Genomic DNA, 247,859 nt, shown 5'->3' on the forward strand with positions numbered 1-247,859 from the left:
GACGGGTTCATCAGTTATGAAAATAATCCTTAGTTGCAGCTGTAGAAACAGCTGAAGACACTGAAATCATTGCTGCACAAGCAGAGGCGGAGCAGAGTCTGTAGGGGCCCTAAGCAAAAACAACGTATGAGTTCAAAATATTATTTTTTTTCGAAACGAATGAAATAACATGGAAAAACCCTTGTAATTAAAAAGTATGTGCGAATATAAATGTAAAGAACAATAAAAAATACTGTAAATAGCTTTTTAAAAACTTGCAGAACGATAATTTCACACAGGTTAACGTGAGGTGGGGCCCCTTTAGGGAGGTTTCCTACTGAGATGTCATTGCAAATCGCCCATTGTATTTTAAGAGGGGGAAGGGAATGCGCCTGGTCACTGCACATTTTCAGTAAAAACAGCCCCCAGGCTCAAGTCTCGGGGGGGGGGGCCCTATCGGCTCGGGGCCCCAAGCAGTTGCTTGCCTTGCCTGTTCACAAGCTGCGCCTCTGTGCACAAGTTCAGTCAAGAACACTCTCTGCAGCGCGTTAAGCCAAACACGGAACTCAAAACAAATAAGAGCGAGGAGTTAATGGGTCTGAAATGGTTTCAGATCATTGATTTATTTTTGAGAATAGTGTAATTGTATATAAATTGTACATGAAAGGATGTTTTTATCTCTTTTCAATGCCTTCTTAGAAATGCCTAATGAGGGACAGCGATTGCAAATTATAGCCTTGGCTCGAGATTCCTACATGTGAGACATGTGTTTCTGACTACGTTGATGTGATGTAATGTTTTCCTCATTGTCTCTGACAAATAAACTATTATACTTCAAATGGAATTATTGAAACGAGCCGCATTGGTGAGAGAGAGAGAGAGAGAGAGAGAGAGAGAGAGCAGCGATGATGATTGGAGCGTGACTAATAGATTGTGGTTAGCTCCCTGTCAGCTGATTGCAGCTGTGGTTTATGTCCACCACGGCCTGCAGGAGCTGACACAAGGCGTCATTCTGTGTCCAGTGTCCACGAAGAGGACACAGAACGTCCTCGTTTCTCACATTGAGCGGCTCCTCATCGCTCTGACGAAACAAACCTGTGATCAAAGGCATCGACGGGAAGCTTTCTTAGTGAAGCTTTCACACCTGGAGCTTTGTTTGTTTTGGGGAAATGTGAGCCGAGAAGAAAACAAAAGTAGGAGTAAAATAATGTGGTTTTCCCATTCACTTGCTAGATATTCAGCTCACTAGTCATTCGACTTGATAGATTTCAATTTAGAGCTTGCAAAGATACGAGCAGGACGCCGAAAAACGATAGTTTCGGCTGAAATATAAAGTGAAATTGTCATCATCGCAAGATAAGTAACCTGATATTCTTCTCAGGACCAAAACAGGTTCTGCATTTTTCACACTAACAGTAACAACTGTGATTTACATATGCAGCAGAAGGGGCGTGGCTTTGTCTTCGACACACAGTTTGACTGCACACGCCCTGACACACACCTTCAGGTTGTGTGTGTGTGTGTGTGTGTGTGATATAGACATAGTGCTGCGTGTGGCTAAGCTGTAAGCTAAGCTAAGCCTTGAGTTGTCATGAAGTGCTATATATATATAAACACTTACCTGTTCCAACACTCTTAAAAATGATCTTAGGTTTTACAATATGTTGAACTATTTTCCACTTGAACTGAGATGTACAGTAGTGTGACAGCAGGAGATGTGCGGAACGACTAAAAGAAATCAGGATAACTAAGGAAGGAAGAACCAAACCCTAAGGCTGGCTTTACACGACAACGATCTGAACACAAACCGCAAAAGTGGCGTTGCGTTCCCACTTTTTTATTTCACGTTTAGACGAGCGTCTGCGGGTGGAAATCTGCACGCACACGGTGACGCAAAAGTGTGTGAAATTTGATGTAGTATGCATGCCAGGTGGCTAGGTGGCAGGCGGCGCGACCATACAAGTATGTACGGAAGCGTTTATGCTCATCGCGTTTTTCGTTGCAGTATACGCCGCAACAGCAGGGGGCGTACAACCAAAATATTCAAGTTGTGCTGCAGGATAACAGTAGTAAACATCCTTCCAACTTCCTGCATATCACGTACGTTGGTCTCAAAATGACTGTCCGTCTCTAGGTGTTTCCACTGATGGTCACAAACATCCTATAATCCACCAGAATTTCCCCCTGGGTCACCACTCTTTCTATGGGCTCGTCTTTTGGCCTTCACAAAGCACACCCTCTTTTTTTTTTCACGTTCTACGGCAAAAACCGTCGTCTTTTTGTAACGTTCTGACGATCCCCTTGAAAATTAAGAGTTGGCGCGCGCCACAGCCGACAAAGTTAGAAAAATCCAGAGGTGCACGCAATAGCGTCGCGCCACTTTTTGGAGCTTACGCGCCCGGTGCAACCCAGGATATGATATATATCACTTTTGGTGCACGCCCGGCACACTATGGCGACTATAAACCACACCACAGCGACTATAAACCCAGCCTAAGAGTCCTGCCTTGTTCTTGTTCAAGCCAAACCAGGGAATCCTCCGCTACATTCGTCTCTAGACATTATCCAAAGTTCATGCTAGTCCACGCTTTTCTTCTCGTACTCATGCCACCCGGTTCCCCCGACGCACTTCTTTATTTGAACACAAACTGTTCTTGGACATTCTTTGCAGGCTGTTAAAAAAGTCAATAAAGAGGTGGAAGTACACATAAAAAGTAGACTTTATAACAAAATGTCACCCCAGGAACACTCTGGGTGTAATAAAAGGAGATAGTATAAGAGTGTTTTGAAAAGCAGCCTTCTGCTCCCGGCTGTATCTCACAGGACTACAGCTTCCAGGCGATGTCTGTTGGCGTTGCGGTGTCTCAGACGTGGCAGATAAAGCCGACTGGGTGGAGGACGTATGGGTGTTACGCCTCTTTCTGTACTGGATGTTCAAAGACCATCGACTCCTGCGCGGCACAGACGAAACCACGCACTTGGAAGGTGTCCAAGTTAAACATACAGTACACTGAGGCAAAGGTGATATAGGGTAAGAGAACAGGCTCACAGCTTGTGATTGGTGTCGTTCAAGGTACCGTAGGCATGACGGGGACGCTTGCCAAATACCTGCCTGAAGACTTTGAAACCTTGCACAAATAATTGACTTGCCCCGCTGGAATTCATCCAGCTGGATTTAGTGCACATTTACCAGAGACTACGATGACAAGATATGAGATGAAAATAAGATACATCGCTTTTTAATGATGACAAACTACTGTGAGACAAATCACAAGATGAATTGAGAGCTAATCTGTGCCGTACTTTGCATGAATTGTTTTACAGACCAAACGGAGCAATACCAACAGAAATCGTAGGGGGCAGTATAGAGCAGTCTGTTTCCATCCATTTACTGCATATGATGACGATACATTCAGTGGTCTTGTGTTTCTGTGTCTATTTCAGATCAAGCGAAACCACAACAACAAACTTTGAATGGTTGCCATGTTTGTTGCTGCTTGCAACTTCGCAGTAGGCAGTGCCCTCTAGAGGAAGTATTGCGTAACGTCCATACGAACGCAAAAGAGGTATGAAAAAAAAATGTAGTGTGAATAATAAATATCTAAAACACCTAATATTATCATTTTTGAATTGGTAAACAAATCATTTCCACAAGGTGTTTGGGAAATTCATTGAAACTTAATTTAAACGCATCTTATTTAAAACATAATAACACATACATTTTGAGTAAAAGGTTGACGATGACCCCAAAAAATATTCCCAGCGACCCACCTGTGGGGTCTCGCCCCAGTCTTTGGGAATCACTGACCTAAAGGTTATGAAATGACCTTGCGAAATGAAATGAAATAAATAAATTGCTTGATCAAATTTGATTGATATATCACGTTATATACAAAGGTTAAAGGTTTTAAAAAAGGACAGGTTATATGCAGAGGACAAAATCACTATCGCTAACTGCTGAGTGTGCAAAAATAACTCATTCTAATTATAAAAATAAAACACAAAGTTCTCTCTCACTCACACACACACACACACACACACACAGATGCGCTGAAATTTAAAACACACACCAATTTTTGCAAATGTGTTTTACACCACAGGCCCAGTAATAAAGTTAATAATGATAATAAAGTTTTTATTATAATGATAAGCAGAGCCGGCCCGAGGAGCAAACTAAGTGGCTGCTTGGAAATCTAGAATCTATCTTCAGAAACGTTCCTGTACAAATCTAAATTGTGTTTATTGTAACTTATTTGGTTTTATTTTGCAGTTGAAGATCGCGAATGCGTGCCAGTTTTAAAAATTAACGCTGAGATTAAACCGGTTTGTCAGTTTGTTGTTGTGTTTGGCTATTTTATGAGTTCAGTAGCAGCACACCGAGTGCTTCACTTTGAATATGAAGTGAAGTGCAAATTAAAACGGTTTTAAAATGCATTTTTGTGATGTCGCCGCCCTTTATGATGTTTACTAAAGGAAAATGAAAGGTGTGGAGTCAATAATAATAATGCATTTTATTTATTAGCGCCTTTTCCACACTCAAGGACACTGCAAAACAAATAAACAACAACACAACCTTAAAACACGGAGCATTTTTCCATTACTAGGTTAAAATTGTATAGACAAAGATATAAACACATACTTCAAAGTTAACGCAACTTTTTTATTTTATTACTTTTATTAATATTATTTTTTAATATTATGCACATAAGAAGAAGAAAAAACTTGTTTTGTTGCACTACATGTTACATTTGCATCAATAATAGTCGAGCACAGGTGAGTCCTGGGTGGTGGGAGGGGCCCCCAAATTTAGCTCATATTTGGGCCCCATAATGGCTTTGGCTGGCCCTGGTGATAAGAAGAATAAGAATTAAAAACCCTAGCAATACTATTATTAACAATAATGAATAAGCACTAGTAAAATGATCAATATTCGGGAAATAAATAATGATATAGGGATCGATAGAAACAGCATAATAAAGTTATTTTATACGACGATTGTTTATGATTCATTCATAGTCCTTCACTCACAGTTGGAACAGTGTTTCCTGTCTTGCTGGCATGATCCAGGGCCTGTAACTGTAAAAGCAGCCAACCACCATCGACCAGAAGACAAAAAAAAAGAAAAAAGAAAAAAGAAAAAAGAAAAAACTTGAGAGTTTGTAATCAGGGCGAGGCTTCTGCTGCTCGGTCCGTGTCCGTGATTCGACTCTCTGATTCCCCCGTAGCGATCAGTCACCGCGCTGCAACTTCACTGTGTCGTTTCTCTTATTTTAATATTTAAAGCTTTGTTTTCGGCTGGAAGTTGTTTTTTTTCTTCTTCTTCTTCTTTTTTCTTCTTCTTCCCCTCCTGTCTCTGCTGCCGCATACACTGCTCTCTCTCACTCTCTCTCTCTCCCACAGTGACCCACGCAGATACAGTGCACACACACACACACACACACACAGACACACACGCAGAAACACGCAGAGCCCTCGCCTGATTTGCACCAGCGCGGGTCATTTCAGGTTAAACCCTGGCGCTGCGTCCCGTTCACTTTAGCCGACGGAAATCGACACTGGTTCCTGCTGAGGAGGAATGCACACACACCGGGACTCCACATAATTCTTGGATACGAGCTTCGTCTTCTATGTGCGGTATGTCACATATATTTTTTATTTATTTTTATTTATTTATTTATTTATTTTGACAACACTGTGACCAGTGACAGCTTCTCTTCCCAAACTGGGTAGTTGACACAATAACAGCGTTCATTACGCTCCCGGAGCTTAAATGTCCATGTCACTGTTGACGCTTTCAACATAGCTCTCAATGTGCATGTCATAGACCGGGGGGGGAAAACAGTGTGTTTGCCGAACTCCGTTCACATTTCGTGCAATTTAGTGCTGCCTCGCCAGCCGGCACACGGTTCACGCTCGGGCGGACATGACTCGGAGTTTTCAAGAATGTATTGAGTCTTTTTGACAATTCGGAGTACATTTTGTCCGCCGTGCAGCACTTCAATACTGGTTATTTGAAGTTCACGACTGCGAGGCGCTACCCCCTTAACGCCCACGGTGGTGTGTTTTTGTCGGTACGACAGAACAGGAAGAGGGGGGAATTTACCAGAAAAGTTTCACTTTTTATTTCACAACAGGTGCTTTTTAGTCACGCCGAATTCAACACGGGCTCGCCGCGTGTCGGAAAATCACTCCCAAGTTGTCGTGTGGTCTTGCTTGTGTGAATTAAATGCGCGGGGAAGGTAAAAACGTGTGATTTTTCGCTCGGGGTTCTGTGAGTACACGGGAGCAGCAACACATCCGAGCTAGCTTTGTCAAAGAGAGGAGTTTATGGGCCCAAATGATAGTTTCCGCCACAGTGCAGAGCCGCAGGGCATTTCAGCAGCTTATGATAATACCCTTCTGGCAGCGTGTGCCTCACTTTTACTTGTGTGTCCTTAAAAAATAAGTCAGACATGTTTCGTCTCACTGACGTAACTATTGCTTTCGCTCTAGCAACACAAAGTTCAGCGAAGCGACCGTTCGACACTTAGCATGCAGCGACAGCAGGTGAGACGGTGTTGACAGTGCTGTTAGCTAGTGCTATTCGATCATAGTAACAACACATAACAATAAGGCAGCACTTGTGAACATTAAAGTTGAGTGTGTGTGTCACTGGTGAGTGCGACGTGCTTGCGTCACTTATCTGTCAATAAGTGTCAACATTAGCTCGGTGAAAGTCGGATTATCTGCGTGTTGAATCCGTATTTAGAGACACTTGTTAACTGTGCTTATTGACCTGTTTGCATGGATGTTAACTGTAAAGTCTGTGACATGTTGCCGTCATGACGGTTACATGGTGCCTTCACTGGCTGTCAGGAAATACAAGTTTTGCCCACGTTCCACCACTCTGTGTGTGTGTGTGTGTGTGTGTGTGTGTGTGTGTGTGTGTGTGTGTGTGTGTGTGTGTGTGTGTGTGTGTGTGTGTGTGTGTGTGTGTGTGTGTGTGTGTGTGTGTGTGTGTCTGACTGTAGGAGGCTTCTCCTCGTCCATATGTCAACATGAGACGTTCAGGGAACACAAAGTGTCGGGGAATATGACAACAAGTAGATTTATACAAACAATTGTTTATCATTACAACCTTAAAAGTGTCTTTCGGCACCAGACTCATGGCTAAGTCAGGCATTAGCACATTTAACAGTGTTGTAGGCAGACAAAATAACAAATAGCTATTCCAAAAAAGAAAAAAAAATCATAATATTAATCTGAAATACAGAATACATTAAAACAATCAGAATATACATAACATGGAATATGCAGCATTCAGTGATAAAACTAAACATTTAGAAGGAACTAATGATTGATTCGGATTGATTTATTTCAGGTGTGTTTAACAGGTTATGAGAGGTTAAAAATAAAAAAAACAGACTAAATAATTGAAACAAAGAAAATGTAATACTGTAATGCTGCGCAGTAGACAGTAGATTTAATGTACAATGCAGGGGATTATTTTTTTCCACTATAAAAATGCTGGATACATGGTAGATATCTGTGATATTATACAGTATACAAACCAGAAGAAAATATGCCTGACAAAGTCATGGAAGTTTCCAAGCAGTCATTGAAGGCAGCATCATTTGTCATCTTTAAAGTGTTCTTTTCCCCGCCCACTGGAATAGTCTTAAATGCTGTAATGTTGAAAATGTTGCTGCATTTGAAAATTAAATTCCCGTTTCCTCTCCCCGTCTGCTCTGATTCGTCAGTGTCTCCGAGCGTGTGTTTGTAAATATCTCTCTCCAAACCCACAGAGAAAGTCCTCGCTGCAGAACTCCTGGAATGGGGCGGGGCTTGATAAGAGGCGGGTTTGATATATCGGGGCCCTGCCCCCTGAGTTATTATTTTATAATGCTTTGATATCACTCTTCACACATGTTTGATACAGATATCGCAATCCTGATAATCTACTGATAACAATACCAGTTCAATGAGTCTTTTTAAAAGCATTTTTTATTTTACTGTAGTTAAAGTTTAATTAATCTACTTATCTCTTTGAGCTGAGCACCTGTAACTATAAACACCATTTACAAAACAGTTACAATTGCTCTCATAACGCTCTATTTTCATTTCTAATGATGCATTTATGTGATATTAGTCATGCACGATATTGGACTTTTAAAAACTTTCAACTAGCGCGTGTTTGTAGCATCAGACGTGACCTTATTCAGTGGTGGAAAACCCTGGATTTAAACATTTAATTATCATACTGGAACCACGCTACAGACTGCAGGTCTGTATCTCACCACAAAGGTGTTTCCTTCCATCAGAGGTTAGATTTAGTGACCTTAACGTCAGATTGCTAGAACCTTCAGAGCAACACAGCGCTACATGACTCTCTGGCTGGTTATTGTTGCATTCATATTGTTAATAAATGATTTAAATTTACGACATTTACGATGTCTGATCCAGATCCAGATACTCATCATATCGACTCATCCCTAATTGCCTTGTTGACATAGAACCTGCCGTAAATCCTGTATCCTCAGTCTAGCTGCAGTGCTCATCGTTACGGACCGCTATCTCACCATCTTTGTTTTTATGGAAACCAAAGGCAGTGGAAGGAAACCAAAGAAGGTAAGATTTAAATCACATACTGTTGTTGCTTCCTTCATGTGCAGAGTTAAACGTTTTCACCACACGTCTTCATCTGATCGAGTAGTCGCAGGCACTCAACTTGCAGTCGAGGAGCGTTTCAGAGTAATTAATGTTCCGTGTTTTGTTTATCTCTTGCATACTCTGCTGTGCAAAAGTCACCGCTCGCACTTGTTGTTTTAACGTCTGCGATCGTTGACATTTGGAGTGGAATGATGTGACTGACAGTTGATCTTATACGTACATTAACGCGCTGTCATTGTGTTTAATTCAATTACGCTGCGATTAAACCTGGTGTCAGATATTTATCAACTGTGAAACGGTAGAACAAACACTAACATTAATTAGGTTTTCGCTCCTGGTTTAAGAGAGAGAGAGAGTCACAGTCCTGATATTGTTCAAGTGCATGAGTAGATCACTGATCTGAGGGGCCATACACGAAGAAACAAGTTATTTTATTCATATAATAAAGTAGGTAAACAATATGTTATATTATTTTAACATTCCATTCTTAGTCTTCTTTTGGAATCCCCACAAGTCAAGACAATTTGTCCTCTGCTTTTCTTTTTTTTTTTACTGGATTCAGCTCTTGATTTCAGTTTGTTTTTCTGTTTCTGTTTGTATAGTCGGACGTGGTGGCTGCTGCTCACTGACGACTTTAATTGACGGACATTTACTACGCAAATGAAGAAGAAGAAGAACCGTAGTTCCCTAGTGGGCCGTAACGATACTGCACGTGGGCCATGAACGGGCCATCATTAAATATAAATAAATATAAATGTATATATGTGTATATATGTATATATGTATGCATATGTATATATATACTGTATGTACATATATATGTGTATTATGTGTGTATATATGTATATGACTATAAAGTGATATTGTGACATTTTAAGTGTAAATATTCATGCATTCAAATATGCCTAATAGTTCAGTCTTTGCACTCAATATAATTGTTATAATTATAATTGTTAATGTGTTTATTTATCACCCAAACATTGTTATTTATTTTGTTTGATACACTTTCAAATATAACATGTAATACGTGTGTAAGATGTGTGTATGTGTAAGATATGCAAGTTCAGAAAATAAAGTGACGTGAACTGATTATTAATTGGCACTGAATATTTTTTGTGTGCCCATATTATTGCACACATACCTTTTATTTAAAGGGCACCTGCGTTATGTGCATATGTTGCAGGTCTTATTCTCCGTGTATTTTGGTGTATTTCTGTCACAGTGTCATAGTCGTTTGGGGGGATTTTCTTGAAATCAATTCCGTGTTTACAGAAATATTTCCAAAAATAAAAAGACTGTACAGGGAAATATTCTGTTTCCATGTGACAGGTATAACTTGTTTTACTCTGAGATTCCATAGCTGTGAAACTCAACTCGATTCAGTGCAATTAAAAAAACTTAAAAAGTCCCCAGGGGGCAATTCAGAGGCACGGTTGTCAACAAACAAATTAACAGCTTTCTAAGAAATTATAAGAGTCTGAATAAAAGTAAAAAATTAATAATAATAGTCCTAATAATAGCAACACACAGGCGGTATTTAATGGTTCGTATATATCATTGTAGCCGTGTAATCTTCAGCTATAAAATAAAATGCAAATCGTGGCAGAGATGGATTGTCTATGAATAAAACAGCATTTTTACTTTAATCTAATAATAGTTTAATGCTTTATATTCGCGAAAAGCTGCAGACGTGACGTCAGAATGGTGTGTGTGAGTGTGAGTGTGGGCAAATAGCAGCGACGCATGTGTATCATGTTCAGCTCAGTGAGCGATGATGTGAGGTGTGTTGGAACACGTTTGCCAGTCGACGTGGACGCTCCACCCCCGCGGGGCGACAGTTGTCAATTTCACATAACAACAAGTCCTGACTCTGAGACGAGACGCCGGTGAGCGCTGCAACATCAGACAACACACACACACACACACACACACACACACACACAGACAGACAGACAGACAACCTGGCCGTTACTACAGCATTTTCTTTGCGTCTCATTAATTACGAACTACTGGTGAAAATGTGAAAACCAGAGGACATTAATTCAAATCGATGTAAAGCTTTTTTTTACGGTTTTTATTTGATCTCTTTTATAAGCCGGGCGTGGATGCACCAGATGATTCATTTACACTCCTCCACTGTCAGGTAGTTTGAGGGCAGTAAATATTACTTATGATACACACGCACACACACACACCCTCACACTTCTGTTTTTATTGGCCTCGATAAAGTAGCCCAACCTCGTTTGTGTATCTGCTCATTAAAGGAATGAATGACTCGCTTTAAGATGAGGCGGCTTCATTAACATTCACTATTGATTTATCTGAGTCCAACTTCAGCTGGAGCACGAGTCCGATAGAAAACGCCTATGGATCAGGAGAAGTAAACGATGACTGCGTTCATTAAGAAGAGGTTCATTGACATGGTGAAGAGTAATTATGGTATGGTTTCAGGGACATTTTGGACCATTTTCAGGGTCATTTTGGATCAAATGTTGGGACATTTGGAACAGCCAGGGTTCCTGAGATCTTATTAGGGATGAATAATATTTTACTTTTTGCCGATATCCAATTTCGGAAGTACTTTTGCCGATAACCGATACAGATCGACATGGAGGACATTTAGTCTCTTCTGTAGTGAATTTAACACAATACTGTTCTTACTCAGGTGGCAGCAGATGTACTGTATGTATGTTTCAGGGATGTTTTGGACCATTTTCATGGTAATTTTTGATCAAATGTTGGGAAATTTAAATATTATTGGGGCTGTACGATATTTTACTTTTTGCCGATATCCAATAATATCGGAAGTACATTGGCCGATATCCGATAGACAGATAGATATAGACGTCATTTAGTCCCTTCTGTAGTAGAATCCTGTAGCTATTATTCTGTATGTAGTGAATTTAACACAGTATTGTTTGTACTTAGGTCACAGCAGACATATATATACATTTTCTACATTGTGCATAATAGATAAACATAACAAAATAATAATTGCAGAGAACAGAAACATAGAATTCAAGGAGGTAGCAGTTTATTTAACGTACACTTTTAGTCTTGAGCCAAATCGGGGGGAATCTTTGCATGTTTGTTGATATCTGATAATACATTTTAAAGCCAATATCTGCAGATACCATTAATATTGTACATATTTTGCATATAATTAGAATATTATATGCAAAATGTTCTCAAATGTCTTGTTTTGTCCGCAAACCAAATGTTTTCAGTTTTACTGATTTCTTTGTTACGTGGAGCAAAGTAATTAGAAAAATCTGAGAAACTTGTATTAACTATTAAAAAATATGCTCAAAATTATTAATTTAACAGTTGATTAATCAACAATAAATTGAATTATCTTCGCAGGTGTAGTTGCTAAACTGTTTTTGTGGGCTCGGAGACGCCACAACACGATATCATCATGATATTTAGGTCAAAGTGTGACAAATCATATCTTTGCGATGTACTCTCACAACATCTCCAGTGAGAGTGAGCACTTATTTGTGTCATTTAACGACAAATGTTTCGATTTGAGCGTATAATCACAGATGAGATGAGTTAAATAAAGTTTATAGGAACGTCTTTGTTTAGTCAACATCCTGTGGATGATTCAGGTCAAGTTTTCCCATCAAGGCCATTTCCGTCTTTATATCCGCCGTGGGCCGCACTGGATTATTAAAGACATACATCACATGAACCTCCCTAATGAGAGGCTTGTCGGTGATGATTCACAACTGTGTACGTCTGCGTTTACTCCAGCCTGACTGTGACCCGACCTGAGTCGTCTTCTTTCACGGCCCATAAATCTTAGCTAAAAGGTGCTGCACGCGTCTTTGGTGGACCCGGTAAAAAAAAAAACCTGTGGGTCACGACCCGGTGCTTTAAACGACACCGATGTCGGACGCGGTCAGCCTCAATCCTTGTGTTTGTCGTCGCCTTACGCCACCGAACAATTGGTTAATCAAGCAACTGCACTTAACATGGTAATATGATGCCTGGTGGCAGCGGTAACATGCACTACTTATTAACCGGGGCATAATCCCAGCCCCCGGGGCTTTGATAAACAAATGGATTAACTGCAAATATAATTTGATGTGATGTGGAGAGATTACGGCCGGCTCAGTAACAGCCCTTTCAACAAGTCCAAACAGTGTGCCGTCTTTGTTGTACTTGATATGTATACACTGTATATCACAGATGCATGTGGAGCCCATGCATGAGTACACACACACACACACACACACACACACACACACACACACACACAGGTTGTGCAGCTAGTCTTCTTAGGACTCAATTGGACAACCCTAAACAACGTCTTAACCGTAACTAGTTAATGACGAACCCTAACCTTAACTTTACCAGAGCTCTAAACTTTACCCGTTCCTCAGAAGTGAGCTTCTGCCTCGTTAGGACCAGGTTTTGCTTCTCCATGAGGACTACTGGTCCTGATGAGGTCAGTGTTTATGACAGAGAGACAGACAAAACAAGCACACACACACACACACAGACTCATGTTTACAGCTGAGGAATTCTCCGTTAACGCAAGTCTCATGTGTTTGATTTTGTTTGAAATGCCATGGTTTCTTGTTTTGTTATTTGAAATACAAAGCTCTCTGCACTTTGAGCTCAGCTCTGTAGCCCGAGGATGCATCATTTACACGAGCGATTCTCTAAACACTCCGCGGGAACGGTGCCCCTGTGAAGTCACATTCAGCTAATACCCGTGCGCTGGTCCTGCTGCTGTCATTGTGGATGTTCCGATGTTCTTTTAAGTCTTAGTTTGAAGCTTCTGCTAATTCTTCTTTCGCCCGCTGCCGTGTTTTCCTCTGTAGTTACGAGAAGTTTTGACGTTGTTGTTGTTCCTTCGCTGCGGTCGTGTCTGGCGTTTGTTGTCGCTTTCTTGGCTCATAATCAATAGAGATGCGAGATCAGCATTTCTTGTCTCTCTCTGAGGCGGAATTTTCAATGTTGTCATGGGCGTCCAAGAAAGCGTGAATGGTGTCATGTAGCATATGAATGCGCTTTCATCTAGTGCCATGGTTCTCAAACTCTGGTGCGTGTGCCACCAGTGGTACGCGAGCCTCATAATTACTGTTGTACCGTATAAACCTGGGTATGTGATGAACGTCGGTGAGAGAGAGCAATGTTTTCTCAGGTGATATTTGGTATAAAAAAGTTTGAAAACCATCGGTGTAGTGCAATAATTCAGAGAGACTGGGTTACATTGGTGTAAATTGGCAACTACTTATAATAGCTTGTATGTGCCCATATGTATATGGTTGAATACCCATTCAGAATATTATTAGCTGTTTGTAATTGTAACTGTATGTGTACTGTAGAGTTACACAATGTGGTGAAAATAATTCTTTATGTTTCATTCCATTTGCTGATGTTGGACAGATCCAGGTTTTGAATGATTTACAGCATTTGTTGTTCTATGAAAATATCTTTCATAACCAAGCAAAATTGTTCATGAAACCGAAATGAATCAACATCAAATCAAATTAGAGATCAAATCAAATTAGAGATCAAGATCAATCAGGAACCTTGTGAATCACAGTCTCATGATATTCAGTAAATCAGTAGCTATGCTCAGCCCTGCTACGTACTGAGAGTTACTACCTGCTATGAGGGCTTTATTTTTAATCATTCCATATTGATATATATCACAGTATAAATCAAATCAATACCTCTGTCGGGCAGGGTGATATGGCTTATAAATAATATCTGGATATAGGAGAGATATATGTGGATATAAAGCTGCACACAGGTGGTTTCTCTGGACTTATGAGATAATACCTAATACCTTTATTTCTCTAAATGACGGATGTTTACATGTGTTAGAACAATAATATTCACTATAAATACGGTCAAAATCTAAGAATTAGGCTTGAAATGAATTTTTTTTTAAATAAACTAAACTAAAATACACACATTCATAGGTTCAAGGTACCGAGCCTTATTGATGCTTTTAATCGCTTTTTTCAGAATAATAATAATACATAAATATATGTAATTTTTTAATATTGAAAAGTCATCACAGATACCTTAAGACATAGATATAATATATAATCGATATATTGTCCAGCCGTAGCTGCTGCAGATTGATAATGAAGTGGAGGTGTTTTACGTCTCTGCTCCCACACATTGATTTATCTGTGGCCACTGCGACAGTATTAACACACTGCCACGTATTGATTTTCTATTTTCTGGGTAAAGTGTTATTTCATAGAAGAGCTGCATGTTCCGAGCCGCTCTCTCCTCGTTCACACACTGAGAGCGGACACATCTGTACACTGTGACTGGATTAAAAACAACACTGTTTGCTCTTTGGGTGAACACACACACAGGACATGGATGTTTGTTTGCACACGGAGCAGGACACATGTGGCGGCGCATTCTTCTTACGCCAGGTGTGAACTCTGCATTCTTTCAGTTCAGGGGCGCTCCACTGGTGATCAGGTCTGTCCGGATGCTAACGTGACACTGAAAATAGATTTTTAGCCATTTAAAAAGCTCCAACATCACATATTAAAGCAGAACTATGCTGGATTGTTATGCTACGTTTACAGCTTCAGAGTCATTGTGATGGTTAAATGTCCCGTTGTGAGGAGATTGGGGGGTGGGCTGTCTCAACTGTCCACCCCCCCCCCCCATTGTCAGTTAGCAAGAAAACCAGCCTCAGTCCTCAGAATCAGAAGATCTTGTAAGAAATGTGTTTTACTGTTCTACACACACCCTAGCCAGGTACTGGCTATAAGATCAAGACAGTGATGTCGTTATTTTAGTCGTTCTTCATGGCAGAGCTGGAGAAAACTGTTGACGAATGCAGCGAGGAAGAGGAAAATGACTATCTGACCGAGCGAACTGCCGCTTTATAGGGAAAATGTCAAATCCACCAAAGCATAACATGGACACTTGAAGTGTTTTAAATGTGTGGTTTTATGACTCAGTGACAGTCAGTGCTGAGAACAGATTTGAGACTTCATAGGGGAAACTGATTTCATCTATGACATCTGAAGAATGTGTTTTTTCCCCCACTTTATCTCACCAAAGATTTCAGGTTTCGTGTCACTTTCTGCACCGAATTTCATAGAGAAAGTCGGTGGTTTTCATCATCGCTGCTGCCTCCAGCAGTAAAGTTCATACGTGTTATTTCGCGACGGCGTTCAGATTTACCCGAGTGGCACAAACCGAGCGGCAGATCCTGCGTCTCCTCGAGATCTATGAACTTTGGTGCAGGCGTGTGACGCGTTTAATCGATTATTAACAACTAGTTTGATAATTCTTGGTTTGAATGTTTGAATTGGTTGGATTGGTGCGGCGACTCTGCAGAGGTCTGTCTTGGTGAAGAATTTACCGGTCGATCTGCGCTCCTATCCTCAACTATGGTCACGAGCTGTGGGTAGTGACCGAAAGAACGAGGACGCGGATACAAGCGGCCGAAATGGGTTTCCTCCGCAGGGTGTCTGGGCTCTCCCTTAGAGATAGGGTGAGAAGCTCGGTCATCCGGGAGAGGCTCAGTGTAGAACGGCTGCTCCTCCGCATTGAGAAAAGCCAGATGAGGTGGCTCGGGCACCTGGTTAGGATGCCTCCTGGACGCCTCCCTGGTGAGGTGTACCGGGCACGTCCCACTGGGAGGAGGCCCCGAGGAAGACCCAGGACTCGCTGGAGAGACTATGTTTCTCGGTTGGCCTGGGAACACCTCAGGATTCCCCCAGAAGAGCTGGACAAAATGGCCGCGGAAAGGGAAGTCTGGAATTCTCTGCTTAAGCTACTACTCTTGCGACCCGACCTCGGATAAGTGGTAGAAGATGGATGGATGGATGGATTGGTTTGAAAGCAGTTTGTGTTTCATTTCCTGACGTTAAGATAAAGGGTTAAACTTATTATGTCATAGACTTGTGCAGGCGTGTGTTTTATTACCTTTAAACTCCATTTTTACTTATTTCGACCTTGTTTACTCTGAAAGCTGAAGCGCTGAATTGGTCCTTGGTGCCGTGGGAGCCACGGCAGCGTGGTCAGCTCCGACGACGTGTCAGGCGCGCCGTACGCCCACACTCCGTAAAACCTGAACTATGCCTTTAATGTCAGGTCTGAGCGGAGCCAGTGAGGCAGAACGCCTGACAAAACTGTGTGGCTGTTGGTGTGATGTGTGTTTGGCTGTACATACTGTACTCTACAGCTGTCACAGATAAGAGTGGAGAGGTGGAACTCTTTAAACGCTGGCTAATTAGGGGCTTAAGTGATTAACCTTGAAATGCTGTGACCTGTTTAAAGATCATGTCACTCGATGACGACGAGGCGCTCGCCACAAAGAAAATTTGACCCCGAGCGTCGTAGAAACGCCAGCTGTTAACTTTAGCTGTTAGCTTCCTTCACTGCAAACTATCCGCCTTTTTTCTTTTTTCTTTTATTGTAAGTCAAAATCAGTTTTTGCCCTGAAGTAATGGCTGTTTGGCCGTGTGAGCTCATTAAGCACAAACACAAAACGGCATCGTAAAAACTCACCGCGTGTACCTGTGGGTCTGCGGTCAGAAAAACAACCACATGGCTTCAGCTGCGAAAAGAAACGGTGTTGAAACTGGCATTTCTTTAGCCTTGAGAAACTTTTTTGGTTTGGGCTGACAGGAACTGACGGAAAAAAACGCACCACCACCAGTCAAACTTTTCACAAATTGTTCGAGTTACTGGAATTAATGGGTAACGGCTAGCATGACTGCCTCACAGCACAAAGGTCACCGGTTCAAATCCTGCTTTGACCGAGGGTCTTTCTGTGTGTTTGCATGTTCACCGTGAGGTTATTTGAACCATTTCAATTGTGAGTGAGAATAGTTGTTTTTCTCTGTGTGTGTGTGTTTGCTCCGTGATGGACTCTTGCCCCCCCGTGACCCTCATGTGACTCTCATAATGTTGTAGACGAGGAGTGGGTGAAATGAAAGCACAATGCAATAGGGGGTGGGGAATCACAGGGTACCTCACGATATGATGAGATACAGATACATGGTACACGATACATATATTATCACGATTCTATAATCCTGTGATAAAGTTAATGTTATAGTGTTGCATCACAATATCTGTCTAACTGTTAAAAGTTAAAAGTGCAGGATTTCTCTATGTATTCACAACACAGAGTGCATAAAGTCTATGTATTGAACGTGGATGGAGCGTCTCTTAACGTAGGTTTCGCCACTATTATCGCGCTGTAAACTCCCTCTTCTTCAGCCAGGTAAATCCCCTCATTCATTTGACGAAATCAGCCTGTTCTGTACATTTAAATCAGTAAAATTCAGCCCAATCCACTGACTTTGATTGATACCTAGTTGTGGCTCAGTATCTCTATGTTGTCCGAGTTCCAAGATCAAACCTGGACCAAACGTCCAGATCCAGACTCGCTGCGTCCTCAGATCCAATCTGAGGTGGTTTGAGGACACGCGTGTCCAAATTCCTGAGCTGCATAAACGCAATCTGTCCCCAAGATGGATTAGAGACTCTGCCTCCACAGCTGACATCCTCTGACTCGCTGCCGTTTCCCTGTTTTCTGCTCCAGTCACGTTGGTTTATTTGCAGCCGCTGCCACAATAGTTTAAACAAAAATCTCTAGTTTCCGTGTTCATATTCGTTGCCTGAGATCTTGTGCGGGTGCAGAATGTTGCATATTGCACATTTTATTCCTGAGGAGACTTTAAAAAAAAAAATCAATGTAATGACATTGAGTCTCTTTTTTTTACAAGGTTTTGAAAGGCGAAATAAAACATTTTTATAATGACTTTTTTTTTTTTTTAAATATTCCATGACCTTCATCTCAAAGGGAGCTCATGCTGACAGTAACATTCCAGTCAAAATGTGAGCTGTAGTAGTAAATGGATGAATGGGACTAATAGTATCAGGTTTTCCATTTAATGTGTGCAAATAAAGAAGGCTTAATTGCGCACACCCACACCTTTATTTTTGTGAAAATATTGCAGTGATAGGATTGGCTCGTTGTCCTCAAACCAAAGGGTTTTTTTTCGCGCTTCATCTCTGCAAAACACTCACGCCGCTGTGTCCTTGAGCCGCTGTGCCACTGAACTTTTCTGCTGCGATAAAAAGACGTCAGATGATACAAAATTCAAAAAAGCAGACAAAGCTTCTTTCATTATTTTTTTTCTCCCACCAACGATCTTCAGTCAATGTCGAGAAAAGAAACGTTTTTATGGCATAAATCAAGACCCTAAAAAAAATCCTGCAGTAAAACACATCAGGGCAGTTTTCAAGCTGAAACTCTTTTAGACTCTGTCTTTATGAGAGCTGTAAACTTAGCTTTGAGATCAGATAGTTTTCCTTTCGACTTGGAGAGGATTGTTCTGGGTTGAGTTTGAATTTCCAGTCCGTGTACGCTTTGTTTTTGCAGAGTTCAAGTTCAAACTTTGGTTGGGTCATCTGAGGACGCTCGGATTTGAAGCCGCTCCAGTTTTGGCTTGGCGCGGCGCCCTGGCTACTCGTGCTCTTCCCGTCTGAGGCTGTGTGCACTCTCCTGCAGCCGAGTTCTGCTGCGGTGTCTCTGTGTTTGGGTCTGTGAAACTGCTCCGTGCCCTCAGTCCTGACACACTCGCTTTCCCGCTGCTTTGTAAGACTCGTCCTTGCGAAAATGATCCTCCCTTTGAGCTTCCGTGCAACAACAAAGGTGGTCTCCATATGGAGAGTGATCTCTGTTACTGTTGCCACTGTGTTGTGGTTGCTATCCAGGCCAAAAGGTATTGTGTGATCTTTGTGCACACGTGGGATCATTTAGAGGACAAGGCCATACTTGCTGGAGATAGCTGGTTTAGACACTGTTGAATTCAAAAATAACCACATTTATGCTGCAATATGGAACATTTGTGCATTAAAATATCTTAAAATACTATAAAACTAAAACAATATTCTTTGACTAGTTTACTTTCATTAGCCAAAACACTCACTTAAATCCATAGAAATCTTTATGTGTCATAAAGGTAATGGACCATTCATGTTGATCGCCTTTTAATGATGCCATTGAAATTTGCTCCTCCAGGTCTCACAAATATTTCACAATAAAAGCCTTAAATGAGTGGAAACCAGCAATGGACAAGTGCTTTTAGTTTCTTTAAAGAAAAAAAAAAACAGGCCATGTTGTGTTTGCGACGCTTGCGACACATACGTACGTTTACAAAATCTGAATGAAATGAACGGTCATGTTAATTACAGTATTAGAAGGATTAAAAAAAATATATATTTAAATAGTTAAACCCCTAACCCAGTTTTTTTCAGGTGTAGCCCAGTGTATATGTGCATCTACACTCTTAGAAATTAAAGTGCTAAGTAGAACCATATAAGGTTCTTCGGCTTGTCCTCATAGGAGAACCCTTTTTGGTTCCAGGTAGAACCTTTATAAAAAGGTTCTACCTGGAACCCTTTTAAAACCCTTTATCCAAGAAAGGGGTTTTAAAAGGGTTCTCTGGATCAAAATGGTTCTTACTGGAACCATTAGTGTTACCAAGAACCCTTGAAAAACTCTTTCTTCAGGAAAGGGTTTTTCAGAAGCAAATGGTTCCAGGTAGAACCTCAGCCCTTGTAGAAGGACCCTTTTGGAACCCTTATTTCTGAAAGTGTAGTTAATGTTATTTGTTGGTCCGGGTGCAAATCTTCAAAGTTTAATGTAAAGTTTTGAAATTATACAAACGGCTTTTCTCACTGAGCACTGCACTCAGCCCACCTCTTGGCATTTTACGAAGCCTCAGAAGCCTTTAAATCAGTCAATACTGATAATATCAGATCATTAAGCATGAGTCTTTGCTCCCGAGTGACAGCAGAAAAAGGTTAAGGAAACTCTGTATTTGTGGTCATTGACACTGCACTGTGTCTATAGTCAGGTAAACTCAGTGCAGTTTATGTCTCTGCGACACAAAGCTGTGTATTAAGAAGAAAACCAATACGTTAAATGTCAGCAGTTGTTTGGGATCAAACCAGAGCTTAAAGAGCAATGAATATTGGATTAACTGTACATTTATTAGCGAGTCTCCTGCATGTGCACAGGTTTTGCTGATATATTCACGTGTCATATTAAATGTCAGTTCAATTTGCTTTGAAGGCTGGATGTTTATATATTTACTCAATGCCAGTTGTGATAATAGTCCATGGTTTGCTTTAATCAGGAGGCGAGGTCGTTATTTTAAACACAACTCTGAGGTTTTGAAGAAGGACCAAGGCTGAAGGAGAACCTCCCACCTGTTGAAAATATCCAGTCCCTCACACAAACAGTTGGCTGTTGAAAGGAGCCAAACTCCTGACAGTGTCCCATTCATAAAAAAAAAACTGATTTGGTCTGGCTGTTGGACATGGGAAACGTCCTGAATACTCCCCGAGATAAAGCTGCAACAGCAGGCGTCTGCAGGTGCTGAGAAATCCAAGCCATGTTTGAGTAACGACAAGCTACTGTGGGAAAGAGTTTGACTGGACATTAGTGTTCGTGAGTAACTTTTTAAACTTAAAGAGGGTTCCAACACCTTGGACGACATCAAATTCAAGGACTTTCCAGGACTAATTCCCTTAAATTCAAGGACCGAATCTGCCGACACATCCACGGTTTGCAGCGCGCTCTGCATCTGGACACCTGATTGTCCTTGGGATCTTGAAGTGTCTTTTGACTTTGTCAACTATGTTACTTATTTACATAACATTTTAATGACTAAACTGTGACTGTGACTTTAGTTTATGTGTTTGTTTACACATAAACTAAAATCTAAGAGTAAAGTTCAGTGTTTGTACAGAATATTAACATAGATGCATAACACTCGTTTAACAAACCTAGATTTGAAGCAACATTTTCACCAACACAAACTCTTTCTTCTTTCTCTTCTTCATTTCCTCACATGCATTTTCTGGTGTCTTTGCATCGAAGTAAGACACATTTCCAGGACGTCTCAGCTAGCTGGCAAAGCAAAGACAGGTGTAGTGTAGGAGCAGGTGCACTTACTCACAACTGAACGGGTAAAAAAAGCATCGCTGAGGGTTTTTACATCAGTGTTTGTGGAGTACATTTTACTCCATAATTGTGGATTTTTTCCACAAACTCTCAGCCGCTGTTTCCTAACGTTTAAGACGCGTGAAGAGAAGAAACTTTGTGTTTTTCTGTTACTTTCAAACCATAGATTACTGATAACATGCGTACTGTAGCTTTAAGTCCCTGTTGTGTAGCGTTCACATGGATCCCTGAAATCCTTGTATTTTGTGAAGAAAAAAAAAAACATTCATTCTAATAATTCACAGTGTTGTAAATAACCTTGATTCATGTCCCCCGACTATTTCTGGTCCTTAAATTTGAGGGAATTGGCCCCAAAATGTCCTAAATAATCTTTTAATTTGATGTTTTGCAGGGTGTGGAAAAACCCTGTGTGGGGTTTTGGCAAAGCTCCCCCTCAGAGTGCTTCTCTCGCCTGCAGCCATATCAAATGCTCATGAATTGATTTCCATTGCAGTCTCATGGCTGGGAATGAAACTCTGTTCTTACATGTATCGTATTTCTCTCGTCAACAGTTATGATTCAGTGCAGGGAAATCGATAATCTGCGTCTCTCGTTTGCCCCTTGTACTGATGTCATGGATTAGTCTCAAAGTTAAACCCGTACTGTATAATGTGTGTTCATTTGACAACACTGAACCACAACAATAGAGTCGTCAATATTGTTAAATGTTATGAAGATTTTATTCGTTTTTGTCAAAGTCGGCTTAAAGAAAAGAACACAACGGTGCTGCTCCATTACCAGCAGACTGAAAGAATTCCTGCTCATGCTTTTGAATCCGTGTATTTATTTTGATCATTGAGTAGTTTTCAAAAGAAAACTCAGACAAATTAACACACATTGTCTCGCACATATATCGAGGACTGTGTCTCCGCTCTGTGTGATCAGCCTGTGCTGCAGCAGATGCCGCCTGCGTTGTCATGGTAACACTAACAAACGCGCGTCTTATTCTTAGTATCATCAGCTCAACGGTAACCTGAATGTACAAGAAAAACAAAACGATGTAAATTGCCGCTGTGGATAGTTGAAAAGTAGATAATTATGTTTGTTGACATCAAGACTGAGAAATCGGTTAAAGGTGCATTATGTAATAAATCTAAAGCAACTGGTCATAAAATCCTTCTAATATGTCACAGAGACTCAGGAATAATGTTCATATAACAAACTGAACTCACCAACAACAACAGTACAGACAAAATATTTGCATTAAAAAAAATATTTTGCAGACTGCAAATCATGTTTATGTTTTGAAATCATGTTTTGGCATGTGGCGCCACCTACCGCCGTCTACCAATCATTGCAGTCAGTAGAGTCTCAGCTGCCGAGCAACCACGGGTTGCCAGTTACGTCAGAAAACAAAACCTAAAAGACCTCGGTATTTTGAATTTGAATGTAGTAACCGTTTTTGACCGCATTCTTACATATGGCACCTTTAAAAAGAATTGCAATTTTTGCTATTTTTAAATAGTATTTAAAATTAAGCAGCGTTTATTGGCGACGTTGCAGCTGAATTTTCCTCACTTCTCTCCAGTGTTTTTCGAGAAGCTATGTAGCGTCCCGTTAGCATCAAAACTCAAAAGATGTTTCGTTTGTTCACTGTGAGCTACTGTAAAAACATGGTGGTCCAAAAATGGCCGCCTATGTAGAGCAACAATTTGTACAATCAGGTGATCGCATACACACTCAACCTTTAACATTACATACATATCAACGTTGTTGATAGCTGTGAGCTGCATTCATCTCCTGGACTCAAAGACCCTATTTTTTCTTTAGCCAAGAATAATTCCTCACTTGAGTGGTTTTGTCACCAGGTAACTGAACGTCGCTGAAAGAAAACAGCTGTGTTGTAATTTCAGTATTCAGTGACTGGAATACTGAGTTTTACTTTCAATGAAGGCCAGGGAAACCAATCAGAGACGGGTTATTGCAAAATAATAGCTGTGTCCCAATTCTGGGGGCTGCGTTTTTCTCGCCATTGTGGGGTGGTCTTTCATTTATTTTCACTCTGTCTTTTTTCTTTTTTGTGGAAACACCAGAACCAAGTTGTAATGAATCACACATTGTATGTTAGCACAGCTTCTACTCGCCGAGCGTGTGGAATTAGACACGCTGATAAGAAATTTTAGGAAATAGTGACTTTAAATGACGCAGGAGGCGCAGTCGCACTGTAGAGACTTCTCTGTCCAGAACCCAACCAGATTTACCAAATCCTTTACCATAGAAGTTAAGTTGATATTTAGGTAAATGTCTCCCTTGTTTGTTACGACGCCACCTACTGTTTCATGCCCTTTGTAGACTAGGCCTATGCAGTACGAGTCGTGAGCCGTTGACGTGAGATTCAGTGCGGAACAGTGAGCAAGTAAAGTTAAGCAAGAGAGAGCCAACGTGATGCCTGGGAAATTTAAAACTCAGAGATCTCTGTCTCACCAAAGAAAATGACGAAGACTCCCCAATTGCCTAAGATCCCAAGGTCAATCACTTCAAATCAATAACAGTGGGCGAAGACGCTTCTACCATCTTAACAAATACAACGTTTCATGGTCTCGTTGAGACAAACCGCCACAAAACGAACAGCAAAGAAAGAGCTGTCCTCATTGGTCGCACCGGTATGACATCACGATACGTGGCTATCGGTAGAGTTTATATTCTCTGCCCAAGCCCAAGCCCGACCAATATTTCCCGCCACTAACCTCCTTGATTTTTTTGGGCGCGATCTAAGCTCTACCTCGCCAAGTAAAAGTACTGTTCTCAGTCGAAATGGACTTTACCATTCCAATCCGAGCCGTCCCACGATGGAAACACAGCATTCCCCTTAAAGCTGACTCCAATAGCTTAAATAGCTTAAATTTGACACGATTTTATTGTGGTTTGTAGGCGTTTTCAGGCATGGGAAAGTTTTAAAGCGACAGGTCTTTTCATACTCGTGGAAAGCACAAGGGGGCAGTGTAAGAGTCAGGTACTGTGATCTATTTGTCCATTTTGGTCGATTTAAATTTGGTAGTGAACTCACAAGAATGAATCTGTCATATGTATGGACGTACACGTATGACTGTGACAGGCTGGACATTTGCCAGGATTTGACATTTTTCTTCATTAGGTTGACTTACATCATCCCCGTCGTCCTGCTTTCTCTTCCTGTTTCTGTCTCTCGTCTCCTTCCTCATGTATCGTGTCCAGTCCTAGAGCGTAGTTTGTGTTTCTGTGGTCGTCGGTTTGTGTCGAAATTATCTGAAGAGGAACCCAGCAAGTCCACTGCATTCTAAGTGAGTGAGTTTATACATACTCCTCCAAAAGGTTGTTCGTTATGCGTTAAACAAAAACAAACCAAAAAAATCCACTCTACTGTTTACACTGCAGGAGTTTTAGCAAGCATTGAAATCTCATTAGGATTCAAAGACATGCATTAATAATTTGGAGGAAGTGGCTGCTGAGAAGCAAACAAAATGCTTCTGTCACAGACCTTTAACTGCTCTCACCGTTGTCTTAGACCGGAGCAGGTTTGGTTTCATTCCTTCACTGTCAAACATAAATAAAGGAAACCTCCGTAACACTAGTTTATGGGAATGTGTGGAAATAGCTTTACACTTTGAAGCGAGGTTTCGTTCGCATGTGCTTGGCTCCGTGTTCAAATGCAAGTTGTTTCTAAGAAAGCCATGACAAAGCATAATGCGCTGAATGTATCAAATCCCATTAATGCCTTTGTGTTCTGGTTCAGTGTGGATGCTCCGTCGATTGGGAGCAGATGGATCACACAGATGTGGTATTTGGTTTTAGCTTTGATTCAGATGCTGGGTTTGAAAATGTGCGTTAAGAGGTTTAATGTAATTCACACTCTTGGATTAGGAGTCTGTGAACTCAGATTTGGGCCTTTGAACGTAAGTACTCAGGTTTGATCAACAACTGTAGGACTCATAAGAATGGACAGCGTTTCCAGGTCTAACCTCAAGTTTTTCTAGGGGAATTGAGGACACAAGAAAGTGGAAGAAGTTCAGATTTTACACCAAAAAATGTGGACCTGTTTGTTTGTTTTTGTTTTAGGGATGATCCACATATATGATTTGAAAGAGATGTTTACTTCCTGATGCAACCCTCCCCAATGAACTATGGGGGATTGAGTAGCTTGCTCAGAGGTACCATCAGTATTTGACCTGCTGGGGACTCAGTTTGAGTCCCAACAGTCAATTAAAACCAGTGTGTCCATTTTTTTTGAACGTGTTCACATTCTGTCCATAAAATCCACTAACCCTTAAAAAAAAGGTCAAATATTGGCTTGAGTTTTTTTTTTTTTTTTTTCAATTCCAGCTCTAATTTAATTGGTTTTATTTTTTAATAAAACCCCCTGGAACTACTCAGGGTTGTATTTTCTTTGTCTTTTTTTTCTTTTTCTTTTTAAAAAAAGAAAATGTTCTTTGACATTTTTCTAAGATGAACTCCTGTGGAGTGAAAAACTCTGCTGCTGATCACTGAAGTCATTGTGCTGCATACAGATTTAAGATTCAATGAGGAGGGCAAACTGTGCAGCAGCTCCAAGGTAAGCTGGAGCTAGTGTTTTTTGGTTTTTTTTTCAAAATAAAAGGCAGGCTTTTTCTTCTCCTCATAATTTAGTACATATTTGGTGCAGGATGGTATCATTTGGAATGGTAAAGCGTTGCGTTTCAACTCTACTGAACAGTATCTTTACCTGGACGTTTCATGGAGCTCTTTTTGTCCTGCTCGGTTTGTGGATATTTGTCTCAACAAGACGTCGTCAAACCTTTGTATGAGAATAGACTGCGGGGGCTTTAAGAAACACCGGTCGCAAGGGAGTGATGTTTTTCTCAATCGGTTCAATTCAGTTCAATTGTATTTGTATCGCGCCATGCCACAACATACATTATCTCAAGGTTCTAAACCTCCATTCTGACAGGAGGGAATCTCTGACAGAACCAGACTCAAAGATGCGTGGCCGTCTGCCTCGACAGGTTGTGGTGAAAGGACAAATGGGGGAGAGAAAGTGAAAGAGTGAAACGAGTCGGTGGAGTCGGTCTAGTTGTACCCAGTTGTACACTCTTAGAAATAAGGGTTCCGAAAGGGTCCTTCTACAAGGGCTGAAGTTCTACCTGGAACCATTTGCTTCTGAAAAACCCTTTCCTGAAGAAAGTTCTTGGTGACACTAATGGTTCCAGTAAGAACCATTTTGATCCAGAGAACCCTTTAAAACCCCTTTGTTGAATAAATGGTTTTAAAAGGGTTCTTGGTGGAACCCTCCAAAAAGGTTCCACTTGGAGCCAAAAAGGGTTCTCCGATGAGGACAAGCCGAAGAACCTGGTTCTACTTAACACCTTTATTTCTAAGAGTGTACCACTATTCTATTTTACTCTGGTACCCCAAGGGGAACCAAAGATGGAAGGGTTGTGGCTGGTTATTTTTTCTAGTTCTAGTTTCCTAATGGAAATGCAAAAAAAGGTGGAACCGAACCATTCCACTTGGTGGAAACGCAGCTTAAGAGGTGCAATGATGCCCTCCACAGTTCAAAGTTCTTAAGATCCTCCATCATTCTCCTCCTACTTCTTCTCTTCTCTTCTTCATGTAATAATTTCTGGTAGAAATGGAAGCTCCAGGTCCTTTAACGCACATCAAAGTAGTCCTTCATACACGTTCTCGATCACAGTTCAAAGTTCTTTATTACAGTTTATTACAACAGTTCCCTTTCGCTCTGTGCCAATGAACTTGTTTTACATCAAAGCTGTTGTTTTCTCATGTTGACCCTTTATTTGATTTTTTTTTTTTTTACAAGTTTTCCTGCACACAAGTGTTTCATGTTTAAGATGAAAAAAAAAAGAAAGTCACACTTTGATGGTCAGAGCGTTTGAACAGCAGCAGACTGTGCAGACTCTATTGACCAGGCTTATATAATAACTCTGAGTGACCGAGTGAATGAACTGATCGTGTGGCTAATTTACTAATGTGGCACCATTTCTTTTCTTTTTTTTTTCTTCCATGTACCCGGATCATGAAAATCAACCTTTGACAACGCAACAGGTGAGTCATTATAAATGTTTAATTTAACATTATAAACACACTTGTATGTCTGTGAGGCGATCTTTTGAAGTGTGAGCAGGGTTTTTTTAATTGGTTTGTTGGGTGTGTGTGTGTGTGTGTGTGTGTGTGTGTGTGTGTGTGTGTGTGTGTGTGTGTGTGTGTGTGTGTGTGTGTGTGTGTGTGTGTGTGTGTACTCTTTATACAACAGTGTCATACTCAAATGACCCGAGTGCAAGCAACGATTATTTTGGGTATTAATTTGGTATTATCCAATCAAACAGATGTATTTCATCAGCTGGAGGGAAACGTTGGCATCATGAAACTCATATTTTATTTCACAAGTATATTCTTTGGCCTTTTTAGCCAATTACTGAGCTTTCTTTGAAATGAAGTCCGCTGATTCGCCGTCAGCCGAACACTAAGCATTTCCATTGTTGCCTCCATTGTTCAGCGCAGGTTCAAAGTGTAACTTGTGATCGTTGACGGGAAATCCTGAACCTGACTTTCAGATAAGAGGTCGTGGATTTGACGGTGGAAGTGTTCAAATGTGTTCTTCGAGTGAATGAATGATGGGAAAAAAATTAAAATAATAATGCCTACGTGTTTTTATAACAGGGTTTAGTGTTTCCTGCAAAAGTGACGCAGCGGACGTCTGACAACAATCACACTGACCAAAAAAGTCAGAGTTATTATTGTTGTACACAATTTACTGTTTTACAAAAAAAAACTGAAAAAAAAAAATAGTAAAGCACATTATTATTTCTATATTAAGATGTCAGATCATATTTATTAGTTTCAGTAGTTGAATGTATTGCGTGGTTGATTAGTTTCTCATTTCTCCGGCTCAAATTCAAGTATAAAAAGGATGAATTTAAGATATCTAAAATATTTTGTTGTATATTATATTGTATATATTGTTTGTATATGTTTTCTCTGTTTTTACGTCAGGCCGTCTAACAATTATGTGAAGCACTGTATGTGGTGACTTCCTGCGTTTGAAAGGATTTGCGTTGTATATTCTGTCTATAAAACACAAATTGCATGTTGTGACTATTGGATAAATATGTGTATATATATATATATATATATATATATATATATATAGATGTGTGTGTGTGTGTATATGTGTATATGTGTATAAATAGATAACCTTGGGTGTCATGAAAGGTGCCGCCAAATATAATTATTATTATTATTTTTATAATATATATGTGTGTATATATGTATGTATGTATGTATATATATATATATATATATATATATATATATATATATATGTATGTATATATATATACACACATATATATATATATATATGTATGTATATATATATACACACATATGTAAACCTGGGAATGATGATGTTCTCAAAGGTCTTGTTTTTGTCCACAAATCAAAATTGATTCAGTTTTACTGATTTCTCTGTTGCGTGGGGCAAAGGAACCAGAAATTATTCCCAGTTAAGAAGCTGAAAAAACACTCAAACTGATGAATTTAATTTAGTATTTGGTTAGTAATGGCTGAATCAAGTGATTGTTTGGGCCCTGTTTCAGATATGGTTGATGACAGACAGCAGACGGTGTTTACAGCTGTAACAGACACTCACTAATCTTGTTTAAAATAAAAACAAAAACAATGCAGTGGAGTTGCTGCAGCTACCTGTGCCTTGAGCACAACCTCTATTTGTGTGGCCTAATGTGATCCTGTTATGATGGTGAATGGATTTATGTTTGGTATGAGGAGCTTATGAAGCGGCTGGCAGTCAGTGTGGAGCTGAGCTGTGTTTTCATGCTTCAGGGGAAGTTGAAAAACACTCTTCAGGCTTGGATGCCGTTAAATTATTCATGGCGACGGAGGGAGAGGAGCTGTAAAAGTGTTCATCTTCACTTTTCCACCGCCGGCTGCTCGGCTCGCTGGAGTGGTGGGGTGAACCGGGGTAAGAGGCACGCGGCGGTCCTCATAAGAGCAGCGAATCCTCACGGACCAGCAGCAGAAGAGCTGGCGGAGTCTGACTCCAAGACTCCCCAGTCCAGACCGCACATTTGTGGCACGCCGTTGATCGGCGCCGTTACATTTGTTTTGTGTTTTGAGTTCACGCGTCACACTCGCCCTCGTGTTGACAGTGAAGTTGTCATAGATGTCAGCAGGTTGTAAAATGAGCGGCGGCTCGCAAACATGGGATGCGAGCAGGCGTGGAGATAAACTGTTGCAGTGATGACATTAGGGATTATGGCCGTGTGTGTGTGTGTGTGTGTGTGTGTCAGAGCTGCGGCTAACGATTCTTTTCATCATTTATGAATCTGTCAATTATGTCCACAAACCATAAAGATTCAGTTTTAATGATTTTTTTCCCCCTAGTTTTAATGATATGCAGCAAAGAAACCAGAAAATATCCACATTTAAGAAGCTGGAAAATCAAAAACACTCAACACAATTAATCAATTATTAAAATAGTTGACGATTCATTTTGTATTGGATTAATTATCGATGAGCTCCGCACTCACTCACCACTCATCTTGTTTATGGCGCAAAAAAAAAACAGAAACAAAAGTATTTTGCGTCATCGATTAATCCGTCCATTATGGATAAAAAAAAATATATAATTACGATAATTTGGGTCATAATTTAAATCACAATTATTTCAAATGATAATTTTGAATTGACCTTAAAATAACAATAAATTATTGTATATTTATTTTTTCTTTATTCACGCTACATTTTTTTTTTTTTTGGATGACGAGTGTTACAGGAAGTCAAACACATTATTTTCAGAATAAAACCTCCCTGGTTTTGTAATAATTCCACAGCCCTGCTGTCGATTACTTCCTCACATAGTTGTTTGGACCATAAAACGTTCCTAAAATCCTCTCTGTGCGACGACGAGTGAACCGCAAAGTTTCCCTGATCAGAGTGTAGACTAGAGGATTGTTTATTACAATCAAGCGGAAAGAGAAGCAGAGAAATTGAAAGCTTTCGTTCTTTTTTTCCTTTCAAAAAAAAAGGCAGAAGTTACAACATGACGGTCATTTGGAGAACCGCAAAATGTTGCCGGACAAAATTGGTACATTTGGTGTCATTTTACAATTGAATAATTTGTGGTTTGGTTTTGAACGCTGGTCCTTCTTTTACGATACAGCAGGATAAAAGATCACTGAGTACTTCCACAAGTATTTATTTGGTTTACAGTGTCGGACGTTGTTTCTCTGCTGTTGCCAAGTTCTGTTTTTTGTTTTCTAAAAGAAGACGGTGCAGTTTATCACAAGCTGCTGTGTTGTTGTTGTTGTTGTTGTTTTGCTGCCATGAGAGAAACCTAAAAAGGAATCCCTATCACATTTTTTCATCTTTGTTTCACACAAAGTTATCACAGAATGTTGAAAATGGCATTTTTCTCAATAATCCGGACTAGGGCTGAATGATTTAATTGTGATTATTTAAACAGGAATTGCGATTGCGATATGATTCGCAAAGTCAGAGGGAATGGAAATTTTGACCTCATAATTCTCATTTTCATTCGAAAAACATCTTTAATATGATTTACTGTGTGATATTTGTGCAGATCTGTGAGAAACAGATATGTTCCCTGCAGTCTGAAGAATATGATGTGTATATGTCAAGACATATTTAGATTATTCATCTAAAATTATATTTTGACACACATTTTGGCTTTAACAAATATTTCGCCTCCTGCGATTTGAAAATTGCAGTAGGCCATATTGCGATTTTGATTAAAATTCAATTAATTATTAATAATCGAGACTGACCAGTTATTATTTATTTATTTCTTTGTTGTAACAAATGGTAAGTTTTTTATGATTTCTTTGTTAATGGAGCAAAGAACCTAGAAAATGTTCACATTTAAGAAGCTGAAAAAACAGGAAACTTGTTTTAATAATGAAAAAGAAATACTCGATTCAATGGTAATCGATTAATAATCGATAAGTCTAATAGTTGTAGCAGTCCTGATTGAAAATACTGTGTTTATATATATATATATATACTGTACTTTTTGTATTATTTTTTGTCCTTAAACAGTTGTTTTTTTATCAGATTGACTTCCTCAGTTGTCCTGATCTCTAAATCATCTTCAGTATAGAAAAACTCTGCATCAGTCGACCTCTATTTACATCATATTTATGTGAAAATATCTTGATATAACGTGAAACTTTTAAATTCTGTCCTTTTACACATAATTCCCTCACTCATATGACTAACCAGCATCAGTAAAACTTTCTTTTTGACACGTATAAAACAGACTTAGAGTATCGGTAGCGTTTCGTTTTCTATCGTACACCCGTATTTGGTTTTCTAAAGTGAAAAATCAGGGGCAATCATCCTGCCGAGTGAGCACTAAAGAGGCTTAATCCTAAGTGCAAACACGGCCAAGGACCTGTGTTTACACCCCTGTATTTGTCTGTTCCTGTTCTTGCTCCGTCGTCGCTCCCGACTGTCGGCTCCTAAACGGAGGAAGAGGAGAGGGAAGCTTTATAACCGCACCGTTGGGCTCTTAGAAAAGCCAAATCATTAGTAGGTTTTTGTTCCAAGGCGGATCAGAACAAGGATTTGGAGCTTGTAAAACCTTTTCCCAGAGTTTTTCCGACTCGGCACAGGCGAGAGCGTTCGACTTTCCCTCCCTCTACAAACTTCCTCCATGATTGGATCCGAGTGGCTAATTGAATTCAGCTGTTACATTTCATTAGAAGTGTTACAGCCTCTCGTCTTCCACTCTGTCCACAGAATGTTGCTCGGGTTACGAACGTTTCCTCCGCAGCTGTAAACTGCACGTGTGCACACACTCACTTTGTCACATTCTCAGGTTTTGTAAATGTGTCAAATCCTCCGTTTGTGCAGTCAGTAGCTCACAGAGCCTCACGACTACACTGCAAAACCAGCCTGTGAAGAAATAAGCTGAATATCCTTGATTTATACTTAATTAAATACTATCTATCTAAGAATGTAATGTTCTACTAACTAGAAACTAACTGGTCAAAAAAAAAATCAAGCAAACAAATTCTGTCATGTCAGAAGAAATATTGACTTTAAATGAGTGTTTTTGTTTGGTTAAGATGACTTTAAGTATGTATATGTGTGAACTGTAAAGATGGTAATTAGCAGCAAAAAGCCGAGAAGAAAAAACACATGGTCAGATTTGCATTTGCACATTCTTCTTCTTCTGATGGAGGAGAAGAGCAGTCTCCTCCACCAGAAGATCTTGTGCTCTTGCAGATATTGTCTCTCGGTTGAGATTTCAGATTTGTTGCGAGTGATTAACGCTTCATTTTAGTGAAGACAATGTTTTTTTTTCTTAAAATTTGATGGTAGTAAGTTAAAAAAAAAAATGGTTAAATGTTTTAGTTCAGTCCTGAGTTCAGTCCAGTGTTCATTCCTGTGTTTAGTCCTGAGTTCAGTTCTGTGTTTAGTCCAGAGTTCAGTTCAGTGTTTAGTCCTGATTTCAGTCCCGAATTCAGTCCAGAGTTCAGTCCTGTGATTAGTCCTGAGTTCAGTCCTGAATTGAGTCCTGTTATTAGTCCTGAGTTCAGTCCTGAGTTCAGTCCTGAGTTCAGTCCTGAGTTCAGTCCTGAGTTCAGTCCTGAGTTCAATCCCTAGTTCAGTCCTGAATTGAGTCCTGTTTTTAGTACAGAGTTCAGTCCTGAGTTCAGTCCCTAGTTCAGTCCTGAATTGAGTCCTGTTTTTATTACAGAGTTCAGTCCTGTGTTTAGTCCTGGGTTCAGTCCTGAGTTCAGTCCAGTGTTCAGTCCTGAATTGAGTCCTGTTTTTAGTACAGAGTTCAGTCCTGAGTTCAGTCCTGAGTTCAGTCCTGAGTTCAGTCCTGAGTTCAGTCCTGAGTTCAGTCCTCAGTTCAGTCCAGTGTTTAGTCCTGAGTTCAGTCCCTAGTTCAGTCCTGAATTGAGTCCTGTTTTTAGTACAGAGTTCAGTCCTGAGTTCAGTCCTGAGTTCAGTCCTGAGTTCAGTCCTGAGTTCAGTCCTCAGTTCAGTCCTCAGTTCAGTCCAGTGTTTAGTCCTGAGTTCAGTCCAGTGTTCAGTCCTGAGTTCAGTCCCTAGTTCAGTCCTGAATTGAGTCCTGTTTTTAGTACAGAGTTCAGTCCTGAGTTCAGTCCTCAGTCCAGTCCAGTGTTCAGTCCTGAGTTCAGTCCCTAGTTCAGTCCTGAATTGAGTCCTGTTTTTAGTACAGAGTTCAGTCCTGTGCTTAGTCCTGAGTTCAGTCCTGAGTTCAGTCCTGAGTTCAGTCCTGTGGTGGGTTATGTAAGGCTTTGTTTGGCAGTGGCGCTCAGAGCTGCGTGGCCTCTGCTCTGTCCCTCTGCCAATGAGCACAGGAGGTTTTATCAGCCCCGTGTTTTTAAAGGAGCCTTTGGACTGTGGATCAGGTTTAGTGCTGCTCACTGATTCACCTGAGTCACTTTCTCCTTCACACCAACCGTCTGTCATCCTTCGTCACAGTCTCTGTCCTCATAAAAACCCACCGTCATTTCCCTTCTATTGGCTCTCGCTCCTCTTTTGCTGAGTCACTCTGCTCCCTGAAATTATAAAACACCAAAATAGCTGACTCTCTCTCTCTCTCTCTCTCGCTCGCTCACATTGGCCTGATTGCACCATTTTGTTTTTGTGTCTGATTCTCCTCTGTTTCCCACGGCGCTGAGACGCTGCTTCACAGGAAGCTGTGAATAAAGATAAGATGAAGATCACCTCCCTCTGCTGCCGTCTCTTTTATCTGTATGAAACCACTGACCTGCTTTCATGCACAGACTCAAGTGCTGTTGTTTTAGCATCCACCTACATTGATTGTCAGCTATGTTTCATCATTGGTTTATGAAGTTTTCGGCTTCTTAAATGTGAATATTTTCTGGTTTCTTTGCTCGAAGAAGTCATTTTAGTTTGTGGACAAAAATGTTATCAGAATGTTTTTTTGTTTTTTTAATGGGGAGGATGTTGATGCAATTAGGAAAAATCATTATCTTCTTCTCTTTCCAACCCTAACCAGGTTACTCCCTGTGCCCAAAGCTAACCCCATTCATAACCAGTTAATGTAATCATCACCCTCATTTGCTCATTTCGGCCACGAGCTGTTAAAACACATTGATATGCAGACAGTGTGTGTATGGAAGCATGTTGCATTCACTTCTGTGAATAATTCTGTGTTTTTTAAATGATTCTTATTAATCAGATAATTTCAAAAGCATCATGTATAAATATTCTGTCACATTTCTTACTTGATCTTGGAGAAACTTTGCTGTTTCGTTTGAACAAATACGGACTAACGGCAATATTATCAGACTTTGGTCCCAACGAAAGCATAGAAACCAGTATGTGTGTGTGGCAGTTGCATTAATAAGACTAGATCTGTCCTTAGATTTAACCAAAGCAGGTGAACGCCACTTCCCGACATTTTTATTGAACAGGACGTTTGCTACTGGTGCATTTATATTGATATTCTGTACAAACGGTGACCAACAGCGACGCTTCAGAGAGTTTGGTCCCCACTAAAGCACAGAAACCAGTACGTGTGTGTGGCAGTTGCATTGAGACTAGATCTGGCTTTAGATTTAACCAAAGCAGGTGAACGTCACATCCCGACATTTTTATTGAACAGGACGTTTGATACTGTGACATTTATATGCACAGAAACCAGTACGTGTGTGTGGAAGTGCATTAAGTGTAGATCGGGATTTCGGTTGAGCCAAAGCATCGGAACGTCACATTTTTATTGAACAGGACGTTTGTTACTGGTGCATATATATTTATATTCTATACACGGTGACAAACGGCGACGCTCGGAGACTTTGGTCCCCACTAAAGCACAGAAACCAGCGTGTCCCGCTTTAAAACATTGCAGCAATCTTTTCCTGAAATGTACAACAGTGACATAAAGTTCTGGAGACGATGATTTGCTTCATCCTAAGCATGTGTTTAAATAATCGCAGCAGCGAACGTATAATAAATCCCATGAGCGCACAAATTGAATCCAGTTCATGTGGTGGTAAGAAACGGGTTTGTCGGCGATGTGAGGTTGTGTGTTCTCGGCGAGGATCGAGGAGCAGGTGTCACAACAACAGCAGGAAGTTAGTTGTTGTGGTTCCACCGCGGACTCGCTCCACAGATGCAAACGCAGCGGTGGCACTCGGCTCATGGAGAGAGAGAGAGAGCGAGAGAGAGAGAGTCACGGCTGCCTGGCCGACTGCCACAGTCAGCATCATAAGTCACACTCCTGGCTGAATTAGTCAGACTAATCTGAACTCTGCGACATGACTCGCACGGTTTTACATTCAATGTGATTTATAAAACGATAAAACTGCCCTGACGTCTTCTCCGAAACTGTGTTTTATCTCGACTAAGGATCTGCTTATCAGGCGATAAAATACTTTTTAAAGCTCCATTCTTTAAACATTTCATAGACTAGAATTACGTGCGTTTGTAAAAGTGTATAATCACTGATATTTCTTGGAATTTCAAAATAAAAGTGCTTATTTTGAAATGGAACGATAAATAGTTTACAATAAATTTTGCGTTTATGACGCAAAATGAAATTCTGTAATCGATTGAGACCTCTACCAGGTTACTCTTTTAGCAGAAGACTCGGTATAAACCAACGAAGAAGAAGAAGGAGTGAGAGCGGCGAGAGAGAGAGAGAGACAGTTGTCAAAGAGCTTTTACATCCTTTCTGAGATCTTGGGAAAGCGAGGACTTAGCGTCGGAGTCGTGTTTTTGTTGCCATCTGCAGTCTGAACATTAGGGGGCACTAATATTTCAAAAGTGGACCTTTTAAACGATGTTAAACTCGTGTCAAGCTATCTCTCTAGTGCGGTGCCATAAAAATAGAGCTAGAAACGGACACCATAATAATAATAGGTCGTCATCTGTAAAAGTGGATAATGTGCCACAAAATCCAGCCCCGACTATTTTCCCGGTCTGCGACGTCACACACCGTGACGCAACTGCGTTTTATTTTATTACCCAGTGTTCTCTCTTATATTTTTGAGTGAGAGGGTGTTTCGACAATTATGTTCCACAGCTCCAAAAAAAAGCCACAACTGATGATTATCAACAATTATATTCATCAGCGACTCATTTTATCGTTGATTTTTGTCGTCGCAGCCTTAGCTCACTGACTCGCTCAAACACAAGGGTGGCATTTTGAGATGTTTAATGCTCCCAAAGCGTCCGTTCCACGTGGATAAAGAAAAAAGCCGATACGATACAAAACCTTTCGCAGATTCTTCTAAACTCTTTCTTGTATTGACAGGCCCTTAATCCTCCCTTTAATCTTATTTACATCTCATGTGCAACCATTAAGCTAAGCAAAGACAACTTAATCTGCCGTCACTCAGGCGGCAATCGATCATGTCGTTAACTGTGTGGAAAATCAGGCTTGTTCTTCCAAGCCTTGTGTTTTTTTTCTGTTTCGTTTAGTCCGTCCTTGGGTTAAAGAAACAAGGGCAGCAGGGTTCTAGTAAGTCATTTTTGCCTTTTGTTGGCTGGATACTGAACAGTGATATTTGACTGTAAGTGTGTGGGAGTCTGTGTGTGTGTGTGTGTGTGTGTGTGTGTGTGTGTGTGTGTGTTTGTGGTGGACGGGGAGAAAACCTTCAGGCAGCTTTGAAATCATTTCACATGGAAATTTGAAACTTTGGATCCAGGTCAAGGTTTTTACTGCACAAGATTCTTCTGTGATTTTGTCAGTTTACAGTTCACACTCTCGCTGTTAAAGTTGCTCTGTGTGTGTGTGTGTGTGTGTGTGTGTGTGTGTGTGTGTGTGTGTGTGTGTGTGTGTGTGTGTGTGTGTGTGTGTGTGTGTGTGTGTGTGTGTGTGTGTGTGTGTGTGTGTGTGTGTGTGTGTGTGTGTGTGTGTGTGTGTGTGTGTGTGTGTTCACACGCTTTGCTTTTGACCATTGAACAGACCATCTGCTTTAGGAACCAGAGAAATCTGACCGCGCGTCCTCTCGTCTGATTATGGGTGCTGTCCAGACGGATTATAACACATTCTGAGTGGTTAAAAAAAAAAAAAAAACTGTTAAAACCTGGTTTTTAATGGATTTTTTTTTTTTCGACTTGTGGGATCTGTTTTCATCACTGTACCATTGTCCTCCTCACGCCACAGTCTTCCTCTACAAGATTAATGGAGATAGCGGGATGCAGATGAAATCTTAATCTTGCCTGCAAATAATGGAGCATTGTTTTCTCCGTGTCTCGCTTCGATTCCCTTGTGTGTTTTTTTTAAATTCAGATTCTTTTTGTTTCAAATGCAAATGTAAAAAGATGAAAACATCGGTAACGCCGGCCAGCCGGGGAGGAATGCAAATGCGCGCTGCTGTTGACAGCTGATTAGTGCAAAAAGACCGGTCGGGGTCAGCTTTTTGCTGCATGTCCACACATCAGTTGTCTTGCCTTGGCCACTTAGCTGCACTTTATCAGAAATTAATGGACTCCAGTTGCTGTTGATGTTGATGCTGCGAGTGTGAGCAGGGGAGAGAGTAAGGGGGAAAATGGTGAATTAATCAATGCAGAAATCTGACCCAGCACTAATGGGTGTAGAATAAGTTAAGGCTTTAATGAGGACAGGAATACATGTTTTTGTCAGCGGTGAAAAGCTTCTTACCTTTACACATCCAAAAAAAACATCCATTATGCCTGACTGCGGCCTTTCATAAGCGACAACGAACAAATTTCATGTTTCCCCGGGATGATGAATAACAACATCAACAAAATGGCCTCTTTGGCATTTGGCTTAAATTGGACTCGGTGGCTTTTTTGTTTGGCAGTGGGTCACTGCTTCCAAAAATCCAGCTATTTTGTTGTCCAATAATCAAGTTGCGTTACAGATTACTTTGCCGTCTCTGGTGTAGAACCTGACTTCGGACTTTGTGGTAACTTCATTTGATTCAAGCTGTTGCTCACAGGTGACTACAAACATAATCACCTCAGGTTGTTTTTAACTGGGGCACCAGCATACACAATCACATGTTGGGTGTGAATGCATCTTTAGAACATAAAGCTTTTTCCATTGTTTCTCAAACCACACATTGTCCACACAACCATCTTTTTTCTGCTCTCCCTTTGGTTTTACCCTTACCTTAACCATCCCCTCTAAATACTTACCCACAACCCTGAAGCCCTGGTCATACCCTTCATGTCTTCAGAGGTCCACTAGGGGTCTACACAAAGGCTATTCAACTTAAGGCCCGGGGGCCAGAACCCGGCCCTTCAAGCACTTTGGACCGGCCCGCAGCCCATTAACCCATAAATAATGAACGTATTATTGAAAAGCCAATAAAACGCTTTATTGGCTTTAGTAGCTTTAGCCTATTTTAGCCTATTTCTGGCACTTTGTGACACTTTGTGACACTTTGTGACACTTTGTGATACTTTGTGATACTTTGAGTCCCTTTTTGGCAAATACTAGTACAGCTGTAATTGTAGGCATGTACCAGAATATTTTGCGCTATGAGCCAACTGTAGCAATTGTACCTACTGTAACTTATATTTCTATAAAAATAACCTATTGTGGCCATTTCACCGTAATGTTGTTTATGTTGTTACCTCTAATTTTGTAAGAGCCAATTGTGACTGTTATACCCAAATGCGTTTTGCACTATATGCAAATTGTACTATACCTAAATGTTGGTGGTTTTGTTACTTACCTTTTTTGCACAAAACAAGCTGCCATTTCACTAAATAAGTGCTAAATAATTTATAACATTTTGTATCTATTTGTATCCGTTTACTGCACATGCAACACAAAAAGTAGTAGTACAGGGGTTGACCGGCCCTCTGGCTGGACAGCCTTCCGAAAAGCTGGCCCTCGGAAATTGTAGTTGAATAGCCCTGGTCTACACAGTAGAAATTGTGTCATTTTTTTGGTCCTCACAAAGATATACAGCACATACAAGAGCACACAGAGATATGGATATTGTCAGCAGTGGGGATTCACAGATGAAAGAGACAGACGGTGCACTCAGGGAACACGGACATGGAAGGCAAACCAGTATGTGGTGCTAAAACGCTGAGGTTCAACAGTGACCAAATGAAAGAAAACCAAGTCTCGTCTTTGTTCTTTGCAGTACTCTTTTATTCTTTGTTCTGATATGGCCCAGATTCCCCAAACTGGATAATTCTTTGTTACACTGAGGCTTGAAAGATGCTCGTGTTTCTGTCACCGCTGTAAGAGTTGTAGCACCAGCACAAAGTCTGCGCCTGAAGAATTTCACTGGAGTTGTAGTCATTTCCAGGAGGGATGTGGACAGAGAGAATAGGATGGGCTTTAAATATAATATCACATTTGTTTGACCGATTCTAACTTGATCCAGAGCCCAAAGGAAAAAGCGATGAAAAGCCTCTTTCAAGAAGTCGGAGTATATTTTCTAAGAAGGCGGCTCCTGTTTGTTGGTCGTGATGTGAAAGTATTTCAAATGTCCTCGACTTTCACATCCCGTTAATCGTGAGAATGTGCTCGGGAAAAAAGTTCAGATGATAACCTCATCTGAGTGTTTTGGGTTTTTTTTACAATAAAAAAGCATTAATTTGGAGGCGTTTTTGTGTATTTTAGCTAGATTTCTGTGTACATTGTATTGCTGTAGGATTGAATTGGTTGTATCCGTGCCCTAAACTCTATAATCTCAATAAGTTATTCCTGGTTAAATATAGGTTCAATTAATATTCATTGAAGTGTGAAGTTTATTGATTTAAGATGGGAACAGCGTATATCAATGTACAAAGGCTAATTTTCTAATCTTTTGTCTCTCAGACAGCTTGATGGTCCCTAATAAATAAGAATAAGTTTGATGCATAAAACTATTTAATTTACAGATGATGCAGAATTGTGATAGCAGCTTTGATTTTTCCGGTAGACATTTTTTTTTAAGTGTTTGATAAATTAGATGACAGTTGACAGTGTTGTACCTTTTTTATAAGCTGTTGCAGTGGAAGTGATGGTTAGACGCTACTGTTGACCTCCAATAACCTGGACATGGGAGATTTATCCAATGCAGTCTCGTACCAGAACAAACTCTCCTCAATATGGGTGTCATTTCCTGCCTTCTCTGTCTTGGAGGTGATGGTTCTTGTTCGACACGTACAGCTCAGCATTGGTCTTGGTTTCTGGGGTGATGATGATGATGATGATGATGATGAGTCCCACCTGAACCCATTGAGCCACAGCGATGGCTATATTATATTTTCATGGGTAGATGTTGGCACAAACGCTCGCTCCTCGTCCTTAACTCGTGTAAAAAGATGCTTGGAAGATCAGTGGACACCGAGCGCTCACTGAGATTTCTTCTATGCACTTCCATCTTGTGTTTGTGAAGCATTTTGATATCAAATGTGGCAGAAATGAGAGATATTCCCTGTCCCTCATGGAGGTCTTTTGCTTTGCTTTGGTCTTTAATCGCCTGTTGGAGACACAAGCCACTTTTAACACCCAACTGGAATTCAAACTGGAGCTCTGCTTATCACCATCCATTCAATCATCTACCTAACTCTGCCAATTTGATCCGGCCCTTTTTTCCCCTCTCACACCGGTCCACATTCCTGCTCTGAGCTCGCGCTGGTAAAGTGATAGTTTAGAGGGTTTTTTTGGTACATGACACAGATGCTTGTTCTCACTGAAAACTTGGCTGCTCTGAGGAAACGCAAGGAAAACATGATTTTACCACTTTAACAAAAGACTCACCTGAGTCTTTGTGTCAGCTTAAGTCCATGATATCTTAAGATTATGTTCCTTCTGGCTGTCATTTTCCTTCTCCGACTGTGTTAGACTTGGCACCAGCAGCATTTTGGTGAAATCAGCACTGACTTTGTTCTCGTAGCTCATACAGTCAGCTACACTTTAGAAAACCTGAACTATTACTTTGAGGCTCCAGTGCTCTGCTGGTTCCTTGATGCCTCAGTGATCCCACTCCACCCCCACCTCTCTGCTACCAAGTTGCAATAAGTATTTTTTTTTATTCTTCTTCTTCTATCAAACCGCAGAATCTCTAGAGGTTTTTCTAGCATTAGAATCCACTTCTGAAACTTTTCGTGGGCACTTTTTTTTGTCAAGTTTTCAGCCGCCTCGCTTTACTAGCCCCGCTGCCGTGTGTATCTGTTGTGTTTCCTTCCTGTCAAACAGATTATTCTCATAATCGTTTAATCTGTCAAATATTATCTCAGTTAATTGGTTAGTTGTTCGGTTCTCACAATGTCAGAAAATGTTAAAAAAAAAGGCTGATCTGTGTTTCCCAAGCGCATGTTCTCAAATGTCTTAGTGGGATTTCTTTGTTTGATTGATTTAGTAATTGAATAATAACCGATTAAATGAGTTAATCATTTAAGATTCTTTATTGTCATTCCAATACACATTAAAAACATGATCCCCGTCGGCTCACACAGTAATACACAATTACATTAAATTAAAGTAAGTGTGAAGATTAAAAAAAAAAAGTAGAATAAAAAATAATGACCTAACTTTTTCTCTACAGAGCGCCCCCTACAGTGCATATTTTCACGACACCACTGTAAACATCCATCCATCCATCCATCGTCTACCTCTATATCTTTCTCTTAACAATAACGCTATCGCTCCTCGCTCGACAATCCTGATTCTGAAGTTCGGCAGCCCTTACCTTACGAGGCTGCTTTTCCACTAACAGACAGTAGGGGGCAACGGAGACAGCCTGCATTATTCTACTTTAAAAAGCCCACGTTTTTCTGTGTTGCTCAGATCCTAATCTTCTCCAGACAAAACAAACTGCTGACTTTAAGTCTTTACGCTAACGTCATGTTGCTGTACATGATTCACCAAAGAAGGAAAAGCTTGCTTTTCATTACGTCGCGATTCCGAAGCCTGATGCTGTTTATCGATGGAATGCGATGGTTAAAAATGGGATCAGCAAGAACAGCTGATATCAGCCTTTTCCTCCTGTTTAACTGTGTTTCAGGAGAACTAATGGGAGACAGGCCTTCTCTCTCTCTCAGTGAAGGCCGTAATGACGCAGAGCATTATTGTGTTTGGAGTTTAGTGCTCTTTAAGTCGATGGGTGCCTCGAGTGTTTCTTCGAACACACTTCACACACAGTGCGGATTTAAAAGAATTTCACGAGCGACGCACAAAGAACGAGTCAACAGTTTGTAGCATTGTGGTTGAATTCCAGCATGTGTGTTCCCATTTCGGTTTAATTAAGGGTTTGCATGGTTTACTAAGACTAGCAGCAGCGGCGGCACTTAGGCTTTCATGCTAATGTTGTGTTACTGCGTCTCCATCAAACCGCATTACAGCCAGGATTAGAGGTCGACCAGCAGTGGATGTGTAATGGCCGACAGAATAACGATAATCATTTGAGGCATTAAAAAGAAAAAAAAGTCGAGAGCTAGTTTATTGGCCGACATTTATTTATAATAATTTAAGAAATATTATAATATACCAAACAAGCAGCTGTATCAATAATTGCAGCAGTATGCACTTGTTTCTGTGTTTGCAGAAGTGAGTCTTTGAATGAATCTCGTAGCTGCTCCTCTAAGCTCAACACAATGTGGACCTGCATTAATCACATTAGCTCTCATGCGCTGAAGCATTTTATATTTTCTCAAAGTGATGAATGTACAGAATGTCACGCGGCATCGAAGTTAGTTTGAAAAAGACAGGCGACAATTAAATCTGAACTAGTCGGTGTGTAGAATAGCCAGTCTGAAACTAACTTCACAAATACACTGTACGTGTTCCTGCACTATTTCATAGATTCTTTAAACTCGTATCTTGGTTTTCTGTATTTTCTGTAAAAGAAAATGACAAGGTGTCGATTGTTTCCTCTTTTAATTGTGTGGTTTCTTTATTTCTTTTGTTGTATGGAGCAAAATAAGAACAGGAAATATTAACATTAAAGAAGCTGAGAAATCTGAAACTCGATTTTATGACAAAAAAAAAAACGATTATCAGAATAAGATTACGTTAACAATCAATTCATTATAGATTAGTCCACCATGTAATGTTTAGTTTGCAGAATATAGAGCAATCAAAAAGAGAAGACTTCAATTATAATTCTTTATATTCTAAACTAATAAAGTTGTACAATGGCGCAATTTTCCTAATTAAATTAAATAACATGCATGTCATGTGAGTCACTAGATTATGCCCAAATTTGCTCTTATCATGATTTATATCATGATTTGGGTCACAGTATCTTCTTTGCCATCTTTAAAAAGTGGCTCCCCGTATAGAAAGTTTGGTTTAGCCCTATCGTCTGGATTGTGGCTGAGTGTATTTATACTCCTTTACTACCATGTTCAGGATCATACAGTGCTGTGGACATCCTTAGATTATCCTGTAGCACATTGTGTGTGGACCAGATGGATTTAGCTTTTCTGCCAAATGCTCAAATTAGAGAAGAGAAATCTGTGCCACATGTGAGTGAAGGAGTCAGATTTAGGACCTGTCCGTCCTCATCTCAGTCAGATGTCTCCCCTCGCTGTCACCTCCCCCAGCTCCGGCAACCGTTTGCCGTCTCTCTCTCTGTCTGTTTTGAGGCAAAGTTGCCTCAAACGCTTTCAGATGAACTTTTCATGTGAAGTAACGGCACAAACGCTTCAGTCACCCCTGAATTCCCTCCGTCTGCCTGCGAATGCCAAGGGTTGTGTCAAAAACAAAAGGAAAGCAGAATTTGGATGGAGTATTTTGGGGGAGAAAGCAAAGTCTCTGCCAAAATATTTACTGCTTTAAAGCTGGATCACTTTCAACTTTTGAAAAACTGGATTGTTTTCAAGCAGCAGGAGGGGGGGGGGTGCAGATAGAGAGAGAGAAAGAAGGAAGTAAGGGATGAATAAGACAGAGAAACATTTGTCAAACTATTTTCCAATAAATACTGGAATCCCAGTCTTCAGCGTCACAATTAAACCATTAAACATGCACATGTGAAGCAGACGAGACCAGAGCGGAACCAAATGTTTGTTGTCATTCCCTTTCAAATGAAACCATCGTTGCAGAGGGAGAGGAAGCTTTCTAATAACACATTACTGAAATGTGTGTCCTTCCCTATTTTTGGTTTTATGGCTTTAATGTGGGCCTTGGTGAGTTCTGGCTCCGTCTTCACCCTCTTTCATTTATTTTTTTTTTCCTATTTTGTATGTGGTTGCTCTGGGAACCCAAATTGGAAATGTGAGTTGATTTTTTTTTTTTTTTTTTGCCTCGGTCAGCGCCGCAAACTTTGCTTTGTGCCTTTTTTTCTGAACCAAAGAAGAAGCAAGTTGTTTGTCATTGCTGGTCAAAAAGACAAGAAATCAGATACTGGGAAATATGTGCAAAATGGCCACAGGTGGGAGCTGTGATGAGAGCAGAGAACCTTATTTCTACGCTGCTGCTTCCTGATATTACAAATTCATCAACATACATGAACACTGGACCAGGGAGGAAACTCTGTTTAAAGGTCCCATATTATGCAAAATCAACTTTTTAATCATTTTAATACTGATATTTGGGACTCTGGAAGCCCTATCAGTCGCCAAAGTGAGAAAAAAGATGACTCACTCATGTTTTTGTGGTCATTTCAGTCTAAGTACACGAGATAAAACGCACAATGTTGACTTCCGCGCTCCTTGGGATGTCACAAGACGGTTGTTGTCCGTGAAACACGCGAGAGTGCTGGCGAGGCCAACGGTATCCAAAAACTGGAAGTCTGCGAAGTCTGCAAAAAGTTCTATTCTTGGCTCCACAGTGCAGCACAGAGTCCTACACAAACTTCCAGCCTCAGAGGATTAAGATACATGTTATATATGACGACAATGCGTCTGCTAGAGCCTGCAAAATGATCACTTTTCCAAATGCTAACTAACCAGTAGCCTCTGTGGCAGCGTCAGTGTTTTCTGAGACTTTGGTGCACAACTACAACATTTGGGAAGAGATTTATTGACCTAAAGCAATAATGAATGCGTCTTCAAGCGTCTCCGTGCTGGAGTTTAGAATCTCCTGCTTGGCTGTGATGCGTTCACCGATGCTCGTAAAAGTCAGGTTTAAAATGTGCTCATGATTACAGTTAAGGGGTCGGGTTGGGCTGTTTTATTGGGGGGTTCGATCTAAACTCCACTCCACGCTTAAAAATCTGTGGAAAACTGCCTGTAAACGGGAGATGACTGAATGTATTTACTGGGGTTAGTATGACCTGAGGTCATTTATCTTGACCTTTTCACCCAGGGCAAAAGTCAACATCCAGTAATAGTGACTTCTGAATAGGGCTGTTAACTGTGAATTCATTTGGGAAGCGCCAAATAGACTTAACCGTGTTGAAATAACAGTTTAACTCTGTATATTTAGAATTGTCATCAGCGTTGGTGTTAATTCGACACGCTCCGTGTTACTTTCACACTGTAAGATTTTAGACGACAGAGGAGCGATGACATCATGTCTCTCAGAGGTGATCCGGGCGTCTCCGGTAACCACAGTAACCGTGGACAGGGAAAGTTGTGTTTCTGTGTGGACGAGGCCTGAAGCTGAGCCCACACGTGAGAGAGGATAGAGGACAGAGACACACACACACACACACACACACACAGCTGAATGCTAGTGCTGTTGTTGGCTTTGCAGTGCGATGTCGTCCACTCATGATTACTTTGTGTTTGCACAGTGTCGGCCTTTTAAAAACACTGCGGCTTATTTAAGTGAAATTGTGCTTGTAGAGAAACGTGTTTATTTTTCAGTTTCACTGTGTGAATAATCATCATCATCATAATAATAATGTGAGTCAGGTCAGCTGACTGGAGCGTCACTGCAGTAACTGGATGACTTGTGTGGTGACTGTGTTGCGGAATGTGTTTCCACAAGTGCAAGAAAGAAGCCAAAGCTGTCGACGCTGCGTAAGATACTCTGTCATTCACTGTATATGTAACACGCACACACACACACACAGACACACACACACATGGCACAGCACAAAGAGATGTTGTCATGTACAATAACTGTGAAAGAGACTGGAGATGAAGAGTGAAGGAAAGGGAGGATGTTGTTGTTTTTGTTGAAGAGCGCACAGACGGTGAAAAATGGCGTCCAGCGTTATCTATAAATCAGTGGCGGTTGTTTTTGTCTGGAACATGGATAATTATGTGAAACTGAAACGCTGTGATAGTGTTTTTATTGTACACATGAAAGTGATTTATATCGCCCAGCAACTAACTCACGACGAGTTGTAACAAACAGTACCATTTATAGACTGTAGGGGGCTGCTTTGTGTTACTTTAGCTTCTTTTATTAAACGATAGATAGTATCTGACATTAAAGGGAACAACTTTTACTTGACTTTTGAGTGAGAATAGTTTAAGTCTGTGAAACTGCTATCACTGAGAAAGAACTCTATTTCTGTGTATTTTATTTTACAGTATATCACAATGTGTATGTCACAATATCAGTATTTACAATCTTAAAGAAACCTTTAAAATTGAACACATATGTGTGTGTATATGTATGTATATATTAGTATATATGTGTATATATAAACGTATATATATATATATATATATATACCGGAGTCCAGGCACCGTTTACCAGTTAGCTCCGTTAGCTGCATTAGCTCCTTTAGCGGCCTTTAACGCGCCTACAGTCGAACTGGAGCGGTCTGTTTATTAAACGAAAAGAGCAGCGCTACAAATAACTAGCGTACCTGTGCGCTGCTTATGTGTGCCTCTGTTTTTAAAGTTTAGTGTTACTTTAAAAGACTAATTTTAACAATCCGGAGACACGGAAACATGACGTCACACATGTCTTTTTCCGGTCAGTCATCATGGAAATACGTTAGCGCCATACGTTAGCGTGCATTAACGTTGACGCCGTTAACCGCCGCTATTGCGTTAACGCGCCGCGCACTAGTATATGTATGGATATTGTATGTCTAAAATATTTTTGATAATGCTTGTAAAGTTTTGGCCCCAGCTTTGTCACTAAAACACTGGAAACACAAAGAGAGCCACGAGCGATTAGTAGTTTTTCAGCCGGATCATTGAGTCGTTATCCGACATCACAGCTGATCTACTCTTTCTTTCTTTTTTTTTCTTCTTTTCGTTTAATCCCTTCATGTTCTATGTTACGTTGAGCCCGTGAGTGACTTCATGATGGCTAAAGGCTCTTCCAGTTGCCGAGAATGAATAAGTCGCAGTGGCGGCGGTGGTGGTGACACAGATGAGAGGAGCGAGACTGTGGATTTCTGTCTATTTCTGTTCTCGGGCCTGAGGTTAAAACACTCAGGAGTTGCACAGATGTTGTTGCCAGATGTGGATCAAACTGTGACCTCATCTTACTGAGCTTCGACTTTTTTTTTTTTTCTACCCCCCTCTTTCTTTTTTCGGAGTTGCTTGCACATGTGAGAGCTCGCACACACGTTTGTTGTGAAAGAGTGGAGGTGTGTCAGACTGGCTGAATACCACTGCTGTCTTACTAATATGTTTCCACAGTTACGCAGCACTGGTGCCAAATCTCACTCCGTGTGTGCGTGTTCTCCGCTTTCACTCGACAATCAAAGAGACGCTGTCTGTGGCCAGTACGTATTTGATGTGCATGTTTGTCACCAATCGAGTTTTGTGCCAAGTCCTGCCATTTTAGTCACTGTTGCTGCCGCTCGGCGAGTCAGTGACTCACAGATTCACCACCAAAAACATGGATTTTTTAACAGATGAAGCATACATTTCCGCATGTATTGTGGCTTTAAAACAACAAAAAAATCTTCAGTCGACCTCTCCCTGTTTATTTTTAGCACCGCACATCACCCAGCGCTGCACACCCTTGGTAGGTCACCTGCCAATGTTTGAAGCCTATAAAGTGAACTGTTGGACATTTGGACGGTGATTAACAGACACACAGACAGACAGACAGACGTCTCCTCCTGCATTTATAGATTATTCTAATCTGCGGCAAAGCGCAGACGTGTCAGAGAGTGTCTTTGATGTCTGGACGTTCTGTCAAACGCTCTTCACCTGCTTCACCTACACATGAACTCACTAAAAGTAGAGGCAGCGCTAAGTGCTATAGAGCAAAATGGGATTGTGACTCAGCTCAACTCTACTCTGTTTTTTTTCTTTTTTGTTGCTTTTCCATTAGCGAGAGTACCTGGTACCTGATGTTACCTGCTCTGGCGAGGTTCAGAGTGAACAATGGCAAACTTTAGATCAGTGAAAAAGACTTAAAGGGGACATATTATGCAAAATGAACTTTTTAATCATTTAAATCCTTATATTTGGAACTCTTGACGCCCTATTAGTCGCCAAAGTGTGAAAAAAGATGACTCACCTATGTTTTTGTGGTCCACCTCAGTCTCAGTACAGGAGATGAAACACGTGACGTTGACTTCCGTGCTCATTGGGACGTCACAAGATGCTAAATTCCTGGAATTGTTGTCTCACGGAGCTCTGCTTTGTCCATAAAACATGCGAGAGTGCTGGCGAGGGCAACGGTATCCGAAAACCAGAAGTCCGCAAAGTCCGTGAAAAGTTCTCTTCTTGGCTCCACAGTGCAGCACAGAGTACTACACAAACTTCCAGCCTCAGAGGATTTATCTGTCCAGTGGACATATGTTATATATGACGACAATGTGCCTGCTAGAGCCTGCAAATGATCACTTTTACAAATGCTAACTGCTGCTACCAGGGAACAAGGTTAACTTGGAGAAATAGGATATAACATGACTCCTTTAAAAAAAGTACTGAACGGTTCTGTTAACAAATCTTTTAAATGAACTGATTCTAATGACTCAATTACAACGAAAACAACTTCACTAGTTTTGTGTGTTTGTGTTGCGTATAAAAACCGCGTCACAGCAGTTTCCTGCAGCCATGCTATGACGACCCCGCCCACTTTGAGGAGGAGCAATGAAGTCCTGGAAAACGACGTGACTGATACCAAACCGAGTCGAGTCGAGTTGAGCCGAGTAGAGCTAGAACTGGATGATGGAAAAGTCTGACTGTCAAGAACCATTTTCGAATTTCTGGAGAACATCTGGACGCAAATCTGCGGACGTTCTCCAGAGTTTGTGACGAAACGAAACGTGTTCATGTAAACAGTCGATCTGATCATGACTTCCTGGTCATGTGCAGTCACATGTCTGATTCTCCGTTGTTTCCGTTCTGTTGCTGCTCTATGTCCATTCCAAAAGAAGAGAAGGAGGAAGAGGAGGACAGTGTGAGGACGAGCAGAATTTGTTTTTACGATGGAAACGGGTCAGAAGTGACCATTTTCCATCTTCTGCTTCTACTTCCGACTGAACACCGAGCACCACAGTCCGATCGTTTCCTTTTGTGTCCGCGTGAACAACGAAATTGTAAATTCCAGTCGTCATGAAGACATTTCCGCATGCTGAAAACACAGCTTCAGTGAATTATACAGAGCTTTTCCTGCTGGAGAAGAACTTTCTCACTCTCAGTCGCTCTGGAAAGTCTCCAGAAAACGTCTAAAGATTCAGTGAACACGTCTGAAAGCAGCTGTAACAAAGTTTCACTTTGTCAGGACTCGACCCAGGATGTTTTTTCCTGACCATGCACACAAGCATTTAAATACAACACTGGTGATTAAAATGCCTGGAATATTTTCATCATGTGAACACAAGAGCGGTTGTTTTCTGATGATTATTGTGTGACAGTTGTTTTATCTGCGTGTGAACAGCATCCCCCCATCAACTCTGCATAAATGTGTGTTTTTGTGCATTTTTCTTGTGGGTTTTATCGCTCTGAGAGCAGGAGGTCATGTGGTGTCGGCATGATTAGACAAAGTAAAACAAAAGCGGCGTATTTTAGTCTGAAAAATATCCTTCAGTGTTTTGTTTTTAACTTAATTAGGGAAGGCACGATACCCCATTTTTCCGTGTTTTTGCGCCTTTTTAACGATGAAGCTGTTGACGACGCATATGTGCTGATGCATTTGCCATCTACAAGACATTTAAATTCTCCCACTGTGTCACGGATATTCTTATTATCTCCCACAAAGAGGAAACAAAGAGCCCACAACATGACTCTAAGGCTAACATGCTTCGGCTGATTTTCATTTACTTTTTCACAGTCACATTGTAGGATTTAAATATATATATCTGTCCATTATCTGAGTAGTAACATCATCCGTAAATGTAATTTATTTAAATAGAATACATTCAATAGACTATAGTGAAGTAGAAGCCTTTGTTTGGGACCCCTTTTCAGGAGGTGATTCGTTCACATCTGCTTCTCGACTTAGTTTTGGGGTCAAGAAGAAAGCGTTTGAGAGATTTAGTCAAAGTCAAACTATTGTGCATGCGTGTGCACATGTTTTATTATAATTTAAGTAGGTTTTTCCAGTTAAAACTCTGACCTTGTCAGGACCGGTCGTCCTCATGGAGGTAGAACTTGTGGTTAGGGTTAGGGTTGGGGTTGGGGTTAGGGTTAGGCATTAACTAGTTATATTTATGTGTAGGTTTTACCAAATGAATGGAAGTCAACGGCTGCCTCTATTCACCAACCTGTTTCATTTCCGTAGTTGTAGAGTTGAGGGCATTCTGGTTCCCACTCGGTGACACACCTTCAAAGCTGGGTGTTGAGTGTCAAAACCTCATTCTTCACCCTCTTGACTTGCGTCTGCAGCGGTGGAAGCCGAGGCCGAGGAATCTTTTGTTCTGCTTCTATTTCTTCCACTTCCCCTTTCTTCGCCACTAAATTTGGCTTCCTGCCCTCTGGGCTCTGCTCCTTCTTCATCCTCTCGTGTTTCGTCTGACAGCAGACGGAACGCTACAGTGGCTCCGTATCGCGGGGGTCAGTCCGCTGGTCCTCCAGCTCTGAGTGTGTTCTTCACAGACGACGCCGTTTTGCCAACGGAGCTTTGAATTCCTAGATTTGATGTATGTGCTGTGACTTTTTATTGGTTTTCTTTCCATTTGCTGTTGCAAAGCTTATCTTGGTGTCTTTAACCCTTGGAACACAGGGCGTTTCCGCTGCTTTTTTTCCCGTTGTTGCGTTAAAACGTACAGTATGTGCTATATAGAGTGAATTATATCAATTTTTTCAACACAACCTAGCTGATCTGATGAAAAGGTACTCGTTTTGTGAACAAAAACAAAAGAAAAAACGGTCTGTTTTTGCGACTTCTGCACAATTCTTGCTACTTTATATCACTACTAAAAATGCAAATCATAAAATGAATCAACACGTAAGAAGCCTGAATATGTGACCTATAAACACACACACACACCTCCAGGATGTCCATATAAGGAGTTGTGTATTGTTCCCATGATCCAAAAGTACAGGTTTGATGAGTGTAGCACCGCCTACATGTGCAGTATGCAGTATATAATAATAATAATGAAAATAATGGCTGCTGGACAATGTTTCTGAATTTACAAGAATGATTTTATTGTTGAACTTTTTTTTTTTTTTTAAATACATGTCGTCTAAAATGGGTTGTGACTGTAAGTGTGCGAACCGTCACCTGTAAAATCAATTTTATTTGCTTAAGCTTGTCATGTGATTTTTAGCCAAGGGCTATTATTAATGTCATTTATCTATCATCGATGTCATTATTCATAACGATTACGATTGTGGTTGCACCTGTGTTTATGTTGTCGATCGTATCTAATCTCGAGGAATTTGTTGATTAGAAAATACCTGAGATAATCCAGAGAGTTTCAGTGAATCCATCATTATTTCAATATCTGTGTGGTCCTGTTAGATGGTAGGAATAAAGAAAATGTAGAAACCTTTGTTGTGTAATAGTAAAAGTAACCATTCGAAACACAAAAATACGCCATCACATTGTCATAAAGTGTAGATACATCCACTGAGTTTCCACAGAAAACACCCTTCGCTGTGTTTTTGAAGTAAACGAACAGCTGTAACTGTGCAGAGCTCCTCTGCCTGTTTGCTGATCCAGCTGTTGAGAAAGGCTGAGCGTTGTTTCGGGGTCAGAGAAATCAATCTTGCCGGGGCCCCAGCTGTTGGGCGGAGACGAGGCCAGCGTGCACAGGGACGGCCTGACCACCCGCTGCATCCGACCGCGTCGGCAATCTGAGGAATTCAGCCTCCGCTTTAGTGACGGTCGAGTGTCGTCGCAGTTTTGATTGAGTCTTTCCGTTACACGTCGAATTCTTGACTGGACGTGAATATAAAACGGGATAGTTTTTTTTTACTGCATGCTTTTTCTAAATGGTGAACTCGGAGGTGAACTTCACAATCGACGACATCCACTAAAGAGCAGCTGTGGCTTCCATGGTCGCTCCCAAAGTCGTTAGCACGTCGAGAAAAACGACAACAAGCACGTTTTCCCGTCGCTCTGCGTGCGTCATTCTGACCGTTGGTCATGTCGGTGGTTGTAGGTCTGTCCAATACATGCTTACAGAAGCCTTTTGATTTGACGTCCACAGGCCACGCCCCTTTCCCAGACCCATACTCAATCTTCTCCTCCGTCTTTTTCTTTGTTGGTTTAAGCTTCAGATTTTTAATTTTGCACTTCGAAAACACAAAATTCACAATAAACCAGGTAACTACTGTTTTATAATATAATATAAGAGCTAAATCTAGTGATTCCTCAGGAAAACTGTTTACTGACATAAATCAAATAATAGTCGTAGAAGCGCATTTTTACACTTTGCATAAACATTCATTCCAACACAGTTCTTGTTGCGACCCCTGGAGTCGCCCCCTGGTGGCTATTCAGTATATTTGTTACTACTGGGTTAGCTTTTTGGAGGACAACAAAAGACCGACTCTGTTTTTGTTATTAACATCTACAGCAGTCATACACTTATATTGTAGTATGTTCTGTGAATGTTATACACTGCACCTTTTTTTTAAACGTGTGCTGCAATTTCCTGCATTATAAATATTTGATTTGAACAGATGCAACAAATGAAACAATCTGTGCAAACCTGCACTCACACACTGTGTATGTTTACACTTTACTGTGTGTGTGTGTGTGTGTGTGTGTGTGTGTGTGTGTGTGTGTGTGTGTGTGTGTGTGTGTGTGTGTGTGTGTGTGTGTGTGTGTGTGTGTGAATGCCTGGACGTTGGATTCTTTTTATGAGGAACAATTTAATTTAATCGTCCACTGTGTTCCATATGCCGTCATTATTTGTGTGTCTGTGTTTGCATGTGTGTGTGTGTGAGAGTTTTCCTTCAGCTCGTGAGGGTTGAGCCTGTGTGGTATCCAGGTTCCTGCCCCAGAGACGTGGAAAGCGACCAATCAAAATCAGCATCTCTGTAGAAAATCCTAGAGTGCCTATTACTGACCTATTTGCAGTTTGACAGCTTTTTTTTTTTCACTCTCTGTGCAAACTCTATCACTGAGAACACACACACACACACACACGGAGTCACATCAAGTTACAACAACATACATCTTTCTCTTATTGAGTTACATGGAGCAGCTCTTCTTTTACACAATGATCTATTCACACCAGTTTCTCATCATTTCATCCTTTGTTCCTCCTCTTTTTTTTTATATAACTTGTTCTATTTAGTTGAAATAAAACACTTAATTATTCCAAAACACATAATACATTCTTTCAGTTCTACTTAAAGTTCTATTTTAAGACGTTTATTCTTATGTCACAGAGAGAAAAGTGGAGATTCTTGTCATGCACTGCCTGATAACAGTACATCATTATCAGCATTTGGATTGAACTCTTGTTATGTTTGCTTTATCCTTTTTTTAAGCTTTTAAAGCTCGCTCGTAATTTCTTGTCCTTGTGTCGTAAAAAACGCGAGCGCTGTTGTTTCGGTCAGAACAGAACCGCAAAGAACGAAGTCGGTAACCATGGAAACTTTGCTCGAGGTTATGTGAGGTCGCACATTTACGACCCATCGCCCCAAAGCTGGAAGGACTTCCTCGCTTCTGGGATGGAATGTGAGATTGTGTACGCATGAGTAGAACAATCGCACACACACACATGCATGTACACTGGTGGAAGACCTGCCCTTACGGGTTTCTGCCACTAGGGGTGAGAGTGAAGGGTCATCAAGCACAGACTATTTACTGATGTGGTCAGATTGTTGATGAGGGGATAAGATTGAAAAGCAGTAAAAATGACTCCATAAGAGGCAAAGTATGGGCATTTTGTTCTGGAGTAAGTTTGTTACTCCAAGTGGATTTGACATTACACAGGGTTCCCACGGGTCCTGGAAATCCTTGTGAAAATCGCATCAAATAGACATGGCTCATCGACAGAAGTTAAGTTGATATTTTTTGTTTCAACGCCACCTACCGATCCATGCTTGGTCATTGAAATCCTTTGAAAATGGTCAACACCCTTGACAGTTTTTGGAAATTGAAAGTGCTTGAATTCTGTGCAAGAGAGAAGTGACGTTGATATTTTAGGTCAATGTCTCCCTTGTTTTTTTACGACGCCACCTGCTGTTTCATGCCCTGCGTTGCTTGATGAAGACGAGGCCTATGTGGAGTCATAGTTACTAGAGTTAGGGTTAGGGTTAGGGTTGCGATTCCATTCACAACAATGACCGAGTAACGTTAAGCAAGAGGAACAAAAATGATGACGTGATGTCTGGGAAATTAAAACTCCAAGATCTCTGTCTCACCAAAGAAAATTTGGCCAAGATCCCAAGGACTCTCAACTTCACAAATCGATAAAAGTGGATGTCATGGACGAAGCAAGTTGTACTCCCATCTTAAGCTGTGTCAGCACATTCAGTCCTTGAATTTGAGGGAATTGGTCCTGGAAATCCATTGAAAAGTCCTTGGATTACATAAAAAGTCAATCCAGATGCATGTATCTGTGTCTGGGCACCCCATGCCCTTGACCAGTCCAGTTACCAGCCCACTTCCTTGGCACCAAAAGCAGGTCAAGGGCAGAACAAAGCTCTTCTCCCATATTTTCTAGAAAAGAACTCCCAGAGACAAAGTCAGGGCAGTTCTTCTTTCAGAGCGCGTGTGCGTGTGGCTCCCAGGATTAAGTTTTATGACGTGACTATTTTCGTACAAACATTTACACATCACTGTGGCAGAAGGACTACTGACGTTCACTTGCCAAGCGGAAAAATCTGCCCACGTGTTGGCGTGTGATGGTCCCACGGTCATTTCAGACCACACGCTGTACTTACCTCCGGTTTGACCGCCCGCTATGCTGCAGCTAACTCCTTCTTGCCCACCTGCGAAAAAGGTTCGTCTTCATCGCTCGCACGGTGTCACCTTATTGAGAATAAGTGCAACCTGGCTCGGTATCTGGCTTCCGTCCCGGTTCCCTCCCGTCCCTGGAAAAAAGCGAGTGTTTGCTGCAGTGAACTGGGCAGTTCTGCGAAACTGCGAGGCAGAAAATAGCCGGAAGAGTTCAACCACCAGGACTAATGAGCAAAACATTTGTTCCTCAGAAAACTTTCTGTCAGAGCCGAGCTTTTACAGTGCGGTGGTGTGTGCTCTATGAATAGGCTCAGCTTTGAGGTGCACGGCCGGACTGTTTTATCGCCCTTGTTTGTGTCAAGTATACGAAACAATTATGGCTTAGACAAAATGGATTAAATTAACTCTTTACCAGTCAAGTATTTACAGTCTCTGAAGGTTAAAAATACAACAAAACGTCACTTCCTGAATTCATTATTGCTGTGTCCAGAACTGCAAAATCCCTTCCTCCACCAGCAAAAAGCCTCCACCACAGTCACGGAGTCACGACATCGTGCAGAGGAACCAAGCTTTCCAGGTTCAGATTAAGGACAGAGGCCATGTCACTGCCAGACGACACTGTGTTACAGCACAGACGGATTATAGTGCACGCATTGTGCTTTCAGGGATTGTGTTATCGTTAATAACAAGAGAACACGATTCAGCTGAATGTTACACGCGTATGTGCTGAGTCACCACAGTTGCCGTTAAAATCACAGCAGATGTTACATCACGTCCTGTTTTCTTTGAAGATATTTGGCGTTTTAGTCGCCTTAGAAACCGGGTCACGACCCTGGACCCTTTTTGCTGTGAGGCAATAGTGCTAGCCACTAACCCGCCGTGTGGATCGCATCATAATGTATTTAATTAAACAAACGACAACATTCAAACACCTCTCACTTCGTTAGAGACTGGATTATGTGTCGGTAGCATCCATCTGCAAATGGCAAAAGAAGGGGCGGGGCTGTATGTGGGCGGGGCTATTAACAAGGGGGCGGGATTAAAAGTTGTCCAAAGTACACAGAACCACACAAGAAGTCAAAAGTAGCAAAATAAAAGCACAAACACAGATCAGAGTCACATGATAAGGGTTAAGGTTGGTCAACTCTGCGATTTAAGTTTGAAAAAAAAAATTAGCTGATATACAATATTGTAATCGGTCAGATGCTTCACTGTGCGCAGACTGATATATGTCAATAAGAATTAGCAGCAGCTTTATTAGTTGTTTTGGGCTGTTTTTATATCTGTTATTGTCTTTCAAATGACAGCTAAAGTTTGTTTTTTAACAGCCTCCAAAGTGAATTTGTCTTAAATGACAGTTGATACTCGAGTTTGAGATATCGGTGTTGGTATCAGACAGGACAAAATGTTAATGTGCCATCATTAACATTCATAACCATAACATGTGATCACATCATTGCTCTTGTTTCATCGACCATCTTTGACGACAAAGTATCGCGTTGACTTGTGACTTCTCGTGAGGCTCTTTGTGATTTAGGTCAGCTCGTAGTCTCGCCCTCTGCTTGTAGCTCCGTCTCTCGGGAACAGCTCAGCTGACGCTGTGGGGAAGACATCGGGAAAGGAAGGGCGTGAGTTGCTATGGATTTCGGTTTGTCTTAACAATTGAGCGCTCAGGACCTGTCTGTAGCTCAGATGTGTGACAAATCATGTCAAAAAAAAATTCCATCTGGTGATGCAATTATTTATCAGTCCCTCCTTTTTTTTTTTTGTCCCAGGAGGCAGCTGTGGAAGGAAACTTCCCAACATGAGCTGCAGTTTGTTTCAGACTGAACAGAAGGCTTTTTCCTCGTGGATCAAACATAGTTAAGAACAAAGAGTTTTCGCGTAGTTCGCAGTTTTAACTTTGCCACACCTGCTTCAGGTGAAATGTCAGAAATCACGTGACGGCATGGAGCAGCAGTACACGCTCTAATGATATTTAAAAATGAGGTTTTTCCTACACTACTGCTTTTGGTTTGTTGCACAGAAAAGCTACCACCACTTTGTTTAAAGATAAGGAAATAAACCTATTGTTTATTTACACCAAATCCCATAGAGAAAATCAATGATTTTTTTTTATATCAGGGCATAATATGATGTAAAAAACTGGACTTTGGTGTGGTAGAGTGAAAAGGGTGTTAGATTTGAAGTGAGGAGCTGAAATCTCTTTGTCCTCCCTCGCCTCGGTGCAGAGGACAAACCAGGAGAGCTCACGGCACAGTCGGCACTGAAGGTGCCTTTAAAAGTTTAACTATGAGCTATTTTTCTGAATCCAGGGTTCATTTTAAACAAAGTTTTAATGAGAGGAACAGCTGGTTGCTGTTTGTTCTCCAGTCTGGTGTCATTAAAAGCACCACAACAATATAAAATAATTATATATAAGCAATAACGACATAAGCATCAGGCAGTGGAAAACACGATGACGTCGCTGTTTCACCTGTGACTTTTTTCACTAAATCTGTTTCCAAAACTTTGTGGATGTTTCTGTGTATAATGTACTTTTTAATCGTTGGATTGCACACACAAAAAAACACCTGCTGTAGCCTTGGTCCTCGTGTCCAGATCCACGTCTTGAAATAACCTAAAGAAAAGCAGCAGCTCGAGGTGTGTTTACTGAAAACAGTGACCAGCTGCTGGTAAATTATGGAACAAGCTTCATTGGTTATTGATTTGTTGAACCACATGAAATGTGTGAACGTTTCTGTTGCTTCTACATGAGGTGGTGAGTCTCCACTGAACTGTGGCTGAATTTATAACCGTCAGGTTTTTGAAATTTTTTAAGAATATTTTGTGTTGCTTTATCTTCTTGTTAATCTCTTGTAAAAAATGATCCTTTTCTATCCTGTTCTACTGCTGCCTCCTTCACTGACCTTTTGTTTCTCACGTGAATCCACGCAAAGGATTTCAAACACCGAAGAAACAAAATAACACAAGTCAACGTACAGGTGTTGTTGATTTTTAAAAGCAGATTTTGTCTACGGGCTTTGGTGAGAGACGTGTGTAACATACGTGCAGCCTTCAGGTCACATCGAAACTCAAAATGATGTTTAGATTGTCCACTGTGGGCTACTGTAGAAACATGGCGGACCAAAATGGCCGCCTCTGTAGTGCTGACCCTGCTCCTGCATTATATTAAAAACTAAAATTCACACAATCAGGTGAATGTAGACTTCTGAAAAGTTTGATTTTCTCTGAATTGTACACAGAGGACCTTTAAGTAGACATAGATTTGATAGATTACAGAGTTTTAGTTTTTAGTTGTCTGTGTCTCAGGTTCAACGACCACACTTGAAAACCTTAAACATCGTCTTTAATTTGTTGAAAACAGATACAAAAATAACCGTGAGCAGCAGCCATGCAGATTCCTGTTCTCGCCCTCGCTCTGTCGCTGCCGCGGTGACAGTAATGTATGAAGATGGATGTGACACTGATCTGATGATGTTGATGATGATGATGATGATGATGGTTGGGTCAGTGGTGAGACGGACGGCACAGCTGCTCCGTGGTCTGGTGTGAGCCCGGCTTCCCTGTGGCTCGGCCTAGGTCAGTGTCACCGTTGGGGATCAGCGGCAGCAGCTGATCAGTGCTGACACACACCAGTGGACATGTCCTCTGTCTGTCTGTCTGTCTCTCAGGACAAGCTAACACACACACACACACACACACACACACACACATACATTCTTATACAGTAGTCAGCGTGAGGACACCTTAAGCATCGTGAGACCCTTGAAAGTTTTGGGAAATTGCCCTAAATAGACATGGGTCATTGAAAGTGCTTGAATTTTTGTGCAAGAAAGAAGTGAAGTTGATATTTTAGGCAAAGTCTCCCTTGTTTGTTACGACGCCACCTACTGTTTTAAACCCAGCGTTGCTTGACGTTCGTAGACAAGGCCTACGCAGGACAAACGTGGAGTCATGATTACTAGCGCTGTTGTGGACGTTGTCTGTCCGTGGTTGACGTGAGATTCCGCGCAGAACAAATTACGTGATGCCTGGGAAATGAAAATTTCAAGATCTCCGTCTCACCAAAGAAAATGACAAAGACTGACTTTGAACAAGATCCCATTGACGATCACTTGTCCAGATGCAGAGCGTGCTGCAAGTCAATAAAAAAAAATGGACGCCATGGACGAAGATGCCCATCTTTAAGCTATGTCAGCACATTCTGTCCTTGAATTTTAGGGAATTGGACCTGGAAAGTCCTTGAAAATCCTTGTATTTGGCATCAACAAAGCATTCCATTTACATTGGAACACGGAAGTCTGGGAGTTCATCGCACTTCTCTCGCGTTAGCCTTTGTTAGCATTAGAGCTCAGGTAGCTGATGTCACACACACAACCGAGGTAGCGCCCCCTGTCGACGCAGTTCAAACGTGTTATTTTGGTGACTTTGATGTTTGTCATTCTTTGTTCAGTTTTACAGCTGTCAGTGGCACAAACTGTCCACACGAGGCAGCAGCAGCAGATTCATGTGTCCCTGCGATCTAAAAAATAAATGTTGATTTTCTCTCTGGAGCTTATTTAGTTTACAAAAAAACAATTTTTTCACTCAGACACGAGTCTGTAACTGGGAGACAAAGATGTGAACATGTAAAAGATTATTTTTAATAATTTATCTGCTTTATTTTGACGCGGCTCATTATTTAAACATGAAAAGAAAACACATTTCCTTATTTTCTCTGTTTGACATCACCTGAAAGTGTTGTTTAACCAAACTCGATTATCACAAGCATTTATTTAATTTTTTTATTCGACTTGATAAATTAATCAATTCATCACAAATGTGCTAATTAAAAATGAACAGGGTAATTTATCAGGTAAAGTATGCTGCTATATTTGCAGCATCAGTGTAATTATATTCATATTCCACTTCATTCAGTCTTGTTAAAAATGTGATAACGTGAAATATTAAATTGTAATTGTAATCACTTCCTGCCTGCGACTAAAAATAAGTTCTCTCTAATATTTCATGTCGTCCCGGTCGGAAATCAAGCAAAAGACGGATCAGGATACAGAAAAATCCTCTTTATTTTATCAAATACGTTTGTGTTAAAGGCGCGTTTTCATCCAACGACTGACACGAGCGAGAGGAGACGAATCAAAAGCTGCGTCAAACATTTTTTTTAAAATATTTTCTCAGATGAATTCCTCCATCCTTCGCTGGTCTCGTCAGTATTTTTGTCTCCTTCCCCTCCTCCTCCTCCTCCTCTCGCCGCCCCTCCCAACCTCCTCTCCCTCCGCATCCTCTCTCTCTCTCTCTCTCCATGTGAACAGCTTACTGCAGTATCCTTAAAGTCCCTGCCCGTGTCCTGAGTTGTCCTCTCTTACCCAGCATGCACTGCAGCAGCGATCTGGAGCTGTGTGTCAGCTCAGGACGAGCACGCGCTTTTGATGCCGGGGAGGAAGAGGAGGAGGAGGAGGAAGGGGTGGAGACGGAGAGAGAGAGAGAGATGCTCGATGCTTCTTCCTCTGCTCCCTTCAATGGTTTCCCTCAGCGTCTACTGCTGTCATCAATTTGAAAAAAGCCCCCCCCCTCCTCCTCCTCCTCCTCCCTCTCCTCCCTCTCCTCCCTCTCCTCCTTTTTATATTTTTTTAATACTTTTTTCATTCTGGCCCTGAAACGGTGTCCATGAGGCAAAAAAAAAAAAAAGAGAGGAAAAAAAACCTTGTATTGATGCAAATAGAGTCTGAGAGCCGGTGCATTGTCCTGATGTGACCCACGCTCACTCAGAGAGGTGAAGGCAGCAGTGTGTGTGTGTGTGTGTGTGTGTGTGTGTTCTGCCATAAACACTGATCTTGTCAGGACCAGTCTTCCTCATAGAGACCAAAACCTGGTCCGAATGAGGCAGGACGTCATTTCTGAGGAGCTGCTTCTGTTTAGGGATACGATTTGAATCGTGGGGGTTTGTGGTTAAAGTTAGTGTTTGACATTAACTGGTTATGGTTAAGGTTTAGTTTGTCCTAAAATGTATAGACGGTGGTCAATGCAGTGTCCTCAGAAGAATAGCTGCACAAACCTCTGCGTCTCGCTCTGCATGTGCATGTGTGTGTGTGTAAAGTTAGAAGAGCAAAAAGATGCATTTTTGTCCCCTTATTCATCCACAGCTCTCCAATGACGCATCATTTTACTCTCAGCACGACCACACTATTAAACTGTATGTCTCCCACTAAGCTCTACAGTAACACACATGTATACGTATACATATATATATATATATATGTATGTAAATACACATCTTAGTGGGGACCAAAGCAGCTGAACGTCTCTTTATGACGTGTTTGTACAGAATGTTAAAGCAGAATTTCACTTGGTCAAACAGTGGTTTTCTCTTCCTCCGTTAACTGCAATTTGTGTTTCTCGCACGAGCATGATTCTGAGGACGTGCAAAGCCTGGTTTTCCTCTAACAGACTGTAGGGGGCAGTGGAGAGAGCCACCGATCTCGCCGCAACAAGACATTTAACCACACAATCACAATGACTCTGTCGCTGTTAAATCAGGGCCATCTGCTTTAACAGTGACGTGATTTAACCTTTTTTTAGAACACCATCCATCATCTCATTTAAACTCTCTTCCTTTCTTCTACAGAAACAGCAAATTTAAGAGATTCACTTGAATCTTATTAGTGTCTCAAAATCGCTCTTTGTCTCAGTTCATCGTTTTTCACAATAAAAGCATCTGAATTCTGCGTAGCTTTGAAGAAAAGCAGACAATTTACATTCATCTACCAGGCGGCCCCGTTTTGGCCCACAACCCACCAGTTGCTTCGACGGCATTTTTGCATACACAAATACTGTCTTTAGGTCACACGTGGCGCTCGTTTACATCTACGTAATCCCAGCAGAGAAACAGCGTCTCGGGTGACTTTGTGTCGTCGTCGTCGTCTTTCGTCTTCTCACGCTGGTCTCGCGGTCATGTGACCTCGCGTGTCTCCGGTGCAGCGAGGTGAATGCATGAATGAGCTCACCTCGCTGCACTGAAGGGCGAGTAGGAGGCTGAAGAGCAAAAGTACAAGCTGTAAAAAAAAAAAAAAAAATTGCGTCACTTTGTCAAATATAACTCGGATCACCATGGAAACTGGGTAACAGAGTGTATCAGTGGGTGTTTTTTTGTTGTTTTTTTTTTTTATTCTCCTCCAGACAAACACACTTTCGCTCTTTTTCTCTCGTGCAGCACAGACAGAGACACCTGTTGTAGTATTTATTTCTTTTTTTGAGTTGGTGATAAAAAGTCATTGTCACCTGTTAACCACGTAAATGTATCACAGCGTGTGAATTTAATCATATTCACCAGCTTTATCTTCGATAAACAGGTTTATTCTTGCTCACGTTAATATTCTATGTATATTTTTACTACAGATTTTTTAAAAATCTCTTTTTTTATTAATGTCCACTCTCCCTGTGTGAAAAAATAAATGGACGAGTAAAATATTAACACTGTTTTTTTTTTTCAGAGTTAAGAGCAATAAATTACATCTGATGCACAACAAACCCCCGACCCTGAGCACAATATGCAAATGAGCTGCTCGTACAAAGAGGCCGTGATTGTGTCGTATTGTTACGGCTACGCTGTATTTTTTACAACAATTATTCTCTTTTCCTCTCGTGGACGTGCGGCCGCTGCATTCCCCTGATCACATCAGTAAAATGTTCACGCGTCACACTCGTGTGTGTGTGTGTGTGTGTGTGTTGCAGACCGTGGAAAGAGGAAAAGCATTACCATTAGAGCGACCATTAAGTCTGATTACGAGTGATTACCATCTGTCTGAGGAGATGACCAGTCGTCTCCCGCCACGGAGTTAAAGAGATAGTCCAGGTTTGTTCGGACTAGGATTAGGTATGATGAGGTTCATATTCATTGAGAGCGTCTCAGGTCTTGTTTAGACTGGAGCACAGTCTAAGTCGGAGGTTTGAAGCATTATCCACGAACTAATAAACCACGAATGTGACTCGTTTCAATCTGAAAGTCCCGGTGCGCTCAGATAGGATTTCAAAGTGTCTTTCAAAGCGACGCAGGTCCACTTTAGTCAATGTCTCCACTTCCATGCCTGGTCCGTCGTCGTTCCGTCAGTCCGTCGCTCCCACGTGACGGCACGCGGCGCTTCACTTCGGCAAGAGCAGGACAGGAAGTCATAAAAGACAGAATAAAAGTCCATTTAGGACAGAAACTGGCACAGATTCCTGTTTTGTTTGAACTACTTTGATTTGGTTTGTTTGATTTGGGCTTCAGTCTAAACAAGGCCTAAACAAGGCCTTACATACATATATATATGTACATATATGTATATATGTATGTATATGTATATATGTATGGAAATATGTACATATATGTATAGCGATGTTAGCTCACAGGAAAGAGAAGCTGCTGGTTTACAGTGTATACAATTAACAATATTTTCAGTTTTTAGTATAGTTTCTCATATTAGAAAACAGAACAATTGGATTTATAAAATGCTTACTCTCCTGCACCAAAGTCAGGAGCGTCCGCTGCTGCCTCGTGTGGTCAGTTTGTGTCACTGAGGTAAATCTGAATGAAGGATTTCAAACACAAAAGTCACAAAGTCACAAGCCTGACGTGGATCAACATGTGCTGTGATGTAAAATTCCTGATTTTCACCAGTTGGAAATAAAGTCATATTCTTCAGATTTCTTAAGCGAGTGATGACTTTATTGTTGAGTGTTTTTCCCGATGTGACCGTGAACTTTGCATGACTTCAACATAGACTGCCTCTGCTTCCCCTGCACATGTTGTTTTGTCACTGTTTTTAATTCACGCTCATTTACCTCTTAAAGAAAAGAGGAGGAGGAGGAGGAGGAGGGGAGGGTTCCATGTGTGTGTGTGTGTGTCTGACACTCATGGAAAGACATACTGAGTCATTTTGAGGGGCCGCCGGCCTCCAGTCTGCAGGGGGAGAAGAAATGTATACTGGGATATTCCTCCGCCTTTGCTGCAGCGTGGGAGGAAGTATTTGTGGCCGTGACCACATGTGGCAACCACCAGAGGTTAAACGCTTCTTTTAAAAGCCTCAGTGGGAGGCTGCTTTGTTGAGGGAAACGTTGCTTATAGGTCATTTCTGCCAGATGTGGCTCTGTGACCCCCTCGCATACAGTAGGCTCTCGTAAAGAGGTGTTAAGACCTGTGCTGTCACTTGAGAGGAATGATCCTTTTACATATGCGTCTTGTGTTTATGCCTCGCAGGGACTTTAAAGGGATTATTGTGATCTGAGTTGATGCTTTTGGCCGCAAAGAGTTCACGTTTGACTTGCGGTGGAGCAAACTTTTGAAGCAGCCCCCGCGTCGGACGCAGTTTGCCCCCGAGGGGCTTTACAGTCTGGAGAAAAAATGAGGGAAACCTCAGACGGAGCCACAGAGGAGATCCCTCCTCCAGGACGTGCAGTAGAAAACATCACGTTTGCAAAGAATAGAGATGAATAATCCACAGAAATGTGAAATTAATTACAACAGAAACTAGCAGAAGACATGGAATTAGACGTATAATTCACATGTAGAGCTGTCACTGCTGCAGTTTGGGAAGCATTTATCATTATTTATAGTCACTTTTGTTTTGAAATGTCTCTCATCTGAAATGTTTTTTATTTACCGCCCCTAAAAGGGTTCCAAAAGGGTCCTTCTACAAGGGCTGAGGTTCTACCTGGAACCAGTTGCTTCTCAAAAACCCTTTCCCGAAGAAAGAGTTTTTCAAGGGTTCTTGGTAACACTAATGTTTCCAATAAGAACCATTTTGATCCAGAGAACCCTTTAAAACCCCTTTCCTGAATAAAGGGTTTTAAAGGGGTTCTTGGTGGAACCCTCCCAAAGGGTTCCAGGTGGAACCTTTATTAAAAGGTTCTACCTGGAGCTAAAAAGGGTTCTCCTATGAGGACAAGCCAAAGAACCTTATATTGTTGTACTTTGCACTTTTATTTCCAAGAGTGTACTGAATCATGGTTCTCAAACTGTGGTTTCGAGCACCACAAGTGGTACACCAGCTTCCTCTGGTGGTACCTGTAGGACAATCATAAATACTATTTCCCTCAGGTTGTACTTTGTATAAAACCACTGCATCAAGACTCTTTCTTTACACACCGCAGATCTTCACAAGTCGTGTTTCAACCTCTTCTGTTGGTACATTTCCATACTGTTGTTGTGGCTGATTATGTTCTGACCCGTGTGTTTATTTGTGTCTTCGTAGGTGTTTCTCTCGAGGAGCTCAGCGGCTCCTCAGCGCTGCCTGGAGTCGGACTTCACCACTTCCTCTGGTAAGATCTCCACGACGTTGTCGTCGTCATTGTCTTGCTCTCAGCAACAAGTTCCAATGCCGCTTTGTCTGGGTTTGCTGGGTGTGATGTGATTTCAATAACAATAACATATGTACCCTATATCCCCATATATGAGATATATGAGGATATAAAGCTGTGCACAGCTTGTTTCTCTGGACTCGTTTGAGAACCGATAACTACGACTCAGCAGAGTGTTCACCAGTGTGTGTGTGTGTGTGTGTGTGTGTGTGTGTGTGTGTGTGTGTGTGTGTGTGTGTGTGTGTGTGTGTGTGTGTGTGTGTGTGTGTGTGTGTGTGTGTGTGTGTGTGTGTGTGTGTGTGTGTGTGTGTGTGTGTGTGTGTGTGTGCGTGCTCATTTCCAAGAAGTAAACCGAGGAGTCATCCTTTCATAACTGGAAACCACAGACGATCGCAACGTTCTGTCTTCGTCATATTTTAAACACGTGGCTGTTCTGCCGCTCGTTTTCCAGTTAAAGTGTAAAAACAACACGTGTGATAATAAGAAATCGCATTTCCTCGAGAGCTGAGAGAAAACCCTGGTTTTTTTTTTTGGTTTTTTTTTCTTGTCTGATTCCCCAGCATCGTGTTCACAGGATGATTAAGATATCAGATGACAGCAGAAGAAACAACTGTGACTCACTGAAGCACATTTTTAAAGTGAATTCACAATTTCCTGGTATTAGATTTTTGTAATCCAGCCGTCTTTTATGTGCACAGTTTGGAGCTGCAGACGCTGGGGAAGAGTCAGGCTCCGACCTGTTACGGCGTTCCAAGGAAAATATTGGCTTTGAAAAGAATTATCGGATATCAGCACCAAGATCTGCCGATATAATATGACTCAGGGCTACGACAGGAGGCTAAATAGGCGGCTACTTCCTCGACAGAGCGACGCTAGCTCAGTGTAGCGCGAGTCGTCTTTCAACTTGAAGGTTGTGGGTTAGATTCCCAGTTCCGCTACTCTACATGCCCATGTGTCCTCGGGCAATACGGGTGGTTTTGAGTGGTCATCGAGACTAGAAGAGCGCTATATAAATTCAGACCGTTTGGCTTCTATGCTACTAAGTTTCACAACAGAAGAGACTTTTTTGTATATTTATCGTATCGGTTATCGGCCCAATCACTTCCGATATATCGGTATATCAGCATATCAGACGTCGATAAAAAAGTAGCAGACACGGTAATCATCGCATCAGAGCGTGTGTTGTTGAATATTTTTGATATTTACTCACAATAGCCATTAGCCGTTTTAATGAAGCACACGTCATTAGCTTTAATTAATCAGCGGATATTTTTTTGTGCGCTGAGCCTGTAGCTACAGCTCAGTCCACTGCTCCTTCAGGCGTCGTCAGCCTCTTAATAAGAGCAGTGAAAGTTCTGGTGCACTCAGCACCAGCTGTCGCATTTATGAGCAGCATGAAAACCTCAGTGTGACTGACCTAATAACGGCTAATTAAACGGAAAGGCACAAAGAGTTGACGGGGAGTTTTCGTAGCAGCTCTGGAACTGGAAGAACGGTGACTGTGGGCTGAAAACCTTCTCGCAGGAGCAGGAACAATCACGGATAACAGAGATGGTTTGGAGCAACAAAAAAAAAATTCAGGAAATATTCACATTTAAGAAGCTGAAAAATCTGAAAACCTCCTTTGATTGTCAAGCAAAAACCCACTCACATTGATTTATAGAGTATCAAGAGTAATCGTTGCGGCAGTAAACAACACTAATGGTCTGTCGCTCCAGTCTCCAGACATCGTATGTCTGCACTGCTGGTGCAGTTATATATATAGAGTATTTTCAGTAACAAATATGAAAAAATAAAGATGAGGTAAAGAAAAGGTTTCAGTTATTTATCAAGTTTCTTAGAACAAAATTTGCTAGAATTGGCAAATAAATAAATAATGGGACAATCCCATTTATTTATATACAATAATTTGTCTTGGGTTGAGAGACATGTTCCCACCTAGTTTCGTGAAATTTGGTGCAACTTAGTTCTGGCTTTGTCCTACTGGGTTTCACCTCTGGGGGGCGCTACTGAGCAATTTGACCCACTGTTATGTATTCTATTATCCCTAATTCTTAAAAAAAAAAAAAATGGACGCCAATTTTAATCCATTTTCACCAACGTTTAGTACGTCAACAATGTCGTAAATATAATATTTAGTATTTTTAAATATAGTCACTTACAGTAAGAGACGGCAGCAGACATTCTGGGCACGTAATTACAGTTTGAACTTTACTTCAGCCACGTTCCAAATAATATCGCGTTTCGAATAAAGCGTTGACGCGACAGCCCTGACGTCTCCTGTAATGGATCAACGTGTCGGGGGGGTGAAAATGTAGAAAATGCTAACATGAGACACTGAACATCACTAATGGGTGTGCAGGTGATGGCCGGTGCCAGCTGTCAGCCGTTTGTCATGCTCCGCGCCTGTTGTTTCTCGCTGCTGGTCATTATAGCGGTGCATGGATTATTGCTCATAATACTCCCAGTGTGTTATTTTCTCGGCTCTCCTGTGAGGGATCATGATCATGACTGTGTGCAGTGTAACGGGAACACACCGAGCCTTTTTGGCCTGTCACTGTGTCTGTGTGTCTGTGTGTGTGTGTGTGTGTTCTCTCTGGCTGCTTTCGAAAGTTAATGTAATATAATAAGAGCAGTGGAGAGTCCCAAACAAAGCCATCGGGTTGATTCTTCTATCAGCTTGAATTCTTTAATGAAAACACCATCTGCTGTCCTTTTTGTGACACCAGTTGCTATGATGCTGAGCCTGTATCGCGTTGCATTGTGTGTGTGATGTAGCTTCGTAAATTAAGTATTAGAGAGCGCCGCGGGGCACGGTGGTTAGCCTGACGAAGATGATGAGAGTCTTATCTGAATAAAGAAGATGCATTATTGGTCAATTAGCTGTGACTGTTGTCAGTGTTGTTGTCATGATGCAGGCAGACGTTCAGGGAGATTAGTGCAGCAAGACATCTGACATTTAAACTTAGATAAGGTCCTGATGCCCATCTGCAGCCGTCGTTTTTTTAAATTATTATTATTATCGCAGGTGAACACAGCTGCTCGTGCTCCTGTTTACAAGCTTGTTTTGTGTACACGCTCAATTATAAAAGTACCAATTGCCGTGTTTCCATCGTGGTACAGTAAAGCCCCGAGGCTCGTGTTTGCCTTGTGCTCGTGTTTCGACTGAGAACGATGACATTGAACGCGACACAACAGACAACAGTGGAGGACGTTCCAGCAGCTCTGTTTTTCCTGCTCGGTTTGTGGCCGTTTGTCTGTGGACGTTGGAGAAACACCGGTCGCAGTTGACGGTTGTGGGTGGAGCCAGGTACGGTCTAGGTCCACCTTGGCCATTTTACTCTGGTAGATAGATTTAAGGTAATAGAATTCAGATTCCGAATACTTTATTAATCCCTGGGGGGGGGGGGGGGGGGGTGTTTTGAAGGGTGCCAAAGAATGGAACTGGTTATTTTGGTACCTCCTCCACTTGGTGGAAACTTGTCTGCTAATGTGTACCTAAAAGGGTACAAATGGTTGTCTTTCAAGTTTTTAAATTCAGTATCTTAAAACATGTACGTAAGGTACAGAAATGTACCCACTAACAAAAATGAACAATAATCGTCCACATTATTACATTTTGACTAGTGCTGGGCACTAGGTTAATGCGTGTTGATGCGCGACACATTTCCATGACAACTGAACGGAAAAAGACGCGCGTGACGTCATGTTTATGTGCTGCGACACCGGAGTCCAGGCGCCGTTTACCAGTTAGCTCCATTAGCTGCATTAGCTCCTTTAGTGCTGTTAGCGTACTAGCTTAATCAGCGTACCTGTGTACTGTGTATGTGTGCCTCTGTTTTTTTTAAAGTTTAGCGTTACTTTAGAGACTCATTTTAACAATACGACATCACATGCGTCTTCTTCCGGTCAGTCGTCATGGAAACGCGTCATGCACACAAATTTTGACTGATTATTTAAAGCAAATTCATGTGGTTAAGTTACAAACACACACATAAGATGTGCTCTACAGCGGCTGCCACTTTAAACCACAATGTTTTTACAGTAGCCCACTATGGACAAACTAAATATCTTTTGTGTTTTGTTGCTAACTGACGGCTACATAGTTTCTAGTACTCACTTGGAAGAGAACCGTAAAAAGGGGAGGGGGGGGGATTTAGCTGCAACATGTACAAATATGACAACCAGTGTAAAAAATATAACTTTGTTATATAAAACAGTCAGCGGGGACACGTGGAATAAATTCTGTCATCGATTTGCCATCAATTAGAGTAAAACGTGAAAGTCCATCTATTACATCAACCTTGGAACCAGTCTGAGAATTCAGATCATAATTAAGTCACACGTCGCTCTCAATTCCTTCCTGAACTTCACACGTACAGGAAAAGACGAGGTTTTTCTCTCTGCAGATGTGGAGCAGGAGCTTAGTGGTTCAGTCCAGTCCTTATCTCTGTGTGTGTGTGTGTGTGTGTGTGTGTGTGTGTGTGTGTGTGTGTGTGTGTGTGTGTGTGTGTGTGTGTGTGTGTGTGTGTGTGTGTGTGTGTGTGTGTGTGTGTGTGTGTGTGTGTGTGTGTGTGTGTGTGTGTGTGTGTGTGTGTGTGTGTGTGTGTGTGTGTGTGTGTGTGTGCCTCTGTGTGTGTGTGTGTGTGAGTCTCTGCTGGTTTACACTGTGGTGACAACAGCAACAACAGTCAGAACATACAGGTTTAAAGGTGTGTTTGTGGTTCATGTTGTTGTTGCTGTTTTTAATCCTCTCGAATATCAGTTGATCTTGTTTTTGCTGACTTAGGGTTTTGTGGGCGTGTGTGTGTGTTTGTGTGTGTGTGTGTGTAATTCCTGGAAAACCTAAATGACACTGATGTACATGCAAACCTGAATCAATAGCGACATAAATCGATCATGAATCCTTCTGTCATGTTTGCACGTAAATGCTCACCAGGAGCAGGCGAGGTATTAAAAGTGTTCAGGGCGTTGTCTTTGAGTTTATCTTCATTTATAAGTGCGTCAACTGTGTTGTGTTGTGTTGTGTTGTGTGTGTGTTGTGTTGTGTGTGTGTTTGCTACACTGATAGAGTACAGTACACAGTGTTCCTGTGCGTCTTGTCGTTCAGGATGTGGTAGCTGCGGTGGTGGAGGAATTATGATTCTCTGTGTAGAGAAGGAAGTGCTCACACACACACACACACACACACACACACACACACACACACACACACACACACACACACACACACACACACACACATACACACAGTGTGCTGCTGCGTCTCCAATCACAGGCTTTGAACACCCACCAGACAGTTGAGAGCGGAGCGAGTCTGCCCTCAAAGCACAGGGAAGTGTTGGTGTTTGTCAAATAAACTGGTTGATTTGGTTGATCTTGTTTAGTCGTGGAGTTGTATGAGTTGTGATCCGTTGGTGGCGTTGGCGGCGGCGGCGGCGACGCGCTCAGCTCCAGATCTGCAGTCTGAAACCCTGACGACTCTGGCGACCTCTCGAGTTTCCCACGCAGAAGTGTCTGAGCTCAGCTTTGTGTGCCAGACATCAGAAGCATCCTGAGACAATAGCCTTCCAAGTGACTCACAAGAGCGTCTGTCGGCTTCCAAACATTCCCTCTGTGCAGCCAAGTGGAATCAAAGTGAAATTTTAATTTAAGTGGGCGCTGAAAGATTGGCGGAAATAACTAATTGCAAATTTCCCTGTTGGTCAATTTAATCTGCGTTATAAGGGCTCACACTTTTGTATCGGCAGATATTAACCACATGAGATATTATCAAAGTATTTACGCGAAAAACATGATTATTTATTCTTTGGCAACCTTTTTTATACCCAAATCATGAGTCAGAAGTGAGAAATTCAACCACTAAAAGAAACGTTTCTGTTCAGGAATGCAAGTAAATCACTATAATCTGACGTCTTAATCAAGAAATGATAAGGTGCTTTACTATATAACAACAATAATAACTGTATTTTAGCATTAAAAATAGAATTTCGGTGAAAGAGCTATTAACTCACACTGAACATTCACACACACTCGCACACAATGACCACCACCTCCGTCCTCCTGTGTTGTAAAGGTCAGGTGCTGTTTAAGGACAATTGAAGACCAATTTAGCACTTCATGCATCTGAATTGTGTTCATTCAGGCTTATTTTCCTGCTTTATCTGCCACACGAGAGTCAATCCCAGCTGATCACAGGGTGATTTTGGTCAGATTGTGTACGACCTGCAGCTTCTGTTCTTATCATGCATTATTTATGGCCAGAGATGGACTTTGACAAAGTCGTCCCCATTAGCTCAGCGAAGTTAGGAGCTGAAACCAGAGTCCAGGGTTTGTAACCCAGCCATGACAAACAACTACGTACATGCATTCACCTTTTATTATGTTGTTAAGTTTATTAGGTTATCTGACTCCAGGTGTGAAAGAGAGACAGGTTCATTTCGTTTGTTCACTCCTGCGTGGCTTAGATTTGGTTACATCGCCATTTAAACATTTCAATTACGATAAAACAGCGCATTTGTAAGTAACTGAAGGGACCATTGGCCTCCGGGAATCTTCGTATTTTCAAATCTGGCCCTGATTTAGAGAGTCCAATTAACTTCAGTATGATTTTGGACTGTGGGAAACTGGAGAATGGCATATTAGATATTCTGTGGTACTTCATCATGGACCATACGCTGTGTTTCCATCATGGTTTGGTTCGGTTTGGTACAGTAAGGTACAGTTTGAAATGCTTAAAGCTCACATAGAGTGGTCCTGTTGCACATATATGTTGGTTATGGAGGTCTACTTACATATATTGACTTGGTTTTATGGTCAAAAACCTCCTAGTTGCTGTAAACGAGCCGATAGAAGTTCCTGTTTTCTAATGCTGTCCTCAGCCACGATATTTCAGACATAAATCTCACCCCCAGAAGACAGAGTGTGTTGTGATTGGCCAGCCAACGCAGAGACTTCCCAACTGTCTTGTGATTGGCCAGTACCCCCTCTGGAGCGGTGGATGCACTGCTACTCATTATCAAAACATTGTTTTACCAGTGTTTAAAAATAGCTTCACGACTCCCAGCCGCAGTCCCTTTTATGACTTTGACCCGGAGTCAGACCCAGAGTCAGAAGACACTGTCACTCGTGAAACACCTCCACAACGGACGTTATTCTTCTTCTGAGGTTCAATGTATGCAACCGGATGTGCCCAGACTCCCGCCCGGAGCAGGAGGATCTACTGTTCAGGAGAAATGCTGTTTACGTAACCGGAACAGGTTTTTTCAGAGATCTCGCTGAGCCCGAGATTACAATAAAACACAGCGTTCTCAGCAGTGGCGGAACTGTTTGTTTAGAACCTTCAGGGCTTCATAAACAAGGTAATGACGCAGATACACACTAAACAACAGCGTTAATTGGAACTTCCAGTCTAGGTCCACTTTAAGTCCAGAGTCAGACATGAGACATAACAGGCAACACAGGAGGACGTCCAGCAGCTCTTTTTTCCGACATTTTCTTGTCTCCCACTCAGTTGAGGAGCCAGTCTAGCTGACCATTATACGCTGGTTCCTAAGAGAAGGGAGCCAAAATAGGGTTGGAGCTGGTTATTTTGCTATTATTATTCCTAATGGAAAACGTGCCATACTGTACTAAACCAAACTGACCATAAAGGCTCTCTATTCTATTCTGTTCTCCTCTAAACAACCAGTATGAGGTTTTGTTGACATGATCTGATCCCTGACCTTTTCCTGTGGTGGATGAGACTCTGGTGGTGATTTTGTAGTTTTTGTAGACACAAAAGTAACTCGGCGGTTTGTCATCACGGAAAAATGTGGATTTTTTCAGGACTCCATTTGGACTCCTGGCTGTTCCAGGAAAGTGAAGGGTAGAAATCAATAAACACACACACACACACACACACAGCTGAAAAAGTGGGACACACACTGTAACTCTGCCCGTGCTCTCAGAGGCAAATAAATATACAGGCTTTGAGCTGAGGACGAGTGCAGACACTTCACTGAGGCCACTCGCCTTCTTCTTCTTACTGCACTTGGATATGGAGTGGCCTGGACCTGGATGAATGTTCACAGACAGATGAGAAGAGTTTTAATCACCATAAAGCAACAGCAGAGGTTAAACAAAGCTCAACCTGATCAGGAGCAGGGATGGAAGTAAGGAAGTAGAAAAAAAGGCTATATTTAAAAGTGAGAATGGGAAGGGTGGACGGATACAACCCTGCTTTCTGCCACTGCAGCTAATTTATGCCTGCGGTGGAAGTCCATTATTGTCACCGATGTTTATTTGGGACACTAATGTGCAGAAATGGCAATTAGAGAGCCACAAAAAGCACTCGGCTGTAAGATTGCTTTCTCCCCTCTGAAAATAAATTGCCATCTGTGGACCTTCTACGTGATGGAGCCAGGTTTGTCCCAATTTGAATCGTGTTTTACTCTTTTAGACGGACCACATCTTCAGAGGAGAACGTGTCAACTTCACATTAGAGAAAAAAAAACAAAACATACTAAGGATGTTTGTGTGATAACGGTGTGCTGGGACTGCAGGGTTTTTAGAAAGTAAATGGTTGTTTTCTTCATAGACAAGAAGTGAATGTGCGTGTCCACTGCTAATGTGAGTGGAAACTTAAAGTTGCTGTATGCTTTCTAGAAACGACGTTGGTGTAGATTCTCCTTCAAGATCATAAAAAACGTTGGACCAGCAACAACTGGACTTTACCTCTCTGAAGGTTCTCTGTCATCTTCTGCAGTTAGCTAGCTGTAGGCAACTGGACGTGCTCGAGTTAAGTTTGGAGACGTATCACCTCTCATCCAAGACTTGGCTTCAGTTCTGGAACTTCTTTGATTCTGGAGATGTTTAATTTCTCATTCAAGACGCGTCTTAATTTCAGAAGAGATTTCACTTCTCGTCAAAAATGTGTCTTCAGTTCTGGAGACATTTCACTTCTCATCCAAGACATGTCTTCATTTCTGGAACTACTTCCTCTTGGAATTGGCTTTTAGAAAACTCCAGTTGCTTCTGGTTCAATGTTGTTCTTCTAATAATCATTTCTAGAAAGTTGTACATCAATAACTACAATGCGGTCCGCCGTTCAAAGTTCTTTAAAACAGTTCAAAGTTCCTCTACGCAGCTCAAAGCTCTTCAATGATAGCGTCATAGTACAGATTGTCCGCTTGGATTGACTTCTGAAGATACATTTCCTGTTATTTTACACAAAAAGAGAAGACAACCGTGGCGTATATATGTCATTATTTGATTTAGATTCTTTGGCTTCTCTGCCAAGATTGTTCCACAAACTGATTCCTTTTCCTTCTGTTCAGTCTGGACATGAACTTAACTGATAGTTCACTCAATTTTGTTCTTTTTAAAAACATTCTCTGAATATTTGTAGGCAAAGTATTCTTAGGAGCTTTAGACTGTGAACGTGCACACAAAAAAACAAAATAGCGCTATGGTAACAAAACTCTGTCCTACTTAGTCAGTCTGTCAGACAGTGTGGAGAAGGTTTTCCTAGAGGGTTGGACCAGAGAGGGTTTTTTTCCCCCCCCTCAAATCTGGATATTTTACCAAAACCTTGAAACCAGATCCAGGGAAGAGCTTTGTAAACTGGTAATATCAAGTACCAACTGTTCTGTTCCTCCAGACAAAAGATGTCACTGCTGTCTGTGATGCAGTAATCAGATCGGTGGTTATTAATAATGTTCCCTGGCGCAGTTTCCCTTTGCCGAGTATGATCCGCTGTATCTCGTTATCCCAACGCCCTACTGTGACCTACAGTCTGTGTCTATGTCACAGCTCATACATTGTCTGTTCACTTTGCTTCTTCTCCTATTTTCATCCCTCCTTCCATCTGTTAGCACATTTGTCCCTGCCAGAAGATCATCGAGCATCTATCAGTAGTCTGTGTCCTCATTAGAGCCGCACAAACCTGTCGTGTGGCTGAAGGCAGCGTTCAGGCTTTCACTGTCTGGATAGTGAAATGTTCTCAGAAAAACCGCAGTACAGTTTCCCCATAAATGCTTTTCACGCCAGCTGTTGTTGCAGCATGAAGGAGTTATGACAGCTGTAATACTTTTTCATTAGGACTTTGTTGGAACTCTGCGGTCGGTTTGTTGTAATAGCTGATAAATCAGGGCTGCGGTGAATATTATTCTCATTGTACGAGCAGCTAAAGAAAGCGGCGCGAGACGAGGACATGACGTACGTACGGTGATAATTCACCTGGAAAGTAAATGCAGTGTATTCAATGATTTCTGGTTCACATGCAGACTGTGTTTAAATGCTTATTTCTGCATATTGTTGCTAAAACAGACATAAAATAATGATTCTTTTCATAATCACTTGATTTCCTTCTCTACACTCTTAGAAATAAGGGTTCCCTTGGACAAGGGCTGAGGTTCTACCTGGAACCATTAGCTTCTGAAAAACCCTTTCCCAAAGAAAGGGGTTTTATAAGGGTTCTTGGTAACAACTTGATCTACTTGAACCCTTTAAAACCCCTTTCCTGAATAAAGGGTTTTAAAAAGGTTCATGGTGGAACCCTCCAAAAGGGTTCCAGGTAGGAGCCAAAAAAGCGTTCTCCTATGAGGACAAGCCGGAGAACCTTATATGGTTCTACTTAGCACTTTAATTTCTAAGAGTGTATTAAAGGAGATACATGTAAACGCAACTTTTTAATCATTTTAATACTTATATTTGGGACTCAGGAGGCCCTATGAGTAGGCAAAGTGTGAAAAAAAGACGACTCGCTTATCTTTTCACGCCATGTTGACTTCCGCCCTCATTGATACGTCACAATGAGACATTCCTGGAATTGTCGTCACGCAGAGCTCTGCTTTGTCCCTAAAAAATGTGAGAGTGCAGGCGAAGGCAATAGTATCGGGAAGAGCGGAAGTCTGCAAAGTGTTCTATTCTTGGCTGCACAGTGCAGCACAGAGTTCTACACAAACTTCCAGCCTCAGAGGATTGACAGTTTATATGTGCCTATAACTGCTATTAGCTCCCGGAGCCTCGGTGACGCGGACGTAGTTTCCTGTGTCTCGTTTGCATTTAAAGAGACAGACGCTCAAAAACCGAGCGTTCATCGTGCTTCATCCTTAAGGTATTTTGACCAAGGACAGAACTATAAGGTATAATTATTCATTCAAATGAATGAATTAGATCTTCCATGTTTAACAAAAAACGTTGATCTGCCTCATTGCTATGCATACAGATGAACGTGTGACTTTTCTCCCCCCACGTGTGACCTCAGCACTGCATTCATTATCCCGTGTGACTCCATATGTAATGTTATGTGTCGCATCATTCCACTTCACCATGGCTCTTTATTTCTTTTTCTTTAACTGTCCTGTTTCCCCGAGGACAAATTCAACTCCACGCTCTCTCTCACGTACTGTATCTCGCTGACTCTATAACATGATTTCTGTAGAGAAGTGGATTTATTTAAACGTTAGTTTCACCTGTGGGGGAAACGAGCTGACAGTATAGATCTGTAGCGTCGTGAAAATACCGCTCGCTTCGGCAAAAAGCATTATTATGGACCTAGCATATTTAGCATCATTTGGCACGGATACTCGGCATGGGACGACGTGAACGTTTCCCACCACAAAACTTCGCTGATACATATTTCATTTAATAAGATCATAATAAATCACGAGGAAAGACACAGCTCCCCATTGTGTCTCTGGCTGCAGTGATTATTTGATTAATCTTCCACTTCCTTGATAATCAAAACAGCTGTTTGTGCGGTTATTAAAACAAGCTTTCTCATTTTTCTGCTTCTTAAATGTGAACATATTCTCATCCAAGGGATATTAGGGTCATTCAATCCCAATAATTAGTTTAGTTTATTAGCACATTGTACAAAGAAGGTTGTGCAGGAGGAGGTTTAGAAGTGAGAAACGCAATTCTTTGGCTATTTGTGTTTGGATTTTGGGACAAAACAAGTAACTGATTAACGGAGAATATAGTTGCAGAACCACAATCATAAAAATCCCCTCAATGAACTCATTGTAAGTGCTTTTTTAATCACAGTGAGCGATAATGTGGTATATTCTCCCCTCGCTGATGATACAGCAGCGAGCAAAGAGAAAAACCCAGAGGCCCAGTTTACACCGAGGCAGGACTTTTTCCATTTGAGCCTTTCACACACACATGCATGCTGTGCATGACGTCTAAAAGAGATATAAAAACTACTTAGGTCATGATACCGATATCACTTTTGAACTAGAAAAGGTGTGACTGAGCAGGAACAGGCTCGTCGCCTGCAGCTCACTGCAGCAACAGTGGGAGGAGAGTAACGAGAACGCGCGCGTGTGTGTGTGTGTGTGTGTGTGTGTGTGTGTGTGTGTGTGTGTGTGTGTGTGTGTGTGTGTGTGTGTGTGTGTGTGTGTGTGTGTGTGTGTGTGTGTGTGTGTGTGTGTGTGTGTGTGTGTGTGTGTGTGTGTGTGTGTGTGTAGAGGAGGACGGACGGTGGGTCAAGGACGTCCAGCTTCCTGGTTTCTCAGTTTACCGCAGACTTACGTTACACGTGCACAGAGTGGTTCTGGAGACCAACATGTCTGCTGCTGCTGTAATTGTTGTTGTTGTTGTCATCTTACCCAGTAACAGTCAGATGTGATGCTTCAGCTGTCGTCGTCCCCCCCTCTGTTGCTCCATCCTGTCACAGACTTACCTGGTAAATGGACTGTGTATCCGCTGCTGTGGCCTTTCTTTCTTTTTAGGATTCTAATCAGTTATTCTCCTGATTTGATCCTGGACACACTTCAGTAGCTCCAAAAGTGCTGGAGCTGAACAGGAATATCATTTTGATTTTAAGAAGGTCGGGTCGCTTCTAATATCTAATGTCACACTCGTACCACTAAGCACCGAAAATGCACTTTTTATCAGTAATGTATAAACAATATTATACATTATTATATATTCTACTTTGATCATTAAATGTGAATAATTTTAAGCCTTTAAATGTCACATATTTGTTGTGATGCCGCCATGTTTTTAGATCATACCATATATTTACATATATATATATATATATATATATATATATATATGCCCTGGTACAGTCGAGCAGTACACTCTTAGAAATAAAAGTGCTAAGTAGAACCATATAAGGTTCTTCAGCTTGTCCTCATAGGAGAACCCTTTTTGACTCCAAGTAGAACCTTTTTAAAAAGGTTCCACCAAGAACCCTTTTAAAAACTCTTTATTCAGGAAAGGGGTTTTAAAGGGTTCTCTGGATCAAAATGGTTCTTACTGGAACCATTAGCGTTACCAAGAACCCTTGAAAAACCCTTTCTTCGGGAAAGGGTTTTTCAGAAGCAAATGGTTCCAGGTAGAACCTCAGCCCTTGTAGAAGGACACTTTTGGAACCCTTATTTCTAAGATGATTGTCCTCCAGGAACCGCCAGATGCCAGAAGACCCGACGTTTAACATTAATGACAAAATGAAGTTAAAATACATTTTATTGTTTTTCATGAGTCCATTATGAGATAAATCTACACACTGTACCTTTAACTGTTCTCGTGTCTGTTGTGAGGCAGCATGACGTTTCACAAGCGACCACTAGATGTCACCCAGGCATAACAATAAACACCTAAGGGAGAGCCTGTGTGTGCGTGTGCGTGTGCGTGTGCGTGTGCGTGTGCGTGTGCGTGTGCGTGTGCGTGTTCGTGTGCGTGTGTGAATTAATGTCTTCATCCTTGAACTAAGATGCAGGGGAAAAAAGTATTTTTTCATCAGGTGAAGAAGCAGCTGATTTACATCAGATGTTTTCCTCTGAGAGCACAGTTCACTTTCCTCCTCCTGCTGTTTTTGTTGTGAGCTGAATGATTTGTTCAGAACGAGTGAGTGACGATCACGTGTTTGTGTTTCCAGTTAGGTATGTGCCCAGACGTCTGAGGAGGCTCTGAGGATGACGTCTCGGCCTTAAACCCCACCAGTATGTCAGGTAAGCCTCACTCACACGCTTTAATGAAGATGTTCAAACTCTTATATGTGTCAAAAAACAATAAATACTCCCATGTTTTAGCAGGTTTTCCTCTATAAAACTGAAAATAACTTAAAACAAGTGTGGATATCTTGAGATATAATAATAATAATGACTTTATAATAACCAAACAAGATGAGTATTTCATGATCTCTAGATTGAAAAAGTGTAGCATAATCCGCGGCAGTTCTCCACTACCACACATCATATAACGTCTGTTGGCCTCTTGAAAGTGGGAGGTTTGGTGTAAATGTAAAAGGTTGATGTTTCTGACGTCGTGACCTTTGAACTGACGTGGAAAAAGCAGCGAGGCGTCACTTTGCCTCTGATTCACTTCAAGTTACTCTTCTCTTCTCTTAAACTTCCTCTCTCGTCTTTTTTCAGAGCCATCAGAAAGTTGCTCCCCCCCCTGGAAAGATGAGGCCCTTCAAAATGGTAAGATATTTATTTATTTATTTATTTATCTGAGTCTGAGAAAAATCTTCTTGTTTTTAACGCCTCGTATGGCGTGAATGGTTGTGTTTACATCAGGTAATGTCAGTTATTGTTCATTTGGAGAAGTTGTGTTTGTTGTTTTCTAATCCTAATCCGTCACTCGCTCAACTGCAGGGGAATATTTTACTGTAAATACTGGGGGATTAAACTTGGTTTTAGTAGCTGCACCTGCACTAAGTCTGTTGTTACTCTTTTATCAGTAGATGATGAGAGATGAGGTTCTCGGGTTAAATTAAAAAAAAGAACCTCACATTGTGGTACGGTCCATACGTATGTTATGGTTCCCCGGAAAATGAAGGTTCTCAGTTAAATTTACAAAGTAATGATTAAAAAAAATAAGATAGATACACAGAAGGACAAACAAATAGCAGGAGAATTAAAAAGTTTTAGTTTATATAATTGTATCTCTCATTCATTTATTCATTCAGTGCAGGATAATCCTCTCAAACTTTAACCTCGTGTTGTTTCCCGGAGATTACGATGAACTTTTCCCCTCGAAGTTCACCGTATAGTGAACTTATAGCCGAGTCGCCGGGGGCATGTGTCCTCACAGAGTCGCCGGGGACATGTGTCTCAGGGAAAGCGTCTCCTCACGTCCACTCATTGTTCATGACCGGTTTTGAACCCCAAATCCTCAACGAATCAATCATAAAGTGTGTGCGTGCGTGTCTGTAAAAGCCTGCTGTCGTCAGTCAGGTGACTTCCACACACACAGTACCACTGATGTAAATGTGGTAACCATGGTGATTTTATATAGAAAGGCTCCGGAGCTGGAGGCTGCAGGAGCAAATTTAGTTTACCCCAAGAAATGTGAAATATTCTTCTGGACGTCCTACACCCTTAGAAATAAGGGTTCCAAAGGTGTTCTTCTACAAGGGCTGAGGTTCTACCTGGAACCATTTGCTTCTGAAAACCCCTTTCCTGAAGAAAAGGTTTTTCAAGGGTTCTTGGTAACACTAATGGTTCCAGTAAGAACCATTTTGATCCAGAGAACCATTTAAAGCCCCTTTCCTGAATAAAGGTTTTCAAAAGGTTCCACCTGGAACCCTCCAAAAGCCTTTATGAAAAGGTTCTACCTGGAGCCAAAAAGGGTTCTCCTATGAGGACAAGCCAAGGAACCTTATATGGTTCTATTTAGCACTTAGAGTGTATGTTATTTAAGGTTTTTAAAGAATAAACTCAGTTGAGGTAAGTTAATGTTAAAAAAAAAAAGATATATATATATATTTTTGTTTAAATGTGCAGTCTTTGTACAAAGTGATACAGAAAAAATGCTAATTTTGACTGTTTAAATGTAAATAATTTGATATATTGTTATTCAGATTTTCTTTACAGACATGCACCGTAAAGGTGCATTTTTGTGGTATTTTTTTAATATTCCTACAAAATAAATAACAATGTAATATATTATTTATAAAATAATGTTGTATAAAATAATTACTGTACAATATTTAAGTCATTTTATTGTCATTGCTCAAGTTTCAACGAGCGCCTGAAACCCGATGTTGTCAATAATAGCCGTGAAACAAAGATTTAGCTGGAATCGTGATAAATGGTTAAAAAAGAAGAGATATAATTGATGCTAAACCTCTTCTGCGTCTTAAAGTAAGCAGCGCAGGTGTTTGTTGTCGACTCAGACAACAGATTGTTTTTGCGAGGCGTTTTTTTTTGTGTGTGTGTGTGTGTGTGTCCACAGTTGTTTGGGCTGAGATTAGCGCAGCGCGAGGACGTCACCTCATCAAAAAGTTAAACTGGTATCAGGCCTCTGGTTTAGCAGCAGATTTAGTGAGCAGCGAGTGCCTCTTTACCAGCTGCTGCAGGTTGATCACATCTACTTGTCACACACTCACACTTATTATTGGATGAAGTGCCTAATCCCCGTTTAAGCCTTTTTAACTGTTCGTCCAACCAGATTATGTCGCGTACGCATTGATTGCTCATTAATTCGCAGGATTTGCACCATTTTGTTTACGATTGTTTTCCGAGTTCACGAGTCGGAAATCCGAGGTCATTGAGCGGTCTTTACTCGAGGTGGTTCATCCGTCCTCATGTGATACGCTAGTCGATACGCTAGTGCTGATATCGATATTTTAACGAACTAATGAATGTGCTCTAAAGTAAAAGGATAATGATGGATAAGCTACATTAAGAGACTTTTAACGTTAACGTTTTGTTTTCTTCAGTGAGATATCGTTGTGTGTCGCTATATGATTGTCTTGCAATATGTTTATTATCATTATATTTTCATTATTATCAGTTGTTTTATCGTGATATTATCGGTATCAGTATCGGTATTGACCAGACCTGTGTTGTTCTGTGCTTCAGATATGTCGTCTTTTATCAATTTAACTGTTTATTTTATTAGTTTCTACGGAATAGCATTAGGGCCACATGTGAAAATGTTTTTATATAAATAAATAAATAAATACATTTCTGAGATTAAGATCATTGCTGTGACTTTAAATGACAGAATTCACTTCATTTATGAAGAATTCTAATTTTAAAACAAATTGTCAATGGGCTTTTTTTCCTCAGAATTCTGACTTTAAATCACAGAAGTGACTTTGAAAAAAAAAAAAATTAAATAATGACAAAAAAAAATTTAAAAGCCAGAATTATGAGATTATAGTCAGAAGTCAAAATTCTGACTTTAATCTCAGACTTCTTTTTTTTTTTTCTTTTTTTTAATGTGGCCGTAATCCTATTCTGTAAATGTCTTCCAAGTATTTTGATAGTATTTCTCTTTTTAACACTTTAATTTTTGCTGGCTCTTAAAATTAATTAAATTAAAATGAGTACGATAAACAATTATTTATATAAATTATATAAAAAGAGGTATTTTGTTATTGCAATTTTAAAAGGAAATTTTGGGGAATTTATCCGTACTGTAGTTTGAATCCCTTGACGACTTAGTTATTTATTTATTTTTAGTCTCAGGCTATATTTGCTCAGTCCATTTCCACGAAAACGTATCGCTGTCACGCAGATCTCACTTTGTTCTCCACAACTAATGGGATTAAAAGAGCGGCAGCTCCACAGTCACAAGTGTCACTTCAGCATGAGTGGGTCGACGTGTTTGAGTCGCGTTAAGTGTCGTATTATAACTGGACTCGTCAGGCTTTTATTCTGAAACCTGTGTGAGCAGTTTTATTATCAGTGATAAGAGTACGACAGAAACGGCCGAGACGGAAAAGGTCAACGAAAACACACTTGAAAAAAAATTTGTATGAAACAGCATTTACAAATACAAATATAAAACGTTGTAAGTACTGTGACAGTGAACCCATAATCCAGATGCTGTGCAGTTATCAGTCTCAGAACTATCAGCCGAGGGTGAAGCAAAAGCATGAATAATTAATAGTATATTTACAAACCTTTGTTCCATAGTTTGGGGACCATAAAGAAAAAGAACATAAAAGAGCCTCACCACATTTATTGTCGCACATGTTTTGAATTTTAAAAAAGAAAGGATCGGATGTTTGTTTCTGGGACAGTTGCTAACGTTAACAGAGGGTGAAATTATTTACCACTGCAGCTGAAAACAAACTCAGTAAAACAAACTTGTGCCTGAGTAAACACTTCCATATGTTTGTATGATACACAAACATATACAAGCAAACGTGGCACACTGATGCCCCTACATTGAAGTATCTACTAAATAAACTAATATGATTGTATGGCGGGCCAGATGTGGCCCACGAGCCTCGAGTTGGACACAAATTCAATTTTGGTCGGTAATGTAGAGTAAGTAAGTTTTTTTTATTAATATTTTTTAACGTAAGAATATTTGTGTGTGCAAACAGTGCCGTAAATCGAAATTGTTCTTATGTCCCTTCCCTATTTTGCAAACTTTTACCATCTGTGAAATGAACTGCAATTTACTCATTTGTGTTGTTTTTTTTTTTGTGGCATTTTCCAAAAACCTTCAATTCCTCAATTTCCACAGTTTGTAAGTTATAAGTGAGTTTGTGTTAAATTCACAATCACACATTGGTGTGTTTGTATAATTGGAGATCACGGTGGAAATACAGTAAATTCTCAGGTATAAATTAAAGTAAAAAAAAGACCCTTAAGTTAACAAGTGTGTAAAAAGTTCAACTTCCTTAAATTTTGGCTAGTTTTGTCAAATTTTGACCTGTTTTTCCTTGTTTTTTTAATGTAATAATATTTGTCTGTGAGTTAGCAGCGTCATAAAAACACTGATGTTCCTTATTTTGGAATTTTTATCATCTGTGAAATTTACGTAAATTACCAAAATCCTTCAATTCCTCAATTTAACCCTTTTTCGTTCTGTCGCACGACTGATTTAAAACATCCTCATGAATCAATAACAGTTAACGTTTTTTGTTTTTTTTTAAAACCTGTGCGTGATAATCTGCATTTCTTTATAATCCCGTTCAGCGTTGTCCCGTTGATGGTGTGCAGAGACCGCCTGTGATTCACAGAGTTCACACCAGTGCAAGCAGCAGGGATTTTAAAGCCCAAACTGCACGCATCTCTGCTGCCTCTGCGCCATGTGTTCATCTGTTCACATGTCCCCTCGCTGTGATGCGTTACCCGGCAACATGTTCGCGTGTCTGAGTCTGCGTTTGGTCTGGCTGTTTAGTAAGAAGATAAAAAATCTGATTTGATGTGAGCAACCTGGCGAAATCGGCTTTTCGTGAAGCGTGGTCCTTTAAACGCAGGTGATCTCAGGAGACTGTTGATAGACAATTATATACCATATATGTATTTATATATATATATATATAAGAAATTATGAGGTCTATGTTCTTAAATCTGGCGTAAAAAAAAAATGTAAAAAGACTAATTTTAAATAAATATTTCTCACAGTTTTGTCCAGTTTTTCCTCATTTTAAGGAACATTACAGTCTATTACAGGCTATTTTTAAGTTTCCTGGTCAAGAAAATGTTCCTCCATTGGCAGATTCAAAATTTAAATTAATTCAAGAATATTTGGCTAGAATTCAGAGGGGGAAAGAAATTCAGAATTTTGACTTTTTTTTTTCCAGTGAAACGCTTCATCCAAATCTCATTCATCCACAACAATGACAACAAACAAACAAACGTGTCACTCTGAGCCGCACTGAACTACAAAATCATATCCATAAATATCTTTGCACTTTACTTATTTAAGAACAAAGAAAGTTTACAATCATCAAATAAAATACAGAATCACAACATTTAATGGGAAGAATAACATTTAAATAAGACACAAAACCACAAAAAAACTTATTGTAATGAATATATGAAGGTTCCATCGATTAAATATAATTGTAGTATTCATGTATTTATGTGTTTATTTATGCAAGGTCCCATGAAACATGAAATAATAGCTTCTTAAATCCAGGTGCGTGTGTGTGTTTGTTACCTTTTCTGTCATAAACACTGAACTTGTCAGGACCAGTCCTCGTGGAGACCACGGGGACTACCGGTCCCCACGAGGACTACTGGACCGACAGGTAGTGTGTGTGTATACTTGTATTTGGTACCTCTTTATAAACAATAACCTTGTCAGGACTTATAGTCCGCACTGAGAACAAAACCTGGTCCTAATGAGGCAGAACCTCAGTAGGATCAGTGTGTGTGTTTGTACTTGTATTTATATATGTGTAAGGTCCAAAACACATACAAACACCTTGTGGGGACATTTTGTTTGGTCCCACAACTTTAAAGTGCTTTTTCAGGGTTAAGACCTGGTTTTAGGGTTAGGGTTAGAATTGGGTTTAAGTTAGGATTAAGGTAAGGGTTAAGGTTAGACGCATTATGTTAATGATGGTGTGTATATTATATGTTTGTATTTGTTACCGCTTTGTAAACACTGACTTTGTCAGGACCAGTCGTCTTCATTGAGACCAAAACCTGGTCCCGGTGTGTTTGTGTGTCACGGTTGACATGACAACCGTCAAACGGTCGATGATGTCACAGTGCATCTCTGCAGACAGACCTTTATTGATCAGGAGGCCTAATAATCAATCCGGCTGAGTTCAGCCAGTGTGTGTGAGATAATCTGCGAATAATCTGAAACACAACACGCGACGTGTCGCTCGACATGTGTCGCTCAACATGTGTCGCTCGACATGTCGCCCCTGTGCGTGTCTGACTCTGACGCGGGAAACGACATTGATTTTTGCAGAATGACTCGCGTTATTATTATTTCAGGCGAGAAAAAAAGACTATAAACTAAAAAATATGAAAGTAAATGTTCCAAAATTTTTTTTTACTTTACTGCAGATTAAAGATGAGATTATAGTTGATTTTAGTGATAGGACACTAGAGACAATTACAAAAAATAACAAATCAAATATGGAAGAATTTGAGAAATAAAAAGGTGTGAGAAAGTATTCAAATACAACAAATACGTGAAGCCAAATGTATTCAGTTGTAATGTTTTCTTTGTTTTATGGAGCAAAGAAACCAGATTTAAAAAGCTGGAAAATCTGACAAAATGTATTCAGCCCTGAATTAAAAATGGTTTGCAACAAAACAAATCAAAGTAACCAAAACATGTCGATGGTATAATTTGCTCTGATGTTGTTTTTTCATATAGATTATTTGGATTTAATCTGAATCTGGAACAGTATAAACTCAGTTTAGAGTCAGAATGAGGCGTCTGCGTGTGAACGAAAGCACCTGCTCCAAATCGTCTTAGTGTCATAACTGGATAGTTTTGTGTAACCAGCTCGTTTGAAACACTCACTGGATAAGCAAGAGGGTTTAACACAAACACAGGGGTCAAAGGTAGCCTAGGATGGCAGCGGCGCTAATGCAATCAGCAACAACAACAACAACAACGCTCCTCAGACTCTTTACATCCTTTATGATTTACTTCATTTTTTTTTTTTAAATTGAATTAAACATCGCTTTGTCAAAACACTCCTGAGGATGTTATGGGATGCTGTGTCCAACATTCAGCGTCTTAATCTGTGACATCACCGCTGTCTGTGGCACCGCGGGGATTTGTGGAGCACAAGATTAGAGCTGGACGTCGTCATAAATCTCTGCCTCTCAAATTAGCCGGACGGAGGCAGGTGGAGGAGTCGCAGTCAGTGAGGGAGTTACTGCGGAAATGTTCCCCACGTCAGGAAACGTCCGACACTCACACTCACACTGACGTCGACTCTTTTCGGAGAAGTTTTTTTCCTCGTATGCTGCCGCTCCTCTGTGACTCTGCACGATGAACTACTGCATGTCAGACGCGTACGAGATGCCTCACGTCAACGTGGGCGGAGGCTACGCGCTGGACCAGTGCATGTGTCCAGGTGAGCCCCAGGGCTTCGGACACTGCGAGCCCCAGCGGCTGCACCACCCGCCCTGCGTGGAGCAGGCGTGGCTGCCGCCGCAGAACTACTCGTGCTCGTACGGCGGAGGGCCGCCGGCGTTTAAGAACGACTTTTACAGCGTGGACGTTCCCCTGAGCCACTGCCTCCATCAGACTTCCGACTTCTTCCCCGACATCAAAGCGGATTTCTCGCACCTGCAGTGGATGCAGGAGGCGCACAAGAAAGGTACCAGAGTCAGCGTCACTGTTTACGCTACACAGATACTTGATACTGGAGCCACAGAGGGGGAAATAACAAATGTAAATAAGGCCTATTTATTACTTCTAAAAAAAAATTTGAACAATGCAAATGCTATTATACGATTATAATACATTCTGCTGAGTCATTAAAACTTATTTGACAAAGTTTAGTGTGTCTGTAATCACACTAAATTATAAATTATAATGTGTAAATTCACTACACTGCTGAGTGTTATTGAATAAATGTTTGAAGTTATTATTATTCATTAACTTTGGTCAAAATATGTCAAAAAATCATTTTCTATTCAGTTTTCCCTTCATTTACTGTATATCTCATAATATTGACATCATTTTCATAGCTTCTTTCAGTCACTAATTCATCGATTTATTGCTATTATTTGTTATTGTTTCATTTAGTTATTTGTATATTCATCTATTTTGGATTCTGCGTTTTATTTTGCTGCGGATTTATTTTAAAACTACATTTTTTATCTATTTCTTTATATAATTGTATCTATAACTCTATAACTATAAATAATTTATTGTTTTACCTAACATTTTTTCATGAACGTTTGCGTTCAAAATGCTTCTAAACAGACGGTTTGCCTTTTTAATTTTCAACTAAACCTTTACGCGATGGTCCTTTTTAACAGCCCTCATTTGTATATGTCTGTCATTTGTATGTGTTTGTTTTTAGGGCTGCAACTAAGGATTATTTCCATAATCTGTTGATTTGTAATGTCAGAAAATCCTTTAAAAAAAACAAACATGTCGATCACTATCTCCAAAACCTCTCAAATTGGTCTACAAAAATGATTCAGTTTTAAGTGATATATTTGAGTATATGGAAAATAATTATTAGCCCTTGTTGCTTCTCTTTAAAGACGACCGCTCCTCAAATCAATAGATCAATGTCTGGGATTTATCATTTCAATCTGAAGAGCCTAAATCCAAGATTTAACAGAGTCTGTGAGGAGGTTTTGATGCAGATGAGAGGTCGATTATTGATTGATGTTGACGCAACAGAAGGCTGGTGAATGAATGAATGATGGATTGTTGCCTTCTTCACAAACCCCCCCCCCCCCCCCCCCCCCTTCCTAAAAAAAAAAAAAGTATTGATCGGTTTATAAACCTGTTGTCAAAGCGCTGATCTGATTTAGTTGAAGCCTTAAAAAGGGGCCAGGTGTTAAGTCAGTGGGTCGTCTGGACGCAGCAGTGTGATCAGCGGTGATCGGTGCCATAAACTGAGTCAAAGAGCAGTTTGAAGATGTCTTTAAACATCTTTTTAATTTAAAAAAAGAGGGTTGATGGTTTTGCCCAGTATTCAAATACTTGGAGAAATATTGCCCTTAGGTCAAATTTACTTGCTGACCTTTGACCTACCGGGTCAGGCTGGGCATGGACAGAAATGATGGTTTATCTCATGTCAGTCAACATGGTTACACCCACTGATTCGTTCAAGAAATCCCTTTTAAACGGGCAAAACAAGTCCTAGCTCTGTCTTCAGATGATGTTCTCATCGACATCTTCACAGATCAGGATGGATCGATCTAAAGTTCTATGCAGATCTAGAAGGTTCTTCTTGATCCACATTTTCTCAGGCTTCTCTGGTTTGTAAAAGTCAGCCTTGGATCTGAGGTCTGCGCTCTCAGACTGATCTGATTCTCCTGAAATGACCAGGAACCTGAGTCTGATCATCTGATGTTGGGTGTTTCATGAAACATCTAGAAGATGTAGGACAGTTGGTACCTGAGGACCAAGATTGAGAAACATCTAATACTAAGCATACTCAAGCCATGTTTCCATCCAGTTTGGTTTGGTACAGTACGTTACCCTTCCCCTGAGGTACCAGAGTAAAATGGTACAATATGGTCAACTGATCATGGGTGGAGCCGATCTAGACCACAGGTGATTCTCGTACGGTAAACTGGAGGACTTTACCGTTCTAAACCGTACTGTTCTGTACCAAACTGAACCGTACCCTTAGGTGGCAGCAAAGAGTCTGCCCATATACTTAAGGAAATACTGTCATTTTAACATCAACTCTTCTTCTTCTTCTCCTCCTCCTCTGCAGGGTACATACCAAGTTACCTGGACAAGGATGAGTTATGTGTAGTGTGCGGGGACAAAGCCACAGGCTATCACTATCGCTGCATCACCTGCGAAGGTTGTAAGGTAAAAAAAAAACAAAAAAAACAAAACAGCAACAGAGTCGCGGTGAATTCACCCTCTCGTCGTCATCGTGGCGTGACGTGAAGTGCGTTGTCCCTCTGCTCTTTCAGGGTTTCTTCAGGAGGACGATCCAGAAGAACCTGAACCCGACCTACGCCTGTAAGTTTGAGGCCAAATGTGTCATCGACAAAGTGACGAGGAACCAGTGTCAGGAATGTCGCTTCAAGAAGTGCATCGCTGTGGGGATGGCCACGGACTGTGAGTGTCTCAATGTCCTGTTGTTTTTGTTGTTCCTCTGCTTCTTTATGTTCTGTCGCTTCATTTGTTCCTTGTTTATTTGTGAGCGATTGCATCTGGATGTTTTTTTCTGCACCGGGAGAAGAACTGAGTTTCAGACCTGTAGACGCTGAAAGTGTTTGTTCAACATGTTTGTCCTGTCATGTGTCCTCCTCCTCCTCCTCCTCTTCCTCCTCCTCCTCCTCTCATTGTCTCCGTCTCTTCCGCTCCAGTGGTGTTGGACGACAGCAAGCGTCTGGCCAAGCGGAAGCTGATCGAGGAGAACCGGCAGCGCCGTCGTAAGGAGGAGCTGCAGAAGACGGTGTGGGACCGGCTGGAGCCCACGCAGGAGGAGTGGGACCTCATCCGCATGGTGACCGAGGCCCACATGGCCACCAACGCCCAGGGCAACCACTGGAAACAGAAGCGGAAGTTCCTGGTGAGACATCGACCTCCCTCCCGCTGTCCGTCCGTCCGTCCGTCCTGACCAACCAGGCTTCACTGTATTGATTACTCTGCCTTATCCTGTCCACACACACACACACACACACACACACACCTTCACCTCCCACCCGTCCCTGACCTCCCCCCACGTCTCCTCCTCCTCCTCCTCCCCCTCCACTGTGCCACTGTTCCCTGTGTTAATATGTCCATGTGTTTTTTTTGTATCTCCTTGTAGAGTGGAGAGAATTAGCTGGACGATGGAGAAAAGTGTGTTCCTCAGTTCTGCAGCTGCACTAATTTAAAATGGAACCTTGTTTGTTTGTTTTCTTTATGTCTTACCCTGCAGTGATCCCTAACTCCTCATACTAACGACTTGGTGCCGTTTCACTTTCCTTTCTATCTTTCTGTTTGGAGCTTTTTGTGCGATTTCTCACCCCCCATTTTGTTCTCTTGACTAATTTCGTTTTTTTCTTTTCTGTGAAGTTTGATCGCTCTGTGCTGATTGAAAGTCTGTTCGGCTGTCGACTTTGTTTTGGGTTTCTATGGCGCGATCAGAGCAAACACTCACACGGAAGAAAACAGACATCCGTGACACTAGAAGCATATGTAGTACATATGCCCGGCCTGTATGTGGTGCTGTAACAAAAACAGAGGAGAAAAAATGTGTTCTTTATTCAAATAAGTCTGCATTTAAATGTATACAGACAGAATGAAGAAAGTCAGGATGGGTAAAGCACTGGAGGATAATCGACCAGATTTCTGTCCCGATCTGGTCCTTTCCGACAATCGTGGGAGCTTCCGATTTGAGGCTAATTTGAACAGATTATCTGGCAAAATTATCCTGAAATGTGAGGGATTAACAGACCCGATTTTAACGTCATCGGCACAAAACATCGCACGCACACAACAGATATTAACGGACGGTGACGAGAATCCGCCTCCATGTTTGTTTCTGTTCTGAAGTCACGTTAAATCACGCGAGTTTCTGTGAGAACTGATAGAGGACGAGATTAAACACAACAAGTGTGTGGTCCTGTGTCTTGACTGGATCATCTAATCTGTGCTTTCTCAGGATTAAAACGTTGAAAATTGGATAATAAAACTGTTTTCGTCCGTTCACTTTCGTTAAAGCGCTGATCAGATCGGCGTCTGTGCTCGCGCGGGCGTTACTCGCTGCAGTGTTTTGCGAGGACCAGGTTCGACGCCCGCGTCCTCAGACTGAATCCTGCCATAGAAACCCATGTTGGACGTCTGTCCTCCACTGTTTTCCTCTCTTTCATCTGTCTTCAGTTTTTTAACATGTTTATCTTTTTAGTCGCCTTGACTCGAGTTCTCCGTTGAAAACTTCACGATTCCTGTTGATTATCCAACAGGTCGAGGAAGCAATGCTTCTTAATGAAATAACATGTAATTTATTCTATACTTCTGACCAGAGTGCAGCGGGGGTGAAGGAAGCAAAGGTAAGACCGCGTCCATGCTAGCACTGTGTTTTTATTTAAAGAATAAAGGTTTTTAAAGACGATGAGGTGAAACTGAAAGTGTTAGCTTTTCGGATTGTTAATAAAGTTAACTAAGAATAATTAAGGCCTGAGTTAAAATAATATTCCTGTATTTGTCCTCCACTGAAAATAAGAAAACGAGACAAACGACTACAGCTATATAAAGTATAAATTCTTTAAATTAATTAAGAATAATTCAAGTGTGAATCCCTAAGGAAAAGAAAAGTAATACAAATTTAAAGTTAACATTTCTCACATTATACAGAATTTCTTCTTAAAGTTTGGCCTATTTTTCTCTAGTTTTAAGCGACTAAATTTCCAACCTAGTTTGGAGAATTTTAGCCAAATAAAATTTGCTTGCCCCATTGGCTGATTTTGTTTAGTAGTAAATTTAAATACATTTGGAGTATAATTGGCTTATTTCTGTTAGTAGTGCTGTTTTTACCATGAATGATTGTATTTTTAAATTCAAGTGATTTTAAAGTTGAACTTCAAAAAAAATTAACTAAAATATTGCATGTTGTGTTTAAATTGTTTTAAGCAACTTTTGCATGGCTAGATTTCTTAAAATAAATCTCACCGCTTTACGAATGTAACAAAAAAAAACAATTTTTTGCTAAAATGTATTTTATTTTAGGTTTTTTATTAATTACACAACACAGGTTTAACTGCACAGAGTTAAAAAAAAAAGTGCATGTGTTGTCCGACACAACTGTTGTATAATAACCATTATTTAAGTGTTATTTTAAGGGTTCACAGGTGTGGATGTAGCCACAACATTGAACAGAGACAACAGAAATTCACACACGTGTCCAACGTGACACGACCACTATTTTCAGATTTCCTCACATAAACGCTTGTTTGACTGTTTTCACACAAACACCGGCGACTTCCTCCAGACTCTGACCGTTCCCCTGCCCTCGCTCTGTGTCTCCTCAGCCTGAGGATATTGGTCATGCGTCGATGGCAAACACGCCTGAAGGAAACAAAGTGGACATAGAGGCCTTCAGTCAGTTTACAAAAATTATCACCCCTGCCATAACCCGAGTGGTGGACTTTGCCAAAAAACTGCCTATGTTCTGTGAGGTGAGTCAGGTGAATCAATGTGGATTTGAGCAGCGTTCAGGGAGTCTTTACTGACCCTGTGTCCCCTCTGTCCTCCTGGTCCTCAGCTGCCTTGTGAAGACCAGATCATTCTGTTGAAAGGCTGCTGCATGGAGATCATGTCGCTGCGAGCCGCCGTCCGCTACGACCCCGAGAGCGAGACGCTCACGCTGAACGGGGAGATGGCGGTCACGCGAGGTCAACTCAAGAACGGCGGCCTGGGCGTCGTCTCGGACGCCATCTTCGACCTCGGCGTCTCGCTGTCCTCCTTTAACTTGGACGACTCGGAGGTGGCTCTGCTACAGGCCGTCATCCTGCTTTCATCTGGTGAGCGATGGATAGATAGATAGATAGATAGATAGATAGATAGATAGATAGATAGATAGATAGATAGATAGATAGATAGATAGATAGATAGATAGATAGATAGATAGATAGATAGATAGATAGATAGATAGATAGATAGAAAAATAAATTATATAAAGTTAGATGATAAAATAAGATGTTATAGTAGATATATTCAGCTGTTCAAGAAGGAAGAACTGTCCACTCGTCTGCACCAAAGTCCATAGAGAAAATCAGTGTTTTTAGATCATGGTTACACTGGTTTAATTCTGCTTTGTTTTGCAGTTTTTTGTCATTTTTTCAGCGTTTTAAATCTCATCAAAGGATTTCAAAAACCAGAGTCATAAAGAAACCCATTTAAAGTCACTGTTTGAGGCAGCGGTGCAAAAACAACTCCCGTGTGCTGTGATGTAAAAAAACGCAAATTTTCTCTATGGACTTTGGTGCAGAGAGTGAGCAGTTTTAAAGAATGACACAAACGGAATTATAAAGCAGTGTAATGATTACATATAGGCATACATACAGTAGCAGGTGTAGATTTATGTGGTGACACATATACAGCTAAATGGTGCTCCACCTCTAACTAACTCCATGGTCCTTCTGTCGCCACCAGATCGACCAGGCCTCAGTAGTGTGGAGCAAATCGAGCGCTGCCAAGAGGAGTTCCTGCTGGCCTTTGAACATTACATCAACTACCGCAAACACAAAGTGGCTCATTTCTGGCCCAAGCTGCTAATGAAGGTGACGGACCTGCGGATGATCGGCGCCTGCCACGCCAGCCGATTCCTTCACATGAAAGTGGAGTGTCCCACCGAGCTGTTCCCTCCGCTCTTCCTGGAGGTCTTCGAGGACTGACCGATGGATTTTAGTGTATGTGTGTGCAAGTGTGTGTGTATGTGTGTGCGTCTTATCTATGTGTATGTGTGTGTGTGTGTGTGTGTTTATGTGTGCATCCGTCAGCGCCTGGGCACCCTGGTGGTCTCAGGGGTGGAACCAGGAGAAGGGCCATCACATGAACTTTCTATGAGCACTACTGAGTGTCACTTCATTCCATAGGTTAGGAGTAACTCTCTGGTCTAGTTTTGGATGGAACCATTCCTTTACAGTGCGGGTACTTTTTATTATTTTTCGTTTTGTTTTGTTGTTGTTATTGTTGTGGATATAACCTCTCACCTCGGATTTGTGTTGATGATTGTACAGTTGGCATAATGGTGGTTTTACTGACGCTTGTTTATCATTAGCAACCATGCAGATGTTGTGTTTTCCTTCCTTTTATGTTGAAAAATTTCAAGACGGCTGCTCACCCGAACCACAAAAATAGGACTTTATTCGTGATTTATTTTTTTAAGCCCCGCCCCCTACCTGCTCGAGTTTATTAACTGACACGTAGTGTGTCATCCATGTGGCGTGAACTGCTCTCGCCATCGTACTGTGACATGACGCGCTAACAGCGACGCGCGATCTCGACGTTAACGCTGCATTCCTGGGATGTCGAAAACATCGGACTTTTGCGACGTCACAGCGGCTGACAACTGCAACAAGCGTTAGCGTCTGTGTTACGATAGCATAACAGAGACTCCTTACAAAGAACGCCTGGAGAAAGGAGAATTATTTAAGCCCCTTTTACACAATAATTAGCAAGTCTACTGTAGAGCGAAGTTAACATATGCAAGTTACATCATAACAATTGTTATTTTGTCTTTTCATCGCTGCATCACCCGTGTGTGAATCACAGAACGAGACAGGAAGAAGAAAAACGTCAGTCTCTCGCTACTGACATTCACGGCTAATGGCTATGCTAAGAGCTATGCTAACGTGATGGCAAAAAAATTAAGAAGGCAAAGAAGAAATTAGCTTGATAAAAACCCACACTCACTGCAAATTGATTTAACTCGGGTTTAAATGGGAACACGGTGTTAGCACAAAATAGGGACTATTTTGTCAGAAATCCCTTTTAAATAACACCTTGGCCCCATGCCAGTATAGTTTATATTTGCTTTTCAAGTAGTCAAAAAAGAAAACAAAGCCAAAAGGACTTTATTTTAACATATATATTTACGTATATATTTACGTATATTTACGGCCTTTTTTCTGGGACCTCAGAATCCTTTTAAACGGCCCTGCTGCCACACAAATGCCAGAGACAACTGAGAAGATTTTGTATGCGCTTAATACGGTGTATGGTCTTACGAGCGTCTTATTAGCCTGAAGCTAATTGCGTTATTGCAACGGATTACAGAGCGTACACTGTGATGATTATCTTTTTAACAGGGGAAACATTCTGTAGGTTCATCAATAATCAAAATAGTAGCAGTTGTGTCATTAGCCGTGGTGTAAATATGATGGTGTCATGGCGCTAACTCTGTGTCGTAGCTGCATCCGATCATGACGCCACCTGCCGACACTGACAGGAATGCAGCGTTAGCATTTAATAAAAAAACAAAACAAAAAAAACGCGCCTGACCACCATCGCCACAAATTGGTCAGGGCTAAACTAAAGCACACAAATGACACTAATGTCATGAGAAGACAATCACGTTGTAGTCGGGGTTTTTATTTTTATTTTTTTATTTGTATTAATGTGTAACGATGCCACACGCTGTGCCAAACCCAAGTGAATGATGCCCTCCGACTCTTGTGCTAGTTAGCGTTAGCGCTCACCGCTCGGCAGAGTCCCCGCTCCAGACTCGACACACACACACACACGCACACACTCACTCTTGTACAGCTATCTTAGTGAGGACACTTGTCCTTAACCATCACAACTAAAAACCCAGTTCTAACCCTGACACCAGGTCTAAACACATATACACAGACAAAATGTTCTGGTTTGTAGTTTTTTTTTGGTCCTCACAAAGATATACATACAAGTACACACACACACACACACAGTGTTCTAAAGCGTTCTTCTTTTGTTTTGTGGTTTGACGCCTCGCCGCACGCCGGAGGCTGAGCGTTTAAGACAGTGACGTCATGGTGCTACGGTCGGGGAAATGGCTGATGGAAAAAGCCAACCGCCCTCTAATGATGGCATACATATACACTTACGCGCACATATGCAGTACACACATGCACATACATGTATATGCATATATAAATGCATGTGCCCTACATAACACGTAGGTCAGACCCTCCACTGTGACCAAACAGTGGGATCTGAGGCCCAGTGACCTTTGGCTGGACCAAAAACAGTGTGATTCATCATCAGCACGGTACACTGAGGGAGCTGGTGAGATTGTGAAAAAAAAAAACGTAGCGCTCGATCCGTTCTTTTATTTTAGCCAATAATCGTTCTCTCCTCTTGTTGTTGTTGTTGTTTTTAAAAAGGAAAAAAAAGCTTCTCTATGGTATTGTCGTTTGCAACGTGACAAACATTTGCTTTGTAAATCTCGCTTTTTCTCCCGAGCTTCACACTACTCCTCAAAGCCGCTTGTGTTTTTTTGTTTTTGTTGTCGTCGTTGTTGTTGTTATTGTTGTTGTTTATTTCCTTCTTCTCCTCTCTTTTCTGTGAAGTGATGCCTTTTATCAAAGCAATAGACTTGCTGCAGTGTTTGAATGACCCGGACCTCACACACACACACACCTCGCAAACTGTACAGTCTCAATATAAATGCACAGACAATCAGAGGGAAAGAGATGAACGGGGGGGGAACCTGGCACCTGGAGGATCAGGTGGTCCCGTTAGCATGTTGCGCCGGGCCATTCTGAGCCAGGAGAAAAACGCAACGCTGGCCATGTTTCCACGCACCATTACCTCCACAGTCAAGGTCAAAGTTCACGCCGCGATGTGACGAGATGAGAATATTACAATTTAAAACTCGGTCCAGTTGGATGGATCGTATTTAATTCTGAATTAGCATAACGGCCTTTATCCTCAGAAAAGTCCCAGGAACTAAACTCAGGAACTAAGGACCTAAAAAGTACCTTTGTTGCATTTGTGTTGCATTTAAATCACGTCTGAAGAGCCGTAAAGATCTGAAATATTACACAGGGCTGTCACTTTTTGTCTGAAATTTGGATATTTAACGCAATGAAGGGTTGACACTCAAACACAAACAAAAAAATAAGAATTTGGCTGTAGATCTGTTTTGAAAACACTTCAGAAATCATGAAATGTGTGGAAGTATTTCGGGTTTTACACATTTACAAGCAAAGCTGCCGACTCATCTGTTAGCTTAGCTGTTAGCAAGTCAGCGGGGGGTAAGGCCTCATGGCACATTTGTTTGCGTGTACGGAGGTTATGTTTCCGAATACGTTCAAAGGATTAGTGTGCGGAAAAGTGACAGCCCTGTCATCACATCAGCGAGTTAGACCGAAAAAAGGATTCAAGAGTGACAACTTTGTTTGAGACTTGCTTTTCTTTTCTCTGTAAATACAGTGAGATCGTAACAATCTCTCAGTCTCTCGTGTCTGCGTGACTGTTTTAATGTTTTGTATGTAACAACACTGAATCGAAAAGGCTAGCTGCGCTCTCTTACCTCTTTTTTAAAACTTTTTAGACTAGTCTCAGGAATTCGGCTGCATAACAACAACATCAACAACATTTAAAAAAGAAGAAGAAGAAGAAAATAACGCCCCAGTATGCTAGCGGCAAGTATAGCTCGTTTTGCTCGCAGTCTGGATGACAGTTGTATACGTGCTACTTGTGTTTGACCGGTCACTGACATACAGTACTGTTAAGACCACATTCTACCTCACGAGCGAGGCCTTTTTATTTTTTAGACGACGCAAACTGTAACTGTGACCTGGCAACCGGAACCAGAACTGGAACTGGAGCGACATTCCTCTGGTCCAAATGCAAGTTCAGTTCCTGAGTTTCTGGATCCCTGCACAGGTGAAAAGGCCACAACAAGAGATTAAGAGATAAGACAAGTCCATGAAAAAAAAAGTGAGTCATTTTAAAGCTGCATTTTTTTTTTGCCACTGGGGGTGTTAACATGTTAGCAAGCAGTTGACATCGATTTGAGGAAGAAATGCGATATTCTCCGTGGTTCTGGAAGTCCTGAAGAAAACACCTGACCTCGTTTTAATGAGAAAATAGTATTTGACTTTTGTAACCTGAGAGTTTGCTGGTTGGAATCCCGACAGGTCAAGGCCTGGGGTTCCCAGTCCCTATTGCTCCCCATAAAGTGGGTTTATTTGAGTCTCTAAATTGACCCCAGCCACCAGGGGGGGCCACATCCAGTGTTCTCCTACTGCTGGTGGGCTCAATATTTTTGGTTTGACCCTTAACATGTGTCAAAACATCCACCAGTGGGTGTTAACAAGTGATCCTTGTCAAAAGCTAATTTGTTAGCAAAGTATATATTTGACCGAGTCTAGAGAAACTAATTGTTGGTGTTTTTGTGAAATTCGGACACGGTGGTCACCACGTCGCTATCACTTTAGCAACTTTTGCTACAAACTCAGCCCCAAGATTTTGCTCTGCTAACTCCGCTAGCCACCTTTAGCCAGTTTTAGGAATTAGCCTTCCCCCATTGGTAGTCTATTTTCCCTCAAAACAAGAACACTGTTCGTTTTAAAACGTGAATTAAATGCAGTTAGCGCAGCTTTAAAATCAAACACACAAACCTGAATAAGAACGTTGACTTTCACACGGCGTGAACGACAAAATCGTAACGATCAAAGTGACTGTTGGTGCGTGTAAACGTGGTCAATGCTAACCGCTGGTTCAAAACATGTTTACTGTTCCTGGAGAAGTGCCAGTACACCGTTATCTCTCCCACGAGTTGTTACCCTTAACGTTACTCAGTTATAAACCTATAACAAGAGTTGCACCATAGAAAAGCTATTTTACAGTACAAAGGAAAAAGGATGTATATTTTCAGACTGCAGATTTTTTTTTTTTTTTTTTTACGGATGTTGTTAGCATAATATGGACATACTGTTTTGCATAGTGTTAACAAAAAAAAAAGATGGTATCTTGCTCTTGAATGCATTTTCATGTCTGCAAAAAAAAAAAAGAAAGAAGCGTGAGCAAGACTTTATGAATCATTAAAACAAAAAAGAAATTAATAGTGCAACATTAATTTACGATTTAAAAAAAAAAAAATCAAAAGACTGTAGCTGGACTTCACTTCTCCACAAAAACACAGCTGAGGTCGTACTACGGAAGAGGATCAGGGCCAGAATTCTGAGAGAAAATATGTTAATTATTAAAAAATGACTTCTTATTGAATTCTGATTGTGAAAATTGTGAATTCTGGAAAAACAAAATGTCAGAAAAAAAGTCTAAATTCAGAATTTTGACTTTAAAAACAATGCTGACGTGGCCAGAATCCTCTTCTGTAGAGATCAGAGTGCAACCAGCATCAGAGACAGAAATCGTCCACCTTTGACACAGATTTTTCTCCTTGTGTGTTTTAAGTGTGTTTTCTTGTTCGACTCATCTGTTCAACACTTACAGGAAAAAAAAACGTCGGAGAGATAAATAAAGTGTGTTTTTGGGGGCGCAGGAAGGAGTGAACCTGTAGCAGTGAAACCACAGGACGCAGACGCGCAATGTCTCGTCCTGGTTCGCTGTCCTGCACTCTGCATTATTTTACTGGACGTCCGCTCCAGTGATCCGTCGTCGTCCAGCTGTGGACAGAGAACTTTTGACATGAGCGGCGTGGACGGCTAAAGAGCGAGAAGACGAGCTCACGGTTGAACGATGATTGCAGCTAATGTGAATTGGCTTTTGAGAATAAAGATGGTTTTGAGAGAATGTGGTTTTGTCCTTTTCTTTCTCTTATGTTTGTGTTTTCCATTTAATCGACAAAAGACAATGATCTACAAGTGTGTTTTTATTCATTTATTATCCCCTGATAAACAGTAAATGTTGCTTACTATTCAGCCATTCTCTCCTCAGAGTCCACCATGTTGTGCTCCCTTGTGTACAGTAGCCCGGAATGGACAAACAAACGCTGTAAGTGTTCGGACCGTTGTAATATTCACTTTTACCTCTAGATGTCACTTTTTTCCATGACATTGTCGTTTCCGGTGTCTTCTCACTGTATGATCAGTTTACTAATTTAACTGTATTGTAAAGGACTTGGTGTAAATAATTGAATTAATGGCGGCTGAGTTCCATTTAGCTGCCTCATGCTGGTCACCCCCTTTGTCCGAGTCCTAACTAGACCTGACCTTGTTCAGTTTCAGAGGTCAGACCAGAATGTTCATGTTCAAGGTAAATCATTGTTTTTTAATTAACACAATGACACACACCTGAGTTGCTGAAACAAAATGGCCGCCGTGCACATGGCTTCATTTCCAGTGGAAGCTAGGAGTGAGACGCCAAGCTTTTCAGGTGAGAACAGTGTTTTTTTACACATAAACTGTGTCAATTATCAATTATCAAAATAGTCGATGATGGAATTGATCAATTATGGTCTGTGTTTGCCTCCTGTTTATAGTCCCGCCCCCTTGTCTTGCGGTCTGCAGACGGTTAATGTTGCCTGATCTACTGAAGGAGGTTTTTTTCAACACGATGTGGAACAGAAACAGATAAATGGTGAGTCTCATAAACACTGAGATTTCTCCTGCAACCAAAGACTGAAAATTGTTTATGATATTAAATACATGTGAAACCCTGCTCTAAGGTTTAATTAATGCAATTTTAATGTGGTAATAAAACACCAGCTACTACGAGGGGCCCCATCTTAGAGCCCCATAAAGGCTTGGGCCGGCCCTGATCTGTTGTTAGATGTATAACTAAGGGTAAAGTGGTTTTTTTCCTCCTTCTGTCTTAAACTAATTAACCTTCAGCTGGTTCTACATTGTATAATTAGGTTTTAGTACAAGAAGTAGCTCACGTACCACCGTCAGTTTGAGAACCATAGCAACAGATATTTCAACATTATTTACAAGACCGGATGTGATTCAACTCAAAGAAGAAGCACCACAACAAAACCCTCTGCGTTTAGAAAATTTATTTATATAGATATAGTCATCTATACAGTAATGTATGTATGATAGCATGTGTGTTTATATATATATTTATATTCATATTTATATTGAAATCTATGCGAACTGCAGTCCTTTTCACGGAGAACAGAGCCACGTTTTTAGCCACGTCAGCACAACGGACATTCTGAAAGGAAGCGATGGCATCAAAAACACCAGCAACGCACACACACACACGCACACGTGCGTGTCACATCCATTCAGCTTATTTAAGTCACAATCACATGTGTGATATTACAGTCAAGAGTTTATCTATTCAGTTCAACTAAGCTTTAAATCTGTACAGGTCTATTCAATGGAAATAAATGACAGGAAAAGAAATGAAGTTCATTCAAGTTTCTTTTCCCTGCTGTTCAGTGTCCAGCAGCGCCATCATGTGGCCGATAAGGAAACAGCATGACCAAGTCAGCAGGAGACAGCAGACACTGGTGTTTTTGTTGTTGTTTCGAGTAAAATCGAGTAAAATGTGAGTAAATGAATTGGAAATGTGTCTCCAGCTGTTCAGTGTCTCAACACTTCCACTTCCACCCGTGTGTAAAAACAAACGGGATACATTTGATTTGTCACAATGCCCAAATAATTTAGAAAATAAAATACATATCCGGCGACTGAGAGAAACACGGAGAACGAACACAAACTGCATGGAAAAAGCCTCTAAATAAGACTCTTTTTTTTTCTTAAATCATCTCAAATCAAACCACATTCTTCCACGATCTCGTCTTCGCTCTCTTTTTGTGTTTTTTTTAAAGAGGTTTCCACCTCGTCACTTATTCAGAGTCCAAGTTTTTTGTGTTTTTTTTTTTGTTTTTTTTAGGTTTACAACTTCTCGGTTATGACAGACAGCACTTTTCATTTCAAAAGAAAAATGTCCACGAGCGCGGTCGACTCGTCGCTGTACAGCTCAGATCAACACAAAGCGGTCACATATTGCACTATGAATGCAAACGAAAAAAAAAAAACACCGGTCTACACTATACAGAAAAGTGCTTTGTACGGTCACAAACGCACAGTTATGCTACACACAAACACAGGAAACATGTACATCGATCAGTGTGTCTGTGTGCAAGCATGACCGTCTCATACACACACACATACACAGGCTGTCAGGCCCTACAGTACAGTACAATAACATTTCATGGATCGACCTCCTTCCTGCAAATGTCAACGTTTTCAGTTTCAGAGTTTGATGAGTGAGTGGAAGGAGGCGGAGTTTGTTTTTTTTGTGTTTTTTTGTCTGAGGTTGGGTGGGAAGTGTGGCTGTGGGTCTCCGGGCCTCTGCGTTTGTGGCGCGGAGGGCGAGGAGGGTCAAGTACTGGAGGAGGCTTCAGGAATGGACCTTGAAGGCCAGCAGCTGCTCGGAGTGCATGTTGTTGAGCGAGCGCAGGTCGGGCAGCTTGAGCAGCAGCTTGGTGAAGATGGCGGACTCGTTGGGGTGGGACCTGGTGATGAGGCTGCGCAGCGCGCGGATCAGGGTCTCCTGCAGGGCCTCCACCGAGTTCACGTTCTCGATGCCGGAGCGATCTGGAACAACAGGAGGGAGGGAGGGAGGGGTCAGTGAGCTTCATGGTGCAAAACACCAAACACTAAGTTAACTTTTGGTGCAAAATTAAGAGCAAAATCATATTGGACTCGGTAGTGCTCGAGCCGATACCGTCAAGATTCTAGATCTTTAAGAGAAGCACGATATTGGACTTTTTGCCGATATATCAAGAGTGCTTTGGCCGATAACCGATATATTCAAGTCTAAATCTTTTAAGAAGCACGATATTGGACTTTTGCAGATACATACCCGAGTTCTTGAGCCGATAACCGATACCGATATAGTCGATTGTACATCTTTTAGGGAAGCACGATATTGGACTTTTGGCTGATATACTGGTTGTAATTGAGCTGATATTGATAATTAAAGAGTCTAGATCTTTCAAATAGGCACAATATTGGACGTTTTGCCGATATATGAAGAGTGCTTTGGCCGATAACCGATATATTCAAGAGTCTAGATCTTTCTGGGCTCCAAGTCCGAAAAAACCCCCAACAAAAGGCATATAAATGATAACAAATATAGGTGTGGCAAAGATTTAGGCAAAGAAATGCAACACTATACAAAATAAAAATCATATAAACACTGTTTAAGAGCATATAAAGTGAAAATACACAAACGATAAACATGAAATGCCTCTAAATGCTCTGATCTCTGAGATCGTGGCTGTGGTTATAAGTACAAAAACACACCTGCAGAGACGAGCACCACAGCAGTGAAGAGGCTCATCTCCTCCTCGCTCAGTCCCAGGTTAATGAGCTTCTCACTGAAGTCAAACATGGAGTTGAGGAGGTCGCTGGCGCCCATGGCCCTCAGAGTGTCCACGCTGTACTTGTTCCCACCCAGAAAGGTGACGGTGCGGTCCTTCACGTCAAAGAGCGAAGCGAAGCGCACCACGAGCACCTGTGGAGGAAAAAAAAAAAACAAAGGCTTAAACGGCTGCAAAAAGCTGACAATGATATAAACAAACATGATTACAGAAAAGTGACACCCGTCGTACCTCGAAGGTTCCAGCCTTCAGCAGGCTGACCTGGTCGTGCTGCGACAGGTCTCTGAAGCCCGGGATCTTCTTGGCGAACTCTACCACCTCCCTGACAGCCGGGGTGAAGCTGTGGGAAAACTCCTCCCACACCTCGTGGCCCGATTTCCGCGGGTCCACGCTGGGAGACGTGTTCATCGGACAGACCTAAAAACACGAGAGAGAGAGAGAAAAAATAATTATGAGCAAACCTCCGATAATATCAAACATATACCCACATATCCTATCAGTCTGGTTTATTTTACACATTATGTTGCTGCCCCCTAGTGGCCAGATTTAAGCATAAATGTTACATGTTTATCCTTTCTTTCCCAAATTAAAATGTAGTGAATTAGTTTATCAAATTAATTCAATTAGCTATATTTGATTATTACTATTACTAAAATGTTGCATTAATATATTTGAATCACTTATTTAAAGCATGTAGGGTTGGTTTTGTGATAATTAGATGAACAAATTAACTGTATTTGACTCTTATTCTTTGTCCTGGACTTAAACATTGCATTTTAAAGTCTAATTTCCCCTCTTTTTAAATCACATTGTGTAGTTTTTGTGTTTTGGTGAGCTGTAGATGAGCAGCTTGACCCCCCTCCCTCTCACCAGATGCATCCTCCTGCCTTCTCTCCACTGGTGCCCGCCGTGGGCTGTGTTGGCCACGTCCTCAGCAGCCGACACCCTGAAAGCCCCATGCGTGTAGGCCGGACAGTGGCTGGCGGTGGTGCGCGACAGTCTGAAAGGACAGTGGGTGGCGCTGTTGTCCTGTGGAGCCTGCGGGCCCAGGCTGGAGGAGGAGGAGGAGGAGGGGGTGGCTTCCTGTGCCACCATGGTGGTAGTGGCCACATTGTTGTGGTGGTTCCAGTCCTGCTGCTCTTCCTTCCAGCGTTTGGCCGCGTTTTGATCGCCGCCGTTGTCCACGGGGCCTGTGGTGGGCGGAGCCTCGGCGGTCAGGCTGCTCCGCTCCTGGTTGTACATGAAGGTCTCCTGGTGGGCGCGGGTCACCGAGCCGATCGCCTCCTCCTCACCGCTGTCGGACGCGCTTGGCGAGCCCGAGCTGGGGCTGGTGTCCATGGCCACGGCGGGCTCTGGGTCCGAGCTGGAGTCTGAAGGGCTCGGCGAGGAAGAGGGGGAGGAGGAGGAAGGGGCGGAGCCGGCTTCCTCGGAGGTAGGTTCTGTGGCGCTGACGGGCAGCGGCTTGGCGATGGGCAGCATCTGGGTGCTTTGTAGCTGGTTGTGCAGCTGGCTGTTGTTCATCATGTTGTTCATGGCGCTCTGCATCTCCAGCAGCATGCGCTGTTTCTCGCGCTTCGGGATTCGTCCGAAACGCACAGCTGTGAAGTGAAGAGAGGATGAGTGTGAGGACGATTCACTTTATTTAAAAGGACAAGCTCTCAGTCCCGTCCACCAAAGTCCATTGAGAAAAACAGCTTAAAAGTGCTGATTTTCTCTCTGGATTTTGGTGCAGGAGGGTGAGCGGTGTGCAGTAGTTTGTGTGTGTGTGTGCAGCAGATACTCACAGTCTCTGGACATCCCCACCATCAGGCATTTCTTGAAGCGGCACTGCTGGCAGCGGTTCCTGTTGATCCTCATGATGGGGCAGCTCTCGTTCTTAAGGCACTTCTTATACTGGATGTTCTGTTGGATGCTCCTCCTGAAGAAGCCCTGTGTGTTCACGCAGACAAAGAGACCAGTGTCAGACTCTCTGTCAGCTCAGTTCTCTTCACACGACCCTGCACTCACTCTTCTGTTTTGGCGGTTTTCCATTATCCAGTTCTAGTCAGTCAGTTTGGTATCAGGCAGGACGATTTTTAAAGTCTTTTTAACTGATCTAGAGTTGGCATTGTCCCGTTTGATTCTTGTGTCTTGAACACGGGGACACACTTTTGCACAATATTTAAATTATACATACATAAATCTTAACTAAAAGCTAGTATAGAGTCCTACAATATATAATATACTAGTATATAAATGTGTATAAGTGTTGCTGCTCTCTCTCTCATGCACACTGTGCTGCTGCTGCTGCTCCCCACAGTTAACTAGGCCATGCAGCAATGTGAAGTATGGGTAGGTGGTGGGTGTGTGTGTGTGTGCACGTGTGTGTGCTACTTTCACACAGTGTCTGCTTGTACCCGTGCAGATGGCTGTGCCCGCAGTGACCCACTTCACTCCAGTCCAAAGTCACGTTGGTTGAGCTGCAGTAAATTTTTATCCGCATTCAGAGTCTCTTTAGCGTACTTAGTACTTTAGTGTACCTTCTCTGATAGTAACACTTGACCTTGTCAGGACCAGTAGTCCACATGGAGACCAAAACCTGGTCCTAATGAGGTAGAACGTCAATAATAAAGGTTATGGCTGAGCATTAACTGTTTATAGTCGGGGATAAGGGCTTTAGTGAAGGTTGTTTTTGTAAAAATCAAGTTTCCAATTCATTCAATTCATATTCTGGGCTTTTAAATTGTCTTACCTGTATTTATCCCTGTTTGTGAGTGTATCTGTATTATTTATTTTTTTCGAAGGGAAATTATTAAGTTTAGGTCTGAGATTTGGATTGTGGAATGGAAGTCAGTGCAGAGTCCTGAGAAGAATAGCTGAATTAATCTGTGTGTGTGTGTGTGTGTGTGTCCTCACCTTGCAGCCCTCGCAGGCGTGGACGCCGTAGTGGAAACCAGAAGCCACGTCTCCACAGACTTTACACAGCAGCACCAGGCCATTGATTTCTGGTGAAAACAAAAAGGGGAAAAAAAAAGAAAAGTAAGAAAAAAAAACCCACATTCTTTCAGTTCAACTGAAAAAGCAGAAAAACCACAGATTTTTGCATTTCTAAAAAAAACCCATCACATGTTCTCTCTGGGGAAATGATGACAGTAAATACTTTTCCTGCTTCTCAGTGACAATTTTGATACTTGATCACACGTTTATCTGCTCTGTGATCTCTGTTATTCAAATTCCATTGTTGTGTGCTTTATTTAAAAATATCTTTATTTTGTCGCTTCGTTGTCCCAGACAAAAACTACTGAGAGGACGAATACAATCAGAATGGCCGTCTTACTTGTGATTCCACATTTAGCAGAGGAAGAGGAGCGTCCGCTTTTCTGGGTCCCTGGAAGGTTTTGACCACTGGCCATGAGTGCGGGGCCAGACGCCTGAGCCGGCTGACGGCGGCCGGACGAGGAGCCGTGAGGCGGAGAGGACGACTGGTAGCTGCCGTTGGAGGAGTCGCTGTGGAGGGACTCCGGGCTGGAGGCAGAGCTGGACGAGCTGATGTAGGCTATTACGCCCCCTGGTGTTGCATGACAGAGAGAGAGAGAGAGGGAGAGAGAAATGAGTTATAAACACTGTTTGTTTATGATTTTGCCTTTTCTGGTCTAAAAAACTGACCCAGTTAGGCCTAATCTACTGTAGATTAAAGCACAGGTTTAATTAAGCACAACCTTACTGTTTAATGTCCTGGGTAAAGTTAGTCCCAGCCTCTTAAATGTTAATATTTTCTGGTTTATTTGCTCCATTTATCAAAGAAATCCTCAAACTGAATCATTTTGGGTTTTTAGGATCCTCAAAATCGTCACCGGCACCAAATTACAGATTACTGCACCTCTTTAAAAATAGACCCTGACATCGACGACAAAAGAAGAGATCTTTCAAATGAAACACAAAAGAAAATGACACATCTGACAGACTGTGCAGACAGTAGACACAAAAGACGGAATGACTAACTCCAATCCAGTTTCATGTCATTTTTTTTTTTTTAGCATCAAATTTCCAAATAACCACCAGACTATCAGACCGTGAAATATGATTTTGTGTGTGTGTGTGTTTGGCCATCACTGCTCATGCTCCCACCCATCCGCTTCTTTTCCTTTACATGAAACTTAACCCCTCCCCACCACCACCACCACCACCACCACCACCACCACCACAAGCTGCAAACTGGTTTCTGCTTAAAGCAACAAGCTTAACATAAAGAGGGCAGGTCATCATACGACAACAAGGCTCCACAGCCAGTAAGAAACGGGCAGACGGGATCTGAGCACAGGCTGACCTGATGTCTCCTACCACTCACTGATTAGGTAACAGCCATTACATAACCAGACAGCTCCACCAGGGTTGTGTGTGGACTAGGTAGTCTGGTCCATCCCACCACCCCCATCGCCACCCCCATACACACACACACGCACAATAACAGCAAAGCAAAATCTGAATGGGATCATTTTAATTTTACATCATAAATAAATAAATTGACATATGTCATATCAAGTCTGCAGACAACTGCATTTGAATTTTCTTAATATATATATATATATATATATTTTGTATAATTGCCATTAATACACAAAACCACTGATGTAATGATTGCTTTTTACAAAATAAAATATAATAATAATTATATATATATATATATATATATATATATATATATATATATATATATATATATATATATACATATATATATCTAATAAAATAATAACATTTTAATAATAGTGTTTGAATCCAGTTAAAAGTCCAGTCAGTCTAACTCAGTATCCCTTTTTATTCTTCAGTTTATGTTTTATGGGTTAGTGTTAGTTGTGGGTTGTTGTAAAGGGCTGTATAAATAATAATAAATAAATAGCTAAATAAATAAATAAATAAATTTACATTTTAATAAAGAATCTAAATGCACTTCAAAAACAAAAAAACACAACTAAACTAATGGTGTATTCTGGAACTACTTTTTCCGTGCGGAACACTACAAAGAGAAACTGGTTAAACCGTCGCCATTTTACATATTTAATTGTGAAGAAAAAAAAAAGGGAGGGAGGGAGAGAGGAGAAAAAAAAGGAGAGGAAAAAACGCGCCCCCACGTGGAGCATGCATTCTCTTTCCCGGGAAAACTGGGTCAGCGCGAGCTGCCGAGAGACGCCTCACGTGTATCCGCGGCCAGACCACACGCCGTCAGGCGGAGGCAAATTATGCAACGCTGACGTCAAGGCGCCGCGCGGCCAATGAGCGGCGACGCACGAGGAGCGTAAACACAGGTGCACATGGCTAGGCGGACGGGTCCATGTGAGCTGAGGCGACTGCAGTGCTGCCGGAGCCAAAATGCCTGGGCAACAACAACAACCCCAGTGGTACTGCTAACCCACTTTTAACACACTCACACGGCACCACACGACACGAAAATGACACCATTTTGGAAATTTTTGTAATTTTTTTGTACAAACAATATTAACACTTAAAATGGCGGGGGGGGGGGGGGGGGAGAGGAAAAAACAGAAAGAATAGGGACCGTTTTTTCTCGTTGTGCTAGCCGTGCTAATTCAAGCTGAACCAAGTGTCGGTGAGAATAAACGAAGTAGCAGATAAATTCTGTGACTCACCAGCTTTGGTCGACTCCATGTCCTGTGAGTTTTTCGAGGTTTTGTGAGTTTTGTCCTCCTCCTGTCACCTGAGTGCAGAAGCCGTGTTTCTGTCCGGAGTGTTTTCAGCAACTGGAGAGTCGCTGAATGAGACCGAGCAGGAAAATACTAGCTATAGCATTTAAACCGATTTAAACCGCTGACGTTAAAAAACCCCGCAAAAAAATACACAGGGTTCAACTGTGTCAGGATGCAGTTTTACCGGAAATTGTTTTGTTTTTTGTTGTTGTTGTTTTTAAATAAAGTCAAGTGAAGGAGTCAGCTGTCAAATGAAGAGAAGCAGCCTTTTCCTATTTAAATGGAAGCAGCAGTTGGTCTGTTTGACTGCACTGTCTGTTCCATTCAATGATACTACACTGAGGGCGAGGACTGAGGTCTGTGCAGAGAGAGAGAGAGAGAGAGAGAGAGCAGTGTGTAACCATGTGACCCACTTCGTCACTGGCTCCTCCTCCTTCCTCCTTCCTCCCCACAGCTCTGCACTGGTGTCAGTGTAACCCACTGACATACTTTCAAAAGACAGTTGGAGAGTCCAAAAAAGCACCAGCAACGCCTGTTTATCAGTTTGCTGTGGTCCCAGAGTTTGTTTGTGAAGGATTCGGTTACGGACAATCATCCCCAGACTGTTGTGAAACCAGTGGCGGTTGCTGGTCTTTGAAACAGAAAGGAAGATAATTTCAGGCCCAGTTATTTATACATAAATTGTGCAAACGAACAATTGGAACAAGGACACGTTGCGTAAAACGGAAATGCTGTAATAGTGTGCAAATGAAAATAGCGCTTTTCCACTATACAGTTCCAGCTCAGCTCCACTCAGTTTGGTATGGTTTTCCATTACTATAGTATAGTACCTTCTCAGCATGGGTGGAGTCATCAACTGCCATGACTTTGGCCCCGTCCCAATACCTCCCCTAACCCTACATTTTTGCCCTAACCCTTAATTTTACGCGTTCTGGTGTAGGGGGGATCTCTGTAGTGAGCTCTGATGCGTGCTTACAACGAAATGGAAGATGAAATTACCCATGATGCTTTGCGAATTCGGCAAGCCGGCTGATTTTTTTCCACAAAGATGGCGGCCACATCCTGCAGAGGAACAGTTTTGTTGTAAGTATATTTTCGCATATAAACATGTTACAATGTCGAAATGTGTTGGAATGTGTTGGTTTGATATACATCCATTAGTCCAGCTGAACACTAATGTCAGAAAATAACGGACCATTTATGAAAGCAGCTAGCTAACTTGTAGGGTTGTCAACATGTGACATAGGTTAGCATGTTCGTTATGTTAACTACCCTAATTTGCATATAGCGGTGTCCCAGTTCCACAGGGAAGCCACTTTTTTACGATTGAGGGAACTCCAAACCAAGTGGAAATTTTAAGGGGGAGAAATGGGACGGGGCCCTTGTTTTAAACGTGATGCAAGCTAGTAAATGGGTTGTAAAGCAGTTGTTTTCAATGTAACTGAATCATTAGAATCAGAAGATTTGTTCACATGATCGTCTGACACAGTCACTGAACTGAAATACGACTGAACGCGTTCTGACTCTTCCAGTGACGACACTCTCTGACAGTTACAACTGTCACGGCAGTTTCACGCAGCCCTGCTATGATGACTCCGCCCACATTGAGGAGGTAGTAAAGGAAAATGACCCAAACTGTTTAGAGTAGAACCGTGCTACAACTGTGCAGTGGAAACGCGTCATTTGTTAACTATCATATAGTTCACAATTAAAGAATAAAGCAGAATAAAGGCGAACCATATACATATAAATAGTAAGTAGTTTGTTGCATTCAGGTTGTTTTTTTCAGGTTTCTGTTTTGTTTCAGCCTTGGTTAAATAGATTTCGTCTTTGTGTGTCTTGTCTGATGTGACTTCCTGTTTTTCTTTGTAGTTCGTTTGGGGAGTTTGTTTTTGTTGTTTTTTTCTCTCTTGCATACCAAGACTTGTTTTGCTTCCTGTGTTAGTTTTCTGGTTTGGATAGTATCTGCCTCGCCCTGATGCAAATCACCTGAGTCCTGGACTCTGACACAGATGTAATCTTAGTGACATATCAATCAAACAAACCCTCTTTGTACAACACACATGCTGTCTACTGTATCACACAGTGCGGCACACATAGATCCACTCTTACACACACACACACACACACCTGAACAGCATTCTTTATGATGCAACACAGGAGACTGACAACCCCATACACTACCACTTGCACTTGCACCACTTTTTTTTTTTATAACATATTTTATTTTGCTGTATTTTGTAGTTAATTCATTAGTTGAGTATTTGGAATTTTAGGTTATAATACATTAAGATGTATTTTTTGACATAATGTGCTCCCTAGTCCCTTACCCTAACTTTAACCAACTCCATTTATAGCAATGTTATCGACTGGTATTGCTAACATTGGCTAATAACGGCTAGCCCGAGATATGTTTAAACTTGTGGTTTTTTCCAACTTTTCAACTGGAACATGGTGGGTTATTTATACTATGATTTATAATTATTATTATGAGGAGCAGCCAAAACGTCCTCACAGAGATGGGTTTGAACCAAAAAAGTGTCCTTACAGCAAACTGCAGACATTGCAATGACTTCCATTCATTTGGACGACCAAACCAAAGTTAACCCTAACCAGTTAATGCCTAACCGTAACCTCAACCCAACCACAATTCAAATATTTGCCCTAAACTTAACCAGTTCCTATAGAAATTAGGGTTTTAAGTCCAGTTCACATTACGGGATTTTCAGCTCTCATGGTGTGAAACAATGCAGGACGTTCTCCCCCAAGAACCAGTTTCCGGTTGTTGGTTTCACCCGAGAGTCGCAGTGTGCAGTTGAGGTGCATTCCATTTGTAGTCAGAAACTGGGAATTTTCAAGGGAACTCAGATTTCCAACTTGGCAGTATAAACACTGCTACTTGGATAGAGCATCCGCAAAGGCCATGGTTCCCAACCTGGGGTCCAAGTCACTCGGTCATCAGCGACCACATTGGGGGCCCAGAGCTCAGTCACACACTCTATTGCATAAACCCATTAAACCCATTTTTTGGTCTGTATTAAAAGTACATGATATTTAAGTGAAACCCCAAAACTTGATAATTAGCTGTTCTCTCCTTTCACCAATGTTTCAGTCGTGTTTATATTGTCAGATACTGTTGGAATGATAAACAGCAGACCAGTGGGTCCAATTCGGAGACTTGAGATCCAGAACTTCTCTCCCACATCACATTCTTACTGGGTTAACATGACCCCAAAAATACTTCCCTCCTCTCCATAAACAGCAGGCGGGTCTTGGCCCAGTTTCAGAAAAGATGCAGCAGCAGCAGCAGCAGCACACGTTCCCCAAAGAGCTCCAAATTCCGGCTAATGTTTCCTCACCACAATGGAAGCTTTTTAGGAGCAAGCCGTCCCTCGCGCTGTCATACCGCTCTCCACTTTCCTTCTTTTGGATTGTTTTGCGGGGGCAGGTCAGGAGACTCACAATAGACGGGGAGTAACGTGAGAGATGACGATTGTCTTCACTCCACCCTCCCCATGTTCTCCCAATGTTCTCAGTTGACCCTTTTCACGCTGCAGCTCAGGGACTCGCCGTTTGACCTGAGGAGGAGAACGTGTTGTCACGGTGACCCACTAAATCCAGTCATGATGACACTTATCGTCCATTAGCTGTGGAAAAAGTGATTACTTCACATTACTTCATTTTTTTTATACTTTTTGTTGTGTTATATATCAGGACTGCAATGATTCATTGATTATTAATCAGTAGGGGTATCATCACGATTCTCCAAGTCCTCAATTCAATTTGATTTTTTATCCTTTTTTTTCTCTTTTGGTGCAGATGGGTGTTAATTTAGTACCAGATTATTAGTTTCATGTCATGATAACTCATTTAATATTATAAGTAAAGTGATATAAGGTCCAATGTGTTCACAATGGACCCATGCAAATTGGTCAATATTGTCTGATTATTTCTTTGCTTGATATAACAAAAACCAAACATTAAAACGGAATAATTTTGTTTTAAGACGTTTGAGATTATTATTTCAGGATTTTGTTTCCATTTTATGGACCAAACAACTAATTGATTAATTGAGAAAATAATCAATTGATTCCCATATTGAAATATTTGTAACTGAAAGTGTTTTTATGGCTCTCCTAGTTAATTTGCAACCTGAGTGGCAAATTAAATGAAATCTTCCACTGCAGTATTTTTTTTTCACTATGCACACTATGGTTCTTGGTCCTATAAATCACTATATGAGGCCACAGCGTCACTGTAATGGAGCTAATAATAGATCCACACTAATGAGGCCGTGTCCGCCTGTGGAGTCGTGATAAATGCAGCCAGAAAAGTCCTTGAAAACAGCTCAGACTCCAGAGAGCACGTGACCTCAGAGCGGGGCGTGAACGCTTCCTGTTCTTTCACAGTAGTGACACGCTCGTAAATAGCTTTGTATTCAGTGTTGCCAGATCTTGTGAGAGAAACAAGCAAAAAAACAAAAAAAACAAGCTGCTGCACAATGACCACAAGAGGGACTCAAACCAACTTTATCATTTATTTAACATTTACTCACCAATTTTAGACATTATATACAGTAAAACTTTACACACACAAACGCCTTTAAACCTATTTTTTTAATTATAATGAATGATTATAAAATATAAACATAATTATATAAAATATAATTATCTTATTATAATTCAAATTATTTCAAAAGTTTATGTGTCAGGTATATAAATGTAAATATAATACAACACCATTACACAATAGAGAAAAATAGTAGTTGTAAAGATAGATCTTTTTAGTGTTTCATGACATTATATTCTGTTCAAGTAAAGCATTTTTTTTATTTATAATGTTTCGTTTCAGTTATTAACTATGAAGTAAAGAATTATAGAATATCATTTGTGATGTCCCAGGGATAACAAGAGGGTTAAAAACCAGCGCTTAGAAGAACTGTGATTCAGGACTTTGACCTGTGGAGGGCAGCATTGAACCTCTCTGTAAACAGCCTGCTGGATTCTATCAGGAGAAGAAGAAGAAGGAGTCTCATTTCACACAGCGACCCCACTTCCGTCTCCTCGTGAGGACACAGGCCGTGGATTGAGACACATGAAGATGAAGTGGCAGCCTCCGTGTTCGCCCTCTCATTTCCACTTCCTTTGTAGTCTGACACCATCACCATCATCAAAGCCTGCCATAAACAGAGAGCCTCAGACAGCACTTCCGCCGTCCGCCACATGGAGGCGCTCTCTTGTATTGTCAAGTTTTGGCATCAAGGAAGCGACCGGAAGTGATGAGTCTCAACCTAAAAATTAAAAAATGTCTGTACATAATGTAATAACAAAATAAAGAAATTAATTTGCAAGAGTGTGTTCACATTACATTATCAATAGAGTTACATAATATAATTAAAAGATATTTGCTTTGTCGTAATAGATATGTAAATACATATCTGATACTGACACATGCACAGGTTTGCACACCTGTCCATTAAACTAGAACTATTTTCGATTTTCTTAGGTTGATAACTTAAGAAATTAAACCATTTGACTTTTCCTAATTATTATAATGCTATATTATAAAAATTACAAAACAAAACAGTTCTGTTAATATCTACCTTTAAGGTAAATTTTCCATCGTGGTACAGTACGGTGTGGTCTGGAATGGTAAAATTCCATAGTCTGTGAAAATATTTACTTTACTTTACTTAACTTTGATAATAATGATTCCTTGCAGCCCCCAGGCTTTTGAGAATATAATTTCCAAAATAAAATAAAATAACACTCTATCTATCCATCCATTCATGAGAATTATATTAATGTTATTAATTAGTATTTTGTGAACATCTGTGAATTATTATTTTTTGTGAAGACGTTATAGCTATTTCGTAGCCGTGAATTATGATTTTTCATGAAGACGATATATCTATTTCGTGGCCACAGTTTAGAATTTTGTTAACATGTTAAATCTATTTCGTGGCCATTATTTTTTTTTCTCAGTAAAAAAAAAATCTTTGTTAACGTGAACGTGGGCTTTTATTTTGCCAGCTAGAACCGGAAGCGACGCCTGTAGCTAGTGCGTCTGCATTGGCAGTTTTACAGTCGCGGCTCGGCTCGGCTCGCATTCTCCAGCAGCAGCAGCAGCAACGGCACCAACGGCGATAGCAGCGGAACAGCGAAGTGAAGGCAGCGGACGGGAACCAGCGCTCCTCGGTCAGTTCGTGAAGCGGACAACGGAACGGACGTTAGCGGACATTAGCAGACATTCCTCCTGCCGCTGCTCAGAAAGGTGAGCCCCCCCCTCTAAACAAATGCATGTGAGCGGAAAGAATGGAGGTGTATTCCGCTGTGTTGTGGAGGGAGGGAGGGAGGGAGGGAGGGAGGGAGGGGGCGGTGGTGGAAGAAGAGAGAGGGAGAGAGGGAGGGGGGGCATCCATTCTGTCTTTGTGCTGTTGGTCAGCGGCAGCTCCGGCGGTTCTCAGCCTGGATGCGGGAGAAGAGTGTTTTTGTTCCGCTTGATCTCGCTCTGTTGTCAAAGACGTCTCACACCGAGGCTTTGCTAACTCCTCATTGATAGCCACAGAGCCACGGGACCCGAGAGAGAGGTCCTCGGGGAAGTGAGGGAGGGGAGGGTCGGTGTATGTGTGTATGTATGTGTGGAGGGAGGGAGAGAGGGGGGTCCTCGATGTTACCCCCGGCGCGTGCCTTCTCTGTCTGACACCGAGTGTACATAACGCCCCAACGAACCCCATCCAAAATATCTCTAATTTTAACTTGTCCTCATTGAGACGCAATGAAATGTACATCACAGCGGAACTGCTCAAGGTCCTTCAGAGTCCGCAGCTGCCACTCTTTAATTCGGCTAACACATCCATCCCCCCCCCCCCCCATGAGGAGCCTGAGTTAAGATGACAGTGGAAAAGTTGATGTTTTTTTAAAGAGCCGTTGAAACTTGGTTGAGTTCTTGAGACTGAAGCATTTATTTTTCGTTATTTTCTCCACTACATGTTTTGGTCTGACATCAAATGTCAAAACGTTTTGATCAGTGTTTCCCAAACCTGGAAATGATGATGTTTTTAAATGTCAAAATTAGTACAAAGAAACCAGAAAACATTCACGTTTAAGAAGCTGGAAAAAGAGAAAGCTTGTTTTAATTATTGCGGAGAGAAAAAAGACCCACTCAAACTGATTAAGAATAATAATAATAATAATGTCAAGTAGTTTATTATCATGGGAAACTGAATCAAAAACAGTAATAATTAGATTAGGGCTGCCAGGATTAATCATCAGTCAAGTCATTTCATCATCCATTAATCACTTTGAGTGGTTTTTAATAATTAAAACAAGATTTCAGATTTTTCCTGCATCTTGAATGTGAATATTTTCTGCTTACTTTGCTCTGATTAACATTTTCCAACATCTCATGGCCCAAACGCCTAATCCATTAATCAATCCATTCAGAAAACAATGGTTATTTGCTGTCCTTAAGTCGTCCCTCTCAGATTGTGTGTCCCTGCACTTCCTGCGTCGTGTGCTGCCTTTAACGCCTCGTGGCGTCTTGTGTGTCTGCAGCGTCAGCATGTCCAGTGAGGTGCAGCCGAGGCCGGACGACAGCCCCAACACCAGTGGGGGAAGCTCAGACGCCGAGCAGAGGGAGGCGGCTCCTCCCGAGCAGTCGGGCCCCGAGCAGCGGGACCAGACCCAGCCCAAGAAGAAGGAGGCCAAGATCTCCAGCAAGACGGCCGCCAAACTCTCCACCAGCGCCAAGAGGTAGATTTACTGCCCCAGTTATCTCTGACTGTGTGTGTGTGTGTGTGTGTGCTGCCTTCACTGCACTCACCTGTCTCACTGACAAAACAAGAGTGTGTGAGTGTGTGTGTGATGAAGCTGCGGTTTAATCACCGACTTTGACATTTGCATTCTCAAAGCCTTCCGTCATCACGGCTCCTCTCCTTGAAATGTGCCACCTCAGGAAACACTGACTGCAGATAACATAACACAGCGAGTGTTCCCGCGGAGAATGACTCTGTAACTGTGGAGATGATATTACAGGCTCTTTTTTACAAATATATGTCTGAGCCCATACAAAAATGCATGAATACATTTAAAACAAACTCTATTTGCCTCACTTTGACTGTGAACAGAATAGATGCTGTTTATTGCTGCTGTTTAAATATTTACAGTCCCATATTCCTTTTATTTTTTGCTGTAAAACATTTTGGTTTGACATGAAAAGACGAATGTAAGACGAAAGATCACTATCTCAGCTTTTATTTACAGGCCTTCGTTAAATGTTAATGTACCACCACATTTTAGTATAGGACGAGAATTAGAATGAAAAGAATAAGACTTAAAGGTGCCATATGTAAGAATGTGGCCAAAAACGGCTACATTCAAAATACAGAGGTCTTTCGTTTTCTGACGTAACTGGCAACCCGTGGTTGCTCAGCTGCTGAGACTCTACTGACTGCAATGAGTGGTAGACATCGGTAGGTGGTGCTATTATATATAATATCTTGGCTGTACTGTTGTTGGTGAGTTCAGTTTGTTACATGAACATCATTCCTGAGTCTCTGTGACATATTAGGAGGATTTTATGGCCAGTTGCTTTAGATTTATTACATAATCCCCCTTTTAATATTTAGTGGCAAATGGGTTGCCAGTTGAGCAGAGCACAGGTTACCAGGGGTCTGTCAAAGGATGGATTTTTAGTCATATATATCGTCGCTTTCTCCCTCGTGCAACACGATAAGTCAGAGCAGATGCTGATATTGACGCTGCAGGAATGTCTTCTTCTGTGAAACGGATGTCGTGATGTGTCACAGAATCGTTGTATCGTGATATGACTGGTATCGTGGACCGTGTATAGTATCGCGACATCTGCTCAGCTCACTTAAAGATACTGTACGTAAAGTGGCTGCAAAGTTACAGTGCGTCTACAAGCGTCTAGACCTACTAGACATGACCTTAATACTTACTCTTTTAAGTCTTTTATGACTTCTTTTAAATGTGTGTACGGATGAATGGATGTATGAACCCGCATGTGTACAATGACAAATAATCTAATCTAATCCTGGTATTGGTGCATCCCTAGTTTTAAAGGCAAATCCAGTGAAACGCACAAAGTCGCTCCCAGAACGTTCTCTTTGTTGTTCTCTGTGACAAACGAGCGCAAAGAAAACGACGCATAACCAAAATTATTCAGCTTTAACGATCTGCTTAAAAATAGTAATTCAGTCATCGGCTGATAATGGATGCGTTGTTGCCACACAGGGCGAAAGTCACTTCTTTCTGGTTTACTATTTTGTTCTCATGTATTTCCATTGGTTTTAATTTATACTCAAACAATTACGTTTTGTTTTGCTACGTCTTACTTTGTAGGGCAACCATTTCTTATTTTTCAGCGTCTTAAATGTGAATTTTTTCGGATTATTTTGATCCATGCAACAAAGATCTCATTATAATTTAATGATGATTCTTTGTGGACAAAACAACATCATTATTTTTGAGGTTTTGCATTTTTTGGACTAATCGATGATGAAATTGATCGTCAGTCGCCGCCCCCCCGACTATCACACATTCAGTCGATGCCGAAACTATCCGTCATGCCGGTATCGAGCGCTCGCAATAACAAATTATTTTTATGTCCCGGTTAACAAACAGCTGAGGGAACAGTCAACGGGATCAATCGATGCGAGAAGTCAATTATTGAGTTTCCTTTTCTTATTCCTCGTGTGACTGTGGCGTCCTTGGAACATTTTGAGTTATGGCGGCGAGAGGGAAAACGTGACGTAAGAGGAGCAGAAGAGCAGGAAATGGAAATGAAAGCCAATGCTGTGTTTGAACTTGAATCCGTGGGAGTTTGAACTTGGCAGGATGGATATTAGAGTCTGGACTTGTAAGACTGAGAAGCCACGAGTGTAACGTCCTCCGCGGCCGACATCGCCGGCTCAGTCTGACACATTATGGTGTGAAGATGGAGGTGAAGATTTCAGACCCCGGAGACCAAGAGTGCGCGTTTCATGGAGAGTTTTAAAAGACGTAAAAACGACAAAGACATTAATAACAAGAGTATGACGGCTGTTCACCGCCGGTTACAGAAAAATCAATCATCGTAAATAAAAATCTGTATCAGTTTGCCTCATGCTCGCTCACGTTGTCAGGGAATAATACAGTCTCTCTTTATTTCTATACAAGTGCAGTTGAATGAGGAAGTGACTCGTAGTTAATGTTGACTCGGTGCCGGTGCCTGGATCCAGAACTGAGAACTATCCTAAGAATATCTTGTCAGCTTTATTTACTAAACTGCACTCTCCGCCTGCAAAATGAAGTTTGCAAACTTCTCAACCAAAGTCCATGGAGAAAATCAGCATTTTTAGTGTGGGGGACACAGGAGGTGCTGGTCCACTGCTGCCAGGTTCGGTTAACATGCGTTGCCTGGGTAACGTCGAACAAAGGATTTCAAACACCAAAGTCACAAAATAACTCATTTAAATTCACTAATGGAGGCAGCAGGGGCGATCAACTACTCCCGTGTACTGTGACGTAAAAAATCTGCAATTTTTTTGCGTGGGCTTTGGTGTGAGGAGGGAAAAAGCTGCCTCACAGTGAGATAAAACAGAAGCATTCCCAGGATATCGTAGAAATAAGCTGGAGTCGTTTTTATGACATTAACCTTTTGACCTTGTCACTTTAGATAGGACATAGAGACTGACAACAGCCCATTATGCTGATAATGTGACAGGGATGAAGCCATTCAATGGTAATCTAATGCACTGCGACGTCGTCGACATGGACGATTGATTACAGCCGTTTTCCAGTTTCAGAAGAAGGATTAGTTTTGTTTTTTTTGGGGGGGGGGGGATGAAAATTTTATAGTTGCTTGTATTTGTGTTTTCCTGGCAACATTCCTGCACTGCACACAGGAAGTCACAAACGGAGGTGACGGCAACGTTGAGCGAGTAAAGTGACAACGCAAAGAAGAAGCGTCCACGACGAGGACAATTTTGATGGGATAAATGCTTCTCGTCTCCGCCCCCGGCCTTTGTGCTGCTGCTGCTGCTGTATACACACAAGTGCTCCCCGAGGGCTCATACAAACAAGAACAAGTTTAGGCGAATTAGCAAACGTTTTGTATCGTATTGTATCTCAAAAATACACAAAAAGCAATGATGGAAAATGGCCTGTATTTATTCAGTGTTTTAACCCTGAATAAAGCTGCTTTACGCTACAGTTTTGCTATTCACCCATTCACAGCCATTCACTCACACATTTATACAGCACTTCTGTCACTCATCTTTCATAGCTGCCAACACGGCTTTAATCACTTTTTAACAGACAATAATGTAAGATATAGCCCTTCGTCTAATACCGACAATGATATATTTTGTACATTCTAACTGCCAAATCAATAAAAAGTAAAGAAAACACATCGTAAAAGGTTAAGTCCTTTTTCCGTGTGGACGAGACGTTAATGCCTGATTTCGGATAAAAAAAAGATGCGTAAAAGCTTAAAAAAACTGTTCAATTATATCTGTTCAGCAAACAGAAGCTGCTAAATAATAGGGGTGTGCAAAAAAATCCATTCACAAGAAACGCGATTCTCATTTACTACAATTCAGAATCGATATATAAAATGTCCCAGAATTTTTTTTTTTTTTTTAATAAAGAGTAGTGCTGGGCATGTTAACGACCGGAGTCCAGGCACTGTTTACCAGTTAGCTCTGTTAGCTGCGTTAGCTGCGTTAGCTCCTTTAGCGCGCATACAGTCAAACTGGAGCGGTCTGTTTATTAAACGAAAAGAGCAGTGCTACAAAAAACCAGCATACCTGCGCGCTGCTTATGTGTGCCTCTGTTTTTAAAGTTTATCGTTACTTTAGACACTCGTTTAAACAATATGGGGTCGCATCTTTTTCCGGTCAGTTGCCATGGAAACGCATCACACGTTAGCGTGCGTTAATGTTGCCACCGAATCATAGCCCCAAAAATTGGAATCGCATCGAATCGTGAGATGGTAAAATATTCCCACCTCTACTAAATAACATAAACAACAACAACAACAAAAAATCACCGAAAGTTACGCACTGCAGCTTTAAATGAAAGCCGCATCGATCTAAAAGTGAACCGTGTGCGTTAATGTCGAAAAATGAGGAAGCAATGCATTGCGTCGTTGTCATGGTAATGGCGGCTGAATCATGATCGATCAATCTGATGTGTAATTATGTAAAGTATACAACGTGACTACCGCTGTAGCAAATGTAATAAATACTAAACCGACCGGGGAGAAGTCGATTGATTGAATACTTTCTTCTCGTGCTCGGTGTGGAAACGCGGCCGACAGCTTCCCTTACAGTTAAATGAATTTACCCTCATATACCAGATATGATTCCATTATCTGACGCGACCTTTTTTGACATCGATATCCATTTACATTCATATGCGGGAGAGAGAGAAAAAAAAGAGTCAAATATGCAGCTGCGCGGTCGTCGCGGTCGCCGTGGTGTTGATCTTGTGTGTCAGGACTGATTCCTGTGTTCACTCACTGCGCTCCGGAGCTCATTAGAAAATCAATGAAGTATTCCGTGTGCACTCACAGATTGATTTTTTTTACAGTCAGGATTTATACAACTGTCTTGTTTTGTGTGTATATGTATGTATGTGTGTGTGTGTGTGATTATAACACAGATCTCCGTCTTGTTTCAGGATCCAGAAGGAGTTAGCAGAAATAACCCTGGACCCGCCGCCAAACTGCAGGTAAGACCTCGATGATGAGTGTGTTTTTGAAAAGAGCCGTTTGCTCTGACACCCGAGGCTCTACTGTGTGTGTGTGTGTGTGTGTTTGTTTTTATGCTATTTGCTCCATGGAAGTCCTGAGTGCTACCGTAAACAAGTATATGGATGCAAAGCTCTATTTCTCTGCTTTCCCGTATCCATCCATCCATCTTCTACCGCTTTATCCTCCACATGAGGGTCTTTCGTGGTGGGTGCTGTGCCAGTCTCAGCTGACATGGGTTGAGAGGCAGTGTCGAACCTTGGACAGATCGTTTTTTTAATATTCTAGATATCACAAACGGTCCAGGAGTTGCGGTAATTTTCAGACGTACACGTGCCAAATCCTGTCACCGTTGATTTTCCGTTGCTCTGAAATAAATGTACGGTTGACTAAAAAGCAGTTTGGTGTTCAGGCGTGGCCTGTTAGTATGAGCAGATAAAGGAGCAGATGCAGTTTCTCAGGAGCGAATGGGAGGAGCTATGGTAACAAGGACTGGAAAAATCCAGGATGAATCTGCTGTTTTTACAAGTTTCTGACATTTTAAGGACCAAGCAACTAATGAACTAATGAATGAATCGGTTATTAAAAACAATGTATTTGACAGTTAAAAAAACGATTGTGTTGTGATAACAGTTGTGTTTGTATCCTGAGGTCAGATACACCATCACATACACTGCCGTTCAAAAGATTGGGGTCACCTATACACTTTTTTGGTGTTTTTCCATTAAAAGTCACACTTTTATTCATCAAAAGAGTTGAAAAATGAATAGAAAATATATTCAAGACATTGACAAGATTAGAAAATAGGATTTTTATTCAAAATAACAAGGGTTACTGGAGAGATGGTTGCTGGAAATGGGCCTCTATACACCTATGTTCATATTCATATACAAATAGAGTGTACTTCTGATTAATTTAATGTTATATTCATTGAAAAGAAGTGCTTTTCCTTCACAAATAAAGACATTTCTAAGTGACCCCAAACTTTTGAACTGTAGTGTACAGCCTTGTCTATTTTGGATGATCAGTGTGAATCACTTCATCGTTTCCGTGATATTTGTATCTGTAGATTCTTGTACCGTCGCTGCAGACAAAGATGATTTTCTCACAACCGTCAGAATCACACCCATTAATCTGTCACGGCTGTTTGCGGTGTGTAAATAAACAGCCAGTGTGTTTTTTTTTATCTGTCAGACCTGGAGCGATGACTCCGGCACCTGCCGGCTGTTTGTCAGCTCCCCAAATCTCAAAGACGAGGCTAATCTGGCTGAAGCGAGCCATTATGTTTCCTGACAAAGAGCCAAGCAGCAGCAGGGGGAATGAAATTTCATGGGCAGACTACTTCTATAGAGACTGACACTGTCTGTGTTCTTGCTTGAAGAATGTTCACGCTGAAAAGGCCTCTGTGACAAATGGATGGAGAGCGGCTGCAGTCGGGGAATCTTCGGTCACGAGTGACAAACTGGGCTCGAGCGACTCGGGCGTTTTTCAGAACAAGAGTAGGAGAATTTGCAAAAAGGTTTTATCGAAGCGGCTTTTTTTTATCCACGCGGGTCTCAGAGGGGAAACGGCACCCTCACGTTTTTATGTAAAATGTTCGGAAACAGAAGATGCCATCGTCCAACATCTTGCTGTTGAATTCTTACTTGAGTTTTAACCTCTGGCTTTTATTCTGTAAAGCACTTTGAGTTATATATGAATAGTGCTACATGCAGATGCTCCTCTTCAGCGCCACATACAGGCCAGACATATACTGCAAAGGAAATGGTCCAGGATCCTCTGTCTGCTCGTTGTTGTTGTTCTCCAAGGCAAGGACACAGTGTAAAGGGAATTAAATTAGGCAAAGTAGGGACCTTGAAGTTTTTACTGCGCTAAGAAAATTAGTTTTATTGTTTTAAGCCATATTTCACGTCCTAAAACACTATTTTAGAAAACTCAAAATGACAAACAATTCGCAACTCTTGCTCATAGCTAGCTCTTGCTCGTTTTTGTTTACGCATGCATCATATTCTACATTTTTGGTGTTTTTCTGTAGCAGTATTACAGGCATGTATATTGCAGTGTTTAAAGGCGTTTTTTGGGGGTTTGGAGGAAAATAGGGATGCACAATATCAGTATAAGGCAAACACGCGGAGATCCTACTTTATGGCTAAAACAGTTGACTGAAAAGGCTGCTACCTGTAGCGCCCTCTATGGTGAAAATGTATAGAACATCTGTATGAAAAATATTCTGTTAATTTCCCGACAGAAGAGACTAAATGAGGTCTGTCATTGGACAAAGGGAAAAACATTTATATGAGTAGATTATTGGTTCAGCCCAAGGAATTTTAATACATTTTATTTAGATTTAAACAGCAGAAACAGGTAAAAATATCTGAAACTTAACTAAAACAGACACCAAGCAAGCAAAAAAAATACTCGGATCTGGAAAAATGACTTCCTGATCACAGAGTGTAGAAAAAAGTAAAGTTGTGTGTCCGTGTGGACGAGGCCTCACACATCCCAAAGCACTGGTGCTACTTGAAATGTAGATCTCTGCATTCATGCGCCCCCTCGGGGGTATTTACCTCACTCTTAAACGGTTCCCAGTAACCCCCCCCCCCCCCCCCACACACACACACACACACACACACACACACACAAGGCTGTCACATCCCCGGTGTTTGATTTAACCACAGCGACTGTTCTTGCGAACGTTTCTGACGGCGATGAATTTCCTCACACACAAAAGGCGTTCACGTCTCCTCAGCCCTTTCTTCACCTGCTAATTGATGTGACAGTGTTAAATAGGCTGTGTTCACAGAGAGACATCACATGTGAGGATGAGGGGAGGGGAAGGGTTATGAGGGGACGCTGTGATGCGGCTCATTACCCCACAGGCTTCAGCTTCTTCTTGTTTTGTTTGGTTTTGTTTTTTTGTTTTTTTTTCCCCCTTCTCCTCCCGGCAGAATATAACGCAGCTCATGATCACAGCAGATCACCGCCTCACATCCTCTCTGGCTCCTTTTCTGCATTCCCTTCCTCTGTAGAAAAGGAAAAGTGCTGTTTCCTCTCCTGGGAGTCGTTTTTTTCTCCAAAGACTACATGTTTAGCTTTTTCTTTGGTTCGGCTTAAAATGGAATTAGCGGAATTTTTTGGAGCCACATCAGGATTTTTCTCTTTAATCATGGTTGTCACACTGCCAGAGAGTCATTAATTCAACGTGACAAACACTGTAAATATGTATGTGAATAGCCCTCACATCAGATACATTATATTAGCCCAGTGCTTAGCAGCCACCCTGGCTCGATATGTGTGTGTGTGTGTGTGTGTTGTCTATTCTATAATTACCATATCCTTTCATGATTGACCTGGCAGCATTTTAATAAGAATCCCCTATTAGCGCAGGCAGAATGAGGCTTGGATTCTAGGGCTGCAACTAAGGAATATTTCCCAATCAATTAATGAATATTCTGATCCATTTTAAATGGTTTTAAATGAAAAAAAGTATTAGAATTTGAATTATTTCTTTGTTACATAGAGCAAAGAAACCAGAAAATCTGAAAACGTGATTTAAAACCCTAACCCGAGGCCCCTATAATATAAAACGGAACATGTTGTATTAGGTAGGGATAGACCGAGTATCAGTGCCTATATTCACCATTTTGATGCAAATCAATTTATTTATTTATTTATTTACATTTTCTGTTTACTTTAAGAAATAGTGCTGAGTCTGGGAACTCCCTGCACTTTTTGTTAGAATTTTAAAACAAAGATGTCTATTGTCTTAGGTAAAAAAAGCCTTTAACATTCACAAATCTGAAAGATGTTTAATAAACATATGCTTAGAGGCATTTATACGTTTAGTGTTGGTGTTTGTGTTATTAAAAATGTTGAGGCCAATATTTTCACTTTTTCTGCAAATCAATATCGGCTCCAAATATCAGTTATGGACGACCAATAATCAGTATCAGCCCTGAAAAAACACATCGGTCTATGTCTAGTTTAGGATGAGGTTAGAGTTAGAGTTATGGTTAATGTTAGACCAGTAGTAGGTATGGTTATGGTTAGAGGTCCTCTGAAGGCATGGAAACTAGATTGTGTGTGTATTGTGGTTATGGTGTGTGTGTGTGTGTGTGTTGTGGCCCCTGCAGCAGCCCAGCAGGCTTCAGTAGCTGTAGTTGTGTGCCTTGTCAGACGAACTGGAGGAGAACCAGTTTGTTATTAGGAAACATCCTGCAGAGAAACAGCCGTGTGCAGAGCTCACCTGCTGCTCGGCAGCTCCTCTCTCTGCTCGCACTGAAACCGTGAGAGGGAGGAGGATGTCGAAAAACACAGAAACATCCACGCGTTCGTTATCTGTCACAAACAACAACATCGCTCAAAATTGGTAACACCTTCACGAATTAAAGCTGCCGTGTGTAACTTTCAGAAAACCTGGAAATTCAAACGTCTTGTTTTGCCCGCAAACCAAAATGATTCGGTTTTAGTGATTTCATAAAACGCTTGTTGTAATTATTAAAAGAAACCGATCAAACCAATGCATCGGTGATCAAAATAGTCAACAATTCATTTAGTCGTCGACTAATAGTCGATAAATCCTTACAGCCTTAGTCTATTACGGTCAAACGTGTTCACGCAATGTTGATTAACTCGTATCATCTGATTCCATACACGCTAGCTTATAGAGAGATTCAGCGCCACCTACGGAGGCGGAGTCAGATGAACATGGCCAATAAATAGATTTTCTCCTGCTGTGTCCATGGTGTACGTAGCGTTAGTCTGACTACGGCGGTAGCTTGATGAAACTGTGCGTATAAACGTGTCGTCTAGAGCCGCAATTAACGATAATTATGGTAATCGATAAATCTGTCTATTATTGTATTAGTATTAGTACTATTATAGTAGTTGAAGATTCATTTAGTAATCGATTAATAATAGATTCATTGGTTCAGCTCTAGTGACGCCTGTGTTCCTACTTTCTGTAAGAACTCAAGGGTCTTGACAAACTTATTGGAACATCCTCCTGACAGCGAGGACTTTGCTGTAATCCAATCTGGACGTAACAAATGCAGTGTAACCTTGAGCTCGGACGAGAAAAGAGACGGAGGATGTTTCCGCTGTTTGAAGTGCGCCGCGTGCCTCGTGTACAGATCTGTGACTACAGAGCAGAGATAGATAGAGAGAGAGAGACCATCTTATTTCATAATGTCACTGTTGTCCTGAAACAGCCTGTTGTTGTTGTTGTCATTATCCCAAATCACCCCCCGTCAGCAGGGAGCTCCAACTGAGAATCTCTGCGTACATCAGGATTCAATTTGATTTAATACAGAGCACTGTGAGTTAATTATAAAATAGTTATTGATGCATTTGGAAGATTTAGGGTTCCCAAGCTCCGTACGGTGCCCTAATTAATCGTCAACTATTTTGTTAAAAAAGTGTTCGGTGTTCTTTTTCTAGGGCTAAAAAAACACATTTTGTGTTCCCACTAGCCACGCAGCCGTCCCCTTCCTTAGACCTGTATGCTTTCTTGAAATGATACCATGTTTATTGTGGAATTATCAATTCACCGTTCACTGGCAGTGCAGTAGCGGCTCTCTCCTCGTTGATCTAAACAGAATCTCTGGTCTCGTTAGCTCAGAATAACAGCCTGGAGGCGTTGCTAAGATGGCGGCCGACTGTTGAGACTTGCCTGATGATGACACGGCTGTAAATCACTGCTGTTGTGAGAACTGATTCTACAGTTTCCACCTCCTCATTCGTTTAATCCCCTTCTTCTTGTCTGCAGTTAGTTACAGCTGACTAAGCCTATCTCTCTATCTGTGTGTGTGTGTGTGTGTGTGTGTGTGTGTGTGTGTGTGTGTGTGTGTGTGTGTGTGTGTGTGTGTGTGTGTGTGTGTGTGTGTGTGTGTGTGTGTGTGTGTGTGTGTGTGTGTGTGTGTGTTTGTGTGTGTGTGTGTTTGTGTATGTGTGTGTATGTGTGTGTGTGTGTGAGAAGTTACTGCAGTGTCTTTCTGCTACAGACCAGGACAGCATATCTAATGAGAGCCTAATCATTCATCCACACAGTGAGACATGATGTGCATAACTGATGATATACACACACACACACACACACACACACACACACACAAACGTGTGTTTATATCTTAGTGGGGACACATCATAGACATTCCATAGCCCTTTATCCTAACTGTTGCCATCACTGTAAACCCTTAGCCTAAACCCAATTCTAACCCTAAATCCTAAAACCAGATCTTAACCCTAAAAAGGTCAATATGTCCCCACAAAGATATAAATAAATACAGTTATGGGGACTTGATTTTTGATTTTTGTCCCCATTGTATGAAGATAAGATAGTCCTTTATTTGTCCCACATTCTGGAAATTTGCATCGTTACAGCAGCAAGACAGTAAAGATAAGGATAATAAATAATTAATAATAAACATGCATTACCAAAAAAAACGACAATATAAAAATATATCAACACCGAGACTATAAAACAGTTAAAACTGAATGTATAATGTACATTATAAACAATTTCCAGAATATATGCAGTATGGACTAGATATTTACATTATAAACAGTGATTGAGCATGCGATATGATATGTTTATATTGCACTTGTGTAAAATAACAGTACATAATGTGACACTGTAAACAGATTTTGGTCCCCACAACATAAGTAATACCTTGCTTGAACACACACACAAAACAAATAGCTGTTTTAGGACACTGCACAGACAGCCTAACCAAAGAGATGTGTGGTTAAGTTAAGTTAAGGTTAGGCATCATCTGGTTATAGTTAATGCCTAACTTGATATTAGTCCTAAACTTGGTCAGAAATGAGGTTCTGCTTCATTAGGACCAGGTTTTGGTCTCCATGACAGATAATAGTCTTGACAACTCGGTGTTAATGCCAGACAATGTCCTACAAAAGTGAAATATCCTTGTACAGCGTCCTGGTAAGGACACTCATAGACATAATGCATCCTCTTAACCTTAACCTTAACTTAACCCTAATGATAAAACCACATCTTAACCATTAAAAAGCCCTTTAAAGTAAGAGGACCAGCCAGAATTACAGTTTACTACTATTACTACACAGGCACACACTGACTTCCTGTGTATCATCCATTATGTGCTACATCCAGCAATTACTGGGCCTGTTTTGAAACCTTTTTAATAAAGTGCGTCTGGCAGACATGTTGTCCACCTCTTATACATATATTTTATTGCACAGTGTAGTTTTTTTGTTGAGCCGAGCTGGGTTGGTTTAAGCGACAGCAGAGAGGCAGGAACAGTCCAGCGCAGCGCGGGCGTCTCCTTATCTGCCCGCTTTGTTACAGCTTTACCAAGCGGTTGTGAGGGAGAGGAGATAAGGTGAAGCTGCTCTTACAACAGTCAGTGTGAATACCTGAGACCACAGTGAGTGAATGAATGAGTGAGTGAGAGGCCTCAGGAAATGCCTGATAGAAACACCACACAGTTTGTGTTTGTCGTTGTTTTTCTTTCTTCTCTGTGTCAGTCACTGATACTTAACACACAAACAAATGCACAATTCTATTATTTCTATTGTTTACTTAAATAACCTGGGGGTCCACGTCTGCTCTGGTCATTAGGGGCCTGTCAAGTGAAAACACATTCATTTTTGTGGGAAAAGACAAGCGTTCAGTCAAGGAGTTGAAAATGACATCACGATATTCTTTAATGATATCGCCGTAACAATATTTGTGACACTATGTCACAGAATTTCACAATAAAAGTGTCTTTGTTGATATGGAACAATGTGTAGTTCACAATAAAAAACACATTTCTGATGCAAAATTGATCAATTACTTCAAAAAACATATAGCAATAGCTTATAAGTGGTGGGCTACTTTTTCAAAAGAATTGATAAGAGGGCCACATATGGACCACAGGCCATGTGTTTGAGACCTCTGGTGTATGTAAATAGGTGTATTTCTTTAATTTTTGGGGGTTGAGGGTCGATTATTATGGATTGGAATGGATTATTAATCAAACCCTTAATTAATCTTTTACTAGTTTGATAATTGAATAATTAGTTTTTCGATTTTCTGGTTTATTTTCTCCATTTTACTAAGTAATAATTAGATAAAACCTCTAAAGGGGTAAAAAAAAGTAACCAAAAGGCAAAAAAGTAGACATTTTGTCTCACATCAGTGCCGAAAGAAAAATAATTTAGTCTAAATTTTACACACTGGACCTTTTTAAATTGAGTTAAACTCAGTAAATGAACCTGACAAGTTTGCTAACACTGATTTAAAGTGTGAAACGGTTACGTGAGAGGTTAAAATGTTCATATTAACCGTGTCTCTAAAGTCTGATGCAGTTGTCGGGGAGGTTGTGGATTGTACTGTGAATTTGTATTCTTGAACTGATTCTGGCTCCGTGTGGGTTTGCTCCCATGGAGGTTTCCTCTGTTTATTTTCCATTTCTCAAATCCAGCCAAGGCGTCTCTAAACTGCAGTGTTGCTGAATCAATAGTGCAGTGAGAGCCAGGCTGCACCCACATGCTTCACTGTTGTAGCACACACACACACACACACACACTTCACAACCGCCTTCAAATCCGACTGCAATGTGTTTCAGGGCCTGAACGTACAGTTCTGGAGAATCAGCTCACGTTTTTATCGGCTTTTTATTCACATGGAATCAGCTTTTTTGGGGGGGGGGCTCTTCAAAGCTGTTTTTGTAAAGCTGGTCCCAGAGTGTTTTTGTGTTTACAGTCGATATACAACTTTGGTAAAACGATAACGTCATAGTCCCACCTCTCTCTTGCTCGCATCTTTACCGTCGTCATCTTCTTCTTCTTCTCATTTTGTGTTTATTCTGTCGATTACTTCCTTAATTTGTTTGTTGTTCGATCCATGAACTGTCAGAAAATGTGGAAAAAATATTGATCTGCTTTCCCCAAACCTCGAAATGATGATGTTTTCAGATGTCTTGTGTTTGTGCACAAACCAACATTTTTCAGTTGAAATTATGTCTGTGTTAAATGAAGCAAAGAAACCAGAAAGTAAACTTCAATGTTTTTTGATGCCTGCAACTTGGCACTGCCCTCTAGAGGAAGTCTTGCGTAACGTCCATACCAACACAAAAGATGCATAGAGGTAGTGACGGTAGATAACGATCGGGGCGGATGGACGGAAAACATCCAGCCTAGAAGCACAGCAGGCATTATAAATGAGTTAACAAGGTTGTCCAGCAGAGGTCGTTGTGTCCTCGAGGACACAAATAATCTAAATTCTACTCTTGAGAGGACAACCGTGACGCTAAAGCATCTGGAAATAGGTGTGTGTCATCTTGAAACGATGTCGTGTTTATGCTAAACCTTTTTCTAAGAATGTCAAAGAAAAACAATCACGTAGGAAAATTTGTGTTTAGACCTCCGTCAGCAGACAAAGTTTTCTTTTCAGTATCTCTCGCGGATTACGTTTCCAAATCATCCGTTGTCTTTGCCTGAGGCGGCTCTGATCTCTCTCTGCTGCATATCTGAAAAGTATCTGTAGCTTCTATCAGAGCCCCGAAGAGTGTTTACGTTCACGCGCCTGTCATTGCCACACATACACGTCCGCCCTTGATAAGATTAATTAACAGCTCGCTGCAAAGATAGTTGGACTTTCAAGGTAGCTGCAGCTACTGCGGCAGACCCACTGTAGGTCACCTGCGTGCCAGATGCAGTGATATGGAGCCTGTGGGAACCATTCACGCTACTCGCCTTTCAATCCTGATACCAGCCTCTGCACTGGCAAGGCCCTGAGCTGCCATTAATCAGACGGTACGTCTCAGAGGAAGCCACAGCGCTTGGTTTGGAGGTGGGGGGGTGGGCAATTTTTCCCGTACCTTGCAGGATCATCCTCTGCACAGTAAATCTCTGCTTAATTGTCTCCATGCATGGCTCAGTTGGTTTTCCAGCTGATGTGGCTGCGCCGGCTGTTGAATTCTTAATGTGCCCCCTTTTTTTTTTTTCTCCCCACTTTCTGCAGCGATCACCTTCAAGCCTCGGCACGCAGTGGGGGTTGGAGTCCTGTTTTATTTTCAAGGAAGTTCTTGAAGGCACATGAACTGCTTAGCTGGGATAATACACGTTGAGTCTGTTTAAAAATATGAGATTTAGCCATCGCTTTCCACTGCAAGAATTTATGAAGAAGAACTCAACCAGAGCAGGCTCTAGAGGAGATTTCACTGTCCCACTTTAGTAAAAGCTGTATTTTCCTCTCCAGCATCTCAAACCTGGCACACGATACCAAGTGAAATATGTGAACGCTAAACACTCAAAAACACTGGTTACTGGAAAATCAAAGCTGCTAATAGAACTCTGCGTAATCAACCATCAACCTGTCTAACGGATGAGAAACGAAAATTACAACTATAATCTATGTATATGTATATTATATACGCTGTCACTGTCTTCAGAAAATAAACTTCACGCTTCAATGGGGTTGAGGAGGGGATCAATACAGTTTTAAAGAGAGCTAATGAGTGGGTGTAAATTGCCACTGAATTAATTGTTCATTACTTCCCCGAGTCACAGCAGTGACGTGAGGATAACAGCCCATACACAGGGTAACAAGTTGAGGAATTATGCAAGTTTTGTATCATATCGGCTTTTTATTCACACAGAAACAGTGATTTTTGATAGCCCTAAAATTTCGTTTTCATTCGGGAGTTATTATTTGTCCAATATTCCGAACTCAGGCTTTACACGGCAGCAGCTAGTAACGCGATGCCTTCAAAGACCCCGGTAAATGTCATCACTTCTGAGGGCTCGACAGCGTGTTGAGCTCAGAGCAGCAGCTTCAAGGTGCATTTCCTCAGTTCTGCAAACAGACATTAAATCCACTAACTAAATGTTTGCTGCTGCTGCTGCTGCTGCTGCTGCTGCTGCTGCTACAGCCACCTTGTGATAGTAGATGCACCATAAATATAGTCAGCATTGGAGTAGAAAGATTCGTCTTTATTAATGCAATCGTCGATTCATATCTTTTTGATATATTACGGCAGTCAATATTTAAATTTAATAATGGAATACATTTGTGTTTGGAGCTTGCAATCTTTTTGCACACCTTCCACACCATCTTCTCTGTTTTTGATGTGTAAAAAGACTGTGTTGGGGAAAGTCCGTGTGGATAATCCCTGAGTAACTGTGACAGGTGAGCTCATATACCGAGGGCTCATATGCACAGAAACGGAGAAATGTTGGCAGCAGGTCAAATAGTAATGACGCAGAGCGAGGCTACTACGGCAAGATTCTGTTACTGTTTTGGCAGGAAGGTCTGTGTTGAGCTCCTGTCCTCTGCCGATACCACACACACACACACACACACATACAGACAGACACTGAGGATCAACTTCCTGTATGGGCTGTTCATTTCATTCATATTCCCATCCTCACTGGTCAAAGACCAGCTGATCTGACAGAAGCAGCATTATGCCGAAAACAGCTGACGGGGCAGGGATTAAGGGTTATGATACTATTATCGTTACCAAAAAAAAGCAAACGGTGTCAAGCAGTCACAGCTCCCTCTGTGGGATCGAAATAAAATACATTTTTGTAGTTGCAAAGAGAGCTAAGTACAGGAAAAGGGTATCATATGGTAGTGTTAGTGAACTCTGGGTGCTGGCACCTGTATTGATTCAAAAGTATGAACTCTACCGATGGGAAACAACCACTTTTTATCTTACAAAGTTCCCATTTTATATGTGTATACACTTGGGTTAGTTTTTCCTTGATAAAAAGTAAACAGACCCTGCCAGTTTCACTCATTGGGCGTCACCACTTCATGTCTCCTCATGGTGGCGCTGCTCAAACGAATGAAGGAACCTTGTTGAGAATAAATAGAGAAATCATGCACAATTAGTTTTTCGGGGTGTTTGGCGCGACTTTGGTCCAGGATTATGCAGTTGTAATATTTTATTTTTTTTGTCATGTCCTGTGGGAATAGAAACAACTTTGACGCCCCCTAGTGCCTGCATCGTGTCACATTAAGTGTATCTTTTGATAGCATTTAATCCTAACCTTGTCCATCCCTACAGAGCTGAGTGACCATATTTGAAGGGGATTGCAGTAAAACACGTGGTAAAATGCCACGTGAGTCAAAATGGCCACCTTCCTGTTGGGTTTTTTTTGTAGGTCTGTTTTGTCGGTGAAAGCAGTTGCAGGGGCTGTTAAATTGAAATTTCCTAGAGGGCGCCGTGGAGCAATTTTGCCACACACAAACACACATAGTGCTGTGGTCCACATCAATTGTTGGTGAATCAGAAAATCAATGATTTGCGCGTGACGTTTACACGGAGCTCCAAACGGAATCTTTTCAGGACGGTGCTGGAGACGAGGAGGACGGAGTGAATTATACATGGACTAAATGTTATTGGGTGTGAGTGATTGCAGTCTTTGGCAGCGTATAGAGGAGTGACACATAATCAATGGGCAGAGTGCAACCTAATCAATGTTGCTATGATGACTGTGGGAGGCCACTGAGGGATGGTTGTGTTTGGTTAGCCTGGGAGGTCACCCGGCGTGTTTTCCCCCTTAAACGTCTCCTCAAATCATTTCTCGCGCCGGCCGGCGTTTCGTAAACACGAAGGTCGCCGCACTCTGCCCTCCGTCTATGTTACTTTATTCATAGCAACTTGGCAATTTTCCTCAGTCATTTTCGTTTATTCCCCGTGGAGAATAACGTGAATGTCATTTGAGAGTGGCCTGCCGTCGGCCCTGCATGTGATAATGGGCAGACGCCTAACAAGTAGCCCAGGATATTCAGTCACACTAGTGAGCTGAGCTGGCAGGTCCGTGTGACCTTGGTGTGTGTGTGTGTGCGCATGTGTTTGTATGCGTTACCTCTTCAGGACCTTTTCTGGCATAAACGATGACCTTGTCAGGACCGGTAGTCCTCATGAGCCGTGTATCGGCACCCTTCCCTTGGGGTACCGGTGTAAAAATAGTCTGGTACGGTTATACAGGCTCCACCCACGACAGCCAGCTGATTAAGAGACTGAAAAATGTCACTCCCGTGCGATCGGTGTAAATATTCCATACAGCCACAAACCAAGCAGGGAAGAAAGAGCTGCTGGGTGTCCTCCTTTGTTGTCTGTCGTGTCACGGGCAATGCCGTCGTTTTGTTGTACGACGTCACGCTACACGGCCACACAGCTTTACCGTTTATTGGAATGACATATCGGCAGATACTCACAAAAATGGTATGGTGCCATCACTAGTCCTAACGAAGCAGAACCGCATTTCTGTGGAGCTGGTTAAGTTTATGGCAAAAATTTGAATTTAGGCATTAATTGGTTATTAAGGTACGCTAATATTTATTAGCATATTATGTAATGATGGTAGAGGTAAATGTGTTGAATTAGTCCTGAAAGTGTTGTTAGTTAATATATGAGAATGTACTTGTTGGAGGTGTGAGCATCTGTATCCTGTGTCGGCATCTTGTCTTCCTGTATTGTCGAACTTTTGTATCTTAAAATATTGTGATGCACTGCTATAACTGTGTGGTATATTTTTAACAAAGCAAATCAAACATTTGAACTGAACTGCAATATCTTAAGAAGAATCATAATGTTATAACTAAATCCAGCATGGGGTCTCACGGGTGAGCTGCACACGTGTGAATTAACAATGTGAAGCCTCCGGTGTTCCCCTCAGGCTTCCTGCTACAACTAATAAACACTTGAACTGAAAGATTTAAGGCAGAGCTCAAGGTGAGAGCGCTCACAATTTAATTAACTCGGCAGAAGCAGACGAGTGACAGGAAACTCACTGACCACAAAATGAAATGCAGCGTGATGTGTGATCTCAGACATTTACACAATACCAGCTCTAATTATGAATATTTTTAATCAAAACTACATCCTGTACACCTGTGTGGGTGTGTTCACAGGGAGCATGTCTGCTATGGAGCTCGCCTCTGAGAGTTGACTTAAATATAATTGTGAATAATAAAAAAAAAAAAGAAAAAAAAAAGTATGCATTCACTGAACTAAAAGTTTGTTGTGCTTTTACTTTGAAATGGATACAGAAAGGGTTCATTTTCACAAATATCCAGACATTAAAATTGTGGTCACAGATCATTTCTGTCATGCTGTCGTGTTTCCTGTCTCACACTGGTCACACTAATCTGATAACGTGCCTAAAAAAAAAACCCAAAAATAAAAAACCATGTTCCTCGACAAAGTCGTGCTGCTCACTTATTCCAGCCTCAAACAATATTAGCTTAAAATCATCTATATATCAATGCAGTGTTTTATCTGACTATCTAAGCCCTAAACCTCAGAAATTAGGATTCTTCTGCTTCATTAAGTCCAGGTTTTTGGCCCTCGAAAAATGTGCCGAAGCAGCAGGAAATCTTCAATCCGTCGCCAGTTTCTACTCTTTTAAATTTTATTTTGAAGATAAAGAATAAAGGAGAATATTTTTAGTCTTTTTTTCCAGTCTTGTTTCCACATGATGACGAAAATGGCAAACAGATTGTCTGGGTCAGAGATGAAGATCCAGTCCAACTCTTCTCTTTGTTTCAGAGTGGGCTCATGTCACTGTGTGGACACATGGAAGCACTTTCCACTGAGAACCAGAGATTAGCCAACATGAAAATAGTCCCCTAATCCAATTAATTCTCCACATTTGCTCCCTCTCATGGTCACATTTATTGGATTAGATTATTTTATTAAAGGACATAGAAACACGATAATTGATTTAACTCGGCAGTTGTTTTGTGTTGATTTAGTGTTTCAGTACTCTTGTGTTTAGTTTGGGGTTTTCTCTGCTCTTCTTCTTCTCAATTTTTGTTCCCTTCGATTTCTCATCTCTGTGCTGTTTTATCCGCTGCAGGTTCACACAGCTGGAGCAGAGTTAATGAATTACCTTTTTACTTCTCCGTAATGGCAGCCATTAACTGCTACAGAGACCGCAAAGGTTATCATAAACACATTTGCCCCCACCTTTTATTGCCTGATCGGGCGTGGGTATGAAGGAGGGATGACTCGCGTCTAACTGTACCCGTTTGGTTACACAGTCACAGTGGATACGATGTAATCTGCAGCACTGGAGACGAGACGAGTCGTTGAGAAAATCAGTGTAGGTTGGTAAATAAAATAGTGTGAAAACGAAACCTCCTCCTTATGTTAATGTTAAGAATCTCAGTTTCTCCATAAAGGATGCTGCGTTTCTTTTAATGCTTATGAATTATATCATTTTTTTCAATTCCCATGCTGATACAGATATCAGTCTGTTTTACATCTTTTATAGTTATTACGGTAACTACTAAGCTGTTTGAGCTTACCACCTTAGCCTCAACTGCTGTTCAATATATAAAGCTCAGTGTAGCAGTTTTGCTTCCATAGACTATAAAATGTTGTTTCGTTATCGGTCTCTTTCGTTTTGTTTTTAGCTCTTTCTGTAATTTAAAGTGTCCAATTAACGATATAGCCTGCCCCCAAATAAGAGGATAATTGGCCAGGTTTACAGTCCCGATGTGGCTCTTCTAACAATCGAGGATGTCTTCTGATTTGAGGCTGATTTGAACAGATTATCTGGTCGGATTATCCTGTAGTGTGAGGGATTAACAGACGCGATTTTTTAACTTAATCGGACGCCTCAGAATCTTCCCGATTTCAAGGATAAAACATGTTTGATATTTACGACTGGACAGCGATTGGGGGGCGTGAGCAGAATCCTGCAATAACCAATGAGAGTTGAGCTGGAAACAGTTGCGTCACAGTTTTGTTTGCGTTTCTCAGTTCAAAACATCGCAAACACACAACAGCAATTAAGTTACGCGAGTTTCTGTGCGATCCCAAATCCCAAATGGGGTTGACCTAGTGGGGACCCGAACTGGCAACCCTTTGGTTACAAGCCAAGTTCCCTTTCCGCTTGTCCACGAGCTGCTTCTTTTAAATTCGCGTGCTATGTCATATTTGATTTTCACCGGTATCAGACTGATAAAGTTGGCCTTTTATATACGAGTTTGAAAGATAGCCTTTAATTTATGAGACACGTTCATCTAATTGCAAGATAACAATCGTCTTCCGTTGGTATTTGCGACTGTTATGGAGTCACGTGTTGCTCTGCACCATGTTAACATTAATCTGATTGTGCAAACAACAAAAAAAAAAAGGCAGCCATCGTCTCTGTCACTCTGTTTCATAAAGATAAGACACGAGGTAACCGAGTCTGGAGTGATGAGCTTTTCCCATGACTGCACTGTCGGTGCTCATCAGGCACAAAGCGTGAACGTCCTAATTCATCTCCAGCTGCTCTCTTGTGATGAGAATCTCACAGTCCTTATTTAAGGGCATCATCAGAGGCAGCGCCCAGAGAGAGGATTAGATCTGACGTCGGCCCATGAGCTGTCACTAATGTTTAGGAAGTAATCTGCGCCGTGATTCCTTTCATATGATCTTGTCGGCTAATTTAATCGCTTAATGTGTGTTGATTTGTCCCTGAAGGACTTATTTGGAGGATATGAGCCATGAGCGAGTATGAATGTGAGAGACCACGCGTTTGATTATTGGCCTTTTATGTTTCATTGTGTCAGGCGGACAGTTTAGAGGCTTTGTACCGTCGTCGTTGTTGTTGTTGTTGTTTCCATGGAAATTCCCCTCGCAGCCAAAAATAAATAAATAAATTGGGTAAGAAAAACAACACATGCTCACAGTCACTGCAGGGATGTCGTGTTGCTAGGCAACACATTGGAGACAATGGGGAAATGTGGTCAGTTTAATGCTGAAGCAAAGGTTAAAGGGTGTGAGTTACTCTACGTTTGACCTTGTCAGTGCACTGGTTATTGTGAATTTGCAGCAGAATGCAGTGAAAATGGACAATGAGGGGACAAGTCATCAGTCAGACCCTTTAACTAGAGGATTTAAAAGAGCTTTTATTTTTGAATTTCACCTTTTTTTAGCTATGTTTCCACTGCATGGAACAGTGTGATTTGTTACTGTACGGCATGTATTTTAGTGCTTTTCAATTAGGAATAGTAACAAAATAATAGCCCCAACAGTTACATTCTTTGGCACCTGTCAAATGGGTGGGAGTCTTCCATGAAGTTTATTCGGAAAAATGTTGTCTTCTATGAAGTTTATTTGGAAAAACGTCATTTTCTATTAAGCTTATTTTGTAAAACGTCATTTCCTATGGAGTTTAATTTGAAAAACGTCATCTTCTATGAAGTTTATTTTGGAAAACGTCATTTCCTATAAAGATTATTTTGAAAAACGTCATCTTCTATGAAGTTTATTTTGAAAAATGTTGGCGATAATGACGTCACTCCCATTTCCAACTTCCGATGTCAATGGAAGGCACGGTACGAAAAAGATCTGAGGCAGCTAGCGTCGGACTCTTGATGTTTTTTGCAGCCACCGGAAGCCTTTGAAGTGCAGAGTGCTTTTAATCCAGTTAGTCCGTAATCTGGAATGGGAGGAAGGATTAGCCATCCATCATGAAGCATAAGTCGATGGTAATGAAGCCCATCAGGTTTCTCTTCTTCACTGCAGATAATGGAGGCTGAGTTTGAGTTGCGGGCCAAGTGGAGCCGGTCCTGGTTTTACAGGATTTACACAAGAACGGGATTAAAATAAACTTCACACTCGCAGTTCAAATATAGGACTCTGGTAAATTCCTGTATGAACAATGTGTCAGTGTCCCACTCGGCCGTCTGTCCGCGAGCTCTGCTTCTTTATTTACCTGGTGTGTTTGTAATGGTTGTGTGTGTGGTGGAGCGTCTCTGTTCACTCCCCAGTGAGTCACTGACATTTGCGCAGTGCCCTTGAGCGTCGACACATAGCTGAGGTGCTTGTACAATAACAACACTGTGTTAGTGGGCTGGATACAGAAGAGTCGAACCCACTGTGTGCAAACTTTACTGAGCCCTGTTTTATGATTTGTTTTCACGCCCACAAGAATAAAAGAATGTACGACGTGCGGGTTCAGACGCTCGACAATGAAGAAAAACGCTGTAGGAAGACTTTGGAGAAAACTGCCACACTAAAGCCCTTCATGGCAAATTGACCTTTTTGTGAATTTAAGCCGTGCAAATCCATTTAACCTTAATTTAAATCTACAGCGTAGCTAAAAAAAATTGTTTTAAGTATGGAAAACAAACCAAATACTGACACAATTGTTTATCGCAACAGTCAGCGATTATTTTAATAATCTAGCTGCAACTACACTCTTAGACACTCTTCGGCTTGTCCTCATAGGAGAACCCTTTTTGAATAAAAAGGTTCTACCTGGAACCCTTTTGAAGGGTTCCAGGTAGAACCCTTTTAAAACCCTTTATTCAGGAAAGGGGTTTTAAAGGGTTCTCTGGATCAAAATGGTTCTTACTGGAACCCCATTAGTGTTACCAAGAACCCTTGAAAAACCTTTTCTTCAGGAAAGGGGTTTTAAAGGGTTCTCTGGATCAAAATGGTTCTTACTGGAACCCCATTAGTGTTACCAAGAACCCTTGAAAAACCTTTTCTTCAGGAAAGGGTTTTTCAGAAGCTAATGGTTCTAGGTAGAACCTCAGCCCTTGTAGAAGGACCCTTTTGGAACCCTTATTTCTAAGAGTGTAGCAATTATTTTTCATAATCGGTGAAATGGTCAATTTTGATCGGTGTTTACCAAGCCAAGAGAAAGGAAGATGTTCTCAAATGTCTTGTTTTGTCCACAAACCAATGATTTCTTTGTTATTTGGAGCAAAGAAACTGGAAAATACTCACATTGAAGAAGATGAAATATCAGAAAAACTCTTGTTTTGATTATTGAAAAAAACACTGAAACTCAACTGAATCAGAATTGTTGACAATTAACTCGGTTATCGATTAACTTTTAACGATTATTTTCATAATCAATTCATCTGTCAATTATTTTCTTGAATAATCAACTTGTTTGGTCCAGAAAATATTGACTGATGTTTCCCAAACCTGGAAATGTTGATGTTCTCAAAGAGAGGTTGTTTTAAAAAAAAAGTTGATAATAATATAATAGTAATTGATTAATTGACTAATTGTGGCAGCTCTGATATTGTTGTTTGGTTAATAAATTAAATATATTGTGATTTCAGTGAAGACTATGGAAAAAAAAAAACAGGCAGTTATGGGTAATTTTAAAAAAGAAAAGAAAAACAACCACCAAAGAAGACGTCGTTCCTGAAGTCAAACGTTTCCCTCCCCCCACAGGTTCCTGAGACTTGACAGAGATTGACAGTTATCCTGTCACTCAGCCTCATTAGCGGAATTGATTAGCTAAGGCAACTATCAATATGCCCGTAGGGCGAAATGATTAATGTCGCCACTTTGAGCGCAGATGTCACTCATCCACTGAGGGGGAAACCGAGTCTTTAAACCACAGCTGTTTCTATCAGGGCTTTGAATTTAGTTGTGTGTGTGTAGATCTCCTGAAAGTCCTGAAAAGAATAATAAACATATAGAGCTTCCAGAGTCAAACTTCATCACATTTAAGCTAACTATTACAATTAAAATATGTTGAATCACAGGTAAAAATCAGAAGAAATAAGTCTCCAGGTCATTTGATTGGTGACCACAAAAACAATCCCCAGTGAGCCATCTGTGGGTCCCGACCCAGTCTTTGAGAACCACTGTTGTAGTGTGTGTTTTTTAAATCTGGTTATGATCAGATGTTTGAGAGGATCCCTTAAGTTTGGTATTAAAGCATTGGGATAAAAGAGTGAAGTTCTCAGGAAGTCTATTAGCATTTTACATGAATAAAATATAACGTTGATTCCAATTTAGCCGCAGATCTGTCTGACTTAGACTTCCGCTCCTCTTTGCCTGCATAGGAAATTACATTTTTTATTATCTTCTTATAAAAAAAACTTCCTCAATAGAGATTTACATTAAATAAAATTAAGTAAATGTGTCCAGCGGTCGGTTTCAGGCTGTAGCGATGGAGCTAAAGGATGTAGCAGGACATTACAGGACTTACAGTGTGGACGTTGCCATAGTGACAGGTCCTTGATTCACATCCAGGCTTCATAATTAAAAGAACGCCTTTTTCACCCTCGATTCTTAAAGATAAGTCTCCATCATCTGATAAAGGAAGATAACCGGCTTCCCTTGGATGAATAAGAGAGAGAAAACCCTGAGGACAATCTCAGAGGTCCGTGTCCTCCATCATTCTGACAGACCACGGAACAAATATCAGTGAAAAGCTCTGAAGCTCCTTTATCCGCTGTTGTTGGAGCTGGGTCGTTCCAGGCTGCAGCTCCTGAACACTTCCAGATGTGAACTGTTGGAACTGCGGCAGAGAAAAGTCAGCGGTTGACCGGCGTTAAGAGGCCGAGAGGACGATCTGAAGCTGCGACAGCGCGGGAGGATGCGACTAATCACGGGCTTCGTCTCTCAGAGACGACACCGGCAGTTTGTGGGTTCCGACGGACGAACCACCCTGACTTTGCTCTTTCTTTCATCCTCGCAATTCAGCGCGTTCAAACCGAACTCGTGGAACAATGTTGACATGGTGGGTTTCTCATAAACGGACACATTGAGCATGATAAGTGTTAAAACAAGAACCCACGACGAGACGAGACAATATATCGATTTTAAGGTTTTGGATATTGTCATAAGTATGTGACCACTTTTACTGGTTTTAAAGGCTGTTGCTTTGATAATAATCATATTTATGATGATAAATGGGATGGAATTGACAAAATTATATATGAAAAGTCACTTTTTTTTGTTTTATGGATGTTTTTATACAGTATATAATAGGGATGTGAATCTTTGGGTGGCTCACGATTCGATTCAATTCCGATTCTTAGGATCACGATTCCATTCAAAATCGATTTTCGATTCAACCGATTCTTGTTTCAAAAATTGATACAATGCATAGTGTGTTAAGGCAAATTATGGCATCAAAACAATACAGTTTGTATAAGATAATGTGATTAAAAAAAAAACTTGCCTAGATAAAAGCTTAGGCTAGCTGCCTTTTTCTCCCAGAAGCTACAAAAATAAACTGTACACAAATAACACAAACTTGTTTTTTTTTCTTCAAAAAATAGAAAAAAATAAAATCAAATCAAAAATCGATTTTTGAAGTTTATGAATCGATTCAGAATCGTGGATGATTAGAATCGCAATTCATATGTGAATCAAAAAAATATGTGGACCAAAAAAGTACAAAATAATAGTCAGATTAATCAATTATGAAACTAATTGTTCGTTGCAGCCTTGATTTTATGATCATGTCACACTAGAGCTGAAATGAATCGTCAACTATTTTGATAACCAATTAATAGTTTTGAAGCTTTTTCATGATTAAAACAAGATTTCTGATTGTTTTAGCCTCTTAAATGTGAATATTGTCTGTGTTTCTTTGCTCCACGTGACAAAAAAAAATCATTAAAACTGAATCATTTTGGTTTGTGGACAAAACAAGACGTTGGAGAACATTGTCATTTCCAGGTTTGACAAACACTGATCGACGGATTTTAGCATTTTATTGACCAAACGGTTCATTGTGCACTAATATTTTAAAAGCAAATGTTCACAAATCCCGAGAGACGATGTTTATATCCAAATATATCTCATATATATTGGGATATAGACTAAAAATATATCGCTCTCCTTTTAAAAACCACTCTGTCGTTGCTAAAAAGCTGTGGGTCAAGACCCAAGATACACTCGGTGGTTTCAGTCGATCCAAGACCAACACCTGCACCACGCTGTGTTTTAATCAAGTCTGACCGCTGTGAAAGTGCCGTCTGACACATAAACACACATTTCTTCTCCCAGTCCGAGTCACATCAGGCCACAGCATCGCAAGCCAGCCCGGGGATTTACCGCCCGTCAGAGCTGGCACTCCATCGCTCCCTGAGCTATTTTTATCCGTCCAGGAGAACACGTTGGCATCTTCTGCTCCCATAATTCCTCCCTGTGTCCAAACACACGCCGACAAGAAATAGATCTGCTGTGGCTGTTTCACATGAACGGCTCCACTCACACACTCACACACACACACCTCTCTCTTTGGCTTTCTCTGTGTGTAAATGATGAAAGTAAAAGTAATATATGAAACCAACAGGGGCATCTGGCCTAATTCCAGTAGTAAATGGAATTGGATTAGGGCCTCTGTACTTGCAGCTGTGCTTGTGTGTGTGTGTGTGTGTGTGTTTGTGGGGGTGGATGGAGGGATGGGGCTCAAGAGCAGCCAGCTGCCCAACAGTGAGGCACTGATGATGAAGAGTGACGAAACAGAGCTCGGCACCTCTGTTTTTCTCGTCTGTTCACAAATCACGTCGCGTGCAATGCACCGAGGGATCGTTTGTGTCCAATTTGCACCTGTTGTGTGAGACAAATCTCCCGGACGTCTGCCACAAATCATCGGCGATCGTACCGTGTTTTCCATCACGGTACGATTAGGTCTGGTAACTGTAAAGCCCCCCCCCGGGGTCGGACCTACCTTTTTTGATTGAGAACAGCTTTGTGTTGTGTTGTGTTGTTAGCAGCTTTTGTGTTTCCATTCATTCAACCATCTTCTGCCGCTTTATCCTCCACGTGAGGGTCGCAGGAGGTCACTGGGGTCAATCCCAGGTGACAGAGGGTAGAAGGCGGGGTACAACCTGGACAGGTCACTGGGACACATAGAGATAAACGGCCATTCACTCTCACGCTCACACCTACAATCAATTGAGAGTAAATCGAGAAAATAATCGTTAGTTGCAGCTCGAAAAGCCAAACTCCGTGTCACTGAAGAAGCATAAGTAGGAGATTGGCCAGTAGCTGTAATAAAAAGGTGGCCTTTGGTTGCTGCTTCCATTTATTGTTGTAAAGTACTCGCTTCTCGTTCTTCCGAGTCGAGGAAGGAAAATCTGTTCCTCCTCAGTCCTGACGCTTCCGCGCGGCGAGACACAGAAGCAGAACTGATGTTTCAGTGGCATGATATTTAAAGGTCATCCTTTTATTTCAATTTCACTCTTTGGTTTTTTATCTTTAAACCAACTTTTCTACCTCCATCGAGTGTAAAAATGTTGAATTTTGGTGCAGGCAACAAAAGGAAAACGGTTGACAGACGATGACTTGAAAATGGCTGCTCTGTTTGGCTGATAATCACACACTCACACAGTAACAGTTAGGATTATTGCTGTCTAAACACACGCCGCTGTGTTGACTCAATATCTTCCCCTCTGCTTATTTTCACCAACGCAGCGCCGGCCCCAAAGGAGACAACATCTACGAGTGGAGGTCGACCATCTTGGGTCCTCCAGGCTCCGTGTACGAGGGAGGAGTGTTCTTCCTGGACATCGCCTTCACACCAGATTACCCCTTCAAACCACCCAAGGTGAGTTTGATGGAAGATCATGCATAAATATAAACGATATTTACCACTCTGACAAAGGTACTTTGGTCTTTTGTAAGTACTCTATAGTTAACCATAAACTCCTTAGACCTGCCATTCCCAAACTGAAATCTGAAATCTGAAAATCCCACACCCAAGTGAGACTAGGATCAATAATTTACATATATATTATTGCTTTCATGTGGGATACCAAAATTCAGTGCAGGTTAATAATCAATCCACTTCACGCCATATCTTTCCATATCGTTCTGCCTCATTAGGACCAGGTTTCGGTCTCTATGAGGTCTACTAGCTCAGCTGAATTTACCCTCACTTTTCACGTTGACACTTGTCAGATGCAAAATATTAAGACCCTTGAATTTGTTTTCCCCAAATGTCTTGTTTTGTCGATTTCTTTTTCACATTTAAGAAGCAGAAAAATCTGAAAACTTGTTTCAATTATTTAAAAAAAACAACACAATCGACCCGTGCCCAAGTCTAAAATCAATTCTTATGATGTTTGCCACTTTATTTTTCCCATTAGAATAGTCTTTTTGATGTTTATGTCACTTTTGTCAACCATTCCATCCCTGAAAACGTTTTTAGCTCGTGTTGACTCTCGAGTTGTTTGTCCAATGCTGCCTTGTTTGTTCAATTATTGTCACTTGGGTAAATACAAACAAAGCACTCCAAACACCGGAGTCAACAGATAACACATCTGAAGTGACTGATGGAGGGAGCAGTGGACTGACAGCAGCGCTGTGTCATGATGTAAAAAAACACCTGATTTTCTCTATGGGCTTTGGTGCAGTGAGTAGTGTTAGAACTGTATCATGGAAAAGCACCACCGGATTGGATTCCTCAAACCCTAACGTGTGAAAAAACACGGAATATTTACCACACATTGAGTTTATCGGGAGTTAAATCGCAGCCTTGGGTGTTTCATTGGCAGTCTGGTGTGGAATCATCACTTCCAAACACTCCCGCTATATATCTTTTTTTTTTCTTCCTGGCCCGGCTAAAGCTGTGTGTTTCCTGGCAGCGTCAGCTGAGAGGAGAACAGAGCTCATCTAAACTCCTGCTGCCTTGTTTTTCCAGGCTGGCTGTGAGCTGTGTCATCCAGCAGCAGCTCAGCGGCTCACAGTCACCAGTCTGACAGCTGCAGCTGCTCCTGCACTCACTCACTCATTCACTCACTCACTCATGTTAGGATGAAAAAAGCCTGTTCAGGCCGACACGGATACTCTCAGATAAAGGTTGGAGTGTTGGCCAAGGACATTAGTATGTTCATCCAACATGAAGCAGAGCTTCTCTGAACTGTGTATTCTCCCTCACGCTCACTCTCCGTCTGCTGCTGCTGCTGCTGCAGCGGCGAGACATCGTGTTTTCCTCCGAATGTGAACATCATTTACAAATGTGTCATCGTGGTCTGCTGAAGAAGAGCTGAAACTGACCATTGAGGCTTTAACTCCTCAGCAAAATGTGTACGCTGACGCTATAAATCAAGTGAGAAGTAGAAGCTCTCGTACACGTCCGTTCACACTGATGTCCCCGTGTATATTTGGGAATTATAAGTAGATTTTGGAACTTTAAGTATATTTGGGAATTATGAGTAGATTTTGGAACTAAATATATTTTGGAAATGGAAGTATATTTGGGAATTATAAGTACATTTTGAAACTTTAAGTATATTTGGGAATTATAAGTCGATTTTGGAACTTTAAGTATATTTGGGAATTATAAATAGATTTTGGAACTTGAAGTATATTTGGGAATTATGAGTATATTTTGGAACTTGAAGTATATTTGGGAATTATGAGTATATTTTGGAACTTGAAGTATATTTGGGAATTATGAGTATATTTTGGATCTTGAAGTATATTTTGGAACTTGAAGTATATTTGGGAATTATGAGTATATTTTGGAACTTGAAGTATATTTTGGAACTTGAAGTATATTTGGGAATTATGAGTAGATTTTGGAACTTTAAGTGTATTTGGGAATTATGAGTATTTTGGAACTTTAAGTATATTTGGGAATTTTGAGTAGATTTAGGAACTTTAAGTACATTTGGGAATTATAGGTAGTATTTTAAGTCTTTTAACTTTAACCTACAGTTGGAAATTGTTGTCGATGATTCTTGTGTCGGACATTGCGCTCATGACTCTTCAGTGCCTTTTAACTGGAAGGTTGTGGGTTTGATTCCTGGCTCAGCTAGTCTACGTACATGCCTGAATGTGTATGAAAGGTGTGATAGAAAAAAGGGTTGGTATATGCTGATAGTCATTCAGATCGGAGTTGATCTGATCATGACTTCCTGGTTTAATGCTACACCACGATCCCCTTTTTGCAGCGACAACAGCTCACACAGCGGGATTGTTTGTTTATTTGTTATAAGACGGAAGATGTGAAGGGAGGAACGGAGAGTTAATGAAAGAATATAGAGGATAGAAGAGGGAGGGAGACGAAGGAGGACAAGCAAAGTCTGGTCTGCCAATCCTGGTCAGCATCATCAATCTTGAAGAAGCGCAGAGGCCAAAGGTCATCATTTAATGATGCTGTGCCTCGCTGTGCTGATGTTGGACTCTGCAGCGTCTTCACAAGACTGTTGACTGAGGTAGATCCTCAGGGAGTGGCAGCATCAGCAGTAAAGTGTGAAGTGGCTTTCTCACCAGATACACCACGATATACGATGTTATCACGCCATTTTAAACACCATATGATATTATTGAGATATTGCGAAATAGTGCCTTTTTGCTAAATCAAATATTGCGATAAACTCCCACAAAAGAGGAGGAGGGGAGTGAAAGTGAGCGCTTGGCACCATCTATTGGACTGAACCATCAATTGTTTGTTTTTTATGCTAATCCACAAAGAAAATGTTTATGTACATGTAGAGCTTTTTAGCTGTTATCGACCGGTATTGCTAACAGTGGCTAGCCCAAAATATTTGGAACTTGCTCGTACACGACTGTGTTTGGTTTGCTAGCTGCGATGTTTTGTCCCAAAAACCAGGCTGTTAAGAATGAATAGGACTGTATTTATTTGAAAACGTTTTCTAACCCCCCCGCCATCGCTCTGCTGTGTCATCGCAGGTGACGTTCCGCACGAGGATCTACCACTGTAACATCAACAGTCAGGGTGTGATCTGTCTGGACATCCTGAAGGACAACTGGAGTCCTGCCCTCACCATCTCCAAGGTCCTGCTGTCCATCTGCTCCCTGCTGACTGACTGCAACCCTGGTGAGAACACACACACACACACACACACACATACACATGTACACCCACTTCCTGTCACATCTCCTCACAGCTGTAGCTGTGACACGTTGACTGACATGTCCTTTCTGTGTGGATTTCATACAGAAGGTTGTTGCTTTGCTCTGTGGAGCAGCAGCATCAGTTTCCTCAGAGGTTTATCAGGCTTTGTTGCCTTTTATCTGCCGACTGACAAGTTTTTTAACGTTTTTCATTCATCTTTTGCCGCTTTTATCGCCAATCCCAGCTGACGCAGGGGGAAAGGCGGGGTTCGGGTCGTGGACAAGTCACTAGTCCATCACAGGGCTAAACAGTCGTTCACACTCACTGTCAATCTCGTGTGTCCAATTTGCCAAATCTGCATGTTTTTGGACTTTGTGTAGAAAAGGCCCTTGTTACAAACCCAGATCTTGTGCTAACCAATACACCAACATTTTAAACATGTAATAAAAATGCAATGAATGCCAATAACCTATTGATATCCATTCATTTATTGTGATTAAGATAAAAAAACAAACTGCTAGTTTGACAGCCTGACCTGGTGGAGAACATCTCTCACGGCCTCTTCTGCTGCCTTTGTTTACAGTCCGATCAATATTTATTTATCGGGGACTGGCTGGCTAAACACAATCCTGTAAACAGCTGACACCGTTCACTGAGACGTCAACATTTTTTAAAGCTAATTAAATCCATTACGAGCCAGTTTACCCAGCCGAGCCAAGACCACAGCTGGAGGGACGGATAATTCAATCTGTTTTTTTATTGACCAGTTAAACTGACGTCCACCGGGCCTCGGCGACCAGCGCCGTTAATGTCTCTTGATACAAAGTATCACGTCAAGCAAAGCAGAGGTGATAAAAGCATCATCGCTGATATGATTGTTGGGAAGAAACGCAAGTGGGACGAATGTGACGGAGCAGGAGAGGCAGAGGAAAGATGGTGATTTCACAGAGGGAACAGCTCTGATGAAAGCTTGTGTCTTGTCTGCAGGGATTTCTCTTTGATTCGTGCAGCACTAGAGATTCTACTGTGTGTGTGTGGGTGAAAAAGAGAAAAAGCTTTTCCTCTTTCCCTCCTGACTTTCTTCACATGATGCTGGAGTTTCTCTCAAGTGTGATACAAAAAAGACAAAAATAATCCCCATTATCTCTGATTCCTTCTACCCACACTCGGACTGGGTTCAAAAAACAGTTTTTCCGAATTCATAGCAATTTATATTTTGAAGATCCAACATCGATTAATAAAACCTGTTTCCTGTTTGCTCTGTACAAACTGCACAACACCATTGCAATCAACTTGACCACTTTAGTCTCGCGTGACCACGATAGTCTCGCGTGACCACTGTAGTCTCGCGTGACCACTGTAGTCTCGCGTGACCACTGTAGTCTCGTGTGGCCACTGTAGTCTCGCGTGGCCACGGTAGTCTCGTGTGACCGCGGTAGCGTGACCGTGATAATCTTGACCACGATAGTTGACCACGATAGTCTCGCGTGACCACGATAGTTGACTAATATAGTTGACCACGATAATCTTGATCACGATAATCTTGATCACTATAATCTTGAGCTGACCACAGTAGTCTCACGTGATAGCGATAGTCTTGCGTGACCACAATAATCTGTAATTATAATTTTTGAATTTTTAGTGTCGTTGATGCGAGACTATTGTGGTCAACGACACTAAAAAGACTGTAGTCTCGCGTGACCACGATAGTCTCGCGTGACCATAGTAGTCTCGCGTGACTGTGATAATCTTGCGTGACCACAATAATCTGTATTTTTTTTTTTTTAAAGCCTAATTTTCAGTGTCATGTTGTCAAACAGAACATAGTAAAAAGCCAAAGTCAGAATTTGTCAGAACACTTCATTAAAATCTTTAAATTATAACCCCCTTCAAGTGAACAATGTGTGAATATTTCCTGGTTATAGATTTTTTTTGCTTCAAGTAAAATAAGCATAAAAAATCATAAAAATGGAGATAAAGCCAAGGTAAGACAGGGTTTAAAAAGAGCGAATCTGGAAAATTCTGAATCAGAATCAAATGCCTCGTTCTTTCCGTTTCTTTCCGCTCACTACACGTCTCCTGCCACAAATGGTGAACATGGACGTCGCATGGTGAATTAGCCTAAAAATATCTCTGTCTCCGTTGCGCTCGTTGCTGTGCAGGAGGACATCATTGACATGTAGCTCATTAAAGCAGAGGACGTGGACGGACTGACAGTTCATCTGCTGCTCCTGTCGTCACGTCACACAGGCTCATTTCAACCTGGAGGGAAAAAATAAAATAAAAATGTCTGCGGCTCAAATCCCGTCTCAGTTGCACGTCGTCGCTTTGTCTTTTCCCGTCTCAACCGCCGTCAAACGCCCAGAACGTTCCTCTGCAGAGAAGGTGGTTGGCTGCAATCTGCAGTTAATAAATTGAAGGCCAACTATTTTTGTTTTTTTGTTTAATTTAACTCATTATCTCTGATTTTTCAGCTTCTTAAATGTGAATATTTCCTGGTTTCTTAGCACCAAATAAAGACATCATTATAACTGAATCATTTTTAGTTTGTGGACAAAACAAACATCATTATTTTGAGGTTTCTTGAAAGACTGATCGACATTTTATGGACCAAATAATTAATCTGCTAATTAAAATAATAATTGACAGATTAATTGTTTTGATTTTTCAGCTCCTTAAATGTCAATATTTGCTGCCAAATAACTAAGAAACCAATCAAACTGAATCAGGTTGGTTTGTGGTAATGATAACATCATTATCTCCAGGCTCTGGGAAAACACCGATCAGCATTTTCTGACATTTTCTGGCCCAAACAGCTAATCGGCGAATTAAAATAATAATTGTTTGTTTGTTTGTTTATTTGTTTGTATCACTGAGTTGTTTCCCTGTTGTGTTCACAGCCGACCCTCTGGTTGGAAGCATCGCCACACAGTATCTGACCAACAGAGCCGAGCACGACAGGATAGCCAAACAGTGGACCAAACGCTACGCCACATAGACCAGCCGGACTCCTACCCTACACACACACACACACACACACACACACACACACTCACACACAGACCCCTCCTCCCTCCCACATCTATGGAAGCACACCCGTGCCCCCCCCCCCCCATGCCCCTGAGAAATGAACTGTTATTTGTTCCACGCTGACTTGAAAAGCTTCTTTTTTATACAAAGAGTCTATTGGGATTGTATTTTCCAATACACTGAATGTTGATATGGTCATGAAAAGCTTTAATACTGTTCTCGTTCTTCTTGTCGATGCTGTTGTTCTTATTGTTCCTGTAACATTGTATCTTCTTTACATACAAGAGTGCGTGTGTCCTTCCCACTTCATGTGATGGATTCGTGTAAAAAAAAAAAAAAAAAAAAAAAAAAAAGGATCATTCAGTTTGTTTGTTTGTTTGTTTGTTTCCAGCCCATGGTCAGTGTTAGTGCATGGCATCAGGACGTGTCTTCCTTTAGTGGACATGCTGTTGTTTGTGTTGCAGCAGAGTGAGTGTGATGATGATGATGATGATGATGATAGTGTTAGTTTCGCTGTACATTTACTGCCTTGTAACAATAAATACTCACTGAATACTCGATTAAACACTGACTGTAATGTGACACAGTCTGTCCGTCTGTCTGTGTGTGTGTCTGTGTGGGTGTGTGTGTGTGTGTGTGTGTGTGTGTCAGAACTGTTGTCACCTCCAAGTTCACCGTGCTCCAGCTGAGAAATATGAAACGACATGGAAACAAACGTATCTCAGGCGGTTCGTTTTTGTTAGCTACAGTTAGATATTGTTAGACTTTTTTAGCCTTTATGGTCGTTTTTTAGATATTGCTAGCCATTGTTAACCATTGCCAAACAGTAGCCATTGTTTGTTATTTTTGGTATTATTAGCTGTTAGAATTTATTTGCTATTGTTAGTCATGTTAGCCGTTGATAGCCATTATTTTTGCTATTGTTAACCATTAATATCCATTGCCACACAGTAGCATTTGTTTTGGCCATTGTTAGCCTTGTCAGCCATTATTTTGCTATCGTTAGCCATTGTTAGACATTTATGGCCGTTTTTTAACTATTGTTAGCCATTGTTAGCCATTGTTAACCATTGCCACACAGTATCATTTTTTTTTAGCTATTTCTAGCTATTGTTAGCCATTTTTTTTGCTATTAGTAGCCATTGTTAAACATTGCCACAAGTAGCCATTGCTAGTTATTTTTGCTATTATTAGCCATTACAATTTATTTGCAATTGTTAGCCACTGTTAACTATTGTTAGTCATGTTATCAGTTGATAGCCATTATTTTCGCTATTGTTAGCCATTAATATCGATTGCCACACAGTAGCATTGGTTTTAGCTATTTTGGGCCATTGTTAGCCTTGTCAGCCATTATTTTGCTATCGTTAGCCATTGTTAGTCATTGTTAACCATTGCCACACGGTAGCGATTTTAACCACTGTTAGCTGTTGTTAGCCATTGCTACGCAGTAGTAATTTAAGCTAGCCATTATTTTGTTGTTGTTAGCCATTTTCTGCTTCTCCTTTTTTTGCTAGTTATCCATTCATCTGATCCTCAGGTTTTCCCAGACCAGTGAGGAGATGTTTCTCCACCAGAGGAGGAAGAGGAGGAGGAGGAGGACTTTTCCTGTCCTCTTTCACACTACAGGAAGACAGGATGGACAAAAACCAGCAGTGAGACGTCAGAGATGAACGTGCTGTTATTATTAGCATCAATAACAACAGACGACACAAACAGCCTGTGTTTGACAACAGTGTTGATAAGTGACAGTGAATTAAAGTAAGTTCATTTTAAAATACAGAGTACTGGTACATTAAAAACATTTTTAAAGATAAAAAGAGAATAAAACAAATGATAAAAACCTCTTTAAAATAAGCACCTGCTTAGGGCCCCCGAGAGCATTTCAGTGTCTTATTGTTTTATTTTATTGTTTGTTCACGATGATACAATGACATTATGTGATCTTGTCTTGTTACAGTTCTATCTCTTTAATGTTTTTTAAATATTTGTTTATTTTATTCAACACTGTCTTATTGTTCATTTCCATTCAGTTGTGAATTAACAAGGTGCTGTTTCAGTGTAGTGTGTTATTTTTTTCTTCTTCTAACATTTAATGCCAATATTACATAGCTATTTATTTTGATATCTCTTTAATTGTTGTCTGTTTTGTTCTTTCGTATTCTGCCATGTTTGAATACAAAGTGAACGTTCGACACAAAAGACCATTCTTATTGATTTTTTAAAGCCATTTAAGATTAAAGTCAATATAAGTGCAGAATTCCCTCACAAGTGCTTTGATGTTGTCAAAGAGCCTCACAAAGGCTTGGACTGCCCTTGATCTTAATGTATATTCTGCATTGTAAAGTCAAAATGTAAATACAACTGTAGCAATTGAATGTGCATTAGCATTATTGTCAAGAAGTAACCCTGAAGTAACCCTTTAAAGGTAAGTGACTGTTGTTGTTTTGGAGGGGGTTAAGTTTTAAAGACACTGATGTCAGGACTCCTGTCTGCTGCTGGACCAACACTTCCGGCGAGGACAGGCACGCGTCCAGCAGGAAAATAATAAAGATCCTGTCCATAGTTTGAGATAGTACCGGAATTTGACGATTGGACCCGACAAAATAAAAGCGCCTCTGATACCTGGTAATATGTATGTGTCGTTTTGTATGTATAAAGTATTTAAAATGTGTCATTTCAATTAGTTTATTGAAATTAAGTTATTTAGTATGAACAGATGGTATGTTAATATCACACATTTTTCATTTCGTTTAAGTATTTTCATATTGGTGTTTTCATGCTTGTATTTTTTATTAATAAGTGTTTTTACGCCAAAAACGCTTTTTCTCGTCAGTGTTTTCACGTTTCGAATGAACTCGTAGACGCGATTAATGTGGTGCGAACTCACAGTTGGAACTTCCGTGGCGTTTTCAGTTTGTTGTGTTCTGCTGTTTCACCGTTAGGTGTCGCTATTGCCGTCACACTGGAGCTGTACATTTTAGTTTAGTCCTCGTAGTATTATTATTCATATCATGGAAGTTTGCCCTCGCTGTATGCCTGTGCTTTTATTTTTACAACATTGACCGGAAGTGCGGTTCGTCCTCGTTGCAGTTGCTTTCACACTGGTGCGTCCAGGCGGCGGAGGCTAAAACACACTCACACACACACACACACACAAAGGAAGAAAGGTATCTATAACGCTATGTTTGTGTCGGAGCGTCGTCTCGTGTTTGAACAGGTGATGTGTTGCGTGTTTTTCGGTGTGAAACTACAGGTGAAGCCGTGTCACCGCGAGTGGAGCGTGGACGTCCTCGGTCCATCCTCTCACATCAGCTGCGTGTCGACGGACATGGCTTTTTAAAAACCGCGAGCTAAGCCTTTAAATGGAGGCGTGTGGTGTCGCTGCGTGAGCTGCGTGTTTATCCCGGGTTTTGACGCAGTAATGGGGACACCACCACCACCACACCACCACCACCGCCGCTCGCTCCTTCACTTCTTCGCCTCAAAGTTTGGTTCCTCTCTCGGGAGGCTGCTCCGGCGGAGTGTCGGGGGTCCCCGGCCACAACTGCGACAACACGTCCTTTTCCTCCGACTCGGTTCGGTCCGGAGCAGGCGCCTCGTGTTGGTGTCGTGTGGTCCCGTCTCCGCTACCGCGGTGTCGGGCAGAGCTAGGCCCCATCAGCCGGACTCTTTAACCGGATCGTTTCCTTTGTCGCAGCCCGACGGAGCTAAAAATACACGGCTCGAGTGCAAACACGGAGCCGGGGTCAGAAGCGAGCGTTTCAGGAGGAGAGAAGTGTTCGCCGATGAGCGCGAATTATCCCGTGTGACAGTCACAATCGGGCACATTCACACTAACACACCCGGGTCAACATCCAGCACGGGCCTGACAGTTAAAACGGCGGAAATGTCTATGGAGTCTGGGGTTCAGAGAGAACACAGCGCGAGGGTCCATTAAGAAAACGCTTAACTTTTGTTTGCGTGATGATAACACTGTGTATTCAAGATCACGTGACGTGGTTTTGTTAAGGAAGTGTCAATGTTATATTCGGCGTATAATCGGGCAACATACGTGACAATTAACCTGTCGTTTTTTTGCCGTTTCACTAATACACGTGATCTTTGCACCTAAAATCATCATGTGTCCTCGTCCCTCAGGCTCGGTATGTCGGATGAAGATTCCCGTGCCAGCACCAGCTCTTCATCCTCTTCATCTTCAACTCACCAACAACAACAACAACAACAACAACAACAACAACAACAACAACAACAACAACAACAACAACAACAACAACAACAACAACAACATCAGCAGCAGCAGCAGCAGCAGCAGCAGCAGCAGCATCAGCAGCAGGAAGCAATATCTCCCCCAAAGAAACGAGAAAGCAAAGCCAGCATGAGCAAAACGTCCAAACTGCTCACCACCAGTGCTAAAAGGTGACTGATCACTGTTTCACCCACTGCTTCATATTCATACACTGGAACCAAGGAATGAACCAGTGTCTGACAACTCTTCTTCTTCCTGTGCCAGTTTGCTCATTAGACTGTTTTTTCTGCCTGAAAACTGCTTATTTTATGTCCTTCCATAAACGGCTTACCTCCCACACCAAATCCCATAGAGAAAATTAACAATTTTGCCTCACAGCACACGAGAGTTGTCGATCCACTGCCGTTTCCATCAGTTCAATTCAAACGTGTGATTTTGTAAGTTCGGCATTTGAAATCTTATGTTTTGGATTTACATTAGTGACACAAACCTAACAAACGTGGCAGCGGCACACTAGTATGTTGTGTGTCACTGTGTGGTAAAAATGCTGATTTTCTCTATGAGGATTGGTGATCAGAAAAAAGCGGTTTCACCGTGAGATAAAGCAACAAGGATACATGTTATTGACTCAAACTGATGCAGACTGACCGAGAGTGAGTCTTGTATGTTTATATTCCCATGATGACGACGACGACTGTGTATCCACGGCTGGAAACAAAGGCGGACGTTGTGTCCCCTCTGTGAATAGGTTTTACATATTCAGTTCCATGAAGGTTTTCTTTCATTTCAGTTTGATCAGCGTCCTGATTCATACTCTCTCTCTCTTTTCTTTTCTTTTGCAGAATTCAGAAGGAGCTGGCCGACATCACACTGGACCCACCTCCAAACTGCAGGTCAGTGTGCAGCATCACTACGTTACACTACGGCATCTGCATCACGGCTGTGTTTGTCTGTTTGTTAGTTTGTCTGAAATGATGAGTGGGTTCAGAGGAATGACTTGTCGTCCCGGGCGTCCTGTGTTTTTTTTTTTTTTAAATGTGCCGTGAAGACGTTCTCCCTGGGTGTCACTCAGATTCCTGACATTCCAGGCCGAGTATAGTAGTGTAATTAGCTCTAAACAGGGTTGGACAGATTCTTTTTCCTAAATGTGTTTCACTTAAACCATTTGGAAAACACTTAATGATGTTGTTTTTCTGATGATGACACAGTAAAAGACCTGGTCAGCTGATTATCTGAGTGGACTCGGCTTCCCTCACTGTTGATGCTGTTGTTTTCACTGCTGATCACACACGCACACACAGACACACACACACACCTCTGCAGTGTGTTAGCAGCCTGTGTGTGTGTGTGCGCGTCTGTGACTTCTGAGGTTTTCTCAACAGCTTCTTCATATCTATAAAAAGCTTCCTCCCTGGAGAGGAAGTGGCTGCTCTGTTCTCTTGCTCTTACTTCACAAACAACCGAAAGCGGCTGCTGCACAAATGGAAGTTTTTAAGCGAGTTCCTCTCCTCTGTTTTCAGTATTAGGTATTCGGGTCGTACGTGGAAGCACAAGTTCCTCTTTTTTTATCTCTCCCGTCAGCTACAGGTAGAGCAGAATGATGGAGTTGCATTGCTCTGCGCGGGATTCCCACTTGTTCCTTGAAATCCTTGAAAGATAGTGGATTTTGTGCAAGAAAGACGTTAAACCAAAACGACGCGCTTTGGCGACACTTTGCGTTACCGTAATTGTGCTGTCAGAGACGTTGCGAGTCAAATACACCTTGCGGTTATTACGGTAAATTTAAAAGGGTTAGTGGAGAATTGGAAAAAACGACATAGTTTTGCACATAGTCTAAATTTTTCGACCTGATTTTTGGACATTGACGCAAAAACTGACACAAATGTTATTTTAAATTTGTTTTATATTGTTCAAATTACACATTTAACATGCAAAATCTGGTATTTTTTAAATAAAACTTTAGGTTTTTCTTCATTTTTAATTGTTAATTGTAAATAACTGCCAGATATTGCAAATGCACTCACTCACACTGCATTTTCTGTCCCGTTTATCGTTAAAATAAGCAAAAACAAAAGTTCAGACGGACATTTTGAGGCGTTGATGTTTTAGGTAAATGTCTCCCTTGTTTGTTTACGGCGCCACCTGCTGTTTCACGCCCTGCGTTGCTTGATGTATGTAGTCGAGGCCTACGCAGGACATACGTGTAGTAAGAATAACTAGCGGTGTTGTGGACACAGTTCACTGTCTCTGTCCACCGTTGACGTGAGATTCCGTGCAGAACGACGAGCGAGTAAAGTTAAGCAAAAGAGCAAATGATGACGCGATGCCTGGGAAATCAGGGACAATCCAGATGCAGAGCGTGCTGCAAATCAATAGAAAGTGGACGTCCACCTTTAGTTGTGAACATCACTAACGTCGTGATTTATTACTCGCACGTATTTTTCACCGTTCGTGTTCGGCGTGCCGTGATTCTTGGTTCCAGAGATGCAGGAGTTTTTTGCGTTAAATGCTCGTGCAGCGACCAGCGACAGAGCATTGGTATAGCCCTCATTATTGGATGGCATCGTAGCGCGGAGGAGGGTTTGGTCTTTGTCTTGGCACTCGAGTAAAGTGGAGTCATTATGTTGTCTCAGTCAGGATTATTACAGTGATTCTGCCTGTCATTACAGTGCAGTTGTAAGCAGGTAGTGATGATTGAAAATGAAGCTCTCTCTTTGTGTGTGTTAGAGTGTGTGTGTGTGTGTGTGTGTGTGTGTAGATGGAGAGAATGGATTTATTTTCAGATGAGAGATAATGACGATAATGAGCACAGTGCACAGATTATTTTGATCCGTGTCATCATCATTAGTCGGGCTTTCACGCCGACTCATGTCAAATCAGACTTTTGCCAAGAAATCATTATAAAGTCGTATCTTCTGGACGTGCTTAAAGTCATAGTTTCAGGTTTTTATCAAGTGATTTTAAAGTCCCGCCTTTCATTTATTTAACCAGGGATGAAAATCGATGACTAAATCGATCGTTTCAGCTCCTTAAACGTGAATATTATCTGGTTTCTTTGCTCCTTATAACAAATAAAGCCTTTGAGAACACAATGTCCAACTTTTTTTTTTACCGTTTTCTGACATTTTATGGACCAAACGGGTGCTTGATTAATCAAGAAATAATAAATTATAAGCCAGAGATGCAACCAATTGAGTCATACAGCATACATGAAATGATAAAATATACATACATATCTATTTGAGTTATACGAATGTAAAGTATGATTTAAATCCACTTTAAAAGTGTCCAATAAAATCAGATCCTCAAACAATGTTGTGTTTTCCTTTCCCTCAGTGCAGACCCTTGGCAATGGAAGTGGCAATAGGAAGACTAGTCCTAATATAATAATATTATATCCTAAAACATATACTTGTAGTTTGTGAACTGCTTCCTCTTCTGCACCAAAGTCCACAGAGAAAATCAGTGATTTTATCTCACAGGGACAGAGGAGCTGCAGTGTTTGGTACATTTGTGTCACAGAGAAACAAAAGAAACTCCAGTTTCCTTTTGGGGGAAAAAAACCCAGTGAAATAAAGTGAGACACGTTGTTAATGTGTGGATTTTATTACATCAGCTTTATTGTTGTTGTTTCCCCTGGCGTCTCTTCTGCCAGTGACTGTGTGTGTGTGTGTGTGTGTGTGTGTGTGTGTGTGTGTGTGTCTGAGGCTGGTAAACGCAGCTCAGACGGTGTCTTAGTGCCTCCATAAAAAAAAATAAACTGAACTGTCCCTTTAATGTGTACATACTGAGGTGTGTGTGTGTGTGTGTGAAGCTTGTCTCCTCTGCAGTGCTGCAGGAGGATAAACCACTGTGTGTCTCTCAAAGGTTAAAGGCCTGGAAAGAAAGTGAAGCAGCTGAAATGTCAGCAGTCTATCTCAGTGTGTGTGTGTGTTTGTGTGTGTGCATGCGTGCGTGTGCGTGTACACACACTTGTATTTGTTACCTCTTAAGGACCCTTTCTGGCATAAACACTGACCCTGTCAATACACCTGGGCAATATGTTGATATATCACTTTCATTTATTATTTTCCTGCTTTTAAAGGATGTTATACACTAAATAAATACATACACACACATATATGTATGTGTGTATATATATATATATATATATATACATATATATATTTATATTTATGCGTGTGTTTATATATATATATATATATATATACATATGTATATGTGTGTGTTTATATGTGTGTATATGTATTTAAAAATATATGTTGGTGCAGAATTTGACCATATTTATTGTCGGTTTCACTGTTTCAAACATGAAAAAAAAAAAATCAAAGACGGCGATATATTAAACCAATCAATCAATAACAGAGACCAAAACCTAATTTCTGAGGATGTGGTTACGTTTATGACTAAGATTTAAGTTGTCAAAATAACAATATTACTGACAGCTGTGTGTGTGTGTGTGTGTGTGTGTGTGTGTGTGTGTGTGTGTGTGTGTGTGTGTGTGTGTGTGTGTGTGTGTGTGTGTGTGTGTGTGTGTGTGTGTGTGTGTGTGTGTGTGTGTGTGTGTGTGTGTGTGTGTGTGTGTGTGTGTGTGTGTGTGTGTGTGTGTGTGTGTGTGTGTGTGTGTGTGTGTGTGTGTGTCTGTGTGTCTGTGTGTGTGTGTGTGTGTGTGTGTGTCTGTGTCTGTGTCTGTGTGTGTACTTAGGGTCAGGGTTTGTGTTGGGGTTAGGTAGGTTAAGGGTTTAAGTTAGGCTAAGGTTTAAGGTGAGACACTTAGTTGTGGTAGTTACAGTTAGGGAATGCATGATGTCAGTGACGCGTCCTCACGAGGGCTGAACAATTGTCAAAATGTGTGTGAAAACATCATTTTAGATGAGTTATTGTCTTGGTCTTCACACGTCTTATTCTACAGACTGATGGGCAAGTGTTTGTGTCTCTCAGATCTGCACAAATGTCACACAATAATCATTTAAATTATGTTTTTCGAATGAAGATCACATTAGCAGTTCCTGGTCAAAGAATCATTCAGCCCTTGTCTTATAAAGACGAGAGTGTGTGTGTGTGTCAGTGTGGTTGATGAAACCTCATCTATCATGTCATGTTCCTGTTGTTGTGATTGTGATTGTCCTCCAGGGTCAGCGTCTCCCTGCAGGAATCCTGTTAACTCACTGTTAATGAAGTGCATTCCTCTGAGGGACGTGTGGTATGTGTGTGTGTCTGTTACTGTGTGTGTGTGTGTTACTCAGGTCAGCCCTTGTTTGTTAACGCTGTAACGCGTCGTCCTTTTTTTTTTTTTTAATGACTTTCAATGTCATTTATTGTGTGAATATCGTGAAAAGTGCGACGCGCGGTGAAGTACGAGGTGAATTATAGTCGCTGTCACTTTCCACAGCTGCTGCTGTGTGTGTGAGTCAGCAAACATCTGCTCCAAGGTGAAGGAGAAGGAACACCGACTGACTATAAAGCTGTAGTACGTAACCTCCGTTTGCTCTGCGTGGACAGAGACACACCGGAGAACTGTTGGTGGCTCATTTATTGGATTAATAACCTGTAAATTGTCTTTGTGTCCCCGTCCCCACAGCGCTGGTCCTAAAGGAGACAACATCTACGAGTGGAGGTCGACCATCTTAGGTCCTCCAGGCTCTGTGTACGAGGGAGGAGTTTTCTTCCTGGACATCGCCTTCACACCAGATTACCCCTTCAAACCACCCAAGGTCAAACATCACTTATTCTAACTAGTTGTGAAGCAGTACTAGTACTTAACATAACTGAAAAAAGTATTTTCCGATGTTTTAAAATGCACAATATCATAAAAACTTTCCCTATTTTAAATGTGTGTGTAAAGTAAACCTTTTTTCTTTTAAAGCTAAATTTTTTTATTTTTTTTTACTTTTTTTGTCCCCAGTGGGAAATTCTAAGGCACAGAAATGTCTCATTTAACAAATCCCAACATGCATTACTATATATTTAATATTGTTCCATTTGTCATTTACTGCCTGTTAAATCTGAGGAAAACGCATACAAATCTGACTGAAGTTCTATTTCTTTCAATTAAAATGTCACGATTGGTAAGAAATTATAGCAAAATTGGGCGACGAAATAATGTTAAAAGTCCATAATTAATTTATTTGTCTGCCATATAATATTCTAAATCTGGAGACGTAGCAAATATGACATTTATATGGAGGTGTTAGATATGATTGTAGCTTCAGTCTAAAGATTTGAACAATAACGGACGCAGATAATGGTAAACGTGTAGAAACTAGAAAACAAAACAAAAGCTATTATCTGCTGTTACGGTTCGTTCTTATCCAAACAAAACGAAGCACAATCTCCGTGTTATCGCAGTTCTCACTGCAAACGCTGACATCGATGGTGATAAAGTTTGTGTGTGGCAGCTGTCATGTTCATGTGCGCCACTAGAGGGCACACGACCTGTGAAGGAGTTGTCACAACCAAAGTTCCTTCAAAAAATGTAGGAATTTACTTTGACCTCACGTTTTTAAACATTCACCTTTAATTAAAAGAGTAAATTAGGACTTTTTTTTGAAGATTTATGATATTATTCTGTATTTTGGCTTGATTCTTGTCATTCTGTACTGCTTCTGTGATGGAATACGTATGAATGCAAACGCTGTAGACGTCAGAATTAAAGTCTGAAAAAATTTGTCGTTGATGGACGTGTGTGTTATTTTGCGTGTCTTCAGGTGACGTTCCGTACGAGGATCTACCACTGTAACATCAACAGTCAGGGTGTGATCTGTCTGGACATCCTGAAGGACAACTGGAGTCCTGCCCTCACCATCTCCAAGGTCCTGCTGTCCATCTGCTCTCTGCTGACCGACTGCAACCCTGGTGAGAACACACACTTAACCAGTTCCTCAGAAATGAGGTTCTACCTCATTAAGACCAGGTTTTGGTCCAGTAGTGGTCAGTATTTATGCCAGAAAGAGTCAGGTAGCAAATAAAAGAACACATACAAAAAATCCTCATTAGAGCCACTGAATCTGCTAAAAGCTGAGGTTTTTATGAACATTTTCAAAATATATCGATAAATGAAGTCCAGTCACAAATTGTACCTTTTATTTGTATTTTTCTGGCTCCATGTGTTTCTAAACGAACTGTTGTTTTCCAGCGGACCCTCTGGTCGGAAGCATCGCCACACAGTACACGACAAACAGACCTGAACATGACAGGATAGCCAAACAGTGGACCAAACGCTACGCCACATAATCACAACAGCGCCCCCTGCTGGGATGCGGTGGAGATAGATGTGGAGGTGTGAACTCGGGGTGGGGGTGTTTTTTTGTTTTGTTTTTGTTTGTTTTTTTTAAATCTCAGAATTGAAGTCTTATCTCCTGTGTCTCTCTCTCTCTCTTTGTTATCTTTCACACCTGACAATAATGTGTTTGAGTTTCTTTTTCTTCTATTGTTGTTTTTAAGCTTGTGCTTGAAGGATCGACATTACAGTGAAAGTTCAGTTTTTTTTTTGTTTTTTTGAAGTGTGATTGTATGTGAGGTACTGACAGTCCTTAGATAGCATTTCTCTCCCACACCAAAGTCCATAGAGAAAACCAGCGTTTTTAGCCCATGGAGGCACAGGAGCTGCTGGTCCACTGCTGCCCCGTGTGGTCAGTTTGTGCCACTGTAGTTAATCAGAACAAAGGATTTCAAACACCAGAGTCACAAAATAAGACATTCGAACTCACTGATGGAGGCAGCAGTGGAACAACTCCTGTGTCCCTGTGATGTTAAAATCACTGGTTTTCTCTATGGGGTTTGGTGTGGGAGCATCTCATACAATCACACTTCAAAACAAAACAACCTGAACTATTCCTTTAATACTTGAGCGCTCGATGAAATGTGTCGCAGCATGATTCCGTACCCCCCACATCACTGTAAACTCTCACTCCCCCTGCAGCCCCCTGCTGTCTGAACAGGTGCATTACACGTGTTCATATGATGAACGGATGTTTGGTTGTGGTTTGTGTTGTCATGTGTGTGTGTGTCCCGATGAACGGCTGTTTATTTTCACCCTGTAAACATGTAAACAACACGACCGAGCTTGGTTTGATCATTTCAAACAACCTCCTCCCCCCTGCCCCGCCCCGCCAAAATAAAACTCTGAGATGGTTTAATATGAAGAGGCTGTATTTTATTCAGAGCGTCATTTAAAAACAGCACAGAACCGTTTTAGTGTTCGCACGATAACTTTGTCTCACGACAACCTCTGCTCTATCAGCAGCAGCACATCACATTATTAATATTATTATTATTATCATCATTAATAAACATGTAAGACACAGGAGACAGCGTAGCTCATCCATTACATCATTCAAGGAATGTGGCTCATTAAAGTGACAAAAATAAATTAGTTAAAAAATAAATATTTATTCTCAACATTGATTTCTACGGTTTAAAAAGGCACACACACACACACACACAGTAGCAGCCCTACATGATTCTACAGGCTGAACACACACACACACACACACACACACACAGGAGTGCAGCTCATGTCTGGCAGACATTGTGAAATCATACATGACCAGTGAAGGTAGTATCGTGAACGACGTTATTGCGATAAAATTCAAATATGCGACACAGACGGAACGAGGACAAACTAAGGACACGGTTCTTATTTTGCTAAAAATTTAATATGTGTAGTTTCAGTTAAATTATCACTTAAAATTCAAAACTATCAACTGCTCTGTGTTCTAATGCTATAACATCTATATCCTAAAGTACAGCCTTTTGATGCTTGTGATTATCAAAACGATAAATTGTACAGTCTACAGCTGCAACGATTGATCGATTACTACATTAATCATCAGTGTTTTCATCAGCTTCTTAAATGTGAATATTTCCTCTTTTCTACGCTCCATATCACAAAGAAATCGTTCTGGACCAAACACCTAATCGATTCATTGATTGTGAAAATAATCGTGAGTAGCAGCCCTAATTAATTTATCCATTCATTCATCACAGACGGGTTAAATATTTCCCAGTTTTGGGATTTATCTAAAATCTGAACATGCGACCAATAAAAGAGAAATAACATTAATGATTAATTACATGATTGAACACAGAAACAGGGCACCAGCTTATTAAAGCGCTCACGTCATTAAAGTCTACACCATAAGTATAAGTCTGTGACGTCGTAAGAATATCCTTTCAAGTGAAAGCTGAGGTTTCCCGCTCGCTCTCCTGCACCATAGAGAAAATCAGTGATTTTACATCACAGGGGACAGGATCTGCTGAACCACTACTGCCTCCATCAGTGTGTTTAAGTGTCTTAGTCAGTGACACAAAGTGACCACACGAGGCAGCAGTGGAGCCGCAGCTCCTGTGTCGCCTGTGAGCTGATTTTCTAAACAGACTTTGGTGCAAAAATGTGTGAAAAGGAACAGATTTATCACTTAAAGTTTGAAAACGACTGACTTTAGAGTGTCGGCGTCAGTTTTGGTTGTTCTCTCGTTGGTCACATGATCACAGTTAAAAGTTAGATCCATTCATAGAGTCACTGAAAGTGCATAAATACATAGTAGTGATTGCGAGCGTGATAGTTGACGACGATAAATGTAAGACTGGCTCGTGAACACACACACATACACAAATGGAACAAAGAAAGGAAAGTAAAAAAGAGAAAACGTTGATTTCACCACTGTAGCGCAAACGTGTCAAACCAAAACATCCGTGTTTGGAACAAGTCAAGTCTTTGGTGCTAAAGTGCTTTTTTTTAAAAGGAAAAAAAGGCTTTGACTGTTCGCTGGAGTGGAAGAGAGAAGGTTTTGGTTTGTTGTTGACACCGAGGTTTGGTTTTCCCTAAAAATAAAATAAATAAATAAAAAACCCTGTAAACTCAACAAAAACTAAAATTACTGACATATTTTAAGTATATCATTCTGACTCCAGCCTTGATTCTGGCGTACGTAAAAATAAAAACAATGAATGTGTCTAAAGTGTATAAATGAAAGTACACACAGCGTCGGCTTCACATGTCGTTGGACGGCGTGCCCTTGCTCTTGCGTCCCGGCAGAGGGAAGGAGGATTTGCTCTGCGGCTGAGTGAGGCGGCTTGTCAGCTGCGTGAAGGGCTCAATCAGGGAGTTACGCTCTGTGACGCTCACCTCCCACAGCTTCACCTTCTCTCCTCGGGCCCACTGCTGCGCCACCTCCTGGTCGACCTGCCGATGCTCCCGCAGGTCCGTCTTATTCCCCAACACCACGACTGTCACCTGAGGACATCACACACACATGCAAACATTCGCTGGTTCAATCACAGGGCTGGGGTTCAAGGCAGCCAATCCCACATTTCCCTCGGGTGCAGAAGCAGTGGGCAGCACTTAAATACTTTCACCTCTTTTTTATCTCTGGATTTGTCGATTTCCTTCTTCAGGAAATCCACTTTCTTGAAGGACTCCAAGCTGTCGACGCTGTAGACGAGCACGAAGCCGTCTGCCACAGAGTAGTAGTGCTTGGGCAGGTCTTGGCCATCGTTGAGGCCCTTGGTGTCGTAGAGCCTCAGCTGTTCCTTCACGCCGCGGTCCGTTTCCACCGAGGCCACGTACACGTCTTCCTGCGTCTCATTGGACTCGGAGCCTGGAAAAGATAACACACTTTGAGTAAAATAGAGCCCAAAAAACACAAAGGTTGAATTTCAACAAATATAACCAGAAACATGCTCTGTGGAGCTCAAACACTGGGTTGGGACCCTCAGGTGAGTCACCGGAGATTGTTGTTTGTTACCAACTGATTCACTTCACTGTGTTGTTTTCTTACCTACACTGTGATTTCCATACAGCAACTGCTCCAAAATGGCTGTTTTCCCAACGGCTGCTTGTCCACACACCACGACCTTACAGCCTTTTCCCATCTCGAGCCTGCGGTGCACGAACACATGACATCAAGTTACTTACACTTTCACTATGATAAGTGGTTTTTACTAGTCAATATAACGTCACGCATTTCAGATTCAAATTCTGACTATCTGAAACTTAATTTAAGATCTAAAACGACAATATCTTCAATTCAAAATGAGATTACTTAACATATCTAGAACTTAAATTATGACTAGATATAATGACTGTAAATATCTGGAACTTGAATTAGAGATATCTTTAATAACAAAACCCATACACATGAATGGCAACAGTGACGTTATTTTGACTAGTAATACTTGAACTAGTAGTTTTGACTCGTAACAATGACGTTACAAATATCTACATCTACTATCCAGTAACAATGAAAAATCACGTCTAGTCAAAATGACGTCACACATATCTGTAGCCGACAGTCAAACTAAACGATTAAAAATGTTAAAACCGCTCGCCATATTTTCACACGATTCACTGACGGAAACAACTTTGACTTTAGCTGTGGCTATGACAGCATATTGTTGTTGTTTAGCCTAGCTTAGCGAGCTAACAGCTTAGCCGCAGCGTTACGAAGAAACGCACCGTTAACAGTCCGGTCGCGAACGCACACTCCCCGGTACATTCACATCAAAAAAATTAACTCCGTATTTGAATTTGAAATGAAAAATATGAAAAAAAAAACATCTGTTTATAGCGTTTGTAGCATGACAGATACACCATCCATTCTGTCCTGCTAGGACAACACGTATCGCAACAATGCGCAAGCGTGACTTTTGCTCTCGCTCTTGTTGTTGCCAGCACAGCCATGTTGACTGCTGCCTCCTACCGTTTGGAGTTGGTATTACATTTATACAAAAGTACTTGGAATTTTTCCAACCATTTAGAAAGGGTCTAAATATCGATTTGGTGATAAATTATCGTCTTATAAATAATAAATGAAGGCCCCTACATTTGGATAAGATATACGTGTTTATGTTTTAAATAACACTCCTAAAAATGAAGTTGTATACGATTTACCAAACTTATCTCAGAAATTATTTTTTTTTCAAATGCAAAATCTTTAGAGATTTTTTATTTCTAAAACCCAGACAAAAGGTTCAGATTATGGACAGAATTAACAGATACTTGTCAATAACTTCCATATCAGTTAGTTTAGTGTACAATAAATAAATAAATAAAACATCATAATTTAAATAGAAACATGTAGGGACTTTATATAGAGTTGGACCTCGTTATAAAACCACGTAAATAGGATGGGCTCTTTATAAATTGTGATGTAAAAGAAAGGTCTAACAATTTTCTTGACAATGACTACATTTCCCATGAGCACCACATCGGAAATGCGTCACTGGCGTTTTCAATAAGGCATGCTGGGAACTTACGCTCTCTCTTTCCGGCTGGTACGCCATCATGTAAGCGAGTATTTCTATACTTTTGCATGAATCGAAATCCATTAAAATCGTCCATTTTCTGTCTTCATCGGTCTGCTTGGCTCAGGTTATTGATTGCGGACACATTTAACATCAGTTCTTTTTAATCATTTTTTGAAAAATACAATTAAAAACATAGATAATAGTCTTGTTTTAACGGAACTCGGGGTGCCGTTGCTCCGCTAGCCATTGGTGCTGCTGTTGGGCTAACGTGTTGTCGTTTTTCCTTAAAATTAACAAAACACTTATTCGCGTTCTGCTACTTTCGTGGAGGACACAAGCAGTTCATTCGTATGGAAATTCTTTCAATATTGCAGTAAAGTGAGCAGTTGCTATGCAAGTAGCATTAGCGTGCTAGCTTTTACGTTTAGCCTTCGTTTCACATGTCTGGTATATGTATCGTGCTTTCCGTTGTAATTTGTCCATAGTAGGCGTTTACACATTATGTTAAACGTTGATTAATGTGTCATTTAATCAGTTGTGAGTGTAAACATGGCTGCCTTTTACCGGCATAGTAAAATGGCTGTTCTCTTCCTGCATGGTCCTGCATTGTGTGATATTAAGACGACAGTATAGCTTGAACTTGATTCTAAATGTGTAAGATGACACTGATACAAGTGATGATGTTGTGCATAATACTTTTAAAAACCAGTTGCTGTGATAATTCTTTGCAATGATGTGGCAATGTGATTGTTTGCAGAGTTAGATGAGGCATCTCTATCTCTTTCTGTAGCCAAATGGACACAAATTGGATATGTTGACTTGCAAATATTGCGCTCTGGTTGAGAGGATCTTGCTTGTAGTCAGAACATGGCCTTCAATCTCGTCTCAGTTTTCCAGTTGGAAACATCCTGGTTGCATGTCCTGTTAAGATTTATTTTGACATCGTTCTCATCTGATTCTCTTCACAGCTAAGTCAACATGGGAGCGTATAGGTATATGCAGGAGTTATGGCGGAAGAAGCAGTCCGACGTGATGCGCTTCCTGCTTCGCGTCCGCTGCTGGCAGTACCGTCAGCTTTCCAGCCTCCACCGTACCCCCAGACCCACCAGACCCGACAAGGCCCGTAGATTGGGCTATAAGGCCAAGCAAGGTGAGTGTTGAGCCCACAGTCTGTTCCTTGTGGTGTTGTCCTGCACGATTGTGATATCTGTCATCGTTCCATCCGGGATCCGCTCATCGTGTTTTTGTTTGGTTCAAACAGGTTACGTGATCTACCGTATCCGTGTGCGCCGTGGAGGCCGCAAACGCCCCGTGCCCAAGGGAGCGACCTACGGCAAACCCGTGCACCACGGTGTCAACCAGATCAAGTTTGCCCGCAGCCTGCAGTCCACTGCTGAGGTACGACCACGGTCATGCATCACACTGTACAAGCAATGTGTTATATTTAAACCATAGATGATTCTGTGTGTTCACTGTTCTGCTCCTGAAATGGGTTCCTCGGGTGTGGAACTGCATGTTGAAGATTTCAAACAGCAATGCTAAATCCTTCATGTATGAAATCATTTGGGATAATAAATCAAGCACGTTATTCTGATGGAGGTCAAATTCTAGTACCTGTTCATATCTGAAGCTGAAAGCTGGTGAACATGGTGAAGATTAAGTTTGCAGGTTCTTTGGAAAAGCCGGTGTTTGTTTTGATTGGTGTTGATGTAAACAGTATCTGCTTCTAAAGTAAAATTGTCCTGTATAAGAGCATTAACATGAGTCAGAAGGTTGTCCTACGTTGTAGCAGATTATAACGGTTACATATAAAAACATACGAAAAAAAATCCATCTGTTCTAGATTAACTAACCGGTCAACCAAATCCCAATGTTTCTTTGTTTGCTGTTTAGGGTTTTTAAAAGCTGTATTTAGTGGATCTTTTGGGGGTGTTTGACACTGTTGTGCAGACAATCACATACCTGATTTCTCTCATCTTATTATTGACCAGGCTTAACAGTGCTGTTGAAGCTCATCATGTTCAAGTCCTGACTTCAGGTCTTAATTCTCTTTTCAAATAAGAAAATCACTATGGCCACTTAATGTGATGAATTTATTTATGCAGAGCTTTCAACAGCTGGTCCTGTCAGACATAACTATAACTGACATGTATGCATTGCACACAATAGGCCTGCAAAAATAAGTCGACTCAAAGATTGGCTTGTCTGGAACATCCATGTTCACCTTTTATATATATTTTTACATATTTCATTATACATGCTCCCTCAATCAGGGCTGCAATCGACAATTATTTATTTTCTCTTCTATTCTCATAATCATTTGGTCCTTACATTTTTTTATGTATTATTGACCAGTGTTTTTTAACACCTCAAAACAATGTCTACCAAAATGATTCAGTTGTATTGATTTCTTTGTGTACAGGAAGCAAAGGAGAAGGAACATATTGACATTTAAGAGTCCGACACCTTGCTTGAATCATCAAACTTTCAAATAATGATAAATCGATTATAAAATTGGTTGATAATTCTGTAATGGATTAATCGTTGCAACCCTATTGTATTATATCTCTCAGCGTAGCTTCCTGCCAAAATGGTGGCATTATGGAGTGTTGTCGCATCATGGAATTGTTTCGGAGTAAATACAATGGCAACATGGAACCAAAGGCTGTGTTTATTTAAATGTTTTGGACTGGTTTGATTTATTAATTTTTGTAGAGTGAAACTCATCCCTGGTGCTTTTATTTTGTAGGAGCGTGCTGGCCGTCACTGTGGAGGCCTGCGAGTCCTCAACTCCTACTGGGTGGGCGAGGACTCCACCTACAAGTTCTTTGAGGTGATTCTGGTCGACATCTTCCACAAGGCCGTCAGACGCAACCCCGACACGCAATGGATCACAAAGGCTGTGCACAAGCACAGGGAGATGCGTGGCCTGACGTCTGCAGGAAAGAAGAGTCGCGGCCTCGGCAAGGGCCACAAGTTCCACGGCACCATCGGAGGTTCCCGTCGCGCTGCCTGGAAGAGACGCAACACCCTGCAGCTGCACCGTTATCGTTAGAGTTCGTCTGTACATTGAAACAAATAAACATCCTTTTTATGGCGACATTTCTGACTCCTGAGTTTGATTGTGTTGATGGTGTCATACCATTTTTAAATAGTATCTGCTCTGACACCTGGTGTCCCAGTCATTAGTTTGGCTGATTAATTAGGTTGAAATGTGCCATATTTAATTTTTGGCAAGCGTCTCCAGCAGGATATTAATCTGTCATAATGCCAGGCTTTTTCATGTGTGGTTTTCAAATATAAGATGTGCAATAAGAGACGAGTTCCTTGTCATTGTTTATGAAAATATTTGTATTCAATTTTCCTTGTGTAGAATAAATACAAAGAGTATTAGAGCACGCCATCTTAAAAGTGAGGGAAGGAGCTGTTACTTCAGCCTATCTTTTAAATCATTCATCATCAGTCGACCTATTGACATCTTTCATAATCTCCACTCTTGGATTATTCTACTCTGCTGCTTGTTTCCAGGTCATAACTACACCTGCTGTTGTGGGTAACATCCACACTGAGCTCATACACCTGATAAGAAATATATTTTTTTTTTTTTTGATGTATTAACGTTTGGATTAGACAAACGGTGTGATGTGCAAGTTTAATGTAATCATGCTGGTAGAATGTTACTATAATTATCAACATGTCTTTTTGTCTATATAAAACACAAAAGTGGATGGACCGAAGTTGTGCATCTCCAACATGCTTATTTTGTTTCTTTAGGTTTTGCGATAAATCTATTTTTTGACCCCTCTGTCAATTTCTAACTCCATAACACATCAACACACTTTGGCCCCTGAACTGTACAAATGCATTAAAATGCTGTATTATAACCGTGTGTTTGTCTATAGCAAATTTCCCAGTTAAATAAAATGGGTAGCTTTAATAAAAGCTAAATAAAATAGGTAGCTTTAATAAATAATTAAAAAAATAAAATATGATTTATTCCCTGTTGGTCTTATGAGTGGTCTTGCGAGTATGAAACGTGTCTGCACTGCGGAACGTTTTATCACGCGGTCTATGTTTCCTCACGGCGGGTACAGTGATGGACAGCTAGCTTCCCTACATGCGCCATTGAAAATAAACGTAGCCAAAACGGCGGGGGCTACTGTCTTTCATTTTTATACTAACCACTTAATTATTTAGTTAACCAAGCGTCCGCCACATTTTAGGGAAAAATGGAGACGATTTTAGAGCAACAGCGTCGCTATCATGAAGAGAAGGAGAGGCTAATGGATGCTAAAACGAAAGAAATGCTACACAAAAAGTCCACGGTAAGTCGAGTGCTAGCTTGAGTGCTAATGCTAACCAAACACTGCAAGTACGAAATACGTCTGCAGCTGAACGAATGTTTTATTCTTTTCTTGTTGTTTTTTCGCAGTTGCGGGAACAGATTAACTCAGATCACCGGACACGAGCGATGTTGGATGTGAGCACTTTTTCCATTTATTACAAACACCGGCTACCAAGCAGTAGAACGGGCTTTTATTAGAGCGTTAACCCCCTCATAGGTAACAGTTCATATGATACAGTGTCTACGTTATTCCTAGCGTTCAAATATTATATATGACATAAACATGTATTATATAATAATACATAATAAACATGTATATAAAGTATGAGACCACTCAACGAGAAACACTTAAGCTACAAGTACAGTATGTCACTGAGGAACTCCATGTAAAAATCTGTCACTTAAATGTAACTTTGAAGATAAAATAACACCAACACATGAATTTACTTTACTGAATGCTTTGTATACACGAGTAGAATATCTTGTAATATTCGGCATGGGAGTGGAAGCTTCAGGTGATTTTGTTTCTGCTTCACAAACACTTTAAATATTAATAGTCTTCTTTGTAGACGACAGCACAGAACAACAGGAAGGAGTGATGGTTTAATATTAAAACTGACAAGCAGCTAAAAGTGTTTTCTTTCTTTGACAGAGGTATATGGATGTGAGTGCAAATCTCAGAGATTCCTATGAAGACAAAGATGGGTAAGTTCTTTCTTTGCCCCTATGAATTCACTATATTTGCCTTAACCTATAAATCGATATATAAGAGAGACCTTTATCTACAGTCTTGGTTCTATAAACTGGCTCTGTTGTTATATCTGAACCTTAGTTTTCACAAACATTTAGCCTCTGTCTTATGCACTCAAAGTTTAGCCAGAATATCTAAACCACTTGTTTTTCTTATTGACAGGATGAGGAAGGATGAGCTTGCTGCCATCTCAGGGCCAAACGAGTTCGCAGAGTTCTACAACAGACTGAAACACATTAAGGAGTTCCACAGAAAACATCCAAATGAGGTAACACTCTTCAAATTTAGCTGTGTGTGTGTGTGTGTGAACCTCTGAGAGATGAATTTTAACACTGTTATTGTGTGGGTTCCTTGTAGATTTCCATTCCCATGTCTGTCGAGTTTGAAGAGCTGATGAAAGCCAGAGACAACCCCAGTGAAGAGGCTCAGAGTAAGGCTTCATCTACACTCTGTTTTTATGTTTAGTTTAGCTTTAAAATGTTGCTTTTTAATGTTTGCTTAGCCTCAGGCAACTTCTAATATTGGCATTGAAAAGTAAAATATGTTTATTTTCCACAGACCTGGTTGAGTTCACAGATGAGGAAGGATACGGCCGTTACCTCGATCTCCACGACTGCTACCTGAAGTACATCAACTTGAAGGGAGCTGAGGTGATGATCAGTTTTAAATCTGGATAATATCACCCCGTACCTTCAAACAAAACCTTTTGTTTTGTTTTAAAACCGGAAACCTTTGCCATCTCTTTGCGCAGAAACCCGAGTACATCACATACCTGTCGTCATTTGACCAGCTGTTTGACATCCCAAAGGACAGGAAGAACGCAGAATACAAAAAGTAGGTCCAACTCCACCATGACAAGGAAATGGGACTTGATGAGCTTGTGGTTTTACCATGTGCCGGACCTCAAGTGATTCATTTGTGCAGACGGAAGGTTGGAAGCTTTTTTAAATTTTCTTCTCTCTCTGTGTGGGCAGGTATCTGGAGATGCTGCTTGAATACCTTCAGGACTACACAGACCGGGTCAAACCTCTCCTGGACCAGAACGACCTGTACGGCAAAGTGCTGGTGGAGTTTGAGAAGAAGTGGGACAACGGGTCTTTTCCAGGCTGGCCCGTGAGTTCTCCCGACAGCCTCTTCATGTGTGACGCGTGGACACGTCAGGTTTTTGTTTCTCTGACCATCTCCTCTGACCTTGTTTGTCTGTTTGTTTGTTTTTTTCCACTGTAGAAAGAGACCAGTAGTGCTTTGACTCATGCAGGAGCTCATCTGGACCTTTCTGCCTTTTCCTCTTGGGAGGTAAGAAAACAAAAGGAGATTTAACGATGGAGGTGAATTGAGAGGTCGATCCGTGGTGATTAACGGGTGATTTTCCTCATGTTTTCACACAGGAGTTGGCGTCTTTGGGTCTGGACAGATTGAAGTCTGCTCTCATGGCACTGGGACTCAAGTGTGGAGGGTGAGTGCAGTTACATTAAAGCAGCCCTGATGCTGAATCCTAAGCAACTGACTACTTGTTTTAAGTTGACATTTAATCCACGAGGCTTCAGTTCTTCGTTCCTCATCCATTATTCTAAATGAAAGTCAACTATTTAGCTAATTATTTAATCTTTTTTAAATGTGAATATTGTCTGCTTTATTTGTTTATTTATTTATTTGTAACAAAAAAAATAAATTTAAACTGGTGCAAACATTTTCTGGACCGTTTAATCAAGAAAATAACAGACGGATTAATCCATAATGAAAATAGCCCTAAATCGCAGCCCTAATCCTGAGTGTAAACCTGTAGAGAACATGTCAATGATGTGTGTGTGATGTGCAGGACTCTGGAGGAACGAGCTCAGAGACTGTTCAGCACTAAAGGCAAATCCCTGGAATCACTGGACCCTTCGCTGTTCGCCAAGAATCCCAAAGCAAAAGGGCCTAAAAAGTGAGTGGATCTAAAGACTCGGTGCAGCTCTGACTCATGCCCGTGTTGTTATGTAACCCATAATATTCTCCTATCGTCACTCCCGCAGAGACACAGAGCGTAACAAGGAGACTGGCTTCCTGGAGGCTCAAGTGTACGAGTACGTGGAGATCCTCGGGGTGAGTGACCGTGTCTTCAAAGTCCACACTACCTCCTGCTGTGGATTTTTAATGTCAAAAGTGCTCACGGGTGTTGGAATGTGTCCCCTGCGTTTACAGGAGCAGAGGCAGCTGACGCACGAGAACGTGCAGAGGAAGCAGGCCAGGACGGGCGAGGAGCGCGAGGAAGAGGAGGAGGAGCAGCTCAGTGAGAGCGAGAGCGAAGACGAAGACAACGAGATCATTTACAACCCCAAGAACCTGCCGCTGGGCTGGGACGGCAAGGTGAGTTAGTGAGCTGAAGCTGCTCTGACTCACGCCAGGTGGTTTATTTCCATCACTCAGATTCTTGTGCTTCGTCTTTGCTGACTGTTTTTTTTTTTTTAATTCCCTGCAGCCGATTCCATACTGGCTCTACAAACTCCACGGTCTGAACATCAACTACAACTGTGAGATCTGTGGAAACTACACCTACAGGGGGCCCAAAGCCTTCCAGAGACACTTTGCGGTACGTTGTGATTAGACGGCGTGAAACACAGCAGTCGTGCAGTGAAGTAGCCTCGCTCAATCGATGTAACTGAGATGTGTATTTTACTGCAGGAGTGGAGACACGCTCACGGGATGCGCTGCCTGGGAATCCCCAACACGGCTCACTTCGCCAATGTCACTCAGATCGAAGACGCCGTCTCTCGTAAGTCAGATTTTTTTTGATGTACCAACATGTTTTTATTACATTTTTGCATGCAGTGCAAGGACAGCGTTTCTGTTCAAAGCAACACCGGACATAGTGAAACAGTGACTCAGCATTTTCCTGATGTGTGCAGCTGAAATTTGCATATATACACATATTTAGGTCAAACCCAACAAATGACCCTAACTTAACAGACTTTTAAAACATGATTTTTGGAATTTTGAGTAAAAAAACAAGAAAATATTACTACTTTAAAAGGTATGAAAGTATTAAATGACCTAAGTAAATGATTTTAAAAAAATAATATAAAAATCTGTAAATATAAAAAGGGTAAAAAATTAAAAGGTGGGTTGGATTAATGGAATAAAATCTGTTGATTTGTGGAGGAAAAAAGGGTTAAAAATCTATATATTAAAAATTGTATGTGTTTTTCTTCTTCAGTGTGGGCGAAACTGAAATCTCAGAAAGCTTTAGAGCGTTGGCAGCCGGACACAGAGGTGAGTCCCTGTTCATTCCCCGACTCATGCCTTTTATATATTTTATATTTTTTACTTATTCCATGACTCTGTTTGGTCCCCTCAGGAGGAATACGAGGACTCGATTGGAAACGTAGTGAACAAGAAAACCTACGAGGATCTGAAGAGACAAGGTCTGCTGTAGAGACGCACCGAGAAGAAGACAAACGTCATTATTACTTTGGTTTTATTGTGTTTTTTTTTTTTTGTATCACTGATTTCCCCCCGTTTCTTTTTATTTGTAAGTAGTCATTTTGTTTCCCTTCCTCCATTTGATACTTTGTAATGTGGAAACTGTTGTCTATGATAATAAACTCAGTACTTTATCACACACACACGTGTCTGTTTGTTTTACTGCTCAAATATACACACGCACACACACCTAACCACAATTCAAATCTTAGGCCTAAAGGTCCTCAGAAATGAGGTTCTGGTCTCCATCCTGAACCAAATACAATACAAGAACACACGCATTTTATACAGCTATTTTTGTGGGGACATTCATTCATTCATTCATTCATTCATTCATCCTTTCATTCATTCATATAGCCCCGTCACAAACCTGGTTCTGACCATAAACAGGGTTTTAAACAGGTGCTGGAACTCCTTGAATATGCTTCAAGGTTTTGATAAGTGCTTGGATTTTGGATTAAGTGCTACAGTTTTGTGTTAGTGTTCAAAATTCAAATCTGTCTATTATTTAATTAATAATAATATCACTATGTGCAGTGTTTTATTAACTGTGGTTGTATAAATAAAGCTTTACTTCATTTAATCCCACAGAGCAAAGTTCACCAGCATGTTTAGTTGTTGTTTTACAGCACACAGATTACAGATTGAATCCGTCCGTTATGAAGAGGTGAGTCTATACATTAATTTTCTTTACCACTCAAATAATAATTCACTGAGTGGATCTGTGTGGATTATGAGATCACAGGTGGCGTTTAAAGCCTCACATATGAACCTTCATTCTTCACAGGTGGATATAGACCTGACCTGCAGGTGGCGCTGCTTCACCACAGTTCTCTGATGGAAGAGACTGTGAAAGACTCTGCACTGCAGGTAAGACTGTCTTGTACTGTGAGCATTTAAGTGACTGCTGGATTATGTCCAGATTGTCGAGGTCTTCACAAAAATTTGGAACAAAATAAAATGTCGCTCATTGACATAATAAAAGATAAATCTTTACTGTGAACACAACGTAAAATAAAATGATAATCTCATTTATCTCGATCATTGTGAAATCAGGATTATTTTTTATGCTGAGTCACTGGTAATGTGGGCAAATTATATTAACTTCAGTGTGTGTGTGTGAAGTTGTTGGGTTGAGGGGCCATAAACCTCTGCTCAAAGTGAGGCCCGTGGGCCAAAAAACGGCCCGTCCAAGTGTTTAATCTGTCTCTTTGTCCTCTAGGGGGAGTACACTGTCACTTTGATGGATGACAGTGGAGATTAGTTACCAAACTAATTACCAAAAGCATCTGAGAAGACTGATTCTACGTACGTTTAATCTGTGGTACTTTTATCTCTGGTATTTTACACTACAGTATTTTTAATCTGTGGTATTTTACACAGTGGTACCTTCAATCTGTGGTGTTTTACACTGCGGTACTTTTAATCTGTGGTATTTTAGACTGCGGTACTTTTAATCTGTGGTGTTTTACACTGCTCTACTTTTAATCTGTGGTGTTTTACACTGCGGTACTTTTAATCTGTGGTGTTTTACACTGCTCTACTTTTAATCTGTGGTGTTTTACACTGCGGTACTTTTAATCTGGGGTCTTTTTCCACGTACCGCTCAGTGGATTCACTTTCAGCAGATCTTTGACGATTTCTCATACTTTTTTTTTTTTTGGTTTTCCTTTACTTCAGTGACTGAATGAATGACTGATTGTAGCACAATAAATCAACAACAGTAAATAAACAAACAGACACATGTTTTAATTTGTCTTCGAGGAAACACAGGAAAGAACATCTGTAGAACAAGAACAAACACCTTTCATAAGAAAATAAGAAAACAACTCAAAGTGTACGGAGCAGAGTTTGCGTACGTAGCCTCTCTTTCTCCGCAAACAGATTCTGAGTTTGTTTGCTGTGACGTTAAAGGTTCAGTAAAACTGATTTAACCTGTACAAAAAAGGTTAGTGATTTAAAAACAGGAGGATCACGTAAGGAAAGTCTCTTTTTATAAGGTAAAAATCAAGCGTTCACATCAGCCATTTGTCTTTCTCCTTGTTGAAGTTCTCGGCCCACTGACGCGTCAGTTCTAAGTAGTGGTCGGGCTGGTTGGGCTGATAGTCGAGGTACAAGCGCGTGGCGGTTTTCTTGGGTACGGCCTTCTCGATCTGCGTCCCCTCGTGCCACTGATTGAACGACGTCACCGTGACGATCTCCGGCCTGACGGAGAGCGCGGCCTGCAGCGACGTCTCGTAGTATCGTCCGTTCACGCGGTTCCTGGTGTTGTGGTTGTTCCACGGCCGCACGGCCGTGTCCACGTAGCCCGGGCCCACGCTGGGGACGAAGAGCAGGTTGTTGGCGTCGCAGAAGGACTTGATGGCTTTCCAGTTCTGGTGGGAGGAGCCAAAGGAGAAACCGTTGGAGGCAAAGTACGTGTACATGCCGTCAAAGCCGCTGGCCAGGATGTCGTGTTTGTGGCGCTCCTCAACGATGAGGGCCATGAAAATGCCGTCGTACGGCGTTCCTCGGATGCTGTGGGAGCCCTTCGCCGTCAGAAGCTCCGCCCACGACTCTGGCGGCGTCAGGTACGAGTCGTAGACGTAGAAAAGAGGCAGGACTCGTCCCGTGCTGGAGCGGAATCTGTAGAAGGCGCCGTGTTTTCCGTACCTGAGGGAAAAAAGACAGTTTTACTGTTTTGAAATACTTTTTCATGCATGATTCAGATATAGAATACGACCACATAAATAAAAAAAAACAACAAAAAAAAAATAATTATCCCTTTAATATTTAAAAAACATCTTATTTTACGTGAGGTGTCACTTTAACGCATTACTCTTTCTCCTGGTACCAGGGAATTTTCCAAAGAAAGTCATCTCTAAAGAAAAGAAACAAAAACAATAATTTCTTTGCTTATGTTTGTTTTTGTAATACTGATTTTGGCCATTAGGGGGTGCCATGCCTCCAGGACCCTACTCTAAAATGTGTATTTTGAGGCCCTACTGGACAAAATCCGTATTATAAAAAACTTAGAATTTTTTTTTTCCTTTGCTCAAATACTTTTTTTTTTAAGTTTTAATTTTTCATCTGTGCAATATTTAAAAATTTTATTTAAAAAAATATTTTCAAAACTATCATCCTCCAAATGTTCTTCACTTGCCTTTCAGTCTAAAAAGTCTCTCTCGCTGAATGTTTGTTGTTGTAATACTGATTTTGGCCTTTAGGTGGTGCTGATGCTTTAAGTAATCCCTCTTAAAGTAAAGTGTGTATTTTGATGGCCAAAATCTACAGAAACAAAAAATGGTGCACAGATACTTGAAAGTGGAAAAGAAAAATTTATTGAATTTGTGTAGGTGTTTGTTTTTGTAATACTGGTTTTGGCCATTAGGGGGTACTAAAAACGATATATTTTGACGCCTTAACAGCCAAAATCAGTTTTCCGCCCCCAAAAGGAGCAAAAACATTAAGGAAAATCATCCGAATATTAGATTTGAATTGACCTTTCAGGGCTTCCGTACATGCCGCTATCATAAAGCTAACACGCTAAAACACGTTGAAAAGTCCTCGTACTTGTCGGTGATGTATCTGATGTTGTCATGCATGCTCTGCTCCGTCCGTCCTTTGTACGGCTGGATGTGAAAAGCCACCTGTGCAGAAACACGTGACAACGTGGACGTTAACTGAGAAAATATATATATATTTTTTTTAAATACACAGAAAACCTGAAAAGTAAAGGAGTTATCTGTTCACACACACAAACACACACAACACTGACCCTGAATGATCACATTGTATTTTTTTAAATACACAGCCACACATAGAAACCAAGAAATAGGAAGTACAATAAGCCTGATTTGTGGGAAAATGTGTAAAGGAAGGACATTTTAAGTAAAAACATTACAACTTTGTTCATTTTTGGCATCTTTTTTCTTGTTACCGGGCACTGGCAGGAGATTTTAAATGAATATATAGAATATTTGTCTTGTTTTTACAGTGCACCTGTGCTCTGTAGGTCACTCCTCCACAGATGTGACCGTCAAACACCAAACTGCTCCACATTAGCAACAGCGTGTGAATCTAATTTTAGACCTAAAATCCACCCAAGACCTAAAGTCTGCCCTCAATTTTGGTAAAGAGGATTTTGCCTTTGTAATCGTCTCAAATACGGTCAGTTCTATTTTAAAGAGCGCGAGTCTCCCTGTGATGTATGACATGTATTCTATGATCTCACGTGAATGTGTTTGTCAACATTTTTCACCTGGATACTGGAGTTTGTAAAAGCTCTCGCTCCCTTAACAACAAACTCCATAGAAAAATCAGTGTTTTTTTAGCTCACAGGGACACAGGAGCTGCTGCTTCACTGCTGCCTCGTGTGGTTAATCTGTCTTTTTTTTAATGAGGATTTCAAACACTGATGAAACAAAATGACACATTTGATGATTTATCTGGAGATGTTTTTCCATCAACAGCTCCTGAAATCGCTGATTTTCTCTATGGAGTTTGGTGCAGAAAGTGATTCACTTGTTGCGTCATTTTGAAATGATTAGAAAATGATGAATTGTTCAACTGAATTCATTTCATTTTCTCTTTTTTTTCCCCAGGACAAAAACCAATGGCGCTTGTGCTGTGCTCGTTTGCTTCAGTCACAAAGGTCTGCAGCAGCAGCAGCAGCAGCAGCAGCAAACGACCGAGCCACAGACGCCCGACGCCCACTCCATCTTTCAAAAAGCGGCTGCCACATCTTCATAAACAGTTTCCATGGCGACGGGGCAGCGTTCTGCGCCTGAGCTCAGGCTTCGGCTGCCGGGGGGGGAATCACGACGGGTTGATGAAAGTGAGGTGAAACATTTGATGTTGATGTGCAAATTATGTAACATAATCTGTTTTTGTTTTTTTTGTGACGTCATTTACATTAATATTGACCTGATACACGACTGATAAAGTGGTTTAATTTACACTTTAAGAACAAAAAGACCAGGACCAGACTTTATTCAGAAGATTTTTTGAACTGTGAATGATTGATTGTTGTCATCACAATTCAATACTTAGTCTAAAATAATTTTAAAAAGTCTCCCTCGTCTTTCTGCCGCCGTTCAAACATCAATGTTTCACAGAGGAAACGAGGTCAATCTCTGCTTAATTACTGAGGACGTGGGTCTGGAGGGGGATTATAGATCATCCCGTCTGACACGTGTGCGACGACTCTCTGGAATAAAAATAACAACTCGGCTGCTTTTTGCAAGTGTGATCAGTTTTTTTTTTAAATGTTGATATAGAAACTTAAATATCAAATAATGTAAAAAGCCTGAAGTGATCGTTCCAGAATAAAGTCATAATCTGTCCAGAATAAAATCGTAATATAATGAGAATAAAGTCGTAATCTTTCCAGAATAAAGTCGTAATATTATGACAATAAAGTCGTAATCTCTCCAGAATAAAGTCGTAATCTTTCCAGAATAAAGTTGTAATCTTTCTAGAATAAAGTCATAATATTATGACAATAAAGTCGTAATCTTTCCAGAATAAAGTCGTAATATTTCTAGAATAAAGTCATAATATTATGACAATAAAGTTGTAATCTCTCCAGAATAAAGTCGTAATCTCTCCTCTCCAGAATAAATGCGTAATCGCTTCAGAATAAAGTTGTAATATCATGACAACAAAGTCATAATCTCTCTAGAATAAAGTCGTAATATTATAATGTAATATTACGACTTTAATTTGGAAATATGACATATTTTCTCCTCATACACCATTGTAGATAAACGTTTGTTGTTGTTTATGACAGAGTTCTGTCCTGAAAAGTCACTTCAGCTCTTTGAATCTGACATTTTCATCTTTACTTTAAATGTCAGCTTTTCATTTCTTTGTTGTTGTTTTTTTTGTTTTTTTTAGGTCAGAGCCTCAAACTGAAAATATCCACATGGACGGAGACATTTCCTGCACTGACTCAGTCGTCTCAGTGGAGCTGTGAGTCATAGACTCTTAAACGTTTTATACCGAGTATAAAAACCTGGGAAAATATTGATCTGTCTCTCAATAAAAAGTTAAACTACAGTGGTGTAAACAGACTGAGCAGATTTATTCCCTCTTCAGCCTCCTCTTCCTCACATATACGTCACACTCTGGTATAATGACATTAGATTAAGATGGAGAGAAAGATAAAGTGACTCTAATTATTATTATTTTGTTATTTCTTTCATTTCCTATGCACATTCCTATAATTCCACATTAAAGTGACTTATTCCTGTTTGTTCTCAGCATAGCTTTCACTTCCAGTCACTCACACACACACACACAGTAAATGGCCAGAAAGGAAAAAACATACCCGTTGTCTCACCAGTTACCTTGATGCTGTGCCTGTGGGCGGCGTCCATGACGGCAGGAACCAGGTCCTCAGTGGGCTCCCCGTGGTCGTCTGCCACGCTGGGAGGATACCAGGACAACACCAGCACCCCTGCACCAGCAAGAATGGTAAATATGTGACCATTATTACAACATGTAACAACATTATCACCAACGTTAAAATTAAAATTAAAGCCTGAGTGCGAATGCTAGGGGCCGAATTTGTGCCAGGAACCTCCTTCAGTTTATTATTATTTTATCCATGTCTTCCGGTCATTTTTGAGGGTGTTAACGTGCATAAAAACTCTCAAAACTTTGCATAGAGGTCAGGTCTGGTGACTATTGCCTAGTGCTAAGACATGTGTGTTGCATCAGGGCTCTATAGCGCCCCCCCTTAGGTGAAACGTGGATAGAGCAAGCCAAAATTAAGTTGTACCGAATTTCACAAAACTTGGTGGGAACTTGTAAAAGCCAGAGACGAACAAAAAAGTAAATCGGGACCATGGCCTCAACTCAACAGGAAGTGGGCCATTTTGAATTTGAAAATGAACAAACTAGCCTGAGCGTGTTTATCGTATTAGCTTAAAAAAAGTGACAATTTGTACTTGTTTATTAGTATTATTGTTTTGTTATTTGTTTCATTTTCTACACAAAATCCCTGAGCTGCACTCCGATCACATATCCCGGTATAAACAGTAGTACAGTATTTATGATTCTCGTCCAAGTACCACCAGAAGAAGCCCGCGTACCACTGGTGGTACACGCACCACACTTTTAGAACCGTGGCACAAGGGAATTATCTTAAAAGCTGTAGCTTTTTAAATGTAAACAACCGTCAGATACATTTCTATTATTATTTGTATCCCTCCTTTAACTAGTCCTATTATAACACGAAGAAGTGCTGATATCAACAATCAGTCTGTGTGAACACTTCATAACTTGACCTACAAAGTCTGAAACTCAAGTCCAGGTAACTGTCACACAGTGTTTACCTGCTGCAGCAGCCTCTATCTGGGCCATGTGCGACTCCAGCACCTTCGGGTCTCTGGAGCTGTAAGGTCCCAGCTCCGGGTAAAAACTTGAAGCAATGTCCTCGGGCGGGGTGTGCTTGCCCTGCGCGTGGCTGGCCGCGATCTTCGGGTCCCAGTGTGGCACCAGCACATGGTCCCAGTGGATGTACTTGTTGTCCACGCCGGGCGAGCCGTACCACAGGTAGTAGAATATGTGCACGTCGTAGAAAATGCTGTAGTCCCGGTCGGATCGGCTGAAAACCACCTTGGTGTCGCTGCTGCTGCTGCTGCTGCTGCCCATGCGGAAGTGACCCGGCGACGCCGCAACGTCCCTCGCGTCCGCGCGCCGCCTGTCCGACCTCTCCCCGGCGAAGTCCATGCCGGGGGCCATGTCGGAGAAGCCGTCGCTGGGCTTCAGCGTCCTCAGTCCCATCATGGTGCCGAAGATGAAGAGCGTGAAGAGGAAGAGCGCGACCAGAGCCTTCCTGCGGAGGCGCGTCATGGTCGCTGTCCGTGGTGCTGACCGCGGAGGGAGTGATGCGGCTCCGTGTTAACAGCAGCCCACGGAGGCTCCTTCAGCGCGGGGAAGCGACAGCTGCGGGGGAGGGAGGGAGAGACGGAGGGAGAGAGGGATGGAGAGGGTCGGTGTTAAAAACACGCACTTTTAACTCAAAGCACCGTCACAGAGCGGATACAGCAGACTTCCGGTGTGCAGCCATGATGGAGAGGACCAGGCAGCTCCTGTCACAGTCAACAGTTTCTCGCTGTCAAAGCTGGAACAAACCGAATCTGGTTATTACCTTTGTTTTCCATCCGATCATCCTTCACTGTGCGTCTGCTTCTCTCTTCTCCGTCCTGTCATCGTCATTCATGCCTTCATCACTTAAAAACACCTTTATTTTACATTTATTGTCTTTAGAAAATAAACAAATAAAGCCTTAACGTTCACAGTGAAAGTGCATCTGTTGTCTGTGTGTCAGAGAGCAGCAGCAGGAGGAGGAGGAGGAGGAGGAGGGAGGTGGGATTAAACTCGGCCACCGGAAAGAGACGAATGCGGGGCGGTTAAAGGGATAGTGCAGGTTTTTATTTAAGTGTTGTTGCGTGCGACCCCTGCTGGCCCCTGTGCATATCATTCTTTAGAAAAGTCCTTTTTGTCACTTTATAAACCGTTTTCACTCTGCACCAAAGTCCATAGAGAAAATCAGCTTTTCAAATGCCGAAGTCACGCAATATATGATATATCTGGACTTACTGTAGGAGGCGTCAGTGGAGAGAGAACTCCTGTGTGCTGTGATGTAAAAAAAAAATTTCTCTATGGGCTTTGGTGCAGGGAGGAAGAGGAGGTTTACAAAGTGACACCAATGCTTCTGTTCTGGTGCTGAGGTGGATCACAGCCGTCAGGATGTTCTGTTGTGGGAGGGATTTGTGTCACAACACAACAGTGCATCATGGATTAGTTATTGATCAGGTGTGTTATTGATCGATGTCCCTCAAGAGGAGGGGTGAAAGGTGAGCTGACACACACACACACACACACACACACACACACACACACACACACACACACACACACACTGTTTGTTTTTGGTTTAGTTACTAAGGTTAGGCGTTATGGTTAGGGATTGCACACATTATGTATGTTGTGTATATGTATGTATATTATATAACATGTCTTCACATTTCACATTTTAATGTGAAAATGTATGTTATGGGGACTTGTATTGATTGTTGACAGTGTATGGTTAAGGTTAGAGTAAGTCTCTAAGAAATGAATGTAAGTCAATGTAATGTGTCTATGTGTGTGTGTTTTCCTTTTCTGGCATAAACACTGACCTTGTCAGGGCCAGTAGTCCTCATGGAGACCAAAACCTGGTCCCAATGAAGCAGAACCTCATTTCTGAGAAGCTATGATTTAAGATTTTTAAGATTTTAAAGGTTAATGGTTAGTCATTTAGTGGTTATATGGCTAAGGTAAAGAGATCAGGGTTTTGTTGAGGCTGTCCTCATGAATGGAAGTCAATGCCTTGTCCAGTGTCCAATGCAGTGAGGTGGGGTGGGGGCAGTTATTAGAGGTAAGAGGGTCAGGGGGCTTGTTCCTCATTGTGAAAGAAGAGAACAGGAGGAAGGACGTTTTCTCCTGGAGGACACAGAGACACTCACACACACACACAGGGATCAACCAGCAGCAGGGACGGATCATGGACCGGACTCATGTCATGTAACCTTCTGTGCCGTGGAGCAGTTTGAGTGGAATCCTGTGACCATGACAGACGGTAAGAGAAAAAGCTGCTGGGACTGGGATTGGGATTGAGGTTCAAATTTTAATTTGAATCATTTCTGTGTTGCAGGAGGAGGTTGTGTGCAGGGTGAGGAGGAGGAAGAGGAGGAGGAGGGGGAGACAGTTCTGTCCCGGGGCAGCGGGGTCTGTAAGTGGTTTAACGTGCGAATGGGTTTCGGCTTCCTGTCCATGAAGATCAGGGATGGATCTGCTCTGGAGGAGCCGCTCGACGTCTTCGTCCATCAGGTCAGCTCTGCTTTTAATTGTCTTCTTTTGTCCTACAGAGGTTTATTTTCATGTCCTCGTAGGACATTACTGTCTTGTCTGCACCTCCTGTGTGGGGACAGTAGTAGTGTTAAAGCCACAATATGGAAAACTGAGGTAAAAACCACAGAAAAACCCACTGACCTTTATTTTATTTAAGTGTGTTTCTATTAGGCCAGAGGTCTCAAACTCGCGGCTCATGGACCACATGTGCCTCCCCCCCCCCCCAATCAATTTACTTCAGCCTGCCAATTAATATCAGATCAACCATCACTGCTGCCTCTCCTCCACTCACAAACTGATGTGGAGCTTCAACAGAGCAGATTGGGGGAGTTTACGGGTTCAAACTTTCCTCTTTAAAAGGGGTCAAAGGTTAAGGTGGAGATAACAAGGCTCATTCCTGTTGCCATCCAGCCCTGCTTCCTGTTATAAAGTCATCAAAGCATCAGGGAACAAACCCAGTCAGAGTTTCAGTCACACCTCCCATGTGGAGCCCCCTCTCATGTTTCCCCCCGTCCCAGTGTTGGTGTAAATCATCAGACAGAGGATGAGGCTTCTTCTCCACATGGTCTGCTGCTGGAGTTCACTTCAGTTCACTTCAGCAGAGGTTTGATGAAAAGCGAAAAAACCATGGTCTGATTAAAAATCCCTAACTAACTCACCAGCACCTCATCGTGCTAGTGTACAGATGAATGAGTGATGATTCTTCTTCAGAGTAAACTGCACATGGAGGGATTTCGCAGCCTCGCAGAAGGAGAATCGGTGGAGTTCACCTTCAGGAAATCCTCTAAAGGACTGGAGTCTGTCACGGTAACTGGACCTGATGGAGCGCCGTGTTTGGGGAACAAGAGAAAAGCCACGAGTTCACAGAAACGACGCACAAAGGCCGACAGGTGAGTCCAGTTTGAGGATGTGGACCTTTGTTTCTTTCTTGTCCCTGCTCTGTTGCCGTATACACACAAACGCCAACAATGTTACGTTGTGTTTCTGTTCCTGGAAACAGAGGCAGTAATAATAATAACAACAATTTACAGCTTTAAAGAGGCTAAAAACACGATTTTGAGAGGCTGGTGTGACCTTTGACCTCAGGTGTGTAACATTTAAGAGATTTTATCGGCACAAAATAAACAAAACAAGTTTGTTTGTTTAATTGTGTAATTGCGATTACAATAGTGTTGGTATTTCGTAGCTTGTCTAACGCTAAGCTAACTAATGCGCCCAAACGTTTGAATCGGGTGACACACACACACATTTAGGTGTGTTAGCAGAGATGCAAATGTCATGTATTTGCAGCATTTGCGTCTCCCTGATGCTCCGCTCTTCTTACCGTTGACTTTTACCCGTGAACTCGTTCACATTTTCCCTGAGTTTGATGTTTGTCTCATGAATGAATGCAGGCACCAAATGGAAACTGCTGTTGGTGCTGAATTTGCTCCTCCTTTTTTTGTTTCAAACGTCTTTGAAGCTTTTTAAAGCAGCTTAAATGCAGTCCAGTCCAGATTTGACCATATTAATCATGGTTCTCGGTGATAAAAGTGACTCCTCGTCTTCCTGTCTGGATCTGATTACGTTCAGACGTCCAGACTTTTCTTCCTCTCGCTGCTTCCCGTACGCGAATCAAAGAGTTTGATTTGTAGACTGTGAGTCATTAAATTCCCTCACAGAAAACCCCCCCACTGCATTACCACTGACAGCGTTTTCATTAAGTCCAGCTTCATTTATCACGGTGGCCACTGAGCAATGATAAAAAATAATCCCACAGCTTCCTGTGTCGCTGCAGGTTTGATTGCACTCACATGTTTCTCTGGATTCAGAGGAGAGCGAGAGAGGGAAAAAAGGCTCCTATTCGTTTAATTGATAACAGATGTAGGTGCCCAGGAGAGGTCAGAGGTCACCACCGCCATGGCAACAATGGGATGCGTTGTGCAAATGAGGTCGAGGGAGGAGGGGGGCGGAGAAGGAGCGAGCGGGAGGGGTTCAAAGGTCACAGGAGGATTGAAACAAAGGAGCTCCCGCTGCCACCAACGTGGACAAGATGATCGATACTGAGGAAGAGGAGGAGGAGGAGGAGGAGGAGGAAGGAAGTGGTGGTTAGTGGTGGTGAAAGGATCCAGGACTCAGTTTAGGTTTATTTATGTTTAATTAATAGTCAGTGCAACAGGAAAACTGCAATTATCAGTGCAATATCGAGACTGTTCGTTTCATCCTCTATATACAACAGTATGAATGTACAAACTCAGCAAGTGATGACACATTTTAAACCAGCACAAATGTGTGTAAGGCACATGAAAAAAGAACAATAAAAGGACCATACCTGAACAGAATATGAGTTAATAATGTTCGCACACCTCAGAGTGCATAAAAACTGTAGTCACAATGGTTTCTCCTTACAATAAATTTGTCATTTTGACCCTATAGGTGCAAAAAAGGTGCACAATATTAGCAATAGCATTTGTTTCTCTTTGAAATCAGATGACACTCGGGGCTCATCGCATTTAACAGAAAAACAAAAAAAAAGAGCTGTCAGTGCTGCGTTCATGGTCAATGCCACTGCAGGAAGTTATGTAAGAATTACATAAGAAGAACTACATATTTACCCTGAGGACGTATGAATCAGGCTCCAGTGAGCATCAGTGGAAGAGCGTAATTAAAACTGCAGGAAACAACAACAAAAGAAACACATTTGTAAGCAACAGGGACAATAGTCCTTATGATATTTAATATCAGTATAAAAATCAGTGAATCAGAGAGCAGAAAGAGGAACATCTCATTTCAGCTGAGTCATGTTGTTGAGCTGCTCTCTTTTTATGGGAGTAGAATATTTGTGAGACAGTTGGAGAATTATGTCTCAAATGCGTCAGCACAAAATGTGTTGTTTACAACGTTGCCGTTTAAAAGGATGAATACATTTTGTGGCTGACGTATTTAAAATGTTTGTCATTGCATATTTATATTATATTATTCATTTTATAATTCAGAGTGTGTGTGTGTGTTGTGTGATTGCACAGGCAGTGATGAAAACTAGGCGTCGCTGGAAAAGACAGATTGTCCCTAAACAAAGAAATCAATATTTTGTTTTGTTGTAAGTGACCTGAGTTCACTGCCTCAGCTTCACTGCCCTTGTTTATCTCACTCTAACGAATTCACCCACAGGATTTCACCGATCATCAGCATCGATTTACTTAACGGTGACCGAACAGGGAGGTGACGCGGTTTACTCACAGCATCTTAAACCTTAGACAGTGAATTTAGCTGCTGGTCGACTGCTGCCTGTTTTTCCAGTTTGTGGTATCATAAATAATCTGAACTTACTAATGGAGGCAGCAGTGGATCAACAGTGTTCACAATCCAGACTATTTCTCCTGCTCTTTATTCTAACAAAGTTTTTAAAGCTCCCCTGCGTAGCATCTGTCACCAAAACACTGTGAACCAATATTGATCATGGTTTGAATATAACAGACATGTGTTTATATTTAAAAGGAGCTTTTGATGGGTGCATAAAATACTTTTATATATTTATATATATATATATATATATGTAAAGAAAAAAAACCTAGTTTTAATTTCAACAATTCAAGGATAAAATAAAAGTGTGATTACATAGACCTCAGAGATAAAATCTCCTCTCAGCTGTCAACTGCCATGTAAAAGAACTGTGGACTCAAAGCTGAGAGTGTGCTGCCCTCTGGTGGTAGAAAACACTTCACTGCAGATGATGGGAGATGCTGAGATAAAATCAACGACATATAAAGTATATTAAACACATTTGCTTGACATGACTAATACAAATAATAATAACAGGAAAGAGGAAAATTATGGATTATTATTTTCTAGATTAATTTTTTTTTGTCCCTCAAATGCACGACAATTTAAGCCCACCTGTGTTTCTTCCCACAACATCCTCGGGTGTTTTGTCCACAAAATAAAGCTAAATAAAGTAAAATAAAGCTGAATAATCTGAGAACCTGCAACAAACGTCAAATGTCAAACGACTACACTTTGGTCATCTCTATCTGATAAGTCTTATTGTGTATTATATAAATATTATTTATCATTTACATTTTACATTGGGATTAACCACTAGTTTGTCGGATTAGCACACAACTTTAAATCCATGGTTTAACGACACTGTTTCTGCGTCTCTCTCTCTGTCATTTCAGATGCTACAACTGTGCACAAGTCGGTCATCACGCCAAACAATGTCAGCTGCCTCCTCAGCCCAAAAGGTGCCACTTCTGCCAGAGTGTTTCCCACATGGTGGCCAGTTGTCCAATCAAAGCGCAGCAGCAGCAGCAGCATCAGTGATGAGAAGTGAACGTGACAACGTGACAATGAATGTGATGAATCAGAAGCAAAACCTGGTGTGGAAAAAAAAATGGCACAAAGTTTGGAGGTGAGTTTTGACACATGGACATTTACACGGTGCTCAGTGAGTTACTCAGGGGAGAAAAAGACACTTTGGGATATTTTGAAGATCTGATGGTTAACAGTCACAGTTTACAGTGCGCTTCTTTATTTCAACAACACACATTCTGATTTTTTTTTTTTAATTGTAATTGTAATTTTCACTCAATAACAGGGGTCACAAACTCAAATGACCTGGGGGCCCAATGTGCATCTATTGTGGTCAAGAGAGAACAAGAACTTCATGATGCAAAATTAAAGGTGCCATATGTAAGAATGTGGCCAAAAACGGTTACTACATTTAAATTCAAAATACAGAGGTCTTTTAGGTATCGTTTTCTGACGTAACTGGCAACCCGTGGTTGCTCGGCAGCTGAGACTCTACTCACTGCAATGATTGGTAGACTACACAGGCTACACACTGTGTTTAAAAGACGCTGAGGTCATGTTTTCATGATAACATGATATTAAGTGGGGGGCCGCATGTAATCGATTGGGGGGCCGCATGTGGCCCCCGGGCCGCCAGTTTGAGACCCCTGCTCTATAAACAATAGTGAATTATTCAAACTTAACAAATGTCTTGAGATATGTACACAAAAAAAACACAATATTTGTGCTATAGTGCCATATTGTCCACTTTCCTGTGGGAAAGAGCTTCTTTCAAATCACATCTTCCATTAGAAAGAACCTTATTTTCACCGCACACACACCAGGTATGAATTTTACGTCTTAAATCCAAGTTGCCGTTTCAGAATTTAAACGTATATGCAAGACCAGTATTGATTGTACGACAGGCTTTACAGTAGGTTCATACAGTATATCAGGGATTTACCTTCTCTGTTATTGTACTTGATGATTGAATTGAGACAGATTTGTTTGTTTTTTGGTGAACAGGCTGAATGTACTGTACATATGATCTTTTTATATGAAGTATCCATTTTGTCTCTAGTTCAGGCTGAAAATGTTATAACTAAACTAAATTATGAAAATATTTTACCTCATAAATGTCACAGTGTCTCCTACAATTTGATTTCTCTGGAATTGTTTATTGACAATATAATTTTTGTACAACTTTATTGTACTGTCAGTGCACAAAAAGCACAGTATTTCACTGTAAAGTGTTTTTTTTATTGCCTTTATAGTAAACTCAGGGAGACCTTTGTCTTTATTTATTGCCAAATGAGCCTTGTAATACAGTTGTATCTGCCAACGGCGACTTAGAAAAGAATCATCTATACATATCTTTTAGCATTAGAATTTGGCTAGAGCTTGTACTTTGATATTTCACCAACTGAACTATTTTAAGTGCATACTAATAAAAAGCTGCAAATTGAAGAACCTGAAGTTATTTTTGTAGCCATAGTCACCTCGGCGCTAGATTGGCTAGCTAGCCAAACAGGCTAAAACTTTTTCAGCGAATTTATGTACATTCCTCAACTTGAAATGTTGCGCCTAAAATGCGCAGTTAATTAGTTAATATTCACAGTGCTGAAGAAATACTGAGTTCAGGTTAGCGCTAACTGTGCTGCACCTGTTAGCAACTTAGAGACACAGATTCTGTCTCTCACTGGAAACATGGCTACCAATTAGCGGGACACAAAGAAAATTGTGGATTTTAGCCACCTAATAAAAAAACACCTCAGAAAACTATAAAAAAAATAACTAAAATATTAATAGCCACGGAAATATAGCCACAGAAATATCACATTGATTGTTTGTGAGTCTGCTAACTGTTAGCTAGCTGCTGTTAGCTCAATCTACAGCTTCTTGGTGACATTTCCCGGAAATCAAAGCAAAAAAAGGGAATTTATTTGTTATTGTACATATTTGTTGTCTTTTTTCGTAGTATTCATTTCATTTCCTTGATGACTGTGCATGATAATGAGTAGAATTTTAGATTGATTAGCCCCCCCAACGTAAAAGGGGACCACCATTTCTGTTAGCAGTGCATTAGTATTGATTGATTCAAAACACTCTAATGTCCATGTGATTGTGTATTATTTATTGTTTCCTGTTCTACTTGAGAGAAGACAGAAACAGTCTTTTCCCTCTAATCTATACCAGTCTACCTCAGGTGTGATTGTGGTTTGTGGACAGTATATGTTCAAAACCCAGTTTTGTAAGTGTTGTTAATTGTTTTTGGGTGTGTGTTTATTTATAGAGTTTTCACATTGTTGTGCTTGTTGTTGCTGTGATTGTCAAAGTTAAAATCCACCATTTGTGTATTTCTAGTGATGTTAATGCAGGCAAATAGTGTTTTGCTTATACATGTTCATACTTATTTTGTGGAGTAGTCAGGGTTTTTATTGTTTCACTTTGCAAATTTACTGCAAATTCAATGATTTGTGCTGCAAACGATGACAATTAAAGATCAGAATAGAGTTTTGTGTTTGACTCCTGTATCTCACATGTCCCCTCTCAGGGGATTACTACTGTTGTATCCTGGAACAATGCCACAGAAAATGGGATTCACATTAATTATAATAAATCTGCTTAAATGAAATTGAGTGAAAACACTTAGTTTCCTAAATTGCAAAGTTTTCATCAGATGCTCATATTATTGTTCCTCTCCAGGGCCAGTTCAGTGTTCGAGACTGACTGACTGCAGCTGTGCTTCTGAGGGTAATAAATGTGGGAACCACGTAAAGCTAGTCATACTTAGATGACACCAAGCCCGGAAGTGCCTGTAATTTCCCTTAAAAATATAATTCCTAGGAATTTGACTTCTGTTATTAGCAGTTTTTTAATGCATTGTTGTAGATTCATTTATTTAGATATATGTTGCTTTAAATAAATGCATGTGTGGAATAATAAGCATTCGAGGAAATTGACTTAAAAAAAAAAACAAAACATGGACAAGTAACTGGAAGGATGCCCATGTAACTGGAAGGATGCCCATGAGCAAGGCACCCAATTCCCCATTGCTCCATGGACAGATAGGATAAATGCAAAGGCCAAATTCACTATTATTATTATATATTTGTAATATTATTATTATATTTTTATTATACTACTATTAATGGGTGTGTCTGCATGATAAAGTAGACGTAATTTTAAAACTGGTTGGTTTAAATATGGTTGGTATAAATGAATAAAATAAAATAAAAAACAAACTCTACATTTATACATGCTATTTACATTTAGCACACAGTATACATAGGGTGGATTCATCATACAATACAACTGCAATACACAAATTGTACCTTTACCTGTGCCTTCCCTGACTTCTGCCAAATTAAGTTGATTTCACCTTCATTTTACAAACTGGACGTTGAGGCTGGGGCACCCATGAGCAAGGCATTGATCCCCATTACTCTATAAATTCATGATCACTAATGTGTGTGCAAAAATGACTAACGTTCACCAAATTGCGAACCTTATTTTGAAATATGAAACCGGAAGTCGTCTCATTCGGCCCACCGCTGCGCTGCGCTGCACAGCAGCTGCACGCGCTCACGTCCAGTGTTTGACAAAACCTCCGCGGTTAGACAGACACACACACACAGAGCCGAGCGGAGCGAGCTGAACGTGTGCGGCGGTAATGGCTGCCAGGGAGAGGGAGGAAGACAACAAATGAACCCCCGGGAAACGAGCCAAAGGTGAGCGTGAGAACATGTCAACACTGCGCCGCAGAGCCGCTGCCTCTTCCACACATTTGCACCTTTGTGTCGGCTGCTTTGGAAACTCTTGGCTTAGCAGGTGTTCGTGTATGTGCGTGCGTGTGCGCGCGCGAGTGTGTTTGGAGGAATCTGCTTGATGACACGCACGCACACACGCATACATAAACACACACACACACACGTAGGACAATAAACTGTCACTAGCATGCACGCCTCCTCCAGGCTCCAGACCAAGGTCCACTGTGAACTTACCCCGGGTTTTAGTGACATAAGCCTGGTGCATGTTCGGCTGAGAGACGGACTCTTTGTTAGCTGGTGTTAACGGGATTGAGCTAACGTTAGCTCACCGACGTGACGCGGGGGGGCCAGGCCACTTAGCTGCTAGCTTGTTAGCCTGTTAGCCAATCAGCCAAGTTCATGTCTAATTATCCCGTTAGCATGCTGGCTGCTATGACAGGAAGCGCCCACTTCTGACGTTTAAATAAATCAAAATATGTCACTTTGTGGTTTCTTTACCTGAAAAATGAAGTTTTATTATTAGTGCAGTGAATGTGTGTACAGTATTTACAGGGAGACAGGTGACAGTGATGCTACAGCAGGCTACTCTAATGTTGCTGTAGCTCTGACTTGTTTTGTGTTTTTATTCAAACTGGTTTGTTGGCATTTAAAGGGCGGCCGTAAGTGTCCTTTAAAATTTAGATTAGTGTCATTAACTGATAGAAATGTGAGCATTTGCTGCTTAACAATAGAGCAATGTCATTGAAAATGGTTTGTATTGTTCGTCTATGAATGAGACATTTTATTGACATAGTGATGACTTATGCATATATAGATTAGGGCTATTTACTAACTTGAACTTTGAATATAACATTTTGAATTAACCTTTTAAATTCACTTTAAAATTGAAATATTGAAATATCGTATAAACTAATATATACAAATAAATAAAATCAATTCCAGTCTCTTGAAAAAAGTAAACAAGTAACATTTAAAACAACCCAAAAACAAATAAATTGAAATTAAAAGACATTTTTTTTTTCAAAAATTTCTCAAATTACAGCCAAAACACTAAGGTTGCAGTTTAATTTTAGCATATTTGTTTCGTTTGTGGTTAATGCACATGTGTATGATGGAAATAATATCTTCAATTTCTCATTTCTCAGCCTTGCATTAGAATGTGCTGTATAGTCGTTAAAGGTCCAGTGTGTCAATTTTAGGGGGATCTGTCAACATCCTGGATTATTCCAAATTCTATACATTGGTCCCTTCATGTTTTGATGATGTCATGCGATTTGTATATACATAATGAATATTCAACTCCAAACAGTTGAATTGCCTGCTTGTAAAACTAAGTCTCAATTGCTTTGTGATGACATGAACATTCAGGTACATTAGAGGCATGTCCATAAAACGTCAATTGGTCTTTACCAAACTGATTGTGGAAAGATCTGTTTTAATTAATAAAACTCTCAAACTGATTATCAAAATTATAGGTGATTAATGTAGTAATTAATTAATAATCAAAGCCCCGCTGAGCATATTTGTGTTGTTCCATTGGTTCAGGACATTCAGTACATTAGGTTCTGTTTGCGCTGTGATTTTCACGCGTGTTGTCAAGGGAGAGGACGGCAGTCTCCATCTCAGAGTTTCCTGCTCCTTCTAGTCCTTTCCATCTTTTTTTATTGATCACTTTAGATGACAATCCATCTTATAAAGACTGTGTTTTTTGCTGCTTTGTCAGTTGAGGAGGTCGTGGCACTGTTTGTCAGTGCTTATTGATACTTTGGTACTAGCCCATGAGAAACTGGTACTTGTTAAGTACAGATTATTCATACTTATCCCTGGTGGTGTGGTGATTTGGCCATTTATATTCTGGCACGATTGTTTCCTCCCTGTCCATCTTATGAAATGTGACCGAACAATAACAAATGATACACACAATTGCTTGACTTAAATAAGCATTTATTGGTCTGTTTCTCCAATGTGTGTTTTAGCTCATCATTACTGTGGATTTGAAATAAAAACAATGTATACATTTAACATTGGATACAAACATTTCAGTAAAAATCCTGACTTTGTAACAATAATCTCCGATGCTTTGCTGATTCTTTCACTCACCATTGGTTCAAAGTCAATCTGACACCGCAAGTTTGTTAACGGCCGTGTTATGTCTCCACAGTGAGGACTAGGATGGTAAGCAGTCAGCCGAAGTACGAGCTGATCCAGGAGGTGGGCCGCGGCAGTTACGGCGTGGTTTATGAGGCAGTGGTGAAGCGTACGGGGGCCCGCGTGGCCGTGAAGAAGATCCGCTGCCACTCTCCAGAGAATGTGGAACTGGCCCTGCGGGAGTTCTGGGCCCTCAGCAGCATCCAAAGCCAGCACCCCAACGTCATCCACCTGGAGGAGTGTATCCTGCAGCGGGACCAGCTGGCCCAGAGGATGAACCATGGTTCCAGCTCCCCGCTCTACCTGGAGGTAAGGACAAGGAATTCACTTGATGCTAGATTGGTGTTACAGAGGTTTGGAGTTCTTAAAGTTGTTTAGTTTTTTTTTGAAGTTTGGAGTCTGAGGTACTGGCACATAGCGCAATAGCTTGCCCCCCAACATGTGCCAGGAGCCCTCCTGAGACACGGATGCTTGCTGTCACTTGGTTATAGTTGTTTATTCTCTGCTGCCTCCATCATTTGGTTCAAACTTTGTTATTTTGTTACCTCTGTCTTTGAAATCCTTTATTCAGATTTCATTAAACATAAGCACATTTACCAAATGAGGCAGCTGTAGACCTGCAATTTCTGTCTAAAAACACATTTTTTATTGATGGACTTTGATGTGGGAGAGCAAGCAGTTTACAAATTTCAGATTTTATTAGGGGTGCTAACGCCTTCCCTCGTCTGAAGCCGGTTCTAAGCACAGGGGACGTGTGCAGTACAGTCAGCGCTGACAACGTGTCAGAACTTCAAACTGAAATAGAGAGCAAGTAAATCCAACACGCATACACACCCATACACACACTTACACACACTGTACTTTCCAAGCAGGTGTGGCTTTGTATTAATTTAGGAGGAACAACCAGTCTGTCAAGTAGTGAATAATAACAGTGAATAGATGAAAATTAAACAATCATCCAAATCAACAAACAAAAACATTCCAGGGTTGTCCAGTCATTATTCTGTCACATCACAAACGCCCATTATCACAGCTCTTGTAGTGTTTACGATTTAAAAGCATTAAAAAAGTGCTTTTAATAGACTAACGTTCATTTGAAGGATACGTTGAGTTCATGTTACATGGAAAATAAACTTCAAACCCTCCAGAAACTTTCACTTTAAAACCTGTTACAACAAACATCAGATAACCTAATGTTATGTAATGGTGATCTGCCCATTCAACACGCTCTAGTTATGGCATTGTTTCCATCAGTGATGGAGAGCGCCAGATAAAAAAAAAAAAAAAACATCCTCAAACAGAGTTCTGGAACATCATGGTGTCTAACCAGTGGAGTTGGTAACCCTAACCATAACCATTAACCATAGTTGCTGCAGTAACGCTGCTCTGTGGCTAGTGAGAATATTGTCCTAAAACTTGGTCAAGATGTGTCCAAGAAACCAAAATGATTTATGCTTGCTGCTGCTGCTGCCACCTCATGGTCATAGATGCGCCACAAAATTGGGTAATTAAAAAAAAAAAAAAAAAAAAATCCATTTAATGATTGAGTATTTGTGCTGATTCCGAGTCGGGAAGAGCTGGAAGTTTTGTTGGTTGGATCATTGTTGTTTGGCTGCCATGTCAGGTTCGAGTAGGGGTGTGTGTGGGGTGAGGGTGGGCGGAGGACGTCCCTCCCCCATCAAAATGCCTGCAGCCTCTCAGACTCTGCCAGTGCTTGATTATAGCCTCTCAGCAACACGCAGAGCTATTGTCAAACCGTTCATTCAGTTTTCTGCAGTGCTAGCGTTGGCCACTTTCCCAGAATCCCTTTATTCCAGCTCTCTACCCCCCGCTTCCCCCAATTGCTCTGTGGCGTTCCAGCACATGCTCACAGAATAACAAATGATAATGGAGCAGAATTATCTGACCACAAACTGAGGGATAATTTGCACCCATTCACTCTGTGTAGTGGATGCTTTGACTATTGGCCTATTGAACACCCTGAGGCTGTTTTAGCATAACCAGGGTTTTCTGCAAGGAATTGTTTAATACTCCAGAATCTGAAAGGGCTTCATATTTTCTGTCTGAATCTGAACTGAACTCAATAGACTTTAGATCTGACCCTTGACCTGAACCACTATGGTCACAACTTGTTTGCTCCAAAAGTTGGTATTTAATGCTGTTTATATTTAACACAGAGTTTTTCTTTGGCTGATTTTTATATATTTTTTTGAAATTAGGGCAGCCAATAGCCAAAATTGTATGCAGATGTTTTTTTTGGCATGTTTCTTTAGCTGGCTTTCTTTTCTTCCTCCTTTTGATGAAGTAAATATTAAATACAACACACAGGTCATCAAAGAAAACAAAAACTGAAACGTTTGACCTTAGCAAGATTTATCAACTTTCTGAGAGCAAAAATGCCTTATTTGTAAATTAATAAATAATGATTGGACAATGGTACAATGGTTATCATAGTTGTTTTCACTTCACATATTGTCTGAGAAGACATGCTCTCTAAAACCACTTGAGGATTCATGGCATGTAAACAAACACCTGAGTTAATCTGTTCTCCCTATATTTAGAACACCAAACCACCGATTTCCTTGTAAGATAACCATTCTTTCCTCTTCATCTGACATGTTGGACGTGTCTGATGCATTTTCTCCATGTTCACAGCAAAGAGACGAGATATCCCTCAAAAAATGCTTTCTATATCCATTTCAAAGTAAAATCACTTGCATTTCAGTTCAATTAATTTTTATTCAACAAGGCTTTTATTGTGAAATAGTCCATTAAATTGTTTTATTTTATTTTTTAATAGGCAACCTAGTTAAAACAGCCACGAACACACTTCCTGTGCAGCAGCAGATGGTTATCATCATTCTTGGTCTTTTTCTTGTAAATGGTTACACACATTTCCTCCCCAAAGTTCCCTCTGTGCATAAGTTATAATTTAATTATTTTCACATCTTAAAATTACAGAAACAAACGATGCATTTCTTGATTGTTTTAATACATACAATTTAAGACAATTATGAAAAATGTCTTTTAGTTTCTCAAACCTTAATGGAAGACATGAGTCAAATGGCGATTATCAAAACAGATGGCAATTTGTTTTGTAGTCGGTTACAAATAGATTTATCATTTAATTAGTTTCATATTCAATTCATCTTGTATTTATTTTCTTGATTAATCGGTTCGGTCTGTAAAATAACAGAAAATATTAAAAACATGTTGATCATTGTTTCCTAAACCTCAAAATAATGATGTTCTCAAATCTCTTGTTTTGTTTACAATACAAAATGATTCAGTTTTAATGATTTCTTTGTTACGTGGAGCAGAGAAACCAGTGAATATCCACATTTAAGCAGCAGATGAATCACCGAACTTGATTTAATTAATAAAAAAAACACTCAATCAATTGTCAAAATATTTTGCGATTCATTTAGTAATTAGAAGTGATTAAGAGTTGCAGCCCTGTCCTTTTACTGCCATTTCAGTTTGTTTCACTGTGAAATTTCTCCTGAATATTTCTCTATGCGCTCATTTGACCTTTGGCCATTGCTTAATCTTGTCTTTCTCTCTCCGTGTGTCTGATGCAGCTGGTGGAGACGTCTCTTAAAGGCGAGATCACCTTTAACCCCTGCTGTGCCTACTACTTGTGGTTCGTCATGGACTTCTGTGACGGGGGTGACATGAACGCCTACCTTCTGTCCCGCAAGCCCAGTCGCAAGACCAACACCAGCTTCATGCTGCAGCTGGGCAGCGCCTTGGCCTTCCTGCACCGCAACCAGATCATACACCGCGACCTCAAACCGGACAACATCCTCATCTCCCAGGCCTGCACGCCCACCGGCTCATCCGAGCCCACACTAAAGGTGGCTGACTTCGGCCTGAGCAAAGTCTGCTCCACCTCTGGCCTCAACCCAGAGGAGCCGGCCAGCGTCAACAAGTGCTTCCTGTCCACGGCTTGTGGAACAGACTTCTACATGGCCCCAGAGGTTTGGGAGGGTCACTACACGGCCAAGGCGGATATCTTTGCCCTGGGTGTGATTATCTGGGCCATGGTGGAGCGCATCACCTTTGTGGATGTGGAGACTCAGAAGGAGCTGCTGGGGAGCTACGTGCAGCAGGGCACAGAGATTGTACCTCTAGGCGAGGCCCTGTTGGAGAACCCAAAGATGGAGCTGCTAATCCCCGCCAGGAAAAAGAGCATGAACAGCCACATGAAGCAGCTGATCCGGGAGATGTTGTCGGCCAACCCTCAGGAACGGCCCGACGCCTTTGAACTGGAGCTCAGACTGGTCCGTATCGCCTGCAGAGAGCTGGACTGGGACACGTGATGGACGGGGGCGGCGGCGGCCACGGACTCAGCCGATCAAGCACATGTACACATCTCATCTGCTACTGTTGACCTCGATGGTTTGCGTCATCACGGGGGATTATTGTTTTGTGACAAGGGAACAATAACTAGAGTAGTCATTGTTTGTATCACGGCTTAAAACCTCATCCACTTTCCAAGTGCGTACACTCTTCACTAGTTAGTTTTGTTTTTGTAATGAAGAGGAGAAATGTGACATCTTCTGCTGCTGCTGCTCCTCAACACTGCAGCCGAGGCTCAGGCTAATCACATCGCAGCTTCCCCTTCTCCTCACAGATTCACTGGAGCGTTAGCAGAGAGCAGGACGACCCCAAAACTTCCTAGAGTCTATTATAAAGTTGAAAGTCTCATGGCGCTTTCCCATTATGCACTTCTAGCACTACTCGGCTCCACTCCACTTTTCCATTAGAAATGGTACCTGGTACCTGGTGCTTTCTTTGGGACCTTCTCTGGTGAGGTTCCAAGCCGATCAGTCATCAACACGACATCTGACACAAGAATCAAACCGAACAATGCCGCGCTGTAGATCAGTTAAAAAGATCTAAAACACATGTTAATCTCCAACATTTAGCAAGGACATTTCTAAAAACTCAACACGTGAGTAAAAACATGTGAAAACGAAAAGAAGTGTATTGTGGAAAAGCACCATACTCCATAGTTTGTCTACAGATACCCTCCTGGACTCGGTGCTAAGTCGTAACAAATGCAATATGAGACACGCTCCTGTGATTTTTACAGTCTAACCTTTTATCCAAAGGGACAATATTTAAACCTCAGTGTGTAGAATGTTGTCGAAGCCACGCGCGGCTTTGACAGTTCTCGACTCTCTTTCTTCTGCACTTGTCAACTCCACCAGCATCGACACTTATGTCCAGATCCGTCTCTGTTTTGGCATCAAATGCAGATATGCACTGAACGCTCAGGTAAAAACAAACACAACAGCGTGATGGTATTTGTAGACAAACTTGGCACGGACGGGGGTCAGACCTGCTTTGAGCCTAAGAATATGCTCAACTACGGTGAAGGAAGATGACTTGTTTTTTTTTTTTCAGTTGGTGGTGTTGGGTGGAGGACGTCTTATCAGTCCTTGTCCGTCCTGCAGGTCCTTCTCTTTGGCATTTTTACTCTGTCCCTGTCACAAACTCTAAGATAAGTGGATTAGTCTGAGACACTCCCTGAACCAATAACCACGAGAATGTATGATGGTTAAAAACCTTTGTCTTTAAGAGAGCCTTAAAAAAAGAGAACAGTCAAATGTAGATGAGAGATTGTTGTGAGAACCAGAGCCAGGTTTAGAAATCTGCTCTGTCACTGATTCAGCGAGCTCATGTTCAGGCTTTATTTTCATGGCTTTGGTCATTATTCCCATTTATGATGACAATAATGTTTTCACTAAGTTAATGACTTAGGTTATTTTTGCTGAATGCATGAACTAGCAATCAATTGATTACTAAATTGCAGCAACTATTTTGATAAATAATCAGTTTTTTTCAGTTGCTTGAATGTGAATATTTTTTGGTTTCTTTGCTCTATATAACAAAAAATTGTTTACATATATTTTATGGACAAAAACGACTAATCGATTAAAAGTGAAAATTATCAACACTTCAGTAGATTATAAAGAAAACCGTTAGTTGCAGCCCCAAGCTAAATAAAATGATCTCGGATCTTGGATTAAATGGCGCGTACTGATAAATATACACGGAAAAAACTCTGTATTACACGATAAGAAAAACCCCCTCAGTCTTTAGCTGAGACTAAATATTTAACTATTAACTATAACTATTTACGAGATATGATGATCATTTTACGATAAACTACTGGTAAAATCAGAAAAGTCCCGTGCTCCATTTCTTCTAATTTGACCATCATCTGATTCTAAATGTGGAACAAAACCCGTCTTTTATTGACGCTGTTGTCGTATAAAAGAGCCGGTGAGTCGAGTATTGAAAGTGAAACTTTATACACACCATATGAAGGCTGAATTTATGCTCCTTTAGAAGCATTTTGCACAATGTACGGAGCTTTTTCACAGCCTTTTAAAAAGCTTAATTCTGTGTGGTATGTGGCATTAGCCTGTGCTACATAACCCTTCCCTTGAATATCATAAATATGTGGTAACACATGACCTCAGCAGGTGGAACGGGAAGCATTTCCTGCAAACATTCCCCACAGTTGAGACTAAATTTGTAAATTCTTCCAGCACCAAATTCCATAGAGAAAATCAATGTTGTTTACATCACGCCTCATAGGACTTGTACATCCACTGCTGCCTCCATCACGGAGTCATTTTGTCATTTTGTGACGGAACTGTTTTGAAATCCTGTTTTCAGATTTACCTAAGTGACACGACCTTAACCGAACAAGGCCACATTGGATAAGCTGCTCACGTTTCCCCTGTGAGCTAAAAAATGCTGTTTTTCTCTATGGACTTTGGTGCTGGGGAGGAAAACGCTGACTAATGATGAGATAAAGTGGTGAATGTATAACTTCAATGTAAGCAGGTGTAGATTTAAGGAGTTAAGCCTTTTTTTTTTTTTTTTTTTTTTTAAATCTGTGGTGAAATGAGAAAGTGAATCCAGTATTTTGAATTTGCGTTGAATGGTTAATGCAGTTAGAAATAATGTCCACTGCTATGAAAATAAAGCCCAAACCACAGTTAATAATATCAAAAATAACAAACGGACAAGTTTCTATGTTGCCTGAACATAAATTGAATTATCTGACAAAGTGAGCTGCTTCATTTAAAAGAGGCCATTTCTACGTGACAGCACTTTGATTCTGTTTTTTTAAAATATTTAGTCCCACTAAGTACAGTCGAATGGAGGAGCACCGTGAGGCTGGACCGGTTGCGATAACTGCGTTCCTATTTTTTTTTATCTCGCAAACACAACGTCAGCCAACAGTCGACTTATGCGTGCGACGTCTCTCACCTTCAGGGAGGAAAACGCGAGAAGACGACAGGATCGCGCAATCCTCCACGGGCCAAATCGTCCCATTTTTAATTTTTATTTATTTTCTTCTTTGACACACAATACAGTTGTGTTTAACTTGATCTCCTTTGACTGTGTCACTGCTCCTGGTTTCCTCAGGCTCTGGATCTAACAGTAATCCCTTTCTTCATGCTTCCGACAGGCTAATTCTAAGCCTATTAAGTTGTTGCAGCACTTGGCAGAGGATCAGGCCAGGGACCCGCGTTTTTTTATTTATTTTTTTATTTTTTGCCTTTCAGGTCGTACATAAATTGTGCACTTTTTTGCAAATTTGAGGAACAGCAGAGACACCAAACAATCTGGGCTTCTTGGCTGCTCTCAAACTCTGGCAGAGGATCAAATTTCCCTGGACTCGTTGCCAACATGTGTCTGAAACACATCCTTAAATTCTCCCCGAGGCTGTAATCGTTTTTATTTCCTGTCATGATGCGATTTAGGATTTTGCCTTATTTCATCAGGAAATCGATGCTTTTCTTTTGACACTAGAGTGGCCTCGTGGATGTCGTGCTCCAAAAACACAAAATTGGCACAGGTTGTGTTTTACCGACTCGACAAAGTGCTTTTCAAACCGCAAATCAGTATTGAAACACTTGCCTTTATTACAGGACGTCGACGCTGCTGTTCGGCTTCAAGAATGTTGCATTTGTGGCTTTTTCTTTTTTTTTTCTTTGTACATGAGCTGCAAAGTTTGGACATAAAGTAGGTCACCCATATCCTCAGAGCAGAGAGTGATGGGTAGAGCCACTAACAGCACTGGTTCAAACCAGAAGGCTGGGCACTTTGTTTCTTTTTGAGGTTTGACAAACAAATGCTACGTCTGTGGTGTCATGAGATTTCTCCCTTTTTTGATTTTTATTGTTGTGTTGAATTCTTTTGCACATGTGTAAATACTGTATAGGATGAATGGGGCTTGATGTACATTGATTTTTGAGTGCGACTTGCTCTGTTTTCAAGAGCGCGACTCGGTTGTAAATTGCCGTGATGGATTCAGTTTTTTGCTCTTCGTCGTCGTCGCCGCGCTTCAGTTTTCCGTCAATCGTCGGGGAAAGATGTGATCTGTTCACAGGGTAAATGTCAAGTGTGCTATTGAAAAATGTGTGTTTTGCGTTTGGACTATTGTTTGTGGTTTTTGTGGAAGCTAAGCTAAGCTGGTATTCATCTTGTCTGGTACTGGACTATCAGGAAAATGGAATTCTTCATTTAAAACCCACCTCTGTATGTAAGACCTGATCCAGGACCGTCATACAATGAACCTGGCACTCGGACATTTCAGTCACTGTGTGGCTCGTTAAGTTTGTTACATTAAAAATGTTGAAAATGAGAACTCAACTGCTTTGTTTTTTGTGACGTGTGATTGAGCTCATGTTGGGACAGAGAGGGGACTTGTAAACTGGTGGGTTGGGGCGGTTGACGTCCCCACTAGGTCGAGGGCTGGGATACCCCTGCGAAAGGTACCCAATCCCCAATGGACGCTCTAAGAAATGCAGGTTGCGTAATCTGCCGTAAAAATTATCTTTGTGAAACATAAATTTCGTCATCCGTCCATTTTTGACGTTTTATTCCGAGTCCTCTCCAACTGTTTCACTAACTTTTTTTTGTCTATTTCTTATTTCGGTCAAAAGAAACGGCGGGGAAAAAAGACGGAACCATGGAATATTTTTAAGGATGTCTGTCGGTCATCAGTCTGTCGGTCTGAGTTTGGATTCGTCCAAAAACCAAGTAGCTCATAGCGTGTCTCCTTTTGTCCAACCTCTACATCAGGTAAACTGGGCAGCCCATGGAAAGGAAGCTTGGTTGCCAGTTCAAATCTCTGCCAAGTCAGGGATTTTTCCAGCAGATGTCCATTGCCAGTAAGTAATGGCAAACAGGAGTTTATAACGATTAATAAGTCAGTTAAAAGAGGTTGAAACTACAACCCAGGCATGCTGATGTCTTTATTATTATTATTATTATTATTTTTTATTATTTGGGAAATCCAAACACTGTTGCATCACATTGTTCTGATGTGATATTTAAACACTCTCACTGTGTTAAAGTAACAGTTAGTCAATTTAACTAAAACATTAAATACAAATCCTGATTAAATCTTCAGTTCTTATCAGAATCTGTGTTAATTCGACACTTATAGTGTACATTTCACACTGCAAATTTTTACTCCCTTTCTGAGTAAACTCCCGCCCCCCTGCTTATAGGCCCCGCCCCCTCTTGGATAGTTCCTTTGCTGCTGCTGTGTTGCACTGTGGGTAATTGTGGTGATTCATTTCACCTGCTGCTCACAGCTCCCTGCAGAGACACCCGTCTGTGTGACGCTGAGGAAGTTCATCATGTGGAAACCAGGTGGGACGATGTTTCCTCTGCATTATTTACGACGTGTCGTCGTTTAAAAGTTAATTATTTAACTCTGGTTTGTCACCTGTGTTTCTCCGACACAGTTGACAGTCCTCAGTCCGCCAGAGGGAAGACGAGTCACAGTCAGCTGATGTCAAAGGTATGTTCACTTTCTGTTTGGAGGTGAAATGATATCAGGAGATCTGATCTGATCTGATGTGATGTGATGTGATGAGATTGTTTTGCTCTGAAGTCACCACAGAAATCAACTCTTCAGATTTTACCCTGCTCCGTGTCTCAGCTCCTGTCTGCCTCTCAACACGGCGGTGATAACTTTGTCATCGGTAACTGTGAACTCTTCCAGGTATGAGGGGAAAATACTCTTTATGTACAAGTGAAGTCAGTTTGTGTACATTTACAAATCTGTTCATCATCTGACATCCTCTGTCGGCCATAGAATTGAAGTGAACTAACCTTCAAAAAACCAGAACTATTCCTTTTAGTCTTCTGCATTTCATCATTAAACACTATAGAGTTTGTTTTGAGGAGACTCTGCTTCTCTCTGCAGGTTTCTGTCGTGGGCGTCGTCCGAGGATTCGCTCCCTTCGTGACCTACATGGAGTTCTCCGTGGACGACATGACCGCTCCTCCCCTCAAAGTGAAGCAGTGGGTGAACTCAGAGGCCAGTGTGCATCATCATCATCATCATCACCATCACCATCATCAGCTCTCTGTGTTCACGGCTACACGAAATGAAAAACCTCCAACGTTTTTAACGTTTGTCCTTCTCACAGGACTGTGAGGAGATGACCGTCGCGTCTCCTGGATCGTACGTGAAGGTCATGGGGAGTCTGCGCAACTTCAACGTAGGTAAAACGCGCAAAGAAAATCGCTCGTCGCCGAACGTTCCCGACTGACTCGGCTTTTGTTTTCGGTGTTAGGGTCAAAGGTCGCTACTGGCAATGAACATCCGTTGCATCAAGGACCTGAATGAGATCACGTCCCACATGTTGGAGGTCATTCAGGCCCATCAGCAGCTGTCAGTGCAGGTACACAAACGTTCCAGTACGATGGAGGACGTATGAGGGGACTACAAAGTCCCACAAGTGCTGTTGTTGTTGTTGTTGACGTCGTTTTCTTGCTCGTGTCGTTGACGCAGGAGTTTGACATGAACATGAACGCTCTGGTCTCAAGGTCTGTACACTTTGACAAAATTTTGTCCAACGCACAGGATCAGGTCAGTGGATTTAAATGATGTCAGGGCTTAGAATATTAGATAAGGTAATGGGGTATAATATGGGCACTTTAAGAGTGAATGGTACTTTAATTCTCCAACTGTCTCTCAAATGTTTTTCTCCCCTGAAGGAAAAATTAACATGACTCCGCTTTTATGGTCTGTGCAAAGTGAAGCTAACGATTTCTGCATTTTATCGGATTTTACTGATATCTTATCCAGTGATTTAGATCAGTATCAGAGTATCATATTAGCTTGTCCCTAGTACTTCAATACATTCTGGTTCATTTGGAACAGTTTGGTTTGGCCAGTGTTCTGCCAAAAGGGAAAACTTTATTTAGTGTAGACAATATCAGGTTTTTGCCAGGTCTAACTTTAAGGTTTGATTTTTCAAACTTTTCCTATGTTTTTAGGTACAACAACAACAAAAAAAAACAGTTAAAGAATCTCATACAGATGTCTTTTTTTGTTTACATTGAATGGACGTCACAGTCGATTCAAGTCAAAGTTGATTAATCCCTCACTTTTATTTAAACTGATTTGGTCGTCGTCTTCATTTTAGTAGTTTAAGAAAAAAAAAAATTGAACCAACCATGATTAATAGTTCTATAAACATATACATGCATGCAAAGTTTTGCTAATTATATTCTCAATATTTGATTATTGGGCAGGTAAAATTGTATCTCTTTAAAATTCGAAGAGTTTTTTCCATGCACATAAGGCTGATATTCTGCCCCCTGGTGGTGGATTGACACCAATGTCTCGGGTTCTTGTCCCAGGTCTTCCATGTGATTAGGACGTTCCCCGACCAAACCACCGGCATCAGTTTTGAGGACCTGAGGATGAAGATGAACCAACTCGCCGTGGAAGACGTCAGGTACCAGCTCACGTCCTCAGTTTGTCTGACTCTGTGAGATCTTTATTTTCTCAGTTTTCTGATCACGTTCGTGCTTTGCCTTGGAATAATTCCACATAAAAAAAAACTTGTATTCGATCATGAAAGGAAGAGTTCAAGGAGCATGGATTGAGTCCAGACCTTAACCTCACTGAGAGTCTTTGGGGGGTTTTGCTGGAGACGACGATAACATGAAGCCTGAAAACAAGATTTGAGTTAAAATTTAATCCACCAGGATCTGTGTATGTAGAAGAAAAGAGTGTAAAACATTATTGAATATAATTTTGTTTTTTTGTTTCTGTGCAGATCATCGCTGGCTTTTCTTTTAAACGAAGGCCACGTCTTCACGACCGTCGACGATCATCATTACAGGACGACGGTTTGATGGATTTGGTGAAACCTGGAAGGCAGATGGTCAGCAGTATAAGTTCTCTTTCATTTATTTATAATTTACTGAACCCAATAGCATCGTCTGCTATGAAAAGTGGAAAAAAAAACGACTCAGTTATTTGATCCAGTTTATTTATGATGCTGGTTTGTGTGGACACTTGATTGCTGCCTATAAAGATCATCAAATGATGTATAATATTGTCCTTTTTTATTTAAATCAATGAGTGACGTTTTAACGCGTTTATTAATGCGTTTAACCCCTTTTTAATTTGCTGTAAAGACGGACTTTATGTATAGTCTGTAAACCACTTGCTCTCCTGCACCAAATCTCATAGAGAAAACCATCGTTTTTAGCCGACAGGGACACAGGAGCTGCTGTCCACCGCTGCCACGTTTGGTACGTTTGTGTCTCTTTGGACAATCTCGACAAAGAAATTCCAAACACAACGTACAAAAATAACACGTTTGAATTCACTGATGGAGGCAGCAGTGGATCGACAACTCCTGTGTCCCTGTGATGTAAAATCCCAGTTTTTCTCTATGGACTTTGGTGCAGGGGTGAGAGTGAGAGGTTTATAAACTTCAGTTTCTAAATATTAAATGCTGTTTTTCAAATATTTTAGTTTTCTTATCACTTTTTTGTTAGTGAGTAACCAGTGGTTAGATTTATACACAAAAAGAGAAACAATTTGACTCAAACATTTAAGAACAATGTCACTTTAGATATGTTTATGGCAAATTCTGTACATGAGTCAAACGTTTGGACACAATTCTGTTAAATAAATAGCATAATAGTAATATTCTGTTTATAAAAGGTATTTTTTATTTTTTTTTGCTTTTCCTGTTTATAAAACCTTAATATTAACTGTAAAATCTCATTAAGTCAATTTTTAATGATATTTTTTCTTCTTAGGATTAGATTAATTCCCATTTTTTGGCAAAAATAAGAACGATTTTTGCAGCCGATTTAGACCTGATTTCTGCTGCGCATCAGCCACGTTCTCAGAGTTTCTGTTTGTGATTTAATCTGATGTTCAGGATCATTTTCCCTGTACTTTCTGCTGAACTTCAGCTGGCAGAGAGCCGCGATTCTGCTGCTGCTGCTGCTGCTGCTGCTGCTGCTGTTCTTCTGCTGTCAGATAAACATTGGCTTTAATTTCACTCTGGACGATGGTGAAGTTCCCGGAGGCGAATCGGGCCGAGAAAAAAAAAAAGATGCCAAATCCTGACGCTGACTCTGTTGGACTTAAATTTCAAGTTTCCTGAGTATCTGAACTTTGACCTTTGACCTTTTCCTGCCTCATATACATCAACAACTCTTTATCTCTTCAAGAGTCAGTGTTGGTGTTTCTAACCCACGTCTCCACGTATCAGCTATTGTCCTCGCTTTCTTAAATGTAATCGCTTATTTAAGACGATGTAAATAAGGGACCGGTAAATATGAGTCATTTGCAGTTTAATGAGGCGTAAATTGGATTTTAGGAGGCGAGGCTGACAATGCTGTGTTTCATTTACGTTACAACGGCAACACATGAGTGAGAATTAAGGAAAACTGGAAATGTAATCACAAAGAAACAATATTTTAGTTATATTTTTTTTTAATAAAGTTGTATGTTGATTCTGTGGAGGAGACAAAAAGAATGACGCAAAAATAAAATAAAAGCCAGAATTCTGTGAAGGAACTCAAACTATTTATTTATTTTATAGTTCACCTATGATCCTGATCCTCTTTTGACTTAAACTCCAGACTAAAAGACCTTGACTTTTATGTAGTTTTATGCCGCATTTCTTGTTGAGATTGTACCCGTAATTGAAGCATGAATTAATGCAGAATTCACAGTAAATTAATTTTTTTCCCCCAAGAATTTCACACTAAATTCCAGACATTTCAAGGTCTGGAAAACCAGTGCTTCATCCACAAATTCTACACTTTCTAAGACTTTCAAGACCTCTGTGCAAGCACCATCCTTAAAATGATTGTTATGGATATAATTTAATAGATTTTAATGTGACACTAAATTATTCTAGATGTTATTTAAAGGTGCATTATATAATAAATCTAAAGCAACTGGCCATAAAATCCTCCTAATATGTCACAGAGACTCAGGAATAATGTTCATATAACAAACTGAACTCACCAACAACAACAGTACAGACAAAATATTCGCATTTAAAAATATATTTTGCAGACTGCAAATCATGTTTATGTTTTGAAATCATGTTTTGGCATGTGGCGCCACCTACCGCCGTCTACCAATCATTGCAGTCAGTAGAGTCTCAGCTGCAGAGCAACAACGGGTTGCCAGTTACGTCAGAAAACGAAACCTATAAGACCTCGGTGTTTTGAATTTGAATGTAGTAACTGTTTTTGGCCACATTCTTACATATGGCACCTTTAAAAGTTGAAATTATGACAATTAAATTCAAGTTGAATTAACTCGCATTTGATAAATGTGACGAATTATCTCAAAACTTAAATGTTTTGTGTTGTAAAGTCTCTCATGTGATAAATTAAGACGCAACATAATTGTTTCCTGTTAAATAAATTATCTTGTAACCTAATTGTTTCATGTTATTATGGGATTAATCACATTTATAAGTTTAACCACTTTTCTTTACAGTATATGAACCAGACTGAACTTAACCCTAACAGCAATTTCACTGTAAAGCTGCCGTTTTTCCACTTAAAATTACTGAGTGATTTTTTTTTTTATTATTATTATTATTTTTTACATTTTCTTTAAATGAGTGAAAAGTGTTTTTTGTCTCATGTTTTTAGTTTCCACGCAGCAGCAGCAGCAGGTTCCATTAGAGTCCAGAGTGTCGTTCTGAGCTCCAGAGTCTCAGTAAAAAGAACGACGACAAACCTGCAGCAGTGGAGCAGAGGGATGAAGACCTGCTGCGTTTGCCTGAAGAGGAGACGCAGCCTGACGTGCACAGACTCCCAGCTTTTGTTTGCAAAAAGCTGCTTCTCAGCGGGGTGTTTTTAAGAAGGAGGAGTAAAAAAAAAAGAGTCTGGATTCAAAGAGGGAAAACCCTCTTTTCTCTGCGAGAACTCCTGAATACGAGCGACTCCAAACTCCAGATGCGTTTGCCGTAGAGAAAGTGTGGATCTGACGAAGCTGCTGATTGACAGTTGTCCACATTAATAATTCATAACTCAGGCCTGTTTTCATTTTTTTTTTTTTTTTTTTAACACAAAGTGTCGGCTCCAGGAAGCAGAAAGTCTGAGTCTGAAAATTTCTTTCACAAACGTTAATGCTGTAGTGTGAGACATTAATTTACATATAAATAAATGTCTGATGTAATTGGTTCACTCACTAGTGATTAATCAGGAACTTGTGACTGTCACTGTTTTTTTTTTTTTTTAGAAGACAAGGCAGAAGCCTCCAAAATTTTCTTATACTATACTATGTCGTCCAAAATCAGAAATTTTTTTTGAATTTTTTTTTTTCAGTCCAAAATGTGACCAAAACATCATACTATATTATGTCGTCCACCAAGATGTCATACTACACTTTTTCATCCAAAATCTGACAATTGTTTTGAATTAATTTTTTTGGTCCAAAATGTGACCAAAACGTCATACTATACTATGTCGTCGACCGAATTGTCATACTATACTATGTCGTCCAAAATCGGACAATATTTTTGAAAAAAATTTTTTAGTCCAAAATGTGACCAAAACGTCATACTATACTATTTCGTCCAAAATCTGATAATTTTGGCAGAAGCTCACAGCACGAGTAAAGTCGCACAGGTTCCCAGCACAGACACAGAGGATAAGTGGATTCTATGTAAAACTCATTCCTGCCATGTCTGACCAGAGGTGATGCTGCAGTTACAGTTTGGACAAAGTAACGTTACGTTCAAATATCGTAGAAACAACATCAGAAGACGACATCGTTTTCCCCCCTTCTTCTCTCCTTCACTCCTTCCCTCTGTGTGTGTGTGTGTGTGTGTCAATAGGTGGAGCAGGGAGGAGATCAAACCAGGTCACACACCACAGACTGTTTTGTGAAATCAATCAAGGAATCCACAGGGGGGCGATAGAGCCTCTACAATGGTGCTTTAAGTGGGCATCGGTCTCTGTGAGTTAGATTGTGTTCACTCTCTCTGGTTGATCTAATTAATTAATTGGTGTCAGGTTTTTCATTCTTCCTGTTTGTCTTTCTCTCTCACGTTTTATTCATGTCTTTTAATCAGAAACGGCTCTTTGAGCCTTGAAATGTTTTACATTATAACAGTAAATTATGTAAAATCTTATTATAATGTGATGAATGAAGATGTGACTTTTTGGACGCCTTACTATACTGAGACGTTTTAGTGACATTTTGGACGCCTTACTATACTGAGACGTTTTAGTGACATTTTGGACGCCTTACTATACTAAGACGTTTTAGTGACATTTTGGACGCCTTACTATACTGAGACGTTTTAGTGACTTTTTGGACGCCTTACTATACTAAGACGTTTTAGTGACATTTAAGACGCCTTACTATACTGAGACATTTTAGTGACATTTTGGACGCCTTACTATACTAAGACATTTTAGTGACATTTTGGACGCCTTACTATACTAAGACGTTTTAGTGACATTTTGGACGCCTTACTATACTAAGACGTTTTAGTGACTTTTTGGACGCCTTACTATACTGAGACGTTTTAGTGACATTTTGGACACCTTACTATACTAAGACGTTTTAGTGACTTTTTGGACGCCTTACTATACTAAGACGTTTTAGTGACTTTTTGGACGCCTTACTATACTAAGACGTTTTAGTGACTTTTTGGACGCCTTACTATACTAAGACGTTTTAGTGACTTTTTGGACGCCTTACTATACTAAGACGTTTTAGTGACTTTTTGGACACCTTACTATACTGAGACATTTTAGTGACATTTTGGACGCCTTACTATACTGAGACGTTTTAGTGACATTTTGGACGCCTTACTATACTAAGACATTTTAGTGACATTTTGGACGCCTTACTATACTAAGACGTTTTAGTGACATTTTGGACACCTTACTATACTGAGACGTTTTAGTGACTTTTTGGACGCCTTACTATACTGAGACATTTTGGATGCCTTACTATACTGAGACATTTTAGTGACATTTTGGACGCCTTACTATACTAAGACGTTTTAGTGACATTTTGGACACCTTACTATACTAAGACGTTTTAGTGACATTTTGGACGCCTTACTATACTGAGACATTTTAGTGACATTTTGGACACCTTACTATACTAAGACGTTTTAGTGACATTTTGGACACCTTACTATACTGAGACGTTTTAGTGACATTTTGGACGCCTTACTATACTAAGACGTTTTAGTGACATTTAAGACGCCTTACTATACTGAGACATTTTAGTGACATTTTGGACGCCTTACTATACTAAGACGTTTTAGTGACATTTTGGACGCCTTACTATACTGAGACGTTTTAGTGACATTTAAGACGCCTTACTATACTGAGACATTTTAGTGACATTTTGGACGCCTTACTATACTAAGACGTTTTAGTGACATTTTGGACACCTTACTATACTAAGACGTTTTAGTGACATTTTGGACACCTTACTATACTGAGACGTTTTAGTGACTTTTTGGACACCTTACTATACTAAGACGTTTTAGTGACATTTTGGACGCCTTACTATACTGAGACGTTTTAGTGACATTTTGGACACCTTACTATACTAAGACGTTTTAGTGACATTTTGGACACCTTACTATACTGAGACGTTTTAGTGACATTTTGGACGCCTTACTATACTAAGACGTTTTAGTGACATTTAAGACGCCTTACTATACTGAGACATTTTAGTGACATTTTGGACGCCTTACTATACTAAGACGTTTTAGTGACATTTTGGACGCCTTACTATACTGAGACGTTTTAGTGACATTTAAGACGCCTTACTATACTGAGACATTTTAGTGACATTTTGGACGCCTTACTATACTAAGACGTTTTAGTGACATTTTGGACACCTTACTATACTAAGACGTTTTAGTGACATTTTGGACACCTTACTATACTGAGACGTTTTAGTGACTTTTTGGACGCCTTACTATACTGAGACATTTTAGTGACATTTTGGACGCCTTACTATACTGAGACGTTTTAGTGACTTTTTGGACGCCTTACTATACTAAGACATTTTAGTGACATTTTGGACACCTTACTATACTGAGACGTTTTAGTGACATTTAAGACGCCTTACTATACTAAGACATTTTAGTGACATTTAAGACGCCTTACTATACTAAGACGTTTTAGTGACATTTAAGACGCCTTACTATACTAAGACGTTTTAGTGACATTTTGGACACCTTACTATACTGAGATGTTTTAGTGACTTTTTGGACGCCTTACTATACTGAGACATTTTAGTGACTTTTTGGACACCTTACTATACTGAGACGTTTTAGTGACATTTTGGACGCCTTACTATACTGAGACGTTTTAGTGACATTTTGGACGCCTTACTATACTAAGACGTTTTAGTGACTTTTTGGACACCTTACTATACTAAGACGTTTTGGACACCTCACTAAAGTAAGACAATTTTATGACATTTTGGACGCCTTACTATACTAAGACGTTTTAGTGACTTTTTAGACACCTTACTATACTGAGACGTTTTAGTGACATTTTGGACACCTTATTATAATAAGACATTTTAGTCACATTTTGGACGCCTTACTATACTAAGACATTATTATGTATTACACACACACACATACATATATAATCTTTTATCTTTCAATTTTCTTTCTATAAAATATTCAGTCAGTGGTTGATTGAGCTGAAATGGGAAGAAAATGTCACACGTGGAGGAAACGAAGAGCCGACTCAGCTGTAATCGACTGTGACAAGGCCTCGAACTGAGGGCGAACGCTGACTTCAAACACAGAGAGTGACGTTTGTGACAGTTAAATAAATAATCATCGTCTGTCCTTTTTTATGTCTATTTTTAAACCATTGTCACACGTTCACGAGTGTGAGGGCTGTAATTGATATGACTGTTATTAGAAATGTGTCCGTGCTGGATATTTGTATAATCAACTATAATCCATACCTCTGTCACGCTGTGTGTGAAATGATGTGGATGAGGATTAGCGGGTCCCTGGAGGAATCTCACACTGAGGGTTCTTCACTTTCATGTATTCACTTTAGTCTGTGAGCTGCCGGAATGAAAAAAAAAAACTGGAGAATACTAATTAGTTTTTTTTCTTCTTTGTGCAAAATGATATTGATAGCTGATCTCCAGCACATGCTCCACCTGTCATTCTCTCCACACACTGATGAAGATCCTCTCCTCTTCCTGTTGGAGCTGTTTCCTGATAAGTGACAGCTTTTTCTTTTGAAATAAGTCATTTTTTGCTTTTCTGCGCTGCTGCTGCTGCTGCAAGAAGACTCGAGACACTGAAACATGCAGGCGTTTATCCACCAGAGGGCAACGTGTACTGTTATTATCCACAAACACCTCAGTGTGGATGCTGCAAATCACTTGCTTTCTTGATGATGACATTTTAAGTGCAACAGTAAAATGCCCAAAGTTCACTGTAAAATAATCCTAGGATTTCTTAGGCTTTAACTGTCGTCATTTACAATAAAATCCCTGTTTCCATTTGTTTTATTGTGAAATGACTATGGGTGTGGCTATTATAGGGAATTTAAAAAGAGTAGTTTATAGGTAAACTACTGCTAAATCTCAATATCTGTGAAGAGAACTAGGGTATTTGTACAGTAAATGCTATGTAACTATAATATATGGGTTCATTTTGGGAGAAAAAAAATTACTTTATTTGAGTCGAAAATTTGGCACAGTATAGTATGACTTTTATGTCAAATTTTGTAATCAATTTTTTTTTTTAAGTTTTCAAATTTTGGAGGACTTAGTATAGTATGACGTTTTTGTCAACTTTTGGACAACTTTTGTCGTCGACCTCAATGTGGTACTACACTATTTCATCCAAATTCTGACCATTTTTTTGTAAAAAAACTTTTGGTTCAAAATGTGACAAAAACATCATACTATACTATGTTGTCCAAAATCTGATAATTTTCTGGAAATTCTTTTTTTAGCCCAAAATGTGACCAAAACGCCATACTATACTATGTCGTCCACCTCAATGTAATACTACACTATTTCATCCAAATTCTGTCCAGTTTTTTGAAAAAAAACTTTTGGTCCAAAATTTGACAAAAACATCATACTATACTATGTCGTCCAAAATCTGATAATTTTTTAAATATATTTTTTTCTGCCCAAAATGTGACCAAAACGCCATACTATACTATGTCGTTGACCTCAATGTAATACTACACTATTTCATCCAAATTCTGACCATTTTTTGAAAAAAAACTTTTGGTCCAAAATTTGAAAAAAACATCATACTATACTAGGTCGTCCAAAATCTGATAATTTTTTGGAAATTATTTTCTTAGCCCAAAATGTGACCAAAACGCCATACTATACTATGTCGTTGACCTCAATGTAATACTACACTATTTCATCCAAATTCTGACCATTTTTTTGAAAAAAAACTTTTGGTCCAAAATGTGACAAAAACATCATACTATACTATGTCGTCCAAAATCTGATAATTATTTTTATATATTTTTTTCTGCCCAAAATGTGACCAAAACGCCATACTATACTATGTCGTCGACCTCAATGTAATACTACACTATTTCATCCAAATTCTGACCATTTTTTGAAAAAAAAACTTTTGGTCCAAAATTTGACAAAAACATCATACTATACTATGTCGTCCAAAATCTGATAATTTTCTGGAAATTATTCTTTTAGCCCAAAATGTGACCAAAACGCCATACTATACGTTGTCGTTGACCTCAATGTAATACTACACTATTTCATCCAAATTCTGACCATTTTTTGAAAAAAAACTTTTGGTCCAAAATTTGACAAAAACATCATACTATACTATGTCGTCCAAAATCTGATAATTTTTTTAATATATTTTTTTCTGCCCAAAATGTGACCAAAACGCCATACTATACTATGTCGTTGACCTCAATGTAATACTACACTATTTCATCCAAATTCTGACCATTTTTTGAAAAAAACCTTTTGGTCCAAAATTTGACAAAAACATCATACTATAATAGGTCGTCCAAAATCTGATAATTTTTTGGAAATTATTTTCTTAGCCCAAAATGTGACCAAAAAGTCATACTATACTATGTCGTCGACCTCAATGTAATACTAAACTATTTCATCCAAATTCTGACCATTTTTTGAAAAAAAAACTTTTGGTCCAAAATTTGACAAAAACATCATACTATACTATGTCGTCCAAAATCTGATAATTTTCTGGAAATTATTCTTTTAGCCCAAAATGTGACCAAAACGCCATACTATACGTTGTCGTTGACCTCAATGTAATACTACACTATTTCATCCAAATTCTGACCATTTTTTGAAAAAAAACTTTTGGTCCAAAATTTGACAAAAACATCATACTATACTATGTCGTCCAAAATCTGATAATTTTTGGGAAATTATTTTTTTTAGCCCAAAATGTGACCAAAACGCCATACTATATATACTATGTCGTCCACCTCAATGTAATACTACACTATTTCATCCAAATTCTGTCCAGTTTTTTGAAAAAAAACTTTTGGTCCAAAATTTGACAAAAACATCATACTATACTATGTCGTCCAAAATCTGATAATTTTTTTAATATATTTTTTTCTGCCCAAAATGTGACCAAAACGCCATACTATACTATGTCGTTGACCTCAATGTAATACTACACTATTTCATCCAAATTCTGACCATTTTTTGAAAAAAAACTTTTGGTCCAAAATTTGACAAAAACATCATACTATACTAGGTCGTCCAAAATCTGATAATTTTTTGGAAATTATTTTCTTAGCCCAAAATGTGACCAAAACGCCATACTATACTATGTCGTTGACCTCAATGTAATACTACACTATTTCATCCAAATTCTGACCATTTTTTTGAAAAAAAACTTTTGGTCCAAAATGTGACAAAAACATCATACTATACTATGTCGTCCAAAATCTGATAATTTTTTTTATATATTTTTTTCTGCCCAAAATGTGACCAAAACGCCATACTATACTATGTCGTCGACCTCAATGTAATACTACACTATTTCATCCAAATTCTGACCATTTTTTGAAAAAAAAACTTTTGGTCCAAAATTTGACAAAAACATCATACTATACTATGTCGTCCAAAATCTGATAATTTTCTGGAAATTATTCTTTTAGCCCAAAATGTGACCAAAACGCCATACTATACGTTGTCGTTGACCTCAATGTAATACTACACTATTTCATCCAAATTCTGACCATTTTTTTAAAAAAAACTTTTGGTCCAAAATGTGACAAAAACATCATACTATACTATGTCGTCCAAAATCTGATAATTTTTTTTATATATTTTTTTCTGCCCAAAATGTGACCAAAACGCCATACTATACTATGTCGTCGACCTCAATGTAATACTACACTATTTCATCCAAATTCTGACCATTTTTTGAAAAAAAAACTTTTGGTCCAAAATTTGACAAAAACATCATACTATACTATGTCGTCCAAAATCTGATAATTTTCTGGAAATTATTCTTTTAGCCCAAAATGTGACCAAAACGCCATACTATACGTTGTCGTTGACCTCAATGTAATACTACACTATTTCATCCAAATTCTGACCATTTTTTTAAAAAAAACTTTTGGTCCAAAATTTGACAAAAACATCATACTATACTATGTCGTCCAAAATCTGATAATTTTTTTAATATATTTTTTTCTGCCCAAAATGTGACCAAAACGCCATACTATACTATGTTGTTGACCTCAATGAAATACTACACTATTTCATCCAAATTCTGACCATTTTTTGAAAAAAACCTTTTGGTCCAAAATTTGACAAAAACATCATACTATAATAGGTCGTCCAAAATCTGATAATTTTTTGGAAATTATTTTCTTAGCCCAAAATGTGACCAAAAAGTCATACTATACTATGTCGTCGACCTCAATGTAATACTAAACTATTTCATCCAAATTCTGACCATTTTTTGAAAAAAAATAACTTTTGGTCCAAAATTTGACAAAAACATCATACATGAAATCAATCAATCGTCCAAAATCTGATAATTTTCTGGAAATTATTCTTTTAGCCCAAAATGTGACCAAAACGCCATACTATACGTTGTCGTTGACCTCAATGTAATACTACACTATTTCATCCAAATTCTGACCATTTTTTGAAAAAAAACTTTTGGTCCAAAATTTGACAAAAACATCATACTATACTATGTCGTCCAAAATCTGATAATTTTTTTAATATATTTTTTTCTGCCCAAAATGTGACCAAAACGCCATACTATACTATGTCGTTGACCTCAATGTAATACTACACTATTTCATCCAAATTCTGACCATTTTTTGAAAAAAACCTTTTGGTCCAAAATTTGACAAAAACATCATACTATAATAGGTCGTCCAAAATCTGATAATTTTTTGGAAATTATTTTCTTAGCCCAAAATGTGACCAAAAAGTCATAATATACTATTTCGTCGACCTCAATGTAATACTAAACTATTTCATCCAAATTCTGACCATTTTTTGAAAAAAAACTTTTGGTCCAAAACTTGACAAAAACGTCATACTATACTATGCAGTATGTCACACTATACTATGTCTCCAAAATGTGACCATTTTTAGAGAAAAAAGAATTTGGTCCAAAATTTGGACAAAAACAACATACTATACTATGTAGTACGTCATACTATACTATGTATCCAAAATGTGACCATTTTTGGAGAAAAAAATTTGGTCCAAAATTTGACAAAAACGACATACTATACTATGTCGTCCAAAATCTGACCATTTTTTTGAAAAACGTTTTTTTGGTCCAAAACTTGACAAAAACGTCATACTATACTATGTAGTACGTCATACTATACTATGTATCCAAAATGTGACCATTTTTGGAGAAAAAAATTTGGTCCAAAATTGGACAAAAACGACATACTATACTATGTCGTCCAAAATCTGACCATTTTTTTGAAAAACTTTTTTTTGGTCCAAAACTTGACAAAAACGTCATACTATACTATGCAGTATGTCACACTATACTATGTATCCAAAATGTGACCATTTTTGGAGAAAAAAATTTGGTCCAAAATTTGACAAAAACGACATACTATACTATGTCGTCCAAAATCTGACCATTTTTTTAAAAAACGTTTTTTTGGTCCAAAACTTGACAAAAACGTCATACTATACTATGTAGTACGTCATACTATACTATGTATCCAAAATGTGACCATTTTTGGAGAAAAAAATTTGGTCCAAAATTTGACAAAAACGACATACTATACTATGTCGTCCAAAATGGGACAATTTTTTTGAAAAACGTTTTTTTGGTCCAAAACTTGACAAAAACGTCATACTATACGATGCAGTATGTCACACTATACTATGTCTCCAAAATGTGACCATTTTTAGAGAAAAAAAATTTGGTCCAAAATTGGACAAAACCGACATACTATACTATGTCGTCCAAAATCTGACCAGTTTTTTGAAAAACGTTTTTTTGGTCCAAAACTTGACAAAAACGTCATACTATACTATGTAGTACGTCATACTATACTATGTATCCAAAATGTGACCATTTTTGGAGAAAAAAATTTGGTCCAAAATTGGACAAAACCGACATACTATACTATGTCGTCCAAAATGGGACAATTTTTTTGAAAAACGTTTTTTTGGTCCAAAACTTGACAAAAACGTCATACTATACGATGCAGTATGTCACACTATACTATGTCTCCAAAATGTGACCATTTTTAGAGAAAAAAAATTTGGTCCAAAATTGGACAAAACCGACATACTATACTATGTCGTCCAAAATCTGACCAGTTTTTTGAAAAACGTTTTTTTGGTCCAAAACTTGACAAAAACGTCATACTATACTATGTAGTACGTCATACTATAATATGTATCCAAAATGTGACCATTTTTGGAGAAAAAAATTTGGTCCAAAATTTGACAAAAACGACATACTATACTATGTCGTCCAAAATGGGACAATTTTTTTGAAAAACGTTTTTTTGGTCCAAAACTTGACAAAAACGTCATACTATACGATGCAGTATGTCACACTATACTATGTCTCCAAAATGTGACCATTTTTAGAGAAAAAAAATTTGGTCCAAAATTGGACAAAAACGACATACTATACTATGTCGTCCAAAATCTGACCATTTTTTTGAAAAACGTTTTTTTGGTCCAAAACTTGACAAAAACGTCATACTATACTATGTAGTACGTCATACTATACTATGTATCCAAAATGTGACCATTTTTGGAGAAAAAAATTTGGTCCAAAATTGGACAAAACCGACATACTATACTATGTCGTCCAAAATGGGACAATTTTTTTGAAAAACGTTTTTTTGGTCCAAAACTTGACAAAAACGTCATACTATACGATGCAGTATGTCACACTATACTATGTCTCCAAAATGTGACAATTTTTAGAGAAAAAAAATTTGGTCCAAAATTGGACAAAACCGACATACTATACTATGTCGTCCAAAATCTGACCAGTTTTTTGAAAAACGTTTTTTTGGTCCAAAACTTGACAAAAACGTCATACTATACTATGTAGTACGTCATACTATAATATGTATCCAAAATGTGACCATTTTTGGAGAAAAAAATTTGGTCCAAAATTTGACAAAAACGACATACTATACTATGTCGTCCAAAATGGGACAATTTTTTTGAAAAACGTTTTTTTGGTCCAAAACTTGACAAAAACGTCATACTATACGATGCAGTATGTCACACTATACTATGTCTCCAAAATGTGACCATTTTTAGAGAAAAAAAATTTGGTCCAAAATTGGACAAAACCGACATACTATACTATGTCGTCCAAAATCTGACCAGTTTTTTGAAAAACGTTTTTTTGGTCCAAAACTTGACAAAAACGTCATACTATACTATGTAGTACGTCATACTATACTATGTATCCAAAATGTGACCATTTTTGGAGAAAAAAATTTGGTCCAAAATTGGACAAAACCGACATACTATACTATGTCGTCCAAAATCTGACCATTTTTTTGAAAAACGTTTTTTTGGTCCAAAACTTGACAAAAACGTCATACTATACTATGTAGTACGTCATGCTATACTATGTCTCCAAAATGTGACCATTTTTGGAGAAAAATATTTAGTCCAAAATTTGACAAAAACGACATACTATACTATGTCGTCCAAAATGGGACAATTTTTTTGAAAAACGTTTTTTTGGTCCAAAATTTGACAAAAACGTCATACTATACTATGCAGTATGTCACACTGTACTATGTCTCCAAAATGTGACCATTTTTAGAGAAAAAAGTATTTGGTCCAAAATTGGACAAAAACGACATACTATACTATGTCGTCCAAAATCTGACCAGTATTTTGAAAAACGTTTTTTTGGTCCAAAACTTGACAAAAACGTCATACTATACTATGTAGTATGTCACACTATACTATGTCTCCAAAATGTGACCATTTTTAGAGAAAAAAGAATTTGGTCCAAAAGTGGACAAAAATGACATACTATACTATGTCGTCCAAAATCTGACCATTTTTTTGAAAAACGTTTTTTTGGTCCAAAACTTGACAAAAACGTCATACTATACTATGCAGTATGTCACACTATACTATGTATCCAAAATGTGACCATTTTTGGAGAAAAAAATTTGGTCCAAAATTGGACAAAAACGACATACTATACTATGTCGTCCAAAATCTGACCATTTTTTTAAAAAACGTTTTTTTGGTCCAAAACTTGACAAAAACGTCATACTATACTATGTAGTACGTCATACTATACTATGTATCCAAAATGTGACCATTTTTGGAGAAAAAAATTTGGTCCAAAATTTGACAAAAACGACATACTATACTATGTCGTCCAAAATGGGACAATTTTTTTGAAAAACGTTTTTTTGGTCCAAAACTTGACAAAAACGTCATACTATACGATGCAGTATGTCACACTATACTATGTCTCCAAAATGTGACCATTTTTAGAGAAAAAAAATTTGGTCCAAAATTGGACAAAACCGACATACTATACTATGTCGTCCAAAATCTGACCAGTTTTTTGAAAAACGTTTTTTTGGTCCAAAACTTGACAAAAACGTCATACTATACTATGTAGTACGTCATACTATACTATGTATCCAAAATGTGACCATTTTTGGAGAAAAAAATTTGGTCCAAAATTGGACAAAACCGACATACTATACTATGTCGTCCAAAATGGGACAATTTTTTTGAAAAACGTTTTTTTGGTCCAAAACTTGACAAAAACGTCATACTATACGATGCAGTATGTCACACTATACTATGTCTCCAAAATGTGACCATTTTTAGAGAAAAAAAATTTGGTCCAAAATTGGACAAAACCGACATACTATACTATGTCGTCCAAAATCTGACCAGTTTTTTGAAAAACGTTTTTTTGGTCCAAAACTTGACAAAAACGTCATACTATACTATGTAGTACGTCATACTATAATATGTATCCAAAATGTGACCATTTTTGGAGAAAAAAATTTGGTCCAAAATTTGACAAAAACGACATACTATACTATGTCGTCCAAAATGGGACAATTTTTTTGAAAAACGTTTTTTTGGTCCAAAACTTGACAAAAACGTCATACTATACGATGCAGTATGTCACACTATACTATGTCTCCAAAATGTGACCATTTTTAGAGAAAAAAAATTTGGTCCAAAATTGGACAAAACCGACATACTATACTATGTCGTCCAAAATCTGACCAGTTTTTTGAAAAACGTTTTTTTGGTCCAAAACTTGACAAAAACGTCATACTATACTATGTAGTACGTCATACTATACTATGTATCCAAAATGTGACCATTTTTGGAGAAAAAAATTTGGTCCAAAATTGGACAAAACCGACATACTATACTATGTCGTCCAAAATCTGACCATTTTTTTGAAAAACGTTTTTTTGGTCCAAAACTTGACAAAAACGTCATACTATACTATGTAGTACGTCATACTATACTATGTCTCCAAAATGTGACCATTTTTGGAGAAAAATATTTAGTCCAAAATTTGACAAAAACGACATACTATACTATGTCGTCCAAAATGGGACAATTTTTTTGAAAAACGTTTTTTTGGTCCAAAATTTGACAAAAACGTCATACTATACTATGCAGTATGTCACACTGTACTATGTCTCCAAAATGTGACCATTTTTAGAGAAAAAAGTATTTGGTCCAAAATTGGACAAAAACGACATACTATACTATGTCGTCCAAAATCTGACCAGTATTTTGAAAAACGTTTTTTTGGTCCAAAACTTGACAAAAACGTCATACTATACTATGTAGTATGTCACACTATACTATGTCTCCAAAATGTGACCATTTTTAGAGAAAAAAGAATTTGGTCCAAAAGTGGACAAAAATGACATACTATACTATGTCGTCCAAAATCTGACCATTTTTTTGAAAAACGTTTTTTTGGTCCAAAACTTGACAAAAACGTCATACTATACTATGCAGTATGTCACACTATACTATGTCTCCAAAATGTGACCATTTTTAGAGAAAAAATAATTTGGTCCAAAATTGGACAAAAATGACATACTATACTATGTCGTCCAAAATCTGACCATTTTTTTGAAAAACGTTTTTTTGGTCAAAAACTTGACAAAAACGTCATACTATACTATGCAGTATGTCACACTATACTATGTCTCCAAAATGTGACCATTTTTAGAGAAAAAAGAATTTGGTCCAAAATTGGACAAAAACGACATACTATACTATGTCGTCCAAAATCTGACCAGTTTTTTGAAAAACGTTTTTTTGGTCCAAAACTTGACAAAAACGTCATACTATACTATGTAGTACGTCATACTATACTATGTATCCAAAATGTGACCATTTTTGGAGAAAAAAGATTTGGTCCAAAATTTGACAAAAACGACATACTATACTATGTCGTCCAAAATCTGACCATTTTTTTGAAAAACGTTTTTTTGGTCCAAAACTTGACAAAAACGTCATACTATACTATGTAGTACGTCATACTATACTATGTCTCCAAAATGTGACCATTTTTGGAGAAAAATATTTGGTCCAAAATTGGACAAAAACGACATACTATACTATGTCGTCCAAAATCTGACCATTTTTTTGAAAAACGTTTTTTTGGTCCAAAACTTGACAAAAACGTCATACTATACTATGCAGTATGTCACACTATACTATGTCTCCAAAATGTGACCATTTTTAGAGAAAAAAGAATTTGGTCCAAAATTGGACAAAAACGACATACTATACTATGTCGTCCAAAATCTGACCATTTTTTGAAAAACGTTTTTTTGGTCCAAAACTTGACAAAAACGTCATACTATACTATGCAGTATGTCACACTATACTATGTCTCCAAAATGTGACCATTTTTAGAGAAAAAAGAATTTGGTCCAAAATTTGGACAAAAACGACATACTATACTATGTCGTCCAAAATCTGACCATTTTTTTGAAAAACGTTTTTTTGGTCCAAAACTTGACAAAAACGTCATACTATACTATGTAGTATGTCACACTATACTATGTCTCCAAAATGTGACCATTTTTAGAGAAAAAAAATTTGGTCCAAAATTTGACAAAAACGACATACTATACTATGTCGTCCAAAATGGGACAATTTTTTTGAAAAACGTTTTTTTGGTCCAAAACTTGACAAAAACGTCATACTATACTATGCAGTATGTCACACTATACTATGTCTCCAAAATGTGACCATTTTTAGAGAAAAAAAATTTGGTCCAAAATTGGACAAAACCGACATACTATACTATGTCGTCCAAAATCTGACCATTTTTTGAAAAACGTTTTTTTGGTCCAAAACTTGACAAAAACGTCATACTATACTATGTAGTACGTCATACTATACTATGTATCCAAAATGTGACCATTTTTGGAGAAAAAAATTTGGTCCAAAATTTGACAAAAACGACATACTATACTATGTCGTCCAAAATCTGACCATTTTTTTGAAAAACGTTTTTTTGGTCCAAAACTTGACAAAAACGTCATACTATACTATGTAGTACGTCATACTATACTATGTATCCAAAATGTGACCATTTTTGGAGAAAAAAATTTGGTCCAAAATTTGACAAAAACGACATACTATACTATGTCGTCCAAAATGGGACAATTTTTTTGAAAAACGTTTTTTTGGTCCAAAATTTGACAAAAACGTCATACTATACTATGCAGTATGTCACACTATACTATGTCTCCAAAATGTGACCATTTTTAGAGAAAAAAGAATTTGGTCCAAAATTGGACAAAACCGACATACTATACTATGTCCTCCAAAATCTGACCATTTTTTTGAAAAACGTTTTTTTGGTCCAAAACTTGACAAAAACGTCATACTATACTATGTAGTACGTCATACTATACTATGTATCCAAAATGTGACCATTTTTGGAGAAAAAAATTTGGTCCAAAATTTGACAAAAACGACATACTATACTATGTCGTCCAAAATCTGACCATTTTTTTAAAAAACGTTTTTTTGGTCCAAAACTTGACAAAAACGTCATACTATACTATGTAGTACGTCATACTATACTATGTATCCAAAATGTGACCATTTTTGGAGAAAAAAATTTGGTCCAAAATTTGACAAAAACGACATACTATACTATGTCGTCCAAAATGGGACAATTTTTTTGAAAAACGTTTTTTTGGTCCAAAATTTGACAAAAACGTCATACTATACTATGCAGTATGTCACACTATACTATGTCTCCAAAATGTGACCATTTTTAGAGAAAAAAGAATTTGGTCCAAAATGGGACAAAAACGACATACTATACTATGTCGTCCAAAATCTGACCATTTGTTTGAAAAACGTTTTTTTGGTCCAAAACTTGACAAAAACGTCATACTATACTATGCAGTACGTCATACTATACTATGTATCCAAAATGTGACCATTTTTGGAGAAAAAAATTTGGTCCAAAATTTGACAAAAACCACATACTATACTATGTCGTCCAAAATGGGACAATTTTTTTGAAAAAGTTTTTTTGGTCAAAAACTTGACAAAAACGTCATACTATACTATGCAGTATGTCACACTATACTATGTCTCCAAAATGTGACCATTTTTAGAGAAAAAAGAATTTGGTCCAAAATTGGACAAAAACGACATACTATACTATGTCGTCCAAAATCTGACCATTTTTTGAAAAACGTTTTTTTTGGTCCAAAACTTGACAAAAACGTCATACTATACTATGTATTACGTCATACTATACTATGTATCCAAAATGTGACCATTTTTGGAGAAAAAAATTTGGTCCAAAATTGGACAAAAACGACATACTATACTATGTCGTCCAAAATCTGACCATTTTTTTGAAAAACGTATTTTTGGTCCAAAACTTGACAAAAACGTCATACTATACTATGTAGTACGTCATACTATACTATGTATCCAATATGTGACCATTGTTGGAGAAAAAAATTTGGTCCAAAATTTGACAAAAACGACATACTATACTATGTCGTCCAAAATGGGACAATTTTTTTGAAAAACTTTTTTTGGTCCAAAACTTGACAAAAACGTCATACTATACTATGCAGTATGTCACACTATACTATGTCTCCAAAATGTGACCATTTTTAGAGAAAAAAGAATTTGGTCCAAAATTTGGACAAAAACGACATACTATACTATGTCGTCCAAAATCTGACCAGTTTTTTGAAAAACGTTTTTTTGGTCCAAAACTTGACAAAAACGTCATACGATACTATGTAGTATGTCACACTATACTATGTCTCCAAAATGTGACCATTTTTAGAGAAAAAAAACTTTGGTCCAAAATTGGACAAAAACGACATACTATACTATGTCGTCCAAAATCTGACCAGTTTTTTGAAAAACGTTTTTTTGGTCCAAAACTTGACAAAAACGTCATACTATACTATGTAGTACGTCATACTATACTATGTATCCAAAATGTGACCATTTTTGGAGAAAAAAGATTTGGTCCAAAATTTGACAAAAACGACATACTATACTATGTCGTCCAAAATCTGACCATTTTTTTGAAAAACGTTTTTTTGGTCCAAAACTTGACAAAAACGTCATACTATACTATGTAGTACGTCACACTATACTATGTCTCCAAAATGTGACCATTTTTGGAGAAAAATATTTGGTCCAAAATTGGACAAAAACGACATATGTCGTCCAAAATCTGACCATTTTTTTGAAAAACGTTTTTTTGGTCCAAAACTTGACAAAAACGTCATACTATACTATGCAGTATGTCACACTATACTATGTCTCCAAAATGTGACCATTTTTAGAGAAAAAAGAATTTGGTCCAAAATTGGACAAAAACGACATACTATACTATGTCGTCCAAAATCTGACCATTTTTTTGAAAAACGTTTTTTTGGTCCAAAACTTGACAAAAACGTCATACTATACTATGCAGTATGTCACACTATACTATGTCTCCAAAATGTGACCATTTTTAGAGAAAAAAGAATTTGGTCCAAAATTTGGACAAAAACGACATACTATACTATGTCGTCCAAAATCTGACCATTTTTTTGAAAAACGTTTTTTTGGTCCAAAACTTGACAAAAACGTCATACTATACTATGTAGTATGTCACACTATACTATGTCTCCAAAATGTGACCATTTTTAGAGAAAAAAAATTTGGTCCAAAATTGGACAAAAACGACATACTATACTATGTCGTCCAAAATCTGACCATTTTTTTGAAAAACGTTTTTTTGGTCCAAAACTTGACAAAAACGTCATACTATACTATGCAGTATGTCACACTATACTATGTCTCCAAAATGTGACCATTTTTAGAGAAAAAAGAATTTGGTCCAAAATTGGACAAAAACGACATACTATACTATGTCGTCCAAAATCTGACCATTTTTTTGAAAAACGTTTTTTTGGTCCAAAACTTGACAAAAACGTCATACTATACTATGTAGTATGTCACACTATACTATGTCTCCAAAATGTGACCATTTTTAGAGAAAAAAAATTTGGTCCAAAATTGGACAAAAACGACATACTATACTATGTCGTCCAAAATGGGACAATTTTTTTGAAAAACTTTTTTTGGTCCAAAACTTGACAAAAACGTCATACTATACTATGCAGTATGTCACACTATACTATGTCTCCAAAATGTGACCATTTTTAGAGAAAAAAGAATTTGGTCCAAAATTGGACAAAAACGACATACTATACTATGTCGTCCAAAATCTGACCATTTTTTTGAAAAACGTTTTTTTGGTCAAAAACTTGACAAAAACGTCATACTATACTATGTAGTATGTCACACTATACTATGTCTCCAAAATGTGACCATTTTTAGAGAAAAAAAATTTGGTCCAAAATTGGACAAAAACGACATACTATACTATGTCGTCCAAAATCTGACCATTTTTTTGAAAAACGTTTTTTTGGTCCAAAACTTGACAAAAACGTCATACTATACTATGCAGTATGTCACACTTTACTATGTCTCCAAAATGTGACCATTTTTGGAGAAAAAAGAATTTGGTCCAAAATTGGACAAAAACGACATACTATACTGTCGTCCAAAATCTGACCATTTTTTTGAAAAACGTTTTTTGGTCCAAAACTTGACAAAAACGTCATACTATACTATGTAGTACGTCATACTATACTATGTATCCAAAATGTGACCATTTTTGGAGAAAAAAATTTGGTCCAAAATTTGACAAAAACGACATACTACACTATGTCGTCCAAAATCTGACCATTTTTTTGAAAAACATTTTTTTGGTCCAAAACTTGACAAAAACGTCATACTATACTATGTAGTACGTCATACTATACTATGTCTCCAAAATGTGACCATTTTTAGAGAAAAAAGAATTTGGTCCAAAATTTGACAAAAACGACATACTATACTATGTCGTCCAAAATGGGACAATTTTTTTGAAAAACGTTTTTTTGGTTCAAAACTTGACAAAAACGTCATACTATACTATGCAGTATGTCACACTATACTATGTCTCTAAAAAAGTGACCATTTTTAGAGAAAAAAGAATTTGGTCCAAAATTGGACAAAAACGACATACTATACTATGTCGTCCAAAATCTGACCATTTTTTTGAAAAACGTTTTTTTGGTCCAAAACTTGACAAAAACGTCATACTATACTATGCAGTATGTCACACTATACTATGTCTCCAAAATGTGACCATTTTTAGAGAAAAAAGAATTTGGTCCAAAATTTGGACAAAAACGACATACTATACTATGTCGTCCAAAATCTGACCATTTTTTTGAAAAACGTTTTTTTGGTCCAAAACTTGACAAAAACGTCATACTATACTATGTAGTATGTCACACTATACTATGTCTCCAAAATGTGACCATTTTTAGAGAAAAAAAATTTGGTCCAAAATTGGACAAAAACGACATACTATACTATGTCGTCCAAAATCTGACCATTTTTTTGAAAAACGTTTTTTTGGTCCAAAACTTGACAAAAACGTCATACTATACTATGCAGTATGTCACACTATACTATGTCTCCAAAATGTGACCATTTTTAGAGAAAAAAGAATTTGGTCCAAAATTGGACAAAAACGACATACTATACTATGTCGTCCAAAATCTGACCATTTTTTTGAAAAACGTTTTTTTGGTCCAAAACTTGACAAAAACGTCATACTATACTATGTAGTATGTCACACTATACTATGTCTCCAAAATGTGACCATTTTTAGAGAAAAAAAATTTGGTCCAAAATTGGACAAAAACGACATACTATACTATGTCGTCCAAAATCTGACCATTTTTTTGAAAAACGTTTTTTTGGTCCAAAACTTGACAAAAACGTCATACTATACTATGTAGTACGTCATACTATACTATGTATCCAAAATGTGACCATTTTTGGAGAAAAAAAGTTTGGTCCAAAATTTGACAAAAACGACATACTATACTATGTCGTCCAAAATCTGACCATTTTTTGGAAAAACGTTTTTTTGGTCCAAAACTTGACAAACACGTCATACTATACTATGTAGTACGTCATACTATACTATGTCTCCAAAATGTGACCATTTCTGGAGAAAAATATTTGGTCCAAAATTTGACAAAAACGACATACTATACTATGTCGTCCAAAATGGGACAATTTTTTTGAAAAACGTTTTTTTGGTCCAAAACTTGACAAAAACGTCATACTATACTATGCAGTATGTCACACTATACTATGTCTCCAAAATGTGACCATTTTTAGAGAAAAAAGAATTTGGTCCAAAATTTGGACAAAAACGACATACTATACTATGTCGTCCAAAATCTGACCATTTTTTTGAAAAACGTTTTTTTGGTCCAAAACTTGACAAAAACGTCATACTATACTATGTAGTATGTCACACTATACTATGTCTCCAAAATGTGACCATTTTTAGAGAAAAAAAATTTGGTTCAAAATTGGACAAAAACGACATACTATACTATGTGGTCCAAAATCTGACCATTTTTTTGAAAAACGTTTTTTTGGTCCAAAACTTGACAAAAACGTCATACTATACTATGCAGTATGTCACACTATACTATGTCTCCAAAATGTGACCATTTTTGGAGAAAAACATTTGGTCCAAAATTTGACAAAAACGACATACTATACTATGTCGTCCAAAATGGGACAATTTTTTTGAAAAACGTTTTTTTGGTCCAAAACTTGACAAAAACGTCATACTATACTATGTCTCCAAAATGTGACCATTTTTAGAGAAAAAAGAATTTGGTCCAAAATTTGGACAAAAACGACATACTATACTATGTCGTCCAAAATCTGACCATTTTTTTGAAAAACGTTTTTTTTGGTCCAAAACTTGACAAAAACGTCATACTATACTATGTAGTATGTCACACTATACTATGTCTCCAAAATGTGACCATTTTTAGAAAAAAAAAGATTTGGTCCAAAATTGGACAAAAACGACATACTATACTATGTCGTCCAAAATCTGACCATTTTTTTGAAAAACGTTTTTTTGGTCCAAAACTTGACAAAAACGTCATACTATACTATGCAGTATGTCACACTATACTATGTCTCCAAAATGTGACCATTTTTAGAGAAAAAAGAATTTGGTCCAAAATTGGACAAAAACGACATACTATACTATGTCGTCCAAAATCTGACCATTTTTTTGAAAAACGTTTTTTTGGTCAAAAACTTGACAAAAACGTCATACTATACTATGTAGTATGTCACACTATACTATGTCTCCAAAATGTGACCATTTTTAGAGAAAAAAAATTTGGTCCAAAATTGGACAAAAACGACATACTATACTATGTCGTCCAAAATCTGACCATTTTTTTGAAAAACGTTTTTTTCGTCCAAAACTTGACAAAAACGTCATACTATACTATGCAGTATGTCACACTATACTATGTCTCCAAAATGTGACCATTTTTAGAGAAAAAAGAATTTGGTCCAAAATTGGACAAAAACGACATACTATACTATGTCGTCCAAAATCTGACCATTTTTTTGAAAAACGTTTTTTTGGTCCAAAACTTGACAAAAACGTCATACTATACTATGTAGTACGTCATACTATACTAAGTATCCAAAATGTGACCATTTTTGGAGAAAAAAAGTTTGGTCCAAAATTTGACAAAAACGACATACTATACTATGTCGTCCAAAATCTGACCATTTTTTGGAAAAACGTTTTTTTGGTCCAAAACTTGACAAAAACGTCATACTATACTATGTAGTACGTCACACTATACTATGTCTCCAAAATGTGACCATTTCTGGAGAAAAATATTTGGTCCAAAATTTGACAAAAACGACATACTATACTATGTCGTCCAAAATGGGACAATTTTTTTGAAAAACGTTTTTTTGGTCCAAAACTTGACAAAAACGTCATACTATACTATGCAGTATGTCACACTATACTATGTCTCCAAAATGTGACCATTTTTAGAGAAAAAAGAATTTGGTCCAAAATTTGGACAAAAACGACATACTATACTATGTCGTCCAAAATCTGACCATTTTTTTGAAAAACGTTTTTTTGGTCCAAAACTTGACAAAAACGTCATACTATACTATGTAGTATGTCACACTATACTATGTCTCCAAAATGTGACCATTTTTAGAGAAAAAAAATTTGGTTCAAAATTGGACAAAAACGACATACTATACTATGTGGTCCAAAATCTGACCATTTTTTTGAAAAACGTTTTTTTGGTCCAAAACTTGACAAAAACGTCATACTATACTATGCAGTATGTCACACTATACTATGTCTCCAAAATGTGACCATTTTTGGAGAAAAACATTTGGTCCAAAATTTGACAAAACGACATACTATACTATGTCGTCCAAAATGGGACAATTTTTTTGAAAAACGTTTTTTTGGTCCAAAACTTGACAAAAACGTCATACTATACTATGTCTCCAAAATGTGACCATTTTTAGAGAAAAAAGAATTTGGTCCAAAATTTGGACAAAAACGACATACTATACTATGTCGTCCAAAATCTGACCATTTTTTTGAAAAACGTTTTTTTGGTCCAAAACTTGACAAAAACGTCATACTATACTATGTAGTATGTCACACTATACTATGTCTCCAAAATGTGACCATTTTTAGAAAAAAAAAGATTTGGTCCAAAATTGGACAAAAACGACATACTATACTATGTCGTCCAAAATCTGACCATTTTTTTGAAAAACGTTTTTTTGGTCCAAAACTTGACAAAAACGTCATACTATACTATGCAGTATGTCACACTATACTATGTCTCCAAAATGTGACCATTTTTAGAGAAAAAAGAATTTGGTCCAAAATTGGACAAAAACGACATACTATACTATGTCGTCCAAAATCTGACCATTTTTTTGAAAAACGTTTTTTTGGTCAAAAACTTGACAAAAACGTCATACTATACTATGTAGTATGTCACACTATACTATGTCTCCAAAATGTGACCATTTTTAGAGAAAAAAGAATTTGGTCCAAAATTGGACAAAAACGACATACTATACTATGTCGTCCAAAATCTGACCATTTTTTTGAAAAACGTTTTTTTCGTCCAAAACTTGACAAAAACGTCATACTATACTATGCAGTATGTCACACTATACTATGTCTCCAAAATGTGACCATTTTTAGAGAAAAAAGAATTTGGTCCAAAATTGGACAAAAACGACATACTATACTATGTCGTCCAAAATCTGACCATTTTTTTGAAAAACGTTTTTTTGGTCCAAAACTTGACAAAAACGTCATACTATACTATGTAGTACGTCATACTATACTATGTATCCAAAATGTGACCATTTTTGGAGAAAAAAAGTTTGGTCCAAAATTGGACAAAAACGACATACTATACTATGTCGTCCAAAATCTGACCATTTTTTGGAAAAACGTTTTTTTGGTCCAAAACTTGACAAAAACGTCATACTATACTATGTAGTACGTCATACTATACTATGTCTCCAAAATGTGACCATTTCTGGAGAAAAATATTTGGTCCAAAATTTGACAAAAACGACATACTATACTATGTCGTCCAAAATGGGACAATTTTTTTGAAAAACGTTTTTTTGGTCCAAAACTTGACAAAAACGTCATACTATACTATGCAGTATGTCACACTATACTATGTCTCCAAAATGTGACCATTTTTAGAGAAAAAAGAATTTGGTCCAAAATTTGGACAAAAACGACATACTATACTATGTCGTCCAAAATCTGACCATTTTTTTGAAAAACGTTTTTTTGGTCCAAAACTTGACAAAAACGTCATACTATACTATGTAGTATGTCACACTATACTATGTCTCCAAAATGTGACCATTTTTAGAGAAAAAAAATTTGGTTCAAAATTGGACAAAAACGACATACTATACTATGTGGTCCAAAATCTGACCATTTTTTTGAAAAACGTTTTTTTGGTCCAAAACTTGACAAAAACGTCATACTATACTATGCAGTATGTCACACTATACTATGTCTCCAAAATGTGACCATTTTTGGAGAAAAAGATTTGGTCCAAAATTGGACAAAAACGACATACTATACTATGTCGTCCAAAATGGGACAATTTTTTTGAAAAACGTTTTTTGGTCCAAAACTCGACAAAAATGTCATACTTTACTATGTAGTATGTCAAACTATACTATGTCTCCAAAATGTGACCATTTTTGGAGAAAAAAATTTGGTCCAAAATTGGACAAAAACGACATACTATACTATGTCGTCCTATACTATACTACACTATTTCATCCAAATTCTGACCATTTTTTGAAAAAAACTTTTGGTCCAAAATTTGACAAAACATCATACTATACTATGTCGTCCAAAATCTGATAATTTTTTGGAAATTATTTTTTTAGCCCAAAAAATGACCAAAACGCCATACTATACATTGTCGTTGACCTCAATGTAATACTACACTATTTCATCCAAAATCTGACCATTTTCTTGGAAAAAAAAATTGGGTCCAAAATTTGACAAAAACATCATACTATACTATGTCGTCCAAAATCTGATAATTTTTTGGAAATTATTTTTTTAGCCCAAAACATGACCAAAACGCCATACTATACATTGTCGTTGACCTCAATGTAAAACTACACTATTTCATCCAAAATCTGATCATTTTCTTGGAAAAAAAAATTTGGTCCAAAATTAGACAAAAACGACATACTATACTATGTCGTCCAAAATGGGACAATTTTTTTGAAAAACGTTTTTTTGGTCCAAAACTCGACAAAAATGTCATACTTTACTATGTAGTATGTCAAACTATACTATGTCTCCAAAATGTGACCATTTTTGGAGAAAAAATTTGGTCCAAAATTGGACAAAAACGACATACTATACTATGTCGTCCTATACTATACTACACTATTTCATCCAAATTCTGACCATTTTTTGAAAAAAACTTTTGGTCCAAAATTTGACAAAACATCATACTATACTATGTCGTCCAAAATCTGATAATTTTTTGGAAATTATTTTTTTAGCCCAAAACATGACCAAAACGCCATACTATACATTGTCGTTGACCTCAATGTAATACTACACTATTTCATCCAAAATCTGACCATTTTCTTGGAAAAAAAAATTGGGTCCAAAATTTGACAAAAACATCATACTATACTATGTCGTCCAAAATCTGATATTTTTTGGGAAATTATTTTTTTAGCCCAAAACGTGACCAAAACGCCATACTATACGTTGTCGTTGACCTCAATGTAATACTACACTATTTAATCCAAATTCTGACCATTTTTTGAAAAAAAACTTTTGGTCCAAAATTTGACAAAACATCATACTATACTATGTCGTCCAAAATCTGATAATTTTTTGGAAATTTTTTTTTAGCCCAAAACGTGACCAAAACGCCATACTATACTATGTTGTCGACCTCAATGTAATACTACACTATTTCATCCAAAATATGACAATTTTTTTGAAAAAAAAATGTGGGTCCAAAATTAGACAAAAACATCATACTATACTATGTCGTCCAAAATCTGATAATTTTTTGGATTTATTTTTTTTCTGCCCAAAATGTGACCAAAACGCCATACTATACTATGTCGTTGACCTCAATGTCATACTAATTATTATTGCATTGCTGATGTTGTCAAACTAATGACGCACCACTAAAAACAGTAACATTGTTGTTTACCTGTACCTACTCAACATTTAATGTTGAGTAGGGGCACCTGAAGTAGATGAAGAACACTGGGACCTGTCAGTATTCATGGACAGAGGGTTGGGATGTGTATGTTGAGTAGATGTTTGTTTGTATAAGAGAAGACGGTAATGACGGGGCACTTGTACACCACCAGCCCATGCTTTTACATTTATTTTGTTGCGATTCCAGATTCAGGGGTAGAACCAGCAACATTTCCTGCAAACACTGAATAAATTGTGATTATTGATGCGAGTGCCATCAAGAGCACTAAATTTATAGATTCTTCACTTGTCTACAGTTGACTGTTTGGATTAAAATGATCATTTGCCTCTTAAACTTAATTATATCACCTTGTCAAATTGCAGAATCTGAATCTGTTTTTGGAGATCTATGGTTAACATCCACGTCAAAAACGTTGACAGCTTTTTATGATCTGTGCTGCTGCTGCTCCACAGATGTCCTCATTCACTAACACCTCACAACAGTAACCTCACCTTATTTTACCACAAATTCTTCTACTTCTGTTGTTTTCAATGTCCTTAAATGCGTTTGTATATTATAACTTTCATAACTTTTATCATAACTTTTAACATACGTTAATGGTTGGTTTCACCAACAATAATACAATGCAAATTGTTGGCATTATTTTTTTATTTACTTGTTAAAAGCATACATACATCGAAAAACAACAAACAAACAACAACAAAAAGTCAAATAGAAGGCCAACTCTTTGAACTTGTAACTTTACAAATGTTTTGAAAGCTTTACCACATTCTTACTGTTTGGTAATGCAAGTCAAGATAATGTAAATAGTTTTTTAAATTTATTTTATTAAAAATAATTCAGTTTTTACTTACTTACTCATTTAGATTTAGAGAGAACAAAAACAGGCATCATTAATGGCACGTCCTGCCATCCAGTGTCATTTGCCATCGTCTGTAATAACTACAAAGAGCCAAACTTTCCGAGTTCATTAGAAAAGACAATCAAGTTCTGCTTCAATCATAATGTGAACCTTGGTTTTTCGTATATATACCAATACACCCATTGTGCACCATCTGACATGTGCTGCCGAAACCCGGGATGGAACCAGGGACCTTCAGATCTTCAGTCTGACGCTCTCCCAACTGAGCTATTTCGGCTGTTTTTGTCAGTTTTGGACGCATTTTTTTTATTTCTGAAAAATTGTCACATTTTGGAGAACATAGTATAATATGACGTTTTTGTCAAATTGTGCACCCAAATTTGGTCAACAAAGTATGACAATTTTGTCCAACTTCGCACTTTTTTCTTCTATTCAACAGCGTATCATCCTGCATTGTATATAAACAGCGCACACATTGTGCTCCCTCTGACATGTGCTGCTGAAACCCGGGATTGAACCAGGGACATTCAGATCTTCAGTCTGACGCTCTCCCAACTGAGCTATTTCGGCTGTTTTGGTCAAATTTTGGAAGCAGATTATTTTTTCTGAAAAATTGTCACATTTTGGACGACATAGTATAGTATGACGTTTTTGTCAAATTTTGGATAACATGGTATAGTATGACGTTTTTGTCAAATTTTGGACCACATAGTATAGTATGACGTTTTTGTCAAATTTTGGACGACATGGTATAGTATGACGTTTTTGTCAAATTTTGGACCACATAGTATAGTATGACGTTTTTGTCAAATTTTGGACAACATAGTATAGTATGACGTTTTTGTCAAATTTTGGAAGACATAGTATAGTATGACGTTTTTGTCAAATTTTGGATGACATAGTATAGTATGACGTTTTTGTCAAATTTGGACGACATAGTATAGTATGACGTTTTTGTCAAATTTTGGATGACATAGTATAGTATGACGTTTTTGTCAAATTTGGACGACATAGTATAGTATGACGTTTTTGTCAAATTTTTGACGACAGTATAGTATGACGTTTTTGTCAAATTTTTGACGACATAGTATAGTATGACGTTTTTGTCAAATTTGGACGACATAGTATAGTATGACGTTTTTGTAAAATTTGGACGACATAGTATAGTATGACGTTTTTGTCATATTTTGAAACATTTTTTTTTCAAAAAATTTTAAAATTTTGGACCACATAGTATATAGTATGATGTTTTTGTCCAATTTTTGACCACATAGTATAGTATGACGTTTTTGTCAAATTTTGGAAGACATAGTATAGTATGACGTTTTTGTCAAATTTGGACGACATAGTATAGTATGACGTTTTTGTCAAATTTTTGACGACAGTATAGTATGACGTTTTTGTCAAATTTTTGACGACATAGTATAGTATGACGTTTTTGTCAAATTTGGACGACATAGTATAGTATGACGTTTTTGTAAAATTTGGACGACATAGTATAGTATGACGTTTTTGTCATATTTTGAAACATTTTTTTTTTAAAAAATTTTAAAATTTTGGACCACATAGTATATAGTATGATGTTTTTGTCCAATTTTTGACCACATAGTATAGTATGACGTTTTTGTCAAATTTTGGAAGACATAGTATAGTATGACGTTTTTGTCAAATTTTGGACGACATAGTATAGTATGACGTTTTTGTCAAATTTTGGACAACATAGTATAGTATGACGTTTTTGTCAAATTTGGACGACATAGTATAGTATGACGTTTTTGTCAAATTTTGGACGACAGTATAGTATGACGTTTTTTGTCAAATTTGGACGACATAGTATAGTATGACGTTTTTGTCAAATTTGGACGACATAGTATAGTATGATGTTTTTGTCAAATTTTTGACGACATAGTATAGTATGACGTTTTTGTCAAATTTGGACGACATAGTATAGTATGACGTTTTTTTCAAATTTGGACGATATTGTATAGTATGACGTTTTTGTCAAATTTGGACGACATAGTATAGTATGACGTTTTTGTCAAATTTTTGACGACATAGTATAGTATGACGTTTTTGTCAAATTTTTGACGACATAGTATGACGTTTTTGTCAATTTTTTTTCCCCCCAAATTTTGGTCAACATAGTTGTCCAACTTCGCGCTTTTTTTTCTATTCAACAGTGTATCATCATGCATTGTATATAAACAGCACACACATTGTGCTCCCTCTGACATGTGCTGCCGAAACCTGGGATTGAACCAGGGACCTTCAGATCTTCAGTCTGACGCTCTCCCAACTGAGCTATTTCGGCCGTTTTTGTCAAATTTTGGACGCAATTTCTTTTTTCTGAAATATTGTCACATTTTGGACAGTATAGTATAGTATGACGTTTTTGTCAAATTTTGGACGACAGTATAGTATGACGTTTTTGTCAAATTTTGGACGACATAGTAAAGTATGACGTTTTTGTCAAATTTTGGACGACATTGTATATTATGACGTTTTTGTCAAATTTTGGACAACATAGTATGGTATGACGTTTTTGTCAAATTTTGGACAACATTGTATAGTATGACGTTTTTGTCAAATTTTGGACGACGTAGTATATAGTATGACATTTTTTTCAATTTTTTTCCCCCCAAGATTTTGGTCAACATAGCTGTCCAACTTCGCACTTTTTTTTCTATTCAACAGTGTATCATCATGCATTGTATATAAACAGTGCACACATTGTGCTCCCTCTGACATGTGCTGCCGAAACCTGGGATTGAACCAGGGACCTTCAGATCTTCAGTCTGACGCTCTCCCAACTGAGCTATTTCGGCTGTTTTTGTCAAATTTGTATGACGTTTTTGTAAAATTTTGGACGACATAGTATAGTATGACATTTTTGTCAAATTTTGGACAACATTGTATAGTATGACGTTTTTGTCAAATTTTGGACGCAATTTTTCTTTTTTCTGAAATATTGTCACATGTTGGACAGTATAGTATGACGTTCTTGTCAAATTTTGAACCAACATTTTTTTTTCCCAAAAATTGTCAAATTTTGGAAGACAGTATCGTACGACATTTTTGTCCAATTTTGGACGACAGTATAGTATAACGTTTTTGTCACATTTTGAACAAAAAAAATGTTTTCAAAAAAATTGTCAAATTTTGGACCCATCATACTATACCATGTCATCCAAAATTTGACAAAAAAGTCATAGTATAGTATGTCGTCCAAAATTTGACAGTTTTTGACCAAAATTTTTGATCAAAATTCGTCCACAATTTGACAAAAAAGTCACAGGTTAGTATGTTGTCCAGAAATTCCCCAAAATGTCATAGTTTAGTATAATCACAGTACTATACTATAAAATTTGCGACATAAAAGTGAAATACAGTATTTTTACTGCAAAAACCTGCAAGATTACTGTACTGTATGGTGTTCTTGGGATTTGTATGTGAAAATGTGACAAAATCACATTGCTATCAGTTTTTTTTACTGTAAAATAACACAATAACTGGGCATTTTGTCAAATATTTTCGCGTGCCTTTTATTTTAAAGGGAGAACTCACTCCTTTTGCGACACAATAAAGTGTTGCTTCCCCTGAAACATCAGCCACAGCCTGTGTTTTATATTCCTTCAGTGAAATTTAAGTGTGGCTGAGAAGACGGTATTAAATTTCACGTCCTCCACCTTTAGGGGGCCCTCGAGCTCCGCACAGGCCCCTCTGTGAGCAGCAGCACAGATAAATGGCAACCTCGTTAATCAAATCTGCATGAGTGCGCTCAGGTTGCCATGGCAATAATTATCAGAGCTGCCTAATTAACTTTCTCAATTGCTTAATGATATACGACCCTGTGAACTCCTTCATTTTTTTTTTTCCCTTCCTCTCCCTCTAATCCAAGTTGTTGTGTTTTCATTCCTCCATTTTAACTCCCTGGTGTTAACCCGTGACCGCCGACATAATGGGAATTATGGAGGAATTAAATTCAGCACCACATCATTTTCCCGTCAGCCCACGTGTGCCCGGGCCGCACACGAACAGGTGGTGTCAGACGTCGCCCTCCGCCACTGAACGCCGGAGCATGTAGCCGACGTGTGTCTGGCCCTGGTTCGCCGTGTGACTCACATATTTTAGTCTTGTGCTGTAAGCTGCTGTGACAGCTGACTGAAGGTGGGGAGCAGCGGTCCCGTCGTCCCTGATCAGCCAGCCGAATCTCCAGAGATGCACGGAGACAGGGGGGAATGGTACCTGGTGACACCCACCCTGCCACCCCCTGTCACAGGCAGGAGGCCTCCTGCCTTCACTTCCTGCCTCCTGTCTGCCAGCGGCGCCCTCACTGGCCACCATCCGCCCCTGCCTCCAAAGTTATTTTCAGTGACTTTCTGACATCTTTTCTACATCACAAATGTACAAGCTCTGCATAGAAAACAAGAGTTTTTGGGGCCAGTGCTGGGCTTTCGTTTACAAGTAGAGTGCTCTCTTGTCACTGTTCAATATTGTTTTTTTTTTTTTTGTTTTTTTTTGGCCAAGAATGAATAAAAAACAAAGATGTGCGTTGTTTCACGGCATGAAAAAAAAAAACGCTCCAGAACACCAGCATTAGCTTCATTTAAGGACGCGAGATGGCCAGGAGACTAACTGTCTTCATGTGTTCATTGAAAAAAACCAAAGTTTGAAAACAATCAGAGACTGTGTTTCTTTGACCAGTGACTCAACGTGGAAACAGAGGAGGCACAACTTAGTCATTATTATCCGATACCATCATAATTATCAGTTAATGCATCAAAAATGTATGTGATTATCTCATAATTATGACTAAATATCTCATACTTACTACTAAGTATCTCATACTTAGTATCTCATACTTACGACTTAGTATCTCACACTTACAACGTAGTATCTCATACTTATAACTTAGTATCTCATACTTACGACTTAGTATCTCATACTTACGACTTAGTACCTTATAATTAAGACTTAGTACCTCATAATTAAGACTTAGTACCTCATAATTACAACTTAGTATCTCATACTTACGACTTAGTATCTCATACTTACAACTTAGTATCTCATACTTACGACTTAGTATCTCATAATTACGACTTAGTACCTCATACTTACGACTTAGTATCTCATAATTACGACTTAGTATCTCATAATTACGACTTAGTATCTCATACTTACGACTTAGTATCTCATAATTACGACTTAATATCTCATACTTACGACCTGGTATCTCATAATTACGACTTAATATCTCATACTTACGACCTGGTATCTCATACTTACGAATTAGTAGCTCATACTTACGACTTAGTATCTCATAATTGACTTAGTATCTCATACTTACGACTTAGTATCTCATAATTGACTTATTATCTCATACTTACGATTAAGTAGCTCATACGTACGACTTAGTATCTCATAATTGACTTAGTATCTCATACTTACGACTTAGTATCTCATACTTACGACTTACTATCTCATAATTATGACAGTATCTCATAATTATGACTTAGTATCTCATACGTTTGACTTTGTATCTCATACGTTTGACTTCACACAATTACAACTTAGTATCCATAATTATGACTCAGTATATCATACTAATAATCTCATCATTTTGACTTAGTGGTGCCCCTTTTTTTTCCAAACAGCAGACACATTCTTCCACACAATCACACAAATGACTGTTGTCCCATGGAAAAAATGAAAGGAGTAATCATTAGTCACATGGATGAAAGACTCAAAGATATTTCTATGGTTTCTATTGATTTTTACAATGTGTCATCACGTTTGTGACAGAGCACAGGGTCCTGCCAACCCGATGGAAACCAGCGTAGTTAACGGGGCACAATATCAAGACCTGACCTAAGACATAAATCATGAATTAGTAACAGTTATTAAACTTAAGTAAATAAACATGTGTGTTTCGAAAAGTAATAGAAGGGAAATATATCCTGCATTTTTAGAGACTTAAGCCACAGTTTGTGCGTGTGTGAGAGACCAAAATTCAAAAATATCACGTCATGATTTTATGAAAACAGACTGTGATTTACCTGAAAGCTCCAGAACAGCTGCTACAAAGTGACTACATTTTTCCTCTACTTCCATTTCCAGGGTCGGGCCTGAGGTCTGAAGCTCGGCCTAATTTGTCTTCGAGGCTGGAGGCCGCGTTCATGCTGCTGCTCCCTGTGAACTCTTAGTCCTGACGGTCAAACACGGGCCATGTAGCAGTAAAAAAAAAAAAGAAAAAAAAGAAGCTGTTCAGACCCATGCCTGATTTCTGGGATCAGTGCTGGGTCAGCTGACCACAAGGCCTGCAAGAGTTCACATGATTAACTTTCTGCAACCACCGTTAAAGGAGCGGGTCAAATCACACCATATGTGCTGACACACTGAGACACTGCTGCCCTTTTTATTTCACTCAAAACCCAATTTCACTGAAACGACCTGTGCTTAAAGCAGAGGTCTCGTGTGCGTCAGATTAGACATTCATTGGTCCTCAGGTCAATTGAGTTTCAGAGCCCTGGTTTAGAGGAATATTTGGAGTCTGAGGCCATCACGTAATCTACATTTGCCCTTATTTTAAGTCTATAATATCTTTAAAAAACACATGTTTGCAGCTTTATTTAATTGTTAAACAATGGTTTCTGTGTTGCTTTGCAAAGCGGCTCACTCTCTGCACCAAAGCCCATAGAGAAATTCAACGATTTTACACAACAGTTTACAGGAGTTGCTGATGGACTGCTGCCTGCATTTGTAAATTCAAATGTGGTATTTTGTGACTTCTGTGATTTGAAATAGTTTGTTCGGGTTTACTTTGGTAACATAAACTTAAGAAAGGAGGCAGCAGTAGATAAGGAGTTCCTGTGTGTCTGCAATCTTAAAACCTGGATTTTCTTCATGGACTTTGGTTGGGTAAGAGTAAATGATTAACAAACTTAAGTCTTCTTTTAAAGACAACTATTTTGTTAAGTGGTTAAACATTTTTATTCCTTCTGTAGATGCGAGCAGCCATAATATTTGCAGTGTCTCAGGATGGTTGCTGTCAACAGCGTTGCATTATGGGATTGGGCATTGTGCGTCAGTATCTCATACAACCACACATTATAAAAAAAAAAAAAAAAAAAAAAAAAAAACCCAAGCAAACCTTGAACTAACACTTTAATTGTACCTGCCTGCTTTTGTTGCCTGAAAGCCAGTGTGGGGAAAGTGGCGGGGGGAAGATTATCTTTGTAACACCTCTGCACTGTATCACTGACTATTTCTTTCCTCTTGTGAGAGGATTTCATGCTTGAGAGTGCAATTTGAAATAGGATTAACAGAAGGTGTTGGGTAGTGTTAGCTAAACCACTTTATGTCAGGTGCGGCGGGGAGAAGTGTGTCATGTGGATGAATCCTGCCAGCGCTCCACACGCCGCCTGATACAGGACTCATTATACTGAATGAATGACTGAAACTCCATTTGTATTTAGATCAGAGAGCTGTGAGTCGGCCTGGAGCAACACACACTGATGTGGTTTCTACCTATAAATGACTTAGTAACTCATAATTATGACTTAATATCTAATGAGTATGACTTAGTATGTCATACTTTTGACTTAATTATGACTTAGTATCTCATAATTATGACATACTGGCTCATATTTATGACTTAGTATATCATAATTATGACTTATTATCTCATAATTATGACTAGTATATCATTCGTATGACTTAATATCTCATAATTATGACTAGTATAGCATTCGTATGACTTAATATCTCGTAATTATGACTTAGTATCTCATACTTATGATTTAGTTTCTTTCACTTACGACTTAGTATCTCATACTTATGACTTAGAATCTGATACTTATGACATAGTATCTCATACTTATGACTTAGAATCTCATACTTATGACTTAGTATATCATAATTCTGACTTAGTATATCATTCTGACTTAGTATATCATTCTTATGACTTAGTATCTCATAATTATGACTTAGTATCTTACACTTACAACTTAGTATCTCATACTTCTGACTTAGAATCTCATACTTACGACTTAGTATCTCATACTTATGACTTAGAATCTCATACTTATGACTTAGAATCTCATATTTATGACTTAGTATCTCATACTTATGACTTAGTATCTTACACTTACAACTTAGTATCTCATACTTATGACTTAGAATCTCATATTTATGACTTAGTATCTCATACTTATGACTTAGTATCTCATACTTACAACTTAGTATCTCATACTTATGACTTAGTTTCTCATAAATCTGACTCATTATCTTATACTTTTGACTTATCACATAGTTTTTACTTAGTATCCCATACTTACACGCACTGTTGTGGTGTCTACCTATAAAACAGTGCCGTATTAGACGACCTCAGCATGTATAGGGCCAACATGTGGGAGCAAAATGCATCCTTTTGGGTTTTTTGGTGAGGGGACCAGAAACCTCAAAAAGTACTTCATCTCAGTTCTGTCTCAGCGCCTCGGTGACATTGGGAGGCCACATGGTTGGCTGTGGCCCAGACCCACAGAGAGGATGCATTCCTGGGATGGCCATGGGCAGTGTACAGGCTGAGACGCCCGCCCCTCTGTTTCCACACACAGCAGTGAGTCCTGCTGT

The 247,859-nt window shown here is 39.9% G+C and overlaps 11 protein-coding genes across 13 annotated transcripts; 8 read left to right on the forward strand and 3 right to left on the reverse strand.

Annotated features, from left to right (window-relative positions):
• Positions 1-5,368: 5,368 nt before the first annotated feature.
• thrb (thyroid hormone receptor beta) lies at positions 5,369-100,532 on the forward strand. Of its 2 annotated transcripts, XR_014592992.1 has the most exons (12): positions 5,369-5,613; positions 65,948-66,014; positions 79,927-79,999; positions 80,423-80,473; positions 90,130-90,230; positions 90,338-90,485; positions 90,737-90,942; positions 92,381-92,407; positions 93,386-93,532; positions 93,619-93,877; positions 94,509-100,112; positions 100,196-100,532. XR_014592992.1 is itself a non-coding variant. In XM_083899803.1 (11 exons), the coding sequence occupies exons 3-11, from the start codon at positions 79,993-79,995 to the stop codon at positions 94,748-94,750; spliced, it is 1,188 nt and encodes a 395-aa protein (XP_083755929.1). In that variant the 5' UTR covers positions 5,369-5,613; positions 65,948-66,014; positions 79,927-79,992; the 3' UTR covers positions 94,751-100,532. The 2 variants fall into 2 exon arrangements, 1 of the variants encoding a protein (XP_083755929.1); XM_083899803.1 differs by having other exon boundaries at positions 94,509-100,532.
• Positions 100,533-101,847: 1,315 nt separating this feature from the next.
• Positions 101,848-110,071, reverse strand: nr1d2b (nuclear receptor subfamily 1, group D, member 2b). The gene is made up of 8 exons (XM_083899802.1): positions 109,776-110,071; positions 107,465-107,695; positions 107,044-107,132; positions 105,933-106,077; positions 105,019-105,746; positions 104,380-104,565; positions 104,072-104,282; positions 101,848-103,360 (listed from the first exon to the last, which is right to left on the reverse strand). The coding sequence occupies exons 1-8, from the start codon at positions 109,792-109,794 to the stop codon at positions 103,164-103,166; spliced, it is 1,806 nt and encodes a 601-aa protein (XP_083755928.1). The 5' UTR covers positions 109,795-110,071; the 3' UTR covers positions 101,848-103,163.
• Positions 110,072-115,978: 5,907 nt separating this feature from the next.
• LOC310935763 (ubiquitin-conjugating enzyme E2 E2-like) lies at positions 115,979-152,418 on the forward strand. Its single transcript, XM_083899707.1, has 6 exons — positions 115,979-116,105; positions 117,389-117,586; positions 122,519-122,569; positions 145,748-145,880; positions 148,973-149,120; positions 152,039-152,418. The coding sequence occupies exons 2-6, from the start codon at positions 117,396-117,398 to the stop codon at positions 152,134-152,136; spliced, it is 621 nt and encodes a 206-aa protein (XP_083755833.1). The 5' UTR covers positions 115,979-116,105; positions 117,389-117,395; the 3' UTR covers positions 152,137-152,418.
• Positions 152,419-155,268: 2,850 nt separating this feature from the next.
• LOC310935762 (ubiquitin-conjugating enzyme E2 E1-like) lies at positions 155,269-164,521 on the forward strand. Of its 2 annotated transcripts, none has more exons than XM_083899705.1 (6): positions 155,269-155,338; positions 156,309-156,587; positions 157,260-157,310; positions 161,999-162,131; positions 163,125-163,272; positions 163,553-164,521. In XM_083899705.1, exons 2-6 carry the CDS (start codon positions 156,316-156,318, stop codon positions 163,648-163,650), a joined length of 702 nt encoding a protein of 233 aa, XP_083755831.1. In that variant the 5' UTR covers positions 155,269-155,338; positions 156,309-156,315; the 3' UTR covers positions 163,651-164,521. The 2 variants fall into 2 exon arrangements, with proteins under 2 accessions (XP_083755831.1, XP_083755832.1); XM_083899706.1 differs by lacking the exon at positions 155,269-155,338 and adding an exon at positions 155,375-155,388.
• Positions 164,522-164,621: 100 nt separating this feature from the next.
• On the reverse strand, positions 164,622-168,015 carry nkiras1 (NFKB inhibitor interacting Ras-like 1). Its single transcript, XM_083899866.1, has 4 exons — positions 167,876-168,015; positions 167,199-167,299; positions 166,777-167,018; positions 164,622-166,654 (listed from the first exon to the last, which is right to left on the reverse strand). The coding sequence occupies exons 2-4, from the start codon at positions 167,290-167,292 to the stop codon at positions 166,412-166,414; spliced, it is 579 nt and encodes a 192-aa protein (XP_083755992.1). The 5' UTR covers positions 167,293-167,299; positions 167,876-168,015; the 3' UTR covers positions 164,622-166,411.
• A 626-nt stretch (positions 168,016-168,641) lies between these two features.
• rpl15 (ribosomal protein L15) lies at positions 168,642-171,768 on the forward strand. The gene is made up of 4 exons (XM_083899947.1): positions 168,642-168,705; positions 169,635-169,816; positions 169,928-170,064; positions 171,416-171,768. Exons 2-4 carry the CDS (start codon positions 169,645-169,647, stop codon positions 171,719-171,721), a joined length of 615 nt encoding a protein of 204 aa, XP_083756073.1. The 5' UTR covers positions 168,642-168,705; positions 169,635-169,644; the 3' UTR covers positions 171,722-171,768.
• A 1,093-nt stretch (positions 171,769-172,861) lies between these two features.
• Positions 172,862-177,363, forward strand: sf3a3 (splicing factor 3a, subunit 3). The gene is made up of 17 exons (XM_083899926.1): positions 172,862-172,991; positions 173,099-173,146; positions 173,664-173,716; positions 173,925-174,030; positions 174,120-174,192; positions 174,321-174,412; positions 174,514-174,596; positions 174,737-174,875; positions 174,990-175,058; positions 175,151-175,218; positions 175,582-175,689; positions 175,778-175,847; positions 175,947-176,111; positions 176,224-176,334; positions 176,427-176,517; positions 176,959-177,014; positions 177,100-177,363. The coding sequence occupies exons 1-17, from the start codon at positions 172,896-172,898 to the stop codon at positions 177,175-177,177; spliced, it is 1,506 nt and encodes a 501-aa protein (XP_083756052.1). The 5' UTR covers positions 172,862-172,895; the 3' UTR covers positions 177,178-177,363.
• A 1,876-nt stretch (positions 177,364-179,239) lies between these two features.
• Positions 179,240-185,063, reverse strand: maneal (mannosidase endo-alpha like; the record flags this gene model as incomplete). Its single annotated transcript, XM_083899361.1, has 4 exons — positions 179,240-179,876; positions 180,777-180,853; positions 183,554-183,663; positions 184,544-185,063. 4 exons carry the CDS (start codon positions 185,061-185,063, stop codon positions 179,240-179,242), a joined length of 1,344 nt encoding a protein of 447 aa, XP_083755487.1.
• Positions 185,064-186,824: 1,761 nt separating this feature from the next.
• Positions 186,825-191,408, forward strand: LOC310935615 (protein lin-28 homolog A-like; the record flags this gene model as incomplete). The annotated part of the gene is made up of 4 exons (XM_083899548.1): positions 186,825-186,834; positions 186,910-187,085; positions 187,818-187,996; positions 191,264-191,408. 4 exons carry the CDS (start codon positions 186,825-186,827, stop codon positions 191,406-191,408), a joined length of 510 nt encoding a protein of 169 aa, XP_083755674.1.
• Positions 191,409-197,317: 5,909 nt separating this feature from the next.
• On the forward strand, positions 197,318-201,615 carry pdik1l (PDLIM1 interacting kinase 1 like; the record flags this gene model as incomplete). Its single annotated transcript, XM_083899318.1, has 2 exons — positions 197,318-197,602; positions 200,875-201,615. The coding sequence occupies 2 exons, from the start codon at positions 197,318-197,320 to the stop codon at positions 201,613-201,615; spliced, it is 1,026 nt and encodes a 341-aa protein (XP_083755444.1).
• A 4,696-nt stretch (positions 201,616-206,311) lies between these two features.
• Positions 206,312-209,488, forward strand: LOC310935616 (replication protein A 32 kDa subunit-like; the record flags this gene model as incomplete). The annotated part of the gene is made up of 10 exons (XM_083899549.1): positions 206,312-206,407; positions 206,926-206,983; positions 207,079-207,134; positions 207,228-207,338; positions 207,543-207,656; positions 207,769-207,840; positions 207,916-208,023; positions 208,134-208,211; positions 208,988-209,085; positions 209,410-209,488. The coding sequence occupies 10 exons, from the start codon at positions 206,312-206,314 to the stop codon at positions 209,486-209,488; spliced, it is 870 nt and encodes a 289-aa protein (XP_083755675.1).
• Positions 209,489-247,859: the final 38,371 nt, after the last annotated feature.

Source organism: Microchirus variegatus (assembly GCF_963457635.1).
Source record: "Microchirus variegatus genome assembly, chromosome: 13".
Taxonomy (NCBI): Eukaryota; Metazoa; Chordata; class Actinopteri; order Pleuronectiformes; family Soleidae; genus Microchirus; species Microchirus variegatus.

Excerpts from the sequence above, each read along its gene's own strand:
- thrb (XM_083899803.1), top strand. Across the intron at positions 90,486-90,736 it reads TGTGGGGATGGCCACGGACT|TGGTGTTGGACGACAGCAAG; the intron begins GTGAGTGTCTCA and ends CTTCCGCTCCAG. Across the intron at positions 93,533-93,618 it reads AACTGCCTATGTTCTGTGAG|CTGCCTTGTGAAGACCAGAT; the intron begins GTGAGTCAGGTG and ends CCTGGTCCTCAG.
- nr1d2b (XM_083899802.1), bottom strand. Across the intron at positions 107,133-107,464 it reads TGCTAAATGTGGAATCACAA|AAATCAATGGCCTGGTGCTG; the intron begins GTAAGACGGCCA and ends TGTTTTCACCAG. Across the intron at positions 104,566-105,018 it reads AAGGCAGGAGGATGCATCTG|GTCTGTCCGATGAACACGTC; the intron begins GTGAGAGGGAGG and ends TCGTGTTTTTAG.
- LOC310935763 (XM_083899707.1), top strand. The coding sequence starts at position 117,396 with ATGTCCAGTGAGGTGCAGCCGAGGCCGGACGACAGCCCCAACACCAGT. Across the intron at positions 145,881-148,972 it reads ACCCCTTCAAACCACCCAAG|GTGACGTTCCGCACGAGGAT; the intron begins GTGAGTTTGATG and ends GTGTCATCGCAG. Across the intron at positions 149,121-152,038 it reads GCTGACTGACTGCAACCCTG|CCGACCCTCTGGTTGGAAGC; the intron begins GTGAGAACACAC and ends TTGTGTTCACAG.
- LOC310935762 (XM_083899705.1), top strand. The coding sequence starts at position 156,316 with ATGTCGGATGAAGATTCCCGTGCCAGCACCAGCTCTTCATCCTCTTCA. Across the intron at positions 157,311-161,998 it reads GACCCACCTCCAAACTGCAG|CGCTGGTCCTAAAGGAGACA; the intron begins GTCAGTGTGCAG and ends CCGTCCCCACAG. Across the intron at positions 163,273-163,552 it reads GCTGACCGACTGCAACCCTG|CGGACCCTCTGGTCGGAAGC; the intron begins GTGAGAACACAC and ends GTTGTTTTCCAG.
- nkiras1 (XM_083899866.1), bottom strand. The coding sequence starts at position 167,292 with ATGGGAAAAGGCTGTAAGGTCGTGGTGTGTGGACAAGCAGCCGTTGGG. Across the intron at positions 167,019-167,198 it reads GTATGGAAATCACAGTGTAG|GCTCCGAGTCCAATGAGACG; the intron begins GTAAGAAAACAA and ends TATCTTTTCCAG. Across the intron at positions 166,655-166,776 it reads AATCCAGAGATAAAAAAGAG|GTGACAGTCGTGGTGTTGGG; the intron begins GTGAAAGTATTT and ends TGATGTCCTCAG.
- rpl15 (XM_083899947.1), top strand. The coding sequence starts at position 169,645 with ATGGGAGCGTATAGGTATATGCAGGAGTTATGGCGGAAGAAGCAGTCC. Across the intron at positions 169,817-169,927 it reads GGGCTATAAGGCCAAGCAAG|GTTACGTGATCTACCGTATC; the intron begins GTGAGTGTTGAG and ends TGGTTCAAACAG. Across the intron at positions 170,065-171,415 it reads GCCTGCAGTCCACTGCTGAG|GAGCGTGCTGGCCGTCACTG; the intron begins GTACGACCACGG and ends TTTATTTTGTAG.
- sf3a3 (XM_083899926.1), top strand. The coding sequence starts at position 172,896 with ATGGAGACGATTTTAGAGCAACAGCGTCGCTATCATGAAGAGAAGGAG. Across the intron at positions 175,848-175,946 it reads AGTACGTGGAGATCCTCGGG|GAGCAGAGGCAGCTGACGCA; the intron begins GTGAGTGACCGT and ends CTGCGTTTACAG. Across the intron at positions 176,335-176,426 it reads CCTTCCAGAGACACTTTGCG|GAGTGGAGACACGCTCACGG; the intron begins GTACGTTGTGAT and ends ATTTTACTGCAG.